General features: G+C 37.1%; 1 long non-coding RNA gene, 1 other non-coding gene and 2 pseudogenes across 2 annotated transcripts; 2 read left to right on the plus strand and 2 right to left on the minus strand.

Annotated features, from left to right (window-relative positions):
- Window positions 1-6,850: 6,850 nt before the first annotated feature.
- LOC118600515 lies at window positions 6,851-6,969 on the minus strand (annotated as a pseudogene).
- Window positions 6,970-79,397: 72,428 nt separating this feature from the next.
- Window positions 79,398-187,855, plus strand: LOC118600334. The gene is made up of 3 exons (XR_004956318.1): window positions 79,398-80,483; window positions 92,738-92,852; window positions 187,770-187,855. It is a non-coding gene; the product is annotated as an uncharacterized LOC118600334 (long non-coding RNA).
- On the minus strand, window positions 85,217-85,290 carry TRNAA-UGC. The gene has a single exon. It is a non-coding gene; the product is annotated as a tRNA-Ala (tRNA).
- Window positions 187,856-236,720: 48,865 nt separating the features above from the next.
- Window positions 236,721-236,839, plus strand: LOC118600572 (annotated as a pseudogene).
- The last annotated feature ends 51,519 nt before the right edge of the window (window positions 236,840-288,358 follow it).

Below are 288,358 nucleotides of genomic sequence, written 5' to 3' on the forward strand. Positions count from 1 at the left end.
TTTTAAAAAACGAAGTAATACATAATTAAATCAGTATATGAATTCAGAAAATTTACTTAATTTCTAAAGCCCCAGCTTTCTCCTTTGTGTAGGGGCAACAAATACTATATTGTTTATTGCCAGATTTAGCGCTCGCTGCTCATGATTTGGGCTCAATATATTTCAGTAGGGAGGGTGGGTGGGAGGAGTTGCTCAAAATGAGTAGATGCTTAACTTTTTAAAAGAGAATAGTAGAGGTATTAGTAAGACTATGTTTGCTTGCCATTTATAACACCTCAACTCAAACTGACTTAAGCGAAAGGCAAAATAGGCTCATTTACCTTTAAAGTTCAAGGGTAGATTTTGCCAGTTAAAGCTCCAATGATGCCTTTAGATTTGGTTCTTGCGTTCTCTATCATTTATGTATGCTTTGTCCCACATGGTACACATTCTCTTTCTACAAGACGGCTCCTAGAAACTCTATACTTATATTCTGATGGCTTTCAGTTTAGTTAAAAGAGACTCTTCCCCGCCACCCCCCCCCCCACCCCAAGCAGTTCTACAAAAGTTTCATTGTGTCAGCTTCAGTCCTAAACCCATTCTTGAACCAGTGATCTGAGGGCCTCATTGCTCTGAGCAGGGTCGGAGAATATATTTACGTCAGGAACCAGGGTGGAGTTATACTATTCAAACCACAAGAACTAAGTCGTGGAGGAGTGATTCTGCAAGGGAAAATGTGGCTTGTTTTTTCTAGAAAATGGAATAGATTCTGGGTAATAATAATAGCAGGCAATTATACAGTCCTTATCAGTGCCAGACATGACTGATCTGATTGTCTTAGCTATATTAAGTTATTTAATCATCTAAATAACTAACTTTACAGTTGAGGAAATTGAAGAACAGAGAAGTTAAGTAATGTCATAGGGCTGGCAAATGGCTGAGCTAGGTTCAAATACAGGTAGTCTAGTGTTTAATTTCATGCTCTAAATCACTAGACAACACTGACTCTCAGACTACAAAGATATCTACTTCTACTCAGGCTCTGGAATTACAATGATCAATTTTTACTTTTTCACTTATAAGCCATTAGACCTTAACCTCTTTGATTTTGTTACTCATCTATAAAATAGATGGTAATATATTACCCATTACCTATAGCTGGTAATATTACCTGGAAGATTAAATTAGTAAATATATTGCTGGCATATAGTAGACACTTGACAATTGATAACTAAATTAACAATCATGTTGAAATGTCCTGGGATGTAAACAAACAAACAAACAAACAAAACCTCCCAATTCTCTGAATTCCTAAAACACGTTCATCATGGAATGTGAAATAGTATTTTCTTCTCTACTTACCAAGAAGATGGTTTAAAAGTAACTCTTAGTTCTTATTCTCTTCTGTCTGGTTTACATTTTGGTGATGGCATCATCACTGATTTTACATTAAGTACAGAGCCGTGATAAAATAATCCTGCTTTGCAACATAAATTTAGAAAATGGATGTGCTTAGAATTATACTCCCCTCTCCTTTTTCTCTCCCTCCTCTTTATCAACATAAAATACCATTTACTGAACACCCACACACTGTGTAGTGCACCGTTCTGTGCTCTCTCCTAATTTTTCTGGCTTTTTCTATAATGCTTTTTATTACAGAAAGGAAATAAATCACTAAAAAGCATGACTTTTTTTTTTTTCAGTAAATAAGTAAAGGTTTATATAACTCTCGTAAAGAGATACTATAAATATGTATTTTAGTAACATTTTATCACAAACATTGGTGACAGGAGTTTCCTAAACAGGAACCATGTATTCAAAATAATGAGACAAAACTAGTTAAATTTTGGAAGAAAGAGGCAACAGTTTGTTTTTCTGTTTCTTTGGCTACCTAATGTTTTGTTTTTCCTTTTTTCTCCTTAATGCATCACCTTGCTTTCTTCCTAAAAGAGAGAATTTTATCAACTCCTTTAAGAAGTGAAAACAATAAAAGAGTGTTATATAGCATGTTTTAAAGTCTGGCTGTTTGAACAGGTAAATAATATAGTTTTAATCAAATACTGGGGAATCAGAAAAAAGAACTCCCTTCTTGTTTGATTAAAAGAATGTTTGGGAGATAATAGTTAGCCAATATGGAAGACACAAAAAAGAAGGCTTATTCTTTCACATGAAGTGTCTGGAACAACCCTTAACGTGTTGCTTAATTTTTCTGGTTATGCAGTCAAAATGAAAATTTTACTTTGTCTGGCATCTGGTAATCTTTGAGCAAGTAAAGGTTGCTGAAGTAGACTTTCCATTTGAGTGGTTTTATCCCCAAATTTTTTGAGTTGGTGCACAGACAGAAAGGAGCATTATGTGTCTTAGGACGATTTTGGTTCCAATACTGGCTGTCAGTATGTGACCTTGAGAAAATTATCTAAAAAGTAGGTCAATTCTGATGATCTATTAACCAAGTAACTGTTTTTTGCCAAATTAACTTGTGATAGTTTTAACAATGATATTAGTAAGTTTAACAAGACTATGAATTATACTAAAGTTGATATGCTGGATGGAAAAATCATTGAAGAATTTTAAAAATGATAAAAAGTTTATATAAGAAGTATTATTTTCCAACCAACGATTTGACTGATCATATATGTTAAGATCGTTTCTATTCTTTCTTTTGGATTTCAGTTTGGATGCTTTTGAATGTCATTTTGTATTCTTTCAAACTTTAAGCACTTTTAATATTCTGTTGCAAACATCTCAGGTGACATCAGCTTTCAGTTTATAAATGTAGACATTTAAAATTTAAATTAAAAAGCATGTTAAATAATCACTATTTTAAATTAAATTTTAATTTTAAATTAAATTGAATTTCAACTTTAAATGGAATTAAATCTTTATTTTAAATTAAGTAAAATTTCCAGTTATTTTGATTAAGATTTAATTACATAAATATTTAAATTAAATAAAAAATTTAAACCTAAATCCAAAGCATCTTAAGGAAATAAAAATAACCTGAAAAAATATCATATAGGAAATGCAGAAATTGTATTTTCCGATGAGACAGTGTATTACGAGTTTATCGAAATATCAACATAAAAGGATTATAAAGTATAAAGTATATAAAGAAAGTGGGACTGTTTAGATTATTTTGCTATGGTAGTTTATGTGATTAGTACTTCTATTACTCCTAAATCAGGAAATGTGAAGAAAAAATATTAAAGAGTAGACTAAAAAAAAGTAGAAACTGAAAAAAATTTATAATGCTGATATTTCTGTTTTGCTAAAAGTTTATTAGTGGAAATCAAAATTGAACCTTCCTTTTAAGCTCTTAAAATATTCCTGTTTGATATTCAGTTTTCTCATCTATTCAAGCTATAAAAACCATTTTAATTAAACCAGTAAATTTGATAAATAGAATAAATTAAACACTTAGGAAAGTTGAATTTTACCAATATAATTTTAAGGACATTAGATACTGCTGGTTGCTAACGTCTCTACGCATCAGTTTGCACATCTGTAACACGAGAATGACAAAAAACATTGCCTTCTTCCTTCCTTGTCCTCTCATCCGTATTTCTCTTTCATCATTTATGTATTTCCATTAAAGTATCTTGTTTCATTTTTGTTACTATTCCCTGAACCTGCCACATAGTAGAATATTAATAACTTAATAATATTAATAATTGCTCATATGCCAGATACTGCTTTTACCAAATTATCTCATTTAATCCTGACATTATGCCATTAAGAAAGGTGCTACTGTCTTCTCATAGATACGAAAATGGATGTTCAAAAAAGTGACTTATGAAAAAGAGACACAGGTAGCAAATAATGAAGCGGAACTTGGAATGCAAGTGGTGTTGCCCCACGTTTGCTGTGCTGAGTTCCTAAGGACACCGAGGTCAACTCTTTTTTTATTTTTATTTTTTTTGGTATATAGTATGGCACTATTATATTTTCTGGTTCATTTTTTTTCTCTTAGGACTGAGAAAATTTTAAATGTAAGGCCCTCTCCAAAGGCTAATATGGCATGTAAATGCAGATGTCTCTTTCAATGCGTATGTTGACTCTGTGAGGGTGAGAGACGGGAGGTAGGTGGGATGGGCGATGCGACCAAATGACCAGTTACACGGAAAAGGGAATGAAACAGCACCTGCAAGTGAAGACAACTACTCAAGTGTACTTACGCTTTGACCCCCAGTAAGACTGGTGTAGATTATTCTGAATTCAAGAGAATCTCCAGGTCATTAGTTCTCATTGATTCTCATTAGCCTCTGTGGAATTATATACATTAAATTTGTTGAAGATGTTTAATGAGCCGAGGCCACAGACACCTCTCTCTGTCTCTCTCTCTGTGCTCCCTTCCCCCGCCCCCGTCCTATGTAAAATGTTAGCTTATCCATCGAAAAGGACTTATTTATTCATTCATTCATCCTTTACACATTTAAAGTGCTTTTTCTATGTTTCAGATACTTCTAGGCTTTACAGCTATAAGGGTGAAAATTATATCGTCCCTGTGTTTTGGGGTTAATAATCTAATAGGAGAGACAGGCAAACAGGAAATTATGATGCAATCAGATAAGTGTCATGTAAGAGATACAGGTAATGATCATTTCCAACATTTATCGAGAGCTTAATTGGTGGTAGACATTGTCCCAGCATTTTATATCTATTACGTCACTTTATTTTTATAAAATCCTGTGAGGTAGTTACTCTGATTTTGCTGAATTAAGATGAGAAAACTCAGACACAGAGATTCTAAATAACTTGTAAAGATCACAGAGGTAGCAAAGAGATGAACCTATATTTGAATCTAGACTGTCTATTACCAAGTTCAATGTACATGAAACACTGCAATGTTACCTTCTTTGTGGGAGTACAAATAGGGCTCTAGTAGAAACATAAAATACATTTTCATCATATTCAAGTTATAATGGAGGCTAGAGACTTAAAACAAATTTCTGACTTTGGGAAAAGAAACACAAAATTAAATAAGCATGTTTCAATAACAAACAGTGTGTAAGAGCCAGACTGCTGGATTGAGTCTGGGGTCACCCATTTATTGCTAGCTGTGCAATGTAGGACAACTTATTTAATCTCACTGAGCCTTAGTTCCTTCATCTGTAAAATGAAGTAATGAATATAGCTCATAGGTTTGTGATGAAGATTACATGAGATAATATTGGCACAATACTTAGCAAGGTGCCTAAAGATTAGTAGAGAGTGATCAATCAATGCTAGCTCTTAAAATTCAAACAAGGAATTTATAAATTATTTCTCTACAGCATAAGAACTAGTACTGTATCTGTTCTCAGTTTTGAGAGGAAATAAAGTATGGTTGTGGTGAAGTTATTTGTAAGGTGGCTAGTGTAGCAAAATATTAAAACACACAAACCAAAGAGGAAAAATGGCTATATGCTAAATTTGAAGCTGAATAAGCTAAATTTCAAAATTAAAAATCTTTATGCTGTGATTTGACTTAAACATTACTTAAAAGGCAGGGGCCTAACCAATCAATTCTAAAATGTCAGAATATGTAGCTCAGAGAACCCCAAGAAGGATAAAGAAAAAAGATCTGCACCTAATTGTTGAAAGCCAAGGACAAAAGGAAAAACTTGAAAGCAAGAAAAAAATGACTCGACAAATACAAGGAAATAACAATATGATAAATGGCTTGTAGCTCATCAGAAACAGTGGGGCCAGAAAGCAGTGGAATAACAGATTCGAAGTTGTAGAGGGAAAAAAAACTGTCAAGCATGACTTGTATAATCAGCCAAATTATCTTTAAAAGTGAAGGCAAAATAAAGATTCTGCAATAAAGACTGAGAGAATTCCTTGCGAGACACTTGGCATGTACTATCTGATTTAATCCTGACCAAAAACTTGTTAAAGGTTTTTTTTTTCTTTCTCTCTTATTCCTGTTTTACAGAAAGGAACATTATGAAACCAAAAAGAAGTTAATTACTTGAGGCCATGCAGCTAGTGAACTGGATTTGAACTAGATCAGTTGTATGTCAAAGGGCATTCTCACTTACTCAGCCTTTCCATGAAGTTTCATTACATTAGTCTCCCTGCTTCCAAGCTACTGTCCTTAAACTAGTCTACTGGCTGTCACGTGTGGAATCCAGCTAAATATCCCTAACTCGATGTTATTTTAGTGTTCAGAATCCTTGAATGGCTTTTTCTTACCTAAAGCATTAAAGACATTCCTTAGCCTGACTTTTAAGAACTTAAAATTTATCACTTAAGTACAACTTAAATATGATCTCTTAAAATTTCCTGAATTTACTGGTTTATTCCATATCTGCCAGTCCCTTCATCTCCATCAATTGAAATACTCCTCATTTTTTTTGGAAAGTCGTAAGAGAGGACAGCCAATGCAGAGCTCATGTCTTTTAATTCTTCTCTGATATTTCTACTCTTTCTTTACAGTCTCCTTTTTTTATGTATTGCTGTTTTCCTATTTGACTCCTATGTGTTGCCATATATTTTGAGTTGTTATATATATGATGATATATAAGATATACACATATGTATATAACATATATACACACATATATGTGTGTGTATATGGCATAATTGTATTAGAAGCAACTTGTCTTATTTTCCTTTGTGTCTTCAGCAGGACTTAGCACAGTACCTTCTATGTTACAGTAGCCTTTGAAATATTGTCGAATGATGTCTCATGGTTTCTGGATAAAAAAGTTAAATATTAAAATCAAATATTAAGAAAAATATCACTATATTCTGCTACTTAAGGTGGTCCCATTTGGTTGGAAAATTATGCCAGTCTTTTTTTTTTTAATATATGTTTTAGGTGACCTCATAGATTGCAAGGACCTTGTTAGTTTACAATCCTTTTTTTTTATTTTTTTATTTTTTATGCCTATAGCACCTAGTCTTCCTTGGTAGTCTCTCATCCAAGTACTAACCAGGCCTGACCCTGCTTAGCTTCTGAGATCAGACGGGATCGGGGTTGTTCAGGGTTGCATGGCCATAGACTATGTCAGTCTTGAGTCTTGTTAAAATCAAAACTGAAGAAAAAAAGCCGCTCTTTCCTTGCTCTAGTCTCAGGAGGCCACCACAGTATTTCAAAGCCAAACACTTGTGCATTTCTCCTCAACCATCACTACTGTGGACCCAGGGAAAATCTAAAGAGTTGTTAGTAGTTAGGGTGGCAGCCGACCGCAAATTGATGGGGGTAGGTATGGGAAGAGTTCTTCAAATTTGGAATGCAAAACATTGTGTAATTCTTATGCTTATCATGAAGAGCAAGTTGATCCAATCGACCAATCCCCAAATAGACTCTTAGATATAAGAGTAATGGGAAGGGTTAGTATTCATGAAAAAGTAAATGATTTCTTAGTGAAGACTGAGGACTGAAAAAAATTGCTGTTTGGAAGATTTTTGTCTGTTGGCCTGTTTACTTTGCACAATGTGGCCTATCTTTAATGACATAATAGGGTCAGTCGCTAGCGTGGAAGTTTTTCTGTTTCATTAAGCTTCTCCTTTGATCTCTTTCTCATCTCTTTCATTTTGGGGGAAAAAAAATCAAATCTTGTTAGGAGTAGCCTTTGCCACAATACATGTTAGTTTCATTTATCCCAGTAAATATGCTATAACTATGCCTTCATCTATCTAGGTCACCTTCTGGCTAGATATTCATTCAATAAACTAAAAGTAAAACACAGTAAGAAACCTTGATTAGTGATTGGTAATTGATGTTGGTTTTTCTGCCCAGACCCAGATTAAAATTCTTATTAGCTAGGGAGGTAAGAACTGGGGACTTATCAAAAGAGGAAGAGAAGATCAGGTGGAGAGGAAGATGAGTTCAGGTAAAGAAATAGGAGGGAAATTTTTTCTTGGGAAGTGGGGAGGCTGGTGTCTCATATTTCCAATATTCTCCCATTTCTACGTGGATTGGAGCCAAAAAGTACAGGGATATGCCTATATTTGTTGTGGCTATCCTGGAAATCTCAGCCAGCCAGAGGAGCAAGAATCAGTATTTAAGGCAGAACGGATCTGTATGAGGTGGGACCAAGCTACGATCATGTGACTACATGGATTTGGATTGCATACTCCATAGCTCCCAGCTAACAGACCACATGAACGTTTTTTTAATCTTGCAATAGTGTAATCAGGCATTTTATGTAAGTGAATAGAAGGGCTCACATCACTCTTTTGAAGGGTTTTATTCTGCTTTTGCTCAACTCCTACTATATACCAGACACTGTTCTATATGCTAGAGATACCACCCACTGGTAAATAAGACATAGATCATTCCTTTTACTGCTTTGTTTAGTGGAAAGAGCAAATGCCACTCTCCTCTTGATTATTTCTCTGTATTATAAATCAAGGAGAATTAAAAAAAAATCAAGGTTTATTTTGTCTGTATTATGGTAATCAGCCAGGCATAAAACCCTGTAATTGTTGGATGGAGTGATTTAACAGTAATAACAACTATAACAAAATACATATAGAACTTTGATATTTATAATATACTTTCATCTATACAATCTCTTTTAATCTCATTGAGTCTCTGCTTTTTCATCTGGAAAATAAAGTGTGACAGTATCTACCATACATGGATAGATTGACAGCCAGTCTAGATTTGTGACTGCCAGTTGTGAAGGTCTGCAATTCTTAGATGCTGAACTTGAACCTCAGAGAGGATATGTGAATTGTGCATGGTTGGATATAAAATCAAAGGAAAAAATGGGACTTAAAATATCGTCTTGGGACTTAAAGTCTATGGTTTTTCCATTACATTTCACTTGCTTCTCAATCGACCCATCAATCAGGAGCCAGGAATATTCCCTCAGAACTTCTCCAGACATAGTGTTCTAGGAAATCTGGTCACATTCACTCGTTTTGGCAGCCCATCTGATAATAGGGCAACTAAACAGGAAAAGAATAGAGAGGAGAGGCAAGGAACATTATTTTAAGGGAATAATAAAATTCATCCACTGGCTGACCACTCAGAAATAATCAATTTTGTGCATGACCTTCTAATCATTATTTGAGAATGCATTATATTTCTAGGCTGTTCTTGTTTTCGTAAACCCTAGTCATAGTGAACTGTTTTTGCATTTGTTCTGTAAAATATTAGAGCAGAAACTGACCTTTGAGGCTGTCTAGTCAATCCCTTTAGTATTCGGATGAGGAAGTCACAGCTAGAAAGACTAAGGCAAAGTCCTGAGAAAGGAAAACAATCAGTAACTTAAATGAATGATTTCGTACAAGTAATTGCTTACAAAATAAATATTCTATGGGTTGGCCATGGAATAATAACTGAAATTTTGCCTTATTTAAATTTAGACAAGATTTTGATATGTTACATCATTGTTTTAGTTCTAAAAGAGCATTTATAGGACCCACTATCTGGTAGGCTCTCAGAAATAGTGGCTGTGTCAATGAATAAAGCACATATGACTTATTATATACCTTGGAAACAACAAAAACAATTTAATAATCCAAGACCATTATCCTCATATTCATCATCGTCCATGAAATTTTATTGGATGCATTCTACATACAATTGTAATAGGAATGGGAAAGAAAAGGTGTGGTATAGAAATACCGAGCAGTGATTGAGGTTTGAATGTGTGTGTTTCTGTTTGTTCACTGGGGGAGGAGATGGAGGTGGGACTAATTCGGGGCGGGGGAGGAGTGTAAGATGTTGCCATTCGTGGATATGGGAATGACATCAACTGATAAAGGAAATAGAAATCTAGTGATCAATACTATACAGTTCCATCCCTGTTAATTTTGGAAAATATGTTACCCAAATGTAGGAGTTTAGTTACAGGTGAGGGTGAGGTAGTAAAATTTATTAATTGTTTTGGTTTATAACAGCCCATGTACTGGACTGGTCACCATTTTTTGAAAACCAGTAACATAGAATCCTAGTATAATGATAGCTAACACTCATTGAAAACTGTCTGTCATCTATGTACTATTATAAGCACTTTACATATATTAAATTATTTAATCCTATCCTATGAGGTGGATGATAATATCATCCCCATTTTAGAGGTGAGGAAAATGGAGTTGAGAAAGATTACATGAACTCTCAAGGACATTCAACTATAATGTGGAGGAGCCAGGTTCTGAAACTCCCGTGGTTTGGTTCCAGTGTCTGCTCTGAGGCACTTTATTATACTACCTCCTAGCAGCTGTGCTATGGAAGGACATTTGGGGATCATATAATATAATGAGCCTCGCTTTACGGGTGCGAAACCCAAGCCCCAGAGAAGGTCAGTGATTTGCTCAGGGTCACAATTATTTTGTGACAGAGGCTGAAACACGACAGTTTGCGCTCTTGTGTGCAAGATGGACTTGATTGGGGACAGGTTATGGTGACAGTAGCCTGCATGTGCCATGTACTTTTATTATCTCTGCTATTCATAAACCTGTCTTGAAAAGCTGGAAAAATGGGTGGCCCATACAAGTTTTCAAGCTTTCTTTTCTTATGTGAGGTGCTTTAGTAATTTTGTGAATGGAAACATCATTCTTGCTTGCTTGGGATACATGACAGTTCATTGGCTACTTAAGTTTCTATGTATGAGGATAGACACCCCCCCCAAACAAACAAACAAACAAACAAACAAACAAACAAAAAATGGAGTGGTGGCTCTGTGCTGTGAAAACTAACAAAAGATGCAGGAGATTGAACAGGTGATCTTATTTCTCTCTCTTCCCCTAGGTAGCACCCGCCACCTCTTCCCACTCTAGAAAGAAATCTGTTTACAATATTCCCAAGAAAGAGATTCAACAACCTTCCTCTTCACTGATGACAAAACAATAAGGATGACAGGAAGGATGTATCCGGTACCATTTCATCCTTCTAACTAGAAAATCTCCCCTGGTAAATATCTTGAGGCTAACTGGGACACGTACATCAAAGAGAATTTGGCTAACCTGAAATGTCATATTTCATGGGGAGTTCAACAGGGCAGTTTATCACAATTGACCCTATCAGAGAAGGACCAACCATCCTTAGTAAGCCTGGGGTTGCGAAATGCCACCACATTTGGCCATAAAATTTATCTTGTCAGGAGATCCATAGTCAACACTATGTGTTGTGAAATATGGCTGTGCCTCTGGGACATTTATCTTTGTTGGACCTGACAGATTAGCCTTGCCTTTCCACTCAGTCCACGTTTGCACCCCTGTGCCACCTGTAATGACCCATCAGGACAATCTGCATGGAAACAAGCTTTGCGACTCCAACAAGCTAGGATGGATGTAATGAAAGCTTTTATATGTGCAAATATTTTGGGGGCACTCTGGTAAAACACTGAAAAACTATTCAATGATTTTCTTCTTTTTCAGAGAATTATTTTAAGAAAAGCACCACATTACAAGGGAATTTAGGCTCTTGATAAATTAACATCACGGGAGGCACATACTTCTGAAAAAAAAATTTTATCATTTCACAAAAAGCAAAGGGACAGGCATGGTAGACTATCTTCTTCATTTCTTCTTCTTTTTTTTTTTTGAATTTTCATATTTCTTAATTTGTGGCATTTTCTAATATACAGAGCACTTAAGCAAATCCTGCTTGTCGCTAAGACTCAACAGGGATAGTGATGGTGGCAAGGGTGGTTATCCAAGTTTCTGCCTCCCAGCTCTCTGTTCTTATTGGTGTGCTCCCTCTGTTCCTAGTGTTCTCACAATCTCTGCATTATTCATCTTTTCCAGAAATCTGCACATTCATTTACACCAGTACATTGTAAAGGATGGATGTGGCTTCACATCCCTGGATTTTTGTTGTTGTTGTTATACTGAATTAGAAATCATTGAATTAGAAGAATTTTGGCGATTCAGTTCTTCTTGGTAGTGGTAGTGGTCAGATAAAGGGATTATCAGTTTACCCCTGAGCACAGTAAATTGCATGTTAGGAATAGTTTAGGGGGGAAAGCTCAGAATTAGGTATTATGAAATTTGGGTTTGAATCCAGTCTATGATTTGTGCTGGTTGACCTTGGGTAAGTTCTGAAATCTGTTTTAGATCTGTGAAACATTTGGATAAATAAAAGCAATTCTCTGTCAGGATTGGTGTAAAGATTAAACAGAATTTTCTATCCATCCATCCATCCATCCATCCATCCATCCATCCATCCATCCATGCATCCATCCATTCATCCATCTATCTAGTTTTATAAGTTAAAGAGCATAATAAAAATGATTTTTTTTTTTTTGTAAATGCAGCAGAAAGAGAACTGGCTGTTAAAATTCTAGTTTTCCAATTAATAGGTTTACGATCTCAAGCAAATCATTTATTTTTTCTGAGTCTCAAGATTTCATCTGTTAAAAAAATGAGAATAACTGTTGTAAAGTTTTAATAAGATATATGTAACATCCTTTGGAAATTCTAAAAGTAGTATACAAATGTTTTTTAATGTACACTTCATCTTGTTATAGAAAGCATATTCATACTATAAAGAAACTTCCATTTGATCCCAGACAATTTGATTCTGAGATGTCTAGTAGGCTATTCCCAAAACATATCTGGTCAATCAGATAAGTCGGATTTTACATAGTATTAAGATAGATGGCATTTCTAGGAAAAGGATAACTTTCCCTAATACTAAGACAGACAAATTTATCCCCAGGGTCCTCTGCACACAATGTCCTCAACAACATTAATATAATAAACACGAGGACAAGAATCGCTAGGCTGTAAATAAATGTTTATTTTACAATTTTCCTGGTGTCAGGACGCTACAAAACAGGCAAAGGATGAAAGCATCTTCAAAAGAATAGTTTTTAATTACCACAAAACCATTGTAGTGAAATTCCTCTATACCTCCATAAATCATCTAGTCACAGGTACTCAAAAAAGATTCAAGTCAGTTGCCATGATTTCTAATGACTTTCTTGCAAAGTTCTTCTGGTTTCTACTGAATTGCCTCAACTATAATTTCTAAATACACTATAATTTCTATGCTAAACATTTCCTAATGACTCTTTTTATCAACTGTTACTGCTGTCATGACTAAAAGAAAAGTCCATGTACATGATGGAAATTCTGATGGTTACCTCTTTTGTGGGAGCCTATTTTTTATAATCTGAGCATTTGTTAAAAATGCAAATTCTTGCCAAATCAGAATCTTACTGTAAGATATTTAGGAATCTGTGTGTAAAAGAGCTACCAGGGCTGATTTTTATGGAAATTAAAGATCGAGACCCTATGTGTAGATTTGATAAAATACTGTAACTCACTCTTAGGCCCTGACAGACTCCACATGGAGAAATGCAAGATCCTCAATTGGCGTTTGTGTATCTACTATAATTAATCATTGGGCTGGGTGTTTCCACATATTTATCTCACTTCATTCTCATGAAATTCTGTTATTATTGTTCCCATTTGCAAATGGAGAAATTGAATATCAGTAGGGTTATACGACTTAAGTAAGGTCACATAATTGGTGAGTGGCAAGGCCAGGATTTCAACCCATCTTTTAATTCTCAGTCCAACGGTTGCAAATTTCTTGTCTAGAATCTATTCTTTGCTCTGCTGTCATGGTTATATCTTCCTCTAACCCAGATGGAGTCACAATACTGTATTTATTTATAAAACATTTACATATATTAATCATATTAGTATGTTATATATATATACATACATATACATATATATGAATACAGAACTATGAATTTAAAAGAAAAGAGAACAAAGTACTAATAGAAGTTACAGTATGTTTTTCATGTCCCTGTGGATCATTTTTAACTTACTCAGGGGCTTTCATTGTACTTTGGATATCACTGAATTCAAATTCAAGAGCCTCTATGATATCGTCTGAACCCAACCTTTTGGGCTTACCTTTTCGAATTTTCATTTCACCCCTTTCTACCCAAGCCTCACTACATGACTCACGGCTTCTAGTAAATACTATGCACTTTCAAGTTTTTTTTTCTTTGCTCCAGTTGCTCCATCAACCAGAAGTGAGCATTATCCTTTCTTTGCCAGCAGAAAACTAACTATTCTGTTGGACGAAGGAAAAAATTCCATCTCCTCCATCAGAAGACCCTAGTCAAAACCAATCACTCCTTGAGTGCATGACTTGTATCTCAATCATGACGTTTATTTTATGTTCTTTCTTTAGAGTTGTGTACTTCTGTCTCTTTTTCAATAGAGTGAAATCTTTTGAGTACAAATATTATGTCATATTCATTTGTGTGTGTCCCATAACGTGACCTATATTTACTAAACATGTGTTAACTGAATAAAAGAATGTTAGCTTTTGTGAGCTTGAAGAATGTTCTACATGTAAAAAAGCCAAAATAGAAACCAAACCACTTGCTTTGTTTGGATGCATGGTTTTTTTGTTTGTTTGTTTGTTTGTTTTTTTTGCCAGACAATGGGAGAATGGATAGTGACCTGTTTTCTTGAAGTTTATCGCTGAACAGGGCACACTTGGAACTGCATCCTAATAGGGAAACCTGAACATAGTTGAAGATAGTTCCAGATTCGAACATAGTTGCATTTAGCAGTGACTGAAAGCACGATAACTCTTCTCAGTTCTTTTCCTTTCAGTCATTTAATATTCTCGTTGATTAATGAGAAGAAAGTTAGGACTAGAAAGAAATGTGATAATTATGCAAATCTACTCCTTCATTTTACAGAAATGGAAACTGAGTCTCAGCAGTTATAAGTGACTCGCTCAAATTTCTGCTGCCAGTTCATGGTGAGCCGAGAGTCGGTTCTCCAGGTCACCACTGCTGTCTTTGGTGGTTTTCCATTCTTTGCATCATTACACTGTGACACAGCCTCTGGGAACTAATGGAAATAAATGTGAATTTTCCTACACCTGCTTCTCCAACTAGAATTTATATATATCCTGAGGCTATAGTCTAAACATTCTACATTTTCCCATGAGTACGAGTTTTTCTCAAAAAAATTTTTTTGGGGGGAGGTGGAAGAAAACTATTATTTTCTTGTTATAACAAACATAAATTTAGAATAATTACTAAGATAAATCTAGGGAAATTTCGTACCCCCGGACATGCTGAGGTTCACACCAGCTTTGCTCTTAAGGATATTTTTGTGGAAGAGCCTGAGAGTTCCTGGGCTAGATTGTACCTTTGTTATAAAAGATATTAGTTTTACCTTCCTGGGAAGAAAGCATAAGTTAAAGCTAAAAATAATCTACCTTTTCTATTTTTACTGCTCTTGCAACCTGAGCATTTACCCCATCCATTCTACAGAAATGGCTCTGTATATGGCTGCTAAGGAGAAGCTTAGTGCTAAATTTGGTAGATAACTTTCTTTTCTTCTTTCCTCCCTCTCTCCCTCCCTGCCTCCCTCTCACTCACCCTTCCTTCAAGAGGGCTGCAGACTCACCTTGTGTATTTCCTGCCCCAGTCCTAAAGTCAGCCATTCCTCCAAGGAGTCTGTTTCTTTTACTGAAGAATGGTATTAGAAAACAGGATCTGGTTTATTCCTCCTGTGGTATTGGTGCTTCTAGGCGCTCTTCGCTGATAGAGCAAAGAAATACATGTGTGCATACTAACCCGTGTATATACACATTATCTATAAGCATTTCCAAATATAACCATCTATATTTATATTAACCTAAACCTGAGTTCATACAGATGTCTCCAACTCTAAGTTTTAATTTTTCAAATCCAGTTATACGTGTATAGTGGTTTCAGAATTGTCAATCTATACCCCCATGGAAATAATTTTATCAAAAAGAATATAGTTTTTATGTTTAGTTCCTTTTGCCTTATCTTAGAGACTCATTTCCAAAGTTATACAAGATAGAAAGTTTTCCCTATCCCTTTCAATGAAGTTATTTCATACATTAATAATACAGTTAGATTATTTATGTATTTTATCATGGGATTCCTGACCTTCTAGATTAATATTTTAAAAAATTATTTATGTTATTTCATACCTTAAGGTTTCCTCTTTGTGCTGAAAAGTCCTATGGGTTTTGACCAATGAAAGTTATGTACCTACAATTACAGTATTATACAGAAGAATTTCACTGCTGTAAAAATTCTACTGCACTTTACCTATTGAACCTTTTTCTCATTCCCAAAGCAATTGACAAAAACTGCTCTGTTGACCATCTCTATAGTTTTGCCTTTTATAGAATACTATATAATATGTCACCGTTTTAGACTGGCTTCTTTGCACTTTGTAATATACATTTAAGATTTATCGATGTCTTTGCACTAGCTTGATAGCTCACTCTTTTTATTGCTGAATAGTAAGTATTACAACCTATAGATGTACTGTAGTTTATCCATTCACCTATTACTGAGGGACCTCTTGCTTTCAGTTTTTGGTGATTATGAACTCTTAAAGGTTTTTTAAAATAACCAAAACATTGTAAATAATAGATATCTTTAACACTGAGAAAATCTTTGAATACACAAGAGTCCATCTATATAATGCCATATTAAAAGAGTTTTTAATGGCGCTGGAGAAAACAAAGAAATATAGCACACAAAAATAATATGTTTAGTATGTTCTCAATGACATGAAACATGCATATAAATCTATATATAGAAGAAAATACAGCATGATATTTATAGAAGTTATCTCTGGGAATTAGAATAATAAGTCGTAGTTACCTTTTAAATAATTATCCATATTTTCCACAAAGGTTATTTTTACTTTTATAATTTAGAAAAAATAAATTAAATTGTTTCTTAATCACAATTCATAGTGTAAATATTCTGTAGGGAACTGCAGTTGCATGTATTCAGAAGCATTTTTGGAATTTTTCTCCTCTTCCGTCCATTTCTTGGTGATCGCCTTTCCGGAATAGTTCTGTGCTTTAGATTTATTTTCATTCTTCTGGCTCTTTAAAACCTTTTGAACATGCAACTTTGTTTTCCCTTACTCTTTCCTCTCCATCACTCATTAAAATCATAGCAAATATCACCAGACATCTTGTTTTCCTATTCGCAGTAGTACTTTAGGGTCATGTGGCAATCAAGACCTTTGTTTCTGGAATACTTTACTTTCTATATTTGTAAGCGAGATTATTTACATCCATTGACATTGGGTGTTATAAAGCTTCAACCTATTACATTTTAAGGTGTTTTTGATTGTTATTTTTATAGTGAAAGGTGGAAGATAGGACCACTAAACACATGGAAAGAAGAAAGGGGGAAAAACTAAAGTGAATACATGTAAAATTAGCGTACTGCTTTAAAAGTGTAACTCTTTCTGTCACCTCAGCCAGCTGTTTCTACATAAAGGCAAAATTAATGAGGAAAGCTTATTATGATTTCGTAGGTGGATGATTTGAAGAATAACAAAGTACAGGCCCTCAATTCTCTCACTTTTAAAAGAGCTCTTAAATTTCTGTTTCTGTTTTAAATAAGTTGATTTACCATATATTTCTATGACCATTGGTAAAACTATTTAGACAAACCTTATTTCTTTTGGAATATTATAAACTCATTATGTTTATAACAAATATTGAAAATTTTGTTTTAAGATTTCTTCTTTCCTAGTGCTAAGGACGCTGGAAAAATGTTTATATTAATTCCAGGGCACACCCCTAACCGCATTGGAAGTTCTGCCGTTGATGAAAAGGGGTGCACCCAGCAGGCTGTCAACACCTGCGTTCTGCTCTCCTGCTCTGGAAGATTTAGTTTGAAAGAAACACCTTTGAAATGTAGAGAGAACCACATACCAATAGGGCATAAAATGGTTCTCGCCAATGTCTGACTCAGCAATGGTTTCCCAAAAAGCCCAATTCTTCTGGAAAAGGAGATGGTCCCAAGCCAGTGGAAGTTGGTTAACGTTTTGGGAGCTTCTGCTTTGTTACAGGCAGTGTTAATTGTTGGATTTCAGAAAGTGAGCAATCCTTCATCATGCTGTCTATTCAAGGAGTTTATAGTCTAGCAAGAAAGGTAGGAATGCCAATAACTCTCTGGGAGGCTGTCTGATAAGTGATATTTTATAGATAGGAAACATGGCACTGTGAATATCTCAAGATTATGAAAATGAACCTAAATCGCAACCAATCACAAACAGACAACTAGGCTTTAAGCTACAGCAATTCAATTTCCTTACTTTTCCTTCCACATTTTCTCTATAAAAGTTTTGGCAAGCTCCCATGGGCAGCGAGCTTCTAGCCACTTCTGGTTTGGCGCACTGCTTAGTTCGAATCAAATTTTGCTCAAATAAACTCTTAAATTTTGATATGCCTCAGTCAATCTATCAGCATACTTAACACAAGTAAATTAGAGTACATATATTGAACATTGGTAATGGCTTCTAAGGTCTTATATACTAAGCACCAGATCCTGAGATATTCATCCGTTGTCTCAGTTTATACTTTTATGTCTTTAGTATTAGAAGCTTATTACCTTCCAAGTTTGTCTGTTTTATCAGCTCTAGTTTGAAGACCTTTCCTTATGTGAGTGTAAAATCTGATTTCTTATAAACTCCACTCATTTTGCTCTTGGAGCAATAGAGAACGAGTCTACTTTTACTCTTGTTTAATGGAATTTAAAACACATAGATGTGACTCAGTCTCTAAATTATTCCTTTCCTAGTTAAACATGGTCTCATCCCCTTTGACTCTCTTGTGAATGGGTCTATCACTGAGGAGGTCATCTCTTCCTGTAGCCTAGATACTCTACACTCGACCTTATAAAATTACCCTTTTAGTCACTCTGTATTTTCACATAATCATTCACAGCTCTCAAGCACTTGTTAATTTCCTCCTGAAAGAAAATTTAAATATTTTTGACCCATAGCTTTGCCTGCTTTAGGAATTTCTCTAGCTTCACCAGAAATAAGTTCTTTTTGATTCCCCCCTCCCTCCTCCTTTTTCTTCTTCTTCTTTTTTTAATGCTATGATCTTCTAATGTGTTCACAGATTCTACCAACTTGAGATTTCTCGCAGTGATGTTTTGTCCTCTGGCATATCCAAAAAAGTTAAGGCAGTGTTTCCCAGAAAAATATATTTCATCTGTTTTCCAGTGAGTGATACATTGTCAGACAGAGATGGTTTTCTGTAGAATGATTTTAAAAGGCTGATGGTTTTAATAGACCTTTTGTCATTGAGCACAAATACTTCATCCAGGAAGACAACAATATATTGTGGGTAGATTAAATTATTGGTTTCTAAACTGAGCTTGGCAGGTACCTTGAGAGTCCCTTAGAGTTGCCCACATAGCTACCAAGGGGAGATGTGTACAAAGGGTGGCATCCAGCTCAACTAGGGATGCTACACTTTTTATCTAGTGTGTGTGCGTGTGTGTGTGTGTATGTGTGTGTTTATGTGTGTGTGTGTTTATGAGAGAGAGAGAGAGAGAGAGAGAGATTGAGATTGAGAGAGAAACTGGGCTTTGATTAAAAATTGTTTTGAAAACCTCTTGGGTGTTCTGAATATTTTAGATACCATCTTAGAATTTTTCCTTATAAACAGAATTTTCTCATTAACCCTCTGGCTTATGCTGGACTCTTGTGACATTAGAATTTTATTTATAACAATTAATAAAGATACCACCTACATGGGCTAATGACATTGAATGAAGATGTAAAGATTAGGAATAGGTAAACTCAGGAACTTCTGGAACCCTGCTGTCATGCAAATATCCTTGATAATGAAGAAAAGAGAATGAAATTACAGTTCATATGGCTGTATAGGAATAGAATTGTTCTTATGAGCATGCTTTCCAAAGGTTCCCAGAGGCTGTGCAGCTCTTTAAATCAGCAAGCCCCTTTTATTTTCAATCCCAAAGTGGAAAAAAGCACGTCCTTTTCTCTTTTAAGAAATCTAAACTGTACGTATTGTTGAGTCACCTTATCTCTCTCTGAAGAGGGAGGGAAATGCCATCCCTTTGTAGGTTGAATATAGAAGATTTATGAAGAAAAAAAAAGGGTAGCGAAATGGATCATAACAGCATCGGATTTGATATTTTCTCCATTTTGCAATGTTCTGCCTTGCTTGACATGTTTTCTTTACAGACGCTTATATTCCTGGCTCAGGGCTGCTCTCTGAACACCACGGTGCATAATTAATGTCAAGGTGGAAGGCGATTATGCTGCAAATGCTGTTCCCTCTGCTCTGAAAAGCACTTTTAAAGCCAATTAGGTCACACATGGTTCATTCTCTTAGAAATTTTTCTTAATTGTTCAGCTAAAGACAATGCCTTGGGGTGTTTATAAACAGACATTCCAATGGGCCGGCAGTCTGTCCTGGGGTCTGTGCGTGTGCTGGGATGAGGGTACAGTATCTCACAGGGCACGAATGGGGGGGGGGCGTGTTGATTGTTGTCGGAAAGAGGGAGCCCAATAAGGTTATTTTTTTAAGCCTCAGAAAGAAAAGCAACACAACAAAGAACACAATTTAGCTAAAAAGTAGGTGACAAATTGTGCACTGTTCTAAAAAAGAAAGCTTTTCTTATTTTCCTCGCTTCAGTGAGCCTCTGAGGTTCACATGGCAAGGAACATGTCAGGCTAGAAATTAGATACAAAATACATTTTTAAATGGACCATTTCTTTTATGTTCAGTTGTCATTTGTTGCTCTTTCTGAGTCCTCTGCTGACAGGGAAGTAGGCTGACAAAGCTTGCGTAGCTGTAGATCAAGTAAACCTGATGGAAAGTTCTTGGGCTTCTTTTTTTTTTTTTTTGGTGTCTGTAGTCTCTAAGCCTGGAGCCAGAAGATGAGCTGTCCTCAGGGTGACAGTCAGTGGGAAAAGGAAGAAAATAGAAATTCCTTTAGATTTACCTCTGCATATACACCAATTTAGATTACAATAACATGGCACTTCCTTCTTCTGTTTCTACCTTCCCATATTGAGGGTTCACTTGGGACCCCAGAGCTGATATGGAAGGGGATCAGAATATGTTGCTTTGGTATAAGGATTATTTTGAAATGAAGGCAGTTGAGAGAGAAGCCTTCTGGGAGCTTTTCTTAAGCAGAAACTTCTGGGAAATCAGGCGACCATAAATTCCCTCTTTAGAACAGCTTTTCGGGAAGGAAGAAGGAGAATAAATCCTACCCCAAACTTCTTCTCAGAGAAGTTTTATGGCCCTGAAGGAAACAGAAAGTCCACTCATACCTGTGCAGACGAATATCACAAATTTTCTTATCTCTCGATTGTTCTCATAGAAGTCCATTTATCTTTCCAAAAGAAAACTGTTCTTTTCATAAAAGCCTTTTCTACCTCACTTCTTTTCCTTTACTAAGTTACGTTCCTAAGCCTCTAACTTCAACTATTTAAGGAGGCTGCTACTTCTTTTGCTGGATCCCACATTCATATAACTAAACCCTTTTCACTGCTTAGTGTCTTAGGTCAGTTTAATTTGCACATCCCCATCACTGAATCTAAGTGGGTGGAGGAAAAGTGTTTCTTCCCCTACATGAACTTACTACCTTCATCATATCTTCACATAATACACACATATTTCCACATGATTCTCTTGAATCATTCTGTGGACATAATAAGCACTTGTATGTAGTCACCATGTGTAAGTAGGTAATTAAGAAACAGAGGCTAAGAAAGGATTCTACTGCAAGAGGTTTGGTAAGGGTGTGCTGCAGGTGAAATCTGAAAAGGACTGAGGAAGGCCGGATAGGGTTGGGGAGGTCGCTCTGCAGAGATGTGGCTTTCACTGAAGTCTAGCCTTAGCTTGATCCCATGTGGAGCTCTGGAACATGGTACCACATGCTTGTCCTACCTTGAAACAGGTGAACTAGTTTTTTAAATATTACCCGGCGGTCAGTCGTTGGCTCTCCCTGGAAGGAGAGCATTTCTAGGGGATTGGTTCCAGTTAGGCTTCTGTAGGCAACTCTCATGAGAAGGATGCATCTGTGAGCTGCTAGGAGCTAAACTCAGAACCATTGGAGGATGAAGGAAATTCTGCTAGGACAACAACAGTGTCTACCCTATGCAAAATATCCATCTTGTCCAGTGTTTATGACAGGGGTATCCCAGGACCTACTGTAGATATGCTAAATCTTTGTGTGAAGAGAATTATTAAAAATAGAGGGCAAGGGTCAACAAAACGTTTACAGCTAATAAATTTTTTAGACTTTGTGGGCCAGATGGTCTTTGTCGCAACTACTCAATATTTCTGTTATAGCATAAAAACAGCCATAGACAATATATAAACAAATGGGCAAAGCTGCATTCCAATAAAACTTTATTTACAAAATCAGGCAGGTGGCCTGATTTGGCCTGCAGGTTATATATAGTTTATTGACCCCTGATGTAGGGGATAAAACAGAGATGGAAAATCAGTATTTGCAATTCATCTATCCTTTTAAATTAGCATTAAATTTTCATTTCAAATAAAAAGCTTGTAACAAACATATTTTCCAGTTTGGGTTTAGAGTATAGGTTTTACAGTTATAGAGACCAGAATTCCACTTTTCTCACTCTCCAGGCTACCCAGTTCACAGGGTCATATTGAGGAACAAATAAGAAAATGTATTTTTAATATGGCGACTGGCACTTAGTGCTTAATAAATGACGCTTTATCACTGCTGTTCTTTCCTATGGAATAATGTTTTATAATTATTTCACTGGCATTATCATGATTTTTATTCAGTGTTCGATTTACTTCTGAGGTATTATGAGATTAGAAATAAAGTCTTGCAGAGTAAATACGACTACACAAGAGAAGTTCTATTTTCCCACCTCAAGTCGACCTTGACCAAGATACATTCCTTCTGACTTTCTTGCCTCCTCCTCTGTTGCTCAGCAGAGGTAGATGGAACAAAGGTTTAGAAAACAGATCCTCACCTGGAGATGGCATTGACGTTGTGGAGGAATTAGATGCTATGGGAGTCCTACAGAAAATGTGACATAGAAGTGGATCTCATTTGCTGTAACAAAGAATGACAAGAGTTGGAAAATCAGACGATCTGAGACTTCACCTTGACTTGGCCACTCCCTTGCTCGCCACTTGCTTCAGTTCTTCACTGAGTGCCCAAATGTGTTTCTGACTCCTTTGAATGTAAGTCAAAACAACCTTCACTTATTTCATTTAGCTTCCAGTATAGGATAGAGACAAGCCTTGAATTGGGGGTTTGATTTAAAACAGAGCTGCCTCTCTCTGTTTCTCAGGCAGGAAAAAAATGTGAGCAAAAATTACTCTCGTCTCCAAGGTGCCTGTGGAGCTGAGCTGGCCCCTGTTCCAGAGAAGAAGCTTAAAGGACCAGCGCTGCTGATGTGGATTCATTGAGGATGTGTACTCCTCAGAGGCAAGCCATCCATCATTACTCGCTCACTGGGATTTTGCTGCTCAGATGACTATATAATGTCCAAGATGGACGTACAACTCTGCAACAGCCCTGGGGAAACAAATGGCACCCCTCTGGTGGATTAAATGGATTGGGCCATCAGAGAGAATCTGTTTTATGGAATCATTTGGCTTACTGAATAGCCTCATGTTACAGATAAATGAAATCCTACAGCAAAAGAGCCAAACCTGCTCTTATAGTCATTTTTCCAGAAGTAGAGTCGTTCATTGCCAGAAAAATTTCAACTTCATGGTAATGGGGATCGCTGGACTGTGAAAGTCCTAGACCGGGAGTATCCTTTGCTTTTAAAATAAAATGCTAAGTTCTCATCATGGCAATAAACAATCTAGTCTCTGGCCACTTTCTTCCTCATTCATACACTCCAGCAACATTGGCTTTTTCTTTGTCCCTCAAATTTGTCAGGTGTATACCATTCCAGGGACTGTGTACTTGTTGTTCTTCTGTCTGGAATACCCTTCGCCCAGGTCTTCACAAGACTGGTACTTTGTGATCATTGATTCAGCTCAAATGTTGCTTTCTTGGGGAGTTCTATATTGACAGTCAACTCCCAGTGCAAAAGGCATCCATATCACTCTCAGATATGTTATCCTGAATTATTATCTTTCTACCACTTTTCTTTATCTAAGATTCTCTTATTTATTGTTTACTTATTTGTTTGAGTCTCTTTTCTAAAATATAAGTTTCATGAGAGTGCTTCCTTTTTTTCTCTGTGTTTCTAGCTTCTAGACAATGCCTGGCACGAGGTGATGCTTAATTAGTATTTTCTGAAAGAATGAATTAAAAAAATGAGTCAGATAACCTGGATCAGGTTCAGAACTGGTCCTGTAAAAATTGAGAATTTCTATGCTCTTTCTGAGTCCCAGTTTTCCTCAAATTAAAGAGATTAGAGAATCCTAAAGAATTTATACATATGTATTTTATGATGCTACAGGGATTTTTCTTTTCACTGACTTCAAAATTATGTTAGCCATATAAAAAAAATCATAATGATTAGAACTGAGTTAGTACTCTGTGTCTTTCTCTGTGGCTACATCCTCACAAGGCCAAAATAATGAAATCGTTTCATCAAATCTGTTATTTGACATCACAAAAAGTTTATTTTCAGTTTATATATACACAATTCAAGTGAATAGTTAAAGATGATATTAAACTAGAATAGTTGACCTTAAAATCCTGAGCTATGAGATGCAAATGTTACTTTCCAATTGTCAGATTATTTTCCATTGAGAAGTGAGTCTTAGTAAAGTATGGCATGCTCACTAGAGTTTATGTCAATAGCACTTCAGATATCAGCAGGTCTGACTTCGATTTTGTTTTTTTTTTTCGAAGATGATAGAAAATATCTCCTAACACAACCGTACACAGCATTGGCCCTGTCATTTATTTTGAAGATTATACTTTTATCAGCAGGATGTTCCTCTTCCTAGTAGACTGTAGTCGCCTTGCCCAGTGCTCATTTTTGTGCTGAGATCACATGCTGCGTATTAGTGGTTGATATTATTTGGTCAGCTCAATTCATTCACAGTTCGTTCCGTGCACATAGCAGTGTGTATAATTTTAGAAATCAAAGAGTTTTTACCAGTATACTTCATTTTTGCCCACAGACATTTATCGAGTGTTCCCAGTGCTTTAGGGGAATGAAGACAAGTACATAGAAAATGTGGATTTATTTTCCTTATTATGTATTATAGGCATTAACTAAACACCTGCTGTTTACCAGGCATAAGCTGGACACTTTCCCTTTAATTATGTCATTTATTCCTAAAAGTCATTACATTTTAGAGGTATTATTGTTCAAATCTGGCAGATAGATAGAAAAAATTAGGTAAAAGATTCTTGAATTTTCCCGGGATTAAATATATGTCAAAGCGAGTACTTAAAATTAGTTTTCTGATTTCAACTCCAGTACCCACTACAGAAAGACAAATTATACATAGCATTAATGAAATGACTACAGACAAGGCAAGCTACTCTAAATACAGGAAGGGAGGAGAAACATATACACTATAACTCCACTTTAAGGGGGCAAGTGTATTGGTTTGGGTTCTCTAGTGAAACAGATTTGATCTTCAGTCCGCAACCTGATGACTAAGAAGAGCCGATGGTGTGAGTTCCCATCCAAATGCCAGCAGGCTCAAGATGCAGAAGCAGCTGTTGTTCAGTTCAAGTCCAAAGGCAGGGAAAAACCTGTGTCTCAGGTTCAAGGAAGGAATTACCTCTTATTCATGGGAGGGTCAGTTTTCTTGGTCTATTGAAGCCCACATTGACTGGATGAGGACCACCCCTGTTAGGGAAGGCGATCCATTTATTCAGTCTGCCAATTCAAGCGTTCGTTTCAATCAGACACACCTTCACAGGCACACCTAGAACAATGCTTGATGATCCATTTGGTTACTACTTGATCCGGTCAAGTTGGTGTATAAAATTAACCATCACAGTGGTTTGCCCTACACTCTCTTGATATGTATTGAGCAGCAATAGGTTATGGTTGCTTCTGCATTTGAATTCTTATGTCAAGCTGTTTTTTTTTTTTTTTAAGTTTCGTCAGATGCTTTTTATTTTTTTATACTGCCCAATATCCATTTTTTCTTTTGTAAGAGTTCCCAATATCTTTTTTAGGGAATTACCTCTCTTTGTTTACCTGTTCGTGAGGGGCCTGTATGTACATCAAGGCCTACTTTTCTCTTCTTCAAGGGCAGACATGTGACCCAAGCTAATACACTCTCTCTCTGGGACTGTGAATCTTGAGTAGCGTGGCATAAAGAGGAAAAATGGTTGGGTACAACTGTGTCAGTGGCAGAGGCTCTTTGAGTACTTCCTGCTGCTTACATGACGGGACCTGCCACATTTGAAGCCTGGTTCTTTGTTCCCCCATCAACAGCCTTCTAATTTTTCTCTTTGCTTAGTTAGTTACATTTGTTTTTGTTGCTTATAATGGAAGTAGCCTATCAGACACAAAGCGTTATGTGATTCCTCCCCGCCCTCTGTGTCTAGACTCTGTGGGGATTAACATCTACTGTTTTAGATTTGTCACTGCAATGGATTTCCCAAAAGATTAAATATTCATCTGAAGCCTGGACTACCACCGAGAATTTCATAGCAAAGCTATTTTTTGAAGTGCTTTCATTTTCACATTGTCAAATTTGGTTTCCTTTGACTCATATGGTCCCTACATCCTGAGCCTGGGACTAAAGCCATTATTTTTGTTTAATCTTAAAATCTTCTTATAATACTTTTCAAGTGGGATTCCTGGAGTTATTCACTCATCTATGTCGCCTGCTTTAACAAGGGGTAAAATGGCTGATTATGCAGCATCCTTTCGACCACCGTAGTAGAGTTTCTGTACACTAAGAGCGCATTACCAAGCCTTTCCATCCCCGATAAAGAAGCAAAACTCACAAGAGACTACGTGAAGTACTTGGAGACTTGGCAGCATGGAAGAGGACCCAGGAACTGAACTCAAAGCTTCCTCCTTCAACAGCCTGACTTGTAGGGTTCATCTTTCTCCCTCCCTCTTCTGTGCACTGATGTGTGCTATTCATAGAATGCTCTGGTGTGTCTCCGAGTCAGACACCAGTGCATTCCGTGGTTGCAATCTAGAGCTGGATCCAGTCAGGAGTGTGGGCCAGGAACCAGCAACGACATCTGTTTTAGAAAACCCTGTCACTCCTGCCATTTCTTCCATTGTTCAGCTTTGTCTTGGCAGATAAAAATGTTCCCCTCTGACAGTTTGATTCGGCTCCTTTAGAGCCTTCCAAATCCTCACATTGCCATCTGGGTTCTTTCCTATTGCTATCAAGTGGGTCTCACCATTTCTGCTTTTTTGTATTCAGGATATTATGCCTCTGTCCCCTTGTTCTCTTTGGCTTATGGTTTCCCAGTGTCATACTCAGCTCACAGTCTCATCCTTACTTTTCTTTTATGTGTGTAGAGCGTATCATGGGGTAAACCTTCCACTCTTACAATCACCAGCAAACATTTAATGCTGCCTTTTATAACCCAAACACGCTTTGTTATTCCTCTCACATTTCATGCCTCAGTGGTTGTTGTAAGTTCCCCGCTGTATTACAACTGCATTTCAGACACTTAATCCTTGTATCCACTGGGACATCACATACTGCTAAGGTCAGAATTTTCCCTTCTGTGAAATTGTGCCGTTTTACTTCTTAAGATATATCATGTGCTTAGGGTTCAAGCTTTAAGAAATTCAAGTAACTTGCTTCCCTTATTATGGCAATTGAAAATATTCACAGGTCTACAGGGGAAATTCACAGATTTTTCTGACCTATCCAGAAATATACATGAATAGGGTGCTTTAAAGTCTATGCTTCTTTACTGTATCTTTCCCACCCTTGGCTCATATCTAATAGCATCTACCACATATTTATTGTTTAGATTATACATTTTTTCTGTTCTCATTTTTGGGACTACATTTGGTATTTCAAGTCAAGCATATAAAGCACTTTCACATAAGCATTTTCAACAACCTTACTTAATTCAGCATCTCTTTGATCTTTACACCCCCAAGACAGAAACGTGGGTCTTCTCCTCAAACCCACATTTCTATTCCCATAATGAAGGTGAAAAAGTACTGGTTTCTTGGAAGTGGCTGTGGGAGGGTGTCCAAGTTTCTCAAATTCCTTCTTTAGTTCCTTGTGGGCCTTTACTCCAGAATTGTAACTCCGTTTTCTCTTTTCCAAGGTTAACCCTTCCTTCTTTCTCTGATCCTTTGAATTGCAATCAGTCCCTCCTGTGATTAATTCTTTGATCTTCCTCTCTCATCTAACACATGGAGCCCAGCTTCCCTCTGACTGCAAATGTGCTCAGGGTTCTCTTTGTCAGAAGACCCATTTCTCCCAACTGTATTGCTGTCCCTAGTCTTATTTTCTACTTATCACTCAAACTTACAAGTTCTGTTCCATTGCCTTCTATTTATCCCAGAATAGTATACAGTAGATTTCAGCTGTCATTGCTTTACTAAACCTGTAAGGTCGAGTGGTTGAATCTGACAAGACGTGGGGGTGATATTTAAGCTTAGACTTAATGTGGGGGAGGGCCTATCAGTAAGAGGGAAGGGCAAGGACAGAAGCTTGGAGGCAGGACTAAAAGGATCTGTTTCGTCAGAGTTAAGTGCAAAGGTAGATCTTTTAGACGTGAAAACAAGTTTAGTTGGTAGAAGCTTTCACCTTGTAAACTAGAGAAAGTTGAAAACAAAGCAAAACTTTGACTTGCTACAAAGAGAACAATGAGCAGACAGGACAGCCCTATGTCTTCTCTGTCACCACTCTTCTTGTGACTTTTTCATTGTCCAAGTGATGATTAGAAGTCCTGTTTACAGACTTCCATAAATCCAGTGCACAGGTTTCAACCACTCTTGGCAGGATACCTTTTAGGCAAACGCTTGGTTAATCCAGGTGCCCCAGTCACTGTCTGCAAATTGCTCTGGCTTACTGATCCTGGTGTATATGTACTCCCTGTCATCAGCTTTACGTTGCCTAACTGAGGTGATTGCCTCTCTCCGAGCAATACACAGTCTTTGTATTTCATTTGTAAAACAAGGATATCAAAAGCAATTTTCTTATAATATTGTTACGTGAAGGTTAAGTGGATTAATGTATGCACAATGCTTAGAACAGGATTTCGACATTGTAATTTCAAGCTACATTTGTGCTTTTATTATTATTATGGTTCAGTGTTGTAAGATATCAAGAGCTCCTAAGAGGTTTGAAAGAAGATTTTTAGGACAAAGGGCAGAGTTCATTGTGGCAGACCGCCAGTTGGTCTCATTCTTTTTTATAATCCACTCCACTTATTCCACGGCATGCTGCTTTCTTGGGAAGGGGCTGGAATTGGGAGATAATTAAATGATGCTGTATTGGAAGAAGAGATTTCTTGTATGTATATCATGAGAAAAGGGTTGTAGACTTATGAGATAGGCACGAAGTGCCCTCATGTCTATTTACCATGTGCTTTGCTGTCCCTCACTCATGGATATTAAGTGTGAACTGGTAAGTCAGATCCCTGTTGTTTTTCCTTCAAATTATTCCAGTACCTATAGGGATACAAGGACTGTTAAGGCAGCCCTGATACTGATAATAATGTGTTCACACACTATCCGTCAGGGCTCAAACCTTAATCTCTGGTGATGACATCTATAGTTAACTTTCGAAGATGTTTCTTGTGTATCTCGGTAACAACTAAGAGGATAGTTGACTACGTAATTCTAGGAAAAACCTGATGATGTCAGTTGTGTCTTAGAGTTTTGAGGTCTTCTCGTTTTTCCTCTTTCTCCTTCCACGAATAGATTTTCATCCTCAAAATAAGCTCTCGATGTAACTTTTCTATACCTGGACTTTTAAATTGTTTATGTGACATGTCTCATAAAAATTATTTGGCACCTTTTTTCCCTTTCCCGTCATCTGCCCATAGCTGAATTCCATCTTTCCTTTATGAAGGGAAGATGTGGGAGGCTGTCAACACTCGATATTTCTCTATATCCCAGAGGGTAATGACGGCGCTGATGAGAGGCTTGGGATCTGCTCAGCCGAGTCTTTGAGGCGCAGATGTTTCTCTAAGAGCTTAACTGAAGCTGGCCAAGCCCTCTGATGTACAATTTGGGGCTAAAAAAATATTTTGTAAGCAGAAACAGTCTCCCAGTATTTCTGGCTCTCCTGCCTCCAGACAGGGCTGGAGACACTGCAGAAGCAGCCTTTCTACTGGAATTTCCAAACTTTGCTCTCTGGCTGGCTTGGAGTTGCAGCTTGGCACTTTGAAGCCATCAGGAAGGTCAGTCAGTCCAGCTCTAATTTTTAATTTTACTCTTTCCTCTCGGTTGTTACAGTTTTGCCAAGGAGTGCCACTGTAGTCTAGATTAATTCAGGGAGAGAATTAAATGCCGGAGATGTTCTTTGTCCTGCTGCGTATGTCAAAAGTGCATGGTGTTGAAGCACCCTTGAGGAAGTGGTTTTTCAAAGCTCAAGACTGATCTGACGTCTCTCACATCTGGACTCGAGAAACAGGTTTAGTGAGAGGTGAGAGACAGTTGCGTGACCTTCTCTCAAAACCTTGAACTGAATCAAATGTACTTTTGCTGTGAGAAAGATAATGACTGGAACAGATGTCATCTGAAAATGACTGTCTGCACAACATTTAGCCTCATTTCTGAGAGAGGTTCTACATTCTCCCCCTGTTTTCTTTAGTCAGGTTTTGGTTTGTATTCAGAGAGAGGAAGATGATATTGTAAAATTAGAACCTAGAAGCCTTGGAGAGCTAAAAGTGAACTAAGTGTATTAAAAGGTTGTGATGAAATCTCCCATGAAAAACTCCAAAAAATTTATGTAGATACTCTGGCTTCAAGGAGATGAAGCTTAACTCCCTCTTCCTAAAACGTGAACTGCACATAGTAACCTCCTTCCAAGAGCACCTTCTGGGTGGGGGTTGGGGGAGAAGTAACCTCACAGAAGAGAAACCTGGTAAACACTACTTCAGCTAGGGGATCAAGGTCAACACCAGCAGTCGTAAATCATGTGGATGGCATGAACCCTTGTTATGATATGATGAAAACGACACTTCACCTCTGTGATCTTCCTCTCCAAATCCCATTACTCCAGTCTAACCATGAGAAAAATATATGACAAATTCCAATAGAGAGGTACCTAAAAATCACTTGACAATGACGTCTCAAAACCGTCCAGGTCTTCAAAAATAAGGAAAGTCACAGACACGGAGTGCTTAAGAAGACATGATGACTAAATGCAATATGAAATCCTTAACTGAAAAAGGTCATTAGGTAAAAAATGGCTCAACTATAGACTTTAGTTAATTAAAAACATATTTATGATCTCAATTGACATAATTCTCACAGTAAAATCACATCTCCTTTAAGGGATAGGATGGATACATGGCTGGGAGCTTACTAATCTAAACTTCTGCTTTGAGAGGTAAAGTGACTTGGCCAAAGTCACACATCTTTTGAGCAGCTGAGCTGCGATTTAAGCCCAAGACTTCTGTGAATTCAATAACAACAGAGAACAGATTTGCCAAAACCCTACATTGACTTACACATTAATTTTTTTTGCCGTTATAATGAATTATCATTATTTAGCAGCTTAAAACAACACTGCTTGTTTCACCGTTCCATCCACCAGTAGTCTGGGTATAGTATACCCCAGCTGGGTTCTTTGCTTAGAATCTCACAAGGCCAAAATCAAGATATAGGCAAGGCGGCCTTCCTTTCCAGTGATAACTCCATAATTTCTGTCTTCTAAAATAGTTTTTTTCAGTTTATAGTTTCTAAACATAGAATTTTTTTCCAATCCTTTCATATATCGCCCTCACCCCCCACCCCATAGCCATAAATGATGTGTTGCTTGCAATCTGGCTCCTGATTTCCTGTTTCCCCTTCAGATATGACTTCTTCACACTCTCCTTCCTTCCTTGACTGAAGTTACCAAGGGAGCTGGGGCCATGTCTGTCGTGTGCACCTAGAGTCCCATGCGGAGGAAAATAGGAGGCAGTCATTGCAGAATGAATGAATGAATGGGTAGCACCTTAGAATTGAGGAAATGATATGTTTTGAGAGACCGAGGAGAAGTCGTCACTTAAATTTACTTCCTCTCCTCTTCCTCCCAGGGAGGAGAAGTCCCTAATGGGACCGCTGGGTTCTATGACCATCAGTGGGCCACATTTGCAGGGGTAATGTCGCTGGGCATGGATGGTTACCGCCTGGCCGTGGATCTCTCTTCCTGGTGCTAAGGACACAATCTCCCTTCCCTGTAGTGGAAGTTGTTCACTGTCACAGTGATAATATTCCTGCCTCCAGCTCTCCAGCACTCTCGTCTCTGGTGTTTTTTACTTCCACGTATCAGGACTGAGTGTGGTAAAATTCAGGTATGAGCACAAGGGGAGCGAATTGGCTTTTCAAGGAGCCTGGGCCTTAGCAGTCAGACTGCCTGAGTCCGCACATGGACCCTGTCCTGTACTAGCTGTGTGAGCTTGGCAACGCTCCTTGCCCTCTTTCTGCTCCATTTCCTCATCAGTCAAGTGTTGATAACAGTAGTAAATGTTTCATAGGGGTGAAAATAAGATCATGGCTATACAGAGCCTGGCGTCTAGAAGGTACTTCTCCCTTACAGCCACTTGCCTCGCAACCTCACCTACCTGTTCAGACCTCACCTCCTCAGAGAGGCTTCCTTGAGCATCCTACTTCATACCTTACCCTGCTCCGCGCCACAGCCCAGCTGCCACTGCCTACCTTGCCCTTGTTTCTCTCTGTTCTGCAGCCTTTGTCTAAATATTCTGAAACGTTTCTTTTTGAATGTAGGTTATATTTTAGAGATAGAATAAGGCTGAGATGGAAGAGGACTACTCTTCATGAAAATTTTGTTTTCCCCTTTCAGAGATTAAAAACAAAACCCCTCTAGGCTAAATACTTCCCTGTGGCATCATAGTTGAAGCTTCGACTGAGCTTTAATTTAAATGTCAAATCGCCCCCACATGGTAAATAAATACCAGATAAATATCTGGTGACTTTGTAATGTCTTTCATTGTTTTCTTCAAATTCAACTGCCTGGATCCTAATTATGGTCACTAGTAAGCACAGATTATACCCACGTTATATTTATATCCCCATAAAGGGTAGTCGTGGCATTCTATTGGGATTAGAGGTGTTTGCAAGACCTCCTCTTGGTCTTGGCCTGTTTGGGGAGGACTGTTTGGGACCATAGAGATTCAAAGTGGCCAGTTTTTTACAGAATAGTTCTACAAATTCCTCTAGGGTTGAAGCTCTGCTTAGCTGATATTCTCCCTAGAGCACTATGGACCTTTTTCGTCTATAATTCCTCTCATGGGTAGTTAAATCACAGGTACCAACCTCTGTCTCTTTCCCTGCACTTGCCACACTCTCATCCTACAAACGCAGTAGCATCTGCCACCCTACTTCCAATGCTCTTTCTCTCTGGTCACCAAAACCAAAACTGAATTTTCCTCTGACATTACTCTGTTACTGGTAACCCTCTCCAGAATTAAATCTTATTTGATCTACGCACACATGGTTGAGGCTTCTACTGAGGTCTAATTAAAACTACAGGTCACCCCCACATGGCAAATAAATACCAAGTAAATATCTGGTAACTTCTTTCTTTTATAATCCCTTGGTGTTCTCAAAGACTTTGAGAACCAGGTCAGGGTTTGGTATATATTTCCTACAATATCTATTTCAACCTTCTTTGTACTTCGCAAGTCACAATTCACTTTATAAAGACTTTCCAATCTTTCTGACAAGCTGTGGTCTCAACCTGTAATATATTAGTTTAATGGCTTCATTCATAATTATGCTCCTATTTGACATTCCGACTATACATTTATACCCCTCTTTTCTCATTTTAGTCATCTCTAGAGTTTTAAAATGTAGGTTTTATTAGTCAAGTATGGCAAGGCCATCAGATAGTTACCCAAGAGAAGGGGGCGTGACACACTCCATAGAGACTTATAGGGAAGCTCTGGGTTCCTCAGGAGGCCAAGGGAGCAGGGAAAAATCATGGGCAAGAGCCTTTATTGTGGTTTTCATGGGAAGGAAGGGGCCAGGCAGAGAACGCAGTTTAGGACTGGCTAGTTTAAATAACTCTTCAGGCTCTAATAATTTTAGTGGCTCTCCTGAGTTGTCTAGTACCTGACTCTGGGATGCTTAGGGCAAGTGGATAATGGCTTGGAGTATAAAAACATGATAAGAAAGGGAGGGAGGGGTCTGGGCTTTGGATTACTTGGTTTGCACTTGGAGTAGGGTCTTTTACCAACTCTACGAATTGGCTAGCCCTGGGAGGCATAGTCTCTCAAGGATCCTTAAGGCCCCAGATGACAAAGCACTAGAAAGTACAGAGAATAAACAGGCATGATTAATCAATCTAGTCTCCTAGAATCTCTCCAGATCTCTTAATGATCGATTTCTGTTTTCTTTCCCACTTAACTAGTTCTTTCTCATTTCCTCCCCAGTTAACTTGATATTCTGTTTTCATGCTTGGGAATTTAACTTTCCACCAATACTCCAACCCCCTCAGTTCCACTGATCGCCATATTTACTCGAGATCCCAAGGTGAAGCACTGTATTAGATTGGTCACATCTCACACCTTGGATCTTGGCCGCTGAAATTGTTCTTAACATCTGTATACTGCTCATCCACCTCCTTTGTTTACTCCACTTAACAAGTTCTTTATGCTTGGAAAATCTCTCAATTCATCCTCTCTAATTTGAGTTAATAGACTTCACCACTTCCTATCAATTTCCAAAAGCTATTGATTGAGCCACAGAATGTCTTCAGTTGAGCCACTCCCTTCCACCTTTCTATCATGTAGTTTTTAAGCCTAGTTGCTTCCCTTCAATTAGGACCAATAAGCTTCTTTCTCTTACTCTCTAAATAGTATATAGATTGCCTAAACATCTTTCCTAAACAAAATTCCTATTATGAGACTCCTGCACAAATACGTTTGCTGACTTCTCTACATCCAGAGTGAAGGACAAACAGACTATTCCTAGATTAATGGCCCTTTATGATATGGCTTTCCCTCTTTCTCGTGGATGAAGTCTGCTTTGATTTTCCCTGGCCAGGTATGAACTTTCTCTCCAAAAGGCATGTAAGTCTATGGAGGCACTCATATTCTTTCTTTATTATTTATATACCATTAGACTGTATGTTTCTTCATGGCACATTCTTTATCTTATTTATCTTTGTGTTTTCAATAGTGATTAGCAATAAGCCTTATAAATAATAGGTGTTAAAGAATAGAATAGAATAGAATTATATAGAATAGAATTTAATAGAATAGAATCTCAGAGCACCACATTAAGAACTCTAGTCTCTCAGCTAAATCCTTAATTAGGTGCCATTAAAAAAAAAAAAAAGAAGAAGATATTTTATAAGAAATTGGACATACATACCAAGCAATTACTCTACAAAGGAGTGTTTGATTCAAAGAGTTATAGTCTCAAATTGCCACATATACTTTAATTTGCATTATATTTTGTACTGTAAGCTCTTTTTGGGCTTTCAACTATACATTTAATGTTTAGAAAAGGGTTAAACGAGTGCTACACATTGTATCCAAGGGAAGAGGGAAAGTGAGATGAATTAGGTTGTTTATATAAAAGCTAAATAAATCTAAGACACAGAAATAGTCTAATGCATCATGAACTCCCCCACACACTACAGGCTGTGAGAGGGCAGCTACGTTATTGTGCTTGGAGACCCCGACGGGGCAGAGAACAGTGGAAAGTCTGACTTATGATCCTATATTGAGTAGACTGGCCACTCCCTCGTTATCCACCTGGTAAGATCGGTGCAGGTGAGAGGAAGGAGCAAACAGAGTGGTAGACTTTCCAAAGTAGAAAGGTTCTTAGAGGTCATTTGGTTCTGTTCCTGACGGTTCTCCTGCAGGAATCGTCCCCAAGTGTCACGGACATATTGCTTCTGTTGAACATCCCACTGAGAATGATGATTGCTCTGTTGAGGGATCTCATTTCACTTTAGGACAGAGCTAATTATTTGGAAATCCTTCTTTCTATTGAGGTGAAATATGCTTCCCATAACTTTTACCCAGTGGCTCTCATTCTATCCTCTGGAGTAACACAGAATAGATTTAATTCATCTTTCTAATAATTGCCCTCCAAATAGCTAAAGCTTCTATCATGTCCTTTATCAATCTTTTCTAGAGGCTAAATAAAAATCTCCGTTCCTCAAATGACAATTTCAAAGCACTTTATTTGCTTCTCGCATTTGGAATTTATATCATGCCAATTAGCATATTAATTTGTGTGTATTTCTACTCTCTTTTCTCCTCTTTGCCCTGTGCTGGATTGAATTGAGGAAATTTTTTTTCTGAATATTTTATTCTTCTATTCACCTTTCTCAACTTCCACTCTGGGTCTTCAATATTTCCTTTAAGTATAACTTCCAAAAGAGAAAGAGGAGAGAAAGGGTAATGCATTCTCTTAAAGGAATGTCTTTCTAATGATTTTAAAGGGAAATATATTGTCATCATGGTAGTTAAGATTATAATGAAATAGTTTTAGGGTAAGTATAGTTGACCCTTGAACAACATGGGATTCGAACCATGTGGGTCCATTTATATGTAGACTTTTGTTTCAATAAATACTGTAAGTGTATTTTTTTCCTCCTTATGGTTTTCTTAATAACATTTCTTTCCTCTAGCTTGCTTTATGGTAAGAATGCAGTATAAAATACATATAACATACTAAATATGTGTTAATTAACCGTTCATGTTGTTGGTGAGGCTTTTTGTCGACAGTAGGCTGTTAATAGTTAAGTTTTTCAGGAGCCAGAAGTTATACGTGGATTTTTCAACTGTGGGCCCCTCAATGCTCATGCTGTGCAAGTGTCAACCGTAATTGTGGAGATGAGACCATAAGAAACGGTATAGACCACAAAGCCTGGAGCCTTTGGGGAAGGTTTACCTGGGCATCTTCCCACCTTAGATGTTGCTTCTCTCTTCCTCCCGGCCAGGCTATAAAGCTTTGGCCCTCTCTCTGCCTGAATGCTAGAGAATTTGGGGTGACTATTACTTTTCTTGATTATATCAGTGTAGTTCTCTCAAAGCAGCCTCAAATTCTAATTTGATGAATAAAAAACAAAGCTAACATGGCTTACAGAGAGCACAAGGTCAACTAGCGCCTTCTGGACTTGACCTTGTCACTTTAACTAGTGGTACGAACTAATGAAATATCTGAAAAACTAACTGGAGTACTTCTCTTTTCTTCCTGCTAAATTTGATCATGTTGCTTTTCATCTCTTTATCTCTTTCTATTTTTTCATTCCCTAAAGCATCTCTATGGCTTGATTCTGTCCTTCAGTGAAAATTCTGTCATCTTTCATTTGATAAGTATGACATTTATGTCTTGATCTAAGCTTCAGATAAAGTTATTGAATAGGCTAGAATCAAGAACTAGAGCCTTAGATCTGCCATTTGGGACCTCTTTCCAGAGAGATATGGATGCTTTAATCAATATCATTTAGGTTCCAACGTCTGACCCTTTGTGAAAACTCCTAATAACATTATTAGTCAGCAAACATTCTTCATTCCTCCTACAAAGATGTCCTAAAAACTTTGTCACAGCTTTGCTGAAGCCCGTCTGTAGTGTGACTACTCCACTATCTTACCAAATTTCCTTAACAAAAAGAGAAGGGAGTGTGTTTTGTCTTGAGTGCCTACTGGTTCCTGAGAATCATCACATCGTTTCTTATGTGTGTACCAGCATTCTTTCTGGTCATTAGTAAGGGTATGAAACGTGAACTTCATTTCTAGAATCTTTTTTTCATTTTGAATTTTTATTTTCAGTTGGTACATTCTGCCTTCTTCCGAATGTATCAAACACACTGACTTCACGATCGTAACTCAAGGTCCTTTTAGTGCCATGATTTAACTCTTTTTAGATTGAGAATTCATTAATTTAACCTTTATGATCCATCGAAGTTTCTAAGTAGTTCTAGAACAACTCCTGTGTTCTGGAACAGTGCTATCTGACGTGACATTCTGTGATAGTGGAAATGATCTGTGGTCCAGACAGTAGCCACTAGTCACATGTGGCTGTTGAGCGCTTGAAATGTGGCTAGTGCAACTAGGGACTGACTTTTAAAATTTAAAATTTTAGCCGAACTTTAAGCAGCCATGTGTGGCTGATATCTGTCATATTGGACAATGCAATTCTAGAATTCTGGACTTTTTATTAACAAAACACATTTGTTCAGAATCTTCTCTCTTTGTTTCAGCTTTGGGATCATTTGTGATTATATAGTCAGGTTAAAAAAAATGTTTAACATGCCGCTCTCATCATGACATTACCTCTATCCTTTCATTGGGATGGTTGAAATCTGCTTTTCTTGGTATATGTAGGTATGTCTACTTTCTGCTTCTCTCTAGAACAAAAATTTTAAGATTTAGCATGGCACCCAAGAAGAGCTATTACAGGCACAGATGGCTGAAATTTTGCACAAAAGAATAGGTGTAGAATTTTCTTTCTTTTACAGCATGCCCATTCCTCATATACTCTCCCTATCACGACCTCAACCATCACCCTTTCTACATTCAAAGCATGAGTTCTTGGAGTTTGGGAGATGGGATGCAGTCTAAATAGGTAGAGAAATAACTTCAATTAAAAAATAAAATATGTTAACAAGAAATTAATGCTTATGACAGGAACACATTTCTTAAATTATTTGAAGGTTGGAGCCACAGAGTGTTATAAAAAGAAATTAGAACTTTACTGAGCCCTTGATACCATTAGAATTGGAACGATTTTTATGCAGAAGTGTATTGGAAAGATGTGGCTTGCATCTACATCTTCACCTTTGTAGCCTGGGATGCTAAATCAGCGTCATGACTTGGTGTGTGTGCGTGTGTGTGTGTGTGTGTGTGTGCGCGCGCGTGTGTGTGTACATATATAAACACATAGAGTCATATAATATGTATAGGCAAATATGTATTTACAATGTGCATGTTTATTCCTAAATTTGAGTTTGTATTTCACATTTCTTTATGAATAATTCATTTCTATGACAAGAAAATTGAAGGAGCTCCAGGATTTTTTAGCTTTTTTTGAAGATGTGGGGTGGGTGGGTGGGGGGAGAATAAATATTTTATCCTCAAAAATTCACGGATTACTAATATATGGATTGCTCATTGGAATAACGATACCCTGTTTTTCCAGGCTAACCTGTGGATGCCGCTTTTCTATTCAAGTGGGAGTTAGGTTGGTCTGACTAGCATACCTCACTCATTCACAGACTCACAGGGACAAATCCAGGGCACGCTCTCGCTTGTCTTTGTTTCCTCCCTAACAGACTTGAAGGATTAAGGGCTTAATAAAATGAACAGACCAATCTCCTCAGGGTATTCGTGGGAATAATACATTAGTAAATGGACAAGTGTTTGGAAAACAATAACTCCTTCCTTAAGTAAAGTACTAAGTGTTACTTTATGCCTCCTGCTATACCAGCCCATTTACAGGCTCAATTCCCATGTTTTTTTTTTTTTTTTTTTTTTTTGACACAGTTGGAAGAGAAACAATTAACTCTGGTATTGTATTCTAAGTAATTACCGATTACCCCATACCTTCTCAGAAAATTATGCAGAATGGGAAATAAAACCAAACAGTGACCTGTAGGTGGTTTCTAGTGTTTGCAGCTCACAAACGCTGTGCCCTAGCTCCATGTACGGCTATGTTACTTAACTCTCCCCAGCCGGCCATGATGGACGATAGTTCTCCAGACCAGAGAAGAGAGCCCTGAAGCCCTAACCGCATCACTGCACTAATGGACCCTGAACTTGCTTAAGAGACAGCAATTAATTATGAGGGCAGCTCGGCAGCAGAATCTTATGGCCCTGACTTTTCTTTGTGTCCTAGAACCAGCCTTCCCATATCTACCCTTGCCTCATCCTTGAAGAGGCAAACATACAAAAAACAGGAGGAAAACGGAATGTGAGCAAGCTTCCCGCCCACCCTGCATCTTTATTTCTTTCGGTGTTTTCTCAGCCTCTTTGGTAAATTCACTCCTCAAAGATAGGGGCTCTCCACCCTCTTACTGAGCACCGGCATCACTGCCTGCCCGCCTGTCTTCCTCCCCAATTCCCTGCCTCCCTGTTCACCTCCTAAATACCGACTGAGTACCTACGGTGTGTCAGGCACCGCATTACATGGTGAAAGGTGGTAGAATATGCCACCCTAAAATATGCTATTTTGGCATAGGGTCTATGTTTGAGCTAAAGGTACTTGCAAAATAGCAGGTGTAAGAAGAGCATTCTAATCTTCCCTTTTCTTCCTGAAAACAGGAGATGTGAAAGATGGTCTCCCTGTATCAGGAGAAAAGCAACATTCTGCAATGGGGAGTCAAAAGCCTAGAGAATTCTATACAAACACACGTTGTCAAATAATTCTTATCTTCCTTTAGCCTCTTGGAAATATTTTAGTTGCTTTTTTGACATTGTCTTTGTTCAATCTAATATAAAAAAATTTAGGTTTTGCCACTTCTTTAGGTCTTCATTTCTTTATGAGGGCTCCAGTGTCAGGTTAAAGTCATATAAATCTGTGTGCTTTTCTCCTGTTAATCTGTTTTATGTCAGTTTAATTCTCAGGCTGAGTCAAGAAAACTTTGAGGGAAGAGGGAAAATTTTGCCTTCCCTACAGTGTGATGGCAGTATAGGGGATCTAGACGGTAAGAAGGTACTTCTGAAGCCAGTTAGTCTCTGTACCATTGCTGTTTCTTCCCCAGATCTCTTCCCCTACCCCCAACACATGTTCACTAAAAAAGGAGGTGCTGATTTTAAGGGGAAGGAGGTTTACTGAAATCATGAGAGAATTTAGGGATAGGAAGAAAAGCCAAGTGGACAAAAGGAAGCAAGGCATTAACAGCCTTTAAGTAACATATTTAAAGGTTGGCTGCTTTTGTGTTAAAACTGTTAGACATGATTAACACTCTGGCAACTCGGTAAATAAGAGCTTTCGTTTCTTTGAAATAATTCTGGGTGGTGGGCGGAGAGAGCAGGAGAAACATAATTAGGGGGTAGGTGGAAAGGCAGGAGGGCCCTTCCAAAGCGTTTACTTGAGGGACTTGCTTTTATAACATGTAACTCAGCCAGTTCACCCTTCCATTGTCACATGCTAAATGATGCTTTATTCTTGTTCTATAATTGAGGGGGATTGCTGTTTAGAAGTAATATTTAAAAATGGATTATCTACATGTATACTGCTTATTATGTTGGCTCAGTACATCGTGCGTATAGGTTTGTAAAGAATTTTAAGGATTACGTTGTAATTAATTTTGATCACTTTCTTATGTTGTTCTCTATGCCCCTTTGCCTACAATATTCTCTACCAGGAATTTTCTAAAGATACCTGAGTATTTTTATTCAGCAGCTAAGAAATATATTTTGGTACAACCCATGTAGAACCAACCCAGAGGAAGATATGACAACCTTGGGGAAAGAAGACAGTTTTCCTTGACAAAGTTTCTTTCATGTAGAAATTAGGAGTTTCTTGTAGGATTGGTTGAAGTAGCTGTTTAAGCAGATGTTATTGAAAAGTTGGGTTTGGGGAATTGAGTAGTAGTAGAATTTATCTGCATAAAAATGTAGGTAATAAGCAGGATGCACATTGTAGGTATTTAATAGATATTTAGCGAATTGGTCATTAGTGAGAGGGTTCCTCGTGATGACAATTACTTTTTACACTGTAACATATTTGAATTAAAAGCTCTGTTCAGATTAATGCAGTATTCTAATGGCACCCTGGAAGAGTGCTTGTGTTGTAGATTTCTATTAAAAAAAAAAAAAAAGCCCATTTACTTAAGAACCGAAAGAGATTCCATTCAAACTGGTTGTTTTTGGGACAATCTGGTTTTAAACAAACAGACTTGTTGCCTCCATAATTATCCTTAATGACAATGTTAAGTTTTACCTGAGTCCTGTGCTCTCAGAAAAAAAAACAAAAATTAACACCCTCCCTTCACCTTTTGTGTTCTTAGAAATAATTTAGTGCAAAGAACCACTCTTCTTCATATGGCTTAGGTAAGACTCATGGATACTGTCCCTTATTTATCCATGACCGAGCCAGACACTGACCCACAAAATTCCCATTCTTCATTTTATAGATGTTTATCTGAACTGTTTTGTCCCTACTCATCAATCAGAACAAAATGCTTGTTAACCAAACTTTGGTTAAGAGTCCCTCCTTCCCAGAACTGGGAGAAATGAATTTCTGTTGGGTATAAGCCACTGAGTCTATTGTAATTTTTATAGCGGCCCAAACCCACTGACACACAATCCCTTGCTGTGTGACTAGGCTGGTCCTAAAACATTCTCTCATATATGATATCATTATCCAACCTATTCATCCTACTTTCCTGTACTCAGTTCTTTGTAGCTTTGTTTACTCCTTCGTATAAAAGAAAAATTCTTTTCGCATAACTCACAAGTTGTTTGCAGATCTCACAGTCAGAGTGTTCTTCCTATTAAAATAGTCCCCTTTCCCTATTGCAATTATTCCTCATCCTCTTACCCATTGCAATAATCCTTTCAAATAAAGTCCCTCCTTACTAAGTCTCGATTCATTTTTTATTCGATGTCGGTTATATTTGTTAGATACAGTGTCCCAAGGAACTCAGAGAAATTAAAAAATTTCCCTAGCACATTCAGGAAAATAAACCTGACAAGACATTTCTCTCTCTCTTTTCAATGTTTTAGAATAAAATTAAAATGATAGAGTTACCAAAACTCTAGTTCCTCCTGCAGTCTATACTTAAAAGCTTCCAACCCTTTCTCTGTCCAGCCCATATTTTATTCATTACTCTAGACTAAAATTCTTTGTGCTCACTTTCTTTTGAGAACAAGGTAATGAGAATAGACCTTAGGCAGAGAGGATTTGTTTTTAGTTTCTGTTATTTGATAGCAAACCCTGAAGTCTATGGGAGGAAGTGACCTCTAATTTTGCTACTTCCCTGATTTCAAGCTCTTGTTCTGTGAGACCGGGGTGTGTGGAAGTGAGAAATTTAGCCATCTGAACCTCATTGTGGTTTTATTATCTGGAAACAATTTTAAGAGAGAAATAATGTTTTAGTTGTGTTCATGTATTTTGAGATTCCTTTGGAATGTAGGCTCTCTGCTATTATCATTAGCTTCCCCAGCTCACAGGAAGGTTCTTGACATACTACATATGCTCAGCAGATATTTCCTTTAATATATTATAAAAACAACTATATCTTGGAGCCTCCTGCCACAGATCTAGAGGTGAAACGGTTCCATGACTCCTCTTGCAGGGCTGAGAGCAGAGTGGAGAACAGGTAAATAAGAGAGGCAGCATTTTCCTTCTGACTCCCTCCCAAGGTCAGAGCAGGAAGAGAGTGCCTACACTTCACAGAGCATTCTTCATGCGCCTGTTACCTATCCCGTTGGGTTTAATTCTGTTCTTAATGAGCTGCACACCTGTGTCCTTGGCTGGTTGCCCTCTGCACAGTGGGAGAAGTCAAGGGAGGACAAATTCCTCCTTCATCCTGAGTTCTGGGATCCAGGGCTGTGCCTGCCTGTATTTTGTTGAGCGCCCCAAGTGTGAGAGGTTTTTTGAACATCTTTCCATTATGCTAAGCAGGCAACATCAACTTAGTTATGCAGATTGAGGTTAAAGACAGTGAAATTTCTCAGTCATATCTGCACACATCATAGCCCCAGAAAATTTCCCAGTTGCACAGGGAAACTGTGCTTTTTTTTTTTTTTAAAATTTCCTGGTTAGTGGATGTTGATCTCAACTCTGAAGATGGGGATAGAGACCAACCAAACCTCAGCCTTTGAGAGATGACCTCACAATAAAGAATGTAAAATGAATCCCGAAAGCCGAAGGACCTTTTAGCCTACTATTTTTTGTGGGGCTTCCTTATAATGGTCTAGGGTCAGGAGGGAGATGGACAACAGTAAATCAGATTTTATTTGATGATTATCATCACGTGAGGAAATGGCTGGATGAGTTTTGGTCAAATGGACGGGGTATATTTGGGACAGTGGAACTCAAAAAGTGAAGTATGCAGAATTCACGTTAGGGTTCCATGGGAGTGTCTTAAAGAGATAAACAGTTCTTCCCTGGAGCAGCTGAACCAAAGCCATAATTAAGATTCCTTTGGTGGGTCATAGCTGAAGACACATGGCAGACATGTTGAAATGGTGTTTATGGTATGACCCCCAAGCCCCAAGCTCTGGTTGTAGCTCCTGATTTATAATTGAGTTTCTTCTCACGTGGGCAACTCTATGTAATATCTTCCAGAATAACGATGGGAATATGCCGTCCCAGAATATGCTTCTTTGTCATAAAGATTATTTTGAGCTGAAGGCAGTTAAGCAACAAATGCAGAAAGAGCACTTTGTCCACTTCCTATCTGCCTAAAAGCAGGACATAAATGTTCTCCTTTTTCCCAAACCAGGAGGAGATTAACCTTTATCACTGGAGATAGAACTTTGACAGGGAAATGCATCTGCATCAACAAATCTTAACTAAAAGAAGCCTCATCTTCCATTAGTTTACCCCATGTATTTACCAGCCCACAATTACTGCCCTCAGAGCCCCCAACCCCTTTTCCTTTGTCTTGCCCTTTCTTCTCAAATTTATTGCCCTTTGTTAAAATGATATACAACCCTTCAAGTCCAACTGAATTGTTGGATCTTCGGTTCTTTCCTCTGAAGTCCTCTCTGCATGTAAAAATTAAAATATTAACATCAAATAAAGTTCGTATGCATTTTTTTCTCCTGTTAATCTTTTGTCAGTCTAATTTGTAGGCCCCAGGTACAGAACCCCGAGAGGGAAGAAGAAAGAATTTTTCTCTCCCTTACAGGTACTGTATCAAATCCATCTCTCTCTCATTTTCTCTGTGGGCTTCTAACTTGCCTAAGCCATGAGTTACCAGATTTTTTTTTTTTACCTTACACTCTTATCAGTAAACATACAAACCTCTGATATGTGTTTTTTTTTTTTACTTATAAACAGTATACTTGTAGTGCTGCCCTAGTATTTCCGTGCATTACAAAATATACATAGAAATAGAAATTTTAAATCAAATAGAATTTTAAGTAAATAAATATCAGAATCTGATATCCTTTCCTAAATTCCCAAAGGATCTTTGTATCCTCATTTCATTGTGGAAAGCCTGCTACAACAGCTTCTTCTTTCATGAGCCAGAGTGGACTTTTTGAAATGCAATCTAATGCTGTCATTCACCTGCTAAGGTTAGAGTAGTTGAGAATGAAATCCTGTTCCTGGAGGCCAGTGAGCCCTCCTGCCCTGTTCCAATCTGACCCATCTCTTTCTCCAGCTGTTCCTCTGCCACTCTGGCCCTGCCATATTGGTTTCCATTCGGTTTTTCACATCCTGCAATCTTGTGCCTGTCCTTGAGTTTTCACGGAAGTTACTCTGAGGAAGGCTCTTGACATCTACTCCTCACCCGACTAAATTTTACTCCTTTTTTGAAATTCTTCTTGCATGTCATTTTTTTCAAAGATAGCTTCCCTGACCTCAACCCTCTCTTCTCCCACTAATTTAAATCAGTTTTCCTCATAGTAAGCCCTCATCTCATTTTAAGATTTCTTTCATAGCACTTATTACAGTGTATAATTATATATTACATACATATAACATATAATATGTACATATATATATGGTATTGTTTGCTTGATATCTGTTTCTACCAATAACTTTTATGTGCCCTGGGAGTGTTTTGTTTGTTCGTTCGTTTGTTTTAATCATTTTATCCTGGTGCTTAGTAACATTGAATACATAGTGGGCACTTAATACCATTTTGATAATTGAACAAACAGTGACCATGTTTTCCAAGCCAAACACTATGACTTGTGGTTTTGGGGGACTAGGGCCCAGTGCGTTTGGAGTAGAGACCATTCCATAAAATTGAGGCCCTAGGATATAGGACTGGTGAATTTCCTCTTCATTCTTGTCAACTATAATCAAGTCTCTATTTGTAGCTATTGTGATATGAATATCAGAGATTATATTTATATAATGAGCATATTGCAGAATGCTGTGGCATGATGTGTCTTTTAAATGTGTCTGTCACTTTCCTTATTTTAATGCTACCATTTTCAGGAAGGAGCTGCTGATGCTACAAGTCCAGAGCTCACTTTATACAGTTGTCTTGATTAGAGAATCATATAGGATTCCTAAATTATTCACAAGTCTTAGGGATTGCTGAAGACAAACAACTGTCAAATACGGTAATTATCATACAGAAAGGAGGAAGGACCTGAGTTAAATGTACGCATTTAAATTCACAGGAAAAGCAAACTGGAAGTGACCCCTATCCCTTCCTTAAGGGCCAAGACAATTAAATGCAAATAGACCTTCCCAGGGATCCTGGACCCGAGCCTCTCATCCTTCTGAAGTAGAAGGGAAATACCACTCACAGTGTAATCCTAGGGCAGAGGGTCTGAGTGCCTACAGTGCTAACTTACGTAAACACATGTGATGGGAACATATTTTGAAATATCAATTGGGGTTTTACCTTTTTCTTAGCTACCTTCCATTATAATCAAATTCCTGATGCCTTCCCTATTCCTCTCAGACAGCCGTACACTGCTTTGAGGGGAAGAGGGAGGCCACCACGCACACATGTTAAAGAAACTTAGCTAGTTATTAATTTTATCCTTTAATGAATATTTAGTCAACAACTAAGTTGTACTAGGAATTCTGGTTGTAGGATACAGAGTGATTAAAGCATGGCCCCTACCTCATGGAGCTTGCATTCTACTTGGGTAGATAGATAATAAACAGAAACTAATCACTAACCAATATAAGTGCTATAACAATAATGACGATAATAATAAAAAGAGGTTAAAAAGATAGAAAGTGAAGTAGGTGAAGTTGGATTCCTCATTGAATAACTGTTATTTAAATAGTATTGCCAGATTTAGCAAATACACCCAGTACGACACCCAGTATGTATATTTATAGGATGTACATATACTCAAACATTATTCATTGTTAACCTGAGATTCACATTTAACTGGACATCTTCTGTTTTATCTTGCAACCTTACATTTAAATCGCATCATGAATAATGTGAAGAAGCTGGCTTTTGGAAGACCTGGAGAAAGTGATAGACCGGCAGGGAATTAGCATGTGTAAAATGCCTTAGATAAGGAACAAAGAGGAAAGACTGTTTGGGGATGGGGCTCAGAGGTGGTTCAGACTCGGCTGCCTAAGGCCTTATAAACCATGGTATAATAATGGATTCCATTTTACGCGAGGCAGAAAACCAGTGAAGAAGTTAGTTGGGAAGAAAAGTGACATTATCTCCTTTTGCTTTTTGTGTTAAAAATATCACACTTTAGGGTTACTGCCAGTCTAGAGGTAAGAGAGAAAATAGATTGAGGGGAGGAAAAATTAGGTTTTTGTATGGGGCCCTGTGATTTAGACTGAGAAAAGACAGATTAACAGGAGAAAACCAAATAGAAGTTTATTGCGTGCATTGCACATATACACCACTTTGTGATGAGTAACTCAAAAGGGTGGTTAGAACTAGGGCTTATTAGCATCTTAACAAAAGGGCAATACATTTGTTGAGAAGTAACAAGGCAAAGGAAAGGCACTTTGAACTTCTTGGAGTGGCAAATTGTGGGAAGGTAAATATACGGGGGGGGGGGGGGGGGGCGGGGGGGAAGTGATAGAAGATAAGGATCCTTTTAGCAAGGTTTGCTATGTAGATTTCTCTGGTGTCCCTTCAGGCTGATGTGAGTGTAGATTGTTCCCAGTGATTAAGAATCATCTTGCCCTTCCTGGTAAAGAGAAAGAGAGCAGAGAGTTTTGTATCTGCTTTTTCTTAATTGCCTTTGGCTCAGATTAAGCCAAAGTGGCATGGCTTGGGGTGGCATACTCTGAACCTGTTCACAAGAAAAGCCAGTGGAGTAGTCTATTACAATAGAACTGGCTTAAGATGGTGGGGCTTGAAGGAGAGTGGGAGTGGTGGAGGTGATGAAAAGTACTTAGATTTGTTATCCCTTTTTAAAGTGGAGCCAACAAGAATTACCAGAGGATTACACGTGGGGTGATGGGAAAAGAAGAATCAAGAATGAGCCCAAGATTTTTGGCATAAGCAACCATTTCAAAAGTTGCTAATGTCAGTAGGATAACAAAGTTTTATTCAAATTCCTAGAGTTTTCTCAGGTTGGCATCAGATACAGGATAGGCTGGAGGAGAAATGAGGAGAGACAGGGAGGAATGGCCACTTGAAATGGAAAGATCTTAAGACTGATGGGTAGTTCAGCATCTGGAACCACCTCAAGGGAGCCTCATAGAATCTGAGTCACATTTGTCGTCCTTGTGGTGTTCCGATCAGAATCATCAATTGATAACAGGTAGTGAGATGTTTGCTAGGTTCCGAGACTTGAGCTCTGAGACTTGGCTTTGCATTCAGTCCACTCTGTATGAACAGTTATCTCTATCCAATGGCCTAGGACGCTCAGCAATATTCCCTTTCCTGCTTCCTGATTATTTAGAGTATAGTAATGACAGCGTGAATGCAAAGTTTCTATAGCTGTGGTAGGCCGATTACTAGTCCCCGAAAGATACTCATATTCATATCCCAAATCTGTGACTATATTATATTATATGAAAAGAAGCTTAAGGTTGCAGATGGAATTAAAGTTGTTAATAAACTCATGTTAATATAAAGGGATTTTGCTGGATTATGTATGTGAGTACAGTATAATCACAAGGGTTTTCTCTATGTGGATGAAGGAGGCAGAAGAGTCAGTCCCAGAGTGATATGATGGGAGAAAGACTGAACCTGCCATTGCTAGCTTTGGAGATGGGAGGGGCCCATCAGCCGAGGAACACAGACAGCCTCTAGCAGCTGGAAAAGACAAGAAGACAGGTTCTTTCCTAAAGATTCTAGAAAGGAGAGCAGGTCCGCTGATATCTTAATTTTAGCCCTGTTGAAGAAGCTGTGGTACATTTATACAATGGAATATTATTCAGCCATAAGAAGAGATGAAATACTGTCATTTGCAACAAAATGGATGAACCTTGAAATAATCATACTAAGTAAAATAAGCCAGACAGAAAAGGTTGAAAATCACATGATATCACACATGTGGGATATAAACCTAAAAGCAACAAATAAACAGGATAAACAGCAGAGGCTCATGGACATTGCAATGGACTAGTGGGTACCAGAAGGGAAGAAGGGGGCAGGGGGAGGGAGAAAACAAAAAAAATAAAATGTTAAAAAAAAAAAGGAAAAAAGAAATAAGTAAACAATATTTCTCATGTAAAAAAAATTTTTTTAGCCCACTAAGACCCATTTCAGACTCCTGGCTCCAGAACTATAAGCTAAATTTGTATTGTGTTAAACCATTAAATTGGTGGTAATTTGTTACAGCAGCAATAGGAAACTAATACACTTATCAATGTAGAAATGGATAAAACCAGCAGGCCGACTTGTACTGAAGAGAGCGACAACAGAACATAATTGTCCTCTTCACACAGTGCAGTGTTCAAACTGGCAGAGGGAACTGAAAATAAGACAATTACCTAGACCATTGAGGGGAACTATAAAATGCCTTATTATTTTCTTTATTTTCTATATTCTTGCTTCAGTTACCAGTGGCCATAGACTGAATAATTGTGTCCTAAAATTCATATGTTGAAATCCTAATCCTCAATGTGATGGTGTTAGGAGGTGGGTGGATTGCTCATGAATGGGATTAGTGACCTTATCAAAAAGGCCCCAGAGAGCTCTCTTGTTCTTATTACTGTGTGAGGATATAGGAAGAAGATAGCCATTTATGAACCAGGAACCAGGCCCTCGCCAGACACTGAATCTGCCATCATTTTGATCTTGGACCTCCCAGCCTTGAGAATTGTGAGAAATTTTTGTTAAGTCATCCCACACTGACCAAGACATTCGCTTAGCTTTCCAGAATGAATCGGAAGTTTTCTTGGTTTGGCCTGTTCTACACAAGATATTGACTGTTTTTTTGTGACCACTAGCCCTATCCTGTAAGCTTCTTCAAAGTGCAAACTGTATTATTCAACAGTCTTAGCCTAGCACTTAGCAAATGATTGGTGAACAGACAAGAGGAATAAATGAATGTATGCTTCCCTCTCCTTTTGACAAATGAGTACGATAGGCCAGTGTGTATGTAACAACTGTGTGTTGGAATATCACAGGTTAACGTTTTTGAATTCATGCGAGTCATTTTGCAAGGCCTGGTTTGACAGATCTATTTGTTATTCAAGGTCATATTGTTGTAATTGTTGTCCTGTAGCACAAATATGGCCCAGGAACCAAACATTAAAATGCAGAAAGTCCTTGGCATCTAATCTCTTCCTTTGTTGCTTGACCTGATCTCTGACAAGCTGGTGGAGAACCAGCCTGAAAAGCAACCTGCAGCCCCTCCAGACAACTGTAAGAATGACAGCTTTGTCTCAGGAATGGAGCAGGGTGACGCGAGGGGTCATGCGGTCAGGTCAGTCTGCAGGGGAGATTGGAGCTCAGTTGGCTTGGAGGACTGGGACAGAGAGCGCGGCAGGGCAGAGTGAGAGGACGTTAGGAGAACTATGGGAAGCCTTGGGTTGTTTCCAGTTAAATGTGAGATGCATTTGTTCAGTGTTTGTTTGCTCTACTGGTTGCTTTGTGCAAGGCTCCATGCAAAATACCGTGAGGGAGGCATCGGTGAATAATCACGGCCGACGCTTCCTTCCCCTTTATCATATTTCAGGTACTGTGTGAGCACGTTAAAAGCAGTATTTCATTTAATCCTCAAAACATTTCTATGAGTTTAGAACAACTATTACACTCCTTAAACTAATGAAGAAAATTAAGCTTAGTGACAGTAACTTGCCCAAGGACACCCAGTAAGCGGCAGAGTTGGATGGATACTTAAACAAGTGTGATTCAAAAGGCTGTTCTCTTAACCACTGCCGTCACTCACCTGGTCTTGAGTCACTGAAGCTAACCCTTGGATTGCCCCACTTTTATTCTCGTAGAGGAAACCAGATACACAAATATAGAAGTTATAAGATGAGACAAAATGAAAGAAATGCTGCAAGAAAGGAGTGAGCGTTATGGAACAACAGAACTTCTTGGAATGCAATTCAGATAAGATCTAAGCAGCAGGAGAAAGCTATGAGTGACAGCTGTTGAGTGTTTGCCATGTGTCAGGTGCTTTGCCTTAATTTAAGACATTTTCTGAGCATCTACTATGCATCTGGCACCCTTATAAGTACTTGGAATTCATTACAAAAAAAACAAAAACATGTGAATATGCCTGCCTTCTTGAATCTTGCATTCTAGTAGAGGGAGAGAAACAGTAAAGAATAAACTATACATATGTGGTTTGCATACACACGTATTTGCATACACACACATATTTAAATGTTAGAGAGTAGCAGTAGAAGAAGAAAAAGTGAAAGAGAAGTATTTTAAATGGGGTACTAATGAAATGGGGTGTCCCAAACTATTTCACTGAATCCTCGCAGCAACTTTGAGGCAGGTACTATTTTTGCGTCCCCTTTTCAGATGGAGAAACAAAGCTTAGAGAGGCGAACTCGTTTGCTCAAGAAAGTAATGGTTCTAGGATACCATCTTGGGAAAATGGACTCTCTATCCTGTATCCCCAATCCCTATATTATTCTCTCTCCCCAGTATGCTTTTAAAATTTTCTTCTTGTTTTTATAGAAACTACAGTTGAGCGTTATGATTTCCTAGAGCTCGCTGGACTTGGAGGCACTGAGAGTCCCTTCTCTATGGGCCCAGCTTTGCCTCAGGTATAGAGTCCCCATCAAAATCCATAAGAGCCTCATCCCTCACCACTTGCCCCCGAAAGCTTTAGCCCTTATCATCAGCCCACCAGAAGCCACCTCCAGCACGACAGAACCATGTCTGTGCAGCCCCACAGATTCGGCATTCATTTCTCCTGCTTTCTCTTAACTTTTATCTGGTCTCCTGATTACTGAACCGTATTTGTACCTGTTAAGCTTTAGAAACTGGGTCTTGGGCCAGCTGAGGCTAGTGTAGGGAAAAGCTTTTGAATGTGGGCCATTTCTCTCCAGTCTGAGGATTAAAAAGCCCTTCCTGCTCTCTCTTTCACAATGGCCTCAAGTGCAATAACAGCTTGGAGCTACTCCAAGTCAGCCCCTATTATGAGATGGGTGGATATAGCATCACAATGTGCTTTCCTGGAAAGCCTGGTTTTTGAGGACCCTGCCTGGCCTGGTATCTAACATCCCTTCTAGTGTTGTAATTAATCTTTAGTGTGTAAGTGGGTACTTTTGTTGGGCCTTACAAACTCAGGAAGTCTAGCCTAGGGAAAGATTATCAAGTAGGTGATATTTTAATTCATTCCCTAAACACAATATTTTGTCATTCAATTCTTAGTACCCAAATGAGCTAGATACTCTACCATTATTCCCATTTTACAGATGACAAAACTGAAGTATATGGAGATTAAGTTGCACAAGGCTAAATTACTAGTGAGTACAGGGCTGGATTAGAAACTGAGTGCTGGTTATAACTCTTTCGTAATATTTTTTCTAGATGCTGGGGACACATCTAGACAAGAGATCCCTGACTCCAGGAAAATTATAGCCTAGTGAGGATCAAGGCAAGTAAACTAAAAATATCAAAAAATGGCCTTTTCTTAAAAGTCAGAAAGAGTGTAGGTGGAGTACCGGGAAAGAGCATCTAGGGGAACCTGTTGGGGTTACCTTGTCCCTTTTTGCCCACATCATTTTTGTCTGTCCAGTAGCATCATATGTCTATCATATCACTGTCTCCATAAAGTATGTCTGGCTGTTTCCTGTCTCTTCATATAACTGGTAGAGGACCATCTTGAAACCTGTCTCCAAATGAGAGCCAGTCTTGCCAGCTATGTTGCCCAAAGCTCTAGTTATCTATTATTGCATAACAAACTTCTCCAAAATATAACAGTTTAAGCAACAACCTTTTCAGTATCTATTATGATTTTCTGGGACAGGAATTTAGCAACACTTGGGTCACTGTGTGATACGTAGTCGGTGGCAGGACTTTTCTGAAGGGTCCAAGATGGCTTTGCTTACCTGCCTGTCATCTTGGAGGGACATCTGGAAGGTTGAACTCCCTCTCTACATAGTCTCAGGACTTGTCCATGTCATCTCTCCGGTCAGAATTCTTATGTGGTGACTCAGTTACCAAGGGAGACGGTGGTTGAAGCTGCCAGGTCTCTTAAGGCTAAACTTGAAAGTGGCATAGCATCGCATCCACCATTCCCCATAGGTTAAAACAGCTACGGCCCAACTCAGATCCAAGGGGAAGAGGAGTACATTCCACTTTCGATGGGAGTGTTGTCATAGAATTTGTGGCCATCTTGCATCCACCACTCAATCACTAGAAAGCATTTGCATTAAACCTGCAAGAAGGATTCAATATACTTCAAATGAAAGATGGCCTCTTCTCTGAAGACTGATTAAAGCTGAAGGGCCACAGACTTTCATATACATTTAGTGTTCAAATGAGACAGCTAGACTGTCTCAGAGCAATGAACGACAGTGATTGCCTTTTAATATACACATGAAAATTATGACTTTCCAAATGAAATTGTGAAAAAGAATGGGGATATTTAGATCTTGTTTGCATTTTTTGGTAGAGGGTGTCAGTGGTTTCACAACTCATTGGCTACGGTTCATGATGGGAAGGAGAAAGGTTTGGGTATCATCGTTGGTTGTTAAAGGAAAACTGTAGAAAGATACTCAGAGAAAGTGGGCTGCCTTCACTCCAATAGGAGGAACTGTGGAAAAATGTCTGAGAAAGGCAAAGATGTCAAGGGTCAAGAAAGGAGGATTTCTAGAGACAGTTCCAGGGAGATGACAATTTCTAGAACAGTTCCAGGAACATCATAAGTGGTCAGCAAGTGTTTATTTAATAGCAGAAAAATTATCAAAGGGATGACTGGGGAGGTGGTCTAGGTTGGGGAGAGTGAATCTGGGAATAAAGGACGTCTCAGACTATTTTGGGAGAATTAAGTGGAATTATTTGGAGGAACTGAGAATCCATGCTTAGCACATGGCAGATACTCAAAAAATATTAGCTTCTTTCCATTCTTTCGAAGTAGAAAAAAGGCAAAAACTTTGCTTTGGAGTGTAAGCAGAGGGTAAGAGTGGGATTAAAGAATAATTTTACTTTTGTGGTTAAAGCGCAGAGCAGACCTGTCTAATAGAACTTTCTACAATGATGGAAATAGGCTATATCTGCACTGTTCAATATGGTAGCTGCTGATCACATGTAGCTGTTGAGCCTTTGAAATATGCTAGTGTGACTAAAGAAGTAAACTTTAAATTTTGTTTAATTAATTTAAATTTCTATTTAAACGGCCTGTCTGGCTGGTGGTTACTGTGTTGGACAGAAAGACTTATTTAATGCTTATTTGAAGCAAAGTCTGTAATAAAAGTTGGTACTCCTTAACCTCAAATGTATAACGTTGGTTCCTTGAACTTCTTTCACATTCTAGAAAAATTTAATTGTTTATGGAGTTACATGAAGCGAGTGGGAGAAAAAGTTACGCTTATGGCTAATAAGAAGCAAATATAGAGGCTTAAATGTTAGCATGTAAGACTAAGATTAAAGAAGGGGTAATAATTTAGGGACCAGCTGGTTGCTCTGGACAAACAAGACCCTAAAGCATTTCAGTAACTACTTCTCAGAATACCATAGGTTGGTTTAGCAAAGATGTTCAGAGTGCTTTTCAGCCAGAAAATTGAGTGAAGTAAGTATTATTTATATTCACCTGGCATAATTTGTTATTCAGCTTTTTTCTGATGGCAGTAATGGAACTGGAGCAGTTAAACCGTGTTCTCCAGGGTCCTGGTACAACTGCCAAGAGCGGAAAACTTTCATCTTCCAAAGCCTCAATCAGCCAGTTTCTCATCTGCATCCAATAAATCATCAAGAAGGAACAAGCTCATTATCTCAGCACTAGGGACAAAAGTCTTTTACATGACACTGAACTTCTGACTACTGCAAAACATGGCAGATTGCCACTGTATTTTTAACAGGTGTGCTGGTCCTTTTAACAGACTGGGCCAGAAGTTTGAGGTTATGGCTTGAACTTGAAATTTTGCTATGTGATGTGACTTGCAGTTGAGCCCATAGCCAGAGGTAATTGGGCCCTGTGGTCTGTGAACCTACTTGGATGTTTTTTAGTTTTAATAGTTTTGAGGAAAGAGAAGTGGGGTTTTCTGCCCCTGAAAACATCCTCTGTTAGAGATTAGGGATTAGGGGAACTTCTTTGTTCTACTTTGAGAAAGTGTTTCAATGCTGCTACTTCAAAGAGTTGGGTAGGAGTTCTCAGGTACAGTCTGTTAAAATTTCCTTTACCGCCATCTTGTAGGTCCCTCTGTACATAATGGGGCTGGTTAGGTTCTGGAATCTTCCAAATGATCCAATGTGTGATTCCTAGGTCAAGTAGAATTTTCTATGCTTTTTAATAAGACAGTCATACTCCTGGAAAAGATGTATTAACTTTCAACTTCCTCAGGACTCTTAACTTTGCAATCTAGTTTGTATAATTATTTAGGCAAAATACTAGGAGTATTGCATGGTATGTTTTCCATCTTTGGACATTCTCTTATTTCCTGACTGGGAAAAGATGGGAATGAGAAAGGGCATACTCTATAACAGGCATGGCAAATCTTTCTAGTAACGGGTCAGATAATAAGTACTTTTGGCTTTTGAGCCACATGGTCTCTGTTGTAACTGCTCAAATTGGTAGCAAAGGCAAAAATAACATGTAAATGAATGTGTGGCTGTGTTCCAATAAACTTTATTTATGAACACTAAAATTTGAATTTCATATAATTTTTCACTTGTGATGAAATATTGTTTTTCAACAATTTAAAAATGTAAGAACCATTTTTAACTCACAGGCTATTAAAAAATAATAACAACAAAACACAAGATGATAGACCATATTTGGCCCATAGGCTGTAGTTGGCCGACTCCTGCTCTTTAAGATAAACATGTAAGTAACTAGGGTGTAAATATATCAGAAAAATTCTCATAGCTTACTGGATTCTAGTCTTTTAGACTTATGGAAGAATTTATTTTTCTATCTTTACATATAGAATTCAAAATCTTTATAATGAACATCTTTGTAAGTGGGTATTTTAAAAACAATGAAAGAAAAAAGCATATTGTGATGGCGACATAGAAAGATAATTGATCGAGGTTTTGGGAGTCTCTGATGCTAAGCATTGGATTTCCTCATCTGTAAAATGGGACTGATACTGGCTCTCCTATCTGTATGAAGACCAAATGAAACTGTGCTCCTGAAAATTCCTGGAAAAGTTCAAGTGCTACATATGTGTAGAATAACTTTCCAGGAGTATCCCAAAAGTTCTCGGCCTGGTATATTGTATAATTTCTCTCAGCAACTGTATGAAAAAAAAAAAACACTTCTACATAAATAAGTAGATATGGATGGATATTTTTATATTCAAGCAGTGATCCAAAGAGAAAAATAATCCATCCTGAATATTTTGTCTTTGAGTAACACTAGCAATTTCACATGTGAATCTTTTAAAACCATACTACAAACCACCATTTCATTTAGAATATTATGTTTTCTCTGATTTATCCCAAACACAAAAATGGCCGAAGGGAATGAAATATGACTGCATGTACCTCATGCGTGGGAGGATATATAAAATAATGGGTAGAAGATTGGGTTAAAGAAGGATAGAGGCCTCCATACAAGTGGTTCTTTCTGATATTGAAACGTTACTAGTTGACAAGATAGGAAAGAAGTCTCTTTGAGCTTCTGCCGTTCAGAGAGATAATTGGCAATAATTGATATTGTGTGTGTGTGTGTGTGTATGTGTGTGTGTGTGTAAATAAAAGTGAAAGGACATATACAATATAAAAAAATGGAAGAATAATTTCAAGAGTAAAAAATTCCCATATTAAAAACACTTAGTTTGTTTCATTTTAGTTTAATCGATTTTGTAAAATAATTTTTTTGACCTGCAAGAAATAATTCTATGAAAGACTAGAAAACATTGTGAAAGGGGTAAATTTTTGTTTATGTTTCTTAGGATATGAAATCACTTGTCCCCTAAGTAGAGAGTTTTAATTAAAATAGATGAGAAACCAGGGAAGCAGAGGAGAAAAACATTTAAACATATTTTTCTTGTGTAAGGTTTTTCATGTTTTCTTCATAAAAGTTGAATTTCCCTTCTGGGCTTTGCAGTCTAGTTGTATAATTATTTTGGAGAAATAAGAAATGTGAGAAGGAAAATGGGGTATTTTAGAACTAATCCAAATATATGTTACATCTGGTTGATTTCAGTTAACTCTCCAAGCACTACTATGGTGGTGTAGATGTCACGAATTATGATGATGTAAAGTTTTATTTTTCCCACTTCGGACACTCATTTTCACAGTGCTGGCATCTCTGGCCACTTATTTTTACTCTTTCTGCCGTCATTGTATAATCACATAATCCTGATCCTTTTTCATTCTTCTATAATTTTAATATTATTATACTCTTGTTAATAACATGCCTATCGTTTCCTGATTTGGATGCACGTCTGTGCAATTGGCAGCCATGCTCCAGAAACTTGCCTTCGGGTGAGACCAGCCTCACGTTCCTCTGTAATCCATAGTGTGATGAAAGAGCCGTTAGTGATGGGTCAATGCTAACAAAAGTCTTTCTCATTAGGTGCGCACCACAGAGTCCTGGCATAGTTATCACTAGGTCCAGCTTTTATTAGAGGAGATCATAACACGCACTGATGTCAGATTCAAAATTTCGTAGTGTAGAACTTGTAGGGAATATAAAACCTAACGACACCCAATATGAGTTAAGAAACCTCCCTCCGCTCTACCATCTTGTTACATCAGAGACCCACTGAAGGAACAGTGAAACAGTACAAAGGGAGCGCAATATGTTCAATTCCAAATCCTTGGGTATTTTGAAATTGGGAACCAAATTTAAACTCCGTGAGTTTTTTGTGTACGCTCTTGGATTTTCCTGTAGACTCTGGACGGAGTCTGTCAAGGTCGGTGAAAAGCGTCTGTGCCATGAAGAGGCAGCACCAAGCCAGTGGATGAGAAATCAGCTCGGGACTCAGACTTGCCTGATTTTAATCCCAGCTGTGCCATCTACCTGCTGAGCAACCTGGAGCAAGATACTGTAGTCTCTGAACCTCAGCTTCTCTTTAAAATGGGAATAAAGATTATACCTTCTGGGGAAAACCTAGGAGGTAAATCATATATAATGCTTAACACATATAAAGTGCTCAGCATAGTGCCTGGCCCATAATCAGCTCTCAGTAAATATCATTAAATGTTCAAAGGGTAGCATAGGGCCCTTCTAGAGGAGTAAAAAAAAAAAAAAAAAAAAAGATTCAGCTTGCTTTAAAGAGGTGGTGGTGATTTTTCTGGAGACAGAAGCCCTAACAACAGGAACGATTCCAGGAATAGCATCTAGATGTGTATTATAAGGGCCCCAACAATAGATGTGGTCAACTGAAAGTAAAAAGATCAGTGGGGAATGGAGAGTGTCTAGGAGGGTTTTTGAGGGTAGTATTTGATCCAGGCCTGGCAGAATTTAATAGGCATGTAGGAGAGAGGATGGGTGATGAGGTAAGGGTATTGTAGGCTGGGAAAGTAGAAACCTTGACTTAACAATGTCTAGCTGATGTAAATGTGACTTCATGTGAAAAGTCCGCTGTTTTTAGACCATATTCCAATGACAGTCATTACAGGGCTTTCAAAGATGATGGAAAAATTGGCTTCTTTTCAAATGTTAGGCATCTGGGACCTGAACTCAGGAATCCTAGAGCCGAGCATAAGTTTTGGCCATCGACTAGTTGTAAGACATTGAGCAAGATTCTTCCTCTTTGGTACTTGATTTTCCCCATCTACAAAGTAGGAGCAACCATACCTCTTTCGGAGGAAGGATTTAAGAGTTCAGTTCAGTGTCAGATATGGAGACACCTAGCATGACTCTTTGTAAATAACTAGGTCTTACTCAGTGACAATGGTTCAAGTCTTCACTCCCCTGCTTTCTCTCTCATCTCCTTACTTAGACACTGATGGCTTGGGGAAATATATTCGGAAAGATTTAGGATTTGCTTCAGTTATTCTTCAAAGATAATAGCCTTATGTTTTTAGAGCGTTTTGGTATTTAGAGCACTCTCCAATGCATGTGGTCTTATTTGATGTTTACGGTGCTGCAAAGTGGATGGAGAATTCTGGAAAAGAAGATCCAGCAGAGTCAGTTTGTTGAGGGACAGTGGGGCTGCCAAGGGAGACACAGGCCTTGCTCACTTCAGCCTGGGGTGGTGATGGTGGTGGGGGTGGCGGTGGTGGTGGCGGGGCGGGGGGTGGTGGTGCGGGGGGGTGGTAGTGGCTAATACCCTGTCTCCTCCACACTGTGAATGCCATACCTCTAAAACAGCACTATCACCAAAGCGAACAAGTTAGGCGTGTGAGCTTTTCATACGCTGAGAGGATCCAGAGATGGGGTGCAAAGGATAATTGCTTTTGCAGGTACATAATTTTATTCCATAAACAAATCTTTTTAAACATTAACCTTTCTGTGGCTACATGAAGTTTTACTTGGAAGACTTTACAGAACTTTAAAAAATATACTGGGCTACCTAGGCAGTATGAATAGGAAAAGTGGCATGCAGAGAGATGCCCGGTATGTTCCCGGGCTCCTCTTGTTCTCTTTGGGCTGGGGGTTCAGTGAATGGGGCCAAAGAAGAGATTGCATACGTGACTAGGTGTTTTCACTGGTGTGGAGACCAGAAGGCAATTCAACATATGGAAGAGGGCAGCACCCGTGGTCTGGGACGCACCTTCAGACCTGACGTTGTCTTTGGAGATTGCCTTGTGCCTCCATGCTGTTTAGTTCATCTCCTTCCCAGGGCCGGCCTTGACAAGTCATTTGTTCATAGATGACCCCGCCAGAGCTAACCTTCAAAATTAACAATGGACGATTCATTCTCTGAAGGAAATATGCAGTATACAGATATTCTTATTAAAAAGCAAGCATTCTGTTTTGAGAGAGCAGGAAACAGTTCCCTCTTCATTTTTTTCTTATGCACAAAAGCTCAGGGCTGAGAAGCCCATAGCTTTGGTGGGTGAGTGTGGGGAGGGCATGCAGAGTTATTTACTTTATTACATTATTTACATTTTCAGATTGTTCCTGGGATTAATTGCTGTTAAGTCCAGATTTAATTAGCAAAAACTTCAGTAACAGCTTAATATAAATTAAATTACAAGCCATTTCTCTTTGAGAAATATTAGGATTTATTAGCAGTCCCCCCAAAACTAATTAGTTTGAACGGATACATTTCAGCAATAAGCCATGGAGGAAGCTTTGTGTGCAATTGTTTGTAATTATATCGAGCACATTCCCTCCCTCCCTTCTTTCCTTTTTTGTGTTTATTCTGGTGATTAGCCTGGGTGGGAGATGCCTTTTCTTTTTGCTTAAGGCCCTTGAGAGAGAGAGAAATTGAGAGAGAGAGAGAGAGAGAGAGAGAGAGAGAGAGAGAGAGAGAGAGAGAGAGAGAAAGAAAATGACTCTACAGAGAGATAAAGAAGGGGAAGAGAAGAGCCTGAGAAAAAGGAAATGTTCAGGTCCCAGCTCATGACTTAAAAAATGAAATGTTGAAGCAAAAAGAAATGAATATCTTAAATTCAAGGAGTCTGAAATGACTTTCTCATAAATCTCTAAATGGCTAAAGGAAACTGTCGTTAAGCATTCCTACTTGTGCTGTGGGCCAGGAAAAAGATGGTGCATGCTCCGTGCTGTTGCCAGATTAATCTTCTAGAAGAATCACTTGCTCATGTCATTCCCCTGCTTGAGAACAGACAGTTAAGGGAGTGAGGCTTGGAGTCAGGCAAGTGTGAGTCCCAGTCTTGCTGTTTGTCCATTTTACCTGGGACAACCCACTAACCTCTTGTTGCTTCAGTTCTTTCATGTGTGAAAAAGGATCTTGATAGAACTCACCTTCCAGGGTTCTTATAAGGATTTCATGAAATCATGCAGGTAAGACTCAGCACAGTCACACGTAATAAATTCAATCAATGTTGGCTGTTATTAATAGATGAGGCCCATTTCTCCTGGCATGGTGTTTAAGGTCTTTTATCATCTGTCTTTAAGCAGGGTGCCCTGCTATTCTATTCTGAATGCTTTTCTTCCAGCTAAGCCAGTATCTTGTTTTATAATTTGATGTGTGTCTTTCTTCCTCTATTATGTGGTAAGCACTTTGTGAGTAAGAGATAAGGTCTTACTCAGTTTCGGAGCTCAAAATGTCCAGGAGAGTCACTAGACTGCTTATGAAAAGATTAGGTTTGCAAGGTCTGTAATTTTAAGTCCATGTGCTTAAATCTAGAGTGTTTTAGGAAGCATTTAAGCTTGAGGTAGGACACCAAGGTAGGCCTTGAGTTTTCCTGTATGTGAAATGAAAGAGTTGGATGAGATGATTCATCAGCAGGGCTCTCTCCAACTTAAAAATGCTGTGATTTTATTTAATGTTTTAACTTCACCGTGGTCATGTTTCTGTGAAGCCAAATATCACCAACATCAAGTCTGAAAGATTATCCAAAATAGCTATTTTTTCAAACACCCACGTGTTTCATATAATATGGAAAGCATGTCTTATTTATTTATTTTCTAACATATCTCTCTGTTTTCAGTGGGGTGTTTGACACCAGACTATTCTTTACTGTGAATTTTATAAGAGAAAGCCAGCCTGGATAAAGCAGATGGTTGGAGGATTTAGAAGATGTAGCTAATCCTTATGTATTTTTGCCTGTTACATGCCTTCTTGAATAGTCCTTACAAGAAAGTAGCAAAGGCAAAGATTTTTAGCTGTTATCAGTTGTCCTTGATGATCATTAACGGAACTGCCCTTTTCTTGTGGAAAACTTTTGGAGGGAGAGAGTGGTGACATCAGGATGACACTCCTTCTTAAATAAGAACTGGGTCATTGGTCATACAGGTGATAGATAGCTTCACAAAGTTGTGCAATGGGATAATTTCCAAATCTGTGGCTGCCTCCTCCCTAGAGGTGTGCCGATGAATCAGATGAGCTGAGTGTTTTCTGGAAAACAGTAAATAACAAACGTTTAGTAAATTATGTAATTATTAAATGAGACATTGGATTCTTTGAAGAATGAAATTATCCTCATGAAAATGAGCAGTTTCTTTCAAGAGGTAATTTATTTAACAGTAAGAGTAAGCTCAGCCAGCGTATGGTCATACAGGTCCAATCCTGTTGAAGGAAAAGAATTTGCATTTTGAAACTCTTTCCAGTGTCTCAGCCTGTGGCATGCATCCAAATGTGTAAAACCAGTAAGCAAGTGCTCCAGTCAGCCCGTGGATCAACAGTGTTTGACAGGCCAGCAAAACGAGTTTCCACATAACTGTTCCATTCTTTTGGGAAAGTCCTGAATGATTTATTTTAGGAAATCTTTTATTTATTTATTTATTTTTTGGGATATGGTTCAATGCAACCTTTAACTTGAAGTAAAAAGCGAAAAAGCCAATGAATACAAAATGCGAATTATAAAAATGAATTGAAAGGAGTTGAGGAAAGCATTTTTATTTCTTTTCAGTTGTGTGGGTCGGTATAGTTGAAACTGTAACTGATGCTTCTTTCTCTGAGATTTCCTGTTGTCCCAGACCTTCCTGCAATTTGAGTTTCAGTCGGAAGATATAATAGAGGTAGCACCTATTTTTATAATATTTTCTCCATGCCAGACCCTGTCTTAAGTACTTTACATTTATCAGCCCATGTAATCATTACAAACCTTCAACATGAGATAAATACAAGCTCATCCCCATTTTACAGATGTCATAACCAAAGAAGGCACAGAGAGGTTAAGCCACTTGCCTGGGGTCACACAGCTCAAAAGAACCCAGCAGTCTGATTCTAGGAGTTAACCTTGTACTATGTTTGTCAGACTTGAACTTGCATCGGAATCACCTTAAGGGCTCCTTAAGTCAGATTGCTGGGTACCACCTGCAGAATTTTTGAGTCAGTAAGTATGGGGTGAGGCCAAAAAATTTACATTCTAAAAAGTTCTCAGGTGTTGCTGATGCTACTGGTCTGAGGGCCACCCTTTAAGACCCCTGCACTATGCCTCTCTGTAATAACTGTAACCCAGAAAAATAGTGAAGGTTTTTTCATTTGAAAGTCCAGATTATAAGGCCACTGAGGACATAGGAAAATATGCGGTCACTCTTATCTGGCCCTTTTGGATCCTGAGACTAGACTAGCTTCCCAGGGTAGAGGGAAGGAAGGAAAGCATGGACGTTGGTGATTTCCCAAATCTTTCTCTTCCGAACTCTTTCCCAAGGAAGGCTGGGAAGATATAGGGGAAAAGCAGGATGTCCAGGTAGGTTTTGTGCATCCGGGAGCGGAGAAAGCCTGCATCCTCTGCCAGGTGCAGCCCGAGGAAGCCGCGCAGCTTTGGCGTTCCCACCGTGTGCAGGCTGGGGAAGCCCGGAAAGTGACTACAAGGAGCGGCTTGGTAGACGAGCTTCAGACTTCATAGCGGAGTTTCCTGGAGCCTCAGCAAGAGTCAGGGGCAGGACAATCATCCCCATGAGCATTTTAGGAGCACTCAGATATGTCTGGCCGAGAGCAGCTGACTTGGTGAGATCGTGGGGTTGGGATAAGGCTGACAGCAGTGATCTGTGCTGATGAATGGCCAAAAACTGTAAAAAAAAAAAAAAAAGAAAAGAAAAAAAAAAAGGAGAAGGTTTCCTGAATGCTGTGTGGACATATAACTACACATGGGACTAGGTGCCCACCTTCTGCCCCCTTTCTCATTCCCATGGGAACCATATGCAATGCCTCCCCCCCCCCAAAAAAAAAAAAAAACAAGAACAAAAACAAAAAACAACTCAATGGCATTTCTGGCAAAAGCTGTTATATTTCCAGTTATGGTTAATTACGGGGGAGGGGGGGGGGAACCAGATTAAAATTAGCCAAGGAAAGAGATAAAAAGGCAGAATCCAGTAGGGACCCAAAGACAGAGCTTTTTTTTATTTTTAGTTTTTTGTCATCTCATGGAGCTATGTGTAGTGTAAACTCTTTCTGGACACGGTGGTGACAATACATGTGGAGTCTTGCCAACCAGGGACACTCCCTCTAACCTTGGTGTCCAGACAGTTTATTGGGGCTCAATCATGTGCTGCTCATGTGGCTGACTGGAAGTCTTTAGCCCCTCCAGGTGACTGGGCTAATAATACCTATAGTCTCTAGTTCCTCTGGAGGTTAGAATTGTTCTGTGTGAACCCCATCGTAAATCACGTGGTTAGACCATCCAGGGGCCAAATCCTCCAGGCAAACAAAGACAGCCCTATCATGAGGAGGATTTCAGGGACCTCCTCACCTCCATGTAGCTGAGGACAGAGGCCAGATCTCTTTTTGGGTAAGGCTAATTCTCCACCATGCAAAGGGTTAGGATTTTCTTCCTCTCTGCCTCATCCTGCTGGCTAGAACACCAGTTTAGTGGATGCAGCTCTTGTAGCCATCACTGTGAGGAAGAAACCATATCCTAGAGTTGTTGGAATGATGTCTGAGCAGGAATCTGGGCCCCTGATAACTTCGTGGACAGCTTAGCTCTAACTTCTTTTATACAAATGAGAAATGAAAGTCCATCGGATTAAAGCCATTTTTTTTTTTTTACCTCCCCTGCACTCATTAAATATAATAGTAACCAAAACTGCATATTCTTGGCTTTCTGATTTAGAAAGATAATGCCTACTCTCTTACTTTAAAAATATCCTTATTTAAAAAAACTCTCACTAATTGTCAGGGACATATGATTCCAATTTTCAATCCTCAAAATACACATTTTTTGAGAAGTATTTTAATTGCATTTGGAAAGACATTTCCTTGAGAAGGCAAAAGTTCTCTCAGCGTTTGCTCAGTGTTTGGCTCCAAACTTTCATCAGAATATTCAGTGTCCATTTTACTGAGGCTACATTTGAATGTGTCAGGCAGGGTTAGTTTGGGGAGTTTTACTTTTATACCAAGACTAACATTTGCCATAGTTTTATTCACTATATGCTTATAGCATGATGGCTCCTCTCCCCTGTCACCTTTTAGTGACAGGTGGCAGTGGTTTTCTCTACAGTAACTTTTTGGTGTGCTTGTACGTGCTGTCCCCATCCGACTGTGTCTTTCCCTCCTGTCACTCATAAAAGAGTTGTAATAGCCGTAATTCTCTTGCAATCAGTCAATTGCTGCAGTTAACAAATGGTTTATTAGAGTGTTAACCTCCATTAGCTGAGAGGCTAGGTCATTAACTGCCTCTGATAACCATTTCTCAAGGTTTATGACTTAAATAATCACTTAAATAATGTCTTTTGGTCTTTTATCTGGATTAAAACAAAGTTTTATAAGACCTTAGAATTTAGGAATAAAATGAGTAATATTTCTTAAGAAATATGTATAGACATGAGCTTCCTATTTAGATTTAGAAGGTCCAAGAAGAGATGAGAGACAGACTCTGTAACCGCCATGCGCCCAGGAAGTATTCTCTATGACGACATATGTATGTCTTCTGGGGAGTGGAGTGTGTAAGTAAATTAAGGGTTTTCCTTTTAACTTCTAATTTCTTGTTCCAGAAACACCAGCAGTTTTAACATCAACTATGTAGCCTCAATGTGTTATGATTTATTCATTGGTAAGCAGTTATACTCTCCCTGTACTTAGTTTTCTATCCTAAGATGGAAACTCCCTTCAGAGAGAAGGGAGCCGTTACTGTGAGTCAGTGTTTGGCATCTCTAGTGATTCAGGAGCAAAAGTCGTGACATGAAAAGGACAGTGAGGTTCACAGGTGTGATTGTGTCACACCAGTGCTCACAAACCTTACTTGTTCTTGATCCCCTAGGAATAAAGATGTTATAGGCAGGGAAAGTGGTAAGTTTGGGGTGCTAACTCATAGAGTGACAATTTCCATATTTATTTCTAAGGTAGGAATGATGGTATTAATATTTATGTTCCTAGCTATTTTGAGGATGAAATGAGATGCCTATGAAGCATTGATGAAGGGGATGAGGGATTAAAATGCCACTTATATTTTCATAATGCTACTATGCCTAGAAATTAATGTTTCAGAACAGAGAGATGACATTTCCTCATTGCATTCTCTCATTCAGTAATTTAAATACTTTCAACAACGCAAACCTTATACAGCTGTTTTTACTTCTAACGTAGACTGCAGCCAGTCTTGTTTTTCATTGACTTGGCTCTTGTGCAAAAGAATTTAGCAAAGAAGGAGCATGAATCATTTCTTATTCATCTCTATAGCTACTTTGCCTGGTACTGTGCCTATCATACAGTACGTTTTGAATAAATATTTGTTAAATTCCTCAAATATACGTGGTAAAAACCAATTTCTTGCCTTTTTTTTTTTTTTACAATTTCTCAATAATGATATCTTTATGAAGTAGGTTTTTTTAAAAAAAATACTCTGTGTTATATCAGTTCTTTATTTACACTTCCACCTACTCTGCTAACTTGTAGGGTTAATCAGAGTATAAACGGAATCTTTTTCTCTTTGTATCCTTCATAAGTCCTAACACCGTGCCTTATACTGTAGCGTTTCCCAGAGGGTGTTTTGTTGAAGGCTAATACTACAATAGGGTGTTGTATTATTACCCTAGTACTGCTGGAAAAAATGAACACACTCTTAGTGGCTTAAAATAATACACTTGGATTATTTTGTCATTCTGGAAGTCAGAAGTCCAAAATCAGTCTCACCGTGCTAAATAAATTCAAGGTGTCAGGAAGTTTGACTCCTTTGGAAGCTCCATGGGAGAATCTGGTTTTGCCTTTTTCAGCTTCTAGATGCTGTGTTCATTTCTTGGCTTGTATTCTCTTCCTCCGTCTTCGAAGCTAGGAGCGGAGCATTTTTACATCTCTTTCTGCTTCTGTCTTAACATTTCCTTCTCTCTGTTTCTGACCCTCCTATCTTCCTCAGGGACATGTGTGATTATACTGGGTTCACTCAGATAATCCAGAATCTTAATTTAATCACACAGGCAAAGTTCCTTTGCCAATAATGTAACATATTCACAAGTTCTGGGGATTAGGATGTGAACCTCTCTAGTATGCTGTTATTCTGTCTGTCATAGATGTTAATAAGAAGGGAATAAAATGGTTCCATAATTAGGTAAATATGAGAAACGTGGTATAAATAGCACTGAACACAAGACTTTTAATTCAGGATTTTTCCGAACCTTTATTCTCAAACTTTTTGGTAACAGCCTTTTTTAAATTTATTTTAGCTCAAAAGAGTATTTAATGGACTAGTGTTTGTGGTAAAGTGGAGGAAAAATCTGGAAACTATCACTTTCCATTACTTATAGATGGACCTTAAATATCTAAAATGAATAATATCATTTCTGAAAAGACCTCAGTTCTTTAGATTTTGGCTCTGTCTGGTTAATCAAACTTTAATTTATTCTTCATTAATTTCCTCACCCAAAACTGTAAGGAATCTTCCTCACAGTTTCAGCTCTGACATGTAAAGTACTTGGAAGCTGTCACCCCTATCCTTACAAGTAAAACCCTGAAAAACTGAAAAATCATCTACTTTACTTGGACTCAATAGAGAACCAAGGTTGTGGGACAAACCACTACCTTGAAATCTGTAGTGACAGGTGCATCCAGAGAGATACAGCAACCAAGATCTGCTCACCGGGAGCAGAAGCTCTGGGAACTGTAAAATGATAAGAACATTTAGATGGTGATTTTAACAAATTGCTGCAGGCGGAGTGTGGACTAGTTTGAGAGTGAGAAACTCTCAGGTCCTAGCCATTTGAGAGATCCTCTCATGATCTTTCACAGGGAGCAGTGGGGAAAAAAACAAACAAACAAAAAACAACATTGCGAGATATGCTCTTAGACCTCCCCATCACGTAGGCATTTCCTCCAGGGGAAAGGACTTTGCCAGAGCAGAATTCTGAAATCTCATCCCAGCAGAAAGGAGGAAAAATTTTCTCATTCTTTTGAATCCTCTTCATACTTCCTGCCTCATGTAAATGGGCAACAAAAATATAGTCAACAAGGGACTGGGTTCCAAGGAAATACATTGGGAATGCTGCAGCCCGGGGAGGGAGTAGAAGCAAGGTGAAGCAGCTCTACCACTGAAGGACGGACAGAACACTTGTGAAGGCTGCAGCCTTGTGACACAGGCTTGATGAAAGAAGGAGATATAATTTAAACATTATAGAATAATCCCTCTCCTTCACACCCTACATAACATCACACCCAGAGTCTCCAGTATGGCAGCAGAGGATTGTAGCTGAAAAATACATAGTGAAGCCCCAAAGCCAACAGGGGAGACAAAAACAAGTACACTAGAAGAATTTGAAGGTTCTAGTGTTTGCAGTAACAGCAAACATTGGACATAAACCAACTCCTTGCCAGCTTAAAACATAAATCCTCACACTAACAGCCTATTTAAATCTTCAGTTCCCATTACCTCATACTACAGGTCCAGCTTTCAACAACAACAAAAAAATGTCAAAGGTAAGCCAAAAGGCAAGAAAAATAGAGAGCCTGAAGAGAAAGAAATCACCAGAACCAGACCCAGATATACCACAGATGCCGGAATTAGAAGATAGGGAATTTAAAATTATGGTAATTAGTATGTAAAGGTTTCTACTGGAAAAAGTAGACAGTATGCAAAAACAAATGGGCAAAGTAAGCAGAGAGTTGGAAATGATAAGAAACAATGAAAAGAAAATGCTAGAAATATACAGTGACAGAGACAAAGAATGCCTCGTGGCCTTATCAGTAGACTTGACACAGCTGAGGATGAAAATCAGTGAAGTCGATAGGCCAATAGAGAGTCCCGAACTGAAAAACAAAGAGAAAAAAAAAAAAAAGTGAAAGAAACCAGTGAGACAGTGTCAAAAGGTGCATCGTATACATAACTGAAATACTGGAAAAAGAGGTAAGAGAAAACAGAGAAGAAGTATTTGAAATAATACTGACTGAGAATTTTCCAAATTTAGTGCCTAACACCATCTGCAAACCCAGAAAGCTCAGAAGATACCAAGTGAAATAAATACAAAATAGCCCATACTTTGGTGTATCCTATTCAAGTCTCCAAAAAATCAAGGACAGAAAGAAAATTTTCAAGAAAGCCAGAGAGACCAGGAAAAGGATAAAAAAATATAGCAAACTAGCGATCAAAAACTATGCAAAAAAGAAGAAAGTACAGCAAAATCTTTAAAGGGTTGAAAGAAGAAAATCCATCGACTTAGAATTCTGTGTTCAACAATGTTATTCTTCAAAAGTGAAAGAGAAATAAAGACTTTCTCAGAAAAAAAAATCGAGGGACTTCATTACCATCAAACCTGACATGCAAGAAATGTTTTTAAGAGTTCTTTAGGCAGGAGAAAAAAAAATGTTATAGGTTAGAGATTTGGTTTCTGCATAAAGGAAGAGAGTCAGAGCAAGAACGGAAGTAAAATAAAATTTTAAACTTTTTTTTATTTCTTATTTTTAATTAATCTAAAAGATTCATGGTTTGTTTAAAGCAATAATAGTAACACTATATTGGCTGATTCTAGCATATGGATACGTGAAATAAATGACAGCAGCGTCACAAAGGATGGGAGGGAGAAATCGGGCATACTCTCCTGTAAGACACCTATACTGCATGTGAGCGTGTAGTGTTGTTTGATGGTCGACTTAGGTTATTAAAAATGTATATTGTCAACTGTAGGGTAACCAGCAAAAATGTTAAAAAGTTTTAAATGATATCCTAAGATAGGAGATATAATGGAATTAGAGAAATGCTAAATTAGATAGGCAGAAAAAAGAAAAAGAGGAAGAGAAAGCAAAGAACAAATGTAACAAAAAACAGTCAAAGATAGATATTAATCCAACAATATCAATGATCACTTTAAATATGGATGGTTTCAATGTACCGATTAAAAGATGGAAATTCTGAGTGAACAAAAAGACAAGACCACAACTATACGTTGTCTCAAAGAAACCCACTTTAATAATAAAGATTCAGATAAGTTAAAAGTAGAGAGATGCGGGAAGATGTACCATGCTAACACTAATTTAAAAATGGTGATTATTTTGGTTTCAGAATAAAAAAATATGGTATGGGTTACAGTTCTATCATTGAATGAGCATGAAAAGTTACTTAACCTCTTTCAAACTCAACTGTAAAATGAAAGACAAAAATATGTCTTAAGATTGATCTTAGGTGCACGATTAATGCATGTAGCATGATCAGCATCATATCTGATGTATAATTTTGCATAGAATAACACCTGTTTTTCCTCTGGCTTCTCATAGAATAATAACTCACTTCTTTTCCTCCTTCCTTGGTCTTCATGTTACTATTTGTAAAGATCCTGTGTTCCTTTCCTACATTTTCTTTTAACATTTTTATTTTCACATATCTGTCAGTCTTCTGTATGACATTAGTGTATGGAGTGGTGATTAGATGAAATCTAACAGCTTAGATGTAGATTTAGCAATAATTAGTAAATAAGTATGGCAGCCCATTTTGGAGAATTTAGCAAGTTATTCAGATGGGTTCAAGCAATTCTGAAGAGTTATCTTTCTCCTGATCCAGATGGGAAAATAAAGTATTTAGAGAATATGAGTAGCTAGAATAAGCTCCGCATTGAGTCCTATGATTGGGACAAGGTAGGAAGTATATTTGTCAGTATGACAGGAAAACTATCCCATAAAAATTAATGACAAGGAGAAGGAGCAATGATATAGTCCTTCAATAAAGTTGGAAGAAATGGGTGAAAATTAATTCCCAGTGATCAACACTAAAGTCAATAAATTGTTTTGTTTTTTTTTCATACTTAGGCACTGGAAAATAAAATTCAAACCCTCAAACTCCCAGTTACAGAAATGAATAATAATAATTATAGGAAGCCTGCAACATAATGGTCATTTTAATTACCATGTTTTTGCTTCTGTGATATAATTAGTTGGTTTTCTTTTTCTTTTTTGAAAAATTTAAAGGAGAGACTTTCCCAGCTGGTTTTAGGTCCTCTATGTTCTAATAAGTATAATTATATCTTCCAAGCAGCAATGTCCAGAATCCAAGGAAGTAAGGAGAGTCAGACACTGAACATCTTGTATCACAAAAAAGAATGTAATGACATTTGCGAAAGCTAGTTCCAAAGGTCTTTTTCAGCTACAGAGCCAGCGGAGGACAAACTAGACTCCATGGGGCTTTTGTCATTGGCAGGGATGACTGGCAGTGCCGTCAGCTGTGCCCTCCCATGTGTTACCCTTTCTCCACTCTGGTCCAGGTTAAACCCTAATAGTGAATGCAGTGGTACTCCCAGGCAGTTATTGAACAGAAGGCGTTACAGCCTTTCACCAAATTTATGCATTCTCCATTGGCAGCTAGAGTTTTCAATTGGTCTTAGTATTCTTCTAAACTATATCCATAAAGAGCCGGCACTGCCTCAGTCAGATCATTCACAAGACCAGGGAGAGGCAATGAAGGGGCTTGCTGTAGCATAGCCCTAGCCATAAAGAAACAGCTATAGACCACTTTATTAAGTAAGAGGCCAATTGCACAGGACATCACTATGGGACGACCTTTCTGATCACGGTCTGTGAGCAGTTAGAATGGGTTGCAAACTCTGGGAGGGGCCATACCTACCTTTTGGGCTATGAGCTGTGATTGCTATTGCTCTTCTGGAGATGCGTCTAGGACTCTGAAGTAATACCCCATGGTGGCAGTTTCTAGAGGCTAATTAAGAGTTGCATAGAAAATGATATCCCTATATCTGCTTTAAATTAGCTGCCTGTTAATTTGGAGCAGTCCTCGGTTCTGACGCGATGGGATAATGCAATTAGAAGTAGTTTATGGCTCATTTCTGTACCGTTTGTTGCTTTATGGCTGTGGCGGGATACAGCTTCCAGTTGTTAATGAGGACCCCTCTGGAATGAAGGGTAACGAGATGATAATGCTTCCCCATTTGTACCACGCCTTAGTTGTGGCAGAACAAAGGACCTCGCTCAGACCCTCTTGTTATCCTCATCGTGTACTGACCACACAAGGGGCGGAGGTTAATGGGCAAGCTTTATCAGTCATGATTCTGACAGCACAGAGGGCAAGTCACCTGACCATTCCAATTGTCAGGACTCTTGTAATCCAGCTCCACACAGACTGCTGAGCCACCTTCTCTCTCTTCAAGCCTTGGCCTCTTCTTTGCTTTCCCACTCCATTTTATTCCTCTTATAGTAGAAAATGTGCAAAAGCAGAAAGGGAAAGACAGAGAGCATCTCCTTGTGTATCCCCCTTATTTGAAAAGGAAAGAATAGTTCTCAGGAGCTTCTACTGGACTTGCATTGAGCCACCCTTACCATAGCCATTTTCAAAGGACTGTGAAATCACTGGGATCAACTTAAACAGATTGTGATTCTCTCCCTGGGACTGAGTACATTGCCACTCGGCAAAATCGTGATTTTGATGGCCAGGAAGAATGGGAGAGATGGCCGGTGGCTGGCCACTGAGAGTTGGAGGCCACAGCCAATTAAGTAAGAGGCCAATTACAAAGAACGTCACTATGGGATGACCTTTCTGATCACGGTCTGTGAGCAATTAGAATGGGTTGCAAACTCAGGGAGGGGCCATACCTACCTTACTAACCACGGTCTCTTCGGCAGATCTCTAAGCCTCCATTGTCCTCTGTGCTGCAGTTGCTTCCTGCCTGGGTTGCTCAGGCATCAAGGCTTTCATGATACCACGTGGCTTTCTCTAGGTTTCTCCATGCTGGAGCAAAGTTGTGTCCCACACAAATATAGGGACAGTGTGGTCCCTTTTCCAAAGTGGCTTTGTTGTGTCCACGTCTCACAAGTTTTCTCGTACAGAGGTCCCCACCCACAATGCTGGAAGCTCCTTTCTCTAGGGAGATCAGATCAAGGTCCTGGGGGTGGGGTGGGAAGCAGATACTTGTGCCTCCCTGACTCAGTGGCAGGAGATTGTCCGCCTACCTGAATATCATCTCAGGTGCACTTTACATTACGCTACTTGGAAATTTAGTATTAACAAAACAAAGCTATAGTTGAAGCTGTGAATTTTAAGAGATCGAACTCTAGTGTTAACAAGCTAGAAGAATGCTCCTGGAATTATTGACTTGAAGAAACAAATCATAAGTTGTATATACTTGGGAAAAGAAAACATTAGAAATTTTGTATTAGATAAGGAGCTTGTGATGTAATTAAGATGGACCCCACCAGAAACATCTGGATCTGGACACTGGCCAGCTTTCATAGGAAGGTAAACTGCTATGACTTAGGCCATGTTTCACATAATGAGAGGAACATGGGACTGGGAATGTACAAGAATCAGTGATTCTGGGGATAGTATTACCACACAGAAATACAGACAATTCTTAATGTACCGTAGGTTAACTTATGATTTTTTGACTTTTTGATGGTGTGAAAGTGATATGGATTTAGTAGAAACCATACCTTGAATTTTCATCTTTTCCCAGCCTGTGATATATGGTACAATGTTCTTTCATGATGCTGGGCAGCAGCAGTGAGCCAAAGCTCCCAGGCAGCCATGAGTGCAAACAGCTGATACTCTACACTAGCAGGGGTCCCCAACCCCAGACCACAGCCTCGTACTGGTCTGTGGACTGTTAGGAACTGGGCTGCACAGCAGAAGGTGAGCAGTGGGCGAGCGACCAAAACTTCATCTGTATTTGCAGCCGCTCCCTAGCGCTAGCATCACCACCTCAGCTCCACCTCAGATCATCAGGCCTTAGATTCTCATAGGAGCACCGGTTGCTGGTGCCAGCAGGTTGGGGACCACTGCTCTACAGTGTACCATTTGTCAACATTTTTTAGACCTTGTGTTTGGTGTTATCACATTCCATCATGTCTATATAATGCCTATCTGTGTCTCCTGCTTCTAGTTAAGAAAAGAAGAAAAAGGCAGTTACTCTTGAGATGAACTCAAGCTAGTTGCCCAGCTATAGTCTAGTGTAAGTGTTCTGAGCACACTTGAGTTAGATAAGGCGAAGCAGTGATGTTCTGTAGATTAGGTATATTAAATGCCTTTTGACTTGCAATATTTTAAATCTACAATGAGTTTATGGTGATATAACCCCCTTTGTAAGTCGAGGAGCATCTGTAATAAGAATCAGAAAATGCCAACCAGTAGGTTTGTGGGAATGCCTAGAGGTAGGTGGAGACCAAGAAAACCCAACATACAGTAAATACTTAATAAACGGCTAACTGCCATTTATGTTCTTAGCAGTATGTTTGCTGATGAAACGGATGTGTAGATTTAGCCATTAGTGTCAGATGGTCCTGATTACAGAGTGTAGACCTGTCCTCCCCTGTGTCACTTTTCCACATCCCTGTCGTCGCAGAGATGTTACGTTTTTTTGGAGGATGTTTGACTGTTGGATGCCTCTCTCTGTAGACTAAATTCCCTGAGCACAGAGGTTATGGCTGCTTTTGTCCATTAAAATATCCCTAGACCTATCACAGGGCCTACTTAATAAAATATTTTTAAAAACTAAATACATAATAAATGTATGAATAAACAGATTTTAGGGTAGGTCTTTAATCCTTGGGGAGAATATTGAGAATAGAATAATGAGTACAACTGAAACTAAAGCTTTTATTAAGAGTTGGACACAAGGTCAGAAAGGACCAGGTTCAAGAGAGATTTGAAGCTGAGAACCCCAACCCTACAGAGGTCTACGTTGGAGAGTGGGTGTCAGACAAGCCCTCCTTATGGGTGGAGATATGGAGTCAGGGCGGTTGTTTAGGCCATCATAATTATTTGGTAGCTTCTCTCACTTTTCCTTTTCAATTGGAGGTTATTTAAAGATGGACGTCTTATCTGGTGATACTTTCATCACCTTGTGTGTCTTGCATACATAGGTAAATGCACTGTGCTTGTTGAGCGAATGAATCAATAAATGAAGGAAAAACATTTCAGATTAAAAACTATGAAGACACATGAACGCCACATGGGAAGTCCGATGTATGGCTGTGCAATACAGAATATATCCGTTGGATGAATATATTTTTTGGCTCAACATCAGAAAGCGACAGACATTTCTCATTAAGTTAATAAATCATAGGCTCAGCTGGTTTCAATATCCAACTAACACAAATGGTAGTTGCATTTTTGCCAGATATGTCAATGACAATCTCTAGATATGTGGCATCTATATTTTCTAATGAATGGGGAATAGCGATTGCTCCCATACTGAGAGAGTTTTGGATGCTTGAGAGGAAACTAGAAACAATAAAATGAACAGAAACGTTAAATACTACTGGGTTTCTACTCGATATCCACTTTCTGCTTCTCCATTACTAATTTAACCCAATTTCTTGGGTTGCAATGTACTCCAATAAAAACAAAATCCTCAGCATCCTTTGCAGCTGGCTGACCATGTGATCGTTCTGAACCAATAAGGTGTAAGAGGAAATTATTCGCTACAAATGTGTAGGTTGAAAATATACTTGACTTTATTCTTGTTTTTATTTTATTGTGTTAAATTTATATTACATAAAATTTGCTATTTTAATAATTTTTAAGTGTATATTCAGTGGCATTGATTACATTCACAATGCTGTGTACTCATCACCACTATCTGTTTCTTACTTAGACTTTTCCATCACCCTAACAGAATCTGTGTACCCATTAAGTAATAATTCCCCCCTCCTGCCGCTGGTATCTGCTAATTTGCTTTTTGTCTCAATAAATATACCTGTTGTAGATCTTTCATATACATGGAATCATACATTTCTCCTTTTGTGTCTGACTTATTTCATAATGCATGTTTTCAAGGTTCATCCATGTTGCAGCAGGAATCAGAACCCCATTCTTTTTAGAAATTAAATTAAATTGAATTTTATATTTGTTTCAGGTGCGCAGGTCAATGGTTAGACATATATGTAATTAATGAGGTGATCCCCCGAATTAGTCTAGTACCCACCTGGCACTGTAATAGCGATTATGATATTATTGACTGTATTCCCTATGCTGTAGTCTACATCCCCGTGACTGTTTGGTAATGATTAATTTGTACTTCTTAATTCATTGTTTTTTTTAGGGCTGAATAATATACTATTAAATGTACATGGAATATTATTTACCACTTCATCCATTAATGGATATTTGGGTTGCTTTCACCTTTTGTCTATTGTCAATAATGCTGCAATAAGCATTGATGTGTGTTCAAGTTTCTGATTCAGTCCGTTTTTCAATTCATTGGAGTAGAATCGCTAGGTTCTATGGCAATTCTATGTTTAACTTTTCGAAGAACTAACAGACTATATTCCATAGTGGGTGGGTGCATCATTTTATATTCTCACTAACAATGCAAGAGTGTTCCAGTATTTAATCCTTGCTAATAAATGTTTTCTGTTTTGTTTTGTTTTTTAATAGTTATCCTAGTAGGCGTGAAGTGGTGGGTATCTCATGGTTTTGATTTACATTTCCCTAGTGACTAATTTTGTTGAACATCTTTTCTTGTGCTTTTCGGCCACTCTCATATCTTTTTTGGAGAAATGTGAATTCAAATCCTTTGCCCATTTTTTTTAATTGGGCTGTTTGTCTTGTATTGTTGAGTCGTAGGAGTTCTTTATATGTTCTGGATAATAAACCCTTTTATTTTCTCCCATTACATGGGCTGCCCTTTCACTCTGTTGACAGTGTCTTTGGATGCACAAAAGTTTTAAAGAAATTTTTATTGAAGTATAATGGACATATAACATTATATTAGTTTCACTTGTATGGACATAATGATTCAATAATTGTATGCATTGCAAAATGATCACCGCAATAAGCCTAGTTAACATCTGTCAGTGTACATATTTATATTTTTTTTCTTGTGATGAGAACTTTTTAAGTTACTCTATTAGCAACTTTCCCATATGTAAATCAGTATTATTAACTATACTCACCATGCCATACTTGACATCCCCATGACATTTATTTTACAAAGTTTTAAATTTTGATCAAGTCAAAATTTCTTTTGTTTCTCATGCTTTTGGTGTTGTATCTAAAATACATCGCCAAATCCAAGGTCATGAAGATGAATAACAATGTGTTTAACAGTACAGTGTTAACATTACATGAGTGGATTTTGTTCTTTGGATTATCACCAAACATCAATTTTTAGTTAAATCTTAGGAATCATCATGTTATTAACTTCTCCATCAGTTGTCACTGTTACAGCCACATACAGAAGGAAAAAGGGTGGGGTGAGGTAGGAACTAGCATCCTGAAGACTTGGCTTCTGTTTCGGGCTCTGCCAGTGTAGCAGATACTTGTTGACCTTCCTTTCATCCATTTTCCTTCCTTCTGTTAACAGTCTCTGCCATTTGGGCTTTATGCCTCCTCCATGCTCAGTTCATGTGCTACCTGTGGAACTCCACTCCTGCCTTAGTGCTGGACACATGATTGAGTCACTCGAGCCCTGGCTGTGAGCAGGACATTTTGGTTCAGTTAGAACATTTTATTTTCACAGATGTGATGAATTTTTTTTTTTTTTTTTGCTGGTAATTACAGTGCAGAAGCAGATGCTCTTTCTTACTGGACTTTACCCCAAGAGAATAAAGTCTGGAGCTACTGGCAGATACCCGGCAGTATAAAGAGAGGTCCTACCTGGGAATGGAGCTAACTTAGAAGATGGAGAATCAAAAGCTTGGGAGAGGATCCTCTTAAGCTTACTCTTAAACTTGAACCAGTAACTCCTCTTTTTGCTTAAGCCAGTCACTTACAACTGAAAGAACTATGAGACCTTGAATATGTCACTTCACATCTCTGGGTCTCTGTTATGTATCTGAGATGATGCATGAGTTCTGTTTTGGAATCTGAGAAATAAAGACACTGCAAGGTGAAGTGACTGTTTTCAAGGTCACACAGTATATATCCTCAGGAGCCCTGAAACCTACAACTTCAAGTTTGGATGTTTAGTTCTAGAACAGAAAGAGCATTGTTTTTTTATTAAGCAAAAAACTGACTGATGATGTCTTCTGCAGACTTGCCCAGACCTGAAAATTCCAATATAACAGAAAGGAATTGGAGCCTTTAGGTAAATTACTTCATATGTTCACCCTGCTGAGCTGCAGATGGACACTACAGTGCAAAATGCACTAGGGGAAGTGCATGCACCCACAGTTGATGTCCTGTGAGATCTGCAAATTTTACTTGACAAAGGAAATTAAACTTAGCTCAAAGAAAGCTTTAGGCAGTTCTGAGATATTGAATGAGCTCCCGCTTTCTCTTTTTTTTTTTTTTAACATCTCAAGTTCATGAACTTATTTTCTTTGCCTCACATTTCATCATCTCCCTAACAGATGGGATTATTACCCACATCTTGGCTAGGATAAGAATGCAAGGCTGCCACTTTCTGGGACAGTTCCCTGTCCCTGTAGGCTACATTCAACTGGCACACACCTGCTTGATTGAAAAGACCCCTTCATACACTGCAGACTCTTAGGTTTTTTCCTTCCGTCCTTTCCTCTCCTCTCTTCTCCCCTTCCTTCCCTTTCTTTCCCTCCCTCCCTCTCTCCCTCCCTCCCTCCCTCCCTCCCTCCCTCCCTCCCTCCCTCCCTCCCTCCCTTCCTTCCTTCCTTCCTTCCTTCCTTCCTTCCTTCCTTCCTTCCTTCCTTCCTTCTTTCTTCTATTCCTTCCCGCCTCTCTAATTCTTAAAGAAAACTCAACTTTAGGATTCCCCTCCAGTCCCGCCTTTCCCTGGCAGCAAAGGATTTTATTTTTTCATTGTCTTCTGCGTGGTTTAGGGTGGCTGTAGTGGCCCTCCCTTCAGGGATAACTAAAGACAATTACTTTTTTAAAAAAATATATGAAGCAGATTTTTTGCTTGACACTTGATAAAAGAGAAAAAAACAAACTTGGATTCCTACAGAGGCAGAATTTGCACACAGCAGGAGCAGTCGTGAAAAAAAAAATTTTAAATCTAGCTCTAACTTTTCATGTTATAAATGATTGCATGAAGACCAGAGTGACAACAGGGGCTGCTCAGAATTGTGCAAATAATTCCTGGCACGGTTAGTCCAATCCAAATCAAAGCTTTTAATGATAGTCTGATCTGAACAGAGCCAAAGTTCCTTCTTTGTAGAGAACTCCTGAGGTTTCTAGGTTTTACATTAGAAATTATCTAAGTAGAATAGAGCTATAGTATTCAGAAGGATGTTGCAGATGGCCAGTTTTATGTGATATATTTTAACATGTATAACTGTTGAGTTATTTACATAAACTCTGGCCTAGTTCTACAATATTCAAATTTATTCTGTTTACACACACACACAGAGATGTATAATTTTACATAAATGCATAATTGCTCTATCTAACTTAGTTTCTTTTTGTTTTCTCTTTCTTTTCATTTTTACCGAAATCACTTCTTGCTCCCAGCCTTTCAGGAAAAGCAATGATTTCTTTTTGTTTTTATGCTTACATATTATATAAGAATCATTAATGCACCTGTATAGACAGTGCACACATATTCATCTTTCTAAATAGTGTTTTCGATATTATAAAAATAGGATCATATTAGATACACTTTAATATATCTTGCTTTTAGCTACTGGTTTAACTCTAAAATTTTAACATAGCTATGATTCCTTTGATTATAAATTTCAGGAAATCTTGACTGTATTAATCTTAGTCATTTTATAGTCTCTTGCAAGTCGCCTATACTCTCTTCCACATACTACCCATCATGTCCTTCACATGCCCTGTTTCAATTAAGAAAGAGATGAAAAGGACATTGTATGTTGTACATAGATAATTAATACTTGTCGAATGGATGGGAGAACTCAAGTTGTAAATGGAGACTGAAATACAGTATCACAGGGAGATGGTGGAGTGGATTGGGGGTGGGCTTATCAAGAGCTGTGGTCCAGGTTGGGTATGTATTCCAAAGCAAGGAATATTGAAGCTGAAAGGACTTGTGTCTAAGTTACTCCAGTAGTTCTCATACTTTGTGAGCATGAGAATCACCTGGGAAACTTGCCAAGAAAAGTGACATCTTTGGAGCCTGATTCAGTAGCAGTATGCGTGACTGAGGAATATGCATTTTTAAGAAGCACTCCAGGTGATGCTGTATATAGGTATTCCTCAACCAGATTTTTGAAAAACTCTTCCTTTGGGTATGAGGAACAAGAGTTCTAGGAGCTCATTGACTTGCTCAAGGTCAAACAATCATATTTAGTGGCAAAGATGGGATTAGAAACTAATTCTCCTTTGAAATGGAATACTATTGACACTTAATGTATCTCTAGGTGTCTTATTTTCATAATCTTTGGTAAAGGCTCTAAAAATGTTCCAATTGGCTTCCTTTCTCCAAGTCTTCATTTGCAAAAAAACTACATTCTCCCAAATGAGAGATATGAGTATTGTAACCTTAGAAGGGTTTTTGAGAGATGGAGACTGAATCTTATTAAATAAGCCATTTCAGAGTAATGTTACTTTTCAGGTAATCAAGGAAAAGAAATGAAGGTAAGTGACTTGCCTGTCTATTTCGAATATTCTGTCAAAGGAATGTTAAATAATCTCGTTCTACTTGCTACTTGGTTATTTTCACTTAGAATTTTAGGAAAATAACTCTGTTGATATTTTTGGAATCGGGTTTGAATCTTCTCATTTGAACATGGCTTCGTGCAGGTGGAAGAAGAAATCATTTGGTGAAATGAAATAGGTTAGTAATATTGTTAAACTTTTGGGGTTATGTTATGTATTCATGGCTCATTGTGAAATATTTTTATATCTCTGTGCTTCAGGGGATGAATATTACCCGTACAAGTTTACAAAGCTTTATATTTAACATAAAATGGTTTAGGACCTCATGGGGCAATCTAGTTTACAATTAAAATGTCGTGGGCAGTGAGTCCCTCATTAAAAACACAAAGTAAAACTTAACTCACACCATTAAAATACCTCCATTTATTGCTACAAACATGCGCCATCTGGGGTCATTTCGTGCCTCCCAATTTCTTATTAGCAGGGGAGAGATTGAGGCTGACTTCTTCCAGAAATCAGTGTGTCTTACATAATGGAAACGCACACTGCTGATGGCAAGTGGTCCTTAATTACTGATGGGAGCCTCTGACCAAACGCTAATGCTGGAACGTGTCCTTCGCCAGCGTTTCAAAAATGACTCAACTCGCAAATACCTACTGAGGTTTACTTTTCTTAATGACATTGCCTGTTATCACTAGAAAGACAAAGTTTAATTATTAAAATTTAAAAAGAAATACACATTTTCGTCAACTCATAATAATGGTAAGAGCTCTTTGTTACTCGCAATTTTTATGTAGTAACACAATATTAGCATGACTGCTTTCATCCTCTCCCACAGCCTTTCAGTTAGGTGTTATCATCCCCATCTTTTTGGTGAATAAACAGGCTTACAGAGGTAAATAGTCTGCAAAGGCAAAATAGCTGGTGAGTCGCAGATGTGGGCATGATGCTTCTCAGGGGGACATTATATCGTAAAGATATTATGAGGCTGCCCTTTCGGGGTAATAGCTATTCGTATATAAAGGATTAATGCACAGTGACTCCAGCTGCATTGAAATACCTTGGTACCTTAGGCTGGGATTACAGTCTACCTCTGTTTCTCAACGTGTGGTCCATGATCCAGCAGCTTCTGCATCACCTGGGTGCTTGTTAGACATGGAATTTCAGGTGCCACCAAGAACTGCTACATTAGAATCTGCATTTTAAATAGATCCTCAAGTGATTTGTATGTATCTTAATGTTTGAGAAGCACTGGACTAGATGATCTTAAATTTACCTTGTACCAGCAGTACTGTGTGGTCCATGCAAAGAGGAAGACTCCATGCCTCCCTTATATTCACTGTATCTCTTGGGAGTAGCAGCCCAGCCCTATTTTACACTTTTTTGTAGCTCCCACAGCATTTAGTGTTATGACCTTCCTAGTAGCTCTTTAATGCATTCTTGGTGAATAAATGAATAAACAAATGACTGTCTTCCTTATGGAAATGTAATGATTATGAAAGTTTGAATATTAAAGAAGTCAGTAATGGATGTCAAACCCTTTTTAAACATTTAATTAAAGCCTCTAGATACGGTATCATTCCATTCCATTTTCCCCCCATTTTTCAGCTTTTTCAAGGGAGGGCAGGTAATTTTATTTAGTCTGTGAGGCTAAACATTAAACATTTAAGACTCTCAAGCAAGGGAAATCTTTTTCGCTGTGCCTGTTCCTGGCCCTCCCCCAGCTCGGAGACAAGTCACAATTCCACCTTCCTCATTGTCTGGTCCACATTGTTTATTATAAGTAGCCTCGAATTTGTATCAGTCTTATCACCTTGTCTTCTGACTCATTTCTAAAAAGTATGAGAAAATAGTTTAGATTTCCTGGATGAATCCTTATCCTCATATTTGCTGTGAAAGAGATCCATTAACGAATGGTGTATTTCAGAGAGAGAGAGAGAGAGAGAGAGAGAGAGAGAGAGAGAGAGAGAGAGAGAGAGAGAGAGAGAGAGAGCGACACACACACACAAGCAAGACTGTAGAGGGAGTGGGGTCTTTGCATGAATTTCCGTGAACCTGGAGCGGGTTACTGGTTCAGCTGTAGCAGTCAGCCTCCTGGTAAATGCCACTCTATGCCTGAGTTTCAGAACTCCTACAGCTTAGAGTTGGCAGCTGGGAATGGGGTTAGAGAAAGGAAGAGATAAATTGAGAATATGGGAGAAGGAAGGAATAGGATGACTAAAGTTGATCTGATTTTTGCTTTACTTCATTACCATAGAGTGAGGATTGTTGAAATTGATATGCTAATTTATGTGTACTAGATATAAATTCCTGTTTGGTGTTAATGAGTGCTATTTTTAATAAGCCTGAAAAATAAAATGCACAAAAGTAGAAGAGACACTGCGTGTGTGTGTGTGTGTGTGTATCTATATCTATATCTATATCTGTATCTATATATAGATGTATATAGATATAGAAATACATTTTTTACTGCTCATTATTGTAGGAGACTTGGGAGATGAGGTTAGGGGAACAAAACGTGCAGCACTTCACCATATTTTAAAGTAGACTTCAGTTCCTGCACTTTAGGCATCAGAAAACCACATTTCCCTAAGTGCACCCACCCTTTCCTCCCCATTTCTTCATACTTTTATGCTTTTGCTCAGAAAGCAGATAGAAAAGCATTAAGAAAGAACTCTTGGTTAAATCACGTGAAGACAATCACTCCGATTCTTCTCTGGGACTTTCTGTTTCCCTTTATTTTAAAGATCATGCCAGCTCATGTTGCAGAAGTCAGGCTAGATAATCCCTTGAATTCACTGGACCTCCAGGCCTGCCTCAGGAATGCTCTAAATGATGTCCTGGTTGGTGGAATAGAGTTGGCTAAGAGTGTGGACTTTGTGTGCCGAAAGCCTAGGTTCGTATCTCGCCTCTGAACTTCCTAGCTGTGGACTGTAGCACCTACCTCCTTAGCTTATTAAAGATGAAATGAAAGTGCTTAGTATAATGCCTGGCACATGGCAAAGGGACATTACCATTGGTATGATATTCACGCCACCTGCCATTTAGATTTTCACAGAACCAGGAATGTTAGAGTGAGGAGGCCATTTGAAATCAAGTCATCTAACAGCTGCTGTTTGGTGGGACCTCTAAATAACTACACAATTTCATATACATAAAGGATGCTAAAAATAGGAGGATAAAGAACTGTGTCTGCATGAAAGAAGACTGAAGACATCTTATTTAAGTTTTGTCTGGTTTCCTAACTATCTATCCTGGGAGAATCCAGGTGACTCCGTGATTATCGTTCTTTGGCTCTGGTTATCCAGAGTCCGTGCCGATCGCACTGAAGACAGTTCTTCTTTGGCTGTGTTTGATCTGGAGCTCGGGATATGCTAGCCTTGAAATGTTGTTTTCCAGAGTGATTATATCTGAGTCTTAGTGGAGGATTTGGAGCCATGCTTTTGTACTGTGTTGTTAGCCACACCACAGGTATTTATTAATTGTACGCTAAGTAGGTCAACTTACACTTTTGGAAAATTTTTACTTCTAAGCTTTGGATAAATCGGAAGGTGATGTTTAAACCATTTTACTATCAAGGGTTATTTAGCAGACATGAGGGAGCTGGAGATATATAGGTGTAAATTATCCATGAAAATCACCCTATCTACTTCTCAGTTGTTTGCATTTAACAGAATTACTTTGTAATAACTGATAAATCTGTTGGTAAGTGTCTGAGAGAAGGGGTACATTTTCAGAATCTGATTTAAATATTCTGCAAATATATGTGAATACTCTCTGTCAAGAGATCTAACATCTACCTCTTTTTCTATTTATTTTTTTAATCATCACAAGTATCTTAGGAGATGATATTCTTTAGATTAGGAATAAAACAACAATTGAAGGTCACAGCTATTCAGTTAGCAAAGTGACACAACTGAGATTGGCACTTATGTCTGTCATATCTTCTATTTTTCCCCATTGTTTTCATGGAAATGAAAATGTGGCTTTGGTTAATTGAGGGCAGCTTCCTCCAATAAATGACAACACCATATTTGTGAGAGTTGCTAGTAAGTTTTTTACTGTGTTGGTAAAGATGAGATCAAGGAGCTCAGAAGTTAGTTTTGGTTCAGAAAAGCTGCCTTGAGACGTCAAAAGGTGTCATATGAGTTTCTAAGCAAGTTTTGTTGCTAATAACAAATAATTTCCTGCATTTTGTTTAACAAATATCTGAGTTCCTACCATGTACGATACACTGTTCTAAGCAAAGGAAATATAGGAAAAAAACAAAATTTATAATGGTCTTTGCCTTTAGAATGCTTTTCATCTGTTTTTTCACATCATCAAATGCCTTTGCTTATAGAGTACTATTTGAAAACCATTTTCACTAGTTACAGCTTCTTGATACTTTTAGTGCCCACTATAAGGATACTTTTATTAGGCAACTTTAAATCTCACTTGTTTACCACTTACTAATTATTGATTCAGGAACTACTAGACAGTAAGAGCTTCAGGCATTAAAGCAAGAGTAAACAGAATTTTGTCTTGTTAGATAGTTAAGAGAAATAGATCTTCTTTTTAAAAAATATATGCCATTATAAAATGAACATCTCAAATCTTATCTGTGGAAGTTTCTATAAGCTGCTTGTTTTCACAGTTTAATTTGTTGCTGCAGCCACTTTGCTAACCTTTCTTCCTGTCACTGTTCTCCAGTTTAATTTTCAGATGATTTTTATTTGTATGAACTAAAATGCTTACTGATCTTCTTTTATTCCCCCTGTTTAATTTCCCACTCCCCCAACCCCCCCTTCCACCCCTGACCTCCGGATGTTGCTGTTTCCCCTTAAGGACCTGGATCTCTGAAGGCGGGGCGTCCCCTCCCACATGCCTGCAACGTGCACCTGGGGCCTGGTGCGCCCGGGACATGGTCCATGGCTCCACCTGGGGCACGAACCCAGGATCTTCTGTGTGCAAAGCAGATGTGCTAACCACTACACTATGGAGCCACCCCCAAATGCTTACTGATCTTATTGAAAGTTTCTAAACATGGTCCAGTGAATAGAGAGACCCAGGTTTTAGTCTTAGAGTGACCATTTACTAGTCAAATAACATTGGGTAAGCCACTTAAGCTTTCTGGGGTCAGGTTCATATTTTTAGTAGTTTTTAGATTTTTTTTGAAAATTAAGAGAAAAAGTTAATGAGGGATGGTTTTATTATCTGCACACATGGTGTCCTAATTATAGTTTACTTTCATTTAAACTTCTTTTGGCGTTACGAATTTTATCTTCCAAAATACGTCATCAGATCTTTTATGTTGTAAATATAGTCGTATACTTTTTTGAATCCCTTAGTTTATTTACTATGCTAGCAACATATGCTTGGCAGTATTTTGACTGGGGTAGGACAGGAATGGATAGAGAGCATGTAAGGAATAAAGTTACCAATTTAGCTGTTTGTACCCATGGTTATACATTTCTTTTTTTTTTTCTTTTTCTTCTTTTTCTTTTTCTTTTTTGGAAAGGAAGGAGGAATTCTGGTTGGAAGCAAGGCTAAGAGGGCGATGTATGTGAGCAGTAAAATAGGAAATGGCTCTCACTTGGTACCTGGACTGATTTTAGAGAGAAGAGATTAGAGGCTCATCCTTAGGAAAAAAATGGAATCATGGTAGTGTTCAAATGTCCAAGAAAGATTTAGTTAGCGGAGAAGCTGTTCTCATCTTTGTAGGGAGCAATAGTACTCAGAGATCCTAATGACTGGAAGCTTTGGAGCATCTTGAGGTCATGCTCTAGTAATGGACATTGGCCCTCTCATGACAGGTTGTAGGAGTGATGCAGATTTTGGGAGCAGTTTCTAGGGCGATGCATAAGGACAGGTATGAAAGTAAGGGATGTTTCTTTGACAATCAGGGGTTCCTTATAGTGCCTGCATCTGACAGACTTGTTTGAGGTCACAATGATGTAGCTTTTTAAGACTCCAAGGCCTAATGTGAAAAAGGCTAATTTTTTGCATTCAGTTATTGGGGGATTAGGCTTTCACCAAAGAAGGTCACAAAAAAGAGTCATGAAACTGAACTTCTGCTCAGGGGGAGATAGAGTAGGCATACCTTTCCCTGTTCCTTTCATTACGTACAACTGAAATTCCAGGACAAACATCAAAGGGTTCTTGAAAGTGGAGAGAAGGAGGGAAAGGACATTAAGACCCAAGGAAGATCTATATGGTGATAAATTCCCTGGGATTTGACTTGGAATTAAAGAAGCCAGAAACCTAGAAGTGTCAAGAGTACAGACCTTCGTGCATCCCCCCAGCATCCTTGCTACTCCTCCCCAGCTCCCCAAATCCTCACTGACACCGTTTTGCTCTCTCTAGCCATAGGACTAGAAAAGTAAAGCCTAGGAAGGCAGAAAACTTGTGTATTCTATCCCTGCCAAATACCACAGAAAATCTGTATCCTGTCCTTCACTCCCAGCAAAGGCCAAGCGGAGACCCTAGACTTTTACAACTCACCAGGATAGAATGAGGAGCCCCCAAATCTATAACTGGAGTTCTGTCAGAAAAGGCCAAGTAGAAACTGGGACTTTTATCATTACTTGACAATTATGAGACCACCCCTTCCCATCCTGGTGTCAGTGGAAAACGTGTGAGGAGCAATCATGAGGCACCCCCACTTCTCCTGGCCAACGAGGTATCAGTGGAGGCAGAGCAGGAGTCAGAAGCCTCACTTCCTCTCAGCAAGAGTGATGTCACAGGGAGCCAGCTAGAACAGAAGAAGGTTCAAGTAGTGTCATGAGATAAGATTCACAGTGTTGTGACATAATACCCAAATGTCCAGGAGTCTGTTGAAATCCACTCATCGTAGCAAGATCAATGAAGATCTTAAACTGAATGATACAAAATCAGCAATAGGTTCCAATGCTGGGATATCAGAGATCTTAGAATTATCTGACAATAAATTTAAAGCAGTCATCATAATCCATGAGCAATGAACATGTTTGAAACAAAAAAAAATAGAAAGTCTTAGAAAAGAAATAGATGACTTAAAGACCAAATGGAAATTTTAGAATTAGAAAATACAACAACCGTAATAAAAAAGAATATAGATAAACTCAACAATAAGATGGAAAAGATACTGAAGAAGATTAGTAAACTAGAAGAACAATAAAAATGATTCACTCTGAAAAACAAAGTAGACTAAAATAAATAACTAAATAAAGCCTTCGGAACCTGTGGCACTATTACATGATTTAACATTTATTTCATTGGAATCTCTCCCATAAGGAGAAAAGAAATGGATAATTTGAATAACTGTAACACTTATGGAAATTTAATTCGCATTTTAAAAACTCCATAAAAAGAGATTTTTCAGGCCCAGATGATTTCACTGCAGAGCTCTACTAAATGTTTAAAGAATTAACACGATTCTACATAATCTTTTCCAAAAAATAGAAGAAGAGGAGACATCTCCCAATTTATTTTATGATGTTGCTCTGGCACGACAGCCAGGCAAAGATAGTACAAAAAATTATAACCCAAAGTGGAAGTCTGGAGCATTTGACCATAGGGCTGAATTAGGACATCTGGATTTTATAGTCTGATGTGTTCTTCCCACACTGAATGATTCTGTACAAATCATTTTATTAATTCGTTTGCTTAATAAATATCTCCTATGTTGTTTCTATGAGCCAGATAAGAGCAAAGTACTGGGGATTATTCATTCTGCTGGCCTCAATTTCTTCATTTTTGAAGGGAGTTTTGGACTCAAAGTTCTTCTCTAACTTATAAATAAAACATTCGAAGATCTTCAATATGATCTGGTAGCTAAGAATTATTATTAAACCTTGATGGTAGTTTATATTTGAATAACAGCTTGCTTTATAAACCCTTTAATTGAGAGCTTGCCTCTATGCCGTTTCATTTACGCAATGCCTCTTAGAATAGCTTTTCACATAATAGGTGTTCATTTAAATTTTTATTGATGACTTATTTAATGACTTTATCACTGGGTTAATAATTTAAGACAAGTGCTTCCTGAAACAATTAGCCATTCTCAAATGCACACAAAACTTAAATACCGGATTTTAAAATCTCTTTCTATTCCATAGACAACCAGCTGTTTTAATGCTATCGTGTAATGTTTAAATGTTCTGTATTAGCAGCTCATATAAGTCAGCTCAAATGTGTTTTAAAATGATACCCATTTTCATTAATCTTATCACAGTTATGCAACTATATAGCAAATATCATAAGCATCCATTTTACAGAAGATAGGACCCTGGAGAAGTCATCAAGCTACAATGATGGTTTCTTGATCTGCAAATTGAATCTCTGATGCTTAAAGAGGACTGGAAATACTGAAAGACCTGTAAATCCCCTGATTTTTCTTTTACTTTCAAAATTAAAAGCTTTTCATAGTCCTAGATATTTCTATAAAACATGTGCTGTTGTAATTTTCAAAAATGATGTAATGGATGTCTTTCATGACTTTTAGATACCCCATGAAATAGTGTCTATTTAGAAGGTAAAGACAAGTTGATTTAGTTTGGTTCTGTCTCTATCTGCCCTTTTCTTCCAACTATGAATTTGTCCTGAGCAGTTAAAACAGATGCCGTATGAACTATGGGTTAAGATTCTAGGCTACACTATTCTCCAGCCCTCATGCAGTAACAACAGACTCATTCTAGGCAATGTTATAAAGCTTACTTGTTTTTAGAGTACACCGGAGGTCAGAGGCAGAAAATGGTAGAAGAAATAACTGATAGCAACAAGAATGGTCAGAAGACTTCCTGGAAAGTGGATATACTACTTCAGTCTCACTCAAGTCTTACTTGTTAGTGGATTTTAGGCAGGGTGTTAGTAACAGTTTTCTCTATGTCGACCCAACAATATCTCCTTGTTTCAAGTGGCAGAGGCTTAGTCACGCTTCCTTCTCTGTGGTTCTCTGGAGTACCCTGGAGGTGGGGTTAGGCAGGGGTTAGCCACATTTGCAATCAACTACCTGGACTTCTTTTGGTTTCTCTTCTCCAAGTGCTTCTCTTGACACTCTACTTTTTGCCAATGTCCGCTGTGGCTCTGCTGGCCCACAGTGATGCTGCTTGCGGTCTCATTCTCAACTACTAACTAGACAGTCATTTTGTCTATGGGCTGCTGACCATGCTTTAGTCTACAGTCTTCTAGAGTCAGGACATTGTATAAATCAAGAGATGGGACCCAATCCACTGTGATGAGAACTCCCAATGCAGAGGAAAATGCGCTACAAAATTTGATTCTATTTGTTGATTGGAGGTAGTCCTAACTTCAAATATCAGTTCCAAGACTTTCCAAACAAAATGACAGCCTCATGAAAATAGGAGAACCATAAAGTAACCAGATACTGTTGAAGTATGACATTTACTACCATATATGAGCCACAAGTCTGACCTTCCCAGTGCCATTGGACACACTGGTAGGAGAAAAAAAGGATAAACATTATAAAAGTCTGAAATCCTTTGGTGAAGAGAGAAATGGTCCCATCCACTTCACATTTTCTTGTGGACATCACAATATTACTGAATAATTCTGTCAATACTGTAATATAAATATTATGATATACTTATTGAGAACTTACTAGGTATCAGGCTCAGTGCTAGGTCTGTTACATGCATTATTCTAAATATAACAATTCTGTAGACTCATGAGTTGACTAAGGTTCAGAATAGTAGAGTGCCCCTGAAGAGACAAAATCTGATCCCAGCTTTTTTCTGGCTCCAAAACCTTATTTCTTTTTCTCTTCACCACACTGTAATACAAGGTTCCTTTTGCCTAGCCCGGCTGCTAAAATCTGAGGCATCTGGGAGGTGATTAGAATGATTATGACAGGTTACATCTCCTTGACATTTCCAACCAGGGGAAGGAACAAGTGAGGCAAACAGGTGAGAAAAGTGTGGATAGTGACCTGTTTGCTCATGAAAGCTCTGGAGACTGACTTCTGTGGAACTTCATGTTCTGCTCCAAAGCAATTTCTCTTGCTACATATTGATTTTTTAAAAAGTGTCATTGTGCTATCTCATGGCTAGACCATGTATACACTAGACCATGGACAAAGCAAATGGTTTCAAATGTTTGGTTGATATTATATTTCTTGTTCCTTTGTCTTAAAGAAAATGAAGGCAGAAGAGTCAACCACACTCCTCTTACATTGTAAAAGAATGCAGAGTGAGGTTAAGCACCCCAAAGTGTGCCCAGAATAGAGTGGTTTGGGTGATGGAAAGACCTAAATCCTTACCAAGGATCAAGGAACTAGAAATCTCTAGCTGAGAAAACAGGAAGGTGGCAAAATTTCAGTTGTTTTCTAATAATGAGAAATCATCATGTTGAGAAGGCTTACACTTCTGTCCTCTGAGAGGACAAAACTAAAGTGGAAGTTATAAGAAGTCAGATTTCTTGTCTCCATACGAATGAGTTTCCTAACAATTTAGCCTTATAAAATTTGCGTGGACTGCTACATAAGGCAGTGTGTTCCTCACCACGGAAGGTATTGTACTTAAATATGAGATTGCTACGACTTGGGAATAGTAGATCAGTAGTTTGGATTTTTGTTTGTTGTTTGAAAGTGTAACTTTTGATCCCCCCTACACCAAAGAAACTCTTTTCTGGAATTCTAATATATAAATCAAGTAAATATGATATTTCTCCAGTTGGATTTGGGCTGGTGTGCCATTGAGGAACCATAGGTTTCTATGGAGAACAGCTTCAAAACCATTATATATTAAGCTTCAGATGAGGACTAAGTATCTTTGTAACCCTTTACCTTCTGAGAACCTATGAATGAACTGAAACTTTACATATAGTGATACTGAGTCACCCTCTAAATATCAAACCGGAGTTTAAATAAGACAAACAACCATAATATTCAGTCTGTTTCTTCCTTTCTCCTTTCACTATGTCTTAACGGAGCTGAAGGAGGCCAATCAGATCATCAGTCATGAAGATTTTATTGATCCCCATGCCCCTTGACATTTTTACTCTCTCAACTTGTCCTCACCAGGAGAAGAAACAAGTATGACAAATAGGTGAGAAAAGAATGAAGATCTCTTTGGGCATTAGGACACTAGAGTCTGGCTTCATGCATCTTCAGAACTTTATTCGGTGCTCCAAAGTGTGTTGGCTATTGCTACAAATTTTATCTTGAAAAAGTATCATTTTGTATTACTTTCACCAGGAAATTTTGAAGGGTTTTCCACTGCCTTTTAAAAATTGAGGCTGAGTAAGGGCTTTTTGTTCAGCGTGGAGGAACCAAGTCTTTAAAAACTTGTTTCACCTAAATGACAGCCCTACAACCACTACATTTCATTAAATCAGTCCCCCAAAGGCCTTTATTTACTTTCAAATGTCTTCTCTACATTATATACCTTGAAGGATTCTCATCAGCTACCTTCCCTAAAGCTCCATGGTGCCCGTTAAGTTGAACTATAATAAAAAAAAAATGACAGATTGGAATTGGAATTTTATTTTCAGCTTGGGTTAACTCACAGTTCTCCTGAGAACATGAGAGTAAGTGAAATTGAAACCTCAGTACCTGCCAGAACTTAAGTTGCTTTGTCAAGTAAGGCTTAATTCTCCAGAGTGTGATTTGCTTCCTCCTTTCTCCCAAAGTAAAGCCAGTCTACAAGCTAAGTTTTTAACATCCTGGATGATCAATTCCTATCTTTACAGATCCTTAAGCACTTATGGACACATACAGCCACACTATGTATGCTGTTTAACTAAGGGAAACTTTATTATCTTGGCAAACGTTGTTCCAGGTTGGAAATCATAAGAAAATAATCTACATTTACTTATTAGAAAATATTTATTTATATTTATTAAGTGTATTGGCATTATAATAGGTTTGCTAAAATTGAGATTATATATAAGTACATATATATATACATATGTATCTATATGTGTGTATAAATGTGTGTTTGTATATACATGTATGTATGTATATGTACATATATATCTATATGTATGTATGTGTGTGTGTGTGTAATGTATGCATGTGTGTCTCTCAATGACAGGAATACATTCTGAGAAATGCATTGTTAGGTGATCTTGTCATTGTGTGAACACCATAGCGTGTACTTACACAACCTAGGTGGGCTAGCCTACTACACCTAGACAGTATGGTTTAGCCCATTGCCCCTCGGCTTCAAACCTGTACAGAATGTTAGTGTGCTGAATACTGGAGGCAATTATAGCCAAATTGTATTCGTGTATCTAAATATATCTTAACATAAAAAGGTACAGTAAAAATATGATATAAAAATTTTAAAAGTACACCTGTATAGGGCACTTACCATGACTGGAACTTCCAGGACTGGAAGTGGTTCCAGGTGAGTCAGTGAGTGGTGAGTACATGTGAAGGCCTAGGACATTACCATACACTGTAGACTTTAGAAAGACTGTCCCATAAGCCCTCCCTTTGCTTCCTTCCTATAGGGTTAAAAATAGAATATCGAAGCTGTCAGTGCTGCTCCATGAGGAGGAATGTGGGCTGGACCGATTGGAAATATCGAGGGGAAACTGGCTGGGCGAGGCGTGGATCACCATCACAGTGAGTGTGGGAGGGAGTGAGAGGTAGCCTGAGGATTTGCAGGAATGAGAAATCAGGATGGAGAGATCGAGGAACATAGGGAATTGTCGCATCAGTGTGGTTTGGCTATTGTGTGTTGGAGCAGTGGTCTGATTGAGGAACTTGGTGATACTCATGAAAAATAGGGTGTTTAAAATGGAGAGAATATAGAACTGAGGACTCAATACTTTGACTTTGAAATTTGTTTTTGGTTCCATCGACACTATCTGGTACTGAATTGACGGAAGAAATAAAACGAATCTATGCTTTACATCATTACAACATGAAAAGTTTTTCCAAGTATAGAGACAGGCTGGCTCCACACTTACACCGAAAGCTTTTGGAAAAATGGCAGTGGCATTTGAATACTTGTTAAAGTAGCTCCTGTTGACCTGTGTCCTTGTACAGGGTCTTATGTCCTCAACAAAGAATTTACAGCAACGTATCGTGAACACCATCAAGCTACATCTGGGTGGGCTGCAGCACCCTCTGAATATGAAGTGCTGTGGGGCCGGGCTTCTCTCTGCAGAAACAGGTCAGTGGCTGATTGATTGGGATGTAATCTGTCCACTGAAAATTGAGGTGCTGTGAGTGAGAGAGAATCTATTGCCAGGTTTCACAAATATTGTTCCTTTAAGATCAAAAAAAAATTCCTCCTGTTCCGTATATCCTTCAGTTTCTTACAGGGGATTCAGCTCCGTTATAATCTTAGGGGCCCACTGTCATATATGCAGTCTGTCAATGGCCATCATTGTTATGCAGCCCATGAAATACACACACACACACACACACACACATTTGTATATGAATATATGTATGTTTATATTTATATATGTTTATATTTACATACACCTTAGATTTCTCTGGATCTAGTCAGCCAGAGAAGGATTCGATTCATTCGTTAACCAGATACAAGCTGGGTAATTGGAATTTCCAGGCCCTTCATTCTAGGAAATACTGTTCTTCTCCCTACACAGGTGCGTTGACTTGTGTTTATTCACACACTTAGGAAAATCCAGCAGATCATCATCCAGTGGAGGTTGTTCCCATAACCTGGACACTAATTCATAATAACTGTTCTCCTCTAAGGAATGTCTATATCTGATTATGTGCATGCATTATTGAATTTAACTCTCACAGTAATTATGGCAAATCTTATTATCCATATTTTATAGATGAGTAAATAAAAGGTCATAGACTTTCCCAAAGTCACAAAACCAACAGTGTCAGAGTTAGTTCTGCTTGATTCTTAAACTGGAATTCTTTCCGCTGTGCTGTGTTGCTTACACTGCCCTTCTCATGCCTTTGTGATCAGTCAGGACCTCATAACTGAGTGGGTGTGGATGTTATTCAGTTAGCGGCTAGACTACAGGAGGGCAGAATTGAGGAGGGATTATACAACTACTCTTTTGGGTTGGAAATCAACCAGGTTCACAGTATTCCAGAGGGTGATGTTTCCTCGTGACCTGCAGAATAATTTGCTCTGAATGTTTTCTAGTGCTGGTCAGAGAGCCAGCAGCTGCTCCATTCATAGAGTGTTATTGGGTGAATTCACTTGAGATGCTTTACTGAAGTTTATGCAATCCCAAGGGCGATCTTAGAGTTGAGGAAGTAATGGTCTTTTCCAATCGAGGGATAGCAATACTTCCAGATGGCTTGCAGAAGGCTGCTGGTCATCTCCGGGCAGCACAGGTACTTTCGAGGACTATGTTTAATCTGTTGGAAGGAATTTTGCAAAGTGGAATTATCAGCACCTGCTAGTGAGATTCTACATTTCAAAACATTGGAAAATACCTCCACATTGACATAATGAGGATTTTGTCTCTGAATCCTGTAACATTTATCAACTTAATTTAGTGCAATTAGTGCAAATTATCCCTTATGGATGGGCCTTAGTTCATGAATTATTAGGTTTGTAATGAGCTTTCTTTAAATGATCAGAGAGACTGATGTTGCTTTGTGTGAACCGGCATCTTTGTCAGTCAATACAGCAAATTGCACTCATCATTCACTAGGCCCCATGCAACTTCCTAGTTGGCAGGAAATGGAAGAAGAGAGAAAACTCAAGCCTGGAGTGGAGTAATATATTGAGGAGTAGGGTTTTCTAAATTCTGATTTTTGAAATTTGCCTTTCTACAAGGACTGAAGCTTTGAGGCCAGTTAAAAATATGCATGACTAAACCTAATTTCCCCTTTCCCCTCATTCAAGGGAATTTGAATCTTAACTATAATTGAAATTCTATCTCTAAACTGGGTTTCCCCCACTGGACCATATTTATCTCATGATATTCCTCCAGCATGCTGGAAAGACATTCACCCCAAATGACAGACAGCCATTCTACTTGAACAATCTAGACAATGAGAGGGGGGAAAATCAACAATGACGAAGTCATCTACCGTGAGTAGTTTTGCATTTTGCCATCAGGCCAGCTGTTTTTAGGTGGTGGCATTTAATAGATATCGTTTATATCCCATGGAGATATTTGGTAAGTTTGGACTAAGCATTTTATGTTCATTTATTTATTTACTCCTTGTAGATTCAACCTACACTGTAGCTATTATAATAATTAGACCCATTGTACAGATAAAAAAATATTGTAGTTTAGTGGTATTAACTAATTTCCCTAAAGCACTCTCCCCTAAAGATTTAGAACTGGGGTTTTAATCAATTATCTAAAATTACCTAGAGCTGGTTACATTTGAAAGAAGCTATAGTGGGAATATATTCAAAAAAAGGCTAATTGAAATATGGTCTATGTACCACCATTGTCTTGACGAGGTAATTAGCAGTTATTAGGTTTGTTCAAAATTAGTTAACACTCCCCTGCAACCAAATGTATAAACTTCTCTTCATAACTTGACCTCTAAAGACCATTCTCGAATCAACTTTTTTTTGCATATTCCCAATATAGTTATAATTTAGCTCAATTGCAATGGAAAACTTACTATTATTAAATATGTCACTTATGCCATGCTTTGTGTCTATGTCATGGTGCCCTAAATGTATATTCTTCTCATCCTTAAGTACGAAAGTGCTACGTTCTCTGAGAGGTTTTCCTTGACATTCAGTCAAAATTTAATAATCCTTCATTTGGATTCTTCCACCAAATTAAGTGTACCGTTATGTCACCCTCCTGCATTTGAGTTAGTTATGCACGGTGTTAGTCTTCCTCACAGATTGTAAACTCCTTGAAAGACAGTCATTTGTCTCATCCAACTGTAGGCCCCAACACATTTCTGCTATTTTTAAATGAGACAGAAAGACAAGAACAAAATGTGGAATAATTAAATACAGAGACCTGAATTTTTTTTTGCTTCAGCATGAAAAGAAGAAGGAACTTTGTAAAAGACAATACACATTGCATCACTTTTCTCTAATTTCAACACACTTTAAAATATTTTCCCTTCTCCATTTGTTTTCTGGAAAGAAATGTTCAGAAGCTTTTTCTTTGTGAATGAGATTTAATTACACTGGGGTAATTTCTTGGAAGAGACAAGCGTTTACTGGGTCCCCCGATATTGCCTAGTATTTGGGTCCCATGTGCAATCACACTCAGGGCCCTGGTGTGAACATTATTGTGCTTCTAGATAATTGGATCCATGTTTAGAGTTTGATATACTTGCCCACAGAGGACTGGTTTAAAGTGAGAGGCAAAGTTTAAAATAGTAAAAGTGGAAGGAGTCAATTAGGAAGACAGTTTTTTTAAAGTTGTTAATTGAATCATTAAAAATGCCAGTTTTGAAAGAGGGCAGGTAGTATGTATTAATTGCAAGCATTAAAAGAGCAATAAATGTTATAGCACCTCTTTTAGCCATGAGTGTTGAGAGCTGTTAACAGACTTTTACAAGTAGGAGAGTCACCCAAATATGTTTGATGATCATTTGAATGCTTTCTATGTGTCTGGCACTGTCTTGGGTTTGAAGAAACCTCATCCTGAAAAAAGTTGAGATCTGATGTGGGAGAAACATCAGAAAAAATTGGAGAGGTGTACATATAACTCCAGAAGCACAGAAGAGGGAAGCAAATAACTCTTGAAAGAAATCTGGGAAGGCTTCACCTGGGGGGTGGTATCTAAGATTTATTTTGAAGAACAAATTTGCCTGGCAAGAAAAGTGGAGCAGAGCATTTCATGCAACGGGTACAGCCTATGCATAGACCTAGAGTTGCCAAAAGATGGACATATCTTCAGGAATAGGGAAAGATGCAGTGTGGTTAGGTGCAGGGTAGGTGGTTGTCTTCCCTGGAAAGTGAGGCAGCAAATTTAAGGTGGTAGTAAAGGGACTTCTATGCTGTGATAAGGAGTCTGAACATTATTACAGGCAAGAGAGTCTTTAAAGGAAGCTTTTAGCTCAGAGGAGTAATCTGACCATATAAGGATAAAATTCACAATCATGGAATCGACAGTCAAAATCAAAAGGAAGTGCCAATGTTTTAAAGCCAGAGCCACCATCAACCAAATAATTAGCAGAATTTTTGAGGGTGAAGTCATTCAAGTCCCGTCCCAAAGTGGGTCTGCCATTCTCATCCACATTTCCCTGTGAGTAGAGACTATAAACTTTCAGGGAAATTACGTGTGCAATTAAAGTGAGAGAGTCAGTCAGTTAGTGCTAAATTATTTAAACCTGAATCATTGTTTGATCACTAGTAATTGTGGGCTTTGGAACTTTTACAGAGCTAAATCTAAGGAGTCTGAAAGGTCTTGTAACTTGCCTGAAGTTTTTTTCCCATGTTTAAGCCTTTTGAGTCTTTACAACTGCAAGTCCTAAGTGGGCAAAGGCTGCCTTTCGGAGGCCAAACATATCTCAGATGTGACAATGAAAACGATACGGAGCTCTTCATTTCTCCTCTTACTCCAGAAACAGGTCACATCTCTTACTACAGTGAACTGATGTGCTGGGAAGAAGTAGCTCAATTAGCAACTGCAGCCTCCAGTGGGAGAGCTGTGACTTTTCAAAGAGTCTTTGTTCAATGTCTTTTCCCCACCAGCCCTTTGGCTAAGCAGATGAATATTAAAATTCATTTTTCCCCTCCCTCTGTGCCTGTCTTCGGTGGTCTTTTCTTTTTGTGTCATCTGCTCATAACATGGACTGTTTATCTTTAGATTCTAGTCAACAGAACAGGAGGATTTTGGCAGATTAGATGTCTCCTGACTTCTCCATTTCACTTCAGGAATTGTAGATTAGATGCAGATTCAAAAAGCAGAATTAAGACTTGGAAACGTGTTCTTTGCTAGGCTTTTCCCTTTGGACTGCCTTCCTGTGCCAGAGGAGGTGAAAAAGTGTGACATTCAAGATGCTTACCCCTTAATCCCTTATCCAATTGGTGCAGAGATGAAATTAGGTGTAAAAAAACTCCCAAAACTAATGGTAAAACTCTACATTTTAAAAATATAAGATACTTAATAAAAAATTAAACTCACCAGGTATAAAACTGATGGGGGAAAGAAGCATTTATAAAAAGATGCCATAAAGACTACAGAGAGAATACAAAAGAAGTAACTGATCTCAAAACATTCTCTTTTTTTACCTTGATTAGAACTAGGGGGGATTGAAGGTTTTCTTGTTCTTTTGAATAAGCCATAAGAACAGTCCTTTCTTCTCCACAGGCTGAGTTGAAGTAGGGAACCTGAGGGAGAAGCAGAAGCTTGGCCCTGGGGGTGAGCTCTTCCTTTTTCTATAACCTGGGTATGTGCAGGGGTTATACTATTTATGTTATATTTGTTTACTGCTGTTCCTAGTTAATAGGGCTTCTGTTGTACTTAAATGGTATTATTCAATTAGTAAATATTACCTTTGTGGTGATTATATCTTTTGGTGCGTTCATAAAGTGTCTAAAAATAATTATCATAGGACTTGTTTTACTGCTATAATTAAATTTACAACCAATGTGTTGATCAATTCAATTCAGCAAACAATTATCAAGTACCTCCTCTTTACTAGTCCTAGAGTTAGACCAGTGAATAGAAAGGCTTTACCTGCAAGGAGGTCACAGTCTGATAAGATCAAGGAAGGTGTCCCAAAGAGCCAAACTAAATGCTACTGACTCTATAGGTATTTGGAGAATGTAGCTCCAAAAATGCTTTTTGTGTGTGTGTGCTTTTAGGCTATTAAAGAATGTGTTTTGGTGCAAACCTGACTATCGGTTGTATGCTAAATGATAGCTAGAAGTTAATTTTAATATGCAGTAAATATTACATTTAAAAGAAAACTATGAAATCCAAATATAAAAATTAGTATTATCTATGTGCGATAGCATCAGGACAGAAAAACCTTTCTTCTACACTCTTAGGTGTAATAAGTAGGACATGCAAATTAAGCCAATTAAAGACAAATTAACAGGAGAAAATGTTTATTTGTATGTATATGAAAAATTACAAAAGAAGTAGCTCATTAATGATAAAAGTTAGAGGCTTAGTAGAGGAAATTTAGTAGGAGAAAGGGAATAGGGAGAAAAGCCTTCTATGGGAAGAATAAATAGGTTTATTTAGAGAAGACAAATGAATTTCTAAAAAATAAAATTTGTGATAAGATTTATCTATGCAGATGCAAATGGACTTTCCACATTTTGAGGGGTTATAAAGCTCTCTTAAGGGGGATTTATGGTAGGTTTGCTTTCTTCTCCCTCCTGGGAGTAGACCCACCCTGAGGAGATAAATTATAGCAGTCTCATTTCCTAGAAGTTGTTGCTTTTAGTCAGATAAGGGAAATTCTGAGAAGGCTTCTTTCTGAATTTGTTGAGACTCCAATATCTTTAGCTTAAAATAATCTTTATACCAACTATGGGGTTCCAAGTGAGTCCCTACAATAGGAAGAAAAGATTTTATTTTGGTGTTATATTTTGTTTGTTGACAGTTGAGTATGGGACTCTTCGCAGGGACAGGTCTGATTTTATTTTGGGATGCAAAATAGTTGGCATGTTTGATTTTGGAAATTAGTCTCTCCAAGCATACCCTGAACTTGCTGTGAGTTGGGTAAAAGGCTCTTCATTTGAATTAATGGTAATTATGAGTGTTTGGAATGAGTGGACTCCAGGAGGAGAACGAGAAGTTTAACAGAGAGGAGCTGGAGACCCAGCAATACAGCAGAAGCTGAGATTCTAGTGGACAAGTTGATGATCACTAGATTCTAGTGGACAAGTTCATGACCACTAGCTAAAGGACCTCGAGCACTGATATCTGCTATTGATGTCTAGTGCTTAGATTTAATCATTGGCCAGGCTATGCTTGTGAAGAAGTAATATAAATCCTCCACCCCAACCTTTTCAATTGGCAGAACAAAAGGCTGATTACAAGGTTAGCCATTTCAGTGGAAAATTCCTCTTCAAAATTTGCAAATGGAATTCTGATAATAGCCTGTGTGATCTATTTTAATTATTTCTTTTTGTCAAGAGTATTTGAAAAGAAACTTTGGCTGCGAGATGGAGGGTGGATTGTATGAGGTGAGTGTAGAATCAGGGACCCATTAGGAGGCTATTGCAAGTTCTATGTTGGAAACTGACAAATTAGAAGTTCGTAGAAAACCTTTCTTGCATAGCATACTTGAAAATACTGGATTAAAAAAATAATAAAGCTCATTGTCTTTAATGTATAGCTGAGTTTGAGAAAAAATAATAGAATTCTTTCCCATTCAGAAAGAAAATATGAATCCACAAGGTAAGTAGTCTCTGAAGCAGGTGTTGGCCCCAGTGTTCTGTGTTATCTACCAGCCCGACAGCCAATGGTTTGGATTTTAATCAGGCCAAAGAATGGTAGGAGGTTGTATCTGCAAGTTGTATACAAAGCTAGGAGCCTTAGGGATAATGACTTGAGTAAGTGAACTAAGGGAAACCTGCACCCCAGAGTGAGGCTGATGGAACACTTATCTCTATTGACTTTGACTCTGGGCATAGCAGAAAATAAAAAAATCTTCCCTGAGAATTGCTGACCATAGCCTACACTTATGCAGGTTTGGTCTCTGAATTTATAATAGCTGGGACTAATCATCAGAGAAATGCAATTTAAAGCCACAATGAGATATCACTTCATACCAGTCAGAATGGCAATCATCAATAAATGAAAGAATAACAAGTGTTGGTGAGGATGTGGAGAAAAGGGAACTCTCACACATTGGTGAGATAGCAAATTGGTACAGCTGCTATGGAAAACAGTCTGGAGGTTTCTCAAAAAATTAAAAATGGATATACCTTTTGACCCAGCAATTGCACTTCTGGGTATTTATCCAAAGAAAACCAAAACAATAATTTGTAAAAATCTACCCCAATATTCATGGCAGCACAATTTATAATGGCCAAGATATGGAAGCAACCTAAATGCCTATTAGCAGATGATTGGATAAAGAAGTTATAGTTCATATATACGAGGAATATTACTCAGCTGTTAAAAAAAAAAGAAATTCTACCATTAACAATAACATGGATGGACCTAAAAGTTATTATGCTGAGTGAAATAAGTCAGAGAAAGATAAATACCGTGTGATTTCACTTATATACAGAATCTAAGGAACAAAACAAACTAATCAAAAACAGACTCACAAATATAGAGGACAATTTAGTGATGGACTGAGGGAGATGTTGGGGGGCTGGGAGCATGGGGTGAAGGGTTAAAGAAGTACACATTAGTAGTTGATAGATAGTCACAGGGATGAAGAGCATGGCATAGGGAATGCAGTTAGCATTAATGTATTGGCTAGGTGGAGAGCCAGAGGAGAGAAGGAGCAATTAGGGGGATCATTTTATAAGCTATTTAAATGTCTAATCAATGTACTGTATATTTGAAACTAATATAATAAAACTAAAAAATAAATAAATAAATAATTGGGATGCCCTGAAATTCCGAAGCCTAAAATTTAGTGTTAATTAGACTCCCAAGGTCCTGGAAAACACATGTACAAACTCTCCCAGCAAGAATGCAGTTTAAAATACAACTTCACAAATTTCACATTGTTTTATGATCTCAACATCTTAAAAATATGAGAAGAGCCTCTATGAATTAACAGAAACAACAAACTACAGAGTCATATTGCAAAAACTACAGATACTGGAAATGATCAAACACTGATTATAAAATAAGTCTCTAATTAAGTTCTAAAGAAATAGGAGAGAAGGAAGAAACTATGAACACTGACTTGTAAATTGAAGAAAGTAATAATTGACATTAGGATCTAAGGATGATATAACAATAGACTAGACGCAACTGAAGTAAAGATTAGTGAAGTGAAAGATGGAGCTAAGGAAATTGCCTGGAATGTGTCAAAGAGTTGGAAATACGAGATTTTTGGGGATATGAAAGAGTGGGAAGACTCAATAGGAATCCAATCAGAGTGCTGGGAGATCATAGAGAAAATAGGATAAAGCACAAGTCGAAAATTTGAGATTTGTTTGAAGATGTGGTTGCAGTTTTCCAAATGTGATGCACAACGCTAATCTTCTGATTCTGGAATACCAGCGAATTCCATTATAATAATAATAATAATAATAATAATAATAATAATAATAATAATAATAATAGAATGTAGAGAGATTTGGGAAACTCGAGAACCCCAAAGGCAAAACAAGGTTATCATAGAAGTTGGTGAGGTAAACTATGGGGATAATAGAGCTGGCAAGATTTGGCCAGATTCAGGCAACGTTTCAGTGCTTAAATTGGTATGATTTGCGGGTGGGATAAATTCGGAGTATGAGGAAGTGGGAATTAGGGATGAATGCTGCACCTGGGCAGGTGATTGGTGGCATAGGAACTAGGAAAGGAAAGATGGTTCTGCCCCTTTCACCCTTGGGACTTGGCACCCTTCTAGGAAATGTGTGAGGGAGAAAAAGGCAGCTAGTCTTTCACATGGTTGTTCCTCAGGCCCAGCTGACCCACTTCTGCCCACAGAACTCCCGTGCCGGTCGGTTGGTGTGAAAGGCAGTAAAAAGGGCAGGATGCTCAGCCTCCAGACAGTTGTATGGGATGCTGTGGGATTTATAAGAGAAAAAGTGTTCCCCCTCCCTGAAAGCTCAGTCAATGTGACTTGGAGAGAGCCTGAAGCCGTTACCCTCAGTGAAAAGGTAACATGTCTGCCCAGGCGATTTTCTGAGGTAGCAGGTAATTTTAGTCAGATTCCCACCTGGCTTTTCCTGTCACTTTATCCTCAGGTGCAATTTTAATCTTGCATTGTTCAAGCTAGTCAGTCACTGTCACTTCTCCTTGTTTCAGCAAGATATATTTTTTTCCAGGGCTTTCTGGTTTTCCTCAAAATCTTTTCAAGGACAATGTGCTGTTATGATGTGGCCGAAAGAAGTAAATGCTTGATTCTGAGGCCATGGCTTGTCTTGGGCTTTCTAACCAGAAAATACATTCCCTAGACAGTCGAATTGTTTCTTAAATGACACCTTAAATAAAAAAGAGCCAATTATTTTGCAAAAAAAGCCCCCGTAATTAATGTTTTCTGCTTCTTAGTGACTGTTTTCCCAGCTTCTTCCTCACCCCTAAAATCCTCAGTCCCCTTCAAAGGATCTTGGGATCACTTTCTATAACCTCTCCAGGCCCATCTCCTATTGTCCCCCTGAAATTGCTTTGATGATCTCCCAAATCAATGTATTTAGGCTTTGGACCTGAATTTTTTGAAAAATAAATCTTTATATTTCACAATACTGTTAGATTTACAGAAAATTTGCAGAGTGCAGAGTTTCCACATACCCCTCATGCCCTATTCTTTACATCTTATATCACTGATGTTCATTGTCATGACTAAGAAATGAACATTGGTACGTTACTATCAACTAATCTTCACATGTCATTTAGACTTTACTAGTTACTCACCAACGATTCCACATTACATTAAGTCATCATGTCTCTTTAGGGTCCTCTTGGCTCTCACAGTTTCTTGGCTTTCCTTATTTTTGATGATTTTGGCCATTTGGAGGGGCATTGGTCAGGAATTGTGTAGTGTTCTTCAATTTGAATTTTTCTGATGTTTCTCATGATTAGCCTCTGGTTGTAGGTCTTAGGGAAGAAGATTATAGAAATAAAGTGCCATTAAAAAAAAAATCAACATGCTATCACTGTTGACCTTCATCACCTGGTTGAGGTGTCTGCCTGGTTTACCCACTGTAGAGTTAGTTACTTTTTTGTTTTCCCTTTCAATATCCTGTTCTTTAGAAGTAAGTCAGTCAGTGCACCCACACTTGAAGAAGCGGGGAGGGATTAATCCCCACCTCCTGGAAGAGGAAGTATTACAGAGATCAAAATATGCCACCCTCAAATATGCCACTTTGGCATATGGATTATTTCTAGCCAAAGGCATTTTAGATTTAATAAATGCAGTAAGAAGCCTTTCCAGAACTTTCCTTATATCTGATTAAAAGAAGGAAATTCTGAGAAATGAAGACTGCTGTGAATTTACTCTCCTGGGGATGTTTTGTGGCCATGAAGACAGGAATCTTGTGCTGGGATGGACCTATAAAAGCAAACCTTCTGTTGATCTTCCCGATACACTTACCTTCCATACACAGTTGGCCAACCTTGGAAGCCTAAAACCCTTTTCCTTTGTTACTTCTCTACAAATTTATTGTTCTTTGCTAAAATGCTGATAAGCCCAAATTGTAAGCATTCCTTTGAGTTTCTTCAGTGTGAATGCATCCTGGTCACGTTAATAAACTTCCATTTGTTTTTTCTCTTGTTAATCTGTCTTTCTCTTTTTTTTCCAGTGTAATTTCCAGGGTCCCAGCCAAAAATTTAGGAGGGTAGAGGGAAAAAAGTTTTTCCTCCTCTATAGTTCCTTCTTACATTATTTGGAATATCTCTGTAAGGAAGATTGGTCTCTTCTCCTACATTTGTATATTTAATTTTTTATTTATATACCCGGACCTGATTTTCATACCTTTGCCCAATCTTGCTCATTAGGGTGATTATTTTATTCAGCTTACATCTTGATTTACTCAAGCCTGCTTTCCTTTGAATACTGTTTCTGTCATCAATTCTCTATTTTCTCTAGACCGGATCTTGCTCACTTTGAGGGAAGGAGAGTGAGAAACAGAAAGGAGTAAATAAAAAAGAAAGAGAAGTGTCACATTGTAGGGTGAAAAAGCGTAGACAGAAGAGAATACGGCTGGACTTAAGACAAGTGAGGTGATGGAAAGTTCAGCAGAAGCAGGAAATTAGAGCAAGAGGTGACTGTAAGGACATACATTTAGAGGGAACTTGCAGAAAACATGGAGGCGGCACTGGAATTTTCTCACTTAAAGGTAAAAGGAGATTCTGTGGACATCGGAATGCAGACATCCAGGTTCTATTGATTGCTAAGGAAATGGGATCATGGAGGCCTTAGAGATCAACCCATGAAGTTCCTAAAGATGTAGAATCTGAGTCTGAGAGTTTTGTGGACTGCTTAAGGTCAGAGTTGTTCCCAGCAGAGGCAGAAGGAGAAGTGAGGCTTCCTGAGTCCCCATCTAGTTCTTATTTCAGGATGCTGCAGCTGTTTCCTTGTAAGCTGATGCTGATACTAATAGAGTGAGGTTTTCCATCCCCTTGCAAAGTTTGAGGCTATAACTAGTAATAACCTCAATGGGATAGAAACAACTCAGAGAGACCAGATTCCTTTTTTGGTGATTTAAATGTTAATACCTTAGCACTTCTCCAGGCAAGTGGGAGATTAGAAGGTGGCTAAGGAGCTGTGCCTATTCTAGAAAACCCCAGTCCCTGTTTTTGGTTAAGAGATTCTTTACAGTCCTTGAAGGCAGGATTAGAGACTTATAAAAGATTGATAATGAAACAAAAAGATCCTTTCATCTTGTGTCAATGGCAATATTTCTCTCCTCTTCAGACCAGTAGAGGTATCTAGTAAGCTACTGTACTATACATGCTTCAATTAAAATCTGGCCCTTCCTTTGGAAGCAATTAGTTGCTCTAGCACAGATATAGTTCAGACAGGTGCTTGGTAAACTTCTGTCTGTGCGTTTTTCTGCCAGAGCATCTTGCTCCATTTTCTCAGAAATCTTACCTGCTGTTGTTTCAACACATAGCCACTTAAAGCCAAAACTCCAAGTGGGCAACAAAGCTAAACGGTTAAAGATCTAAAGATTTAGTTTACCTTCTAATGAACATCTGGGGTTTGAGAACATCTGGATTGTTTGGTTTAAAACTTATAGTTTTCATCTGGTTTAGTGTACTGAATACTAATGATGTCTTAATTATTTGGGGGCATTCACCAAGTCCAGGCTGTGGCTGAAAGGAAGCTACTAATCAACCAAATGTAGCAGCTCATAAACTTTTGTAAAAGGACACTTGGAAAGCACTGGAACACAAGAAGAAAGTGAAAAATTGTCTATTTTTTTATTATCACCTATAGTCACTGTTTTCACATTCTAGTAATGTTTTCTTCTTTTCATCTTTTCAACCTGATGAAACATGGTTCTTAAAAGATACATTATACATTTCTTATCTATATTTGGTTTCTTTACATAACAAACATTTTACATGCTAAAAAAATTAAAATACTATTTTAATTGTTGTATTATATGGCTACACCATAATCTACTTAATCAATTTTCTATCATTATTTATTATTTAGATGGCTTTTAATATTTAGTTCTATAAATAAATAGCTTTTTACCTTAAGATTTTTCTGACTCCGGAATTTTTTATTTTGATAATTACCTAGAATTGGAATTGGCCATGATTTTTGAAAACTTTCGGTTGACTTAGAGAGAGACTCAGATCTTCCAGATTTTTCCCATGAGGTCAGAAATAAATATGCGAATTATAATAGTGATTCTCAAACTTTTTATTACTAATTTAAAAATTTTTTAAAAAAGACCTATGTACTTCATCTTTTAAATTACTTTTGTCTGTCCCAAAGTAAAATTACTATATAATAAGTGATTTACATTTATTTGCGATCAAAGACTTGTATAATTAAGTTTATCTTCATCCCCTGGTTTTCAAATGACCAAGAGAAGCCAGATAAGTCAAAGTCAGAATTTGGGTCCATTAGGTTGAAATGTGTTTTCTCGTTGCTATTAGATTGGAAAGAGATCCAGACAAGGCAGGAAATGGGGGTGGGAGTTGTAGCTAAATTCCTTAGGGAGAACCAAAGTTTAAGGTAGGGAAATTAAGTTTATTGTCAGGTCAAAAGGGCAGCAGGCCAATGGTGGCTCCAAAATTTCTCCACAAAAGAGGATTAAACCAAAAGAACATTTTATATTTCAATTAAAAAGAAGTTCAGAGACAGCACAATTCCAGGATTGTGCAGTAGGTCAGCGGTGCCATGTAGGATCCAGACTCTTTCTAACTTCTTACTCTATCATACTTAGAATGTTGGCTTTGCCTTTGTGCTTGTCTACTCCTGGTCACAAGACAGTAGAGACATCCTCATGTAAAGAAGTCCATAGGGGTCCCAAAGCATCCAAGACATGCACAGGCAGGCAGAAAGAAAAGAGTTGCTTATCCAGTGTGTCTTTTATCTATCTATCTATCTATCTATCTATCTATCTATCTATCTATCTATCTAAATCACGGAGAGATTTTCTAGAAGTCCCTAGACAATTTGCCCTCGGATGTCAATGGACAGAACTGGATCTTGTATACATATCTGAACCAATCACCATCATGGTCGTCTTAGAGTAATCAAGGTTCAATCTCTTAGGGCATGGGAAGTGGCCTGTCTTTTCTGAGGACCTTGTTTTGCCCTAAACAAAAGCAGGATTCTTTTTAGCAAGGGTGGAAGAGTGAATTTGTTAGGGATATCACAAACAGCATCTGGTATAACCAAGCATCCTGATAAAAGGAGGAGACGAAGTGATTTTTTTACACTGTTTTTGTATAAAAAACATATTTCTTAAAGTATGGCAGTGGGAAGGGTGATTAAAATTATGAGGAGCTGGAGTTCTCTCAAAGCCTCTCCATAGCTTCTCTACAGAAAGAAAGAGAAACACGCCTGACTCAAAAGTAGTTTAAATGAAGCAGGAGAGGAACAGACTTTGAAACAAAATAAAGAAGTGTGGGGTAATTTCTGTGAACTGCATTGGGGACCACATAAGTCTTAATGACTACCTTCTGAAGTATGCTACCTCAGACTGATGATAAAAGTCAGAGTCAGGGTGGCTGGTAAACACCAACCAAGAACAGAGAAGAGCCGTTCGATTTCCAGCATGATATTTGAAACATTGGAACTAGTTTATGGAACCATGGGAGTTTGGGGCCCCAGGATGGAAATTGTGAAAACCATAGAATTCTTGCTCATTTCACATCCTGTTAAATTCCATTAGGAAGGCTTTGACGCTCACACAACAGTTAAAGAAACTGGGTTTCCTATAAGGAAATCTCCTATTTGTTCTCCCCAAATCAGATATGATCTCTTCTGGCAAGCTCATCCTGATTTTCAGGGTGGCAGTTGGTTCTTTTTTTGTGGGACCTCTTAGTTTACTCTTGAGATTACACTTACCACTCATATTGCTATAGCCTATGTCATTTCCCAAGGAACATATGGTAGTTACTATATGAATAATGAAGATGGAATTAACAAGTAAATGAAATTTAAAAAACACAGGAATGATTAAATAAATGGCAGCATTAAAAAAAAAAGAAATTCTCTTTGTTCTTTCAGAATAGTCAGGATAATCATAGTAGGAACGTTCTTGAACATTCTTCTTTCATCTCTAGTAATCCTATTTAGACAAATTCTTTATTCCTAATGCAGAATTTCAACCAGGCTTAAAATTAACAGCTAAATATTAAAAAAATAAAATAAAAAGGACAGATCGTGTCATCAGATTTGTGCCCTGAAACCAACTATTTCCTGACTCTTCTATATAGTTATAAAGACTTAAATATATTTGCAAAAAGCCTGTTTACTCAATCTGTATGCTAATAAAAATGGAAGTCTGGAATTTGACCTTTCTTGTTTAAACACATTTTATTGGAATGTGTTTGGCTTCTTAATCTCAATAATGAATAAGAATTTTAAAATCCAAATAGCTAAAAATACCTTCAAATCAGTTTATTTTTAAATATCAGCACCCCCCCCCCCCGAATCCTATGGAAACTTTTGTTAATAGTACTATCATACAGTTTCTGTCGTCATAGTCTAGATGATAGCATGCTTATGCCAAGCATGGAATTAGGTTAAAAAAGATATGAATATGGCCAGTGTTGCAGGTTTGATTACCAATAAGTTTTGCATAAAATATGTATTATTATAACCACACTGAGAACCTTTTTAATATATGACAGCCATCTTGGAAAGAGCAGTGGTCAAAATGTCATAAAAGTCAAGATTGGGTCCTGGCTGTCCCTCAGATCACTCATTAATTCCTTCCGAGTCTCAGTTTCCCTCACAAAATCCATCCTATCTCATTAGTATTTGTGAGATAAGATGAGCTGATTGTGTCAAAGGACTTTAAAGTCTAAAAAATTTATAAAATTTCTGAGTATTATAATTATTAGTCACAAGAGCCATATAGGCAGACAGGTTGAAAGGGGATGTACGTATTCATTATCACACAAAAAAAAACCCCAATAGGTCAGTAGAACCATATCTATGTATAAGGACAGTGTTTACATTTTTATAAGGAAAAATTATTGACTAAATGTAGTATATATGCCATCTGTCTTGTCGTAGACATTATTTCCATTGTGACTTGGTCAGAGAAGATGTGAAATTAAGCAGTCACCTAGGAAGAAAGGATCCAAAGTTTGCTACCCATTTAAGAAATAGCGAGTAGGAAATAAAACCTAGAGATATATAAAAAACGTGGAAGGATGGGAAGGAAATCTATATTCTATTAAGTAATGCATATAATCTCTTTGCAGTGTGTGTATCCGGAGGAAGGGAAGAGGAAGCCAAAGAAAGTAGAAATAAGACCATGCTGGCTTTTGATCACTAGGGATGAAATAGAGCTATTTAATCTCCAGATTGCCCTCACACTGTGTGCATCTATTGTGCTGTGGTTGAACTCTAAGAGGCAGTTCTGTTGTGCCTGTTAATTTCAACACAGTGTGAATCCCCTTTTACTTAAAGGGAATAGTTAGTTCAATTGATGCACATTTCACTGAATCCACAGATCAATAAACCACTTGGAAAGAAGTAAAGTGTGAATCTTCCTGCATGGTCCCCTGATAGGAGAGACAAAAGAATGGCAATAAGATCTGAAATCCCCAACTGGGACCTAACCCTGCTTTCACTTGTCTGGTTTAGCAGATGACGTCAATCATCGATGGCTTATGAATGTTATCTCTGTAACCCTCTTTCTGAGGGCCTCTCTCTCTTCCAGCTGGGCTTCTAAGGCGTACAATTTCTTGTCATATCTTGAGAATCAGTGGAGCATGGTTTTTTACTTACAGTTGAGCTGGGCAGTGGGACAGGAGCTGGTGGAAGCAATCCAAATGCAAGTTCTGAAATATGAACCAGTCTGCTGGGTAAGGCACAGGATCATGGGGTATGGCAATCTTTGGGCATAGTCCAAACCACGGAGAAAACCCAATCTGCATCTAGTCTCAGGACACAGAACTGGGCTGGAGTTATGAGGCAGGATTCCGGGAATGGAGGCCAAGGCAGTAGTCTGTTTTATCAGCTGGAGTTCTTGATTGAAAGCAGCAGAAACTTACACTGGCTATCTAAAGCAAAAAGAGGATTTATTATAAGGTGATTGGGGGCTTGTGAAATTGATTGGAGGTTGGTGAACCTGGCTTAGAAAAAAAGCAGGAGCATCCACAAAGAAATCAATTTCTAGTGATTTAACAACCTACACGCGAAAGATAAACTGTAAAGCTATTTAGAAGGTAGTGCAGGAAGATAGCTTCATGAAGCCAAAGTTGGGAAGAATTTTCTTGCAGGACCCCAAAAATATTATCCATAAAGGAAAACACTGCTTTTCCTACTGTATTAAAATCCAGAACTCTATCAAAAGACACCTTAAAAAGAGTGAAAAGACAGACTACAGAGTGGAAGATATTTGTGATACGTATACCTACTAAAGGTCTGGATTCAAAATATATAAAAAGCTCCTACAAATACGAAATACTAAAAACACTTGTAACTCGATAGAAATTTGTCATGGAACTTGAATGGGCATTGAACAAAAGAGGAAATTAAAATGGTTAATAAGTATATGAAAAGGTATTCAGCTTCCTTGGTAATAAGAAGAATGCAAAATAAAACCCTAATGAAGTATTGTTACATGCTCACCAGACTGGCAAACTTAAAAAATAAAAATCAGACCAACTAGAAGTGAGGCTTTTATCTACTTTAGGAGCAAAAATTGCTACAAGTGCAATGGAAAGCTCTTTGCCATTATCTCAAAATTGAGCAAAGCACACATTCACCCAGCAAGTCCACTTCTAGATGCTCATCTGTAAGAGAAAGGACCTATAAATAACTTCACAGCAACAAAACCAAATAAATTACATCTATACACAGCAACATAGACAAATCTCATATACTACATAAAGTTCCAAAATTGTTAAAGAGACAAAACTAAACTGAGTTGTTTAATTCTCTGTGGTAGAATACAAGAAAAGCGAGAAAATAATGATCACAAAAGACAGGACTGTGGTTCTCTCTATGAGAGAGAGAGGGGATTGTAATTCAGGAAAAGTACATGGGAATGGGGGTCATGGTGCTGGGAATGTTTGCATCATGCAAATGAAGACAAATTACACATTTCATCCCTGCTGGAGACGAGTTCATTGAAGGAAACTCACAAAGACAGTATCAGTGGCACATGTGCAGGTCTCTGGGCAGCACACAGATTTCTAGTAGACCAAGATATCTTCATGACTCTGGGAGAAGAGTTGCAACCTTGGGCTTTGGGGCTTTTTAGCTGCAATGAGAGAACCGTGGCTCTAGCCATACCCCATGAGCTTGGTCTAGTGCTGGAGGTAGCACTGTGCCTTCAAACCTAGGGACTGGTGAGTGACAGGCCTTGTCAAATCACCATTCACCCTTTCCTGGGATATTCAAAAGATAGTGATCCAAGTCTCACTGTTGACCAAGATCAGTTATCTTAAAAACCAGGCCATAGTCATTTCTGTGGAGCATTGTAGTTAGCCAATTTTTTTTTTTTTTCCCTAACAGGTTCATGTATAGGAGAATTAGTTTTGAGTAACTTTAACTTTTAAACTTTTACATCTGGTTTTAATTTTCGTACCTGCTGGTGAGATTTTATGGTTGTTTATATTATAATTATTTGCCAAATTTTACACATTTTATATACTTTTCTTATATATGCCATCTTTCACAATTAAAAAAAGAAAGAAAAAATATTGGAAACAGGAGGACTCTAGAGGTTGTGGCAGGCACCACAGCCAAGATTCTAGTGCAAACACAGCCTTGTCCTGAGGCTGCTGTGACACACAGCCTTGCATCACTCACTTTGACTCTTTAAGTCCCAGGACAAAGGAAAGTTACCCCGAGGCAGTGATAGCTTCCAAACGTTCTACCAGGCAGGCCGTCTCAGAAGTCACAGAGCAGAAAACCTCATGGATCAAATGAAGATGCTCAAATGACGTGACTTTTTAAATCAAATGAAAACATACAGCGAGACAAAGAGGGACGAGCCAGGCTAAGTTAACCCACTTAGGGTAGGTGCACACGGAAGGGCCACACAATCTGTATCTTAGGGTACGCAGTGTTCATTTGTCTCACTTCTCTATGCCACATCAATTTCCTCCCCAAAGGTGTGGTTGCCAGGACCAAAACTGAGGTTTGAGCAAATGCGCCCACAGATGGATGACGCCTTGGGCTAATGACACATGCTTGCTCTATAGAAGACACACAGGGACAAGTGTAAATAGTCACAGCTTCATCTTGCTGGTTTGCCAGAAGAGCAGCCGTGGGTTTTATTTGTGTTTCTTGGGCAGAGGACACATGGAGCCAGAATGGGTGTCACCAAAGAATGATACATCATATGTATTAAGTGCTCATATACAGTTAGCATATAGTTAGTCACATGTGTGCTTAGTGCTGAGGTGCTTTATGAATATTAGGCACCTGTTGGTCCTTTCATTCTTCTCTGTGCTGAACACACACACACACACACACACACACACACACACACGTACTCTACTCACTAGCTCACTAGCTTCTTACCTTATGCTTATCATGCACCATAAAGTCTGCCTGTGTCCAACAGTTTTTGCTTACCAGCTTGTTACCCATACTGAAAACACCTTAAAAGGTTTTACCTATTTTTATAAACTATACACTTAATTATCTGGTAAAATTGAATATTCTCAAAAGCAAATACATATTACGTATTTCATTGGCCAAGACTAAGTCATATACCCATCTCACTGGTTATGTCGGGATAGAGAAAATAATCCAGCTCCTTTGGGTTGCAAGGTAGGAGGTGAACACTGCTCCCCACTAAGAACACTCACTCGCAAAGAAGAATTTCCTCATAAAAGAGATTGGTGCAAATTGGAAGGAAGCCATTAAATGCTAGATGGCCCAAATAAACCAATGAACAAATGCTATGTACGTATGTACGTACGTATGTACATACGTATGTATGTATGTATGTATGTATGTATACATACACACACACAGTACACACAATAAATAAAATATTATATTTGCAAGGGAGTGGGACTTGAGAATAAAGTTAAAGCTTAGCTATTGGAAATTAGACATTGCCTCTGTGTTGACTAAGTAGCAGGAATGTTTTGAGCCTGAATGTAGAGGTTAATGGACTGAGATATTTAAGAAGCTTTGTTAAGTCAGAATAGCCTACTGTGAAAGTTGGGTTGAGCTTCCAGACAGTGATTAAGTGACTCCAAGGATGGAGAGTAGAATGAATACAGCAGCTTTGATTAGCCTCAGAATGTCTCTCAGATTTCCTGGACTCCTGGCCAGCCATGAATTTCTGCATTTCCGGTAATTGTTGTAGAATGTCCTTAGTGAAAAGTCCAACAATTTCCACCAATCATTCCTTCCTCTCTCCTTTCCCCTCCCCTTCCTCACAAACTCATACCCTTTCAAAAGGAAGCTCTATTAGAATGATCTCTTAACAGTAGGGCATGTGGTAGCCAGTAACTAACTACCCTCAGTTGATGCCTGAGTCTCTGAACAATTTAAAGAGTCTGGAGGAGCCTTGGGTCCCTCAGCAACCTAATTTCTGAATTATTCTCTCAGTCATTTTGGAAAGTTGCTTAGAGCACTATCCTAAGCTTGGATGCCATCCAAGGTTTGAAAAATCTTTGAGGAAGTTGTTTACAACCCTTTTCTACTTGGATTGATTAAGATACGTCCTTTCATTAATCCCATCCAGGACACAGAAAAACTCTCCAAAGTAACCCATTCCCCTCACCCCCCCCCCCCCCCACACACACACTACAGAACCGTTTTCTGTGAGCAGAGCTGCTCCTGTACGCACCCTTAAGTAGTGTCTGAACTATGACATGTAAGACTTAGCGACCACCTGCCTAGCGTCTTCCCTAGTTCCTCCCATCAGGAACAATGGCATTACGGCCCTGGGAACAGCTCTTTAGAACAAGGTAAAATAATGACAATTATACAGATTCAAAAATGACCATGCATGAAAGATTTTATTTTACTCATATATAGAGGTGAAGGGGATCAGAATATGCCACCCCAAACGATGTCGCTTGTTGTTTTGAGCTGATGGCATTTGAGAATCAACAGATGCCAGGAGGGTTCTTTACCTTCTCCTCATCTGCCTAAAAGCAGAGCCTAAGTTTCTTGTTGTGGCGATGTCTGTCCCCTTTTACCTGTAACCCATCCCCCCTCCTATCCCCCCACCCCCACCCCCACGGAGAAGAGCACTCATCACTGCAGACTGAGAATTGGCACTAAGATGAGTTCATCTAGCCAGACTTTACTAAAATAAGACTTTACCTTCCATTAGTTTCCTCGTATATTTCTTAGTAACTTCCCCATAATTTATCATCTCTTGAAGCCAAAAACTCGTTGTTTTTTTTTTTTGTTGTTGTTGTTGTTAAAATGGTATACAAGCCCCACAGCCTAACCTTTTCTTTGAGTTTCACTTCTTTTCTGTGAACCCCAGTGCGTGTAAATATTTATAAAAATCATGTGCCTTTTCTGCTAATCTGTATTTTCCTAGTTTAATTTTCAGGCTTCACAATACTGTGCATAAGAAGGCAGAAGACAGACAGAGAGAACCAGGCAGATGTTATACCTGGTTCAAAGGAAAAGTCAAAATTCCTTAAACTTCTCTGGCTAACAAAGGAATGTTGAAACGACTTGCCAGTGGTAGCAAAAACTATTTTTCGCCTGGGGATAACGGGAATCAATCAAATCTCTACTAGACTGGACAGAATTTACACATCTAATTACCTACAACTCAGAAGGGTTGCAAAATAGCTTAAAAACAACAAAAGAATCTATAATCTGATAACCTGGAAAGAGGTGCTGAGTGTAGACAATGCATAGTTTTCCACTGAAACACATTTTTTTCCCTGTAATATACAAAATAGCTAATAGCGATTTTGGTTGACTTCTCAACTATTAGTATTCTCTTAACTCAAGCTTTTAACAGGCTCATTATACATTAGATTTTATTCCTTAAAGACTGAATATTCTCAAGGTTAAAGGGCTGAATGAGGATTTTTGAGAAGCCCTTAGGGTTGCTTGAGATTGGATTTTAGGTGCTTAGTTTTATAGAACTGGGAAATCAATTACTATGCCAGCTTTCTGGATGTCAAGAATAGCCACTATTTTATACAATCCCTTCCAGGTAATGAAGCAGTCAACATTTTCCCCATTCACAAATCTTTCATACCAACCGTTCAACTTGACATTCCCTTAAAGAATTCACAGTACTTGATACTTGTGCCTGAGGTCTTTAGAATTAAAAAATGTTTATATTATATATTCTGGCAATGCTGATCTGTTTGTGGTGTCTCTAAGGTGTTATTTGCTGCTTATGCAGTTTCGAGGGATAAAGTAGATACAGTCAATCCTCATTATTCATGGATTCTGTATTTGCAAATTTGTCTGCTTGCTAACAGTTATTTGCAACCCCCAAATCAATACTCAAGGTGCTTTTGTAGTCATTCACAGGCACGCACATGGGCAGCGTGGTGAAAAATTCAAGTCACCAGACACATATGTTCCCAGCTGAGGTCAAACAGGGCAATGGTCTGCCTTCTTGTTTTAGCTATGACACAGTAAACAAATGCCCTTTCCATGGTTTACCGAGTTCCACATTTTTTTATATTTTTGTGCTTTTTTTGTGTGTGTGTATGGAGGGAGGTGATTTCACTGTTTAAAATAAGTCCTAAGTGTAGTGCTGAAGTGCCGTCTAGTTTTTCTAAGGGCAAGAAGGCTGTAAGGTGCCTTATGGAGCGTATGTTAGATGCAAATGTGTGTGTTAGATAAGTTTCGTTCAGGCACGAGTTATAGCACTGTTGGCCATGAGTTCAATATTAACAAATGACGTATATTATATTAGGTGTCTTTAAACAGAAACATGCATAAAACAAGATAATGTGTTGATCAATCGACAGAAATACTCACAGGATCCTACCCCTGGATTTCCCCTAGGATCAATGATTTAGTATTAGCTAATTTAGTATTTGAGGTGACTTTACAGAATATAAGTACAACCAATAACAAGAATCGGCTGTCTCTGTCTCAGAGGGTGTTGACGTGTACAGAGTGGTGAGTTTTCTTCTTGGTCATTGTGTCGTCCTCTTCTGAGCTTTCCTTCTGTGGCTTGAAGTTACATCATTTGGTATGTTTGAAGAGATTTGCCTGTGTCCTCAAGACTTGGTTGAGGTAAGAGGGCAATGTGCTTTGGTAAAGTGTTTTGTTCTCTTTTTGGAAGGAATGGAAGTAAAACCCAAACTCTAGCCCTCTCATTCCAGGTTATACTGAATTACCAGTGAATTAATTGCCTAAATGTTTCACCTTTAGCAGTTTGCAGAATTTCAGGTGGAATCCCATTTGTGTGATTTTCATTACCCTTCCCAATTCTGATTAGCCTTTGCATTGATACCTTGGTCCTTTCACTTCTTTGTAGGTTTTTGACAAATTATAATTAATGCACGAGGGCTGAACAGACCTTATTTATTTTAGTTTTGTGGCCTTGTTTCTTTGAAGGGAAACCAGGTGGGCCCCCCAACACACACACGTATTCACACACTCACATACACATGCTCACACTGACAGGGGTCATACGGGAGCAGGAAGCTGGAGGTGGGTGAAGGAGGGAGGATCGAAGATGTTCCGTAAGGAAATTCGTTAAACACCACTTCACAGAACAGTTAGATGTGACAGTTGCTTCTGCCATTTTCAAGTAGTCCCTCAGCAGCTGACACAGGCTAATAAGTCATAACATTTATCCCCACTTTTGACAACAAAGTGAAAAACAAATGGTAAGTGGTAAGGGAGAGGAAACCACAGAGATATATTGAGTTTGGTGCCCAATGGCCCTTGCATAATCTCAGTTTTATTTCATGTTGACCTCCCTTTGAAGTATCATTTCTTTTTTTTTTTTTTTTCCCCCTCCAGGTGTAAATAAATGACTTGGCCTTTTTTCTGCCCAGAGAATGAGGTCCGTTCCCAGTCTCTGCTACCTTCACACAAACCAAACCTTTCTTTTTTCTTCTCCTAGTCATTTTTTATTTTTATCTTATCTATCATTGCAACATGAAAAAAAGATGCCTTCCTAAAGAAATTCCAAGCATGAGTGTGTAAATGGGGGTAGGAAGGGCCCTTCTTTAAAAAGACCAAAAATATCCTACATAGGAGCTGATAAGCTTAGGGACAAGTAAAGACCCAGGAGAACTGACCTCTGAGGACATATATAGAGGAAGGGAAGTTTAAGAGTTTGGGCTATGCTACTTACTGATAGTGTGAAGCTGGGTAACTTTCATAACCTTTCAAAACCTGTTTTCTCATCTCTGGTAGAGTTCAGCAGACCTTTTCTGTAAAGGGACGAGAAATAAATAGTATAGGCTTTGTGGGCCAAATAGTCTCTGGTACAACTGTTTAGCTCAGCTGTTTTAAGGCAAAAACAGTCATAGACAATATACAAACTAGTGGGCAAGCTATGTTCCAATACAATCTTATTGCTGAAAACAGGCTGTAGGCTGACTTTGGCAGGTCGGAATTGGCCCACTGGACTGTCATTTGTTGATTCTTGATCTATAAAAGGGTAATAACAATAGTACCCAATTCCAGTTGTTGGGAAGATGATGTGGACCTACTATATGTAAAAGATATAATGTCTAGTGTATAATAAACACTTTTGTTAAAAAGATAATTTTAAAAAAGATAAAATTATGGGTTTCACACAGATATAAAATAAACATATATTAAAGAGTTTACTCAAAAGAGATGTAAAGAAACCCCAAAGATTTATAGGTCAGAAATAATAAAATTAATTTGCAAATTGACGTGAAACTGGCTTGGAGGAGGAAGATTGTCCTATCACCAGACAATTAATTCGTTTACATGTTCATAGTCAAGAGTCATTTTCATTACAAATTTCTACAACTTACAGTGTTGAAAAAAAGCTCAAGGTGATGAAAAGTCAGAGTTAGATGATCCCAAATGGCGTTCTCTACACAGTGTGTAATTTGCCCCTGGATTACTAGAGAAATCCAGTAATTTTATTTGCTTATTCCAAGCTTCTTCATACTCCCAAATCTTAGCTATTATTATTGCTCATATGTCAACTAGGGCTACCTTGTCCTTTGAGAATGAAATGGAATTGGATCAAATTCCATATGCATGTCCTCTAGAGTTTTCTGTGAGTTCAGTGGGTGGATCGTTTCAGTGAAATGTGTGGTGTACTTCATTTTTGGCATGATGTCATCCTGTTTGATATGTATTCCCAATGACTCCGTGTACCTGGGCTATTACCAACGTGAGTCTCTATGAATGCAAGTAGCATTAGTATGTAAAAAATAAAAAAAAAATCCCATTAGATTCAGTCCTTCATGGGAACTATTGTCCTGGGTGAAAAGCATAAAAGCATTTCATAGATCAAGAAGGAAACTTGATACCATCTTGTATTAGTTGAGGTTATCTGAGAAGCAGGTTAAGACGGTACCAAACATGCAAGGATTTTATTAGGGGAAATGCTTGTGTGAAAGGAAATAGGGAGAAAGTGAAAAGCAAAACCAAAACCGAAATCAAAACAAAACTGGGAGAACCATCAGACCATAATGTATGTGTAATCCCAGGTGAAGGAGAAAGGCAAAGGAGGTCAGGTTGGAGAATTGTAGACTGTTGTGCAGTCTAAGAACGATGCAGCAAAGCCTCTGGGGAGATGAGCCACGATTGTGTAACAGTGGAGTACTTTGTCTCCCAGGCATGGGTCTGCCTTGTGCCACTCCCTCCGCCCCATTCTCAGTCATCGTCTGGGAACAGCCTTGGCACAAACCAGGCTATGAATTTCAAAGCACAGCAGCTGAGGCCCTTGGCCAGGTCCACTCCCTGTGGAAGAGGTCTTTGAGGCACATACTCACGGCTGCCACATGCCTGCTCTGCTCTTGTGCCTTCTGGAATTTAAAATATTGATTTCTGCTTTATGAGTTAGTTACTGAGGTCAAAGGAGCTTCGTGGATTAAGGTACTGGCACAAAGTTCAGACCTGTTACATTTGGAAGCAGAGACCAGCACTACTTACACTGCTGTCCCTAGCAATATACTCATGGCTTCCCTAATTGAAAATATTTTTAGTGCATATTAAATTATATTTAATTTTTAATCTTCTAAGCACTTTCTCCTTTCCGCTAGAAGCAGCACTTCCTTTTTTCAGTCATGAAATTTTTGCCTGGTGAAGTCCCATCTGCCTGACCATAAGCAAGTCATCTAGGAATGAACGCCTACTCAAGTTGGGCCAATTATGTTCTTCCCTTGGACTTTGAAGCTTGAACACTCTCTGTGTGCTAGGGGTATAAGGCAGGGCAGTTGTTGGCCATCATGTTACTCCCCACTGTGGTTTAAGTTAGTCTCCAAGAACGAAATAAAAATGTACCAAGATGCAGAGAAGAGAGAAAAGATGGCATTTCTGGTTGTCCTTGGGGTTACTCCCTTTTCTTCTGACTCATATAAGACACCTCAGTACCCTTCCAATAATTTCCCTATTTTGCCCAAACTATAAGTGAGTTTCTGTTATTAGCAACCAAGGAACCTGACTAATACAGTTCCTCAGAAGTTCATACTTTGAGATATCTTATTGTAGTGCTAACACAATAAGGTGATTAATTTTTTTCTATTTCCTACTCTTTTTTTTGTGTGTGTGTTTTCTTTTTTTTTTAAATGCCCTTGATAATCTGTCAGGGACAAGTGATTAACACCTAGATAGACAGCAGAGGGTTCAATCTAGTATTGGGAAGGCAAGGAGGTATGATACACCAATGAACCATTAGAAACTCATTATTCCTCTAATAAAGGGATTGATCCCATTGTTAAAAATCCCACCTAGCTTCACAATTAAACCATGTGCAATTAAATACTGATAACATTGTGTTTACTGATGAATCAACATTTAATTCTGAAGGGAAAAGGGAGATATTAACAAGTCAAGCGTATTGAATGAATTAAAGTTAAACAAGTTATAAAATGGGTAGATTGTTATTTAATAAACAGAGAACTGATATTTTGAATTGGCATGTCATTGGTACATGCTCTGTAGAGCCTGTATTCTGATTAACTGAAACTTAAAGATAAATTTGCTTAGCATTTCAAACTAAAGTAAGTAATTTCATTTTAGAGATGAGAATGGCGTAGGTCAGGAGAGCTGGGTTGGTGCCCCATTGAATATGAGTATGATCTTGCATTGGCTAGTTAGATTCTTTTGTTTTCCTTATTTTTAAAATGGAGCTAGTGGAATAAATGATCTCTAAAGTCTCCTATAATTCTCATACTTAATAGGAAGTTCTGTGTTTGAAGAGGATGTAATTTCTTTTGCTTATCTTTTGGCCCCATTTCATATATAGGAATTAGACATCTGGGGAAACCAGTTGATATATGTGAGGTGGGCCTTTGTGTCTTCACTGGGTGAATGGATGTTGCCCTTCCTGGGATGGTACTGTAGCCAGGTTTTCCTAATGGCGACCTACAAAGTGGTCTGAATAGCTGTATCCATTTGTCTTATCTCTGTGATTCCTTGGATTACCTTCTAATCTTCTGCATATTTCTGTAACAGGATTTGGTTTAATGGCAGGAAAAAGGGAAATTCAGTATAACTCTGGAGGTAGCACTAATAACATTTCTATTAGAAATAATATAATAAGTGATAGTGTTAGTCTATTAATGTGTATTCTATATCTTGGTATAAAATTTTAATTTTTAAAACATTTTTACAATAGTTTTCCATTTAATTCTTACCTGAAATTAATTTCTAATACCTTAAAATTGGGAAAATTTTCTATTTTAAACAGCTGCATATAGTTCGAATTGCTTGGCCTCCTCCTTCTCTTTCCCCACCCCCCTCTTTCTCTTCCCTCCTTCTCCCCACTCCTCTCCCTTCTTCATGCCTGAATAGACCTATTTCCTTATGAAGCGTAGCCACACCCCCACCCTAGGGTGTTTTCTATTTGAAATTCATTTAGACAAAAGTGATTAAAATTGGTCTAAATAGACCAATTTTGCAATCGTCAGTTGGTTTAAAAAAGGGCTGAGGAACCTTGAAGAGGAAATGGGAGAAAGGTTTTGGAATGAGACCTTCAGCAAGGAGGAAGCTTGGGCTTATGGACATGTATGGCCTTGGGTAAAATATTTCCTGGTCATGACATGTCTGATAAATTTTGATCTACATTGTGATTTCTAATGTTGATTCAAAATGATGTTTCATTGAGCACTGTGCTGTAATCTTCCTCCATTACCAAAATATTTAGTAAAAACCTACTTCATAAAATATCTTTTTTATTTTAGAGGATGAAATAAAAGGGGCTGTATCCTTGCTAAGTGGGTGTAGGAAGCAACTGGGGCAAGCAAGAACTCAGTGCAGCAGACATGTGGGGTGATAGAGAATCGGGAAGTGGGGGGCTCTTTGGGAAGTCTCAGTAAGTGAGGTGAGGGTGGGGATGAGCTGAGGCCATTACGCGTAGTTAGAAACCTATTTTCAGCATGAAGAAATTAAGACACAGAGAAATCACTTGACTTCTGTCTGGCTAGAAGACGTTATGGACAAAAATAGAACTAGAAAGCAGTTTTTCTGAAGTTCAGCTTCATATCTCCTTGCTGGACGACAGCGTACACTGGATGGCCTTCTTGAGGCAGTTAAGTTGCATTTCTGGGCAGATGGAAATGATCATGGTGCCTGTGACATATATTGTTCTAACATCGAGATCTTCCATTATGTTCCTTTCAGTGTGGTGCTTGCTTTGTGTCTACGGAGTTAGCCAGCACTTGAACCTGGAAGGTATGTTACTGTATTTGAGGCCAACTGGCAGGAAGTCCAGTTTTCATGGGCCCCGAGGCTTCTCCAGTTTGGGCAGGGGCATCTGTAAGAAAAGGAATCAAATTCATGAATATACAATTAGATATAAAAGTGAATATTATCTGAAAAAAGAAATCACATTCAAGTATACATTTTTAAAAAGGTGACAAGTATCACAAACATAAAAAATACAGAAAAATAATGATTTTTACATTATTTAGCAGCCTGCCACTTGTCTCTCACACTTTTTTCCTTGCGTGCTATTTTGACAGCTTCTTCGCATAACAGCATTTGTAATATCATTTTCTATTGAGGGAATAGAAAGATAATTTAGTCTTTCCTCTAGAGAGGTTGGCTGACACTTTTTTGTATTTTTGAATATAATAAAAATACAGACGAACTTCTCTGTTTGTAGGATGACTATAGATTTGTACCCTTTAACCATAGCAATTCTATTCAATCCTTATTTTGCATGATTCCCATCAAAAAGAAAAGACATGTAGGTGTTTGTAATTGTGTCTTATGTATTATTGAGTCAATTTCTGATAGTAGAGAACTTCTGTTTTGATTATGTGTTTTTGAGAATTGAATCTACTTATGATTTTACCTGTGTAATGTGTAAAATTGTTCACATTTGGTTCCAGACTTTTCAAACCTTGTTTCTCCTCTGAGTCTCTCATGCTACTGGCGTCGAGTGCTACCATGTCGAATGCTTCACATGTTGGTAGCACGTGGCCCAGCACCTTTGTGTTTGGTGCAGGGCGAGTTGGCACAGTGGGTAGAGGGAGTATTTCCGAAGGTTGTTCCTACAAGGTGCTGGCAATAACCCAACTGTATGCAGAAGTGACTGAGAACCATACACACATATCACAGAAATCAAAACTAAATATACTCCCAACTGAACTGCCACTCAGCCAAATTGTAACAATAACTGTAGCCACTTGAATGGCACCCAACACAGTCGGAGGTCCAATGGTGGAGAAAGCTGCGTGCAAAAAGATAACAGTCTTAATCAATTGCCATTAAAATTCTTATTTTGGCAAGTTTTACAGACGCACACTGACCACGTGGACATATTGTTAGGGTTTCTCCTGGAGCCTTAGAAAGGGTTTGTGTGAGTAACTCTGAAGCTTAAGCCTCGTTTGCTTTGTGGCAAATCCAGCTCAGCTAACTGGTCAAGTGATTGCTTGTCAGGTGAGTTCCATTTTAGGACAAATTCTTTGGGCAAAGGTATGTATTCCAGAAACATGCTATTGCTTACTTGGGATTTTTTCTCCCTAAGAGAATTCTGACTTTGGCAGGTAGAGGTGCATAATGAAGACATGCTTACTTTTTTCCCTGGTGAGATTGTTAGGATTAGATGTGAGAAACCTAATCATAACTTTAATAAGAAACTGCTTTCACTTTGTTATTTGCCCAAGCTGTGTATGGGATTCTAACAGCCGTAAATTGTATTTACTAATTCTGCAGGTTTGGAAATAAAAGGCCCTGGCCTTTTTGAAAAGCTTCCTGGCCAAGTGGTTTCTGGGCAGATTAACTATTATGTGTTCGGATGCTCCAAAAAATCAAAATGCGGTGTTAACTGAGGCACAACATTGAGAGGAGCTTCCTTGGCAAAATTAAGAGACTTGTTGCTTCTCATCAGCCTTATTAATTGTGCCTTCAGAATTTTTCCTCTTATTTTCAGGCCTCCTCCCCCCACCCAATTTATTATATAAGATTTCTTTATTGCCTTTGAGAAGTATTAGCGGTGAGCTATCAAAATAGAATGAATTAGTCAAGGTCAGAGATGGAGTTATTGAGGGCAACTTAGTAAAGGAACTTTCTGCATAGGCACAGGGGAGGTTAAAGGAAACCAACATGGGATGGTGATGCACTCCCTCCCCACATGGTAGCAATAACGAGCCATCGCACCTGTAAACCTGAAGGGTCAAGTGGAGGGAGCCTGGTAGTGTTGAGTGAGTGGAACAAACACCCTGACCTTCCTCTCCTTTTGCCCTTTAATGTTTTGCAGGTGATTCTTATTGTTTGATTCCAACAGTAACCCAAAGGGCAAGAAAGCTCACCGATAACAATCAATAGAGGTCAGCTTCCAAGGGCAAAGGTGAGGATGCGAGGTCAGAGAGTGGATTTAGAGGGGCAAAGAGAAAAATACCCAGCAGAGAGGGCTACTTAAATTGGATTCTTATCTTTATAAGACTGGTCCAAAAAAAGATCTACTTATATCTCTGCTTAATAGTTAGGCTTGCATTTCTGCCTATCATCCAGAATTTCTTGTTTTTCAAAGAAGGAGGGAGTGCAAGTCATCAGATGACCTGAAGGTGTCAGTTCGATCAGAGTTTGTCTCATTGCCAACAGCTGTCTTGCTTGAGGTCAAGTCATCCTTTCTGGAGTAGGCTTAAGGTAAGTAAAATTAAATAGTTTTAAAGCCTTTTTTTTTTCTTTCTACATAACATATAGACCTATTAAAAAGTGTGCCCTATTCAGTATTGTCTTAACCTTCACCACTCTTAATTACAGGAAAACTTGTTCCAGGAATATGATATTAAACCTTTCCTTTGAATATTTTTACTGGAGCAAGTCTTTTCTCATTTCAATGGCTATAATAAATGAATTTTTCATATGCTAATTTTTTTCCTATTTCAGTCAGTGATATTTTTAAAATTCTATATACTATAGATGTTACTTCTTTAGTTTCCTTGTGTTGGAAGCAATATGTCGATGTTTACCATGGTAAGGAATTCTGTTGAACAAATTTGTGTACTTTCCAGGTTGAAATAGGCTATAACGCTTTTTCACTCACTTTATAATGCTTCATGTGACTTATTTAGAGAAAATCCAACTGATCATGGTTAAATCTGGTCACCGAATACTTTTTATCATTACTTTGTGATCTTCAATGTATACCATCATCTTGTGGCATGGGATTTATAAGCTAATGAGGATCGTTTTGTATTATCAATTCTGTGACTAGTTTTCAGTCATACTGATGCCTTTTTCATTTCCCTCAGGGAATTTATGAATTTTCTAAGTGATGACCTTTAAAAAGAGTTCAGAATGCTTTTAAGTCACATATTTCTCTAGGCCCTGTCATTTACAGGTAGTGAATCCAAATTTCTTTCACAGTGTTTTTTTACTTTCTTTAAATGCATTCTTTGAGTTTTGAATTTTTTTCTAGACTAGGCTTTTTCTTTGTGCATAATCATGGAACTGCTTGGAAAGCTGGTAGAATCATTAATGACATAAAACACATTTTGGTGCAAAGGACATTTTCATTATGTTAGAGAAAATTTTGCTATGTTATATGAAATAAGAGGGAGAGTCATGGAAAATAACTTAGTAAAAAGAGCTTTTTATAGGTTTCAAATATTAACCCCCAAAACTGAGAACATAGTAATATAATTTATATAAAGTTTTTAAAAGTACAAACACTGTTCTGTTATTTGGTACACATACAAAGATACACATACATATATATACTTGTGGTAAATTTATAAAGACATACGTAGATATAATAAACATTGAATTAAAAATTGTTACTTTTAGAATGGGTAGAGTAATCAAATTGTAAATGGCTATGCATACAGCTTTAGTTTTGTTTTTCATCTCTTTCTGTCAAGCATCATTCTGGCTATTTTCTGTTTATGTATCTTTTCGTATACTAATCCTCTCTTTAGCTGTATCTAATTTGCTCTTGAACTCATTTATTGAGTTCTCAGTTTCAATTATTGTATTTCTAGTTCTAAGATTTCTGTTTTTATAATAGTTTCCAGCTTTCTGCTGAAATTCTTCATCTAATTATCTAATTTCTGTCAAGAACTTGGAAGGGTTCAAGATTTTACTCCATTTGCAAGCAAACTAGGTATCATGCCATAGTGTCATGGATTCTGACAGAAGATGCAAGACTCCTGGGTCAGAGACATATGACACTGTTACACACAGCACATCAAGATGCATGTGCTTCATGATTGCATTGGTTCCCCTTTCTCCTCAAGTCCCACAGAGAAGGCGAGGAACAGTTTAGCTGGATACTGCACGTGCATTGGGTTTGTGTAATAGCCAAGGACCTTCAACTTGGGAAACCCAAATCTTTTATAATGGGCTGTGAGCAAAGCTCTGGAGAAAGACATTATCTTTATTGTGCTTCATAGTAAGCAAACCTTCCTGCTGCTCCATAGGGAGAAACTTATCATTTCCCTCCAAGATAGTTTCTACATAAATGTCTTTGAAAAGATAATTCAGAACAAAAACTGTCAGTATTTTTTCAGAAGATGGGCAGAAACTAAAGATACCCATAAAGAACTATGTTCTAACAATTTCTTGAACTAAATCACATATTTTAAAACTATTTCAAATATCTTCATTTTTTATGTCTATATTTTTATTGTGGGCTTTTTTTGTTGTTGTTGTTTGTTTGTTTGTTTGTTGCCCTTGGTCTTTAGTCCGTAGCCGATCTGCAGGGGTCATAGAATGTGATTAAGAAGCAAAATTTTGATGTTTCGTGTCATTGAGAGGTTTTAGGGTTATTTATTACTCCAGTATAGTGTGGCCTATCCTGACTGATTTAGAATATTATTTTTATTTGTTACTCCTGCTATTATTATCAGTGCATGTGCAATGAGTTTTTCCAAAAAACAAAAAACCAAAATAATAATAATAATAATGAAGTGTGAAAGACTTTTGAGTTCAAATAGCAGTGTCCATATACTTCCGTGAGTAATACTTCTACCTCTACTTTTCACCTTTTCTTGACCCCTTCTCCAGGAAGTAGAGGCATACGTGAATGTTTTCTTTCTCGTACTGCCATTAGTTCCTGAGAGCAAAAACCTGTTGTCCATGAGTGGGTAGGCACACTTACTTCTAGGAGGGAAACAGTGGGACGTTTAAATGTGGCAATAGGTTAAACTGCATTCTTTAATGCAGTTTACTGGAACCCAAAGATATTTTGATACTTCATCTGTTTACACCTTCTGTTTTTCAATCGGGTGCATGTGGTGGTATAAGGGGTGTCATTGTCCAGCTTCAGTCCCAACATATAGGTAGGTCTATGAAAGCCCAGATTCGTGAATCTGTCATTTGCTTAGAGTTTTTCGCCATTTGGGAGGGGGCATTTTTTGTATATTGCTTCATGGAAATTAATGCAAAGAAAAAAAAAGGAGGGTGATTAAGTTACATTAAGGAGTGGTTACTGAATTTGATTATTAGCTGACTCCACCGCCCCCAACCCCCACCCCATCCTCCAGCTTTATTCACACTGAGATTTCAGCAAAATGACAACCACAAGTCCAAGTCTTTTGGAAGTTGCTTATGAATGATCAACAACACAAACGTTGAATCCACAGATGCCGAAGGGCCAACTATGTGTGTGCTAGTGTGTGAGTTAGACCGATGCAGAAATAACATGAACATTATAATTTCCTCAACCTGCTATTGAAAGCCGGAGGAATTCAAATCTGCACAGGGGGTTTACCCTTTTTGCCAGAGGGCCTTTCTATTCAGAGTTTTTCTTTTTCAAGAACCACAGACATTTATTTTATTGCCACTCTCTTCTGCTGCACAGTTTTTCCCTGGGCTAAGAATGGAATTACTAACATTGCTTGTTCCTTACTCTGAAAATTGCTGTCAGGTGTGAATTAAATGTTTTATTTGAAGATTTTAGCTCCTTCTCATCAGTCACAAAGGGAATTTTTATGGAATAATACTCATTGGCACTAATATAATTCTTTTCATCTTAGACTCTCTAAGTGCTTCATAAATGTTCTCTTTCTGCTATCTACATTTCAATGACTCCTATCACCCTCCATCTAGGATCAATGACAAGAAGCTTTATGCCAACTTCTTCATCTCTTCCAAAGCTGCTTTCAGTTCAATATAAGCGGCAAACATTTGAATAATGTTTCTGGGACCCTAGAGAAGGGAAATAACAACTTTGATGATCTTCTGGCATGCTGTGAACTCAGAATTCAGTAAAGGTTCTTAGGGTAAAATATGTCCCCTTGACCTGACAGGATGGAGAGAAAAAAAGAAGAATGTTAATAACAGTTTCAAAACAAGCAAATAACTAACTGATAACCGTCCACTCTCTAAACCCATCCAAACTTTTTGTATTCTTAAAAAGATTATAATTTGAGACTTTAAATTATTCCACATTTTCATTTGGGTGTTCAAATCGTAACTATTTTCTTGTCACTTATACCATATTTGAGTTGGAAGGAATGGTAAACTTTATTCATAGGCATTACTAATCCAGCCGAATCATTCTACAGATGAAGCATTAAGGTTCAGGGAGCTCTACTGACTTATTCCAGATCAAGCACAAAGCTAATTAGTGCAAAGCTGGGTCCTTGGATTTTTTCACTGTTCTTCATTCCCAGAACCTCATACTGACTCCTATATTCTATACTCCTTTCTTTCCTTTCTTTTCCCTTTTTCTCTTTCTCCTCTTCCTTGTCCTTCTTTATGTTGTAGCTAGATCTTTATCACAGGGATAAAAGTTGTTTTCAAGAATGAGGAAGACATACGCTAATTAAAATGCAACCAGTAAGTAGAAGCAAAACAAATTAGATTACCTACCTTATTATTAAGAATGGCTTTCACTTGTATATTTTGTGTCATTTAAACCTTATTATGTCATAAGGCTCCACATTACTAATGAAGGATTCTGCCAAACATAGATTGTCCTGTGAAGAAAAAGCCTGGAATGGACCAATTTCTTGAAATAAGAACCTTAGGAAAAATGGTTTCAGAGTATGATATAAAATAACTATGGAAACCACATTTGTCAATGAATGATCATCTTATTTACTTATAGTTTTTACCTTCTTAACTTCAAGGAAGTACAGGAAAAAAATCCTATTGGCTAACATGTTGAAGGAGATCTGAGATGTATGGTTCTGACTGCCTTTCCTTAGTGGTTCCTTCTTACTCCTGTGTGATTTACAACCCTCAGTTACAGGGTAGCACCTGTACAACAGAATCACACAGCATTAGTGCTGGCAAGGGACTAAGAGATCCAAAACCCTTCATTTCATTGATGACATTCGGAAGGGTAAAAATGACATAGCCAAGGTCACCTTGTAATTCTCTTCAATTTGATTTATTTTGGATATAAAGGTAGATTGTTTTTTACCTTCTGGAAGGATGGAATTTCATTATAAGAAAGATCTTTATGGCAATTTGGCCCCCGAGGGTTTAAATGAGGCAGGAAATTGCAAATTTTGATCCTCACAGTTGTTTTTTACTTAGCCACAGTCAGCATGCTTGTTAAGGTAGAGTTTTTGGAATTACATTAGCTTGTTTTCTTTTTCAGCTTAAAAATTTTTTTAATTGAATTTTTATGTTGTGTGTATACTTGATAGCTACATTCATTTGGGGAAGAAATTTTCTGTCCACCGAACACACTACTGTCCTAGGAGAAAAGGCAAAAGTAACTCTGGAGAGTCAGCTATTTAAACAAAGAACCTTCTCTGGATGTGAGATACACAGAGCTGAGTCCAGACACAGCGCCACTGAGCTGCCTCGCTAAGCTCATTAAATTCTCTCTTGCCTGCCACAAGCACCAGCACGTTAAGAGAGTGTTTTATAGTTCCCATCTCTCTCGGGTATCAGAGTTGTAGGAATTTTCCTCTCCTAAAGTGACAGTCTTGTCTCGTGTGCTGCAGCTTGACTTTCTTTGGATGTCTCTGTAGCATTTCCCAGAGGTTATTGCAAATAATTCTGAAAGTTTGGCAGAGTGTTTAAGAAGTCTTTTTAAAGTCAATTTGAACATAGCTAAATGCAACTATAGTGTTTCCCACAACAAAATTAAAGAAAGCTTAGACAGATTTTTAACTTTCATTCCTTTTGTAAATTCATGTAAGAGTTCCCTGAGTAATCATTTCTTCCTATCCCCTCAATTTCCACAAGTAGAAACAGAGATGAAGAGGTGGTAGGAGTCTTGACCAAGATCCAGAGTAGCAGAGAAACAAACTAGAAGCCTAACATCTAGCATCTAGCACAGTAATTGAAAATGCAATTGATTTGTTGAAGAATGAATGAATTCTCTATTATTTTTTTCATTATGTCATGGTTCCTTGATTGGTTGTCTCATCCCAGTCCCTTATCTCCTACTTTCAGATGACCCTATTGAAGTTGATTCCAGAGGACCTGCATTCAGGTTAGGATACTTGAGTCCTCATTCACCTAGACCCACGGTCTGTGTGTTTCATGTGGTTTGAAGAGACACTTCAATCAGTGCATCAGGTTGGGATCGCTGAGAGCATAACTTCCTTATCTCCTTGTTTCTTTTAGTGTGGACATTTTAAATCAAATGCCTAATTTGGTCCTGGGGGACTTCATTGTGCTTTAATAATACATGTGACAAAATTTACCTCTTTGCTTTAAGTTATTAATTATGGAGTGCATTTCAAATGAGCCATCACAACCAAAATCATCCCTTTTAGATGCTTGCATACTTTAATGTTGGGAAGAAGTAATAAGCAAGGAAGGGTAGTAAACACCTCTCCATGTGCACAGTGGTGCTTTGGGGGAAACTAAGCAGGTTAGTTAGGAAGACGTTGGTGATGCATTTATATCAAGTTGTATTTCAGATTATGCTACAGACTCTACATAACCCAGAGGGCTTGACCTGTCTTCAAAGCAGATGGAAGAAGAATGGATATAGGCAAGGAGGTCTTCAGACATTGAGTGGGCTGAGCCATTGAACTCTTTAAGGAGGTAGAGTCAATTGCTTCGGGGGAAGACAGGTTTTGTTGTTTGTTTGTTTACCTTCTACAGTGAGGATAGCCCACTGCAGATTGCTTCAGGCTTATGGTGATCTTTGTGGTACAGTCTCAGATTCACTGTATTGTGAATTCTTATGGTAACTAAAGCTATTACTAACATAATAAATTAACAATAGGTTCTGTGAGATTTGTTACAGGTCGTCTGGTCTTCAGACATAGAAGTGCAATTCAAACTGATACAGTTAAAAAGATTTAAACAATCATCTAAATTACCATGCTTTAAAAGCAGCAGAACCCAGCCAATCCATTTGCACATGTTAGCTCCAAAAGATGGCTTTTAGTGGCTTAGTTCCAGAGCTTCCTCCATTACTTTCCCATTACCTGAAATGATTACTGTTCTTTGCAAATGACTTTGGGTGGCAGACAAAATATTTACTTTAACCTTCTATGGGAGAATGTCCTAGAAAAAATGATTGCTCAAGAGTTGAAGTATGAAATAGATCTTCATGAAGTAGACCCTTTATATAATCTATTCAAAGGCATGCTTAGTCTTGTACCAGGAGCAAGATAGAAGATAGAGCTCAGAAAAGCTTTCTGCTTTGTTTTCTGAGAAAAACCAGTTTTGTTTTTGTTTGTTTTTTGTAAACCACACACAGAGCCCAGATTTACTAGGTATTGCAAAGACTTCTGGGAACCAGTCTAGGTTTGTGATAGTGTCTTTTACCTAACAGCACCAAAAAAGTAGGTTGACTTTTGGACACATGTGTGACGTTGATATTTTTTCTGGTAACTAACCTGATATGAGAAATATTGCTGGTAAAAACTAGGTATTTTGTGGAGTAATGGAGTTGTGATAGAAAAATAGTGAGATCTGATTACTCTTGGGTTAGAAGTGTAATCAGTTAAGAAGACAGAGAAACACTGCTCCTGTGCTGTGTCAAGAGAAACTGCAGTGACTATTAATGGCTCCATGTGTGCGTGGTTCACTTAATATCTTTGCCATCAATTTCCTATTTGTCAAATGAGAAGTTTGGAGAAGATGGTGATAACAGTGGGCTCTTCCACTCTGGATGTTTTTATGGTCCAGATGGTAGAATGCAGCACAGACTAATGGAAAGTCCTCTTGCTCAGGGTCTTAGGAGGCCTGGTAGTAGCTGTAGCTCTGCCACTAAATTATTGCCACTACTTTTGGACATTTAGAGAATTTATTTCCCATTTTTCACATTGTTCTGCTGAATATTCTTGTACACGAATCTTTTTCTTTGGAGTAAATTCCCAAAGCTAGATCAGAAGTAGTCATCTGTAAGACTTTTATTACATTATCAGAACAAAATCACCAAATTAAGCTCTTACCAGATATGTAATTTTGCCAATTTCAGTACACATTCTCCCTAAAATGGGTATGATAATAAAAATAAAGACCAATCTGAGAACTTTGAAAATGAGTTAACAACAAAAAATATGTGTGCGTACATATATAATTTTGCTTCCTTTGATCCCACCTCCCCCATCACACACACACACACACACACACACACACACACACACACACACACAACACACACTCTCAATACCCTGGCATAATTTAAATTATCTCACCCTATTTACAAGAGCTTTCAGCTTTGGTAGCTCCTTTGCAACACATCAGTTACAGACTTCAATCAAATCTGAATGTACCAGCAATGTCTGTCCTCCTCCTAAGACTCTGGCATCATAATGGAAACTTCCTAATTTAGGGGGAAAAAAGAGTTTCCCCAGCAAAAGCTAAGCCTTCTGAATCATTTTATACACACACACACACACACACACACACACACACACACACACATACACATATACATACACACACACACTCAAATCCCAATCTAATCTTTCAGTTGCTTATAGTGTATATAAAAGGAATCTTGAAAGCCATATATGTCAAGTGCCTTATTAGAATTGAAACCAGAGAGATTGAATGGCTTACCCATCATTGCACAGCTCTTTATAAATAAAAGTAGTGAGTTCAGGATTGAGGAATGTTCATGAAGTGTTGTTAGGATGGCAAATAAAAAGAAATGATCTAGGTGGCATGCAAGGAAGCAAGGTACTACACAATTTTTCTTTTTCTTTATCTTTTTTCTTAAAACACACATTAGACTTGGTGTAGGTTCTGGGGCTATTATTTAAGACATGTATGGTTATCTTGTGCAAGTTACTTCATCTTTCAGTTTTCTCAAACTGTAAAATTAAAAAAATCTTATAGCAAATGAAACTGCGGTTCTCTTTTAGAGTTAACATTCAAGCATTTTCTCGAAGTCATACCAATGGCCTGTTAAAAAGGTTGTATTAGGATAGAGTTATTGAGAGTCCAAAAAATACTACGATTTTCATCTTTGTGCATTTTTATTGTCAATAACCAAAAAATGGCAGATTAAAGGCCTGAGTTTTACTTTCAAAGTTATATAACCAGGCAATATTGAAGAATAAAGTATCAGCCTATGCTATTGAATTTGAGCTTGGGTCCTATAATAGAAATTATTATACTTTATGGGGGAAGAAATTGAGGTTTGTTCTCAGGAAAATGTTGGGAGTTTTCTCAGCCAAAGTGAACTTTATAGGTTTTCACACAATTTCAGAGGAGCCTCTAGTAGAGTTGTGAGTTTTTTAGACTGGTCATCAAAAAATCATATTTTTTTTTCTAGACTTATTCTACAAAAATGCATGCTATATTGATTGACTCATATCTCAAGGATATCAATAGTGCAATGGGAAAATATATCCATGGTAATTATAAAATAGTTTAATAGGCATAGTAATAGAGATAGGATTAAAATATAAAGGGATGAAGGTGCCCCAGTCTATTGCATTCTTGGGAAGGGAAGAGCAATCAGAGAAGGTTTTAAGAGAAGACAACTTCTAGAGACATTGGGTTATTTGCCAAAGGTCACACCACTAATTAGTAGCAGAGCAAGCATTAGAATTCTACAATCTTTTTCCTGAGTGTATAAATTCCTAATCTACCTTAAGGAAATAGAAATGGATAAAATCTTAGATGATGCACCATTCTTTTCTCTACCCTTAAATGGACTTAATATTTATTTGCTGGTGGTAAGAAATAGAAATATCTCCAGGATAGTAATTGCCCTGTTTTCGTATTGTCAGATCTTCTCTCTCTCTTGTTAAATGACTGACTGTTATTGATTTGGTGTTCTCCAGTGTCTTCTTCTGATGACCACTGCTTTATCCTAGTCTTGAGGAATATATTATATGTCTTTGCTTGCTCACATTTAATATATCAGATGTGACCATCTGAAGGGATGAAATAAAAGACAATGTGTAATTATTTGCTGCTATCAGAGCATGATAGCTGATTAGTGCAAGCAGAACCACACTTAGCAAGGTAAACCATTGTTTTAATAAAGGCATTTCAAGTCACAAAACCAATGTTTTTCTCTTTCACTGTTTAGTCTGAACCATTCTTCCTTAGCTCTCAGCATAGATAATCAGGTTCTCAAGGGCAAAGTTAATTCTTTATTCATTTTTTTCATCTTTCCAGAGCACCTAGCACATAAAAGAAACATGATATATTTGTATCGATTGTATGGATTAGTGAATGAATGAACCAAAAAATAAATGTAGAATTCACTGTATTCATTCCTTCATTTGGAACTAAATATAATAGAATCTCTCTTGACTTTTTCACTTAATAGATCCCCTGGATTAAGCACTCTGCTGTTTTTACTTTGTTCAACATTGTAGTTATTGTCCCCAATTCTTTCCCTGTCATAGAATTATGCAGCCCCATCCTTGACATGGCCTCATGATGGATCAAGTGTACTTTTTTGTCCCATGACTTTGGCCTCAGACATATGATTTACTTTGGCTATTGGGAGATCTGACATAAGAAGAGGCTTGAAATGTGTTTGTGTGGTTTAGCATTTGCCCTCTTTGTCCTTCTGTCAAGAAGAGAACAGTTCCCAGATAGAGTTCCAGGTCCCCTTTCAGTCTGGGATATAGAGCGAGATACACAGAACATGCCTTATCCTAACCTACATCCAGTTCAGCTCAGCTGAACCACAAAGGAGCCAGAAACTTGTTAGTGAGAAATGTAAATATTTGTTATTGTTAAGACACTATAATTTTGTGTTTATTTGTTATGGAAGCATTATTAAAGCAATAGCTAACAGATATGAACATATGATTGATGCCAATGCATACTTAACATCCTTGAAAGTTAGCCTACTCATTGCTTCTGCCCACTGAGATATATACTTTACCAAGAGTCAGTTATCTTTGTTTCCATACTTGTGTGTCAGTTGTGTCCATTATTCAAATTATACGATTTGCTTCATGTTATATTAACCAATGAATCATATTAGAGAACAGACTTGTTTCTGTAAAACCAAAGTAGAATGCTTTTGCAGTTTGGCTAATAATCATTATTCTGCAGGAAGACACACCTTAGTTCAGATCTCAGTTTCCTAGTTTTGTTTTTAATAGCTGCTTTTTCATAGCAGTTGACTGAGTTTGGGAATGCTGGGTGCTTCTGGTTATTTGAACAATTTTTTTTGTTGTTTCTACAAAGTTATACCCCACAATCATCTGGATTTGAACAAATCCATGAATGGAAAAGAAAAGTCAACCACAGCTTCCTTATTTCCACCTGGCTTTTTGGTTGCCACCAAATGAAACCACCATATACATTATTTACTTGAAAACCTAAATCTTGCGAAGTATGCATAAAACAGAGCCAATTATGGTGGAAAAACCACTAACATTTTCCATGCATCTGGACTTGGCTTGAGGTTTGGGAGAACTTGGATTCATTTCAGAGTTTTAAAGAAAATATTGCATATATTGATTGATGAAACATGCTGCTTGCTGGTAATGGTTTTTGAGATGCCGATGGTCACCTTCTTGGAACAATTCTGAGATGAACGCTTTGTGGCATTTTAAGATCAAAAATCAATCTATAGGTGATGACAGTTAATCACCAATGACTAAGGTTGGAATTGAAAAGAGAGCTCCAATTGAAAAAGCAAGCTTCACATCACATTTCCCATAAGTCAATTGCTTGGAGCGTAGGGACAAACTATATGAAGAAATCCAAGAACCACTCGGCACCAGCTCACTGACAGTTTGGAATACATGTGAGTAATTTGTAAAGAAAGGGAGTTCTACTGAGACACTGGGTTATTCCATTTTCAAGAGTGTCAGTTCTCACCTGGACAGAGAAGGTAGACAAGAGGGGCTTAGCTTTAGTAAATACATAGACTCTAGACAGTTTTTAATATGATGAGATTATCATAGGCCCATAAACCAACATATTCAAAGACACTGAGCCATGGCTAAGGAAAATTAGGCAGTGGCTTTCAAGGAATAGAATATATTCTTCCACTTTGGGATATTATTTTTTTAATTAGAGTTTTTTTTTTTTTTTTACGTTTTGAGAGAATGAGAGAATTGAACTAATTTTTTCCAGGCAGATATGAAGAAATTTTTAGATTGGTGTTATGAAAAAGTGACATGAAAACAAGTGACTGTGGGTACAATGTGTTGGAATTTATAAGTATACGTAAGCCAATTAGAAAAAAGCAGGCTGGTAAAGAATCTTGAAGACCTAAAATTGTTTTTTGTTGTTGTTGTTGTTATTGTTGTTGTTTTAAATTAATGAACCAATGCCAGAAAATATATCTAGGAGATAGTTTTAATATTACTGATATAAACTACATCAATATAAGGGAGAAAAAAATTTTCTTTTTCCTCAACCCATCTTAGGTTCATTGGCTGGGGCCATGCAGATTAGATTGACAAAAGGGAGATTAACAAGAAGAACACACAATTTTTAACATGTGCAGCATATATCGCATTGGAGAAACCTCAGTGATGAGTAACTCAAAGAGGTGGTTAGAACTTGGGCTTCTATAGCATCTAAAAGATAAAAAAACATTTGTAGAGAATTAACAAGACAGAAGAAAAAGATTTTAGGCTTCCAAGGGCAGCAAACCGTGTAGAGATAAATAGATGGGGAAAATTAATGCAAGTTAAGGGCTAATTAGTAAAGTTTGTAATGCAGATTCCTCTGGTTCCATATCTGGGCTGATAAGGGTCTAGAGCTGGCTCCAAGGATTAATGTCTGTCCTTCGTAGTAGACATGGGAGATGGGAGAACCTTTACAAATTTTTGTCCTGTTTTAGGCTAATAGGAGGAGGGCACAGAGCTTTTTTGTTTCTGATTCTCAATTTCCTTTAGCTCAAAATAATCCTCATGCAAAAGTGGCAGATTGTGGGAGTGTCATATTCATCTACCCTTCGTCAGGCATAATTGTGTTTAAAGATATTCATGTAACAACAAAAAATAATCAAGGAGGGAAAAGTTGCTGGAATGGGAATGAAAAAACTCACCTTTGAGTCCAGGCTATACTACTTCCTAGTCTTGAGACCTTGGAGAAAATATTTGGGTTCCTATGTTTTCTGAAAACTTTCAATGTAATCCAGACTGTTAATATAACTGTCAATACAAAACTGTCACCGAGTTGTTGAGAAGATGTCACAATATAACACACAAAAGCAATGTATTCCCTAACACCACCTTACATTTGATTAACACTTCGCATTCAGTTAAATGACACCAATATTGACTTATTTGGATATTCACTTAGCATGTAAACACTTCGGTGTCTCCAGCTGTTTGGCAGAATTATTGGCTTTTAATAACTGGGGTGTTTGGTGTCTCATGGACAGCACCGGAAGCTATGACATTGATATATGCAAAGAGGGAAATATGTGGTCACTTCATGTAGCTCTGGCTGAGCCAGCTCTACACAGGGTTCAGTGACCTGCAGCCCCTACAGTTGATAAGCATTCTTGGGAAGAAATGGCATTATTAAGTGTTTTGTTGACAGGATGCCCTTATTATTTGAGCAGATGGCAGTCACTGGTCTCTTTTCCCTTTCTGTCTCACAAGCTCAATAGTTTTTATGCCAAGAGAAATCAAAGTGAATAATATATAGCTATTGGTAACGGAAAAACACAAACTCCATCCTTTTTCTATTTTAATTGGACCCTCAAGCAGGGAATCAGGAAGAGTGGCAGCTATAACACCCAGCTTCAGATGCCTGATGCTTTGTCTTCTACATATAGAAACAAAGAGTCCTGTTCTCTGTTCTCAGCACGTTGTTTTTCACACAGGAAGGGATGGGAGCCGTAGATACAGTTAGACTTCATCCGTGTCTGATTTCATTTCATCACATCTCCACTCTTCCTTTTCTTTTGTGTTAATTCTCCCCTTAGTGTTTGTACCTTAGAAATATTTGTAGATGCTTTTAATTGATACATTCTCTCAACTGGTAATAAGACAAACACTACACATGTAATTATTCTTAGTTTTCTCTTTTCAATAAATATGGTTCAGTGGTTAAGCAAATGCATTTTGGAGTCAGACCTGATTAGCTTTCCTCATTTATGTTGGGACATACTACTTAACATTGGGGCAAACCTCCCAAGATTCAGATACTTCACTTGGGAAAATGGGGAAAATCACAGAAATGTTCTCAGAACAACGTGGGCTCATTAAACAAGACAATTACTCTAACATGATTCCTCAGTCACAGATAATATGCTAAAATGCTCAGTAAAGGTTTAATAAAAACATTTCAATTTCTTATAACCGAAATGTTTAAAATTTATCTATGTCAGGCAAAATTGTAGCTTCAGTAATTTATAATGGCAATATGTATGAGACGATAATCATGCTGATTGATTTAATCAAAGTGAATAGTTACCCTCAGACCAAGAGAGTGAGAATATACTTTTTTTTTTTTTTGCTAGAGAAAATAACAGCTTCTAAATTATGAGGCCTAACAACTACATCAGAGAAAAGAACTTTATGTGGAGTCTTATTTTAAGGCCATTGTAGGAAAACATGGAATCAGTGAATTTTCCAGGCCTTCATTAATTCCAAAGCTTGAGAAAATTGTGTTAATGTGCACAGATGATGGTAAAAATTTAAGATTATCTGCTGAAACATTCCTATGTCATCTTGTTATTTAAACTCGTTGTTCGGTGGGCTATCTACACAATTGATGAAAGAACCAAAATCTCACTGATTTTCATTTGTAGTGAAATAGATTTTGTTGGTCTTTTTCATAAGATTTAGTTTTCTTAAAATAAAATTGAATTTAAGCAGAGAAGGGAAAGGTTGATACAAAAAACAAAGTAATAACAAATAATACTATTTTGTGCTTGTTATGTCTGCCTCGGTGACTAATTATAAACGTAAATTTCTGGGGTGAAGAAAATTTTCCTTGGCTTTGCCATTTCCCTTTATCTTTTATGCTCCACCTGCCAGGATGAACTTGGCAGGAACCCACAGGGTTATGGGAGAAAGAGCTGAATTCATTTCTTATTTTTCGTGTTCACATATTCTAGAACCCAAACTGATCTGTAAATCTGGCAGAGTAGTAGTTGGCGGGCTTCAGTGTTCATGGTTGGAGAATGAGTGGGTTGAAGGCATATCTGGTTCACGTTTGTTTTATAAATTCAAATGTCGGCGTGACTTTTGAAATTAATCATTTTATCAGTCCCACAGCCTTGACTGAGAATAATCGAGGAGGTAGCTGGGGTGAGGATGGCAGTGGGGTCATTTCACTGTTGGGGCAAAACCAATGTCAGACTGGTTCTTTCTTCCTTTTGATGTACTATGATTTAAAAAAAAAAAGGATAGCCATTCGAGCAGTTTTATAAGTTAAGGTTGCGAAAGCTGTAATTAAAAAAAAAAAACTATGTGGGTGGCGATGTTGTTTAAGAGGGAAAAGAAAGGATAATTATGAAAAACAAAACAGAAAAAACAACCCAGACACACAAATCGGGAGATGCTAATTACATAAGATGGTTAATTTAGGAAATAATAGTCGAATTGGAGTCAAATCTCATATGACTCAGATCTTAAAGTGGCAGCAAAATCACCACTTTAAGTGATAAAAACAATAATATTAATAGCTAATATTTGTTGAGTGATTACTACATGCCAGGTATTGTGCTTTTTTACATTTTATCCTATTTATTTCTGAAAACAAACCTTTACGGTAACAATTATCGTTTTTTTGCTGAGGTAGAGAGTGGTCACATTATGCAAGAAGCAGGAATGGAGCCCAGGTCTTGCCGACCACAAAGCCTCATATATACTAAGAGCTCCTTCTTAGAGACTATTACTGTAATTCTGCAAATAAGTGAGATTCCCACAGAGAGTTAAATCCAAGATCCTGGATTCAAAAGAACAAAGAGGCTGAAAGGAAGCTGTACTATTACTTGCATCTGTATAATAGCTTTAATTTTTGGTCTTACTCCTCTGGGGCTTGTTATTACTTTCAACTTACAAACATCTAAAGGTATATTCTTTAATGCATTATTTAAAAAGCAATAAGGAAGTTAAACATTTAATGAAGTTTCTCTTATGGCTAGACTAGGTCAAAATGAAATCTGTCTTTGAGATGCTTAATTTAAAGCAGTGTCCAAATGAGCAGTATGGAAGAAATTTGCCCTGGAGAGAGGGTAAAGACAAGACCTTATGATTCTTTTGGGCTCCAGCCTTAATTCCATTCTTTTCTATTTTTCCTTCTTCCCCTTGCAAAGAAGTTTGGAACCATAGCAAGACAAGTGGAAACCTGCTACTCTATATTGATAGTCTCTTTCCTCATATTAAGATCAACCCTATTTTGTTTCTTCAAAAATGCATTTGCTGGTTTCTGCACAATGACTTCAATTTTTTTTTTTTTAGCATCTCAAATATTTATACCAATTTGTCAGCAGCAAATATCAGTGACAAGAGGAGATAAAGTATTATTTATGCTGAGATTTCCAATTTTTATTTGTTTGACTGCTTTCTTGAAAGATGATGCTTCGGAAAATAAAATGCAACATTTATCATTGTTTGGTTGACTATGGGAAGTGGAGTTTGCTCTCTTCGCTGTGATCCACTTAGTTCACATAGCAGAGGCATCACAGCGCCCCGCCCCCACCCCTCAGCATAGAGCTTGATAGCTCCAGGACCGGAGAGACATCTGCCAACCCCTTTTTGAAAGGCAGAGCAATGCTAGGATGAATTAGTTTTCTTGCATTATTGGAGAATCTACCCTCTATAAGTTGCAGCCTGATTCAAAGCCAGTGTATAATAGCCATTGCAACTTGTAAATTTGCATGAGGACTAAAACATCACCTGTTAACTATTTGGGGATGGGAGAGAAAGAGCATGAAGGACAGATGGGGTTTCAAAAGGAAAATTCAGAAGATCGTTTATCTGTATTTGACCCTCATCATAATGTTATTACTTATGGAGTATTTTGAAGAATAATTTATTCACCTAGTCAACAGATATTTATCGAGTACCTGTTATGTGCCAGGAATGTAGTGTTATAGCAATGAACAAAAGAGACAGTTCCTAACCTTATTTGAGTGGGAGAAACAGATAAGAAATAAACAAGAATATAGCCGTATGTCAGTAATAAGTGGTACAAAGAAGCAAGGCCACTGCGTACTCTTCTGTAATTTGTGCATTTATTTGCTTTTTCAACATTAGCCTATGGTAGTAATTCATGTAGAATAAAAACATTAAAAGAAGCAAAAAAAAAAAAAAAACAGTGAATGGCAGCCAAAATTAACATGTGTGTTGAGTCCCGTAATGTGTAAAACCAGTCATGAACTGAGGGTGAAGGATGGAGAGAATAGTGAAGGTCCTCTAGCCTGGGACTCTTCACGCACAACATTTCTAATTTAATGCGCAGGAGTATAAATTGGAATATTTTTAAAAAAGCATTGAAAAATCTGCTTTTCACAAGTTGCAACCTGTTTCAAAGCCACTTGGATTATAACCATGGTAGTTTTTGGATTTGTATGGAGTTTGCAACATCACTGATAACCACAGCCAACTGTGGGTTTAGTTAACCTTATTTTAAAGCAGTTATTTACCTCCCATTTTTGTCCAATAGTTTGTAAAGGACCTTGAGACATCCCCATGTATGACATGACAAAGAGAGAACAGAGAATTATTTCTCCCCTTTTGTCTTTGATCAATTATTCACTCAATTGCCAATTTAGATTTAGCATACCATATATTGATGACGTGCTAAATGTCATTGGGTATTTCAAAAAGGAAGACTAAATTTAATACTTAAGGAGGTAGGCATCACTGACTAAGTAAAACTAAATCAATTTGGAAAATCCTGACTGGTGTTTACCCCTTGCTTCAAAGGTCTTGAGAAATTCATTCATAGTTCTTGGTTGTAAGCAAGGGAAGCTGAGTCTAGTAGACCAAGCAAAATGGAGATTATTTTAAGTTTATCGTGTAGCTCAGAGAATAACTGGGGGAACAGAAGAGTAGACCTAAGAATAAGGTTTCTGAATGAGGTGAGGCAAGGCTCAGACCATGTCTGCTGGGCAAAAAGCTGCCTCTGCTGCTGGACACCAGATTCTGAAGTTGGCATGACTACTGATTCTGGGCCAGACTCCACCATGCCTCAACACAGCCCTGCTGCTGCGGGCAGAGAGAGAGCTCCTCATCCTTTTCCTCTTGTATCACTAGCTCCTGGGTCAGAGTAGAGCTGGGGTGACTGATTCGAAGCACTCCGGTCAGCGTCTGGATCTCAGGAGGGAGGGATGCTAGACACATAAGCGGCTAGTTTCTTTTTTCTAAAGGCGGTCTTTGCTGTCCACTCAAACTGATAAACTGGAATTCCTCAAATGTAAAAAGAGGTTCAAATGCTAAGTAGCTAAAATAAGTGATGAACTGTTGCTACAGAAATCAAAATGAGTATTCTTCCTCCCAGCCTTGTTGATCCATACATATAGATGTTGGGTATGGTAGAGGGACTTCAGATTTCACGTTACTGGTCTCTTCTTTATAAGGTCCCATATTAGCCAACCATCCAATTTTTATCCTTCTACCTCACATTCTGTGTGAGGTGTTCTCAGATTATTTCATATGCCATTTCCCTTTTTAGACAGCAAAATGAAAACTATTGGACTGATGTGTCATCATGGGAAAATTTTTTCTTTGAGGATTTGCCCGTATATTATGGAAAACATTCTGGCAGATGACAGAAGTCTCTTGTCCTAAAAATTCAATATATTCTAACCAAAATAACATTAAAAAAAGATTTCAACCTTTCAACCTTTAAGGAAATGTTAAAAAGGAAGAATAATTAGAAAACTTTTAGTGAAACATCCCTAATGTCAAGTGCTATAATAGAACATATAGAATTGGGAAAACTTATTGATACACCAGTGAAAACAGAAATATAAATTAGAATATATTCTAAAACTTCCATGTAGTCCCGGTGTTGAACAAACCATGATAATGACCATCTGAGGTTGGGCTTGATCTTGCACAGACATTATAAAAAATGATATGTTGACCACCCAACACCTGTGCTAAATTAGATTGTTTTACATCCTTATACCATTTTGCAATGTTCAATAACCTTCCATATGTCTCATCCTCCTCTGATGGTGTGTTCTTTAGATGAATTGCAAGTAACTTAGCAAAAGTTAGAGCTGGTGAACCAAGCACTAAAACTTCCTCAGGTGCTCACAAATATAGTCTCTAGTTAGTCTTTTCATCACTTATGATCTGAAAACTAATTCCTGATGCTGTGAGATGCATGCCTGGGCATGAGAAGAGGTTATATGTCTTTCACCACGGGTATTTCTGGTTCCAATTTATTCAGGCTAAGCTCATTCCACAGAAGTTCGTGCTGGGATGGCACAAATAAATGGAAGGCTACACCATGCTCATGGATTGGAAGGATTAATATTGTTAAAATACCAATACTACCCAAAGTGTTCTACAGATTTAATGCAACCCCTGTCAAAATGCCAATGACATTTTTCACAGAACTAGAACAAATAATTCTAAAATTTCTCTGGAACCACAAAAGACCTCTAATTGCCAAAGCAATCTTGAGAAAGAAGAACAAAGTTGGAGATATCACACTCCCTGATTTCAAACTGTACTATACAGCTATGGTAATCAAACAGTCTGATACTGATACAAAAATAGGCACAGATGATGGAATATAGAAATATACCCACATTTTTCTGACCAATCTATGACAAGAGAGGCAAGAATATAAAATGGGGAAATAACAAATGGAAAACTGGACAGATACATGCAAAAAAAAAAATCCAGATGACTTTTTTATACTGTATAAAAACCAAAATCAAAATGAATGAAAGACAAATGTAAAACCTGAAACCATAAAACTCCTCGAAGAAAACAAAGTAAAGGCTTCGACATTGGTCTTAGCAACATTTCGTTGAATATGTCTCCTTGGGCAAGAGCAACAAAGGCAAAAATAAACAAATGGGGCTGCATCAAAGTAAAAAGCCTTTGTACAACAAAAGAAACTATCAACAAAATGAAAAGACAAACTACTGAATGAGAAAAGGTATTTGTAAATGACATATCCAATAAAGGGTTAATATCTAAAAATAGATAAAGAACTTATATAACTCAACATAAATAATAATAATAATAAAAAAAAAGCAGAGGACCTAAGTAGACATTTCTCCAAAGAAGACAAATACATGGCCAACAGACATGAAAAGATGCTCAGCATCACTATCATCAGGGATGTGAAAATCAAAACCACAATGAGATATCACCTCACACCTGTCAAATGGCTAATTATCAAAAAGTCAACAAACAAGTGTTGGTGAGGGTGTAGAGAAATGGGAACCCTGATGCACTGTTGCTGGGATTGTAAATTGGTACAGCCACTGTGGAAAACTGTATGGAGGCCCTCAAAATATTAAAAATAAAACTACCATAAGACCTAGCAATGCTACTTCTAGGTATTTATCCAAAGAACATAAAAACACTAATTTGAAAAGATATATGCACCCCTATGTTTATTAAGTATTATTTATAATAGTGAAGATATGGAAACAACCTAGATATTCATCAATAGAGGAGTAGATCAAGAAGATGTGATACACACACACACACACACACATATACATATACACAGGTACACAATGGAATAATATTCTGCTAGAAAAGTAGAATGAAATCTTGCCATTTGTGACAACATGGATGGACATAGAAGTTATTATGCTAAGTGAAATAGGTCAGACAAAGAAAGATGCATACCATATGATTTCACTTATATGCAGAATCTGAAAAAAACCAAATGAACAAACAGATTCATAGATACAGAGAACAAACTGATGGTTGCCAGAAGGGAGAGTAGTAGAGGAAAACATGACGGGGAATGAAAGATACAAACTTCCAGTATAAAATAAATAAGTCATGGATATATAAGAAAAGGGAATATAGTTAATAATATTCTAATAAGTTTACATGGTGACAGACCATTACGAGACTTATAGTGGTGATCACATCATAAGGTATAGAAATGTAGAATCATTATGTTGTACACCTGAAACTAATATAATATTTTATGTCAACTGTACCTTCATTTAAAAAACGTTTGTGCTGGGAAGCACAAATGGCAAAATTCAATGATTTTCTCATAGATCTTTGTTTTCTGGGGAGCCTCTTGGTTCATCTACGGACCAGCAGGAACCACTCAGGGGTTTCTGGATGGCCTGGCTGCCACCTGATTTTAGCTGATTCAGTTCTGTGCTTATCCTTTATATATTGGGACTTGTGTATGACTTTATTTTTTATTATTAATTTTTAAATTATTTTTTAAATTTATATTTTTCGGTGACATTGATTAACAAAATCTAGCAAATTTCAGGTATACAATTTAACAATAAGGCATGTGTGTGTGTGTGTATATATATATATATATATTGCATTGTGTGTTCCCCTCCCACAGTTAGATATCTTTCTGTCACCACGTATTTAACCCCTTTTACTCCATCAACCTCCCCCCTCCACTCCCCATTCTCTGATAAACACTAGCCTATTGTTCATGGCCATGAGTCTCTGTCTGTCTTGTTTCTTTGTTGCTTTTGGGTCTATATCCCACATAAAAGTGATACGTGGTTTTCAACTTTTTCTGCCTGGTTTATTTCGCTTAGCATGATTATCTGAAGGTCCATCCATGTTGTCGCAAATGGCAGTATTCCATCTCTTCTCATGGCTGAGTAATATTCCGTTGTATATATGTACCACAGCTTCTTTATCCAATCATCTATCATAGGACAATTCGGTTGCTTCCACGTCCTGGCCACTGTGAATAATGCCACTATGAACATCGGTGTGCAAATATCTTTTCAGATATATGTTTTCAGGTCTTTGGGGTAAATATCAAGTAGAGAGATTGCTGGATCATATGGTAGATTGATTCTTAGTTTTTTGAGGATCCTCCATACTGTTTTCCATAGTGGCTGTACCAATTCGCAGTCCCACCAGCAGTATATGAGGGTTCCTTTTTCTCCACATCCTCTCCAACACTCGTTATTACTTGTCCTATTGATAACAGCTATTCTAACAAATGTGAGATGGTATCTCATTGTGGTTTTGATTTGCATTTCCATAATAGCTAGCAATGTTGAGCATCTTTTAATATGTTTGTTGGCCATTTGTATGTTCTTGGGAGAAGTGTCTGTTCAGGTCCTCTGTCCATTTTTTAATTGGATTGTTTTTTATTGTTGTTATTGAGTTGTATGAGTTCATCGTATATTTTGGATATTAGGCCCTTATCAGAGGCATTGCTTGCAAATATATTTTTCCACTCGGATGGTTGTCTCTTTACCTTGTTGACAGTTGCTATGCAGAAGCTTTTTAGTTTGACGTAGTCCCATTCATTTATTTTTGCTTTTACTTCCCTTGCCTTTGAGGTCAAAGTCAAAAAATCCTCTTTAAATAACTATTATGCTATCCATGCTCAGTTTCGAGCTTCAAAAAACAAATATGAATTTTGACATATTCAGACATACTGTGGTTAAAGAAACGAGGGAGAATGATATCCGTTCTTCTGTGTAGAATCCCTAGATTATAGGTGAGGGTTGCTATTAAACATTCTTCAGCACAAGTTACATATGATCTCGTGACTGGCTGCAGAAATTCATCTTCACAGGGATAGTCTTACCTAAGAAAAAAAAAATGTTTCCCCTCAACCCCCAACTTTGAATGCTATCTTCCTGTCAGGGAATCCTAGAGCTCTTCCATCATGGACCAGTAGATGGCAGCAAACGTCCACCATAGACCCCTGGAATTTTGCCTCTGAGCTCCTGCGAGGTATGAAGCTGGAGGCAGTTTTTAAAAATATAATCATCCACGCTCCTTACCTGACACATCGGAGGGGCTGATTTTCCAGGTCACACATGTCTTATTACTTTCGAAAATAATCATGTGGAAAGGTTTTTCATTGTGTTTGCTACTACATTTCTGCACAGCGGTTGACTGTCAAGCCAAAATCAAACTAATAGCAGGGGAGAAAAAAAAAGACGAGGATGACCCAAGAGAAGTGCAAATAATTTCCGTTAAGAATGTTTCTCATGGGTTTTCAAAGAAGTTTTCATCACCCAATCTGATCAGTGAAACAGCCTTGTTCATAAATTATTTATCGGTTTCTTTTCTCTATCTCATCTTTCACGCCATCAAAACAAGCAAAATCCAATTGTGGGTGACTTCTCTTTTAAGAAAATGGAGAGAGAAACATTTCTTACCACCGTACACTCTTAGAAATAAAACACAACCATTATGTAAACAATACAGAACAAAAGGATTTTTTTTTTTTTTTGCTTGGTTTTTCTTTTAATTAGAATTTTCTCTTCAAAGGATATTACCCTTGGCGTTCAGTATTTGGTCTTAATGTTAATTTAATTTTCAGCCTTTTCTTGGTTCATTATTCTGGGCAGACAGTGGACAGTGATTGGTCTGAATTTGAAACAAATTGCTTCTCCTACCTGAGAGAGAAGGGCCTGTATAGGTACATTGTTGCATCTCTAACTTTCGTTTAATTTTCTTTAAGATGGAGATCTTACAGGATTGTTGTTAAGGATTATATGAAATTAAATGAGTCAGTGTAATGAAACCCCTAGCTTAATGCCTGTTAAAAATTCAGTTAGCTGAATGTAAATTGAGAGGGTGAGGCTGGTGGATCCTAAGATTGCTTCCAGTTTTAAGTGTCTGTGACTCTGATTAGTTTCTTTCCATTCAACCTCAGCCCCAGGGTTATAGATCTCCATCCTAGGGGTGGGAGGAAAGATGTTAAGATGAAAATATTTCAGAGGATGAGAGATTGATTCACCATGGAGAAGAGTGGTCTTATTTTTACTACTAAGAAGGGAGTGTAGTTCATCACTGACAAAAATTCATCATCCGACAATAAGAATGAATGGAAAAAAGAATAGAAATGATACCGTGAGGAACAGGGGACAATGAAAAGCAATGGTTCTGAGGACAAGAAAGTGGACTGTCATCGTTGCCTGCATTTAATCTCATGGAGAATATTTTCCAGTATCTGGAAGCAAAGGAAATGATATTTTAAGAGCATGTCAGGGCTAGGTAAATTATGAGTATAATATTGAGACTCTCCTCCAGGAGTTTCTCATTTAATTTTGTCATTTATTTTAGAATTAGATCCTGCATCAGAAGATAACATCATCCCTTACCAAAGTCCATTTGATTTGGTATTTTTTCTGGCATTTGGGAACAGTCCAATCCTTTCTATGTCACAGCATTTCACAAACATCACTACATCTTTGTAATACTCAAGTGAGCAGGTGTTTAAGTCCCATTCTGCTGATGAGCAAATAGATTTTGCACAATTGGTTTACCAGAGACTGCCTAACCCTGGAGTTAGGATTGAATGTCAGAGATCTGTGAGTTTCTCTTATTGCTGCTGCTGACATGGCTACCGATATATTAAAAAATAGTGGTCAAGCATGACGTCTCTCTTTTTTTTAAATTTATTTTTCAATTATAAGTGACATACAATATCACATTAGTTTCAGGTGTGTAACACAGTGATTAGGTAGTTATAAACCTTACGAAGTTCTCACCCCAGTTAAGCCAGCATCCAGCTGTCACCAAACATAGTTATGACAATGTTGTTGGCTATATTCCCTAAGCATGAGGTCTTTGAAAGCAGGTTGACGGCTTGGGCTCCAATTTCCATTGCTATTTCGAGGCTATCTGATTGTGGCCGCACTACTGTCAGAGAGGATGGATTTCACAGTCACCATGGACAAGGGTGGTCATGTTTTTACTGCTTAGAGGTGGTAATTATTCATTGTTGTTCATCCAACAATAAGTATTAATAGAAATAAAAGAAATGATGCCTTGAAGAAGGAAGAAACTGACTGCTTTAGGTAAACAAAAATTTTGAAGGAGACAGGAAGACCACCACCATCATTTTCTGCACTTGGGAACTATAGAGATAATTGCCTAGGATTTGAACAAAAAGGAAGTTAAGACCATTTCTGAGTCAATTCCTGGTTGAAATCCGGGCTCCTAATCAGATCTGTGAATTGTCCACCTCATCTTAAAATGGACACCCTTCCTAGAGTTATTTTAAGTATAAAATGAGGTTATACATAGTGAAATACTTACCACAGTGTTGTCACATAGAAGGTGCTTGATAATACATATTAGCTATTCCTGTTGCTGCTAAATATTATCACGTACCATTAATACCATTTTAATGATGTCTGTGAGAACCTGTGATTCTTGCCAAGGACTGAGGACTAGTTCAGCCTTGAATGGTCAGCTTGTTCATATTTAGTGTAACCAAAAGTAAAACTTCCAAAATTTTAACAAAGTGACTTTGTGTATATATATATGTATATATGTACATATAAAAATATATACACATATACATACATATATACATATATGTATATATGTACATATACATACACGTATGTGTGTGTGTGTGTGTATGTATATATAGTGCAATGTTATAGCTTTATCTTGGCCTTGAATTAGAAACACTCTCACAGATGCGTATACTATAATTGCCCTTCTTTGCCAATTATTGGTTATAGATTAGATTTCCTGCCCCTAGAGATGGTCCTGATAGTGAAAATAAAACAGTTATGATACAAGACTCTGAACTATTTGTTTTAAAAATGAATTCTGTGTTTAAACTTGAATAATTAATGCTTTTAATGTTTGATGTGATTTTTTTTTTTTTTTTGATGAACCACTGAAACTTTTGACTCAGTATTTTTTTATCTGAAAAATGTGAGGGCTGGACTGGCTCCAGTTATACTATTTTAAGCATGTATCCCACCCAGGTGCTGTGGTCAACGTATCACATACCCATCCTCATTTACCTGCCACCAACCTTGTGAAGTATATATTATCTCTGTTCTATAAAGAAAGGAGCTGAGACTCAACATGTAAGTAAGAGTTTAAGGTTCCATGGCCGGCACACAGCACGGTCATGATTTGCACCCAGATCTATCTGATGGCCACGCTTGTGCTTATAACCACTGCACAAATCTAACGTTGCTGTGAGATCTCTTTCATATCTAACACTCCGAGATTGCACTTAAAGTACCTTTTCTTGTAGTAGGTGAATGTGTTTTGACATGTTGCCTTCAGCTTAAGGGAGAACAAGCCAATTTAACGAAAATCAACATAGTGGATCAGGTATAAATTTACACGTTACCACTCAGGGGCACAGAACTATAACTTTTTAGTTTTCTATAACTCGATTCCATTTTGTTCTCAAGTTCTTTTGAGCTGCCTAGAGCAAGCAGACAGCTTATTTTATGGCATTCTGGTATATTCAGTCCAATCTAGTTGAATTTGTAGTCAAATTTAAGCATTATTATTTCAGCCACTGTCCAGTGTGAAGCTTCCTCACCAGAATTTCAGGCTTCTGCTACCTCTTGTTTGTCCTTCTCTTTGCTTCTCTGTGTGCCACTGGCAAAAGCAATAGCCCAGGAGACGATTCTCTTGTTAGTGCAGTAGCTTCTGAATCCTTGCTGGCCACTGTTGGATGTGAAACTATGTCTACTGGTCTGTGACATGCTCTGATAGTTGCTACAGATGACCAAGCTTCATGACCTCTGCATCTTCTTTGTTCTGACATCCAATAGATGTTTAGTCCTATTTTTCTCCTACTGAGGTATGTGGGAACTATTGGATCTGCTGCAGGTCACAAATAGTTGGCCAACAGTGAAACAGAAGACCTGCTCAGTGCTTCTCTCTGTCTTTCTATTCTGCTTTCCTTCAACTTTGCTACGGCCGCTTCCGGTTGGCATGCCTCCCTGCTCTAGGCCAAGAGCCTGGGGGTTCAGGGCCCAGTTGAATATGGAAGCTACTTTCACCACCTGTCCTGTTTCTTCTCAACATCTCTTGGTTCCTCCAGCTTCCAGCTTCCTCCATCTCTCAGGCTGGGAAGTGCTTTTTCTTTACTTTCGGGGAGAAACTTTTTGATGTCTTTTCCTATCTCCTTCCTGCTCTGTTTTTATTCTACAGTTACATTTCAATGCTTTGCTTTCCGAGTTTTTTAGGAAACCCTTTTCTCTTATTCGAAGCTTTGTTTTCACAAATACTGCTTACCTATGCATTTATGAGAGTTGATTAATGAAATGATGACTTTCTTATTCTTGCCCTCTCTGCTTATCCTCAAAAACAATTGCAAACACTTTGACTATAATTCGATAAAGGGTAGAGATTCTTGGGGCCACTGGAAACAATTAAGAGTCTCAGATGGGGTAGAGAACTCTAGTTCCACCAAGATTTGTGCTCACTTTCTGTCATGCAGTTTTCATTGGAAAGAGGACACTTGATCTGCATATATATTTCTCACTTATGCTTGCATCTAGAGTGGCCACATGACTGGTTCTAACCAATTAAAGGTGAAAGATGTTTTGTATGTTAATTCTAGATTGACATGGTTTATACATGGGCGTATTTGTGTTCTCTCTTGTCCTCTGTCCACTAGCTGGATGTTCTCATCAATGGTGACCTTGAGAGCCCTGTGTTGACCTTCTGCCAGTTTGGGTTCCTACATAACTGGATGGAGCAGACAATTTCTGCTTCTCCCCCACTTCCATGGAAAATAAACTTGCTTGAGAATTTTGAGTGTATTTCTTATATCAGCTAGTGCTCCTTCAATTAATAAAGCAGGAGTGAAAAGACATTGGTGCAATCTATTTTTAAAAAACTTATCCCTGCTACCATAGCCAACTAAAATGTCCCTAAAGGGGTTAAGGGTCTACAATATGAAAAAAAAATCATTTCTTCCACTCTTTATTTGGATTATTACATACCTAATATACTTTGATGTTGGGTATAAGTCAGGATTTGGCAAATGCTGGCCTGTGACCTCTTTTTGTATGACTCATGAGCTAAGTACAGTTTCTTTTTTCTTTTTGCATTTTAAAATAGTTATAAAAACCCAAAGAAGTGAAGCAAAAAACAAAGAAAAATATGTGACATAGATAATGCGTAGCCCTCAAAGTCTAGAATATTTCTTTACTATCTAGTCCTTTACAGAAAATTTGCCATCCCCTCATAAAAATGGTGGGAGACCATTACACTGTACAGATAAGACTACTCTGAGCATAAAGAATTGAATATTCTGTCCTCCATTGATCTGTGCTGTTGTAATTTAGGCCTTTGAAATTGATAGGAGCTCTATGGAAAGTGTACACTTGACCTAACACTATTGGAAAAGTAGAAAATTTGTTCAGTCTTCATTTTCTGTGTCTGTAGGACTAAAAGTGGCTTGACTTGTTCTAAAATCGACTGATCATGTTTCAAGCTGATAGTCAATTTGGTATTAGACAGATACAACCAGAGAGGAGAAACTGTTCTTTTCTGTTTATTTTGGATTGGTGGCTCCCGAAACCAATGCCAATGACTCTTGGATTTATAGGGCGGATGAAACATTTTCAACACTTCAATAAGGAAAAGAAATTCTCTTGAGACTCGAGTAACCGAAGCGTAATAATGTTCCTTTTTTTCTACGTTTGTAGCCTCAGAAAAGTCAAGCACATTTGTCCAGAGTAATCTAGATTAACCATCAGGCTTTAAATTTATTATAAATATACAATTTTCAGTAGGTTTGCAGCCAAACCTACCCATTTATCCCCTGGGTCATTGATAATAATTAAGAGGCTCTGCTCATGATTTCCAAGGGAGACCAAAATCAAGACTGTATTATGATTAAGCCTCTGCTTATGGTATGTGCCAATGAGTAAGATTTGTTTAAGTTGGCAGATTTTAATGCTTGTGTGAAATATTTTTTATTTTCCTGCCACTAATTATGTTATGATTAAGTTACATCCACTGGAGTGTAATTATCTATTGCATAATACTTTTTATTTGTGGGTCCCTAGAAACTTGCCACTTCAATAGGGCTGACTGAGGGTTTGCTGCACCTTCTCGATGATAAAACTTTCTTTCACGCACTTTGATTTATCTTCATTTCCCTAGGAACTCCTTAGTAATCATTTTCAGACCAATAAAATCCTAGTCTAGTTTTTTTTATCTTGCCGATAGGTTGTTTAATGTGGTCCTTGTGAATTTGGGGACAATTGTAATTGGAGTGGGTCCCCCAGTGGGAAGGGGCCTGCTTCGTCATGGTGGTAGGCAACTTCTCCAAAAGATGGCACTGAGAACTCATTTTTGTTTTAGTTTCCATTTCGATCATCTTGCATTTTCCTGTCACAGAACAATGTCACTCTGATAAATGTTTCATAATTGACACCACCTATTTTCTTCATATTTATGTTTTAAACTCTTTTATGATGTAGGTAGCTGTACAATTTTCTTTGCTTCTGAGACTCGGGGGCTTTATATTCATTCACTGGGTAGAGAGAATGATGTTGCCTCTAAGCCATCTCAATCTTGGTTCCTACTCTCTACTTTCCCCACATTTCAGTCTAAGTGACATGGTGGCAAAGGTCACATCTATATCTTTCCCACCATGTGATTCCTAAGAATCTAGTATAGTGCCTGGCACCTAATACCTGTTTGCTGAAAGAATGACTGAATGACATCTACCTGTGGTGGCTTCTGAAAGCCTTCTTAAAAATGGCATTATAGCTTTCTGGAGTTCACTTTGTATTTCTGGAAATTAGGTGGTAGATTAGGTCAAATCTTAGTTCTTTTGCTACTTTAAGAATTTGTGACTTTAAATACGTATCTTGTAATGGATTCATTTTACTCAGTTAATCATTCAGCAAATATTATGCACCTACTGTGTGCCAAGTGATATTCAAACTGTAGTGATGATCATAGTTGAAAGGGTTCCTGATCTAACTGAGCTTATAGTTTTACTGCGACAGACGAAAAACTGAACAAATCATGGAAGTATTAGATAGTGATGAATGCTGCGTAAAGCAGGAAAACAGCACACTGAATGAGAGCTGTTAGGGGTGACTTTAGATTGAGGTTTTGGAGAAGGCGGTAGCACAAGCCAGTTATGCAGGGATGAGGTGGGAGAGCATCCTAGGCAGAAGGAGGAGTGAAGGCAAATACCTCCTGGCAAGAACAAGACTGATACATTCCAAGAAGGTCAATGGGGCTGGAGAATACGGAAGAAATGAAAAGTTGAAGTTTTGAATAGGCTTTGGAGGTGGGTGTGTGGTTGTCAAAATGGAGGGGAGGTAGTCTAACAATAACATTAACAATTCAGCATCAAAACATTACCAAGAATGGTATTGGACACGCATTCTTGGAATAAAGGGCAAAAGCCTAAAAATTAATCTTTGATCTTAGTCCATCTTCTGCATTAATACCCCTGAAAGCTAGACAAACCTTGTACCAAAACCTGAGGCATTGCACATAAAGAATATCCTTGAAGAAGGGCCAGAAAATAAAGAAAAAAAATCTACGACGTTTAATTCAAAATGGATTCACAGGGGAAGGTCTTTCTTCTTGAAAGCAATTATACTTTACAACGCACTCTTTTCCCTAGCGTTTCGGCTTCCCGGGATGCCTGACTTCATTAAAGCAGGCAGGAAACAGGATTTTTGTGATGTGCTGGTAGAATTATATCTTCTGTGCTGCAACTAATTGTTTTGATGAAAACAAAAAAAACACAATATAACGCTATATGAGAAGATCAATGCTTGCAACGCTAGGCAAACTCCAAAGGAAAGGAAACAGAGAATAATAACAAAAATACAACACATTGTTTTATCTGTCACATTTTATTTTTATGAAACGTAAAACTAAGAGAAAGCTTGGCTGAATGACAGATCAGAGTGCTGTTTGAGAAAACTCACTGTAGCATTGCGCGTACATTTCCGTGTGTGTGTGTGTGTGTGTGTGTGTGTGTGTGTGTGTGTGTGTGAATGCACGTGCTCATACATGCACATGTATCTTCGCAAGCGTCTTTTTTTTTTTTTTGCTTATTTTATTGCTATCTTGATTTCTTCAGTTTTTAAAATGGGGATAGGTATGTTTATTGCAATCCTATCTCTAGGGATACTGACAAGAAGTTTTGGTGAAGAGATAGAATAACAAATGACTGAATTGTTATTGTGGCCTGTCTACGTAGTAAACCAAGCATTTCTTCATAGGTGTGAGGAGAACTGGACTCTAGTTTTAGCTCTGCTTTTAGTCTGAGTGAGGTCTTGATCCATTTGCCTCTACTGTAGGAACCCACCTGGATTACTTGAAATTTGATTAAATCAATATTGAAGGACTTCCCCATTCTGAGATCTGTGATTCTAAATATGTATCAATCCTTAATGTTTTCTCTATGTACTTTGACTGTGTAACCACAGGGACCCATGATTTATTTCCCAGTAATATTCTGACCATTGTAATTAAGTGAGAATATTTATTTCCAGAGAACAAAAAGCCTTTATATCTACCAAATCCTTCCTACTTCTTGTCACTGTCAAAAGAGAAACAAAATCATCATTGAAATTAGAGGGATGATCAGTCTGTTTGAGATCTTTGCTTCTCAAACATGAAACAGTGACACTACTACTTGGGATCTTGTTCCAATTATGAAATCTCAGGCCTTGTCACAGACCTACAGATGCAGAATCTTCACTGTAACCAGAGTTCTCAGTGAATCCTTTGCACATTAAAATTTAAGAAGCTCTATTTTAGATACCTGACCAACAGGGTAATTCAGCAAATTATCTGTTCTAACCTCAATCAGAATAAATATGCTATTACTGCAAGAGATCCAACTGCAGCCTATCGGTTGCTCTTGGCCCACACCTTGATGTTTGTCTTTTGAATCACTTATAAATTATTGTAGCTTCCAAGAAGCGGTATGCTTGCTTCAACTTTAGAACTGAACCAGCGTCCCATTTTGCTGTAAGTTGTTACCCTTCAATCTGTCAAAGTATAACTCACAAAGTATAACTTGCTGAGACAAGCATATTTTGAAGAAATGCCCATGCTGGAAAAAACATCTACCTCATTTCCTTATCTAAAGGCTATAAAATTGTTAAGTATCTCTCTATCCACTTGTGTGTAAAGTAATATTCAAAATGATTGTCTTTCTCTTGTGAATGCGTTGAAAGCAGATTGTGTGTGTGTGTGTGTGTGTGTGTGTGTGTGTGTGTGTGTGTACATGCAAGAAAGGAGCCAGGTGGATATCAGCCTCTCTTAACTGAAAATATATTTGTTTTTGGTCTATGCTTAGGGTCACAGTGCAGTGGGATTGAAAATGATTGTCTTGGATGGATATTTCTTTTCCAGTCAGGTCTTAAAATTGAATAGGTGATTTTTGTACCACTGAGATGGTGACTTCACCACAGAAAGTAATCCCGTGAGCCACCTGGGACGCTATTCTGTTGCTCATTTCAACTGAGGTCTGGTATGTGGCTCTGGGAGATTAGTTCTATTTCCAGTGTGTCACTTGGATGCTTTTCTTAGAGAAAAATTACTAAAGAGTCTCAAAAGAAGGCATGCGAGCTACACCCTTGACTTACATAGGAGCAGACCGGGGACCACACAGTGCAGAAGAGAGTCATATTTGCAAGAAGTGGCAAATCTTCTGAAGTCATCAGGGCAATATTTTAATTGGAACACAGCAGAAGAAGTCAACAGACCTCAGGTTTCAGCTTTGAGAGCTGCGTGTCATAGCTGACACTGTATGCATTGAGTCTGGAGACCTCATTTATAATACCACAAGCTGTTCTGGTCAGTCTATTCAGGAAGAGGGTTCTTCAAGAAATAAAGAGGCACATTGATAAATCTTTTAAGTTCAAGTCCCCAAGAGTAACCCCCGAAATACAGTTCTTTGCCTATGAATAGTTGACCCTGTGCAGAAGAAGGCATGAATGATCCAAAGCAGTGTTTAGTTATATACAAATGGTCATGGGCTTGACCTATGCTATAGCTCTATAGTACGTTAGGTTTCCTGAAAGAAGCCTTGGAGAGATGCCAGTTAATCTCTTTATTTTACAGATTGGAGAACTAGGTCCCAATGATACTGAATGGTGAGCCAAGTTCACAAAGGTTGGTAGCAGAATTGGGACTAAAGCTCAGGATTCTTGAAGTATAGGGCATTGAATTTTCTGCGACATGGAAGAGATAGAGAATGTTATAGGAGGATATAAGATGTAGAAGGAAGTTAACCCACAAACTTTTAAAGCAGACCCAAAATGACTAGAACTTGGGTCCAGTTGTCTCAGATGTCGGATACCTGTTTGCTCAGCAATGATGTGTATGTTCTGAGCCTTTCCAGCCTGGTGGATGTGTGGGTGAGAAAGCTTCCATACAGAGGAACATCAATGGAAATCTTCTTAATGAACTAGTATTAGGGAACTGTATTCAACCAGAAGATGAGAGGTATAGTTTGGAGAGGGTGCTTCCATCCCTTTACTGTACATTTATTTTTTCAACAAGCCTATCTTGACTGGAACCACCATCTAAGTTAATTAGCAGCAATAGAAAAATGAACAAGACCTATGCTCTGTCTTCAGAAAGCTTATAATCCAGTGGAATAGACAGATAAATAATGCAATTTCTTTATTTAATATAGCTTTTGAATTCTGTGTGAGGCACTGTGTTTGCCATGGAGGACACAATAAAGAATAAGATACACATAGTCTCTGCATTGAGCTCACTGTATAGCCAGACACTAAAGAAATTCATGATTAATTCATATTTTGAGAAAAGTTTATATCTGGATTCTTGAAGCACAGAGTAAGGACACATGGTACAAATGAGGGGAATGTTTTCCTGAAGTTCGATCATGGGGAGCAGTGATGGATTAAGCAGGAGGTACCTCTCAGGGCTAATGGTGTTCCTAGATTTTTCTGAGCCTTTTGCATAAGCCTTGGAATGTCTTTGAGAACACACACGGATGACGATAGAGTTATTTCCCCACCTTGAAACATTTCCTTCTCACTAGGAACCTGAGAGCTCAATGAGGCAATCATTTCTCTTGATTTCTTTGGCTAGGAGGAGAGGATTTGGGGCCCTTTCCCCAGAAGGCTGTTTTCTGCATGTATCACTTTGTGTGTAGCTTAGACACATGATTAGCAGATACTGACTTAAGCAGGAAACATCCTGCTGAATGTAACTGGACTATGGAGCTTATAGTTTTGGGTTGTTTCCATTGGGATAATGAAGACCTCAGATGGTTTGTTTTTGTTCACTTTCCCCAAATACTCCTGCTTTTAGGCTTTGAGAATCTGAGTCAGGCTCTCGAGGACTGCTAAGCTTTTTGGAGAGTCAGTTTATGTTAAATAGAGAAATGTAACTCAGAAGAATTGTTTACAGATAAGGGAACTGAAGGGCAGAGTTGTGAGGAGAAGCTATGCAAGGTGAGATGACGATATAGATCAACCTGCCTGGCCCCATGACTCCTGTTCCTTGTACCCAGCCTAGACTGTTTGCTTTGCAGACATTATATTCAAACTCACAGTAATTTCTCAAGCAACGCACCTGCTGGCCTTGTTCCTAGAGATTTAGATGAAACTTATTCTGGGTATAGGTTTTTAATGACATTGTCTCAAAGCACCAAACCACATCGGTAACAGGAAGTAGGTATTTTTTATTTTTGTATCTTCAACTCCCAACACAGTCCTGTCATGTAACAGGATATTAATATATGGGTTTTTTTTAGAAAAACATATTTTTAAAAAATTGATGTGATTTTGGACAATGGAATTTGAAATCTTGTCTTATCAATGCCACTATCTAGCTGTGTGATATTAGCTTTTCGAAACTTGCCTCTTTAGCCCTGAAATGGCAGCATCCATCCATTTATTTATTCAACAAATGTTTATTCATCACTTACTGTATTTCTGGGAATGTAGTGTATTCTGGAGAGTCTGTGGAAGGTAATGGAAGAAATAGTCCCCACCCATTGTGGCTGCCTGTCTGCTAGAGGTAAAAAGCTGATGTAATAGAAATACATTCATCTATTGTGATGGGGACCAATAGTTACTTGATTAATTTTCAAAAGTCAATTAAAATGAGTAATTTAAAAATCACCTGTATGCCTTAAACATTATTTTTAAAATTGTCATAAAATACAGGTAACATAAAATTGATCCATTAAACTGTATTAAACTGTACAATTCAGTGGCATTAAATATATTTATATTGTTGTGCATCACCACCATCCATCTCCAAAAATTTTCCTCCTCTCACTCTGAAACTCTATACCTGTTAAACAATAACTCCTCGATCCTCTCTCCTTAGTCCCTAGCAACTACCATTCTATTTTTCTATGCGTTTGACTACTCTAGGTACCTCACGTAAGTGGAATCATACAGTATTTGTTCTATTGTGACTGGCTTGTTTCTCTTAGCAGAGTGTCTTCAAGGGTCACCTATGCTGTCGCCTGTGTCAGAATTCTCATCTTTTTTTTTTTTTTTTTTTTTTTTGTCGTTGAATACTAGTCTATTATATGTGTATAACGTAGTCGTTTCTCTATCCATCCATTGATGGACATTTGGTTTGCTTCCAACATCTTATTTTAATTTAGACATTCTCATGAGGACTGCTGATTGGAATTTTCTCTTATTCTTACATAAACTACACCCATAATACGTCATCTAAAATTTATTTCCACTTTCAGTTTCTTTAATGTGGAGAGAGAACTTAGACATTTGTGAAGTGATATGAGTACAGAATTCTAGTTTTTATTTTTCCCCCCAGTCTTTTAAATTAGTGCTGGCCATACTGAATTTGACTCCTTTTTAACCACTTGTTTTACCTATTCTTTTCAAAATATTTAACTCATAGAATTAATTCTCTTGTATATTCATGTTTCATCAGTTACACACAATTTAATTAAATCATGCAATAGAGTAACAAGTGTGCCTGACATAAAAAGGTGTTTGTACAAACACCGTAGGCTCTTGGTGAACACAGAGCTCAGATAATAAGAACTGGAAGGCTGCAGAAATGTTGGAGAGAAGCCAACTAGTTAAGAGTGTGTTTTCAGAGGAGTCAAAAGGGTTAATGAATCCAACTAATCACTTCAGTGGATGCTGTTTTAAAGAACTTCCATTGTTAAAAAATAAATTATCAGTGCTATTTGATGGTACGATTATACACAGAAGTATTTGGGAACACAGGACTTCTAGTTCCTAATGCCTATTAGTCTAGGGATGAGGAAGTACTTTCAAAGAAGGTATTAAGATTGATCTTGAGGAATGGGGAGAAATTAGCCAGAGAAAATTAGGGAAGATATCTTAAGTAGAAGGAATCACATGCACAGTGGTGTAAGATAGCAAAAGCATCCGGAGAATTTAAATATGTTGTCATGTTGAGGTAACAGTTACATCCATTAATTTAAAAAGCGTTTACTATGAGCCAGGCACTGGGGCGGGGGGAGCCGGGGAATACAAGAGAAACCGATAGACATGGCTGCTACTCGCATGTAGTTTACTATCCAGAGGGGAAGGCGGACACTTTTCAAACACACACATAAATATGATACTGTGACAAGTGCTAGGAAAGAGAAATAGTGGGTGCAAACTAGAGCCTGGAATACAGCAGGCAGTGTGACATGGATTTAGGAGTGGGATTCAGAGAACGGCTTTGGCAAAAACAAATTGAAAAGTTTGAAGGCGAATATTGAAAGAAGGAATGTACTAGAAAGAAGAAACACATGTGGAAAGGCCAGTGTGTCAGGAGGTAGTAGGATAAGTAAGAAAACTAAGACTGGGGGATTGGATTAGTACAGATGTAGTTCTGTTGTCATATCAAAAAATTGTAAGATTTAGGCTAGATGATTTCTAAGCTTCTCTCTCTGCCTCTAAACTCTGTGTTATTATCTACATGTCAGTTAAATTGTGTCAATTAATCTATGCCAATTAAATCAGCATATGCCCTTCTGCCTTCTTCTATCTTGCAATTAAATTTTCTTCAAGCTTTTAGGGAGACAATGAAGGTACCTCAATTGTATGGTAATTCTTATGTTCTGTGAGAGTCGATGAAGTTTTAGTGACGTAAAAGAGAAATGAGCTGTTTGTACTGTTGGTAAGGCTTTCCTCCATAGCCTCCCCTTGCTTAGAATTAAGTACAAGAAGACATTTGACATAGTTTCCTGAGTCTAGATGAGATAATTTCTACTATCTACTAAACACTTGCTAAATCTTTACTGGTTGGGCTACTTTAGATGTTGGACACTCATTATCTAAAGCAAATGACGTCCCTCTTCCCCTTGTTTACCTTGTGTGTAGCTTGTGTGTCATGCTAGATGGCAGCTGAGATGGTGGCCTGCCTTCAGTCTGTTGGTTTTGTTTCTCTGGTAGTTAAGCTTTACTTGCAAAGATTCTTTTACTTAATGTATGCTTTGTGTCCAAAACGTCCCCCTTGTTATAAAAACATGGTAACAGAAACATTCCAGTGCCAACCCAAGATAGTCAAACCTTATGCTGGATTTTGTTTCATCTTAAAAACAAAGAAAATGTTAACTCTAAACATCTTCATGTTTACTTTGTGTATTCTTCCAGGGGCCAAAAAGGTGGACATGAATGGTTTCATAAATCGTTAATATTAATATTGTTTGACAGTGTAATTACAAAAATACTACATAGCGATAATGAAAGCAGAGAAAATAACATGGGTCTACTCCCCAGGTGAAGTTATTTTCCTTATATATGAAGTGTATTTTAAAACCTCTGATCTTTCCTAAGATCTTGCTGCTTAATTTATGAATTTAATTGTGAAATGGTACATCCTTGTATTTGCCATGCAGTAATTCAACTTGGTCACATTCGAAACTTCCAGTTGCATTTCAAAATTTTACACGTGTTTGATGTAAAGCAAGGGGATGTTAATGTTTGAATAATAATGTATTCTTTTGTGTCGTCTAGCCTTATGGAACCACTTCCAGTTCCCCAAACACAAGCCTTCTTTATGCCTCTGGTCTGGGGTCTGCTCTTTCTTCTCCCTTTAATGCTTTCCGCCTGCCTTGCCTGTTAAGCAACCACTGATCCTTTAAGACTGAACTCAGGTGTCGTCTTCATTGTAAAGATTTGTCACACTCTCCTGTTATCGGTGCATGTCACTCTTTCCTATTCTTATAGGATCACACATATACTTCATCATTACATTAATGAAAGCTTTTCATTTAATAGTTATTGTACTATAATTACAGTAGTAGGCATAGGGTTACTATAGATTTGCCTAATCAGTTTTATCCCCGGGTCTGTGAACTCCTTGAGGCAAGAGACTCCTCCCTGACACTGAGGAGAAACTCAGCAAATGTTTGTTGAATGTATAGAGCAGTGATAATAAGCATGGCTAATCTGTATTGAATTATTATTTTCATCTAGGGTAAGTTCTTTATTTTTATGAATTTATTTAATGTTCACACCAATCTTTTGATGTAGGTATCATCATATCCATTTTCCCTTTAAAATATCTAAGACATACCAAGGTTAATTAGTTTGCCCAAGGTCATCCAGCTACCAAGAGGGGAAGCTAAGATTTGACCCCCAGTTCTATATTATTCCGAGGCCGTATAATCTGCCTCCCACTGCTGTGATTAATGTTGAAATCACAGAAGCAGCTGGGTAGAAAAAATTAGAATGGTGACTAATAATAACTTACATCTGAATGGCATTTTACCATTTACATAGTATTTTACTATGCATTATATAATTCAATTAAATTATAACTTTATTATAATACTTTTCAATTTAGAAGAATTATAAAGAAATGACAAACCAAAAAAAAAAAAAAAAGAAACAACCTTCGAATTTCACCACCCAGAGATAATTTTCTCAATATTTTCATCAATATCTTGTTATATATTTTTTCTGTCTCTCTTCATGTATGTGCATGTATATTTGTGTGCATGATGCAAATTACTGTGTTCCTTTAATGATAAATCAATAAATACCAATAAATTTTCTTCATGTCTACAATAATACTTTATGATATTTCATTTGGGGATTGTGCCATAAATTATTTTGTTGGCATTTATGTTGAGTCACCCACTCTGATCTCTGGCATTCATGCTTCCTTGCTAGGTTCTAAAGACACTCCCATATTTTGACATTTTTGTTACATAAGCAACTCAGTGCTGATACCAAAATCTGTATTCATTTTCTATCTGTGTACCAAATTACCACAAACTTAGAGGCTTACAACAACAAATTTTTGCTATCTCATCCATGGCTGGATTCTCATCTGGAGATAGAGATCATGGGGTCACCTTAAAGTTCATCAGCCACGGATGATTTAAAAAATTATTTGTGAAATAAATAAGTAACTAAGTAAATGAAAGTATCTAGGCAATTAAGGAAAACTAGGCAAATATAGGTGAATATTTTTCTGACCCTGAATGATACTTTAAACATAAGGCAATAAAAAAAAAAGTTAATAAAATAAATCAAAATAGATTTTACGGTATAAAAAACCTGAACATTTCTGATTGTAAAAATGATGAAAATAATTATAAAAATATTGGCATGTGATCTCAACATGTGATTACAAAATGTTAATATTGTGAATATGTAAAGCAAATACAGATTAATAAAGAAAGTAGTAGATATTCAATAAACAAATGGAAGACAACATGGAACAAAACAAGAAAAAAATATAAATGGCTAGTAAATGTGTATAAATAGTTTTTGTAATTTGAAAATGAACAATAGTATTACTTTTCAATATCGTATTAACAAAATAAAATGCAAAATGCTCAAACGTGGTGAAGATATGATAATTGGGCTCTCTCCTACCACCTGCTGAGAGTAGAAAATTAGTATAACTGTCGAGAGCAATGTATTAATTTGTTTCAAAAGCCTCAAAGTTATACATATTGTTTTACCTAGTAATTCCTCTTCTAGGAAAATACTATAATGAAATAATCAGCAATGCAGACAAAGATTTATGCACAGTGATTTTCTCTGAAACACTATTCATAATAATAAACTATCGAAAATAACCTAAACATTCATCAAGTGGGGGAACTGTTGAGTAAATTATGGTGTATCTATAGTATGGAATATCGTGCAGCTATTAAAGTGATATTTAAAGATGAATATTTAATGATGTGGAGAAATCCTAAGGTAGTCAAAAAGAAGGCTGAATACAAAGTGGCTTATAATGTGGAACTAATATGTAAAATAATTTATTAGGAAGAAATGCATAAAGAAATTAACAGTGGTTTTCCTGGGGTCTAGAATTGTCTCTGTACACGGTTGTTCTCAAGGAAGAGTTAATTGCTTTACTTTGAGGCTTTTATAAAGTTTCCCAGATTATATATGTTCTTTCACTTTTAAGTTAAAAAAAATGTTGGGTAAGCACATTAGCCTGAAATGGATTCAATCAAAGCTAGTTCTGGAAACTTGTAGAGTTCACTTGACAAAATTGGTAAAAATGGAGGCAAAGAAATTGACTTCAGATTTGGTAATTATTCTTGATCAATCCTATAATTGCCAGAGTAGAATGACATTATAAAGAGCACACATATGTAAAGAACACTTAAAAAATAATAGAGTCAGTTTAAGTATTTTGTTTGTTTGTGTTGTGAATATATTGTCCACCGGAAGAAGAAAATTCAATATCCTGATTTATGTGAAATGAGTATTTTAACTTGAGATAAGATATCTAGTACATGCCACAAACATTTCAAATATTTTACCTGGATCAACTTAGAGGAAGTAAAGAAGATGTGTGCCAAGACACTGTGTTAGATGAATACATAAAGATTGTGGTTAAAATTATTTCAAGGAATACCAGATGAATTTTTTTAATGTTTGTTTTATATATGATTTAAATATTATCACATAATTAAATTAAGACATATTTTATAGGTATACATTCAACCCTTTGATTTGTATTACTAGTACATAAATATTTAGCATGGCTAAAAATAACAATAATGGCATCAAAACTTTGATCGTCTCATTGTAAAGTAGAAAATTGCTTAAAATCATTTTACATTTGACATATTCTTTTTTTTTCGTGTACTTTTTTTCTGCAAAGAGCACCGTGACAAAAGAGTCGATAGGAATTTTCGGTTTATAATTTGAAAGGGAACTTAAAATTGCAAACACCCTTAGGAGAGGGAAAAAAAATAAAACCTTAAGTCCACTCTAAATGAAGATAAACATCTCAAATCCTTCCTACATAGGTGGTTTGGAGTTGTGTGTAAGAGGCACAGAAATTTCAGGAAACCTAAAGTGGTGAAGGAAAGAGAGGAACAGGAAATAGGTGTGATGGGCTACTATGAATACTGGAGTCAACTTTCCATTTTTTATAATTCTTTTTATGATTCGTGTTCTACTAAAAACTGGTATGAGTTTTTCTTTTCTCTTAAACTACAACCTAACACTCAGAACATTTTTGTTTCTTATGCTAGATTTCAAAAAGAACTGGAGAGAACTGCTTTCCCCAAAAGGGGTAATGGATAGAGACTTATCGGGCACATTCAGCCCTTGACCTTGAGATGAAAGTAGCCATTTGGATGAACCGAGATGGTGTTGGTAGCCTTTGTGTTGTGACCTGCTACATTCTAGGTAAATGAAGATGAGAAAACAGAGGATTCTATGCATCTTGCCTCATTTCAGCTCCAAGTGGCTAGGCCTGGCCTTATTTAAAATAAAATAGCTACAGTTAGAAGCAGAAGAGATGTTTTTGAATCTTTAAGCCCAAGCTTTGGAGTCCAAATCCATATGATAAAGAACAACACTCAGTCGGGGAAACAGAAAGTTATATAATGTATTCTTTAGTTCAATTCTCATTTTTGTTTCCTCCAGGTTTTTCTCTCTGCTTAAAAATAAATGAAGAACAAGAAAATTTTACCTTCAGAAATTGTGCTAACATTAACTATTTCAGGAAAACTTTGCCAGCCCAAACAATTTTGAAAAATGATGTTGCTTCTTAGCCTTTTTTCTTCCTTCCTCTTCCGAAGAGAGAGGAGTTAGGCACAGCATGCTGTGTTTCCCATTAACTGCCATCTTTTGGTTAAAAAACAGATGAAGACTCTAATAATATCCTTTTGTTATTTATATTTCAAATAACTCCACGTAATGGATTATCCAGCATACCTTCACCGAGGGCTCTAACTTCATTATTCTTATCAAAGTGTCTTTTCAAGAGCCTCTCTATTTATTTGTATTTTTCAAAAGTTTGCATAAGAAAACCTAGGCACTAATAGCTAACATTTGCCAAAAGATATGTATGCCCAGTGTGAAAGAAGGGATAATTACGAGCAGATACTTTCAAAGTCTGGGCAGACTCTGAAATAAATCAATGTGCCTATTAACCTTTTGATGGTCATTTTATACTACCTATTAAATATTATATTTTGACATATTAATTTGTTAGGAAGGAAAGATTAAGAAATAGACCTATAATCCATTTTCTCCCTATATTGAGTGATGCCCCAAAGAAAAAAGAATGAATATCTGGTCAAATCCTTTTGTAAACATGCACATACGTGATATTTACTGGCAGGAGAATCTTCATCTATGGAATTCTTGAGAAGGATGGTACCTGATCTGCCTAGGACTGACTATGATAAACAAACTTAGAATCTATTGATTTATGGAGGATCAGTTCCTAGAAAATGTCATGTAAGCTATGTAGCAATTAGAATATAAAATGGGAATGTATCCTGACCAAACAAGTTTCTTTTCTTTTTTTTTTTGTAAGTTATGCTCCTACAGATGTCACTTGGAGACCATGATTTGACAGACATTCCAATCCTTTGTGTTATCTTGAATGCAGACCTAATTTAATCCAAATTTAGGGAGAACTCGGCTTGCTCTAATTAGAGGCCACCCTGAATAGTTACACAGTTTCTTCATTTAACCAGGGCCGCCCTGAATAGTTACACAGGTTCTTCATTTAACTCAGAGTCTTTAAAGGTGGGGAGGTATAGTCCATTGCTGAAAATTCTTACTATTAAGTAATCAGGCACTGACCAGGAGTTTTAATGCTGGCACAAAACATTTATTTTTATCTTTTAAGTTTGAGTTCACCCAGAAGCAGGATCTGAGACACAGAGTAGAGTGTTAGTAGTTTATTGAAGAAGTGAAAGGGGCACCTGTAGGAAGTGGGGAAGAAGTACACTAAAGAGGAAGCTATCAATGAATGGCATGCCATTAGGCCAGCTACAACAGTGTGTGACTAGGGTTACATCCTGTGGGGAAGCTCTGGACAGTGGTGCCAATCACACTCAGAATTATCTCATCTGAGAACCAAGGGCCCTGCGGTGTTTATACTCAGAAACCTGATGGTCCTTGATTAAGTACCACTCTCAGGGTGTACTATGTCTCTCTGGAGCTTCTGGTCTATTACGCTTGGACAGCAGGGTCTTCTGAGGTTCTGGACAAGAGATCCCTTGGGGACAGCAATGTGCACACTGGCAGTTTGGAGTCTCGAGCACATGGAAGCTCTGAGGGGCAAGAGCACCAACAGTATCTGCTCCATCATTCAAGTCTTTGGTCATATCTGCTCCATCTAGTTGGCCCTAAGGGAGTCTCTGTATTCATTGATTCAACAAATATTTATTTACATTGAGGATATGATGGGATGGTAAGAGAAATAAACAATAAACAGATATGTAAGATGATGTGAGGTAATAAAATATATTATTAGGAAAAATAAAGCAGAGTATGGTTGGTTGTAAAATCATCTCAAAGATTTCAGTTTTTATTTCTGGAATTGGTAAATATTACCTTATTTGTAAAAAAAGATCTTTGGAGATATGATTAAATTAAGGGTCTCGATTTGGAGAGATCATCCTGGATTTTCTGGGTGGGCCCTAAATGCTGTCATGAATGGCATAAGAGAGAGGCAGAGAGAGATTTCACAGACAGAATAGGAGAAGGTCATGTCAGGAGAGAGGAAAATCGGAGTGATGTTCACACAAGCTGAGGAATGCTAGCAGCCACCAGAAGCTGGATGAGGCCTCTGGAGGGAGCGCAGCCCCACCAATAGTGTGACTTCAGCCTAGGGAAAGTGATTTCAGATTTCTGGTCTCCAGAACCGTGAGAGAATAATTGTCTATTGTTTTAAAGCACTGGGTTTGAAATAATTTATTACAGCTGCATCAGGAAACTAATACACAGGGTAAAAAGGTGAGTGAATGACTGGATAGCTACCATTTTAGCCTGTCTTTTAAGAGGAAATTTGAGCAGAAATGTAAATTAAAGCAAGAGAATGAGTCATTCAGGAGAAGGACTCTCCAGGTAGAAGGCAGTAAATGCAGAGTCTTTAGGTAGGAAGAAGCTTGCTATGTCTGATGAGCAGAATGGAGGTCAGTATCCCCCGGAATGAGAGAACTAAGGAGAGAATAAAAAAGGGACAAGATAGAAGAGAGAGGTAGGCCAAATCATATTAGGGTACAGTGGTAAACAGTTGGAAGGTTTTAAAAGAAGAGTAACCGGAACTGACTTTTAAAGCCCTATGTCCTAACATGAGACCCTCTGACTCATTCTGTCAGTCATTAGGTTTTACTTAATTTCCCTGGGTAGAATTGGAGGAAGCACCTCAAGTTCCTCCAAGTCCCTGTGGTGAAGGCAATGAGGAAATATCTCCTTGGCCCCCATACCCCCAAGTCTAGTCCTAGCATGAATGATCTATAAGCTAAACACAAATTTCCTTCCATTAAAATTACTTCTTTTTTTCCTGTGTATTTTTTATCTGAACAGAGACTCTTATTATTTTTTCTTGCCTTTTCATAAGCTACTTTCTGTTCTTGTCAAGGTCCAGAAGGGACGTAGTCCTGTTCTCAGGTAGATCAAATTAAATGAAACTGTCATCCACAGCCTCATCGCTGTTTCACCCTTGGCATGAGCTACCTATGTGTGACTACGTGTCTTGCTTAAGCATATCTGGTGACTTAAACCAACTCGTAAGGTCAAGGACCGCATCTCTGTGATATTACGTTCCTCATAGGACATAGTGCATTGCCTTATATAGATTAAGCATTAATGCATATTTATTAAACAAGTTGCTGTTGGTCAGAGTTTGATAGAGAGAGTTTGACTGAGCTATGAAGTCAGATGATTAAAACCCACGCTTTCTATTTTTTACTCTTATTCTACCCTCTTCACAAACTCGAGCTGTGGGAACTTACTATGTACCGGACCTTGGACTTGTTGAAGCTGAACCCCCTTCCCGTCCTGCACATGTATTCTCAGGAGAGAGTTCTGTGGGCGCCTCTCAGAGGTAGCTGCAGCAGCAGCCTTCCTGAGTGTGAGTCCCCGAGCTGACTCATTAGCACTGCAAAACCTTAGACTTAGCCACCTCCTGTCCCCACCCACCTCTTCCCACCTGACGCCTTGACAGAGAAGAACATTTAGATCTACATTATTTTGGAATATATATTTTTTATGGTGTGAATGCTGAAGTCAGTATCCTATTGGCTGGATAATTTTAATGCATGTAACTATTATCTGCTTCATTCCACAAAGACTTTGAAGCAGTTTTATACGTAGCTATATAAAGCATATAGAAAAAGCCAGAAAAAAATGCAAATGCTAGGTTATTTGTTTGGTGCAGATTAGAATGTATTAAGTTGACAAAGAATCACAATGGGATGGACTAATCAGGAAAACCTTTCCAAGAGCAATTAATCTTTTGTGACACTCAAGTCTACTCATTCAGGTCCCTGGAGTTATCTTTTCTTTGGTTTTCTGCTGAGTTGCTCTTAGACTGATGGTATAATGGGAAAGCTCACTCTTAACTAATATTCAAATTTTTCATCATGTTTCTTTCCAAAGAGAAAGGAAAAGAGAGAAAGAGAGACTGGGACTGTTACGGCTTGTTTTGGTAAGAAGCCTAGATAGTTCATAGAACACAACATTTTAGGATATTATCATAGAAATAGAGAATGACCTTTGGGAGGAGAATCAGAATTATCCAGAAGGAAACGTAAATCTGAAAAATGGAAGAAACTTCAAGCAAAAGGCAAACTTTCTAAGGACTCCCACTGTGAAAATAAATGACTGTGGTCAAGCCCAATTTAAAGCTTTGCTTTTCATTTCGAAGTTTTAGAGCAGGAGAAGATCTTCGAGTTCATTTAGTTCAATGCCTTCATTTTAAAGATGAAAAAGCCAGGACGCAGAGAGGTTAAGTGATTTGCCCATGGTCACACAGACAGTGTGGGACAGAACCATGGCTGCATTTCAGATTGTCTGACTCCCGGTTGTGGGCTCTTTGTACTATATTTCATTGCTGCCTGCAGCTGATGTCATTTTGGGAAGAGAGTATCCAGGGGCCTCAGCAACATGGACTGGGAGTGAGAAGAAGAGTTGCAAGAAGCACAGGAGAGCTGGAATCACGAATCCAGTGGCCAGGCTGGAACCAGCAAGGGCCGAAGGATAAAACTCTGCAAAGGGCGTGGCAAATTTTGATACCGTCCTGGTAGAAAGCAATACTGGGGATTCACAGGGCAACATGTCAGCTGCAGAAACAAGTACATTGAATTATGGCATCTAAGGTTTGAGATCTCCATTTTAGTCAGAGCAGGTCTCCAGCTGTCCTTGGTTTGAGGGGACAAGATTCGTGAGCAGGGGAATGCTCTGGGGAGGACTAAGCTGGCTAGCAGAAGCTCGACAGTCTCAGGTTAGAGCATGGCCAACTCCAAATCTGGAATGGAGCTGACACAGCCAGTGGGGAAAGCTTCTAAGCCCACATTTTATCTAACAGAGAAACAATGAGACTTAGAGACAAGAGGAGTAATCGGAAATCACGTCTGTTATGTGGATAACCATGAATTTAACAGTCTTTCCATGCTAGTCTATAAATGTGGTCGAACCAGAGGTAATTTCTTTCTCTCATCATGGCAGACCATTTAAGGAGAGGAGCTGAGCATGCAGGTTGAAGAACTCTTGCATTTAGCTGATGGAGACCATGGAAGACACATGGGTCCCTGGGCATATATTTACTGTGTCAACCAGGATGCATTTGACCTCAAGTGACAGATCACCGAATTAAAACAAGCCATATGGATGTTTACTTTTTACTTAACAAGAATTCTGGAGGTAGGCAGTCCCAGATTTGTTCCGGTGACTCAAAATGTAATTTTACAATTTTGCCGCTCTACCATTCTTAGTGTATGAATCACGACTCCTTTCTTAGTTGCGAGGTGATGGCTGCAGTCCCAGCGTCAGGTCTCCGTGTGACGGTACTCTAAACAGAAAGTAGGAATGAAAGCAAACAAACAAACAAAGGATCTTTCTCTGCATACTTCTCTCATCATCAAAGAAAAATATTTCCCTGAGGCTCCTTTTGGGAAGTTTTCCTTACATTTCCTTTTCCAGAAATAGATCATGGGACATACCTAAACCAATTACTGGCTAATGTGAAAAGATTTGCCATGATTGACTAAGTGTGGTTGACTATTGGATTTCTTCCCAATATTTGTGATTCATCTCCCAGGGGTAGACATATTTTTACTCCATCAAACTTTGTTTCTCTAAGCTTGGAATATTGGGAAGAAAGCCAAGAGTCAGCTACACTTAATTAACTGAATCACGCTTGGCTACAGATAGTGCCTGGTGTGTACCAAATTTTCATCTTGTTTCACCTAACCACATCCTGAAATCAGAAATAAAATATTCAAAGCCAGTTTCTTAAAGGTTCATCCATAACTTCAGAAGTCTCCCTTTTGATTTAATGTAGTAACACAACAATGAATTTAAAAAGTAAATTCAAAAGTAAAAAAGAAACAAACAGAAACCTATAATGTGTTTTCTTTCTCTCATCTGAACTGAATAAAGAAGTATATGAGACCGAAATCATACCATGTTACCTTTTCTCTACCTTATAGTCTTTAACTCTCTTTTCTAATGTTTTACCCTGATCTTTTTATAACTAAGAATGTAGAATACCTTCATTTTCATGGATAAAAATGTAGTTTTCTTTAAATAAATCATATATATATGAAATAAGTCATGTTTTGAATGTTTCTCACCACTGAAGGGTTGAGAATTGAATCACTTGGGTTGCACAGTTACCGTTTGTGGCACAGTCAATTTTATGTTTTCAACAGACCCTGTAGCTAGACTATTCTCAGACTACACATCCTGGTTGATACAGGAGCCATATGACTGAGTTCTAGCCAATGAAATGGCTGTGAGGATAAAATACCCTACTTCTAGGCCTTGCCTATTAAAACTTCTCCATCACAATGTGTTGAATTGTATTCTCCCTCCCCTTCGTTGAAGTACTAACTCCCAGGAAATCAGGATATGACCTTATTTGGAAATAGAATCGCTGCAGGTATAATTAATTAGGATGAAGTCATAATGCAGTAAGGTGGGCCCCTAATCCAATACAAGTGGTGTCCTTATCAGAAGAGAATGCCATGTGCTGTGGTCTGAATATTTCTGTTCCCCCAAAATTCATATGTTAACCCTCAAGATGATGGTGTTAGAAGGTGGGACCTTTTGAGGTGATTTTGGCAATAAAAGCCCTCATGAATGGGACTAGTGCCCTTATAAAAGAGGCTCAGAAATCTCCTTTGCCCCATCCACCATGTGAAGATACAATGAGAAGTTGGCAGCTTGCAACTTTGAAGAGGGACCTTGCTGGAACCTGACCATGCTGGCATCCTAACCTTGAACATCCGGACACCAGAACTGAAAGCAATACATTTCTGCCCCTTTTAAGCCACCCACTCCGTGGCATTTTGTTATAGCAGCCGGAACAGACTAAGAGACCTTGTGAAAGCACAGAGACACAAAAAGCACCACGTGACTGGGGCGGCAGAAATTGAAGTGTTGGCAGCTGCCAGTCGAGGAATGCCTGGGCTGGCAGAGACAAGGGAGAATTCTACCCCGGAGGATGCAAAAGAGACATGGCCCTGCCAACACTTTGATTGTGAACTTTAAACCTCCAAAACTGTGGAAGAATAAAATTGTATTGTTTCCAGCCAACAAATGTGTGGCTTCTGTTCCTGCGACCCTAGAAAACTAATGCACTATTCTCCGGCTCTCTTCTCTCATCAGTTAGCCAAATGCAAAAATCTAGTAGAGAATGGAATGGCAGACCCACGAGTTGGAAGGAGCTTGGATCACTAACTAACTGCATGGCCCAGATACTACCCAGTTATTCTCTGTGTTGAGCAGTGTTATGAGAGAAACAAACCTTGTTTTGTTAAGTGCTGACGCATTGGGGCTCATCATCATAGCCAGTCTTTGTGATTGAAGAGATTATAAAGCCTGGGCTAGAAATGCTGTGAAATTAGTGGTAATCACAATGTAGATAATTTTAGAGTCTCCACCTCTGTAGATGCCACAGATGTAATAAACCGAATAAGCAGACATATTGTCTGCCTGGTTACGAGGCTTTGAATCAAAATTGGGGTATTTTTCTGTCTTAGGTCCTACAATCAGGACCTGTAGTGACCTTACTGTTCTGCCTCATAAACTTAAAACATGCTGAACAACACGCGTGATGATATGGAAAAGAATGTTGGCTTTAATTTGTGAGTGCAAAGTTACCCTTTCTTTTCCTTTAATATTATCGTGCAAATTTCTGTTGGTACATTTTCTGAAATTATAAAAAGAAAGGAGAAGGTTGTTTTGTGTATCTGAAAAATTAAGTTTTTGTCAACACAATGTGCAAATGCAGGTAATTACACAAGCCTTCTTCATCAAATTCCCTTTCCTTCACCCTAGGGCATCTATAGGGATGATTTTGTAATATCCACTTAAACATCAACTGTTTTTGTTTGGAAAGGCAAAAAAGTAAAATATTAAAGAAAAACATGCTCAATTTAGCCAGATGCAACCAGCAGGAAATGTAACCTAACTTGTATTCGGCAATCTGGGTTTCAATATCCTCAATGAACATCCGTTAGCTGTGTGACCTATGGGAATTTGGTCAGTCTCTCTGATCTCCCTTTCATCATTTGATGACATACAGATTGGAGAGTTTTTTAAAGGTGTTTCAAGAAGCTGGAACTTTCCAGATGTTTCCTCAGAGGCTAATTCGAGAAGCTGCCACCAGAATCACACTCTCCCTTTATGTGTTTTATCCATTCAGTTTCAGGGAAAAACAAAGAGAATAAAAACTGATGCAATAATTGTGGAAAACGGTTTGGTGGTTCCACAAAAAATACAACATATAATTACCATATGCCCTATCAATTCTGCTTCTAAGTATATTCCCTAAAGAATTGAAAACAAGGACTCAAACAGATACTCGGATGCCAACATTCATTGCAGTATTATTCACAATAATTCCCAAACAACCAAGTGTCCGTCAACAGATAAGGTGTAAACAAAACATGGTCTATACATGCAGTGGAATACTATTCAGACATAATAAGGAATGGAATTCTGACATGTGCTACAACATAGATTAACCTCAAAAACATTATGCCAAGTGAAAAAAATCAAATGTATGATTCTAGTTATACAAAATATACAGAACGAGGAAATTCATAGAGGCAGAAAGTAGATTAGGGGTTACCAGGGGCTGAGAGAGAGGGGAAATAAGGAGTTATTGTTTAATGAATATACTTGGGGTGTTTACCTGGGTGATAAAAAGATTGGAAGTGGATTGTGATGATTATACCACTGGTTGCGGTAAATGGATTGTGATGATTATACCACTGGTTGCGGTAAATGGTACTAATGCTACTGAATTGTACATTTAAAAATCGTTAAAATGACAAATTTTGTTATATATATTTTTATAATAAAATATAAAATAAAAAATAATTACAAATAAAAATGTTTTCAATTAAATAAACAAATGAACAAACCAGAAGCTTTGGGCCAAGGGGATCTATGTCAACAAAAGTGTGGAAACTCCTGTCTATATCATGTTAAAAAAACAATATGATTGTTTGCCTTGTAGAACTGAATGTTTTTATAGGATCGCCTAACTCTTTCAGAATTAGTCACAGAGATAATTCTACCAAATCAAGCTAGCTCTTCATTCTCATCAGCCCTGGATTTTGGAAGCAAGCTGTGTAATAATGACAGTTTGTGGCAAACAATGATTGCAGGGGGAGCTCCAGCAATGTACCCGGAGCAAGTAACCCTATTCCTGGATAAGTGACAGTTTCACCACTGCTTTAGAGAGAGCACAGATCTCTAGGTTCAGGAAATTAGGTTGTTGTTGTGGTATCCCTGAATAATGGAAGGTTAGCACAGGAAATGGTATTGGGGCGGGGTGGGGTGAAGCCAGGAGACACTTTAATAAGATTTTTTTTCATCCCTCCTATGTAAGTGAAGGCTCTTTTCCTGAAGGTCGTGAAGGGTGGTATCAGTGGTGGGAGTTGAGTGTTTTATTCAGTGATTGATGCTGGTCAATATTTTCTTTACGAAATTATCGTTACCTTCAATATTGTCCAATAAAAGTGATTATAATTTATGATCTTCAAAGAAGTACATGTTCTTTTATCTTTTACTTAGCGCATGGGCAGCATGTGCGATGGTTGCTTGAGACTCTTAAGCGGGCAATCTGGAATTTGTTTTCCCCCTCCACACCCTTTCTCTATGCCTTATGTTTAGAATCTGTTTAATTGACTAGATGATGAAAAATGTTACTTCTATGAGACTGATTGAAAGACTGAACAGTCAGAAAAAACCTTTTATTGTTTTCTTTTGAGCTTTCCGATATGATAGAGACTTATCATCAACCAAGTCTCTTTTCATTGTTTTGTGTCTTAGAGAAGAGAAACTTTTAGAAGCACATTTATAGAACTGCCAAATTGGTTTCAGAGAGCGTTACATTCTTATTTTAATTGGGAACAACAGTTGCATTTTAACATTCACCATTTGCCAGTTATAAAACACCACAGAGCAAAATGGAATGACAGTTCTTTTTCCCGTATATCTTGTGAAACAATATGAATATACCATTATATTAGAATGTGTTTTATTTATGTTAAATAATTGGCAGTGGAAAAAAATAATTGGCATTGGAACTCCCTTTTTAAGACAACTTTAATATAACTATCCTGGGAAAGAATTTCTTAAATCTGAAAGTTGATTGTTACTTTTGTTAGTGATGGTTTTATCAGGGTGAATGTGCCCTTTTCTTCCTGATTTTGCTAAGTTCAGCCTATTTCATTAAAGATTAGACCCTTCTAAATTTCTAAAAAGTGCTGGACCCCAGTCCTAAATGGATGTTTTTTTATTTTTCTAAATTGCTGTTATCCAAGAATTTTGTAGAAGCACCATGGTGAATTAGACTGACTAATTTTGGATACGTTTGATACTTTGTCTGAATAAAGACAGTCTTTCAACGCCCAAATCCTTTCAACACTGCATTTCTCATATTCCAGTTGTTGACCCTCAAAACTTGCTAGAGTTAGAGCAGATTTGTGAATCAAAGGAGGTCACATGTTGAGCGATGTGTGCCTGCCAGCTGGATTGTGTCTCCTTAAGAGAAATAAAACCAACACCAAAAGTGAGATTAGTTTTGATTATAGAGATGTTAATAAAAGTTGTTACAGAATTTTGAGTGCCTGTCGTGTGGAAAGAAACTTCTAGAGCTATTTCCTTTAAACCTAAAAAATGACCCTACAAGTAAAGTACTACAAAAGAAAATGTACACTGTCCTGTGTGAGTATATTAGAGAAAAACTGTTCTAAAAGTTTTCTTAAGGAGGAAACATTTAAGCAAGAATCTGAGGAGTATCCACTTGGAGAACAGAGAAAAAGATGTTCTTGGTAGATGATGAAAATATATAAATTCTGAGGTATGACATGGTTCAGGCTATTCAAAAAGCAGAGAGCAGTGCGGGCTACTGTAGCTGGAGGCAGGTAAAGGAAAGGGGCGTACCATCTGGTAAGAAAGCAGGGACCAAAATTATTTATATCGATCATTGCATAGATGCTGTCTATGCTCTCTATTATATCCAGTCAGGACACTCATCCACTTAAAATTTTTTTTTACTAAATTTAGATTTTATTTTATTATATATGTTTGTTAAAGCAGACATATATGCAAAAAATCCAAGTATGAAATCAGAACAATTCTATAATTATCATACATATATACCTGCATGAACACACAGTATAATTTCTGAGGCTTTGTTAACACACCATCAAAGTAACTACCTCTTTCAATGAAAAGCAAAAAAACAATTTACATATCTTTAAGATGAATTTGTTCAATGTAATTACTCACCAGTAAATTTAGTTAAGCATGTTAATTCAAATGGTACCCTGATTGGTTGAGATATAAATATCGAAACCCAGTGATTATAAGACAAAATCTTGAGACAGTAAAGTATATTTCATTCTTCAGAATATGTGGACTCATTTTCAGTTACGTTTTTGAACATTAGTCATTTTTTTGATTACCACAAAAACAAACTCACCCAAGACTTTGCGTGTGTAATAGACTTTGTTGGAATTGGAGATGTGGACAAAGTTATAGCATAGCCATGTAAACAAATTAAAAATTGAATATTAGGCATCGATTGTTTAAAAGATATCTTATAGCCATATCTACCAGTGTAGACTCCAGCCTTCCCAATGTTTTTTCTTTTTTCTCTTTGATCTTTCCTCTCTCAGCCTTCTCCTCCCTTCTCTAGCTTCTCTCTCTCTCTTATGCTCTCTAATTAGGACACAGCTAATTCCTGTTCATGTTGAATGCAGGTCAGTATATCAATCTTTTGTTGTTGTTTTTGTTAACTAATATCCTCAGGGATTCACTTTCCATCCCAAATGACTTGACTACAAAAATAACTTCATGAAACAATGACAGGTCCTTTTCCATTGCAAATTCTGATGACATGTGTTAAGGTAATTTTTTTGTTATCTTCATGCCTGTAAATTGCAGTCTCACCCTTATTAATTCATACATACAAAGCAGCACACAGAATACTCCACATTTTGTACATTTGTTTCGTGATAAACTTATCACCAGAGGCCAATTGGGATAAGAAAATTAGCTAAATAATATTTTCATTGTGGTTGTATTAAAATGCTATGAAGAGATTCTATTTCCTGGGCCCATTACATGTAGTCCAGGGAAGTATAAGTTCTGTTTATGGAAATGACCTGTTGTGACAACTTATTATCTGACCATCCCTTACTCCAAATGTGACCATCCCTTTACTCCAGTTTTTTCTCTTGGTATAGAAGTCAGATACCTTGGTTGTAAACACTAAAATCTTCTTTGACTGGTTTTAATGAGAGGCTAGTTTGAAGATCTTAGGTAGCTCACAGACTCTCAGGATTGTAAGAAAACCAGTCTCAGAAGTTATGCAGCCAGGAGTAATACCCAGTTATATTGGAATAGGAGAGCAGAGGAGACAAAAATATCTGCTTCGAGGCTTTGTAAAATGGACATAATTTTAAGATTAATTGGATATGAAAATAAGAGAAGGGAGAAATTAAATATGATTCCCAGATTTATGGTTTAAGAGCTAGTGATTTGATAATTCCATTTATTGAACATTGTGGGCTACTAAACATTATGTGTGGCTACTCAGCATCTCTTGAATTCCATTCTTGGGCTTGAATAATGCTTACATTACAATACTGTCACAACAAAGTGGAAGCTTAGATTTATTTTTACAACTTTATTGCATATATATATATATATATATATATATATATATATATATATATATTTTCCCCAAAAAAGAGCATCATTAGGGGATAATCTCTGCAGACAATCTTCGGGTTAGCATGGTGGCAAGTCTTAGGGCATTGCCTTCCACTTTGGCGCATCTTCCTTTAAGCTGCAGTATTGCCACCAAGGAGTAGAAGCCAGGGTGTTTTTGCTAGAACAACTCTGATGGGATATAATCAGGTCTGATTCTGGGCTGCATGACTTCTAGTCTTACTGCTACAGCCTCCAGTTTCTCTTCAACTAGTCTTGCTTTCCTGCCAGTCTTTATTTTCCAGTGTAGTCAGAGTCATCCTTAAAATATTCCTCCCTTAATAAAATCTTGCCAGTGGTATTCATCAGGTCTAAGAAATAGAACAAAAACTCTTAAGGTATTGATTTCTTAGGGTGGCTATAATAAATGACCACAAACTTGGATGGCTTGAAACAAAAGCAGTGTATTCATTCACATTTCCCGAGGCTAGAAGTCTGCAGTCAAGGTGTCAGCTAGACTATGCTTCCTCCAGAGGTTCTTGGGGAGAATCCTTGCTTCTTCTAGTTTCTCATAGCTACAGGCTTTCCTTGGCTTTTGGCAGCATGTTCGCAGCCTCCATGCCTCTGTCTTCACATGACAGACTTGCCTCTGTGTGTCTTGCTATCTTCGCATGATGTTCTCCTCCTCTCATAAGAAAATGAATCACGTTGGATTAGGACCTACCCTGATTCAGAATGCTCTCGTCCTAAATGGATTACATCTGCAAGACTCTATTTCTAAATAAGGTCACGTTCACAGGCACTGGGACTCAGACCAGTATCTTTTGAGGGTACACAATTTAACCCTAACAGTGGCCTACAAGGTAATCTGTGGTGTGGCCACTGTTTACTCTTCTAGCCTCACCTTATTCATTTTCCTTTTCCTCATTCTACATTCCAGCCATTCCTAACTTCTTTCAGTTTTTTGCAAGCACCACGTTCTCTCTGATCCCACATAGCCTCACAAATAGATTTCCTCTCCCAGGAATACTCTTTCTTCATCTATCCTCCTCCCCACCATGTCTTACCAATTCTCAGGTGTCTTTTATATCTCCCGGACACCCTACCTGCGTTTTCATAGGTAATTGAACCTTCTCCATCATAACACACATCACATGTTATAGTGATTTCTTGCCTGAAACCTTAGCTCCAAGAAATGTGGGATGATGTCTGTTTTGTTCAACAGTGTAGTCCTAGCACTTGACATATGCTTATCACATAGCAGACTTGGAATAAAAATAAATAAATTTGGGAACCATTAGGTAATTTTGAATACCTGTAAACCACTTAGTTATTTAGCTTTGGACCTTGGCGGAAAGGCCTAGTGTTTTGTCAGGCAAAACTCTTTAATACAGAGTTGATTAAGAGTAATAAATTGCAGTTCTTAGAAGGTTGTATGTCACAGAAGCTCTACAACCTTCTTTGTATAGGAACGACCTCAGATAATAATTTTGTGATAATCTCTTATTGGTTGGCTGGATTCTCTGTCAATTTAATGAAAACACAATTTCACGGTACCTTTTAGACATTGCTCATTTCTTTGATTTAGTGAAGTCATTTTATAACTTAATTTTATACTAGTTTTTACAATAATAATCAATGTATTTCTAGTTGTTATGATTACTGTTAATTTCTAATAATGTCAAGGCTTCAAACACTTGAAATCAGTGTTTCGTGCAGCCTCCATAGATTTGTTGGTTGTCTAGATGAACTGCTTAGTGTTTAGGACACATATTTCTGATTCTCACTCTATATTCTGTGTTAACTCTTCTCTTAATTACTCTGAAAGAGGAGGGCTTAGCAGTCCTTGAATCACAACTAACACAAAAATAGTTCATATTCATCTTTAGATCCTTCTGTATTTACAGGTGAATAGATCTGTTTTGGTAATTCAAAAATGTATGTGAAATGTACTGATTTAACATTGGTATCTCATTTTCTGAACACTGCTGTCTTTTCTTCTACCTTTAAGGTTCTTGAAAGAAATGTATTTTAATGTTTTTATTTTTTAATTATACTTATTGTACTGTAAGTTGCGTGGAGAATTAAAAGATAAGAAGAAATGAAAATACATTTGAGGGAGCACTTTATCAATTTTTCTGCTAAATGACTTTAGGGAGTGCTTGAATATCAGTATTATTTATATAATATTACATGTAGTAACAAACAGATGCTCTCGAGTGGCAAAATTTGTCATAAAAAATTACTAAATGTCAAAGTTCCACCTAATACTTATGTAATCCGCTTTTAATATCTTCTAGTTTCTACACAACACACACACTGTACACAAACAGACACACACACACACTCAACCTGAATTTTATGAGTGCGGGAACCACTGTTCACCACTTTTTACCCAGCTGAGTATCCAGTAGGCTAGTGAAGCAACACAGAGACAGCGGGTGTGTTTCTTTTTTCTTAAAAAAATATTTTTAATAACTATAGCCCCTTGTCTTCTTAGGTGGTCTCCCATCCAAGTACTAACCAGGCCTGACCCTGCTTAGCTTCCGAGATCAGACAGGATCAGGCTTGGTCAGGTTAGCATGACTTGTAGATCCAGTATGTTTTGACAGTTCCTCACTGTTCCTCCACTGGGTGTTCCCATCTTCCTCTTCCTCTCCAGGGCTTCCATGAATCTGCAGTATTTATCAAAGAAGTCAGGAGATTTAGTTAATTCGAATGGGAAACAATTACATCTTTATTTTCACTAACTTCTAGGTGATATTTAGCATTTTCTTCAACTGAGTGTAAGCCAGAAACCTCAGTAATTTTAGCAGTATCTGCAATTGTTTGTCACCAAGAGGAGCTATAAGTATTTCTTGACATGCTTGTTGTATATATCTCAAAGATATTTTTGAAATTGTGGTAGTTACTCCAACGAGATCTTATTTTTTAGTGCACGATATACAAGACACATGTATTATATCACAAATTTGTTTCTTTTAAAAAATTTGTTAACTTTTTTGCTTTCTTTTATACTCATTGCATTTCATGCATTTAAAAACATTATTCTGTCAACAGAATGACAAAGAGATCCATTGCATGAAGTGTCTAAGAACTCCTGCTCTAGGCATTGTGAGCTGCAGTTTTCATTTTATTTGGTGCTTTAACAGGTCACAACACAGTAATTCAAGGGCTTAAAGTAACATGGGTCATGTGCAATAGTCACTTTCAGGTGACCTGGCCCCATGAAGCCTGGGATAAAATCTCCCATATGCCTCCTCACCCTCAGGACCACCCCACCTCCAAACTTGTCCTAGCCTCTAGTTGCCTGCATATTTATCCCTTCTCTTATTTTAAAGTTGTTGCAGCTCCGTTTACCTTTTAGGCAGCATGAAAATTATCTAGATTCAAGTCCTGACTCTTTCACTTACTAGCTGTGTCTCATAGTTCACATAATTCTATGATTTCTTTTGTTTGTCGCATGAATAGGGTAAAGAAAATGGATGTAAATTTCAGCTCTACCATTTTCTAAGAAGTAATGTGAGCAGTTTATTTTTATAAGCTTGGTTTCTTTATCTGTAAATGAGAGAATAGTTCTAGTAAGAAGGAAAAACATAAAAGATCTAACATGCAGAGAGAATATTTGCCCTTGGACAGTTTCTAAACCTTGTCGTGCCTTATTTTTCTGATCTGTAAAACATGGATACTAATATTTACTTCACTGTGAAGACTAAATTAATTGGTACATGTAGAGCACTTAGAATTGTGCCCAGTGTGGAGTAAGGTGTTTATTATGTGCCAGGTAATTCATATTTATTATCTCATCTATTTGTTCTCCAGACACTAGAGGTAGGTACTATTTCCGTCATCCCATTTTATGGATGAAGAAACCGAGTCCCAAGGAGATTAAGTTACTTGGCCAAAATTGTACAGACGATGAGTGGTAAAATTAGGTTTTCAACCCAGACTTTCTGGCTGCATTCTATTATACTGCCTTATTAACAAGCACACACCTAATTTTCTGGAAATATTCCAAGAGTTCTATGAGATAATTAGCGTAAAAACTCATGGTGTACTGTGAACTGATACACAGATGTTAAGATATTAAAAATCATATATGAAGCTTAAAATAGGTATATTCATTTTATACTTATATTTGCAAATTCTCTAATTGGCCTTTTTAGCAGTAACCCTATGTTTCAGGAAATTGACATAGCATTGTTTGAAATTCAGCTGTTTACTTACTTTGAGCTTTTGGATTAGTTTTATTCTTTATATAATTTTATTTTATTTTTTATAACTCTATGAGTGAGTTCAGACCTCGGTCAAAACACTGTATTGGGCAGGATTTTAGCATCAATAAGGAAGTAGTATGACAGGCAAGGCCGTTCGGTACTGTGGACCAGGAAGTAGGCAGGGCATGGAGGACACCTGTGAAGGTGTTCCGAGCTCTTCCCAGACAAAATGGACTCCAGAGATGCAAAAACCCATCTCTGGTGCTGCACAGCTGAGTTTATTTATCTCTTTTGCACATGAGTTGGTACTAGGAAAATGCCATGTTACTCATGAAATAGTCCAGTGTGTTGAAGACAGCTTTTGGAACCCTTATTAACCAAAAGTTTATTGCATCTCTGTTTCCTCAGGTCACAAAAGCCTGAAAGTAGAAGTGGGGTTACAGTTGTTGATTGTAAGCACATTCCCCTGTGCTGTGGTGGTTCTCACCAGACCTACCTTACGATGGTGGTATGGGGATTGAGTGAATACAAGAAAAGTAATTCGCAATATCTAATACATGTCTTCATTATTTAATAAAGAATAATTGTGGTCAACATCTATTTTACTGAAGCTTCGGCTCTCTGAGAAATCGCCCTATTATTTCTGGAAGTCACCGGGACATATCACTTGTGGGCTCATAATGAAGTCTTCTCAATGGCGATGCGATGGTTGTTAGCTTCCTCACTTCCGTGGGCTGAGCCTTCGATCCCTGCTAGGCTGTGGGAGGCCCCTCTCTATCTCAGCTGCCCTCTGAGCTGGTGGTGCCTGTTGCTGGTGCCTGAAGCATGTCATGATTCCATGGCAGCTCTGCGAAGTATCTGGTGTGCTGATGTGACAGCACCTCCCTCCTTTGGGTCGCACCCCGTACTAGAGTCCTGGTGCACTGGCAGCACTCTGGCTACCTCATCTCCTCACATTTTGCAAATAGACATGGATCCTTCAGATTGTTTTGCTCACAGTTTTCTCTCTTGAGGGTTGGAAAAATCAGTCCATGGGGACTGCTCTATAGGACAAATTTGGGTAAAGGATAATATTCTGTCCTTAGTTCTGCTTTTTCCCTTTTCTGCCAGCTTTGCCTTTTCTTAAAATGAATGTTTTCCTTGACAGCCTGTTCATGCCTCCTACAAAAATACAGACACCTGTGTGCTCCTCTCATATAGCCTCCAGATGTTTCTTAACATCATTAGTAAGCAATGCCTAGTATCAGACTGGACCCATACCTCAAACACATACATGGTGCATTTATACTAATAGATAGATAAAGAGCATTAAGTAAGCCAGAAGGCATTGGTGTTTTCTTCCATTTGAATGTGTGTAATCACTATTCCTCTTCGATTCTGGTAGATGTTGGCTTTTATGACTTAGGATGACATTGTTCAGTATAACTTTTTTTTTCAGTTATGATGAACTATTTTGTTAAGGTCATGCTTTCTCAAGGTTTACTACTAAATAACACGATTATAGGTCATGTTATTTTTCATTTGAGTCATAGTTAAGCTTCCTATTTTCTTTTGAGAGTTCAGATAGTGTTTGTATAGAAAATTATTAGTAAATTCTTTGGCATCTATTGTAAATACTGTTTCAGCTGATGAGCTTTTTGGATCCTCAACATTTGAAGGAGAGAGAGAAGAAAACATTGATATATCCCTATTTTGTCAAACCCGATGCAGCTAGAATCAGGTTCAATCTGTAGAGCATTTGTCATTAATAAGATATGCAGAGAAAATAAAACGTGAAAACACCAAGCCAAAAATAAACAGCAGGTAATAAGTGTTCACCTCTTACTGACTTTGTACCATTGCTCTTGATAATCATAGCAAAGCTGAGGCACTTTCATTCTTGAATGTTTACTCAGAAAATGACAGTTCTATTTTTCTTGCCCCAACTCTGAGTAACTTCTGTTCTATCAACAGCTTTAGTAATATTAACTTTGATGTCTGTATTTGCCTTACCTGAATTATAGAAATAAAAATAAGTTGGTAGTAGGGCCTTGAATTTTTATAACTTTTGGTTTTTTAAGTTGTTTATGCAGCAAATGATCAAAAGAAATGAGCCTATTTTTAATAATGCAAATAAGTCAGCTTAATTTGCTTATCAAAACTATGTATTTTCCTTAGCAATTCTCTGAGAGTAAGTTATATATAAAGCTACTGTGGTACTGTAATTCTTTTCCTAGCTAAGAAGAGGTTTAAAAAACTTTATAGATATGTCTCTCAAACCGAAGATAGATGAATTTATACTCCAAACCTCAAATTTTATATTCCCGTAAGCTATGAATCGTCTTTAACAAAGATTTCATGCTATCTTTCACATCAATAAGATCCACACAGAGGTTTCTTTTATTATTATTTTTTATTCTGAAATATTCTTTCTAACTTCAAGCTTTCTTGTGTTAGTTAACTCCTATATATATCTTTCCAATTCTAGCTTAGAGAATGCTTTTACAGAAGGCCCTTTGGGATCCACTCATTTATGTTACATGCACTAACCTCCTTTGCATTCTTGTTTAGTTCTTATAATTTCCCTTATCAAAACAAAACATATATGTCAATCGTATATGCAGATTTTAGGTTTACATTTTATTTATAGGATTTTTTCTCATACTAACCCCCCTATAGGTAACAACTTAAACTTCAAACAAGATACAAGAAAACAATGACCTGAAGGCACTGGAGATTAAAAAAAGTAGGCATATTCTCATGGAAGAGTCAAAACTCCTAAGAGACCAGCACCAGATGAGTTTCATGTCTTTATGGCTTTTATTCTGAGTACAAGCCAATGTCAGCACTGGTTAGGGTAGTCAAAACTCAGAAAATGTGAAGCGAAGCTTTCTTGGCCTCAGAAACAGAGGACAGCTTTGGGGACACTAGCCATGAAAAAGAGAGGGAGACTCCTAAGCTGGAGAGAACCAGAAAGGGGGTACTCCAAATTCTGTGTAAAAATACCATTCAGGTCTCCAGCTGATGTTCTGATAATTGCAAAGGCAGAGAAGAGAAGACTCAATTCTTCAGACAGAACTGAAATTGAGTTGCTAATCAAGAGAGAGTTTGTACATTGGGTGCAACCAAGTTAATTGCTTATATAAATAGAAATATTAACGCCCTTCTGAGGGACATGACAGGATCCAGAGTCTCTATGAAATAGTCTTCACAATGTCTGGCACATAATACAAAATTATTCAAAATGTAGAGAACCAGGCTCAAAAGAATAATAATTCAACTGCAATCAACCATGAGATGATCCAGATGTTAGAATGAGCAGACAAGGATTTGAAAGCAGCTATTATAACTATACTTAGTGAAGTCAAGGAAAATAAGCTAATAATAAATGGAAACATAGGTAAGCTCAATAGGAAAATAGAAATAAATAGAAATTCTAGAACTAGAAAATAAAATAATCAAAATTAAAATTCTCTAGATAGGCTTATCAGCAGAATGGAGATGACAGGGGAAGTTGTCAGTGAACTCAAAGATAACTCAATAAAAGACTAGACTGAACACAGAAAACAAGATTGAAAAAAGTGAACATAGCCTTGGGGTCCTGTGGGCAATAACAAAATGACACAAACAAAAGCATGGCATAATCAAACTGCTGAAAGCTAAGAAGAAAGAGGAAATTTTAAAGCAACTAGAGAATAGTGACATTTTATATGTAGGTGTATACACAGTATTAATGTATGACGATAGAAACCAGAATGGTGGGGGAATGGGGACACAGACTGCTTGGGAATAAACAGGAAAAAATTTGGGGTCAATATCATGACAATAGATTTGGGTTACATAGTTGTGTGCATTTATTATGACAACAAATATACACTTCAGGTTAATACATCGCGTTATGAGTAAATTTAAATTTTATATCAAATGGAAAAAACTAATCCAAAAATTGTAGTTACTCCCACTAGCTTTAGATACTCTGAGGATAGAAATCCATTTGAATTTCTTCTTTGTGACTCTTGTGTTGAATAAAATTCTTGACATAAAGTACATTCTCAGTAAATTTTTTGTTGAGTTAAATTTAATTCCACATATTCCTTTTCATCTTTGCTGATCTAATACAGATGAGTGGATCATGATCATAGTTCTGAAAAGTAAAGAGAAGGATAAAACAAGGAATCTGTATAATCGTGAGCATCACGGACTAATGAGAATTTAAATATAATATATAATGTTGGTCATAAAATGACACGTTACAGTTTATATTTTACAATTTCCATTGTTCTATATCAAGTGCCTAATATAAGCCAAGAGCTTAACATACATGATCTCAAAGAACGTATAATATACATTGTCTAAAAGAACACTCCAAAGTAGATTCTCTCTCCTTTCTGCAGTTAATCAGAGACTAATGAAAGGTAAAGGGTTGAGATTATATGGCTGATAAATGAGTAGCTGTATTAATTAGGATATTGATAGGAAATAGTTCTTCCCAGATGTTTCAAATGAAGAGAATTTAATGACAATCTACATATAGGGGTCTGGGTAGGATAAAGGGAACCAAGAAGGGACAACGAGGTACTCAGAGGAAGGCAACTTAAAGAACCCATTGCAAATCCTTAGGTCTGGAAGGACCAAAGGCAAAAATAGTATTTCAGGAACCAAGTAAGAACTGGAAATATAGAGGATAGTTTAGTGCAAACTCTAGAAGTGAAGGCTTGCAACTACTGTCCAAATGTGGTGTGGAAGAAGGGAAAATATACTCATCCCTCTTATTTTCTGCCTTATCTCTTGCAGGTGCCTCCCAATGGTCAAACCCAACTGAATGTCAGCAGTCAAGGATGCTACCAGAGCCAGCCTCCCAGGACACAGAGCAGGTCAGAGAAAAATAAAGAATAGCATGGGTGGGAGTAATTGGATATTAACCAATACTTGTAGCCATACCCAGATGTGGTCCCATGTTCTTGTGTCTTCTAGGCTCATGTTGTTTCTTATACATCAAGCTGACTCATTTTAGTAGCCACCATGAATTATATCATGGCTAGAAACTTGTTGAATTAGGCACTCACAACTTCTTTTCTCACTATCAGAGGGTCTTCACATAGCTTCTGAGTTTTGATGGGGTGTAAAGGATGGGACCGAACTTCTATTATCTAGGTTAGTTCTTGGATCATTAGCTCAAACACCCCCAGCCATTTTTCAGATTCAGCATACAATTGTCCCCAGGTTAGTGGACTCTTTAAAGACTTTCACATGAATGAAACTGAGTTACTAATTAAATGCCATAAGGCTAACTGATGAACGAGTACTCTTTAATGTGACATTTTAGAGCACAGAAAAGACGAGGACTAAGGTAATTGTTCTCCAGCTCGCTAAATGTAATACAGCTAAGAGGGTGCAGGGTCTGGCTTCAATTATCTCTAGCCCAGCAGGTCTTTTAGAAATGTCTTTTAGAACTGCTGGCCTTATCCAGTTGTCTTGGCAGCATAGAACACAAACGTCCCATGAAATGTGGTTGAAAATACAGATCGAATTAAATATTCTTTGCTAAGTGTTAATTAAACAAGTTAATTAATCTCGCCAAACCTCAACTTCTTGTACGCAAAATGGGGATAATAATAGCGTGTACCTCATATGATGGTTGTGAAATTTAATGAGGTAACAAACACAAAGCACTTATAACAGTGCCTGGAAAATAATAAGCACTCGATAAATGTTAGCTGTTATCATTGTTATTATTTTCCTTTGTGCTGAGCAATGTTTTTTGCACACTGTTGGCCATGATTCCTTCTCTAGGTTGTTTCAAGAGCTTTTCTGAGTTTTCTCTTTTACATTTTGTTCATTTTCTTTTAATTTCAAGTTTGTCGTCTCGGCAGAGACTCTGACCCACTGGTAGTTCCAACTTTGATTAATTATAAAATGCCATGAATTTGAGTCCTTGCATGGCACTGACCTGAGAAATATTCATATTCCTAGGTTTATTGTGGGTTGAAGCCCTGCAAAAAGCAAACTTTGACCCATATTTCACTTGTGCTGAGTAGAAGAGGGGCAAGATTTGTATAAGAAGAGAATTCTTGATCAGAACTTTAAAATTTTCACATCCTCTTCTTTAAGCTGACCCCTGACCTTTGATTTAGCCTTCTTTGTTCTTTTTAATACGAGAATTTGGGTTTAAATTCTGATTCTCCCATTTGCCAGTAAATGACTCAGTCTCAGTTTTCACATCAGCAAAATAAAGGTGACATGATGCTTTGTCCATGTGTGCATTTGTTAGCAGAGTGGGATGCCTAATACATATAATGGGATCTTGGTGTTAATTAAATTTTTAAACTCTCTCTTCTTCAGATCTGAGGTAGAATTTAACAAAGTAATTCCTCTACTACTTTTCAAATACATTTGTGTGTATATGCATGCATGTACGTATAATTAAATACATACTTATGTGTACACCCTCACACACACACATATAATCCCAAAGAGGCATAAAAAATGGCTGAAGGCACCCCTAGGATCAAGGACAGTTTAGCTCTGCTGATAATTCACTGTTACCTTGGTCCATTCACTTAACCCCTTTGTGTTCTCATATGTAAGATTCGAATGATCGGTCTAGAATTGTGCTTTCCTGGACAGGTAGTTAGAAGGCACTTTACGTATAGTAGTTTCTTCTTGGAAATTTATAATGCATGTTAACATAATAAAAACTCTGAGAATGTTCTTAATCAAAAATTTTACTTAACTCTGCTTAACTTAGTGTTTCTCTGACTTGTTTAATTCTTTTCAGAAAACAATGAATTAACAACTTGCCAAACACTGGTTTTCTTTTCATAAAGGACGCGGAGTGGGTTCCGGAGTAGTTGATAACCAATTTCCTCTTCTTCGCCTAGAATTCAGTGAGTTCATGATTACTCTGTAGCATGATATATTGGTGTTTCTATTGTGCTGTCCTTCCCTACACCTATAATATGAGTGTCCTGAGCTCTCTTCTCTCTTTTTTTCCCAAGGGAAAGGGAGTTTCTCTGATTGATCATGTGATTTGATGGGTCCGCAGTTTACTAATGGGAAAAAAAGCATTAGCCCATGCTTTCTTTGCCCTTTGGAATTTTTTTCCCCCCCACTGGTTCAAAAATTTATATTTAGAAGTAGGGACTCTGGCACCTGTATTTTCACTCTGTTATTGTTTATGTGTTATAGCTACTCTTTAGATTTGACTGGAATGAAGGGTAGCATGATTGGCAAACAGTTTCAAAAATTCTGAGGTTTCTGGCCACAATATAAAAAACCATGGACACTCCACCTTGGTTGTGCAAAGAAGATCTTTTCCTTAAACATCATTTTGTTTTTTAAGTGATGAAGCTAAGAAATCTGTTTTGACTTTGGAGTTGCTTCATCTGAGTTGGTGGACCTGGAATTTTAGTGATTCTACTACAAAAGTAATCTTTGCTTTGTAGGACTTAATTATGAAACCTGAACAATAGAAGACATTTCCCTTGTAGTACCGTCTTAGAGTCTAGGAAGAAACTAGATGGCACACTCAAACCTGGTTAGTGAGAAAGGACTCATAACTAGCTATTTACAAAGTGTGGGCCAAACCAAGAAAAAATGTAAACCATTGGAGAAATACCCCTGATCACACTCTCCTCCTTTTAATCTCCTAAAGATTCAACCAGACCAGAAGCAGGAGGGCAAGAGAGCCTGTTGACTCAATTTAGATTGATCCCTATTTGATGGGAGGAATAGAAAATACCTTGAAAAGATACCAGGTGGTTAGGCCATATATTTTAATAACTTTCATAAGCAAGGAAAAACCATAACCGAACCTATTCAACCCAGTTCATCCCCTTGGCTAATTCTCTAGTCATTTTTAAGCAAGCATTACTATTTTTCACTGTGATAGAAAGAACTATTCTTATTTTGAAATGAATATGCTTCAAATTTATGTATATTCACTTAATTGTATTTTATTTTTCAAACATGTATAGCACCTACTAGTTGCCAGACACACTTCTGAATACTTTAAATATGCTAAAGCTTTAATTCTCATAACAGCTTTGCTATTGTTACTATTCTCCCAATTTTGCAAATGTGGATACTAAAACACAGGAGATTAAATAACTTGCTTAACATCTTACTGCTAATAAGAAGCAAAGTCAGCATCTGCAGTCTGATTTCATGGTCTTACTTCAATTTCTGTGCTGCTTGCTTGTATGGTATGTCGCCTTACTAAGTAATCAGCCTATATACACTCACCTACCCCTGATAAAAAGTTAAAATAGTGTCCCTTTTCTTTCTCTACATAAGTCTGTTTCTAGAAAGTATGGGACCCTAAGCAACTTACCTGGCACTTGATCAAGATAATAGTACTTGAAAGGAGGCTGTGATCTTAACATCCTTTCTAGGTACCTTAGGACATCACTAAAGGGAGATATTACTAAATTAAATTTTAGTGATTGTATTAAAATAGGGCTTAGTATCCTGAACACTTGCCCCTGCCAAGCATAGAGGCCGAGAGGAATCACTCAGTTGCCCTACCCTTATTTTGGATTTCAAAATAAGAAAAGAAACAGTTCAAATTTTAGTTCAATCATTAATTTAGTATTTGTTGTTAACCTCTGATTCTAGTGTACCCATCTATAAAATGGGGTTAAAGTCCTCCCCAAATTGTTTTGTACATCAAATTCAGTAATGAATATAAATTTGGCAATGTCTGAAATATACTGTGTTCACTAAATGAGAATTAGCATCATCATTATCATCATCGTCGTTGTCGTCATCATCATCAACATCATATGTCTCTTTGAGAAATGTCCCACCCTGTTCTGTATAGTTATGATAAGGCTGTCAATAACAGTTTCTTCTATGACCTCTGTTTGAATGATTGGGCAAGAAACTGAGACTTGGCTAACCAGAAATCCTCAAAAACTGGTTCAAAGAATGGTGTATTAGTTTCTTTGGGCTTCCATAAAACATCACCACAAATCAACAGAAGCATAAATTAATTCTGTTACAGAAATTAATTCTTAGACAGAAATCTGTCTTCTCATAGTTCTGGAAGGCAGAAATTAAAAATCAATATGTCAGCAGGGTTAGTGTTTTTCTGGAGATTGTGAAGGAGAATCTGTTTTATGCCTCTCCCTTAGTTTCCAGTGGTTGCCAGCAATCCTTTGTGTTTCTTAGCTTGTAGACACATCACTCTAATTTCTGCCTTTGTCTTCACATCAACTTCTCTACGTCTTCCTTTATGTATCTCATAGGTACATGTATAACTAGAGTCAGGAACCACCCAGTTAATCTAAGACAATATCATCTAGATCATTAACTTAATTATATCTGCAAAGATTCTTTTTCAAATAAGTTTACCCTTTCAACCCATTATGGATGGGTACCTGATCCAAACTGGGTTTATCCATGGCCATCAAGATCATCGTATAGAAAGAATCTGTATAAAAATCAAGAAAACATAGAGGAAAGTGAGATTAGATGATGAGGTAATGGAGAAAGAGGAGAGGGAGAGGAAAATATTGAGAGAACATCTGGATCCAGTTGAATTCTAAGTCGTTTCTACCTCTGGACTTTCCATGAGCCTATTAGATGTCAATGTGTTTTTTGCCTAAGCTTTTGAGAGAATCCTGAAAAACACAAACAGTAACATTAACAAATATTAATTCCTTTCCTCTTTTTGCCTTTAGTAGGAAGGGAGGAGAAATAGTTAAAAACGGGATTCCTGATGAGGACAGCATAGACACTAGCCCTTCTCACACTGTATTAGGGTTGCTTGTGTAACTGTCTGTCTTTCCTCTTAGGATGCTCAGCTCTTGCGAGCTATCATATATTGAGCACTTTCTATTTTTTAAATAATGGGCAAAAATATTTGCTTGTATTATAGTTTATCTCATTTTATAGGAAACCCGTGAGATGGGTATCTTCATTTATAGACAAGAAAAGTGAAGCCCAAAAAGTTGAAGTATTATCAAATTTCTAACATTTGGCAAACCGAGTGTGTCAGGCAGCAGATAAGTTGTCTTTACTGTTGTATCTTAAGGATTTATTCCAGGGCTTGGCACAAAGTAGAGCAATGGTTCTCAAGAGTGTGTTGCCAGAATAAGCAGCATTAGCAGTGCCTGAGGTCTCCTTAGGAATGTAAATTGTCAGGCTCCACACTCTGAGAGTGTGACCCTCTCTCCATGTGAAGATTCTGGTGTGGTGAAATTTGAGAACCATTGAGTGGATATTCAACGGGAATTAAAAAAAAAAAAAACAGTAAAAATGTTGAACTAAGAGCTGGCAGTATTAGTTAAATGAAAAGATTTGGCCTGGGGTCTATGGTTTCCCAAGAAATAATCTGACTTCTAATATCAGAGTGTGAGACAATATCTGTGGATACCCTACACTTGCTCTTCCTTCTTATGTGATCTCAGCTGACTGCTAAGTTATTCCTTTGGGATATAGAGTTTAGAATGACCGGGAATACACTTGACAACCACAGGCACAAAGAAGGCAGTGCCTTCTTGCATTCCAGAGAATGGGGTGGGGGGCATCTGTCTCTCTTCTGTCATGTCCTGAGCTCTGGTCCTGGTATCTCTTGGCCTTTCTGTAAAGCACAAACTTGCAGAGAAAAAAAAATTATCTTTTCACATCATTTAGGCCATTGCTTACCTAATGGGACATATAATGTGATGAAATTGCCACCTGGTGGTTGAGATATGGGACAGTTCCCAGGGGTATAATTACACAGGCTGTTATTTAATATTTTAACTGTACCTACTCCAAAGGCAGGTCTGTGAAGTTAATGTTATGACAAGCTATAGATTGGAACTGAGATTTTTGACACTTTTAAAATGGCAGAACAACAAATGGCTAGATTTAGCGAGGTGGGGAAGCCCAGCCACTTGATTTTAAAGAAAAATGTAGATGCAGGCATTCAACACGAAGAATAAAATATGATAGAAGGACGAAAAGCAAAGTGTGCAAACAAAAGCCTAGAGTTTAAAATTTTGATACATACATTCATTTTGAAGACAATTTTCATTTTATGAATGTAATATGTAGAAATGAAATAATATGCATAGAAAATTAAATATCTTTACAATAAAAATTTTAATATATGTTTTTGGGAAATCCCAGGATGATTTGGAACTTTTAGATGTAGTTCTTCTCTGTGGAGTATTGAAGTGTTATCTTCATCAAGATAGAACAAGCTTTGCTACAAAAACAAAAAATTAATCTTGAAATATCAGTGGCCTGACAACAATTTATTTCTGTCTCATTCTACTGTCTAACAGTTTGGTAGGGAACTGTTATCCACATAGCTGCTCCAGTACCAAGGCTTATGGGAAGTTCTGACAACTTGTGATTTCATCATCGGAACAAGAGATTCCAGAACAAAGGAAGAGACCACACATTGCCTCTTTTATGCTCTGGCTTAAAAGTGATACACATCTCTTCCACTCATGGCCTATTGGTCAGAACTTATCATATGACTTTACTTAACTGTGAGAATCTTGGAAATAGGGAGGTAGTATATGGATTTTTGGTGAGCTGTAAATATCTGCTCAGCACACCTGTTTGGTCTAATTAATCTGATCTTGTAGGCCACCCTGTTGCTCAACTATACACATTCTGATGGCCTATTGGGACTTGAGGTCAAAATCCTGAGTTCTCATGGTAGAATGTGAATACTGTCTCTGTCTTCTCAGATAGCCACAGTATGCAAATCTTCTTTCCACAACTGATATCCAGCTTTAACAGAAATATTAAAAAAAAAAAAATGTTGCCTCAAGGGCTTATAAGGGATTTTGTTTTCAACTATTTCTTCAGGACTAAGTAAATTCTTGGAATCAAATTAGATTACCAGAAAGTACCATCCTAGGCCTCCTAAATTTAACCTTATATAGAGATATCTTTAGTGAGTTAGGTTTCAATGTAACACTCTTGATGTTTATCAAGAGTCAGTAGAAGAGCACCTGGATAGCACAAGGTCTAAATTCTTGAATACTCTTTTGCGTAAAAGACCCATGGGATGCTGTTCTATTAGGGACCACTGTGGAATGGCATGGAACAGATGAAGGCTATGGAATAGGTTAATTCTAGATTTGAACCCGAGTCTGGCAATTCTTATCCTAGTGACCCTGGTTTGATAACTTCATCCTCTTTCTTCTTAGTATCTCACTCTAGAGGATTAAACTGAGGTTTAGTAGTGTCTCATTGTTAAGAGTTTGAATCCTGGCATCAAGCTTAGGTTTGAGACCCCATTTTACCACTTGTAGGTTATGTGATCTCAGGCAAATCATTCAACTCTCTGTACTTGTATTTATTTATCTGTAAAATAGGGACAATAACAGTACCTATATTCAAAGTTATTGTAAATATTAAATTGGTTAATGTGTGTAAAGCCCTTAAAACAATACCTGACACAGAATGAGTACTATATTAGTTTGGGCTCCATATTATTGCATTTAAATTAGATAATGTTTGTAGAGAACCTTTCTCACAGGAAGTGCCTTATAACATAGAAGCAGCAAAGAGTTAGTCATTTATGAAGATATCACCTCCTTTATTATTAAATAATAATGTAAATCTTTGCACTCTTTTTCTCCCTTTGCATTGGTTCCTAGGAAACTCAGAGCTAGACTTAATGCTCAGTCATAACATGTACACATCCTTACATTGTTGGAATTACATGTATGTAATATAAAATTCTGAAATCATCTTTTGCAGAAGATAGGGTTATAAACAAATTTTTCATAGTAGAATGTACTAAGACCAATTTTTTTTTTACTGTAAGATGTTTTCTTTTTTTCCCTTCTCTCTCTCTTCCTCTCCCTTCCTCTCTCCCTCCCTCCCTTCCTACTTTCTTTCCTTCCTTTTTTTTTTTTAATAAGTCAAGTACGACTGGAAATATTTCCATCTTCCTCTGTAACCTGTGTTACACAGCTAAACAGTGTAGGAACTAGACATTCTTCTAGGAGGAAGCAACTAACCGAAATAATACTTTAAGAAACACCCATGATTTTAATAACTGAAGGACTTCCTAAATTCCTTATAGAATATTGTCAAGTTTAAATGACTCCATTCTCTTACTAAAGCTATTTCTCTCCTTTCTTTCTGTGTATCTGTCACTGATTGGCTCTGAGCTCTGCTCTCCCTGAGAAATTTTTGTGATTAAATACCCTACCCAGGGTGTACAGAAGGAGGTAGAACTTGAAGGTTTGTTTTATATGACCCCTCGTTTCATTTGAACTCGTTGCTTCTTTTGTTTGGGGAAGATGCACAATTTCAGAAGGATATAAGACTATTGGAAAGAGTTCTGTGAAATGAAAGAAAATATGATCTGTGGTGAGTTGAAAGTATTGAGCTCTTAGGAACTGTCAGAGGCCAAGTATGTAATACACTTGAGTAAATGACAAGATGATGGGGAAGAATAAATGCGCAGAGGTTTGTGGTGGATATAAACACCTAAGAAGGTGAGGAAACAGAAGAGGATTTCAGACAGGAAGGCTGCAAGCAATTGAAAGAAAGGAAGCTTTTTCTTGGTTAAACTCAAGTACATATTGTTTGAACTTGTCTTTTTGGAATTAGTCATGTTTATCACCCAGGACATTTCGTTTGTGGTTTTGTATTATCACCCGACTTTTTACCTGTGGAGGTCTTGTTTCCACAGTATGATTATAAATTACTGGATGACGGAGGCCATGACTGTCCTTCATTTCCCTGTCAATGAACAAATCAAGCCTGGTTCTAATTCCCACTCTGCTAGTTACTAGTGGCTCAAACTAGGACAGGTTACTTGACTTCTCTAAGTTTTAATTTCTTCTCTAAGATGGGGCTAATGATGTGCACACTGTAGAGTTTTGGGGGAGTTTCATGATATGTAAAATGCTTAGATGGATTAAGTAAGATGTAAATGCCAGTTATTACCTTTCTCACGTAGAGTGGCTCATCCAGAGCCTGACATATGGTGAGTATAGTAGTGCACTGTTATAGTGCATATCGGTGCAATTTATATATAAATATGTAGTATACATAGGTACTCTACACATAAAGATATATAAATAAAGTAAAAATATGTAGCCTATTCACATAGTTTAAGCTTTTACAACTTGCTAGAACTTTGTAAACCTTGTTTTGGCATTTATGTATAGACACATCATTTATATATTAGGTATTATATATCGATGTATGTATTTCATATATACCTGGAGACTCAGAAAATGGAATAAACCAGAATGTTTTCCACATTGGGCAGGTCCTGAGTAAATTCACCAGACCGATCCTCCAACCTCATTTTCCTGGATCTGACTGTATATAAAGTGCTTTGAGGCTCATTTGACAGTGACCTTCAGGTCCCTGGTGTCAGTAAAGCACCAGGAAGGCTCAAAGCTGGGCTGGGTCAAGTTGTGCAAACAGACCGCTGGGAGCTAGTGCTCTTGAATAGGGGAAGGCTACCAGGAGTTCAGTTGATGCGCCCTGATGTGGAGTTTTTATTTCCAATCACCATTCCTATGAAATCTCTTCTAATTGATCACAGAATCTGAATTCAAGGAGAACAATCAGCTGTCACTAATCCCCTGACACGTTCTGCAGACCCGAGCCTCACTTTCATCTGCTTTCTGTTCTGTGAAGGGTATGAGGCAGCAGAGAGCGGGAGGGTAGGTAACTGGTTTGCATGCAGTGCGGACAGGCAGATCAATCAGGCTCGCACGGGGTGTCTTAAACAGAGGCCCGCAGTTCACTGCGGCGGTTGAGTGCTACCTCCTTGCCATTGGCATCTTCTGTTTAGAGAAACTATTGATTGCTCCTCTCCACTTCTCTTCTGGGAGAGTTTCCTGCCGCAAGGCTGTGTCAGGAGAAGGGCAAGGGGGGAAGTGTTTTGTTAACAGTGCGTGGGATTTGGAGCCAGGATCTAATTTCCAAAGCAGCAGATGCAGTGCCCCTCAATGCAGACTTTTTGGAATGGTGACGAGTGGGGATATATGAGACAGAGTGATGAGCCAAGGATGTCTGTAGAAGGATAAAGGAGGGTGATTTAGTGAGTGGATAAAAAGTGGATTCCGTTTAGACATGAAGATGGAAGTGTTCTGAAGGAGTTCGTGCTGACTGCGTTAGCTCTGCCTGGAAGAAACAAGAGAGAGTTGCTGGTTAAAATAATTTTTCCAGAGAAATGTAAAATCTGGAAATCAGGCAGGGACTAAGAGTATAATGGATCTCTTTGTAGAGTTTGCATATAAATCAGTATTTCTATGTGGACATCGATGAGCATGTAAACACATCCTTAGAAACTGAGACTCATCACAGAAGAAACTTTAAACTATTTGAACACAGAACTGGGGAGAGAAATACAGAATTTAATTATTCTTGATTCAGAATTGACTATGAGGATGAATAATTGAATAAATCAAGGACTTTTTTTTTTTTCAAACTAGAAAAATAATGCTGGGAGAAAGGCACAGTGGGAGGGAGACTCAAACCAATTTGAGATTATAAATGAGAAGATAACATAATTTTGTATATTGAATGGTTATGGAAATTAGAAGTGATTCCTTACTGCTTGACTGTTAAGCAATTCAGAGGCAGATATATAAAATGAGGCAAACTTAAACTCCACGTGCTATAAAGCGGCACACTTTGAGAGAAATAAAAAAAGGATTTTCAATTCTCAGACAGACATAGCTTCAAATTTTAGGCCAATCACATACTATGATACTTTTGTTGAATTCCCCATTTTTCTGAAACTCATTTTTCTATAGATAAATTGGAGTAATACATGTAAAAACTCTTCTCCCTCCCCACCTTCCAAGTCTGTATTAATTTTCTACCTTTTTCTGCCACGTTTTGTGCTGGAGACACTGACCTCTGTGACTGCTTCCTCTGGGCTCCCCTGCCTGCTGACTTTAGGTTGGGACTGGCCAGTGGAGGTACCAGTGGGGTGAGGAGAAGTCCAGGTATATTGTCCTCGCTCCCTTCCCACTTTCACACCAGATCTCTGGCAGTGGCTTTGTCCCCTCATGACCAGAGCTCTTACCAGGTGGACCCTCCTCATGGTTCATGTTCCTCCTGGGTTCCAGTTACGTCACTGCCTCTTTGTGCCCATCAGCCTGGGGAAGTCAGGCAAAGGCTTCCCACTGTTGCTAATACCAGAATGCGTCACAAGCATTGTTTGTTACTTTAATCTTGTCCACCATGTATTCATTTAAACCATTCGGCATGAATCTTGTTTTCTGATGGAACCCTAATTGATCCATAATATCGGTAGAATTTCAGAAAAAAAAAATGTTAAAGTATTCTCCCCAAGACACAGAAAGAGGTATGCATGTACTTTCTGAAAAGCCCTCAAAAGATGATGTGGTAAGCTGACTAAGGACCCCCCAAAATGTCCAGGTCCTAATAACTGTAACTTGTAAATATTACTTTACATGACAAAAGAGATCTGGCAGATGTTCATGAATTCAAGATCTTAAAACGAGGGGATTATCTCGGATTATGTGAGGGGGACCTAAATACCATCACAAGTGTCTTTATGAGAGGAAGGCGGAGGGAAATTTGACATGGATGGGTAGGCAGTGCGACCACTGTAGCCCTGTATTAGGATGCTACACTGCTGGCTTCATCGAAGAGGGAGGAAGGGGCCAAGAGTCAACACATGCAATGAATGCAACTCTAGAAGCTGGAAAGGGTGTGAAAACAGATTCTTCCGCAGAGGCTTCAGAAGAGAGAATGGCTTGACTCATGCCTATTGAAACCGATTTTAGACTTCTGACCCTCAGACCTATAAGAGAATTAATATATGTTGGTTTAAACCACTGAGTGTGTGGTAATTTGTTACAGCATTCGGAGAAAACTCTCAGTGAATATACCAAGGTACAGGGCTTAGTTTACAGGTTTCAGTCTCAGAATGCAATACTCAGCTGCCACGTCCTTTCTGGGGATGCACTCACATGAACAGAAATATGAGATGAGGCATAAATTCAAAATGACGACTCATATTTCTGATGAGAGACCTGACTGCCCCATGACTAGAGCGCATGTCAAACTGGCCAGTCCATTTTCTCCCTATAGGCAAACAAGCTTGGAAAGCCAGTCCACAATCAGGATACCAGTATACTGATTTGTAATCAACAAATAAAATTCTGCCACGTAGATGGGAATCTTCAATTTTCCAAAAGCAGTCCATTTTCCACCTTCCAGCAGACAAATCATAACTAAAGGTTGTTTGTGGAACGCTGACTCTGCACAAGGGCAATTAGATTTATTACTTGCTGAATAGCAATGGGGTCAGGCATCCTGAGGCATACCTTTGAGACTGGAGCGCTTGAATTCCTTTGGCTAGAATTTTATTATCCACCTTCCTTGTCCAGAGGACCTTGACAATGAGACCATGATAACTGTGCTTGTTTTGTAAGGATCCCTCTCTCCTTGTTTATGTTTGAATGGTCACTGCCTGATTAAACGCGGTGATTCTTCTTTCTCATATGACTGAATATCATTTCACCTTTTGGGGGGGACATGTGGAGCTTTAATTCTAGCCAAGATGTAGTCTTGGTGCATAGAACCGAGATAATTTCTTTAAAGTGTCATTGCATATCTTATTATATGTTGATATAGTAATTAAATGGACAATCTTATTTTTTTTTTCTTTTCAAGTTGTGGTAGAGAAATATGCTTCAATATTTTTCCATAAAATGATAACAAATCTTGTGAGGACCATACAAGATTTTATGTATATATGTATGGCTTTTGCTCTCTTTCATATAAAAAGTAATCAATAAATGTCATTTCGTATGCCCATATTCCCTGAGTGTGGTATGGTGTAAGGATATGTCAGAAGGTTAAAATTCAAAATGAGAACATCAGAACCTGTCATCCTCTGACAATCTTAAACATCTCAGGAAAGCAGAAAACCCAGCATTTAGAGCTCTGTTTCTTTGTTCTTTTGATGAAACATATATTGTTCATGAAAGAAATCTATTTTTTTCTATTTCACTCTGATCTAACTATAGAGATACTTTTAGGTAGGACCAGATTTCATTATTTCAGAGACTTATGAAATTCTCAGTAGGCAAACATCTTTAAAAGGCAATGTCTTCATTTCGCATCTTGATATATTTTAGAAAAATAAAGTTCTATGATAAATGTATTTCACTTATCTCAAAGTTTTAAAATCTGACTTTTGTATAATAGCCATTTTCTTCCATATATAATTTCAGAAGTATAGACTCATCAAAATTGAACCCTCAATAATAAAAATATTCATCCTCAAGAATATAGCCAATTTAAAATTATATAATTAACTAAATACTAATAAAGTTATAATAAAATATTGTCACAAACTGTCATCTGGTTTGGCATAAAATTCTTCATCTCTAAAATGGGTTGAAAAATAAAATCATGTAGGTAAATGCCTGGTTTATAATTAGGTATTTATCAACAACAATGACAATAAGATCTGCATTTCCTTGATGATGATACAGATAAACTCAGTAATGTCTGAGACCAGAAAATTGACAGTGATTATGGGAACAGAAAAACTCCTTTATGGAAAAATACTTAACTATTTTTTCAATTAAAAAAAAATACCAGTTTTAAATACTCTTTTTTCTTATATACATATCTAATTCTCTTATTTACTCTCTCTAGGCATGTTTAATTAAGGTGATGAATTCAACTGTATTGAAATGCTGTATTATACCCTGATGTTTACAATAAAGAAGCACTTTTTTTAAAAAAAAAATTAAGAGTTAGGGAAGAAAATGCATTTTAGCATCATGGCAAACTGCAAGCACTGTTCAAGCGCTTATATCAAATTACCAGGTAGTGAGCTAAGTTACTCTTTGGCATTGCTTGGCAATAGGAAGTGAAGTACAATTATTCTAGAAAAAAACAAGAGTGTTTTGTCACCTAATTCCCTAGAATTTTTGAAAAAAAGTTAGTTTATGGAAGTTTTCCTTTACCTGGGTATCTATCTACGTGTCCTTCATATGCACCTAATGTTTTCATATTGTCTTCCTATAATATTTGGTACAATTGCCTCAAAAAAGAGTAAAGATGATTGGACAGATATTATTATTATGCCCATTTCCTTTTAAAATTTGTTACGTTTTATTTTGTCTTACAGCTGAAGAAACATTAGCTCAATTGCTTAGATAATATTCCAATTTAATTTAGTTGAACTCTGAGTAGGAGTTTCTTTTCACTGGAAAAATCCCTGGTTCAATTCTTTGTAGATAGATCAAGTGAGTGCATCAAGGAAGTAACCAATGGAAAGGTATATTAGACTGGAGACCCATTGGATAGGAACCAAGATAAATGATTAAAGTTTCTTTTACTGTCTGGATATAGCTTATTTATGTTACAATAAATGTCCCTACTGCACAAAGCATAGGAAGGATCCAGGCTTCTCAATAATATCATTGTGTTACTGTGGGGGTAGGTGGGTCATGACCTCTAGGCACTTTTCTTTCTCAATGGTATTGAGGTATAGACACTTCTGCGGAGTCTGTGAATTTATTAAGGGTTGCAACTATTATTATTACTAATGGCAACCATTACTGAGGAAGCTTGAAAAAATATAATTCAAAATTGGATAGAAACTAACAGGGCAACATGCTGCATAAAAAATGTACACAAATATTATGCTTAGGTTCATTACATATAATCTATTATCTTATACATTTACCTAAATTTGCAATTCAGGTTCCTATAGAAAGATTTTTTATAATCTCCATTCCATCCCCCAAACAGTTCAAGTTCTCCTCTACTGTCCCTTTTTATCCATTTCCAGATATTTTCTAGCTGTGAAACTTGAAGGGATAGTAGGAATGGAATCTCCACAGAGGTTAAGAGCTCAGCTCTGGAATTCCATAGGCGTAGTTCTGAATTCTAGTGTGGCTATTTCTGAATTGTGTCATGTTGACATGTTAACGGGCCCCAGTTTCCTCATCTATAAAAGAAGCATACTAACAGAACCTACCTCAAATGGTTGTCAGAATGAATATTCATTACTGAGTGCAAAAATCTAAGCACCATGCCTGGCATATACTAGGCACTCAACTAATAGGTCTACTGCTGCTGATGCCAATGCCAGTGAAAGTTTGCTTTGGTAACCATGTGCTTTTAGGTTTAAATGCTTTCTTAATCTTCTTATCTCTGCTTAACTGATTCATTCATTTATTCAATCAACAAATATTTTTGATATTTACTCTTTTAGAAAGCTAAGGTGAAGATGACTACTAGTGTTCCTGCTTTCTTCTGAAGGGTAATCATTGATTTAACCAAAATTCACCTGCCAGGAATTATATTATTACATGCCCCGAAAAATATGGGGCAAGTGGAAACGTTGCAGTATGACCTGTATTATGTGAATTCTTTTGGGTTAATAGGAATTTTTCAAATTCTTTGTGATTCTCTATGCCTACATGAATGGAAAGCTGTTTCACTTTCTTTTTGAACCACATCACCTTTATTAGACTATGATGATAGAGAGTTTGAGTTTGCTGTTTAACATGCCATCATTGAGTTCAACCTCATACGCATGCTCAGACCTGAACCATAAGTTGAAAACTAAATGGGAAAAGGAACCTGTTCTCCACAAATTATTTTCTGAGGTGAGCTGCTCTAAGCTCTGGGATCCCTCCCTGAAAGAGGACTTAAAATTTGGAGACAGATCTCTTTGCTCCATGCCCAAAGGGACAGATGCGCTTAGAAAATACCTCTTTTATTAATGCGGCTATTTTTAGGCCAAACTTTTAAATGCACCTTTTATTGTGAGCAAAGTGAAAACGACAAGGAAACTAAGGCTCTTACACAATATATATAGAGCTCTAAGTCAACGTGAACTTTCATTTCCCTCAATTGTCTTTCTCTTATTAGTCTTGATCTGCCTATTATTGATTGTTCCATTATGCTATGCTACTAATGACGTTGCCTGGGAAGAACAGAAGTTTATTCAATATTTGGAAGCCCTTGGAAGAAGAAATTGAAAAATGTAGTGAATGTAGTGTTAATTAAAAGTAGCATTTCTTAGGCTTTCTCACCATTTTGTCTATCTGAATCCTAACCATCTTTTAAAGTACAGCTTAACTTCTATATCTTTCACCAGCTTTCGTGGATTGCATCAGAGAAATGATTATATTTTTGCTCCTATTGTTCATTTGACTATATTGGAACTTATTATTTCACTCTAATCTATGGTAAATTATTTGTATAGATTGTTTTAGGTCCTTTCCCTGAGTCGTAAACTCTTTGAAGTCAGAAACATAACTTTTTTTCAGGGTATTCTCATAGTCCTATATGTAATTCTCTTTGTTAATAGTAAATTTAATTGTAAACATATTTGTAATATTAATGCCATTTTATATTTGTATGATTTGTAGGATTTTATAACATGTACATTCTCTCTTTAGAGTCTCCCAACTTCCAACTGCAATGCGAGTGTTTAGTACTCTAATTTTAGAGATGAGGAAATGGAATCAAGTGAAAATATAAGTTACTTATCAAAAGTCATGACATACCATAGGATCTATTGTTTATTAAGTAGGGAGTTTTTATTGTTGTTATTATCTCAACTCTGACTTGCCTTTATTGTGGTTAATGCACAGACATAGAAAATTTCTATTTTTAAAAAAATTTTGTTAGTTCCAAGTACACAGTACATTGGTTAGACATTTATATAGTTTATAAAATGATCCCCCTAATTTCTCCTTCTCTCCTCTGGCTCTCCACCTAGCTAATACATTAATGCTAACTGCCTTCCCTGTGGAATACCCTCCATCCCCGTGACCATCTATCTACTACTAATGTGTACTTCTTTAACTTTTTGCCCCATTTTCCCAACCACACTCTCCTCAGTCCATCACCAGATTGTCCTTTATATTTGTAAGTCTGTTTTGATTAGTTTGTTCTTCTTGTTCCTTAGATTCTGCATATAAGTGAAATCAAACAGCACTTATCTTTCTCTGTCTGACTTATTTCACTCAGTATAATAACCTCTTGGTCCATCCATGTCATTGCAAATGGTAGGATTTCATTTATTAATGGCTGAATAATATTCCATTGTATACATGAACCATAACTTCTGTATCCAACTGTCTATTAATAGGCATTTAGGTTGCTTCTATGTCTTGGCTATTGTAAATTGTGCTGCCATGAATATTGGGGTGCATGGATCTTTACGAATTATTGTTTTGGTTTTCTTTGGATAAATACCCATAAGTGCAATTGCCGGGTTAAAAGGTATAGAAGATGTAAGAAGGATCGAGGCAATGGAATGAAATGACAGGTTATGAATGACTTCTTATCTTTCGATATGCGTATGCTATTCCCTCTAGTAGGAAGGAAAAAGAGTGGGAAAAGGCAGGGCCACTGTCAGTACTTGTATCACTTTTATGTGAATTAGAAAAAAGGGCAACTCCTTTGGATATATGCAGCACTAGTTTACCTCCTTGCCTAGTGCCCTTGGATATGCCTGGGCTGTTTAACTGTACACAGTAATTGTTACTGGAGGTCCTTGAAAAGATGCAGATTACCTGCCTCCATTCTGGCAGGTTATGATTAATCAGCTTGGAAACAAACCTAATATATTTGAATTATTTTCTTGCATACGAGATGAGATTGAAGGAAGAAAGAAGTCAACAGATGTGACAAGAAAAGCAATTAAAGGCTATTTTTATATTGTCAAACATAAACCAGTGGAGAACTTGTACAAATAAATCAGGTGATTATTTGAAAAATGGAATTTTAGAACGGGTTATCATAAAATATTACTTTTGTTTGGTTCATAGAAGTCATCAAAATATAGATAATGGAAACTGTGGGCAGTGGAAGCGTTTTCAGAATATGCTACAAGGAGGAAGGGTTTGCTGAACATAGCACAAGGGGGAAGTTTCTCGTCCCACAGGGTGTCATCTAGGGAATACCTGCGAGTACGATCAATCTGGAGGCACAGAAACTTCTAGAAAATGATACTGTGTTTTTAACTTTTCAGGTTTCGGACAGTGTGAATAGTTCAGTAATAATATTCAGCTCATTTTGGATGTGAAACTAATTAATGAGCCATAAAAGGATGATCAGAGATAACGAAATCAGAAGCAGCATTCTCTAATGGAATTACAAAATATCTCTTAAAAAGAGTTAACAGATTTGTGATGTTTTGAAATATTTTTAAAAATTTTGTTTATGGATTTTCATTAGAAAAACAAACTATACCGTTTATAAAAACTGTTTCTTTTCTGCCTTACTCAGAGAAAAGTGTTGAGTACAGAGTATTAGGCTGAATGTCAGAGATAAAAGGGTCCTTCGGGGCCAAAATCTCTATCACCAAGTGTTAATTCCTTTTCTCTCTTCTGATTTAGTACTCATTCCAAAGACTAATTCTACTTTCAGGTTTCAATATTCATTAATATTGTAAATGCAGTGAAATTACACGTTGATGACAATTCTAGTTTGTCGATGCGGGGAATTTATCCATCAATAGAAAACTTCTTTTGAAAATTTGTTCCTCTTAGATATAATCACTGAGAAAAAGCTGTAGAGATGTTTTACAGCAGAACGATGATAAGAACATTCATTGAGCACAGTCACATGCAAACAGCTAGAGTAAGAGTATTATGGAGAATACTCACCGGAGGAGGTGGATGGAATACCTGGATTCTTGCGCTGTGGTTCCGAGGCGCATCATTTGTCTTCTTGCGGCCTCTGTTTTTGTAAACCTGTATATGATGAACTGTGTGGGTGTATGTGCGTGTGCTCCTACAGAGGGATGTCGCATCCTGAAAGACTACGCATTTATGTGAAAGGTGTCAGTTGAGTGCTTATTTTATTAAAATATGATGACAGACCCTGAAGATCCAGATGTGATAATGACTCAACCCTCAAGAAGCATCTGAAGCCAGGTGGAACAGGGGATGGTAATTAAAGGAATTATAGGACAGTGTGAGAAGGAGAAGGAAATAGGAGTAAGCGAGATGTACAGGGTTCATTGAGCAGGTTCCTTCAACTGCTTTGTGAGATGCCTCTTTAATTAGGATTTGATGGTGGGTAGGAAAAGTGTCCCAAAACATGGCAAGAAACTGGAGCACACAGGTGGGCATAGTTGAGAGTTTTTGGAGACATGGACCTCCAACATTGGTTGCATTGTTGTGGTCCAAGCCTCTCTCCATCTCTTACCATTTAGTGAAGTCTGCTCTGTGCACACAGGCCTCATGCAAGTGGTTGCTTTGTACAAATCAAGGGAAAACATCCAAGTTCTAAATCTGAGGTGACATGAAACAGATAAAATAACAGTCATAAAACAAAATGAACATTAGATTTAAACTTTAACCGGATCCTGAATTAAGAGGTGAGTAGGAAATCGACAGACCAGTGGAAATTTGCAGAAATCTCATGTTGAGTTGCCATTGATTTCTACAGAAGAAATAAGGAGAATTGTGCTGAAAATTTTTCCATTATTTTCCCCTCTCCAGTCACTCTTTATGCTTTCACACCACCCGCTGTGCCCCAGGAAGCTAATCTGTATGGATTTTATCGAAGGACTGTCCTGCTCTCTGACTGCTGATTTGGTTTGGGCAATGGGAGGCACTAATAGGCAAGAAGGATGAAAGAGGAAAGTGAGGTGCGAAACTGGTTGCCTGGTTTCTTTCTGCAGAGTTGCATGGGTTGGTTCCCTCCCTCCGCCAAAGAGCACAGGTCCTAGCAGCAGGTCCTGTTCCCCTATCTCAGGCACCCTTCAGTCCTAAGGATGATGCCAGTTCTGCAGTTACTGGTCCCAGGCTACTTCACGTCCCCATGACTTCATCCCAAATGCCCTCACTTTTTAAAACAAGTTTGTTTCTTAAACGTTCCTCAAGATACCCACTTTGAGCATGCCAATTGTTTACTTTTAGGGGCCTAACTAATATAGGTATATAAGACATATGCTTACATATACCCTAAGCGAGTTCTATCTAAATACTAATGGGGAGTTTGGAAAACAAAAAGAAAGACATTAAAGAGAGAGATCTCCGAAGAAAAAAATTGTTGGTGCTTCCGTGTTAAGGTAAAGTGAATACATTGTCACAGGCACCATGGTGAGTTCAGCAAAGTTTTTTTGGCAAATGAAATCATAGGTATTGTTAAGGGGGGAAAATTTTTAAATGGCCTACTTCTGCTTGCTTGTTTAATGTTTAACCAGGGTGTAGTTCTAAAAGATAACCTGTGCAAAGATATGCTAATGGCCTACTTCTGCTTCTGTAAACCTGCTTGCTTGTTTGATATAGTTTTAGGCTTTATAAGCTGCCTCCTGTGAAAGCTAGGGGCTGATTCTCTGACCCTGCGTGGTGGGGAGAGTCAGTCCCGGCCAGCTAATAAAGGCTCATAATTAATCTCGATTGGCTCTGTGGGTCTCAGATTTAAACGTGCCACAGTATTTGTGTCACAGGGAATTTAGTACAATAATTTTATATTGTAAATGAGAAACTTAGATCTTCCAAGAAGCTGACTTGCTCATGGTACCCTGCTTTTCAGTCACTGAATATGAGTGTGTAGGAATGTGTATGAGTGTGTGAGCATGCAAATTCCCTCTTCTCTTATTTGTCACTGACCAATAGCTGAGAGACCTGTAGAGATGGCTGCGTGAGTTCATGTCGATTGCTCTGGACTGGTTATGCTGTTACGCATGTCTACCTTTTCATCCTTCCCTAATGTTTTCTCATTCCTTTGATGATCATTTTCCAGTGAAGGTATTTTTCCCTTTTTTGGGGAGGGTAGGGGCAGTCATTTCATGAGGATCACTGCAAAAACAATGAGCAGATGAAAACAAAGTCATCTTGAGAGGTGCATCATTTTAGTTTATTGGCTTGCTCCCGCCAAACAACTTCGTTTGTACCATGTATGGGTTTTAGTTTGGTGCCTTAGATGTACTACATATGACATTCACAATTGAGATTTGATGAAAGAGTCAAAACTGAGAATATTAAGCCATGAAAGCTAAATGTATAAACACCAATTGTGTGTTCTCGGTGTTTCTCAAAGTCAAGAACTTCCTGCATCACAATCGCTTGAGTTCCTTTTAGTAATAATACCGACTCTACCTAAGACTTACTGAGAACTTCTAGGAGTGAAGCCCAAGAGCCTCAATTTTAAATATATTTTCTGAAACAATGTCTCTGTTTATCCAGGTTTTAAACTGTGATTTTGGGTTTAGCAGATCTTTGAAAATACATCAAAATCAACGAGGGCACCCAGCACGATATTTATTTGATCATTAGGCAAGAAAGCTGACTTTTCATATGATCTCCCCTGAAGACAATGGCTGTCTTGCTTGGATTTGGGTGAACAGATAAATTAGGTTTCCTTATTTATTGAGTTCTGTATTTTTGATAACAGATTTCGTTATCCGACAGTAATAACTCTCCAGCTACAGTGGGCCAAGTGAAAAACAGAATCACTGATTGATGGTCAGGCCCCTCTGATTTTTGAACCTTTCAAGATGCTAAGACTGGGTGGTTGATTTGTGGCTGAAAGGGGCTAAACGTTCTTTCCCAGAGTTCAGGGAACCAGCTGATTCCAGAACTGGCAAAGGAGAGAAAACCTTGAGGCAGAGGAGCTTCAATTTGCATGAGATGTGCTAAGCAATCCTCCCATCAGCTGGCTGCTGCTTCTTTTGCTGACTACCTTGGGGAGGAGGTGGGGGTTGTGAACTTTGAAGTGGATTGTTAATTATTCATGCCTCCTTTCCTGAGTGGAGGTAACCTGCATCTCAGGAGCCAGGCCCAGAATTCATTATATTCCTGTTGATGTTTGCAATAAAAATAACACTGAATATTAATCCTTTCACCTTCGTTCTTAACTCCCTCCTCCTCTTCCTCCATTCTGTTGATAGTATATGCAAAATCATGCCTCTCCCTTAATTCTCTCCATCCCCCTGATACTCCTGAGCCATTTATTGTTTATTCGATTTGCAGGCCATTAAACTGAGAATTAAGTTCAAAGGCTAGTTGCTTACTTGAAAACTTCCTAGAACACAGTATTTCCCTACTCAGATTTTCAATTTATTTTTCAGCATGTTTGGGATAATCATGTCATGATTAGTGACTTGTCACCTGTCCCTTTTTATTGCTATATTTAAAATTATTAGGAGATTTTGTACTTTTGCTTAGGTAGAGTTCTCTAGAGACTTTGCTGTTAGCTTTAGGCAGGATTTTATAGTAAAAGCAGACTCGTTTTTGTTAAGTGTATGTTTATCTGTGTGTATTTGTGTGTGTGTGTGTGTGTGTGTGTGTGTGTCTACCTCTTGAGTCTGTCTGTATTACTCTTTTTAAAGGAGACAATAGATAAATCATGACTTCTGAAAAATAAGTTTATTAAGTGGGGGGGGTCATTAAGTTCTTATAATAAAGAATAATCAGCATCATCATCTGATATACTGAGACAAGGATGGATTCAGAGGTGAATTAAGATTAGTTTGTATAGATTAGTCTTGGTATGAAGATAGATAAACAGGAAAGGAGAAATATAAAAAAAGTATTACATGACAATCATTAATTAAATAAATGTAATAACAATCACTAAGTAACCGCTGAGAAATTTATGTGGTCAGTGTTGATGTTTCTAGCCATTGCCTTCTTAGCTTTGTTCCAATTTGCCTTTTTTCCTTCTTATTAATTTTCCTTCTTATTTTCTCTGCATTCTTCTTTCTCTTTCTCTTTTTCCTCTTTTTTCTTTGTATTAACTAAAGCATATAATTTACACTAGGGTTCACTCCTGGTACTTTACACTCTGTCACTGGAGTGTGGGGTCCTTTCCCGGCACATTATCCAGGTTCTTGATGTCTCGAACAAAAAATTGAGCAAGACACTGAAATACAGTAGAAAAGTGTTATTAGAAAGGAAAGTATACTTCCAGAAGTGGAAGCGGGCCTGATCAAGAGAAGCATGGCTCAAAAGGTCTGGTAACAAAGACTAAAGGGTTTTTATTCCTTTTTGCTGTGGGTAGTTACTTAGAGTGGGCTTTCTTGATTGACAACTAAGACTGATGTCAAGTAAGGACTCAGTGATTCATCATTTTGCTTTCTGCACATGTTTGTTCCCAGAATTCAGTCTGTTATAATGATATTAATGAACTTCCGGGCATATGCATCATATTATAATGATAGCATAATGATACTCAACTGAGTTGAAGGTCATTGGGATCGTCATTGCACAGATGCAAGTGACTGGCTTAAACTGGTACCTAAATCTCTGCCTACTGGTTTCTTTGTGAGTTAAAAAAAAAAAATGCATTCCAGCTTGTTTAATTGTGGTTGGATTAGGGCAGACCCCTTCTAAGATAGGATGACCTCGGTGTCTTTCAGGCAGACCCAGAAGTCCCCTAACTTTACTGTCTACCTCTTTTCTAAGAGCCATGAAACTCCTTATTATTTGTATGGATGTTGACAGACGAGAGGTCTCTTCCATATCTGCTTCCTGCTGAGAAGGGCCATAGTCTCTGCCTACAGAGGTTTCATGGAGCTCTTTCCCTTTCTGCCTCAGTCAGGGTGGGGTCTTGGGTTTCCTGCTGAAGTGCCACCTCAGTCCCTAGACAAGGAAAAGAAAACACAAACTTGTTATTTAAATCATATATCTATTAATTTCTATTACTGATTTATCTATTTAGCAAGTAAAGGGAAACAGACTTGGTTAATATGTTTCTTAAAGAGTAAAAAGAACTTTGACCTGAAGTCCTGTCCCCTCAGACTCTTAGGGCCCTGTCTAACTTAACACCATTTCTGCTTACCAATGGGCTGATGACCTTTATCAATAGCCAGAGGATCTGGGTCTCCAGTGCAATTATCAGGATTTGAGGGACAGGGCTTTTTCCAAACAAAGGAGGGAAGAAAACTTAACTAGGTTTACTAAAAAGATGAACTCTGCAAGAGATGTCCCATTTTATTTCCTGCTAAAAGATTAAGAATTTTACAAGTGATTTCTGGTCTCAAGTCCATAGGTTATGACAAATGTATAGTGCCATGTAGCCCTCATTATAGTGCCATACGGAATAATTTCTGTCCACTAAAATTCGCCCGTGTTCCACATCCCTGCCTTGCCCCCAAAACTTCTGGCAACTACAGATCATTTTATTGTCTCTATAATTTTGCCTTTTCTAAAATGTCATATAATTGGAATTATAAACTATGTAGTCTTTCCAGAGTGGTTTCTTTTACTATATGCATTTAATGTTCCTTCAATATCTTTCATGGCTTAATAGCTCATTTTTTTTTGTCATTGACTAATATTCCCTTGACTGGATGTACTGTTTGTTTATCCATTCACCTACCTGTTGAAGAGCATCTTGATTGATTTCAAGTTTTGGCAAATTTGAATAAAGTTCCTGTAAACATCTATGTTCAGGATTTTTATGGACATAAGCTTTCAACTTAATTTGAGTAAATACCAAGAAGTGTGAGTGCTGGATTTTATGACTAACTTTGCAAGGAACTGTCAGACTGTGTTTCAGAGTGGCTATACCATTCTTCATTCCCACCAGCAATGAATGAGAGTTTCTGTAGCTCCACATCCTCGCCAGCATTTGGCGTCAGTGTTTTGGACTTCAGCCATTCCGATAGGTGTTGATGGTATTTCGTTGTTTTAATTTCCACTTCCCTAACAACATATAATGTTGAGGACCTCGTCATATGCTTGCTTGCCATCTGTATATCTTCTTTGGTGAGGTGTCTCTTCAGATCTTTTGCCCATTTTTAAACTGGGTTTTTCTGTTGTTGAGTTTTAAGAGTTCTTCGTATGTCTTTGTATGTATGTGTTGGCAGACGTTTTCTCCTAGTCTCTGGCTTCTTTTCATTCTCTTAGTCTTTCACAGATGAGAAGAGTTTAATTTTAATGAAGTCTCATTTAGAAATTTTTCCTCGTAAATTATGCCTTAGGTGTCTTTTTCTCATCTTTTCTCCTTTTTTTCTCTTCTTTAGAACTCAAAGTTTTGAGTGAGTCATAGCCTTGCCACTTGGACAAATTTTATTTTCTCTCAAAATTTTACTTTCCAGGTTCTTTGTCTAATAAATAGAAATAATAATGTTGCTTGCTCCATGATTGTGCTAGAAATATTATATATTATATAAAATAATGCATTGAAAATTACTGTTTAAGCTGTAAATTTTTATGAAGTATTACTTTCTCTTATTTTTCTTATTTTTTTCCTTACCATTCTCTCTTATCTAGCCTTGAATAGGGGAGGAATATTTGCCAGTCAGTGATCATGTGAATGAATAAATAATTCCCCTGTGGAATTGTAGGTAGTTTCTAGGATGCTGCATGTATATGAGCTCAAACCAAATGTAGGTTTTAAAATGATTTAAACTGACTGTTTGCATCTAAGTCAATTAAAGTGAGAGGGTGAGCAATTTTTTTCAGTTTTCACCTAGTCTTCTGGTGCATTAGCCTAGTGAGCTGAGATGGGTACTCATAAAATAAGTCCAAGTTCATATTTTAACCCTAAAATTGATTTGGCAGAGAGAATAATTTTATTTTAGAACCTTATCCTCAACCCTGTCATAAATATTGGTTCAACAATGATATCTCAAATCCATTGAGACAGTGGTTTTTAAACTGTTCAATGACCAAAGTCTTCTACGGAGACTTTGGGGTTTTATAACATATCTATACTACAGTTGTGTGTGTATGTGAGGAGGGGTTTGGGGGTGGGGGTGGGAGTAGGGGGAGAAGCAATACAGTCAGGGCTCCCAGACTACCCTTCTGATTTCACCCAAACAACTTTGCTTCTTTTAAGTAAGTTTTCATTTGAAATTGTGTTTGAAGAAACAGTTTTTCTGCTAATAAAATGTTTGGTTTTTATCAAAATTATAAACTGAAGTTCAAGATTCTAAATGAGTTTATTGGCACTCAGTCTTAGAAACTGGAACATATATTTGTGTTACATGATTAGAAGGCAATTGGGTGTGTTTTCCTAGGTATGTGGTTGAACAGTAAACTATTCTTACCTTAAAGCATTCTGTTTGTATAACTGCCTGTGACAGAGCCACTATATCTTTTCACTGATTCAACTCAAGTTGAAAAGCACTTATGCTTACACTATAATATATATATATTTTTTATCTTACTTGATTTAGGTTTCTGGCATTTATATTTTGAGAGCCAAGGATGTGAATATAGACTTGAGACATAAATGATGAGTTTGTTTATTATTCTCTTCCTTTTTTGATCAAGCAAGGGTTAGAAGCAAGAGCTGTGTGGAGAAAAATATAAAGGAAAAAGCCTCAATAGAAATATTCAACATATTTTAGATACTCAGTTCATTAATTTCTACTGATCCATCTTTTGGAATATCTTGCGTATCTGGTCCTTCCTTTCTATTCCCACAGTTTCGAATCCTCTTACAAATATTCTCAATTTATGCGATTCTTTCATTTCCTCTCACCTTTAATTCATTCTATACATGGCCTTTAGGCTTAACTTTCAAAAATGCCAACCTTATACTGTTGCTTCTGTGGTTAAAAAAAATTCTCAAATAACTACTCATTATATCAGGATCAAGTCTTCTCTCAACAGCATGGCATTCAAGTTATCCATGTTTCACTTATTTTAAACAATTTCAATTTTATTTTTTAGTTTTTAGTATTTCTCTATCTTATTTTTCAAACCTTTGCTCCTGCTTTGTTTCCTACAATCCTATCTGGTTGTTCATATAACTGGACCATTTCTACTTCAAAGTTCATTCTCACTGTTCACTCCATCTATGACTATCCTTGGCTAACTATATTTTACTTTGGTTCGAAGTTCTCTAACTCTATAATTTGAAATTTTTATTTTGATTAAATTAATGTTATCTTTTTAATTACTTTTTGTATTATATTTACAAGTAGACTTTTCTCTTAAAACAGAAGAACCAAGTTTTACCGCAGAATCACAACTGACAACAATAAAAACAGCTACAATTTTTTGAGTGCTTATTATGATCAGAAAATGTGACAAGCACTTTATTTTAAACTTCTCTTTTAATCTCAAAATCACTGCAAGCTTATCATTATTATTACATTTGACACATGAGGAAATAAAAGTAAGTATATAGATGTAAAATAGAATTTTTAGAATGCTGCAGATAATATTTGGCAGAGCGAGGATTAAAACCCAATTCCGTCTAACAAAAACAAAATGAAGCAAAACAATACACCTTTTCAACTTAGATACTGTCTAATATTTTTTTGATATCTACCTCAGCAGCCATGACAGCTCTTCTAAAAAGGAAAATTTGAAGTGAGATTTTGAAATCCAGCCTTAGAGAACTATGTATCATGATACGGCAACAGAATAAAGTCTCTCCAAGCTTCCTTAAAACATTAAATTCCTATCAAAAAAAGAAAAAAGAAAAAAGAAAAGGAAAAAGAAGAAAAAGAAAAAGAACCACACCCACTCACACACAAAACAACTAAACTCCTGTAAGTTAGACAAGGAATTTGTATTGGAGTCAAGTCAGAGATTCTTGCTAGTTTCATGTTGTGCTCTGATGTGGAATTTTCTTTGATTAAGCAAATTCTATACAGCCTTGTGTGCAAGGATGGATGAGGATAGGGTGGTTCAGAGAAGCCCTGTGAAGTATAGGCTTTAGGTTTTTCTTTACTAAAGCCAGAATAAGTATGCTAAATATCACCTAATGCTTTTCCTAGCTAAAAAATTACTAGTGAGGCCAAAATTAACATTGTTTCAGTGGAAAAAATAGCAAAGTTGTTCTGATAACCCTTCTTAATTTCTTTGGAAATGAAGGCCTGTGGAAAGAACAGAACACTTACCACCTAGTCATTGGTAAACTTTTCTGAGGGCAGAGTAAGCCTTTTGTAAGCTTTTCTTTGTTTAGAACATTGAAGAACGTCTTTGATAATGTTAGGGATTCAGTTGTTTTGATAATGATTTCTTTGTCGATTTTTTAAAATTACTTTCTGCTCTCTCTTTTTCCTGATTGCTATAGGCTTCTATATATATATTTTTTAACCTATGATGCCTTTGGCCATTATGAATACGTGTCACATTATAAATATCATCCAATAATTTGGGTGAAATGGTTTCATTAGTAATCACAGAGATAGGAAAAGACATATTAAAATCTCCATTTATCCTTCCACTTAAAATTTATTTCCTCTTTTCTAAGTTATTAATTTAGTCCAATGACTGAGGTACCTACACTTGGATCTAGGATTCGTTAATATGCTGATAGGCAGTTTTCCTGTCTCTCTGGAGCAAACATTTTCTGGCTCTAACCTACTTATTATATTAGACATTTTCTGGCTCTGACCTACTTATTATACCAGGTTGTTGACTGACAAAACAAGAGTTTAGGGGGATATTAAATAAAATTCAAAATGAACAAATAAAATGGAGTTCTAGGGAAACATGAGTAGATACCCCTCCCCCTCAAAAAGAAAAAGAATAAACAAACTACATACACAATTTTCCCCTCAAGAATGTTAAAATTTGGGTCGGATTATTATTTGGGAGGTATAATACCATTGAATATTTTTGAACTAGAAATAAAAAATAAATCTGGTTATATTTTTTATTTACTATAGATTAAAATCTCAGTGTGAGCTATGAATTGCAATCTTTCATTTTACATAGGTCAGACAAGAAATTTAGATTACCGACTGTCAAGGTAAAAGAAGTTAGTTCTAAAAACTATGGTGAGGCACGTAGTGTTCAGGAAACGAATCTTAAACACAGAGAATTTAATGAAAATTAAAATTGTTCAGGTGACAGGCTTTTAAACATTTTATATGGTTTAAATAATTATTGCAAAATTCTTAAAGAGGAGAAGCAAGTACATTTTGGATTTAATCAGGTCCAAATCATAGAAATGTCATGTGACAGCCTTGAAGAACATAGCAGGATTTGTGTGTGTTTATTGATTAGATTCTGTTAGTAAAGCCCAAAGACTAATTCTGTTATTGGTGTCATTAAGCATGGGTTCGTGTACACTTATGGAATTAATCAATTTTTATTCATTTTACTGGGCTGAGTTTTCCCACTGTGTAATTCCCTTGTGTTATATAAACCCCTATTGCCTTCTGAGTTCTGATTATTTTTGGAATTATACAAATATAGGTACATCGTAATTCTGTTGTTAGACCATTATCAGACTCTAGTCTAGCCATACATATATTCTTCGAACTAAAATATAATGTAACATTTTGATAATTTTTAGTTAAAATTTAAAAATTATCTTCATTATTATCGTCCTGTCATATATTTTAATTGTTCTCTCTCCTCTTAGTCTATACTTTTCCATTATTGTGAAAAGTAAAGTAGTACAAAGAGAATAATAGCAGTGTAATTATTTACTTCAGTAAGGAACAGTTGGATACCCAACTGTGGTGAGAGAATTTTATATTACTTTGAATAAAGAGTTCTAAATTTTCCTTTTGTGTGAACAACACCCAAAATGAGAAGTATATTTGTATTTAAGCACATACAGCTAAAAGGTTGGAAATATTTAAGTATTTGGAATGTAAAATTCCTTATCTCTTTCATTCTAAAAATTTTTCACTGAAAATGTTCAGATCAATAGTTAGGGAAATTTTTTGTTGATCTGAAACAAACCTTCAATTTGTTAATGAGCTTTACCTCCAAAGAGACACTCTGCTTTCAATTCTTCATTTTATTTATTTCATGAGACTCTTACTTGGATACTGTTGAATACCTGTATAAGTTGCCTGTAATAATATATATATTTTTCATTAACAAAATGATTTCCTTCATCGAAATAATAAAATACATAAACATGGTGGATTGAAGAGAGAAGAGAAACATTTATCAAATATACACAGTTAACTGCTCATAATTTTACATTTTTTAAAATCCGATTTATTCTCACTTCTTCTTTCACCATTTGTTTGGATGATCGCACTCTCGAAAAAAGCCAAAAAACCCCAGCCTTTTCCAGATGATGAGGCCCATGATGAGGCCCATGTTTTTCGCTGCTTCCTCCGCCTTCTGCTCCACACCAGTGCTTCCTTATGTGACTCCCTCAGAGAATAGTGTGTCCCCCTCCTTTGGGGATCAGTGAGTACAACCAACTGCCTTTCAACAGCAATCATCTTCTCCCATTGTTAATGATACAGTGATAAAAAAGATTTTGTGGATTATATTATCTCGATTCTTAATTAGCTGACTTTATATTTGGGGTTGCCAAATATGTGAAAAATGCTCCAGATTTATTTTCTTTTTGTGAGTGTGTGTGGGGGCAATCTTTACTCTAACAAAATTCTCTCATATTCACAAATATGCATGCCTTTCTCAAATACATATTCATGTACACTAGGCATACTTGTATCTGTATTGATGCTTTGGATATCACACTAAATTAGAATTTATGTTTTTATTATCTGCGAGGCATTTATTATCTGAAAAAAAAAGGCATTAATCTATATACTAGAAACCTAAACATCAGAAAATGTATATTATTAATGAATATTTATTTTTAAGGCTGTTTGATCACTTATTTTGGTTTTATTTTAATGCTAGCTTGACTCACTTCTTTCATTACTTATTTAGTAGTTTGACCACAGGTGGACATAGCGATGGAAATACATATGATTTGAGAGATGCAGATTCATAGCTGTAAATGAATAGAAGCATGGAATTTTAAGTTTTTAATTTATGTCATGTCCACAGGTGGTATGGCCTTAAAATGATCAATCCCACCCCTGAACTGCCCTCCTCATACTGAGTCTGCTTTATACATCAGTTGGCAAATATTTGTGACTCTCTCAGGCTTGGGATGTCTGCCAATTGTTTGATTTAGGCAATATTAATATCTTTGTAGAGCAGTATTTGTGCAATTATTTGACTGTTTAACGTCACAATGTCTTGTCTTTTGAAATGAGTAGAAAATGGAAAGTACTAAAAAGATGGAAATATTAAGCACATTAAAAGTGAAACTTTTAATCCACTTGAATGTTCATTAAATTTAATTCAATTATGAAAGAAAATAAAAAGCTAAATGGTATGAAATTCTGGAAATCTATAATTAGAGTTTTTGAAAGATGAGGCTTAATGATAAATTTATAGAAGTTATTAAACTATGATTCGAGTAATTACAGCTAAAAATTTTGAATGCTTCTTTGCCCAACCACAGAGCTAAGGTTTATAAATGTGTCGTATAATTTGATCCCACAACAACCATGTAAAATATATGTCAGGAACTGTGAAGGGGCTGAGATTTTATTCTACTCACCAGCTAACAAGTTAGCATGACACAGATTAATGGGTGCAGGTAGATGATGCAGACTCTTGGAACAGAGACAAAAGAATTGGCAAGAGCCAGACTATCAACATTTGTACCAGTTTTCCAAGTCCAAATTCCTCTAGGGCTACGCAGTGAGGGCCAGGTAACTCTGGGTTGTGTTACAGGAGAGGAATCCCCAATTTAGCAAAACCCCAGTCTTCTAAAGGGGCCATAAGCAAACCTGTCCAATTTTTATCCTGCAGGTTGGCATTATCATCATTTGGAACAGCAAAAGCTTGTGATTTTTAACCATAACGATATCTCTATCTTCCAAGGTTGTTTGCTATGCAAACATTCGTGAAGATGGTCTAGAACAAAATGCTGTCTGGACCTTGATTCATAAGACATACAGAAATGGGGAAGACTCATGGGACATTTTCTCCCAATGATATATGTTTCCTTATTTCCAGTTTAGTGATAAGGAAACTGAGATGACTTTGTCAAATTCATACAAATTTGTATCAAAACATCATTCTGTGCAAAGGGGTGTTTATAATTTTACCTAGCTATCGATAAGATTAGTAATTCTTCTAAACAAAGATTATGTTTTGTTATCTGTGGACTATGCAAAAAACCCCACAAAAACCAAAACCAAAAAGAGCCTCATAACTCCAGAATAATTCATTTTCAATCCCTTGCAATATTTTCAATCATGTCTCCTTCTCAATATTAGAATCAATTGCTTTTTTTCACTTAATGTCACTTCAATTAAGCTAAAAAGTTAACTTTCTAAAATACATAAAATTAATTTGTATGGCTCATAGGAAATGAAAATCCATGTTGTTAACATTTGAAATAATCCTAGATGTTGATAACCTAAAGAAAAACAATAGTAACACCATTAATATGCCTATATTTTTACAATAAGAAATTTATAGTTTTCTGAAAATGGAACATTCATTTAAAATCTGCAAGTTTATTGTTTTTGCTTTTAGTCATTCAACTATCAAACCCCATTTCAGAAGGCACTGTATATCAAAATACGGAACTTTCTCCATGTAAGGATCAATGTCTAGGCTATTCAAAAAAACAATCAATGCCTCACTCCCTATTGTTCGGGAGGGTCACAGTGGAAGTATAATCTTGTGCTTGACTTTTGGTGAAAGAAGAGAAGGGAGGTCCCTTAGGATTGGGATGGCAGAGTCCACAGGCCCTGAATGGAACTTTTCAAGTGAATCGGAGAGAGTAGATTTGTAAAAAGAGGAAAAGAAGGAAGCTTCCTGTTTACTCTTGTTTATATAAACTGAGCTTGGGATTTAATATTTACTATGAGACCCAAGTTCCTTTTACTTCATTTTTTTTAAAAAAAGAAAGATGTAAGGCATTTAAAAGAAGGAGGGCATAAACTGTGTAGAGATTTCATACTGAGAATCGGTGATTGTGGCTATAGTTTTTAAGTTTCGGAGGGTGAAGGACATTATCTTAAGAGCGTTAGCAGATTTCAGCTGTGAAGGAATAGCCACCTGGGGCCTGGAAATTGTGTTAAGGAAGCTGTGGAACCAAATCATTAGGAAACACTGAGGTAAAGAATCAGGAGAAAGGAAGTCTCATAATTAGAGCTGGTGAATGAAGCTCAGTTAGAACCCGACATGGGTAGATAAAATGTGATGAGAAAATGGTATTTATTAAAATCACTGGAATAGACAGGAATACTGATTCCAACAGTGGGCAGAACAAGGCTAAGAAAACTCTTGCGCTCACTGAAAAATCTGTGTGCAAATGTGAACTGGTAATGGAAGGAGCGCCCTCTATGGTTCACCCTAGCTGCAGTGGTTTGTTGTTTCCAATGAAAACTTAATGCCTCTCCTAGAGAGTGAATGCGTGCCCTAGTTTATAAAGGGATAACGTACTGGCCTTATTTCCAGCATCTGACAGATCAGCAAATGCACGTAGGCACAACTGCCTATGTGCCATTTACCACTACGGCAAATGGCAAGCCATAAAATGCATCTGTTTAAATTGCATTTTGCAAACACTCCTTACTTCACGCTATAGACTCTGTGAAACATTATCGTTATTATTTATGAGGCACAGTTAAAGGGGACTGGTGCTGGGAAAATTGGGCATTTCCTTTACATTTAATTTTGTGAATGGAAGGGACCCAGAGATTACCTTGTTGGGGAGTTTCATTTTATGGCTGAGGAAACTGGAATGTTATAATAACTTGACTATGATCATGTAGTTAACTAGAGATGGAGGCCAACTATGAATACAAGTTCCTAGCATTTTTAAAGTTGGACTGAAATAGCTATGTTTCTATATTTTAAGCAATTGTTGGTAAGAGAGAATAAAAATTCCCAGTAAGAATCAAGAATCATTGTCACCTTAAATAACAAGCACTTTGAGTATGCCATATATATATATATATATATATATATATATATATATATATTTCATGTGTATGTAGGTATGTATCTATCATCTATCTTATCTATCATCTATCATCTATCTTATTCTATCTATCTATCTATCTATCTATCTGTCATCTACCTACCTACCTACCTACCTACCTACCTACTTATCTATATTTCTCTCACTCGTCATCACTTGTTTAGATATTTTGCCTTCAAGAACATTATCAGTTGGGAACAGGTTTTCAAGGTTTATCATGTGCAGTGATTGTGAATATCATGGTCCCATGTTCCTATTAAAAGGCTAAAAAAAGAAATTTCCTAAGACCATGAAAATCACTGAGATAAGTCTGTCCTCTGGGGATTAAGCATTAAAATACAAATATAATAGCTCAGCGTAAAGATATATGAATTTTTTTCAGGGGCAAAATATTTCTTAGATCTTTGAGGCCAGACTGTAATCTTATTTCCCTATATTTCAGGCCAACCGATGTCTTGACATTTTCACTTGGATGTTTGCCAGGCATTTCAAATGAAAAGTGAGCTCTCGATATGTCCATGCAAACTAGCTCTTCCTTCTCGTGTTCTTCTACCTTTCTGTAAAGATCTACTGTGGCATCCAGGCTAAGAGACCAAATCTGGGTGTTATTTTTGATTTATTTCTGTCCGCATTATACATCTCGAAGCCATAAGTACACACTGCTCACCCTTCCTTCAAAACATATTTCAGACCATCTGCTTTTCTTCATTTCTGCTACCACCACTCGAGCTGGTCTAAACCCCTAGAGACCCCAAAGGGCTCCTTCATCCTTTCCACTACATGAAATTACCATGAGAAGACAGCCGCTTAGGAACCAGGCCTGAACCAGACACAGAATTTGACCATGTAGGCACTCCAATCTCAAATGTCCTGCCTCCTGAGAGGCAGTGCAAATGGACCAAGACCGGACTAAAATGTGAGGAGGGCTTCCTGATGTTGCAGAAGCTTTCAAAAGTTGATAGTATAAGAGAGAACCTTGATACGGCCATGTCAGTGATACGCAGAACAGGATGAGTAAAATAGAGAAGGAGCCCGCTGACTGAGCGGCTTCTCTAAACAGAAAAGAAACTAGAGATGAAATTAGCTTATAGAGGCAATGTATGTCCCAGGCTCCCCTGCTCCTTTCCAGAGATACCTGAGTTAATAAAGTAGTGCCATAAAATTTAATTATTTAGTTATTTAATCAATTAAATATGAATGTATGAAAAAAGTAAACAAAATAGGAAAACATTCTTGACGAGCCAGAATCTTTCTCACACTCAGTATTTCCTTCTAAACAGTGGCCACTCCATTAGCACAGCCCTTCTTGTCCACTCCCTCCCAAGTAAGCCAAGTGACATAATTAAATGGTGGGTTTTTGACAGATGAACAGGGCATGCCTAACTCAGATTTTCTCTTTTGCTTTTGAGAGTGAGCTGACCATAGGTTTCCTTCTTTTCTGCCAAATAGAACACAAGCAAACTGTATTCTCTGACTACAGTATTAACCTAGGAAATTAATATTGGAGAGGGAGGGATCAGGGTACTCTGGGTGTATTTACTTTGAGAAAATTCACCTAATTGTACAGTCATGATTTCTGCACTTTCTGTATATATGTTTTATTTTGATTAAAAATTCAACAAAGGATAAAAATTCCAAAAGTATCAAAGTATAAAACAAAATTCAAAACTTAGAACAGAATTATCAAAACTTAAAACGTGACCTTGGATATATTTAGAAGCAAATGCACAACTGTAAATACTTTTGTTTGTAAGAAAGAAAGAATAAACTAAAACATTTAATGTAAGATGTTATAAAAAGCATAACAAACAAAAAATCTAGCAAAGTGAGCAGGAAGAAATAATCAAACATTAGCATATAAATAAATTAATTAGGAAACAACAAATAGTATAGTCAGTACATTTATCTCAAAGGTGTTCTCTGAGAGGGGCGGGAAACATAAACCACAATATGGCCTAATCAAGATAAAAGAAGAAAAACACCAGGCTACTGTAAATGCAAACACAGCTTATAAATCTGTATGAGAGCCTGGTTTTAGTCTTTTCCTGATTCCTCACAGGCCCCTACTCCACGTGGGTTATTATTACCACTAAGGAATGAATGGTCCCATTGGTTACAGGTGGTAGCACTGGACAGAGTATACATACACCAGAGCCTTGTTGGAGCTTCGAGGATGAAGTAAATTGGTATTGAGTTCAGAGAAATAGGCAGTAGACAGATCTTGCAGAGTTCCATAGAACTGGGAAAGGAATTCATTGCTTTGCTTTGTACTAAATGCACCGAGGAGCCCTCTACACTATTTTTCAACAAAAGAGAGATGTGGTCTTATTTATATTTTTATGGAAGAGTTCAATTAGAAGAGGGAGAGACCAATCAGGACGTACTTGTATCTGTCAAGGCCAAGAGGAAATTCTGAATCTAAGTTCTGAATCTCTATTTGGTTATGCATTCTGAAATTGTAAGTATAAATGCACTTATGTTACACCAACCTGAGTTCTCAGATTAAAAAAAAAAAAATTATCTGGATAATTTGTAGAGTTAGATCTGATCCGGTTTTGTGTCAATGTTCTAATTTGTATATGTAGTTTTTATTATAATTTATTCTAAAATTCTACTTATAAATTTTCCCGTTACATATTCTAGGTCATTTGTGTTTTTCATAGACTGTTATACGTCACAGTGAATGATAACCCTTCATTGTTATTTAGATCCAGTGCTTTTTTATAAATCCTGCATTTATCCAACTGGCCCATGAGATTCATAGGTATGGGAGCTTCTCAGAGTTATTACTGAGGAGCCAATATTTTCCTGGCTGGCATTTATTTCCATCACTTACTAAGTTATTAAACTTTGTCATGTTTAAATGTTTCTTTCCTCCAAAATAAAAACAAATTTAAAAAAGTGTGTGTGTGTGTATATACATAAATACATATATATATATCTCCTATCAGACTTATCTTTCCCCTAGCTATAGATTAAAAGTTGAGGGAATTTTAAGAAATACATAAACTAAACACGGAGAATTGGTAGAGAAAAAGTAGTCAGTTACATAGTTTCATTTTGTAGCTGGATGATGTGCAGATCTCATGCTCTAAACTTTGTAAGATGACTCCATGTGTAGGTTTGTAATTTTACTATTACTTATGAACTATTTTGAAGATAATTATGGCTATTACAGTTAATCGCACTGATCCAGATACAATTATTCAAAGATACATATCATACTCTTGGAAAATATTCTTCCCACCCAGGTTCTATTTTGCTCAATATTCTGGCACTAACTTAAGCATTTTTCAAATCTGTCCTATTCTGACTTCATCTTTGACACTCCATCTCCTACCCTATTTATATTTAAAATTTATATTAAGAGACTAGTGTCCTAGATGGGCATTGCTGCTTGCAATCTAGACCAAGCACAGTGGCTGAATGTAATATCCATTCCGAAGATAAAAATTTTTTGGTAAAAATGGAGAGAAGGAACAATAGTGATTGAGGGTAAAATATTAAATAAATGGTTTTGTAATGAGGGACATCAGATGTGGCATTACCACTTCAAAAGAGGCTGGCTAATAGTGAGATAGTATTGTCTTTTAGCTCAATTGTGTCAGAATTCTGAGAGGGCAAAGTCCATATATTACTGAGACCACACCTGCTTTTGGAACCTGACAAGATTAAACGAGGGCTTATGAACCTGAGTGGGCTCACCCTGGGAGACATTTTCATGTGATATGATGATGTACTAGACTATTAATGATTGCATGGGATTCTAGTAATGTGCCAGTAGCTTTTGAGTTGAATATAATTTTGCTATAAGGAATTCATGACCAGAGACCAAATGATGAACTGTGACATTATAAAAATATATATATTTAATATAATTAATATATTTAATATAAATATATATTTACTATATTTGATATTATATATATACGTATCTGTGTGTGTGGTGTGTGTGTGTGTGTGCGCGCGCGCATGTATTTGATCTCTGCCCTCGTTTTCTGACACAGACCTCCTAAATCCCTGTAATTTCAGAGTGATGGAGGAGATACAAACATCTTACACAGACCTCCTAAACCCTTGGAATTTCCTGGGTGATAGGAATATCTTTTCTAATGAGGTGATTCTTGGTGGGCTCTTGGATAGCTCTGTGATGGGGGCTGGTGAGAAAGACCAAACCGTGATCAGAAAGTTGCAACTTTCAGCCCCACCTCCTAGCCTCTGAGGAGAAAAAAGGGCTATAGATTGAGTTAATAATTGATCATGCCGATGTGATGAAGCCTCTATAAAAATCTCTAAAGTACAGGGTCAGAGAACTTCCAGGGTGATGAACACATCCATATACTGGGTGGGTGGCACTCTTAACTCCATGGGGACAGGAGCTCCTGTTCTTTTTGCCCTCCGGATTTTGCCCTCTCTGCCTCTTTACCTGGCTCTTCATCTATGTCCTTTATCATATTTTTTATTGTATAATAATCTGGTAAATGTGTTTCCCTGAGTTCTGTGAGGTTTTCTAACTAATTATCAGACTGTAGGAGGGGGTCATGGGCACCTCTGATATATAGCCAGAGTAAGGGAGGCTAGCACTTGATATTGGCATCTGAAGTGGGAGAAGCTTTGTAGGATTGTGCCTTTAAACTGTGTGTTCTTAATTCCAGGTAGACAGTGTTAGAATTAAATTGTAGGACTCTCAGCTGGTTTGAATTGGTCATTGTGGGGAAAAAATCCACATGTCATGTCAGAAATGAAGTATTGACAGTAGAATACAGAGGAGAAACAAAGGTTTTTTTCTTCAAATGGAAATAAGTGTTGTAGTTCATCTTAGTCTTTTCTCAGGACTCCAAACAGTGCATCAATCCAATAGGGAGACATGGAAAACCTTTGGAGCAGCTATCATCATCTAACCGAAAACCTAGTTTTTGTATTTTTAGTGAAGCGTGATTGAAAGTTGATTCATACAGTAATTTCACTGACTGCTCACTGTTTGCAGTTATCAAAATCAATGACCATAGATACTTTTTAAAGGTACCTCGACTATTGTTCAAGTTTCATGTTATATCTGATTTTGTAGTTATTAGTGGTTGAATATGTAATATGTAAGATGTGATCAAATACTGGCTTAGATAATTTACATGACTTGGTTAATTATTACAGATATATGTATTGTTATCCCCATTTTATGGTTGAGGAAATGGAGACACTGATTTTAAGTATATCTTCATGGTAAAATATGGTGAATAATGTTTTGCCGAGCAGTAGAACCAAAGGCCTAATTGAGGATGGATAAAAGTAGATTCAATAGGACTGGCTGGGAAATTCTTCTCACTGATACGTGGCTGCCTGGGAGCATAAGTGGAGAATGTGAATAGTGTGTTTTATTCAGAATTTAGCTATAACAAAGCATTATGAATGATACAGCCATTCAAGTGAATATCATGACAGTGAGTAGAGTAACTGATCAAGACCAGGTAGAGAGGCAAGTGAATTTGAAAAAGAGCCACATACATTGTAGCAAGAAGGAGAGACTGAGGACTAGAGGTAACAAGGGGGAAGAAGAACATGTATAACACAGCGAGTAAGTAGAGGAAGTGGAAAGAGGAAAAGCATGGTCTAAAAGGGAAATTCACTGTTTTAGATCTTGGAGGTGGAGCAATTTCAAATAATGGCAAAACTCAAGGTATGACAGATCAAATGAAATGAACTTGAGAGTTATTGTAGGTCAGGAATTCAAGAATCTGTGAGGTTAGCATTTTAAGGATTATCGGCATGGATGTGAAGTTACCAGCAGTAGTCGTAGGGGTAGTGGTGGACTTATGCATGGGCGGTTAAATTACATCAGTTTGGTAGATAATAATGAGATTGAGAAGAGGATTTAAAAGTAGAGTGACAACTAGCCTTCGTGTGATTAGAAAATCTTGATGCTGCCGTGGGGTAGGGCTTAGCTGGATTTCAGCTCCTACATATGGGCACTTTTTTACGTGACACAACCTGTACAACCTCACAAGCCCAGTGAACCCATATTAATATATGGTTTGAAATTTAAATAAGAAAATTCAAAGATAGTAGAACATCGGTGGTGAACTTCAACGGTCAGACAAGTCTTTGCAAATGTATAAGCACATCACATAAATTCTTACAATGATGATATCAGATTATATATATGTAATATCCATGATCTGTTTATGTATATATATAACCTCCCACCCTTAGAGACATTATAATCATCCTAGGACCATGATTGCCAACAAAAACAGTGTTAAGAAGCAAATAAGACTAACCTATCCTACTTAACCCTGAGTATCGAATGGAATGAGAGAAATGACTTTAATTGTAGTGGATCGCAAGAGTATACTGCCTCTTCAGATGTGAAATTCAGGTTTTACTGAAGAGGGAAGTTGGAGCAGTGTTTGAAGAAGAGGCTAAAGTATAGGTTCTGAAAATCTCAAGGGCAGTTGAAGAAAAGACCTGGATAGGGTAAGGAAGGATAAGCCACAGTTACTAGGAATGAGATTCCAGTTAGAAATAACAGTGAAGGTAGGGGTGTGAGCTAAGGGAGTTCATTGTCATTAACCCAGTGAATGAAGCAGGAGATTGATGTTTAAGATCGCCTTCCCATTAAGTGATGGGTTTGGGAAGGCAGTGGGTAAAAACAACAACAACAAAAAAAATGGGTAGGGAGAATTGTGGTTTACTGGAAAAACTGGTACAGAATTTCAGATAGAATATTCATTGTTTTATGTTCGTGCACCTTATTTCCCAGGTACTTTATGTGCCGTTGCTCATGCGGCTGAATTCTTGAAACAGCAAAGAGAGCTAGAGGCAGCAGAGGCTGGTATCCAGATTTAATTTCTTACACAGCCTTGAGAAGTTAATGATTCATACTTATTTTCTCTTTTACCCACTATTGTAGCAGCAGCTTTGTCACTACATTTCTGTAGACCTCACAGAAACTCTCACTACTAGACCTTTGAGTTTCCTGGGGGAGGCTAAGTCTTATGAACCTCTGCCCTTGCAGTGTATAGCATGGTACCTGACATGTAAGAGCCCTCTAGAACTTTTTGGTTGAAAGAGTGAACAAATTGAGTCAAAATACAGCCTTATCAAAGTTGGGGTGTTTTTTTCTTTCTAAATCCATTTATACCAGTTCTCATTTAATTTTCAGGATGAAACATACATGTCGCCTTGTGCATGGTTCAACCACATTAACACTGATACCATGTTCCTTAGTTATTTTAACTGAACTTGAAGTAATTGGGGACTGGTCTTTTTGTCTGATTTATAAGTAATCTAAAATGGCTGGATGGATTGATTTGACCATATAGAGCTGGTCAGACTCATTCTATCTATCTCATTTTCCTTGGAGACTATCAAGATAATGAACCTCTCAGAGCTGCATTTATTCTAGAGTAGAATGCTGCAAAAGGGAAATTAAAATTATTTATAAGAAATCCTGGGAGAAAAAACACACTACAAATTTTGATGGCAATGATAGGGAACTCATTTAGAAAATCAAGTGCACTAATCAATTTATAGTTTCTGTGGTATAAAAGAACCAAGCTATTTTATTCACAGGCTAAGTATTTTTCTCTAATTTTTAAAAATTGTGAGCAGATGACAAATTACTGCATGAGTGACAACATGAGGACTGAGCATGCATGTTTATATTTCATTGTTTTAATCTAATCTAATACAACACACACCAAAGTCTCTCATACACACATTTAATGCCATGCATAATCATGATTGTGCTGCATAATAATTAGGCATTAGTGATAAGCAGTTCCCATAAATTACTGTAATTAGTATTGCTCTTATACCACCACAGCAAATTTTTAAAGTTTTTCCTTCTAATTTTGTTAATTCTTTAGTATCTATCATCAACACAAATGTCAGCCATTTCCCTAATGCCAAGTGTGACTTAATTATGATTATTTTTTACCCAGAGTGAGGTCTCAATCAATATTTGCTGAATTGAATTGAGTAAAATATCACACAGCAGCTAACAGTCACCATGTTATAAGGTAAACAACTTTGATTTGCTCTTCAGGGGTGAGGGCCTCTACGTGCATTTCTCAGGGTCAATGCTATGTCCACCATCCCCTATGCTTAGTCTCCTTACTCCGTCCTTGAAAGAACATCGAGTTTCAGGATGGGAACATCGAGTTTCAAGAAATGCTTGGCTGTTAGCAGAAGTCAATTCCCACTGATTACTGACGTATATATAGCTCAGAGATAAGGAAATTGGGTCAAAGATAGAGTTATGTGCGAAGAGAAGGAAAACAATGAAAATGCATCCTCCATATCAAATGTCTTGCTATGTTGGGATGAGAAATGAAATGAAATTAATGAAGTACACGAGGCATGGGAAGAAAGTTGAAGGCATAGAAACCCTCAACACCATCTGAACCAGTCATCACAGACACCTAATGTGGGTTGAGGGCAATTTATCTTCTGGGTAACCTTGCCCTTGAATGACTATGGAGTTAAGAGAAGAACTCCCTGATTTCAAAATATTTTCCCTTCTTCTGTGAGCTAGAGGCAGAGCTTTTCTTCTACAATCTGAGAAAAATAAGTTAAGAATTCAAAAATCTCACAGAAAACATTTGTATAAGTAAAATGTTATTGAATCTTGATAATGAGACCAAATCTTTGTTTATGAGAAGACACTAAGAAGGAGATCTGTGACGCTGGCAGAAGTGCTAGCTGGGAAAATGTTGACAGCCGTCACGTGGCCTGACATCTTGGTTTCTCAGCATCTTTATAGTAGCGATTTATAGTGATTGTACTTAATTGTGTTTCTTGGTGGAACAATGACAACAAAAAAATCACAGGACATAAAAGTACTGGGTGACTGAATTAATTTTTTACCAATGCTATAACACATTACTGACCTAAAACAACACAAATTTATTATCTTATAGTTCGGTAGGTCAGAGCTCAATACACACCTTATGGGGTAAAAATCAAGGTATTGGAAGAGCTGAATTCTTTCTATGCAGGCTCCTGGGGTTAATCTGTTTCCTTACCTTTTCTAGTTTCTAGAGATCACCCATATTCCTTGTTTTTCACCCCTTCTTTCAACCTCAAAGCCAGAAGCATAATAACTTCAAATCTTGCCGCCTTCCGCTTCATTTATAAGGACCCTTGTGATTACATTTGGACTACCCAAATAATCTAGGATAACCTTCCCATCTCGAGATCTTTAACTCAAGATCTGCAAAGTTCCTTTTGCTGTGTAAGGTAACAGATTTATAGGTCTGGGAGTAGGATGTGGACAACTGGGCAGGGGAGTGGGGGCACCATTCTGATGACCACAGCAACTGATCGTACATCTGTCTTGAGAGTACTAAACTCCCTAACAAGGTCCTATGACTTTAAAACCTGCGATAGGACACTCACTCCCCTTCTCTGTACTGCATATTGCTTTTCACAGTGCATGTAAAGAAAGCTTAAATTAAAAACATGAACTACGGTATACTAAACTAAAAATAATGCTAAAAAAATGGAGAGTGGGAGGAAGAGTTAGGAGAAGATTGGAAGAGTGGATGTGTACCCATTCACCCAGGAGAGGTGGGAGAGAGAGATTTTGTCTGGGCTACTGGGTAGGAGAGGCACTGTTTACATTGCACAAAGGCAAACCATTGAGCCATGGAGGTGTCTCTAGGGGTTGACAATATGGCACATTTGCATGATGCTATCTCCATCCAGAGGAATTGTCTTTTCCAATCTGCACAGAGGTGCCATAAGCTGGCAGCAAACTTGTTTACAAGTTGATATGTATATGAGTGAATTTTTTGATTAGAGAAATGGATTTACCTAATAAACATTATATTAAAAGATTCAAAGATATGTTTTCTGGTATCGAGATGGTTGGTTTCACATCAGAATTCCTAGGGAAGTATTTAAATGGTAAGAAATTTGAGCTCGTTAAAAGATCTGGTGCCCATAGCACTTTTGCCGATGGACTCCTGGACGTCTATGAACCATTCCATTTTTTGTAGTTAAGGGCTTAATGATTAAGGTTTCAAATGGTCTACATAGGTTTAAAATTTTGTGATTTTGTTTCATTTTGTTGAAACATAACTAGATGTCCAATGGAAAGGGCTGACTTCTTTCAAAGCCACTTTGAAACGCTGTAGTATCTCTATGTGGCATTTGTGCCCCTGCTTAAGCTGTTAGATTTATCAGCTTCTTAATTAAATCATATTCCATGGAAATCACATGAATCATTGATTTATAATAACTAGATTGTTCAAATCCAATAATCAATGAATTTTAATTCTAAAATATTAATTTTTAGTCACTTACTCAGTAGTTAAAATATTTAGCAACCTCATGTTGGTTGTGCATTAAAACTTCTCTTTAATACAATGGCTGTTTCTGAAAATGCTTGGACGTGAGAAATTGCATTTCTATTGAAGCTATTAGAATGAATCACAACTGGATTTCACATTAAAGTTTTAATGCATCGATATTTCACATAATATGTTCCTAGGCAAGGGTTCTCCAAATGAAGCTGTTTTGTTTTCAAGAAATGTTATCTGAGAGTCAGCATTGCCTATAGTTTAGATTAAATATCCTTGCTTTTTCTGTTTGCTCTTTCCGTTTACTATTAAATTATTTCTCGAAATATTATAATGCTGCTGTGGATTGAATGTTTGTATCCCCCCCAAAATTCATATGTTGAAATCCTAATGTCCAATGTGATAGTATTTGGAGGACGGATCTTTGAGAAGTGATTAGGTCATGAGGATGGAGCCGTCATGGATGGAATTAGTGCATTCATAAGACAAGACACAAGAGAGATAATCTGTCTGTCTGTCATGTGAAGACACAAAAAGTAGGTGAGTTCATCTGCAAACCAGATGAGGGCCTTCACCAGACATAAGATCTGCCAACCCCTCAATTTTAGACTTTTCAACCTCCAGAACTATGAGAAATATATTTCTGTGGCTTAAGCTACCCAGTCTATAGTATTTTTATTATAACAGATTGAACTAAGACAAACAACTGTAGCCATTGTTATGGCCACTCTGTAAAAGCAGGAAGGACTGCCATTCAGAATTAGATTTGGATGTCAATAAGATAATGCCACATGCACACCAGGAGGCTATGAAAAGGTTTATTGCTAACATAATGGGACTTTTGGGAAGTTTGGGGCAAGACATGGAGCTGGTCCAAAAATGGCTTGGGAAGCAAGAAAAGGAGACTAGCTTGGGGTTTTATGGTTATTAGAGGTATATGGGGCCAGAACAAGGGCTCCTGCCTGTGGTTTGAATTTCCCATCAGAACCAAAGGGGGCTCCCAAGGCTTTAGTGTCAACTTCACCACATGGGGGCAGAAAGATAAGAGAGAAGAGAGAGGCTTAAAATCTGTCAGCCGTCGAACATCAAAAATGGAGTTGAACTCTTTATTACAATTCTTCTTATTAGAACCTATTTATACAATAGACTTTTCTATGAACTCTAGGGAAATAAAGAGCAATTTTAAACTTCTTTTCTTTTAAATATAAAAATTATATAAGTCTGGTGGTAAAAGTGAGACTTAAAGCCAAAGAATCCTGGGGGGTTGCCTGGTGTCACATCTTTTGGTGACCTTCTTCAACAAAGACATGTTTAAGAGATGACTGGTCAAAAGTATATTGCTAGTATTTATATTGCTACCGAGTCACCAATAGTGACTTTGGTTTGTGTTTTACTTTTATAATTTTTTAGTCTTTGTCACTTTCAATCGTCTTCTGTTACCTTCTTGTGACTCACTTCCAAGGAAATTAACATTTGCATTTTATTTTATTTTTTAAAAAGGCGTTATTTATTTATTTGGAAAACTTTAAAAATTATATATATCTCTATATATCTATATATCTATATATCTATATATCTATCTGTATATATATAGAGATAGATAGATATAACTTCATTTGGTATAAAGAATGAAAAACCTAGACTCTAAATAACACATTTGATGTGAAATAGCTTTAAGAGAGACATCTAACAATAGAATTGTTTCCCTCTGACTCAGGGCTCACACTCGTTCAAGAGTTTTTGTGGGTCGTTTATTTTGATTGTTTTGATTTTGTTGTTAATGTCTTTAATATATTGCAGCATAGCTATGTATTAAGTATGGAAAATATTCTATTAAAAAGCAATGTTATTTTAGAAAATATTGAATGTAAATATGAAGTATAAAACAAGTACTTCCTATTTTAGGTAAATTCTAAGTAAAGAAGTCATGCCATGCCGAGGGTTAATTAATTTTATAGACAAGTAAGCTTTCAGCAGTCTGCAGTTTTCTGAAGTAGACAAGAGAGAAAAACAATAATATCTGCTTTTAAAAGAAGTTGTCAGTTCCCTCTGTGAAGTTTTAAATTTCCTATCATCTTCTGAGATGTCAGTCATCTTCCTTCCCATAGGAGAGTTTTGCCTTTCACAAGATCTATTGAGTTTTTTGTAGTGATTAGATAAACAATATTATTAATTTATGACAAAGCACATCAAAACACATCTTCACTTCCTGATAGACTTAAACATCTCAGTATTGAGCAGAGATTTTTAAATGCTAGATACGATTTTAAAACAATGAATGATGATGACGACGACGATGATGATGATGATGATGATGATGATGATGATTTGTTCAGGAAAAAAGAGAAAAGAAACAAGAAAGTAGTCAGAAAATAGAAGAGAAGAAACACGCATACCAAAGGGAAAATAAAACAGATTATTTTCCCCTCTAATTTCTAGTTGTTACTATTCTTAAAAGTTAATCAAGAAAAGTAGCTTGCTGGATGAAGTAGCACATAGTTATATTTCTAATAAAGGTGTGCTTATAAACATGGATTCTCTGTGAAATTACCATAACATGTAAATATACTTCCCATATCATTTCCCTGAGTAAATTTATGACCATATTTCAAATACAGAGTAAAGTCAGGAAGGGTGAGTTTATCTAGGGAAGAAAAAAAGTTTTCCTCTTAGGCACCAGTTCTGAGGTGTGTCCTGTTGAAAAGGTCTCTGAAACCAAATCTCAGCTAAAAGATTTGCATCACTGATTAAGTAGTAATATCATCATGGCTAAATGTTTCTTGTCAAATTAAATGTCGTCTATAAACTGGGTATTATAGAGACTGGATAGATCTATGTCAACTTAAAGGCATATACATGTGATGATTAATAAGTTATTTCAAACTTTTTTTTTACTAGATAAAAAGATAAGATAAATTTGGGGAGAATTTATCTTTCTCGTTAACGTTGAAGGTAGAGAAATAAATTCTGGTTAATTTAGGGCTCTAAATAATGGATTTACTTCACGATAATTTTATAATATTTGATAAATATGTAAACAAACAAGTTATAATTTGATTAATTAGCATCATCCTTCAACAGAGTTTAAGTCCAAGGCAAACCATAAACCTAGTTAAGCAGTTCTTCATACAAAGATGAGAACGTAATGGATCAGCCGGAGAAAATAAAGGACTGAAAAGGTAGGAGCTAAAAAGGGGAATGAACAGTGAAAAATTGTTTTCAAAGCAAGAGGAGAAAATTAGTACATGCTAATACTTGGAGCTCAAGCTATTATAAGAAAAATTGACTTAACTAGCAGCACCCAATCATTTAGTGCTCGATATACCAGAGATGTGAGTGCGTACGAGTTTTATCTCTTGTATTTAAAGTCTCAAATATAGCAACACAACGCCTGGGAGGTAGCTAGTGTTTCAAAATCATAAAACCAGGGCCTAGGGTAATGAAGTGAATGCCTCAGATCTTCACCCCACCTAAGCAATCTGAATCAAGATTTTATGCTCTTTCTTAGTCACTGTCTATATTAGTTTTCAAAAATCCTGGGAATTGTATATGCTAAAGTCCGTTCATCCAAAATAAGAATCTCTGAATATAAATTCAATGCAAAAATAAAATACACACATGAATGGGTTAGAATGAAAAACATCCCTCTCCTCCCCACTCAAAGGTATCCACATCTTAATTTCTGGAATATGTGAGTGTTACTTTATATAGCAAGTAATGGCTGTGCAGATGTGATTAAGGATTGTGAGATGAGGAGACTATCCTGCATTACTCCAGGTGATCCCTAAGTGCAATCATATATATTCTTCTGAGAGAGGAAGAGACAGATTTAACCCAGAAGTGGAGAAGGCAGTGTGAGCAGAGGGGCAGTGATTGGAGTGATGGCAGCCACTAGCCAAGGAGTACCAGCAGTGAGCAGAGTGGAAGAGACAAGGATCGCGTGTTCCCCTAGAGTGTTTGTAGGGAGCACAGCCCTGCAAACCTTCATTTCAGTCCAGTGAAACTCATTTCAGTTTTCTGGACTCCAGAACTCTGAGGGAACGAATGCCTATTGTCCCAAAGCACCAAGTTCATGGTAATTTATTGGAGCTGCATCAGGAAACTAACAAACAGGGTGAAAAGCGGAGCGAAGTGGTTTAATGCACTACATTTCTGGTGATGTATTATAGCAGCTATAGGAAACTAATATAATGAGTTTCAAAAAAAGTTGAATATTTCTTCTCTCAGGAAAGTGTCCGCGGACTAGGTAAGCTTTCTCTATCATGTACTTCCCAACACCTCAGATTTATTTTTGGTAACATTCATTCACAGTTGCTTTCAGTTATCGTGTTTATCTCTGTAGCTGAAGGTACGCAGCGAAGTACTGGCACATAATAGGGACTCAATAAATATGGATGCAATGATTGAATACAGTTCAAGGCATTGGGGTCAGTAGTGACTCATGCAGCTCCTGGTAGGGTAAAGTCCTCTGGGCCAGGGTGAGGGGCTGGGCATAGGGCACAGCAGTTAGCACTGTGGTACCCTGCCTGTACCTGTGAGGATGGGTGGAGACAAACTAAATCACTTTGTGATTTTAGAAAACAAACTGCTATTAAAATTACAAGGTTATGTAACTTTTGACTGAGCAGACCACTTCTTGGGATTTGCCAGTATGTAAAAATATATGAATGGACAAGGGTACTTGTTATAAATTGTTCATGGCATAAAACACTGGAAAAAGTAAATACCCAATGTTAAACAAATAATTGAAACAATTATGGTATATCTATACCATGAAATATTATGCAGCCATTAAAAATTAAGTAGAGTCTACAGTCATGCCATCCTAAACATGTCCAATCTCATCTGATCTTGGAAGTTAAGCATGGTTGGGCCTAGTTAGTATTTGAATGGGAGACCACCTAGGAATACCAGGTGCTATAGATGTTTAACAACCAAGAAAATTAAATAGAGCTATAATAATTGACTTGTGGGGATGTCCCTAAGATATTGTTAACTAAGATAACATTTGGAAAAGTATTTGTTATATGATTCTATTTCATATACATACACACACACACATATACACACACATATGACTGAACAGGAATAATAATACAGTTTCATTTAGGTACATTTATAATACTAGCTGAATTGTTAAAAAGACAATGTCATAGGGTCAGTGATGTGTTTGGGGGAGAGAGATGGAAGTGGAAAAAGCAAAAAACCCCAAGAGACTACAAAAGAAAAGGCAAATATGCTCTAATCTATTAATGCTTTTGTATAAATTTGTATTTATGTAAAGATATATTTATAGACATTTAAAAATACAAATATAACTTTTTTGTAAGTGAGGTATAATTGACATATAATAATGGTTTCAGGTTTATAACATAATGATTTGATATTTATACATATTATGGAACGATCACAATAAATCTAGGTAACATCTGTTACCATACACAGTTACAATTTTTTTAATGTTTTCGTTTAGGTCAGTGGTCCTCAACCTTGTAGGGACCAGTCTCCTATGATAATGTAAAGCCTGATGATCTGAGATGGAGCTGAGGCGGTGATGCTAGTGCTGGGGAGCGGCTGCAAATACAGATGAAGCTTTACTTACTGGCCCACTGCTCACCTCCTGCTGTGCAGCCCAGTTCCTAACCACAGACTGGGGACCCTTGGTTTAGTGAAATGCTTCCAAGCAGAAAAAGGAACTCGAAACTGTATGGTAGGGGGCCGTTGCTGAAAAAAATTAATGACTGTTACATTTCCAGGATATGGAGCTTTTACAATAAATCGGTTCTGAAAGAGGGAAAAAAAAAAGGCCATTGGTGGTATATCCAGACCTCAGCCAAGTCAGCAGGAGTGCTAGATTGCTTCAGTGAGGAGGTGGGCAGTGAGTAGGGCTCCCGGAGAGAAATTAGATGCATGCACAGCATCCAGCCACATGGCCCAGGCAGTAGCCACTAGCTCTAATCCATGTCAATACCTCATGGACATCCCCACGAGCCAAGCAGGAGGACACTGAGCCCTGGTCTGTCCCAAACCAACGAACCAAATTTCCTCAATGTTAGGCTTGGGCACAACTGCCTAAAAATGAGTTAAATTGATTTCCCCTACTGTATTTCTCTACTTTTCATTTTCATATTTATTACATTTCACTCTTATTTATGGGTTAGTCACTGATGTCTGTTCTCCTTCATCCACACCCACATCTCTAAGAGAAGGCACTTAGACTCATCTTTAAATTCTCAGAACTGAGCATGGTTGCCTGGTACTAAGTAAAACTTCAAGAATATATGTTGACGATCGATAAACATACCTTTTCTATACTAGAAAATACATGTGTGATTAATACTTTTTTCATTGTTGTGATGAGCCCATTTGAGACTTTAATGAAAGCCATAAAAACTCTTCCCAGAAAAACTGAGAATTTTGTCACATTTTCTAGAATTTCACTGACCCCCTAAAACCCATTCATGCGGGATTCACCATTTCCCAACTATGTGAATTCCCCATTTTAAATAGCAGATGTTAACTTTTAACTTTTATGGAGTTGCTTACTATTCCTCAGGCTTAGAGTTGTTTTACATGTCCTATTTCAATTAATCTTCACAGCTTTAGGAAGTAAATCCTACTTTTATTTTTTTAAACAGAAGAAGAATCAATTAAAGAAAGACCAAGTTACTTACCCAAGCTCACAGAGCTAATTAGCAGCAGCGGCGGGACTCAAACCGAGATCTTTTTTATTCTAGCCTGAGTTTATACTCTTAACCACTAAAAACCATCTGCCTGCTTTATGTTCCCACCCACAGTGAGCAATGGAGTTATCCAGTGAAGACACTTAATCTCCCAGAGTAAGAGTCTGAAATGATGACATTAGCTGGCTTGAGCTCCTGACTTGATGTGAGCAAAGTTTCCTTGATCGAACAGGACAGGCTGTTCCCCCAACAGCACTCTTGATGCTTTGTGAGCCTACATTCCTGCTGTACTTGTTTAGCAATTGGCAGAGCTGTGACTCCAAATTATCTTGTGCATGTTTCAAACCATTTAAATTGTCATCGTAGGATTTTGCCTATTAGCAAAATACCATCCCCTGAATACTGATTATGTAAAATAGCACAATTGTCTGGTAATAGGAAAGCTATGACTTCTTGAATGTAGTCCAGCAGTATGACTGCTCTTTTTTTTTTAGTGAAATGTGAGGAAGTTGCTTCTGCAATATTCTATATGTAATAAGATTCAGGGTGTATTCATATTTTACCACATATTGATAGGAAATAGATAGGTACTATATTTTAAAATGTTTTCATTGTACATTTAAATGTCCTTTGTCACAAATGAGGCTAAAAAAGAGTAAAGTCGGCCTCCTCTGGCCTTTTCCTCCCTTCTTTGGTGGTGACAACATTTTCAGTGGAGATTGAGTGAACCCGAGAACACTAAATGCACTCTTGGAGTGGGACAAAGCTCTTAGGTGGCTGATCCCGGGGGAAAGTGTTCCTAGTAGATTGGGGGCCGTTAGCCTTCTGGTTACTGATCAGCTGTGTTATTCACTTTTAAGCTACATCATTTTTACATTTAAAGTAATTTTAGTCAGTAAGAGCAAATTAGCGTAATTTCTAAACATGCAAATACGTGTTTAGAAAGCATATGGTTTGGAAAATAAATGGGATAGAGCCCAAACACTAAAACTGCAGGAGGGGCATTTGCACACCTCTCTGCCTACCTCCTACCTCTTTATAATTATCATAATGTCATAGCTCCTTGCATGAAATCAGGAGATGTATTTATTTGTGTCACCCTTACCACAGGCCCGTGACAGAGCTTATCTCCTGATGTGGAGCTCTCTCACCCCCATTACTTTTATTTCTTGCTTTCTTCATTACTAATCAGTTATATCTGGGCCAGAAATTTTACAGAAATATTGGGTAACGCTCCTAGAGAGGACTGTCTAATCCCCAGGAGATTACATAATTAGGAAACAACTTTCCTTAGAATTCCTTAAGAACTACCACCAGCACTGATCTTCAATTAGACATCTGTAAAGGCTTGACTGAAATGAGCTTGTTTGCAGTAGATTAAATATGGTTGCAAATTATTTATTACCCTGTCAATTGAGAGACGGAGGCTAATTCATCTCCACCGAATCTAGGCTCACCTAATGACTTGACAAATTCAGAGGAACTGTCATTTTGAGACTTCAAGGCAAGGTCATAAGAAGCCTTGCAGCTTTTGCCCAGTTCTCTTGGAACACTCTCTTTGGAAGCATTGAGCTGCCACATAAGAAGTCTTTAATGAGATCATGTGTAGGCATTCCACGTGACAGTTCCAGCAGAGCCTGGCCTTTTAGCTATCTCGGCCAACGCACTTCTTTTTTTTATTTTTATTTTTTATTTTGTTGTAGATTTAATTATCTTTCAGGTATAGTAAGGCCAACAGATCAGGAGACAACTGCCACTGAAAATATTGTTACTCATAGTTCCGGGAGGAGTGGGTATGCCATGCCGCCATGCAATGCCACATGGCAAAGCACTGGGGTTGGTAAAGAGGCAGAAGGATGAGAGTAAAGCATGGACAAGGGCCTTTATTTTGGCCACTGTGGGAATTGGCTAATTTTAATAATTTTAGTGGACTTCCAGGTGTAGGGGCTCATCCTAGCTGTCTGGTACCTAGCCCTGGGGTGATTAAGACAGTGGAATATTGGCCCTGAGTGTTAAGGCTCTATGAAAGCCCAATAAAGGAGGTAGGTGAATAATTTGCTATATCTAAGAACTGACTAGCCCTGGGAAGGGCAGTCTCTCTCAGGTCAGCAAAGCCAGAGCATCGAGAATATGGAAAATAAGAAAATATAGTTAATACAAACAGAAATGAGTGAAGCCATTTTAGACGCCCCAGACCAGGCCATCTGCAAGCTGGGTACTACTGAGGTCACTCCGTCAGTGCCATGTAGAACTGAAGAATCACCCAGCTGGTGATTTCTGCCCAAATTCCTGACCCGTGGATTTCTGTGATTTAAGACACAAATTGTTGTTTTCATTCACTGGATCTGGGTAGTTTGTTACGCAACAATAGTTAACTGAAACATGGTCACAACTTTTGAGCCTTTTCGCTTTCTGCCCTACGTACTAGACATTCGCTTAAATGAGTATTCATTCCTGACCAATGTCAAAACTCAGCATTTTAACTAAAGGTGATTTTTTGGTATCTTTTGGCAAAATTATACTTGGATAATATAATTAATCAGATTTTCGTTGTTGTTTTTGTTAGCAATTGTGATACACAGAATAACCACATGCAGAAGATAATAACAGAGACAACTCCTGGGTTTCTATATTATAAAATCACGACACTTCAAACTTAAAGAAGTAGTAAGACTCACACATCCTTTTCGAACTGATTCTGCCACAGGTTAGTGGGTGGGGCTTCCAGCTGATACTAACATAACTGGGCTGTGAGGATAATGGTAACACTGAAGACCAGGAGGCCACATAGATGGAAGATGAAGAAAATTAATGCCATCTTTGTTTTTATAGAAACTAATTTCAGAGAGTCTTAGGGTTTTCCCAAACAGTCACCGCAGTGCTGGCTTGAGCGATGTCAGAATTTCCCTGTCGTATGGCCGCCTCCATCTGGAGTTTAATACGTACTCATCTCTTTTCCATTCCAGGAGAGATATGTAATGAAAACCTCCATATTAGTCATCAGCTGTCAACATTGACAAATTTCAATTACCATCCTTCAGTAGCAGTTCACACCAGAGAAGCAAATCAGGGTGGCACACTGGGATAGCAGACTTGTGACAGCTCTATTTTAATTGCCTTTTTAAGATCCACATTTAACTTCTATCATTTTGACAGGAGAAAGAAATTCACAGAGGAGGTAACTTTTCCTGCCAGCGATAAAAGGGGATGGGGTGGGGAAAGAGGTTGCTGGAAAGGGACCAGGCCACACCCATCAATATATGGATTGGCATTGATTGCTAGCAATGCTCTCCTTTCCCAGTGAGGCCTGCAGTGGTAACTTTTCACTTATCAAAATAGTTTGCATTGAATCAGCTGCCTGGATGGATGTTCCTGCTGATCACCCATAAATTATTCATCAATTAAAATGAACTGGCAGGGTCCTTTTTTTTTTTTTTTTTTTTTTTCTGTCCTTCATTTTCTTTTCTGAGAGACAAATTTTCAAGAGCCCGTAGCAGGAATTTCCCTTAGTGAGTTCTCATTTCCTCTCATCCTTTCCAACAATACTGCTCATTTAGCCTTTTGATTGCGGCTTGATGGCTGCATCAGAGGATACCTCTGTGGTGACGGATCATGTTAGAGTTCGCTATTTTGCTCTTGCTTCTTTCTTTTTCTTTAATCCTGAGGGATCTAAGTGCTATTCTTGAAATAAAGAGGAAATGATGTTCTTTAATGAGACATGTTGGAAAAGCATTTATGACCTTTGGTTTTTCACAAACCCATTTCTCAGGGGATTTTCACTGTGGGTTTTATTCCTTGGACGATCTGGTTTCTGTTATAGTCCAGTCAAAAGTAAATCTAGGTTTCTTTCTGTAACAATAATTTACTAATATTTATTGGTCCTGACAATGCTTCCAATTGCAATGCAACATGGTTATTAATTTTAATAATCAGACAACCCCTATGATACAGATACTCTTATTATCTGCTTATTACAGATGAGAAAGTAGCTCAGTAATTTTTAAATACCTCTCATGGTTATACAGCTAGAAAGTAGTGAAACTGGGATTTATCCTTGGGGAGTCTGACTCCAGAAGTTGATTCCCAATTTCTCTGCTGCACTACTCAGTGACAATCCATGCCTGCAAAGTTCCATAGTCCATTTTAGTCATTATTACTGCCCTCTAGAAGCATAACATCCTTCTGGGAACTTCCAAATTCATCACTGCTTTGAAAACTAGAAAGAAAGGATAATATGGTTTTACCCATTTCAGGAAAAGGACAAAAGGGCTAAGCTAATTTTCCGAGAAGATTAAGAGATAGAGACAAGGACAATAGTTAGATTTGAGAAAATCAGTAAAGGAGTTGACTAAGGCACTTTCAAATTTAGGAAAGAGTAAAACCAGTATTGAAAATGGAGCCAGATGAACCCAAATAGGACAGAGACTTGACTTCTCTGCAGTCTTTTCTAGATATGGATACTTTTCTTATGTCCCCTCTTTTCCCCCATTTAGTTCATATTCGGGCTGGATACAGAGGCTTTTAAGTGCTGTATTCACTCAGATGTATGATAAGGGAACATATGTCACCTCTTAATTCTACTCCTTAGACTAATGTAGCAATTTGTCAGTCAACAATATTTACTGACTACCTAACATGTATGTAATTAAAGAAATGTGCAAAATAGCACAGTTCTCCTGAAACTTCAGGATGTCAAATGGATGTTTCTTTCACCAGAAGGACTCTTAGAAACAAGAGTAAGGTGTTAACAAATTTCCAATTTTAAGAAGGCAGTTAAGACAGGAGAGACAACATGCAGAGCTGTGGATGCCAAGCCAAGAATGGCCCAGAAGGAGGCAAATTACAATCAGTTATAAATCATAGTGGAATTGAGTGGGGTTATGGAGGTAATTAAAATCTTCTGAATAGAGATTGTAACCTTTAAGTGGAAAGAATGGCCTTGGTGGAATTTAATAGAACTCTTCCTAATTATTAAAAGAATAAACTCCATCATTTGATAGAATGCTCCTTTTTAAATGCAAGCAAGTCAAAGCCGCCCCGGGGTATGTGAATTAACTGTGCTCATTTATAAACTATAAAGTGTTTTATATTTAAGAGAATGTGTAAGACAAACTGAAGACAAATCTATGACTGTATTTTAGATTTCCTAATGCCAAGATTTCATACATTTCTTTAGGAAATATCCTGAATGAGATATAATACAGCTGTGGCAATATCAGGTCTCATTTATTTGTGCTTGGGATAACGGAGGAGCCTGTGCAGTGCGGATTGCCTTTACAATGATTAATATGTTAGCACAGATTTGAGTTATAAATATAATAGTTATCCCTGCCCCTGGGAGTATGACACATTTATCATGTAGTCCTCCAGCACCTGACACATAGGGCTTGGGGAGGGCCACACATTTATTGAGTTCATGTTATATATTAAGAAATGTCTTGGCTCTGAATATTATTTTATTGAACTCTCTAAGCAACTCTGTCCATAAGGCACTATTAATGCTGTTTTGCATATAAGGAAAATGAGGCTCAGGGAGCTGAAATACAATGGTCACAGATCATCATAAGTTTATAACTGTACAAGCTGAGTTTAAATTCAAGATCTGGCCTTTACCTTATATACTTCCTATTGCTACATCATTCTGTTTTCTAGAATATTATAGTGCTTCTTACACATAGTACATGCTAAACAGGTGTTTGTTGTATAAACTCTGAAGAATTAATCCATCTGTACTCAAAGAATTTGAAATTTTATTATGGAGAAGTAAAAGTGAAATAAAGTACAATTAAAAGTAATATATGAATATTATTAATGATAGAAATAAACATATAAGTAATAACATTTATAGAAACTCAACGGAAAGTGCTACTTTTGAAGTGTAATATTTATCAAGGAGTTTTTCTCAGAGAAGAGAAAGCTGTGCTTTTTAAAAATGTGCAAGTCTTAATTAAAATATTCACTCTATACTTTGTTACTGATCTCTTCAGAAAAATATATTACAATTTTTCAAAATTATATAATGAAAGGTGTCCCAAAGCATGCTTATCCTGCAATAATTTTACTGCAACATTGGAACACATGTTCCTTTCAGTAATAAGGGAAATTAAACACTTTCAGGTGATGCTTCCTGACAGACTATACAGACAACCATAAAGTTCCCCCAGTGAAAATGTTCTCAAGGGATATGCTCTACCTAAGACCTCAACAAAATTTCAGGACTGGCATATTCTGAGGAATAAATGTTTCATTCAAGCAAGGTATACCTGACCTTGAGGAACAGCTGGGGATTCTCACATGACTTCCCAAAGGCCACAATCAATCTAATACTGACTGTGGTGTTGACTCTTATCTCTGTGAGTTCCAGAAAAAAAAGGCAGAAGTAGCTTTTGACTTAGTTGATTCAGTTAGAAAGGCCCCTGTAGACTAGTTGGATGACAGGGAAGTCAACGTACAGCCCCTCTGTTTGGGATGATTTAATTAAGGCACTTCAGTTGGTATCTACATAATGTAAAGTGAATTTCATCAAATTGCAGCGAAGCATGTTACATTCAAATCTTGCCCCTTACTCTTCATTACCATATGAAAAATTTCAATTAATCTCAATTTAGATTATCTCCAGATCATTTTCTGAGTGCTATCACTTTCTTTCCTGTTCCTTTGAAGTTTTGCATATTTTTTATTTTCTATTTGGAGGCTTTGGGCCAACTAAAATAAATGTTAAAATTATAGCATGCAAAAATATCCAATATTTAGTTAATTGCTATCTATAAAACACTACAAATGCTTTATATGTATTATTTCACTTAATTATTACATTCTATGAGTTAGCTACTCTATCATCCATATTTTACATATGAGAAAACTGAGTCTCAGAAGCTTGAAAGAAATTTTCCAAGGTTATACATATAATAAAAGATAGATTCAAGTTTCAAACCCAGACCTGTACTGTTTCAATATCCATGCTCATTCTATGACTCCTTAGATAGGAAAACTGTAACCTCACATGAATTGTCCCTTTCATCGTATTTCATCAGCTTGTGTTCACTCACTCAATAACCATCTAAGGAGAGGACTAATATTTGCAGGTCATTGAAGACTGATAACAGGCATAATGATCTCTCTCCTCAATGTTTTTTTTTTTTTCCAAAAGCTGAATGGTGTTAAATATCAATTCTGGTCATTTTTAATATCATTTATTCAGCTATGGTACTTCACTTATTGATCTAAGCCAAAAACTATTATCCCTCTGATCTGGTAATATGTAAGCACTTGGTCAAAATATGGAGAGATCCCTACCGTTGTCCACTTAGGCCAAGATTTTACACCAGGCTACTTGATTTCTCTGACTCTGCTTTTGTCCCTGTCTTGTTCTCTTCTGACTTCTCTCATTTTAGTTTTTCAGACTTGATATTCCTTGGACTGATGCTCGAAAATACTTCTACTGTCAAATAAAGCAACACTATAATCAGAGTGGGTTTTCCTCTTTTGTTTGTCACTCACACACAGATGTGCAACAAGAATAGAAAAGCAATTAATGTTTCATACATGGTCTTTAAGTTCAAGTGAATTTTTTTTTTTTTTTTTTTTTTTTTGTATTTCAGAGGGCTTTCTGGATTCAGTATCTCCTTGCTTCAATAGAAAAAGCTCAGGTTTTTTGGGGATGCTATGTTTCTCCTCTATTAGAACAGTTATATTGCTCTGAATAATAGCTACACTGGTACATCTCTATTTCTGCTGTAAACTCTTTACGAGAAAGAACACTGCCTAATTTGTCATGGTCTTTACCTCATCCAGGATTATCACAAGACCAAAACAAACAAACAAACAAAAAAACCCACAAACCAGATGCTTAATAAAGATGATTGGTCCAAATCTTTTCCTTAACTAATACATCTATAAACCTATGTATTGGAGACATATTGGCGAACTAAATCAGCCAAGGACCCTGCCCCTCATGGGTTTATAAACTTCCAGTTATTTTGGAAAAGGTAGACAGAAGGAAGGTGAAAATAAGGAGAGAGAATCTAATATTATGTGAATAACAACGGTGTGTGAAATGATGTTAAGTATCTTATGTTTGCTATTCCAATGAATCTCTTAGGTATACTTCATTACAAAGGACATAAATTAAACTTTCCCAAATATTTGTGTTACTTCCTAATTAGAAAATAAACCTAAGTCGCCAGACTTTCTGGACCGTGGTTATTTATGGTTGTTACTTCTGGGAGTCCTTTTCTTTTAGCAAGTGGTAGGAGCTGGATTGGGCATCACATTTGAGTTCACTGTTGCCTGTGATAAACATACCACTTCGTTCTCTACAAGTCTTCTGATCCTTATGGTGTTTGCTGGTAACAACTCACTACTCTGTTGTATTTAATTTTAAAATATACACTAATAACTAAGAGTCTGTAAAACTGCTTTCTCTTCCCCTCTATATCTGGGGCCAGATGGGAACAATGAGGAGGCTTAACATAGCTATCAAGATGTTCATTCTCATTGCTTAGGCCACTTTCTTAAACTGAAATATTATTTTTATTATTTCTATACTCTACAAATTATATATTTTAGAACTAATGTTTGGTGGAGGCTGATTTTGGGAGGAAAAACACCTCAATAAAGCTATATGTAAATATTCATTTGACCTGAGGAGTTAAAATAGCTTTTTACCATTTGCCCGGAGTCAAGGCCTTAATCTCCAGGTTAGTAGCATAGCTGGAAACTACCACTGAAAGGTGCTTTTCCTTGTAAATGGGACAGAACTTGTTTTAAAGAAAGGAGCAATGGTGCCAGGTTAATCTGATTGGAAGCAGTATGATTAAATCTTGGAAATAGGATCTTCAAACCAGACCTGAAGAAAAGTATAGTCAAGTCCTCTCAGCAATTAGAGAGGCAAAATTAAAAGTGTCTGTTTATGGATGAAAGAGAGAAACATGGAGTCTCGGAACTTTGATCATAGACTCTTAAGGAGCCAGATATTGATTGCATGTACAAGTAATCATAGGAGTTTAAACTGTGCTTAAGTAGCATCAATGGAAAGAGATAAACAAGTTACCTGTTTGATTCAAAAGAGAAGATCAAAAACTGTATATATTAAAATATAAATGATCAATATCAGTCAAAGGATATAGACTTTCAGTTTTAAGAATAACAAGTCTGGGACTCTAAAGTACAGCATGATGATTATAGTTAGTAATTCTGTATTGTAGGGACTACATCAAACTACAAAGCTTTTGCATAACAAAGGAAATTGTCAACAAAATGAAAAGTCAACCTACAGAATGGGAGAAAATATTTGCATTTTATACATCTGATAAGGGGCCAAAACCCCAAATTTATGAAGAACTCATACAACTCAATAGCAAAAAACAAAAAAGACACAAACAAACAAACAAATAAATAAATAACTCAAACAATCTGATTAAAAAATAAACAGAAAATCTAAATACACATTTTTGCAGAGAAGACATGCAGGTGGCCAATGGGTGCATGAAAAGATGCTCACCATCACTAATCATCAAGGAAATGCAAATTAAAACCACCACGAGATATCACCTCACACCTGTTAGAATGGCTATGATCAAAAAGACGTTCTCACTGTTGGTGAGGATGTGGAGAAAAGGGAACCTTTATGTACTATTGGCGGGAATGAGTGCAAATTGGTGCAGCCACTATGGGAAACAGTATGGAGGTTCCTCCAAATTGTTTTAAGAGTAGAACTACTGTGTGATTCAGCAATTGCACTTCTGGGTATTTATCTGGGAAAAAAAAGAAAACGTGGAGAAAGATACGCACACCCCCAAAGTCATTGTAGCATTATTTACTATAGCTGAGATATGGAAATAACCTACCCGTCAATCGATAGATAAATGGATAGAGAATATGTGGTATACAGATAGATAGATCTCTGTCTGTCTGGCATCTATCTATCTATCTATCTATCTATCTATCTATCTGTCTGTCTGTCTGTCTATCTATCTATCTTATATTTATCTATCATCTATTTGTATGTATGTATGTATGTATGTATGTATGTATGTATCTAGAAATGGCAGTTATGTGACAAGATGGAAGTGTTAGCTAATGTAGTGGTCCCCAACCTTTTTGGCTCCAGCTGCCAGAGCTCCTATGAGAATCTAATGTCTGATTATCTGAGGTGGAGCTGAGGTGGTGAGGCTAGTGGTGGGGTGTGGCTGCAAATGCAGATGAAGCTTTGCTCACCCAAAGCTCACTTCCTTCTGTGCGGCCAGTTCCTAACAGGCTATGGACAGATACAGGTCTGTCTCAGCCTGGGGGTTGGGGACCTCTGAGGTAATTAATGCTAAGCTGGTAATTTTTTTTGCAGTCTGTAAATGTATCAGATTAACAGGTTGTACACCTTAAACTTACACAATATTAAATGTCAATTATATCCCAATAGAACTAGAAAAATAAATATTTATATATCATTAAGCATCATTGCAAGAGTAAGAAATGAAGAAAAAATAATAGTTTTGATGTCAGCCCTGTGTTTTCATTGGTGGTTGTTAGCATCAGTTATGAGATAGAATTGTTAGTATAATTGAATTTTAAGTCCCTATTTTGTGAGTTCCAGACCTTTGGGATTCTGGTAGCATTAAAAATGCAAAACGTACACTTAAAGTTTTTACAACTTAAAGTTTTGGATACTTTTGTGTACACTTTAACTTGTAAAAAATTAATTTTAATAATTGCCTTCAAATTTTAATGATTTTTTCAATGTAATCCAAAGAATTGCTTGCAGGGTTCTCCAAAGAGTAAAAGAGTTTTCATAAATATGTTTTAGTTTTTCTTAATGAAAGCAAATATTTTTAACATGCCACTTTCGACAGATTCAGAATGTTAAGAGTGTAAATACAAAAAATAGTGAGATGTTACATGAGATGAAAAACAATTAAATTAGAGAAGAAAATTTAAGTTCAGAGATACAAGATAAGAATCTAATGGCTATCGATTAGCAGGATATAAAAAGGATAGCTTGGTCATAGGGAGCCAAAACAGGAATAGATATCACATAATTTTGTGTTGCCAATAAGAATAAGACCCTTAAATATCAAAATGATATCAAAATAGTACTTACGCATACGGTATACTCTATCCCTGTCTTAAGCACCTATTTGGCTTTGGGCCAATGGAGGTGGTATTGTCCATATTGTAAATAGAAATTGAAGTAGTTTTTACTTTTCTTTTTTTGAGTCACAGACCCATTTAAAAAGCTGATGAAACTGATAGATATTTTCTTTATGAAAAAGAGACACATGTACCCATACACAAAATTTTGCACATAAATTATGGATTATTATATTAGCACTCTGGACCCATATGAAGCAGATGCTAAAATGTAAGAGATATATTAGGGGCGAGGCCAGGGAACAACAATGGGAATGGATCCGGAGGAGATGGGGAAAGTGTAAGACCACAGCGCAGATCTGCCTCAGATGAAGGAGACACGGAAGGAAGGAAGGTTGGGTGAGACCATCTTGGACTGTGGTGCAGTTCTAAGAGAGTTCATCGAGGCAGAGTTACTCATCAGAGAAATCCATCATCTCTCAGGAACAGGCATGCCTTAGGATACCTGCCATGCTAGGTCCTCAGCTGGGAGCAGCCCGCGGTGTGTGTAAATACCCGCTGAGAAAATCCTAGTGGATGTCAGAGGGTAGTAGCTGGGGCTATAAGTCACTTATACAACCTGCAATTGTATCAGAGGGTTACATTCTCATAGCCCCCACACTCATGGACCTCATGGTGAAAACCTTGGCTTTCGGGAAAAGTGAGAGTTGTGAAAGAGAGATGATTTTTACAAGATGATTATCAAATTTATGCATATGACTTAATATGCAGATAATGGCTTAAAATGAGTCAGAACCCAAATATAAGTCCCCAAATTAGTTCAAATCCAAATGTACTATGGACTCTGTCATTGATCAATTCCATTTTTGTGTTAGTACCTACTGTGAGCTAGATATGGTACTAAGGAATTTATATTAATTCAATGTGAGGTGTCATGATACTTGATTTCATAGGTTAAGAAACTGAGTAACTTGCCCATTTATCTCTATACACAAATGTGATTTCTAATGTTTTTGTATTTACGTAACAGATGTATTTCTACATAGAAATCTCTATAACATGGACAGTTACAACCAATGATCTTGGGATCACAATACTTCTACAGAAAGAAAGATGAACTTTGGGCGGGAAGTTTCGCCTTTCTTTATGACAATTTTCTCTTCCCTGGTCTATAAGAGGCAATCTCTCTTTCTTTCTATCTTGTTTTTCAGAAATATACTTGAGAGAGAAGAAAGTAGAACGCAAAACTGAGATAGGAACTGGAACTTGTCCTTAAGTTTAATCAGACTGAGGCAACATAGCCTAAGACTTAAAAACTACCTTCAACATACACTAAGGGTAATTATATGGAAAATGCTTACATATATTGATGAGGCTTCTTTGCAATTGGAAGGTTCGAGTTCATTGTAAGGAAAGGCTCTTTTTCACATGTGGATATGTAAAAAGAGGAAAAACACATACAAATAGGATATATTATTGAGACTTCTATTTTAGAAGGATGGGTCAGAAATGACTCCTTAATGATATGGATGCCTTTAAAAAGAACAACCATGTAGTATAGTGGGTTTCAAACATCTTTATATCATAACATGTGGTAAGAAATTTTATACCACAACACAAAACACACAAGCACACAAAACATACATATTCCACAGCTTCCTTGCTCTCTGCATTGCACTCTATTTTGCCTATTTTGTTGTATTCTATTTCATTCCATCCTGTCCTGTCCTGTCCTATTGTTTCACATGAGAGAATGCTGGTAATTGTCAACTTAATTATTTCACTACTTTCTAATGGCTCACGATTTGAAAAATTAAACCAATCCATAGGTCAGCCTCCAAAAAGAATTGATTCACCTACAAGGATCATGGTACTATTGAGAAAGGAGGGAAAAAATTGAAAAACCTTACCTATCACATAGTTATGGAGTAACTATATAGTAGATTTTTCTCTTTTAGGGTGAGAGAAGTGATGACTGATTATATGTTATATAAACAATATCAGATGTTGTTTAGAGACTAGTTCTTTGATGATGTCACTGGTTTTCTATTCTCTCTCTCTCGAGTATTACTACAGAATGCAGAGAATTACATGAAGGTAGTCTGATCCTGCATGAAGAGCTCTTAGATACCTGAACACTAAAAGTAGACAAGCTTCATTGAAAAGAAAGTGGATCAACTCAGGGATTCATTGTAAGATGATACGAATGTAAGGCTCAATATCTTATAAGTGGTCCCTCGTTTCTGACAGATGAACCTAGAGGTTGAGTACGATAGTGTGGGTCACAGTGGTACAGTGGAAACAAAATTGGCCCTGAAACCAAGATTTTTATCCTGGCAAGCTCAGTTGATTATTTTTTGTTCAGTCATTGCTGAGTAAATATTCTGCTTTAGATGCTGCTAAATGTTGACAAGAAAACAGTTTGACTTCAAGGATCCTACAAGGAAGGTACGCCAAGTGGTTATCCAGTTTACTACTATCCCTCACCTGCCCATATTCATCCAGTCCCTTCCCTAGCCTGCCCCGCCTTCCTCACTGGGAGGCTGATCCTGGGCTCTGGGTCCTCTTGCCTTTTTACTTCTAGTTGAGATTGGTCAGAGGAGTCACCAGTAGGAGACCGGAAGGGGGGGTGGGGAGAGAAAGGTCAGGGCTTTTCTTTTCTCCTCCTTCCTGATCTTGATTATGACTTCTGATAATAGTTGTCACCTTCATAACTACAGAGCTTGTAGTTATGAAGCTCTCGACACTGCTGTAACGCTCTTAGCCCTTCTTGGTGTTTCATGCTTTTGGGTGCTAGTGATGTCTCACTGTTACTCATCTCTTGGTCCTTAACATCCGTTTCTAGTTTAGTTAACCTTTTTCACATCTTTGTAAGTATGTTGTTAAGTCTCTTGAGAAACCATTTGAGTACTATTCTGTGTCTGCTGAGACTGACTTAAAGAAGAAGGCAAAATAACATAAGAACAAAATGGAGAAGTATCAGGAGAGGAATTCTGCAGTGAACTTTTTAGAAAGATTTTTTTCTTTTTTTGTACATGCAGTGATGGGGAGCAGGGCTGTTGGGAAAGGTTATTTGAGGCAGAACATTAATAATTTAATACTGGAATAAGAGTGTGTTGGATGAAGACTTAACAGAATTTAACCTGTCATATTGTATTCATTGAGATTTTTAGTATTGTGTCTTTTCCTTTTTGCTTCTTGGCTGAACTGTCTTTAGTTCAACAAAAATGTTACCACTTTGGAAATGTCTGCGAGCTCATCTCGCATTTATTTATTTGCCGGTGAAGAATAACAATGTTCTTACGGCATGATATGCCTGTGGGCAGAACACCAGAGTTATGCCTTTAGGGAATATTTTGTTTTTAATATAATGTTCAATTTCTCAGAGCCTAATATCTGTATGGCCCATCCTCACTTCATTAAAAACTGAAAAAATGGGGAATTGTGCTACTGTAGTGATAGAGTTTTTGGTACATTGTTTAATTTTTTTTTTTTTTTTTGGCTGCTACGACCTTTTTACCTTGATGCATTTGACAGGTTGGCTAATTTAGCATGAAACAGTAGCAAGCAAGATAAAGCTAGCTTTCTTGCACATCTGAGAAAGACATGGACATGTTGGAGGAAGCTAAACAAACATGAATCTTTGACCTTCTGCTTTAAACTAGCGCTCTCGTCCAGTGAGCTCATTATAGGAAAATATGTTAGCATCCTTCATATGTTGGCAGATGACTGGTACCGAGCACATGCCGTCAGCCTAGCAGGAGATCAGGAGAAACCCAGCTTGTGCATGACCCATCACTGCTAAATAGCAAATTCCCGTAGTTACTTGCATTATGCAAAACTGCTTGATGCACATTAAAGAGAACCTTTTTAACCCCGCACTCATTATTTTTTTCCTTTCTTTCCATTTTCTGACTTGTGTGGTGAGATCACCTTAAAGTCGTATCATATATGCTCATACTCAGGGCAACTGATGAATATGGATGTTGTTTGAGCTAATTTTTACAGCTGTAAAAGACTAGATTTTAGCCTCGAGGCTGTGTCAGCTTTTAGCCTTGTGGGAACTTTCAGTAAACAATGCCATGTACATCTTGTTAATTTGAAAGGGGACCTGAGAGTCCAGAGAAATAAACCATATTATGCCCTATTTTCCCCTAAAAGGAAAAGACAGTGAAAGGTATGCAGGATTCACTTTTCTCTTTTTGGAGATTTAGAAATGCAATAAAAAGATTTTTAAATGTTTGCAGGCTGATACAACTTCCCTTATGGTTGATGTAGTGGTTTTGGAGTTTTAGACATTAGTTCTTTTCTGCCAAACCTTCCTAATGCTTGGCGTACAGAGAGTAGTAGATTCTTTACAGTAAACTCCAGTCTATACTCCATGACAATTGCATAGAGCCTGAAATTATACAAGTATACAGTGTTTCAAATAAGGGTTCAAAGTGACAAAGTGGAAAGAGGACTAGGTTACAGTCCTAACTCCACCAGTAATTTACTCCTTGATCTCAGACTATTCTCTTCACCTTACTTTAAGAGATGGAGTTATGTCATATAATTTTTTAGTTTTAATATGCTGATTCTGATACTGAGACCAGCCACCTGAAGGTGGGACTAATCTTGGTTATGGGCAAATGAACATGGTTAATGGTGAAATTCACTTACGGATCTCATAATATTGTTTAAGTCAGACTTCAGCCACTTTATAGAGAAATGTTTCATTATCAATCTGTTGTCTATAATTGGGTTGGAAGGAGGTCAATCTGAGTTTGTGAAAGGTTTGGGATATTCGTATTTTAAAAGAAATGCAATGTTACTCATGCTATCTTTCTCACAGAAGTGTAAATAAACTAGACTTAAAAATGTTGCCAGAGTATTTTACCAAATAGATTACTACTGATAATCTCTTCGTTTCACTATATCCAGCTACTATGCAATTCATGTTAATAATTTATATGAAAATAGATGGACTTCTAATACTTGTGATTCTACAAGTTTTTCCAAAGTCATTATCTGTTCTCTAGTCCTAAAAATAATAATGTCCCAGATATGCATTTATAAATGCTCTTTTCTATGTAAGGCATAGGCCAGGTACCTGAGCATAATACTTTATAATTCTGCTCTTTCCTTGAACCCATGCCCTTGACTTACAAGCCAAGAGTTATATGCTATCTAGTGGGTCACTATGGAAATGAAAGGATTGTTGCATACTTTCTTGAAGATGCCAAAAAAGGGTAGGGATTCACTTTTGTTCTTTGTATGAAATATCTGTGGATCATGTAGGAAGGTGAGAAGTGTCTGGTCCATAGTTAGTTAAATTGTGCTACATAATTATTTGATCATTGATACCTTATTTAGGAACTTTTAAATTCAAATTTAATGGGGCTATAAATATTAGGACTAAAAGCACTATTAACCAAGTTTTGAATTAAGTATAATTAGTTGCCCCAAATGAGGTGCTAATTTATCTTTTACAAACGTCTCATGTGACTGTGAGAAGGTGAAAATGAGGCATGTCTAGATTAGGAATTAAAACATGTCAACACAATGTGACAAGAAATGACACGTGCCATTAAAGACTTGGTTTATAATCTTCCATGTGCACTCCTCCTTGCTTATTCTCATTATGGTGGATTAAAATATAGATAACTTATAGGGAAACTTCGAAAGATGTATGTTAAAGATAGCAAAGCTTCCAACGCCCTGTTTCTTTGAATGATGGAATCAAAGAAGACTGCCCTGACAACCTGTTCACTTGTCTCATATCATTACGTGAACAATAAATAATCCCTTTTTGGCTAACACTATTTGTTAAAGGAGTTAGCTTTACCCTAATGAATACAAAGTCTAAACAACACATAATATCTACGGCAGTCACTCATAACCTTTTTTGCAAAGTCATAATCCTTCTGAGAATCTTTTAAAAATTCTGGAAACTTTCTACTTAAAAATGCTCACCTTTAACATATACGTAGCATTTTGCAAGCGATTTCCTAAACCTGATGAAGTACATGCATGGATGTTAAAGATGTTCAGTCTAAAGAATCTCATCTTAAAATTTAGGATTGGAACAAATGACCACTGAGGACCCTATGGAAAGGCCAACTGGCATAGAGTACTTCAAACTAGGTGTTGGAGGTTTTTGTCATTGAAAAATGTAAGTCTAGATCACTGGAATATCAAGGAATTTGGGTTATCAGGCAAGGTAGCTAGCCTCAAGACATAGAGTTGGGAAAGCTACAGGCTCAGTTCCTGTCTTCTGGGGTTGTAGAATGAAAGATCTGGAATCTATTACCCAGTAGGGACTATAAACTATGAATAGTTTTTTTGTTTGTTTTCGTTTTTGTTAATTAGGACTTTCACTTTCAAGGAAGAGATACTCATGAAAGCAAACTAAAGTCCTGAGGGTTTATAGTAAAGATTCAGGTGACATTAAGGGAGATTGGAATCTGAGAAATGGAAGCAAGCCTTGTGATGTTATGTGTTAGAAATTGGTTTTGAATTCAAGGCAGCTGAGAGGCAGACTACAGTGTCTCTCTTTAAAAATAAAACTTTTTTTTTTATGTAAAGCTGTGATTCCTCATTTCACTCCCTTGTTCTTCATTTGTCTGTTTGACTCACTTTCGATCTAATTCTCTTTCTTTTTACTAATGTAATGCTTTTGCCTATACTGAAGTCAAAGAGAATTTGGTTCATCTAGTTATTCATAATCATACACTCTGGATATTTTTCGTATCAGACCACCATATAGATTGTTTTACTGTTTAAATGTTGATTATACTTTAGTTTGGTACCTACTGTGGTGGTACAAACACCTGTAACTATGGCAAGGAGAAGATGACATCATTTCAAACAGAACATGCTCTCCAAGGTTTAAAAAGGAGTCTAGAGAGTCTTCTCTCAGTAGAAACTATGAATGGGGCAATGTCCTAAAGATTAAAAGGTAATATGGTTGTGGCTGACATTACAATTCTCTCACACAGTCATTAATGTGTTGGTAAACCAACTCTCTGGATAAGAAAAAGAGTTCTAATTTGTAGTGCTTGATAATTTCCTTTGTGTAAATACTCTTACCTTAGCCAATTTCAGCTATCTATGGTTTGAAAACTGGCTTTAAAAATTTCCTAAGTATTTAACAATTGGCTCTTATAAGCCAGGAATTTCCAGTGCCAACACATCACCAATACAAAGACCTGTGCTAAACCAGCAAATGGGTAAAGAAAAAAAAATTACTCATATCAAGACTGAAATTAGTCCAACTAGGAAAATCTTAAGATTCCCAGTGATTAAGGATGAGATTGCAGCACCACAAAGTCTTTCAAAAATAATTAATCTAAATTTTTGTTCTTGGTTTTGATCTATTTCAAGGGCAGACGAATAGAACCAACTAGTAGTCACTTGGATGGTCATTTCTATTATTCTTCTTAGCTCATGTTAAAATGCATAGCTCTGATAGTTTTGAATAAGTCAGTGGTTTTTAATATTAAAGAAGGTCTTAAATAACTGAATAGGTTTGCTTAAGCAGCAGATGCTACCATTTCACATAGCACTGACAAAAATCTCAGTTCCTTGTCTTTGGGAATCATAATCTCTGCTACCTTTCCAGTGATGCTATGCATTCGCTGATGAAAGGATGTTTGAGGGAGCTGTAATTAGACTCGACAGGAGCTTAATGCACTGAAGACCTAACACTGATCTGATTTTATACTTGCACTGATGATATATACTTATATTTGATTTTCCTAACTGAGTCTGACACCTTTATTGGAATATTTGCAAAGCAGAAAGGAATGGCTACATGAAATATGACAGCATGGTTCAGACCAGATGGAGGCTTTCTGCACTGATGTGATATGGCATCAGAGGAGCTGGTAACTGCTAGACTCAATATGACCATTAACCACACGGGAAACCATTGCACTCTTGAGATGAGCCAGTCTGACCCTATGCAAAATCCTCTCTTCATTTATGACAGATTTTGGGCCATGTGGCATACAGAGAACTGCTTATTATCTCAAGCCACACATTAACATAAACTACAGAAAACGAATGGGGGAATTATTGCTGTGAGATGAGAGTAGTACCACAGACATTATGATGACTGAAAAAAAGAAATGACAGATGTAAATAAGTGCAAACATTTCATTCCATGTCTGTGAATTTATTATAGACACAAAGGGCAATCCATTTTTTCTACGGAAATTTTCATCCTTTCTCTGTTTAGCCATAGAAAATCCAAAATCAATCCTTTTTTTTTTTTTTTTTTTTTTTTTTTTTACTCTCTGCCTATTGGTTTGGTTTCCTTGGCACATTTCCTACTTGTATTATTTGAGGTAGTTGAGTTTGGATTTCTGTAATTTTCAATTTAAGATATCCTGATACAGGAATCAACCACAACACTATGTTTAAAGAAGGCTTATTATAATAGGTAATTCTTGAGCTGAACTTTTGAAAAATTATGTGAAAATATTGGGCCTTCAAGAGGTTTTTGAAGGCCCGCAAAATATTATTATTCATTGAGGGGAATGTGTATAAGCAGACAAGGGTAGTTTGTTGTTGTTGTTGTTGTTGTTTTTGCCAGGGAGGTGAGTGCAGAGTTTCTAATCATTGAAGTTATCTAGACCTACATTTTAGAAGGAAGTTTTTAAATAATTAATGTAATTCATTTAATTAATATAGCAGTACTTAAAATTTCTATTTCTCTTGGGTTAATATTCATAATTTTTGTCTACCTATTAGTTTCTTATTTTCATACAAAGTGAAAATTTTTTTGACATAAAGTGTTTATAATATTCCTTTATTTTTTAAATATCTGTGGGCTCTTTCTTAATGTTCTCTTTTTCATTCCTAATACTGATAATGTATATTTCACTCAGTTCTTCTTCTAGCTAAAGATTTGGCTAGATGAATATTTATTTTATCTAAAGATTTCTGTTTTAATAATCTGAAAGATTTAGCTTCCGCGTCTGATGAGTTTTCTTTAATCCTTTCCTCTGTGTACTTAAAACTGGATAATTTCTTTTGATATATCTTCAAATTCACAAATAATTTTTTTTGTCATCTCTGTGCTGCTCTTGAACTGAACTAGTATATCTTTACCTTTAGTTACTGTATTTTTAAGCTTTAGAATTTCTACTTGTTTTTTCCTTAGTCTTGTAATTTCTCCCGAGATCCCTATTAGCTGTTACATGATTAGCATATTTTCCTTCAATTTCTTATACCTATTTTTTTTATTTTTTTGTAAAATATTTATAGTAATTGCTTTGAAGCTTATTTTATCCAACATATGGGATTCTTTCTTTCTTTCTTTCTTTCTTTCTTTCTTTCTTTCTTTCTTTCTTTCTTTCTTTCTTTCTTTCTTTCTTCTTTCTTTTCTGATCACGAGTCACATTGATCAGTTTATTTGAATGTCTAGTAATTCTCGGTTAAAAAGCACATACTAGATAATACTTTGGAATGACTCTTAATTTTGTTTTGTCCTTCTGAGAGTTGCTGTTTTTATTTTTTGTTTGTTTTAGTAAGCAATTAACTTTCCTGGTCCCCTCATTTGAAATCTATCTCCTCTGTGGTGTATATCCACTGATGGCTCTGCTCATTCACTCTTGAGCATTCATCCCTGGGGTCTACCTCATGCCTATGTAGTTCATTAATCAAGCAATGGTTTAAATAGAAGATATGCTTAGACATAAAAAAAAAAAATCACTGTTTTCTATCCTCTCCCCCCTGAACTGTGGATTGAGGAATGCATTCACGATGCAGCATATTTTCAAGTTTCTCCAAGGTTCTAATATTCTGATTGTCCTGCTTGCTTTTATACATAGTTTAGAAGTCACCCAGGAATTTGTATAAAGCTTATCTCAGCCTTTCTATGGCTACCTTGATTCCAAACTCCTTTTCAATTTTTTTCTTTGGCCCTTGAACCTCATTTCTTCTTTTGGAAAATGAAATTGTGGTTTTTATACTCCAAGCTATAGATGGGAAGTGTCTGGTGTGAAAAGACCACAAGTTCACCTTTCTTAACTAATGAAACAGTGGTTTTTCATGAGTAAACAGTTCTCAAGTTATTGCCTGCCTTCGATCATTTTCAATTCTTAAAGTGTTCAATTATTTTGAGGAATTTCAATCCATTTTATGCTTTTTTTTTCCCTTAAGGGAATCATCTGATTTCTTCATTATTCCATTGCTGGCAGTAGAGTTTTGATCTTCTGGATTTAATTTTATACCATTTTTAAAGTAACTAATTAGTGCCAAGCATATTGCAGGGACATAATAAATATTAAGTCCTTTAAGTCTAATATAAAGTCCTGAATATGCCAATATGGTAAAAATAAAAAGTAGCAACTTTCAGATAACAAATAGACATATAACATTGCCACTTGAAGATAAGCTGCCATCAAAAAACTGTTGAATTTTTTAATAAGGAGGCTGAAAACAGTTGATTAAATATTTTCAAAATGATTACTACACTTGGGTATTGATCAAAGTTATTTGACAAGACTTCAGTGACAAAAATTCTATTAAAATTTTCTTTCATTTAATACATTCTGTTCTTTGACCAACTCTATGTAATTTATAAAGTGGAGCTTAGTCAACTTCTTTTGAATATTATGTCTTATTCCTGAGAATAAAGTTGTACTACATTTCAATGCATCTTCACTTGTCTAAGCAAGCTTTGAGAATACTTTGTTTCTGAAGGGCTGAGTCTCTGAAACATTTTCTATTTAGTATTATAAAATGCTTGTTATTCAGTAAGACACCAGGAAAATTAAAGGACCTTAAGACACTTCAGACAAAAATGTCAACGAAAGAAATATAATTTTGATATATTAATTAATAAAAGACATTAAAGATTAACAAAGATGAAGAGAGTTATATTATTACCTGGTATGGTTGCTGAGAGAAAGTCCACTTACAAAATTTAGGAAACGGACAGTTTAAAAGAATCTTTCTTCAGAATCATTTACCTTTAACATCTTTTTTAGTGGTTGAGAGCAAAATTAATATATAAGATGACCTATATAATGGTTAACTGTCAGAATAATGTAAATACTGGCTAAAAGTCATATAGAGTGGTTACACATTACAACTTTGCCGTCTATTTTCCATTTGGACATTACTTACATCATTCTTGATATAGAACCGTTAACCATTAAAAAACTTTTAAAATATACTTTGCCATGTCAATGATTAATTCAATTTATTAGAAATTTTTGCCTTAAGTTTATTTTGAAATAAAGCAAAAACAAAATGGCTGAAGAGAGAGAGAAAGAGAGAGGAGAAAGAGAACGGAGTGAAGGAGGTAGGGAAGGAGAGAAAAAGTGACAGAGACAGAGACTGAGAGAGAGAGAGAGACAGAGAGACAGACAGACATCAATGGGAGTAGAGAGAAAGTAATGGAAAAATGAAAACAGTTTGGTTGTTTTTTTAAAAAATTTTTAAATGACGAAAATTGTAATAATTTTTTTCTGTAGACAGTAAGAAAAAGCTGAGTCTGACAAGTCTGTTAAAAATTATACCTTGCAAAATGTATTATTTGTTCTTTTGCAACATTTCAATTTTGTATTAGTTCAAACAGATAAGGTAAGATGAGGCAGAGAATGTATTAAAAGAAATGTAGTGACTATTTGTCTCATTTATCCGATAATAATGTTATAATTAACCAAATTTCTATCACTTTCCATAGTTCTAGTTGTTCATTTCTGAACTTGCTTTCTCCATGACGTTTCTACTGTATCTTTTTTGAGTATAATTTGATGCATTTGATGTCTGTCTTTACAATGAACTGTAATTAGTAGATTTGCATTCTGTCTTTTAGCATATTTGTTAAGAGCTTTATGTTTGAAAAAACCATTAAAGTGGTTATAAGAAAACGAAATTATCCATCAACGTATTAAACATGATTATCTATTTTGAATACGGATGTGCTTTTCTTACAAGTAGTATGTGATAGAGCCCAGATAACAAAAATAGATTCAAGAAAATAAGGAAAATGAGATTTCCCTTCTACTCATTTTCTGGCAGTTTCTTCAGTAAAACCAGAATTTAGAAAATAACAATAAGACAGGACATTTCTCTTCAAGGTTTCAAATGGTTTTCAGATGTATATTTTTTATCTCTTATGTTGAATGATTTATTGTTCCCTTTAGAATCTGGCACTTGATGAGTTACAATTAGAAGTCAGAAAATGTGCATTTTGACATGTAAGGCAATAGGAGAAAATAAGTAAATGAGATATAAATGTGTTTTAGAAACCAAATCATTCAAGGAACTCCTATAAGAATCTTGAAAATGTATAATTTTCCTCCTATATCCACATTAAGGAATATCTTCAAATCTAATATTATATCTATATCAAAAATATGCTTTTAGGGGAGAAAAGATGTTTTAATTAGATGTGTTATTACTTATATATTTACTTTGCTTCTCCACCATATTCTAAGTGGAATTAAAATCATACTGCCTAATGATGGAAATTTAAATATATGAACTTTAAAACACTTAAAATTCACCACTCGGATTTTAACATTTCTGGTTACTCACCTGGTCATTACCATGCAAATCACTGTCTTAATTAGAATACCATCCAATGAACATTTTTCAATGTAGATTTATAAGTTTTATGATAGGTAATTAAAATTATCAATTAGATTTGTGTTTTAGTTTCTGATTGCTGGAAAAGACCTACACTATCCTCTTGCTCCCCACTTTCCCCCCACACCCTTTCTCTTTTAATCCTATAAAAGCTAAAAAAGAGAAACCAAATTGAGAAATAAGATCAAATGTTCTCAGTGCTTAACCTATAAAAACAAACAAGAACTATTGATGACTTCGTGGTGCTGAAAACTAGGTTGAATTGAAGAGTGGTTTACCGCTTGACAGGCAGAATAATGCACCAAACACGAAAGGAAGGTTTCTTTTTGTAAATTCTCTGGTTTAAGGAACAAGCTTTTAACTCTCGCTAGATCTGAAACTGTTTTTAATTCTTACCTTGGAGGCAGACTCAGTCCCAGGAAAATTCTGCAAGCTTGGTCCCTTAGCCCTACAACTTTCTGTAGCTCTTTACCAACAGCATTGGCACTAGCTTTCCTGGGCTGGTTTATCGGTAGATTTCTATTCAGCCTCACTCTGATTTGGCCTTACTCACCCAAGGACAAGAGGTCCTCAAATAATAGAAATATTTTGATTTCTTTCTCATGTCTAATAATAATTAGTAATGATTGTGCTCTTGCTTGTGCCATACACTGAGCTAAGGACTATAGAAAACTTCCATCATTTAATCCTCATCACAGCCCCATGAAGTAGCCTCATTTACTACTGATGAGAAAAATTAAGTCTGGGATACCTGCTAGAAAGTTATCCAAGTGCTAAGTGTGAGGGTCAAGATTCAAACTGAGATTAGTCTGAATTGCAAACTAATACTGCTAACTCCCATCCCCTGCTGCCTCCATCCTGGCTACAGTATCAGGAAATGAATTTCTCCATTCTGTATGAAAACGAAAACAATTTCATATGTTCTGCTCATGGCTTTTCAGAATGTCTTATTGCAATAACAGACTCTCTAGCATACACATCTAATCCATTTTATCACCACATTTCTCTGTCATTTGATGAATCATCTACTTCCTCTTCCTTACAACTTCCTTCACTTCAAATTCCCAACTTTTTCTTCAGATACTACAAAAGAGTTAACTCCAGATTTTCTCCTTTTGCAGATCATCCATTTTCTCAAGGGTGCTTAGTCTGACATTGCCTTTCTTTGCTTCTTATCCTTGGGCTGTTTTAGACCTGGAGACTAAAGATCAAAGTTATGGACTGTTCCTTGATCTTCCTCTGTAGGGTTTCTGTTTCAGCCTGTGTAAGATTATTGGTAAAAGAAAAATGGACAGTTACTTAAAGATATTTAAGACAACAGATGAAAAGAAAGGGGGAGAGAAACTTGAAATATTATAGTGCTAAACTTAATGGATAATTATCCATCACAGACTTTTCACACTAGAGAGGCAACAAAAGATCATGTAACTTTAGCACCCTTATTTCATAGATGATGAATCTGTAGTCAAAAGAAGGTAACAAACTTGTCTAAGACTTCTAGGCTAGTTAATGTTAGTTAGTGGTAAATTGGGGTTAGCTTCCTAGATTCAAGCATCTTTTCTATTATAACGCACTGCTTTCTTGTCTTATTTCAACTGATTTTGTAACATTCATTAGTCTATCTATCCATTCACCCATTCGTCTGTAACTATAAATCAGCACATGTTTAATGCACTAGGAGTTTGTAAGTAAGATTTGCAGATATCACATAATATGATCTTTGTTTTGAAAGACCTAGCTACTATACATGATCCAAGACACAGACATATATAAGTAACTATATTGCAAATCTTGATCTATTAATTCATTATGGATCAATAAGCAATTTCATTGTTATGAGAAAAAATAAAGCATTTCCTTTGCATAGCACAACTTTGTGACTAAGTAGTTGTTTATCTAGTCTGTGAAGTCTGGAGAAAGGGAAAACTTGATGAAAACTAACAGGTTCCTGGGCGGGAAGCTCATGGTAGAGGCCCTTGAGGGAGATGTTTTTAGTCTAAGAGCTCATTTGGGAAAGAGTCTGATTCTAGGCTGACCATCATTGACTTAAGATGAGTTTGGAAGAATGTGGCAAACATAGGCAGAGTTGAGGCCATAGCCAGTGTCATTTTGGATATTCAGCGTGGGCTAAGGCAACACAATGTGCATACTTGCACCAGATGACCAGGAGACAGAAGTTTTGTTTGATTTTCGTTTGTTTGTTTTTGTTTATAAACTATGCCCTGGGTGGAAATTAAAGAGGAAACTAAGAAAAAGTAGCTCGGATAGCCTGATTTATTTATTCCTTGAGATATTCAGTGAAGAAGAGTAGCTTCATCATCATGACGATTCAGGAGTTTCTGGCACCACAGCCTTTGGGTGTTTTGTAGAAGCATTATTATTTTTCAAATCTTTCTGGAAGTTGAGATAAGGGCTAAATGCATTGGGTAATGCGCATCAGCAAATTATCAGTAACTAAATGCTTCTTAGAATTGAAATGGACTACTAGGGGTGTAAAAACTTACAAGGATTTGGGTGAACATCAATCTCCTAATGGTTATTCATTAACATGAAATCTACTCTATCAAGATGGTGTGAACTATCTAAAACATTGGTCCAATGATACAATTATCTGAGAACGTAGCATGATCTTTTGTTATGAAATGAGTGATTAAAGATTATTTTTACAATCAGTATTATTTCTTTTATCAATTTAAATGGAGTAAAAACATAGAGTTGAACAATTTAAGAGCCTATCATCCAACTATCATGTCTACTTTACACAAAATATTGAGATGTGAAGAAATATCTGGTTAGTTTAAATAACTATTTTATGTATTCATGTAGAGCATTAGACTAAAAACAGAGTCTCCTTTAAATTTTGTCAGTTGTCCTATATATTTAAGATTTTGTGGTCCTGCTCTGTAGAGATGATGGGATTCACCTAACCTAGATAGAATTCTTATTTATTTGTGATTCTGGACACTTAGAAATGTGATAAAGGCTAAAGATCTGGTACCCCATCAGAATGAGTAGATGTAGAAATCCACAGAAAATAACAGATTTAGGTCTCAAGGCCTCTGAAATGTTATTTGATTCCAGTTGAAGAACCTCTGATAGAGAGCTTTTCAAAGAATCCTTTCACTCAGGACAATGAGTTGTACTTACAGTGAAGGAAAGGAAAAAAAAAAACAAATATGCTGGCCCGATTACCTTGCCATTTAAGAGAAGAGCTCAAAATAACAGATAGTAATTAGGTCTAATTTAATTAAAATCCAACTAACCAATATAGTTAAAAATTATTTCTTATATATGGATGTATTAATAAGGATACTCTATTATTATGCTGGAGAAAACTAACTCCAAATCTTAGTGGGTTAACAGGCAGAGATTTACTGTATGCTACAAGAGATAAGGAGGCTTTACTTAGAGGTCCAAGGGAATGGCAACTCCACTATCTTGCAGGTACAACATCACCTAGATACACAGCTTCCTGGCTCTCAGCAGTGAGGAAAGAGAAACTGGAGAATTGCACATAGATTTTTTTTTTTTTACTGTTTCTGCCAAGAAGTGGCAAACACCATTTCCAATTACATTTTATTGCCTGTAAATATTCACATGAGCAGCCACAACTACAAAGGGTTAGGGAAGTGTAATCCTCTAGTGTGTCGAGAAAGAGGATAACTGGATATGGTTATGTGTTAGAAGTCCCTACAGTGATGCAAGAAGCAAAAAGAAGCATTGTTCCCACTCTCAAGGTATTTCCTCAAGATGATAAAATGAGTACACATAAAAGAATACTATACTACCATAGTAATACAATATAAGATTATAAAAATAGTGAAAACAACAACTAATTGTAGGGTGAATATATGTCTTAGGAGAAGTCACAGAAGAAAACTAGTCGAATATTGTTTAGGAAAATTGAACTGTGTTACTGTAATTGGCAGTTTGGGTTATGAGTAAAGCTGATATGGATGGAATTGACATCTTAGTCCACAAGAAGCTCTTTTTTGAGGCCATCTTGAATTGGTGACATTCAAATTTAAGCTTTTCCTGTCGTGGTACTTAGGTTTTCAGGCTTCAAAGGAGTCAAGAATTAAAATGTCTAAGATGGCAAGTTTTCTACGTTCTTTTTTTCTAGTGTTGTTAATTTATTAAAACAATGTTCTGACATAATACATGATGCCTGAAAAAAAAATCACTGCATCAAAATTCAGCAATTTGCTGTGAATTTGCAATTTTTCCTATTCCAAATGTTTTAGGATCAGACTTCTTAATGAGTCTAATGAATAACAAATAAACTTCAAGAAAGAATAATGACTACTATTTAAGGAATAGATCCACTGTACTTATTCCACTTCCCTGAATGTGGCAGGAACGAAGCCATTCACGAACCACACACATATACCTGTACACTTGAAGGAATCAATAGGTACAATTACTTCCCATTTATCTTGGAATTGGATATCCAGAAGTTCAGCCTTCTTGAACATATGTATGAAGTGTGCAGAAGTCAGCCCCAAGTAGTGAGAAAATTAGTTATCATAACACTCGCATTATTCCAAGAACATAATATAGAGTAATGCTCAATTTCTTTTGTACTCCTGGAAGTTTGGTATAAAATAAACCTTATTTTCAAGTTCGATAAGTCTTTTCTACAATTTGCAACAAACAGAAGATCAAGTTAGGATTGAGATGTAGGAAGAAAATGATGTTAGACTAACACAGTGATAAATAGGACAGAAAAAGAAGTTACAGTTAATTGCGCGAAAGGTCTATCAGTGACTTTGAAAGTAAACACCAAAAATCCAATTCCAGCCAGATAAAATAATTTATTGAGTAATGTAACTAGAAAGCCCAATTGTAGGGTAGACTTTAATCATGGTTCAATCAGCATGTCAATTCTACTCTCCTCTTAGCTTCATGACACTGTTAGGTTTCATCCTTACACTGGCTTTCGTAGTCCAGAAATATGGTGCCCATGGTATGCTTTCTCATTCACATTTGTGTGTGCGGAGAGCTTGTTTCTGATTTTGCCCTGTCTGAACCTATCAATTTCTTTGGTGAGGTTAGTGTCAAACCCTGACAGTGTCATGCCTGAAACTATGTCTCCGGCAAAAAGAGTGAAATTACTTAGATTGGACATCTCCCTGGAACTGAGAGAAGGGTCAAAGCCAGCTTCCTAATCTAAACCACATAATTGCTATTCAAAAGAGGTGTTAGAACGACGTTGGGGAGAACATCATAATATCAACGATGAAGGAATAGTATGCAAAAAAAAAAAGAACCCTAAGATGTGGTGAAACATGGTAGTGTGGCAATTTAGGCTAGAAACAAATCTGTTCATTTCAATAGCTTCTTATTAATAAAAAGATACGATAATTAACATTTATAATAAAGGAATGAGACAGCAATAGAATGTGAAATTATATTCTATATGTAATTTAGAGATCATGTTTTCTCTTGTTCTAGTGTTAAGTGTGACAAGATATAGAGCTGATTAATTGATCTGTTTTTTAAAATTACATATTTGACTTCAGTTACATGGAAGAGAAAACATGAAGTCATTGAGAAGAGCCCTTAAATACCTATGGAGAAGGGATCCTGCATTTTCAGAAAGTCATGCTGAATTTAAACTGAGAGAATCCTTATTGAGAAGGCAGACTACAGAGCTCCAGTTAATGATGATGCATCATGTATTTTTATGTTCTATCACTGAAAAACAGCCATCTTAATGAGACAAAAGCCTCAGTACGTTTTTCACTGGAGGCTTTACTCTTTTTAAGAGACAATATTAATTACAAATCTTTTTGTTTCAAGTAATAACAGGCTAGGTTAGTGTGGCCTTGGGTTCACATTCCTTCAGATATGAAAAGAGCACTCAAACACTACAAATAACAGTGCCAGTCAGGGTCCTTTTAGGAAACAGATGATGCCTTCCCATTGATTAATTTGTGGGGAGTTTAATATAGGGAATATTCACAAAGCTATGGTCAGCATACAGGAAACCCTCGGGGATAGAGAGTTCATCCCGAAGCTGAAAACAATAGGGATTATTATTAACACCTCTAAGTCTGAAGGGAGTGGAAAAAATAGTTACCAGGTAGAGAGTCCCCTGACTGGACTGTGACCTTTGTCCTAAAGACCCACCAGGCTCATTGTGAGCCCCTAGGAAGGGAGATAGGGTAATCAACATCCTAATCTCATTCTCTTTTCTCCCTCACACAGTTTTTGCCCAAGACCCTGCATTTGCCTATTCCAACCAAAATTCTGAGGGGAAGAGGTCATGACAGTGAGCGTGCTGAACACAGAGCAGGTGGAAAATGCTGGAGAATGGAATTGGCAGCCCAATAATATTTACCTAGCACAGCAAAACTCCTTTCTTTTCTACCTGAAAAGTGGCATTTCAGTCGTTAGAGAATTTGGTTTGACTGAGAACTTCTTTCCTCAGAATATTAAGATGCATATAAAATTTGCTTTAATAAATAATTCAAATATTATATCTTACTATCATTACTATTCATTGATCTCTAAGCCATTCTAAGTAACCTCATAAGTTGATCTGGTTCTTGTTGCCCAGCACTATAATTTCCATAAAAAAATACAATCTTTACACTTTATTTTTACCTTTCACAATTAGTGGGCTATAATCTAAGGACATGAAGACTTACAAAAAACTCTCGAAGCATCTTTATAGGTTTATTTTTTGTAATGATTATTGATGTTTAATTATGAAACCATTTTGTGTGTATTATAGAACAAATAGGGAAATATACTGATGTTCTTTGGAATTGTTTTTCACTGGGTAAAGGATGATATAGATATAGAACAGAAGAAACAAAGAAACTTGTGGTCTTGGATTTGGATTGGTGAAATTAATATAAGCTCATCATTTAATAAATCTATCTATTTATTAGTCATCTATCATCTATCTGTCCATCTACTGAAAAGGGCTAAAAGCAATGACACCCTAATACAAATGAACATACTTAACACCTAAAACTTGACTTCTAAATATCGTTGTTAATCCAAGGAAATGAAGGCCACTTAGAAAAAGGCCAATTCCATGTCCGTGGCAGGGAATATACAAGGCAAGCTTGCAGTCATTTGGGGCATAAAATCAAGGAAGTGGTTAAAGACTAATGGAAAAAAATTAAAGCACACAACATTCAACTTGAAGAACTCACTGGCCAAATTTGGGACAATATGAGCATCAAAAGGCATAACGATAGCAATGAATTATGAATGGATTATACATAATTAAATAAAAAAGAATCCATGAGTCATATGATTGTGAAAAAAGAAGGAAAGAATATATCTCTACTTCAGAGAAGATACCAGCTAATAAAGGTAAGAAAAATGATAGAATTTTTAAAAATCACCATTTTGAAAACAACACTTTAATAATTATTTCAGGCAAGGATCTTGAATAGATATTAAAACTACTGAGAACAGGTAGTTGTGAGACAAGACATGCACATGGTCTCAATATACCAAACTATGAATTTGTGATTAATTTTAAAATGAGGGTGGTACCTTACAATACAGAGTTCTGGCAAACACCATTTCATTCAAATGTTCAAACTTAGCATCAATCAATGATTGTTCAAAGCAACATCAAATACCTTACAATATGATACAAATACTTTTGAATTATTCTCACCCAAACTGTTTCACTCCAATTTCCTCATGTGGAAACTCAGATAAACCGAGATTTTAGGACATTCTGCAAAAAAAAAAAAAAAAAAAAAAAATGGACCTAAGTTTTTCAAGAATATCAATGTTATAGAAAAGAAAGAGTAAGGAGTGTTATTGAATTATACATTTGAAACCTATGTAATTTTATTAACTAATGTCACCACAATAAATTTAATCTTAAAAATATATATATATACACATAAAAAAAAAAAAAACTAAATTGTGATTGTTGGAGGATGACATCCTGAAGACCTGACTGCCAGTTGACCAGAGAGCTGGGTCTGGGCAACCGGGGGCTCCTCTCCCCTTCCCCTGTCCTCGGAATGGATGTTCTGCCCACAGTTCTCATAGAGAGAGCCTTTTCAAGAACATAGTCTTAGGAGAGCAATGTGTTGGTGAGACCATCTGGATTGAGAGAGTGGCTGAACCTCATTAAGATCTCTATATAAACTCTGAAGATTCTGGTAGTAAATGGAGAGATCTGCTTGTCTTGTGGTACCTGAGACAAACTCGCTTTGTAAGCTCCCTTGCTTAGTACACTTACCACCTATCAATCTGGAGTGGCCTCTTCCTTTCTCTGGTCTCTCCTTGCTCTCTGTGTATGGTGGCCAGTTTCAGATTTTACCAAGGAAACTTTCAAGGTTATGACTCAACAGTGGGGTTGGTTGCATGACTGTAAATTTTCTAAAAATCATTTAACTGTGCACATAAAATGGGCAAATTTTATAGTATGAAAATTTTACCTCCATAAAACAGTTAAATTTTTAAAATTACAGTAATTCTGAGGTCATCTGGACAATCCCTGCAAAATTAATTATTCTTTGCTTTTACTAATCAGAATTCCTAGTGGTCGATCTAAATATTCCAGAATTCTTAAGGTGGGATGTGGCTTAGCCTTCATGGTGTCCCTTCAGACAAAATGGATTGAGCTTTTAGGACTGGATTGATGTTCAAGTACTTCTGGAAATATATGATGCCATATGAGTTGAGGATGTTTACTTGATTTTCATTGGCTGGGAGAATTTGTATAAAATTGGAATAAAGTAATTTCTTATAAGTTCTGCTGGACAGGATGTATTCTTTGATAGAAGATTTTAAACTATAGATTTAGTGCTTTTGAATGTTATGTCTACTCAGGCTTTCCGAGTTTTTTTTCCCCCTAGAGTTATTTTTGGTATATTACATTTTCTTGGGAATTTATCTATTTTGTTTACATTTAAAAGTTGTCAGTGTAAAGCCATTTATCATATTGCCCTATCTTTAAAATAGTTGCTGACTGTAACTTTATATATCCTTCTAAAAATTATTCTTGTTATTACTCCTTTGGGCATTATTTTTTTCTTGGTGAAAGTTGTCAGAAATTTAATTAATATATGAAAGAACCAACTTTGGCTTTTTTTGTTTCCTTTTTATCTTCGTTTTTATGTTCTTTGATATTTGCTTATTAGTTTCTTCTTCCTTCTACTTTTTTTTTTGTTTCTCTGGTATTACTTCTCTAATTTAAAAATTTTCTCTCTTATTAACTTTTCTAATCAAAGTATTTCTTTAAATAATTCTTTAAATGTATTCCTTAAGCTAAATAGCATATGAATTGATGCTTAGTTCTGAATATTTTAAAATTGTATTAATATTTGTTCTTTGATCCTTAGTAATTAGAAGTATGATTTTTTAAAAAAGATTTTAATTAAAATATAGCTAACATATAACATTGTATTAGTTTCAGGGGTATATCATAGTTATTCAACATTTATATACCTAAAGAAGTGATCACCGTGATGAGTCCAGCAACCATCTGCTCCTGTCACTAATATCGCAATACTAGTGACTATAGTCTCTGTGCTGTACACCACATCCCTCTAACTTATTTATCTTATACCTGGAAGTTTGAACTTCTTATTCCCCTTCGCCTTTTCCCCCCCTTTTTGATTTTTTATTTATAGTTTGACATTCAATAATATTTTATATTAATTTCATGTGGATGGTTAGATATTTATATAATTTACAAAGTGATCCCCTGCCTAGTCTATTACCCACCTAGTTCTACACACAGTTATACCATATTATTGACTATATCCCTATGCTTTACTTTCCATCCCCATGACTATCTTGTGACTACCAATTTGTACTTATTAATCCCTTTCCCCTTTTTACCTACCTATTTGGCAACTATCATTATGTTCTCTGTATCTATGAGTTTGTTTCTGATTTGTTTATTTATTTTGTTCTTTAGATTCCACATGAAGATGAAATTGTGTGGCATTTGTCTTTTTCTGACTTACTGCACTCAGTACAATACCCTCTAGGCCCATCTATGTTGTTGAAGATTTCATTCTTTTTTAAGGCTGAGTAATAGTCCATTGTGTGTGTGTGTGTGTGTGTGTGTGTGTGTGTGTGTGTGTGTGTATTAAATATTCTTTGTTTATTCATCCATTGATGGACACCCAGGTAGCCTCCATATCTTGACTATTGTTTATGCTGCAATGAACATATGGATTCTTGAGTCCCTTCAAAGTAGCGTTTTGGGTTTTTTTGGATAAATATCCAGGAGTGGATTACTGGGTCCTTCTTCATCTCTTGTGATAGCTCTTGCTTTAAAGTCTATTTTGTCTGATGTAAGTATTGCTACTCCAGCTTTTTGTTTGTTTCTATTTTCATGAAACATCTTTTTTCCATCCCTACTTGCAGTCTGTGTGTGTCTTTAGGTCTGAAATGAGTCTGTTATAGGCAGCCCATGTAAAGGTCTTGTTTTCTTATCCATTTAGTCACACTGTCTTTTGATTGGAGCATTTACTTTATTAACATTTAGAGTAATTGTTGATGGATATACAGTTATTACCATTTTTTATTTATATTTTTGATCTCCCTCTCCCTCTTCTTAAAGAAGTCCCCTAAACATTTCCTGTAATACTAGCTTGGTAGAGATAAACTCCTTTAGTTTTTTTAGTCTGAAGACTTTTTATCTGTCGTTTAAGTCTAAATGATAGCTTTGCTAGGTAGAGTAATCTTGGTTATAGGTCCTTGCTTTTCATCACTTTGAATATTTCATGCCAAACCTCTTCTGGCCTACAAAGTTTCCGTTGAGAAATCAGCTAACAGTCTTATGAGAGGTCCTTTGTAGGTAACTAACTGTTTTTTTCTTGTTGCTTTTAAGATTCTGTCTTTAACATGTTGCATTTTAATTATGATGTTTCTTGGTGTGGGTCTATTTTGGTTCATCTTGTTTGGAGCTCTCTAAGCTTCCTAGGCTTGTGTGTCTATTTTCGTCACCAGGTAAGGGAAGTTGTTATTATTTCTTGAAATAGATTTTCAGTTTCTTGCTCTCTCTTCTCTTTCTGGTACCCCTATGATGGAATGTTGGTACATTTGATATTGTCCCAGTGGCCCCTTAAACTATCGTCATTTTTCTTGGATTCTTTTTTTCTGTTGTTGTTATGATTGGGTATTTTATGGTACCTTATCATCTAAATTGCTGATTCTATCCTCTGTTTCATCTAATCTACTGTTGATTCCTCCTAAGGTATTCTTCATTTCAGTTATTGTATTCTTTATTTATGACTTTTTTTTTCATATTTTCTATCTCCATTTTTGTGTTTTCTATCTCTTTGTTAAAGTTCTCTTTCACTGAGTTCGCCAACTCATCCACTAAGTTCATCGCGTATCCTTATCACTAGTGTGTTGAGCTCTGTATTTGGTAGATTGCTCGTTTCCATTTTGTTTAGTTCTTTTTCTGGAGCTTTGTTTAGTTCTTTCATTTGGGACATGTTTCTTTGTCTCTCCATTTTAACTACTTCCCTGTGTTTGTTTCTATGTATTAGGTAGAGTTGTTATGTCTCCTGGTCTTAGTAGAGTGTCCTTATGTAGTAGATGTCTTGTGGGGCCCAGTGGCACAGTCTTCTTCTCACCTGAGCCAGGTATTTCAGGTGAATCCCTTGTATGGGTTATTTGCGTGTGCCCTCCTGTTGTAGTTGAGACTTGATTGCTGTTTGGAAGAGCTGTTGTATAGTGGCTGACCCTACAGAGCAGGGTTCACTTTAGCAGGGTTCTGGTGGCTGCTCAGTTTGCTCTTCGGGTGTGTTATCCTCAGATGTGGCCCCAGGTGGTGCTTCATAAGGGGCTATACTGAAGGCTAAGTTCCTCTGCAACCTGTGCCTTACCTCAGGACACCAGGCATGAGCCACCAAAGCTATCTGCAGATAGCTGCCACCCACAGCTAGGCTTGGACATGCCTTGAGAGGCCAGCTGCAAACCAAGGCTGGCTGCTGCTAGTGCTGGGCTTGATGCTGCTCAGCAAGAGGTGCAGGGCACCCCGAGGCCAGATGCTGCTTGGTTAGTTTTTGTGAACCTTTGAGAGATTTTTAGGAAAGTCCACAGCATAAACCAAAATAGGCCATTTGTATGAAAAATCCACTGGAAGTGGCTTGGGTGGACCTGCAAGTTGGGAGGGGCGGGGTCTCTGGGAGTCACCAGCATAGGGAGACCAGTATTAAGTTGATGGAGAATCAGACATGGCAGCTGCCTACGTCTGTATGTTAATTTTTCTGATCATCCTAGGTATCTGTAGAGCTCTTCTCCATATTCCACCATATTTCCTCCAGGGGGACCTCTGCAGCCGAGAAATCCTTCCTGATTATCAACTGCCACATGCTGGTGTGGGACTGTGTTTGTTCCGTGTCTTTGCCCCGCCTATCAGTCTCGAAGTGGCCTCTTCTGTGTGTCACCAGTTGTAGGACTTCTGTTCAGCTAGAATTCAGGTGACTTCCAATGATGGCTGTTTTGTAGTTTTGTTGTAATTTTGATGTAGTTGTGAGGGGAGACAAGCATAGCTTTTACCTACTATGCAATTTTGATAGGAACCTCACTATATGTCTTTTGATTGGAAAATTTTCCATTACATTTAAAAATAAATATTGGTAAACACAATAGAATATATAGATGTCAAATGATAATGTACACCTAAAAATTATATATTTGAATTAACCAATGTCACCTCAATAAACTTAATAGAAAAAATAAAGTAAATGCTGTTTTCTGTCTGTTTTGTATTTCCTCTCTGTTTCTTATTTTCTTTCTCTATGACTTTCTTTAGTGGTTTGCTTATATTCATTTATTTTCTGTGTATCTACAATAAGTTTTTGTGTGGTGGTTACCATGAAGCTTATACCTTAAAACTTACATTTATAACGGTTTGTTTTAGGTTGATCACAACTTAAATATGAATGCTTTCCGATGCTCTACATTTTTACTTTCTTTTCCCCTGAATGTTTTATATTTTTGATGCCTCATTTTACATCTTTTTATCTTGTGTGCCCCTTAACTAATTATTGTAGTTATAGTTATTTTAACTACATTTGGCTTTTAACCTTTATGCTAGATTTATAATTGATTATACATTATATATATATTCTCTCTATATAATATATGTCTATATATATTTTGTAGATTCCAGCCTTTTATCAGTTCTAGACAATTCTCAGCCTTTGTGTGTTATGTGATCTTAAGTCAGCTCCAACTCTTGGCAAGCCTATGAATGACATGTCCACAATGTCCCATCCTTCATAGCCCTGCCCAGCTCCTGTAGACTCCTGCCTATGGCTTCTTTTATGGAGTGAATCCATCTCATATTTGGTCTTCCTCTTTTCCTGCTGCTTTCTATTTTTCTCATATTATTATCTTTTCTGAAGAATCCTTCCTTCTCATGATATACCTGAAGTAGTATGTCTTTAATTTTATCATTTTTGCCTTTAGCAATATTCCAGGTTTAATTTTTTCTAGGACCCACCCGTTAATTTTTCTGATCATCCTAGGTATCTGTAGAACTCTTCTCCAATACCATATTTCAAATGAATCGAAATTTTTTTCTATTTGCTTCCTTTATTGTCAAACTTTCATATCCCTAAAAGTAATTGGGAACATTGGGGTGCGGATGATCTTACCCTTGGACTCTAATGACACATTTTTGCTCTTGGTGATATTTCCTAATTCTTGCATTGCTTCTCTTCCAAATCTCAGCCTTCTCTGAACCAAGTAAGCAAAACCCTCAAACAATTTCAATTTCTTAATTGTCTCAGCCTTCATCTGTTTAAATATGGCCTAACCCCATTCTCTCTTTTAGGATTCTGATTAGGCATATCTTAAATTACTTTTTATTCTCAATATCTCTCAAGCCTTCATATTTTTTCATCTTTTTTGTATCTCTGTGCCTCAGTAAGGATAGATCTGTCTTCTAGTTCACTAATTATTAGTTTGAATATGCCTATTCTATTCTATACATTGAGTTTTAATTTAAAATTATGAAATTGTTCATTTTGAAAGCTTTAGATTTTTCATAATTAATATATGCCTGGTCCCTTTTATTTTATTAAATATGTCAGAAACAGTTAGGCCCATACAGCCTACATCAGATAATTTGTTTCTAGTCCTCTTGCCATCTGGATCTTCTTTTTACTTTTTATCTTTTTTTTCTATTTTTTTAAAAAAATCTCAGTCATGGTGTCTTATGTGCTTGTGCACACAAAAGTATTTGACTGTGAGCTCCCCTCTGGCTGTGTTTAAACTGCGAATATGCTAATGGTTTATACTGAGAAGCTGTCCATTAGAGAGGATTTGGATTTGCTTTTGTTGACAGAAGACGCTATTGAGTTTTGAGCACCGTAGCCCCCATTAGTGGTCTTAGCTTATTACTAGAATCTCACTTTACCTTCTCCACATATTTCTAGCTCAAAGCCTAGTATTTTGATACCTGAAATTGGTCAGTGTTTTATTGTTGGGCATCTTTGTTTTGCGGTTAGCTAAAGCTTTCAGAATATCTATCCTGCTTTGTTATAAGATGCCATGGTGACACTTGTAGGAGTTAAAATCACCAAATTATAGAAGGGAGGGTTAAAAAGCTTTGGGATGCAGGATGATATTTACATAACATTATAATTACATGAGTCTTTTTTTTATAGACTTGTGATATATTATATGCTATTTGCAAATAACAAATAATGACCAGAACCTTCTCTGCTTTTAATATCTGTATTCTTATAGGCTCTCTTCAACCACATGGTAACTAATAGTATATTTCTCTTTCGAGGAATTGAACTTTTGGCTTATGATTTCCAAATGGCTTTATTAAAATGCAAATATCCTTTGTGGCCTGATTGGAGAAAACATATTAGACAATTTGTTTCAAGTTGTTTTTACTTTAATAAGTATAATAGAACAAACAGCTAATTTTAATGAGATGGGAAAAACCTCAGAATCATAGATATATTTATAGAATAATTTTGCCGAGGTTGATACTTCCTGAAAAGATATACTAAGAAAAATTAAAATTTTTTTTCCAGGAGTCAATAGTATGATTGATTGAACATGCTTTTGGGGTTCTAGTGTAGGTTTCCCAAAAGGCTTCAGTATTTACAAAGCTATGATTTCTGTAATCAATAGGATGGATTTATATTATTGGTGAAATTTTAGAGAAGTTTATAAATATATATGTATATTAATTAACTTTAGGCTATTAATATATTTGCTGTTATAAGTGCTTAATTATTATTCTAGGAAAATGAAGATAAGACTAAGAAATTGGGAAGCTAGACAACACATCTGACTTCGTCTAGACAGGCTACTTATGCCTAACCTAAATTAAGTACTCTGTACACCATGAAGACTGGTATTCAGATAACTCAGTAATACTGCTGTCGCATCAGAAAAGCTTTACAGCATACTATACATCATTTACCAAAGATGCAACTCTTTGGAACTGTAGTGGTGGAGTTGAAACACTTATAGAAGTGACAGATGATTACCCTGGAAGAATAGCAGCAAACTGGAAATGGTGGAAAGATATAGATAAATTTAGCCATTATTTGCTGTCTCTTCTAATACTTTGGTAGCTTCTTGTGTTTCAAATACAATTTTAATATACAGAATATTTCATCATTGTCAATTTTATCAATCAGTATTTGGAGCTCTGTTTTAGAATGATGTAAAAAGAAAATTAACTATGATTTTAGGGAAAATGTACTATTACTAATATATATTACTTTAATAAAATGTAATGCATTTTTCAAGTTACTTGCAACTGGTAGCATCTTAAGGCCTAAATGTGTCAAACTATAAATTATGATAATTATTCCTTAGTTGCTCTTTATTAGAATTATGTTAACACTTTAAATTTTTGATATAATAGAGTTTAAGTAGATATACCCTTGTGCATATGGTTATTGTTTTGCAAAAACAAACAAAAACAAAAATCCAAAAAAAAAAAATGGAGTAGCCATTTGGTGTTTCCTTTGTCTTTAACTAAACATTTTATTTTTAAGGGTCTTGAACTGGTTAATATATTTACTTATTAATTAGCTTAACATAATGCTTTTAATTGTTATGGCAAAGTATAAATAAGAACAAGGATTCACAAAATACAATGAGCTTTGAATTAAAATAAAGATAGGAAATGCACAGTAAAGAATTGGTTTCTGGAATATTGCTGGCTGAATACTTGATTACTGAAGACTGGGACCGAGGCTCTTCTGCTTTTCCACTGGGATACTATTAATTGATTGCTTGTGTCCACATGAATGTGGAGCAGGTTGATCCACATGGGCCCCTCAAGCAGACCAGAGATTAGAGATGTTCAAAAGAACATTCTTAAATATCTATTCAGCATTAATGAGAAGAAAAGACAGTAATATATGGGCAAACTATAGAGAAGGAGGAACTCTGGTGACATGACCTCTGCTTGCCCACCCATTTAACATAACAGAGCCTTCTGTTCACCAGGTCTGCCCTCCTTAGAAGAGAATTAATGACTCTCTCTCACTATTTCACCATGTTGACTAATGGTCTCGCCTGCCTCCGTTAGTGGTATATCAAAGATTTCTTCTAATCATATAGATTTCCAAAAAGAAATTCTGGCATATAAAACTTTTTCTTGTCATTGTGTCCCTGGGTAATTACAGTATCATTTCCACATCCTCTGTAGGTACCAGGTTGACAAGGTGTTCAATCAGGATTCATATCAAGGTCAACTTCCATATGCCTATGTGTTTGACTGTCTATTCAGCATCCTCACCTCCTCCTCATCTAAGTTCTCCTAAGCCAGAATTTCCCTCCCTGTTTAGTTATGAATTAAATTCTTCTCATGAGAAGCTCTTGGAAGGCAAGCAAGAGGGAGAAACCATTATTTTCCAGAGGATGGGGTAGGTAGTATCATCAGTGGGCAGGAGGTATGAAGTATATTTCAAGTTAACTTGTGAGAAGTTCCCACCTCACCATTGCACGCTGAGTGTTGGTGGGAGCTAACCAAAGCTTTATTGTGGTTTCTGGGCACATTTGAGAACCACCAGCTATGGTGCTGTGAGATGAGATCATTAGTAATTGTTCTCTTTCTTCCAATTCTAGTCCCTCAAATAACTATAGAGGCCTCATTTTCTGAAATAAATGCCTTCATTTATGTTTCACTTCATACATTTCAGTAAGCCAGCCTCTGAGGGTTTGTACATGCTTCTGAAGGCAGACCTCTGGCAGGGTGATGAGTGAAGACTTTATATAGAGACTTCCTTCTCACACTGGTCAAAGGGCTTCCCACAGGACGTCAGCTATCTCCATACTTCCAGACACTCACTGTGTCTCAACATTAGCATTTAATTCCAGGGACAGGAGGTGAGGGATGTGCAGCGTGGATATGAGACGTGGCTTTGTCAGGGTACGCCACATGAATTTGGTCAGTTTGCGCACAGAATTGGTTGTAGTCAGGGCGGTTGGAATAGATTAAGTCATCAAAGATCCCAGAAATAGGTATGGCCAAGATGTGAGTATGTTTTTGCTATATGAGATTTGGGCCAGTTGGTCTTGGGTTCCAATCTTGATTTATACCAGTTGCATAACTAGTCTGTAACAAGTCAGTTTTGTTTGTCCTCTGCTCAATTTTGTCACTCATAAAACAAGAAAGATACTATTGTAACATTGTATTTAATTACTAAGATTAAATAAGGTAAAGTATATGGTGTGTTTAATGTGATACTTGGCATATTACAATGCTGAATAGATGGTTCCAGCTGTGATGACTATCATTCGTGGTTTTCTAAAGAATTACTGGTTCAAGTAGGAGGAAATACAGGTGATCCAGTAAGGTCTGCAGCTTTTGCATATATGACTTATCATTATTTAGATACTTCTCCCATCCTTGTTTTGAATCTTGGAAAGGTATTGCAAATGATTTTTCTTCTCCTCTCCTTTCTTCCTGGGATTTTTTTCTTTTTTGAAAGATGTGACTTCTGGAAAATAGCTTCACATTTCTAAAGGGGTTGCAGAAGGGATGGAAGCACAATCGTCTAAGCCTTGAAAACTCATGTTTTCTGGTTTAGCTCTACTTTCATTTAAATATAATTGCAAACAAGATTCACAATCCCAGACACTATGAACAGAGGCTCATGATGTTGGCTACAAAGCCTTTTAATTTTAAATGAGTTAATCATATATGGGCAAACACCAGATAAGAAAAAAGTAAAGTGATAAAGGACTATAAAGATTTATATAACGTAATGTTAAAATTGAGAGAGAAGCACACTTTAATGATCTCTTTCTCTTTCTCCTCTGTAAAATTAAATTTGGTAGTTGGTAATACTTACAATGACCTCAGTTTTGTCTATGCCTATCATTAACTGGCTTTTTCACACCAGAGATTTGGTATGTTAAAGTAAATTGAAATCTCATTAATCAATTAACTCTGTTATACATCACTTCTACATAGAGTGTTATACTGCAATGAGAATCTATACATTTTAAGGAAAGCTATTTACTGAATAATAGGAGGTTAGAATTAAAATAAGGAAGACAAATATAAATAAAGAGCGAATATTTGTGATTCCTGGTTTTTTGTTTGTTTGTTTGTTTGTTTGTTTGTTATTTAGCTCCTAAAAGGAAAATCCAGTCAATTTCCTTCTCTGTGTGCAGGTAAAAGCATACTTTCCATCACTGTCTCTTTGCTAAATCCCTTCCAGAAAAAGATGACAAATTTTGAAGTTTGTGAGGCTCTGCTCACTTGAGGGTCTGGTAATCATCCATCATAGTCCAACCACCAGAACAAAGCCTTTTCAGAACAAATGGAAATTCTCTCCTTACTATACTTTACTAACAGTTTTCTTTCAGAAAATGTTAGTTTTAGCGAAGTCTTTTGGAATGCCTAACCTGCACTTTGGAGCATCTAATGAGTCTAAGAAGTCTGGATAAATTTCTTAAGATAAAAGAGGAGATAATTCTCTTTTAACACTTTATTTAGTTGGCATTTTTATTATGTTTTTGTAACAGGTCACAGCTCACTCCTGTTTGCCTATAATATATTCAATACTGCACCGTGGCCCACATAGTTACTACAAGTGACATCCTGTAATTAAAGAGAAAATCACTCCAATTAGTCATTTGATGTCACAAAGAAAAAGCAAATTGTGGATTGCCTAAGTTGTTATTTTTCAGCAGGTTGCTTTGATTTTATTTATCAACCGTCATGGTATCATCCACTTAGGTCACCAGCTTTTGTGATATTGAAGAGTGGTAGTTGGATGACAAAATGAGGGAGATGATATGAGATCTTCATTTAAACTAGCTGAAATCAGTTGAAATTCCCGTTTCTGCCCACAAGCTTCTATTCAGGAAGAAAGGTCAATCTGACTACATTTCATTCATTAAGAATTTAGAGACTCTGCTGAAAGATTGATGTGAAATAGAGTGTTTAAGAACTTGCATTACTTCACTTGGCTTACTCTTGAGTACAAAGGTGAGCTGACCTTTGACTCTAGGAATCTGAGGTTCCTCATTTGGCAACTGTGCCTGAGGATGATAAAGTCAGCCAGCTTCTACACATCATCATACCTTTTTATTTTCACCCTTCCTTCTTTGCCTTTTATTATGTGTGCTCTGATCTTGACATCATTCATGCCACAGGATATATAGAAGATGTGCAGGAAGATGTCCGGAAATTTATTACCAAAAGTTTATACTACTAATTTATAATGTACACAAGAGAAATTTTCTCATTATTTGTCTTACATTTCGAGTACTGTCAATCATTGAGTGTGCTTACTGTTTAGTTGTTTTTCTGATACATCTTTCCCTTATTCATTCTCCCTTCCCTCCTGCCTGCTTTTTGTAGGGTCCATGTTTCAAGCTGCTGGTACCTCATTGGTCCAAGTGTAGGAGATAACTTCTTTGTTCCACTTTAGAATTGTTATGCTGTCACCTTACCGAATCCTCCTTAGGAATACTTTGGGTCTTTTCAAATTTTTCAAAGCAGAGAAGCTACAAATTTGGTAGATATTTAAAATGCTCATTCTTTTGTGAGGTAATTTTGTGATTTTTCCAAAGACCTTTCTTGTCCTCCACTGAATGGGGTTGTTTCAAATGTATTTCCCTTGATGTGAGTAAATACATCTCTTCTGCTGATGCTTTATTCTCCCTAGATTCAAGAACTTGTTTTGGCTGATCATTCCTTCTTGGGCAGAATCAAAGCAGTCTTTTATCATTTTTTCCTACTATTATTATCCTCATTATCAGAGAGGCTAGGCAGTCATGATGTCTGTAATAATTTGCTAGTAGTTAGTACCCATGACCTTGGGATCTCAGTTGATTCTAAATAAGTCCATGTTTGCATCCCGTTGAACCTATAAAATAAAATATGAGCTATTCAGTAAAGACCACACTATAATTGGTTCCCTTGGACACATCTATTCAAAATTTTAATCTTCTGCCAAAAAGGACTTGATAATAAATATAATAAACCTCTTTATTTTTATATTTTTATTGTAATTCTTAAATAGAATTAAATTAAATTAACAGGATTTAACTATATTTTGGTCTAGTTCTATTGTATGAGTGCCATTTTCATTTAATCTTGTCATTTGCTTTATAAAGCCCCAAGTAAAGCATGCAAATTAGGTAAAAAGGAACTGCCTGGAATTGAAGCTACTCAAGGTCAGGGATTCTGTCAGACATCTTTTGCATCCCACCCCATATCTTTTTGGCTCCTGTTTTCACTCCAGCCATTACTGTGGCACACAGTTTATGCAGGTATAACGTGTCAGCACCTTGCCTTAGCTATCCTCCAAATCGCTTGCTTTCGGCTCTGGATTTTCTCTGCTAATTCTACATGGGATACCTGTGGGAATCTGCTCAGCCATCTGACACATACAGAAGAGAGTTCAGTTACTATGAGATAACCCTCAGAAACTGGGAATGAGAATTGCTCTTCTCTGTCTCAGATGGACAGTTCTGGGGTGCCCATACACAGCTCCTCAGAAGATCCCCAATGGACTTGTGCTCCAGTTGTTCACCAGGGTAATCAGTTCAATGATGCAATTTTAATTTAACTTTTCCTCCTCTGTGTTGCTTTTCCATTTCCTGTTTCAGGTTCATTTCTCAAATTAAACTCCTCAAAGTAAACTTCTTGCATTCAAGCCCTCATTTCAGTCCTTTTGTGGAAGAACCGAGGCTAAGACAACAATTTTTTGTTTCTCTGTTATCTGAAGAATTCCAAACACTTATAACAGTACCTGGAACATAGTAAGCACTCAACAGATTGTTGCTGATCGAGTGATTGAAATGGATCCAGAGGTTGGGCAAGATAAATGTCATTCCTTTCAGAATGCAGACTTAAGAAAGTTCATTCCCTTATGGCTTATGCTGCATCCTAAGACTCATTATTAATAATAGGTGCTGTCAGCATCTTTCTGATGCATTATCTGAAACATGCTGCATGGCTCATCTCAAAAAGAGGGAGGTGCCTCTTCACTCTAATGTCAGAATCTCCAGGAAAATAATGTTTTACCAGGTGAAATATAGTAGTCTAACACGGAGTCCGGCATGATGCATTGTTCTTTGCTCATAAATAATACAAAGAGGATACCATGCAAAGATAAAGGCTGGTGATTTTGTCCACATAACCTTTATGTAAACCTCATAAATTGTGCACAGTGGTGTCTGGGAATGTGACGGTGGCTGTGGCACTGGATCGTGTTGACAATGGCAAGCATTTCATGCATTCAGAACAAGAGCTGAAGAGAACACTTCCCTCTTGTACTCTCTCAACAGGAAAAAGAAGATGGAGAAAACAGTCATATTTTCAGAATAAAGCAGATGATTTAAGAATTGACCGTAAAGTTGAATAAAGATAAAAAAAAACAGCACTGGAAAATCACATTATATAAGGTCTAATTATGGATAGATTGAATCATACAAGGTTTTGTTAGTTACTTGTGAAATTATAGCAATCATACGCACACATTCACACACACATTTATATATTTGCACAATCCTGATAACATGGAAAATGCTTATCCACTTCCACCAGAATGTGAGCGTTAGTTTAGAATTTTCCAAGAGAGGAATATGAAAACCTTTTAGTAATCATTTTCCATTGTCTTTATGACACATGGGCAAGGAATTTTAGATAAGGACCTGGGTTGCAATAATTCAGTCTTTGCTCTGTTGCACTCAGCGTGGGAAGTCGCAATGTGTGGTAAAAACAAGGCTTGGAGAGAAATCACAAATGGCTTGTCATGTTAGGAGGAGGTAAAACCTTAAAAATAACAAATTGTTAAATAATTCAATGAGGAAATGCTGTATGAGAACTAAAACTTGAATAGCTAATTCTAAAAGGGTGAGAGTCAAAAAGGAAAAAACAAAAAACAAACAAAAGCTCTTACCTCAGCATCCGTTCTCTAAATATAGTGGAGTTTAGTACATTCTCATGTACCGAGGTATCATTACATACAAAGTATTATATCTCCATAAAATATATAGGACTTACTCTACTGGACTTATTCCATCTATCATCTCAACTCAGCTGTGCAACTTCCTTCCATAAAAACTCCTTTATTCTTTCTCTGAGGTTCCAAAATCCTTGAAGGACTTAAAGGAGGAAACAGAGATGCAGTATAAACTTAATTAGCGAAATGGACTAAGCTAATATTGTTAAATGTTTCAGCTGTCATTTGGCAAAGGTTACCTTTTAAACAGTTAAATGAGAGATACTGTCATTTGCTTATAAGTAGAAGTGCTGACTCTAGTAAGTAAAACAACAACAAAAACCACTGCAGTTTCTTCTGTTGCATTGACCTTAAAAGAGAGATTGTTCATACAATGAGCACTGAGTGCTTTGTTTCTCCCTTTGATTTGTACCTGGAATCAGGTTTTGCTTCAGGCATTTTCCTATAATAAACATTATTTTTCTAATTAATTAAAAGAAAACATGACCTGCAACATTAAGAATGGGAAGCATTGATATTAGAAATTCAATTTCTAGCCATTCTCCTGTGCAATTATACAGCAGCTACACAGTTTAGCTACCTTTGGTATAAAAAAACACAAGTTATAAAAGAAAGTACAGCCTCCAGGTTTTTGAAAAAAGAGAGAGCATTGCCACATACTTGAATCTGGACCCTCTTAGAGGCTGACTTTTTGGAAGCATGTACCCAAACAACTTAGATATTGTTCTTTATAAAGATAATGTAACTTGCATAGGAAGAGAATTCTCAGAAAGGAAGTCGCATTAAAGCAATAATTAATATTCTTGGTGAATGAAATATGTAATGAAGAAAAATGAGAAAAAAAAATTCTTGCCATGCTAAGCTTCTGCAAACAGTCATTGAGAGTACTACCCACTTTTGTTAGCAGCCCCCAGATTCAAATTGATGTCATTGTATAGGCAAGGACATTTAATGTGCCTTCTAAGCACTCGACCCTGTGATAGGGGTGTAAGAAGTAGCTGGTAGGTTACATAGTGTGGATTCCAAAGAGAACAAAATTCTAGTTAAGATTCGAGATAAATATGTCACATAATGAACATATTTAAATTGTATCTCTCACCTGGATTAATGAAAAGTCACTTTTTTTCCTAGTCTCTTTTTCAACCAATTGTTAAACATTAATATTATGTACTGTATGTTTGTGTTTGCCTCAAATTCATATGTTGAAATTCTAACCCGTTATGGGATGTGATAGGGAGTAGAGCCTTTAGGAGGTGATTAGATTATGAGAACAAAGCTCTCGTGATGGTGTTAGTGCCCTGCTTTCTAAGAAGAGACAAGGAGCTATATAGAACTTGCTTTCTCTCTCTGGGCCCTCCACCATATGAGAATACAACAACCTGGTCAGCAAACCTGGAAAACTGCCCTTACAAGACACTGGATGTGCTGGTGCCTTGATCTTGGACTTCCTAGTGTTCAGAGATGTGAGAAATAAGTGTTTGTTGTTAACACACTCAGTCTATGGTACCTCGATATAGCAGCATGAACTAAGACAGAGACGTTACTCTTTATGTTTTCAAAAACATAATATTTCTTCTCAAGTATTTTTAAGAACTCCCATTTCTCACAGGCAAATAATAACTGTAATTATATGTGAAGAGATAAACATTTAAGGAGAGATGGTCACATTGTGTTGGGATACAACATTTTTCTACACATTTTTTGAACAGGCTATCTTTCCAAGCATGTTTGTGTAGTGAGCAGCATGGGAAAATAGAAGTTATCCCTTCAGAGTCAACAGAAGGTTTGTTTACTGTATAATATAATATAGATAATTACTTCCTTTGGGCAAAAGGCAGACAGGCATGCTTACTGTGTAGTATAAAAGATTCGAGTTCCATAAACGTAGGGTTTGTCTCCTATAATGTAACTACTCTGAGGGTAGGTCTCACCTGGCCCTCTTTGTACCACCCTGTTAAAAAGTGGACATGGCGAACAAACAAAATTGCTGATATTCTAGCTAACGCTATTGCTGTTAATAATAAAGTCCTTGTTCTCTGGCCCAGAGATCGCATGTCTTCTGCCATGACCCCATACATCTGTGCCATGGTAACTTGTTAGTTCAGACTCTTCACAGGTCTTTACATCTTGCCTTTCTCCCTTACCTTTTCTTTCTTTCCTTCATTTGTCCCTGTAACTGATGAGGAAAATGACAAAATGGTTGGGCGGATTCTTGAAATAAAGATCATTTGAATTGCAGAAAACATATGTTCCCAAGAGGTAGTATGTGACAGGAAGGAAAGAGAGGATCGAGGAACCAATGAGGTGCAGAAAAGGGACATTATTTGAAATGAATATCACTTTCATTTGGAATTTTCCACAGCTTGTTCCATCTTTACGGCCTTCATTGTCATTATTTATATATGTAAATTTTCAATTATTTTCAAACCAGTTTGTGTGGCAGGGTTCCATTTTACTCAGACTATTCCAAAATATAATTTCTTCGTTATTCTATAATTCATCTTTCCCTACTCATACTTACTCCACCCCTTCTGCCAGGCCCTATATCATCTCTAGGTCTTCCTGGGCATGCGATCACATATAAACTTACTTGTGCAGAATGACTTTAATTTCATCTGGTCCAATAATTCTAAATTCTTCTTTTGATGACTTAGAAGCTTCAGAAAAGTGCTTGTTTTTTCCTTTCCCCAACTTTTGGTGCCACCTGAGTTTAAGTAGCGTTTACTGGTAAGGAAGGTAATGAATTCACAATTATTGGTATCGGTACAATGTCCCCTAGATCTTGCTGTTCTCTGCTGTCCAGTAGCTAGTTTGGTATTCTCCCTAGACTGTTCCCCACTAAGTTGAGCTGGTCTCACATGGCCTTTTGTGGGTGTTATGCTGGTACATAACTCTTAAGTCTGTGTCCTTGCCATTAGTATCAGTCTTCAAGTCCCTGCACAGTAAAGGACCTCTGTTGCACACTCTGTGTCTCATCCCAATCTCTAGGATGTTTTGGGTTCCCTGAGCATGGGTGCCAGAAACTTAACTTCAGTCTTATCTACTTAGCTGCTTTTGTCCCATTACTCTTATTCCACTCTCTGAGCTGAGTTTAGGTGCTCATCCTCTCCCATGTTATATCAAGGGAATAATCACAACCTTTGACAATTTTGGGCTACCAAAGCTCATATAGACATTTTGTTTTCTTTTGCCCTATAGGCAAAACTCTCCTGACCTACCTAATGGGGAAGAGGAACAGCCTCTCTAAAACAAGGGAAAACGTAAACACACACAATACACGCACACATAACACCACCACCAAATAAAATTCTACAATTTGGTGATTGTAAAGTATTTTAAAAGTTTTTTTTTCTTTCAAAGTTTAGCTTTCAAGACTATTATCCCATTTTATAATTAATATTTTGTGTTACAAACTGAAAGACTCTCTCTGCATTTCTACCCTCAAAGTTTGAATTCTTTACTTTCATGCCCTTCCATCCTCACTCAATTACTCAAGGCCAAGAAATAACCCTGAATGACTAAAAACAAAGACTTACAAATTGAAATGGAAAGAGGAAGATAATATATTTCATAAAATATTGCTTTCATTATAAATGTTTCTTATTTCCAAATTTCTTTTCATTCTTTTTCATTTATTTATTTACTTATTTATTGATTGATTTACT

This window comes from Rousettus aegyptiacus, unplaced genomic scaffold (genome assembly GCF_014176215.1).
Source record: "Rousettus aegyptiacus isolate mRouAeg1 unplaced genomic scaffold, mRouAeg1.p scaffold_m13_p_3, whole genome shotgun sequence".
NCBI classification, from domain to species: domain Eukaryota; kingdom Metazoa; phylum Chordata; class Mammalia; order Chiroptera; family Pteropodidae; genus Rousettus; species Rousettus aegyptiacus.